The sequence below is a fragment of the Rutilus rutilus genome (assembly GCF_951802725.1).
Source record: "Rutilus rutilus genome assembly, chromosome: 22".
NCBI lineage: Eukaryota > Metazoa > Chordata > Actinopteri > Cypriniformes > Leuciscidae > Rutilus > Rutilus rutilus.
The window spans coordinates 22,362,160-22,605,952 of NC_140227.1; the positions used below are offsets into that span (position 1 = coordinate 22,362,160).

A 243,793-nucleotide genomic window follows, 5' to 3' on the forward strand; every position below is an offset into this window, starting at 1 on the left:
ACATACTGCCTGCCTACTTATTTAAAATAAATACCTACTCAGTTAACTTTGTGTGCACCTGAAGATTTTAATTAGCTGGTTCAGTTGTGTTTGATTAGAGTTGGCTCTGAACTTGAAGGTAGATCTCCAGTAGCCTACATAACATCTCGTTATTACGACATAACTGAGTGGAAAAAATTATATGTAGCCTATGTGGCAGCAATGCGCCACCGTACTCCAGGAACAGGATTGGGCACAGGTCTAATGTACACTCACCTAAAGGATTATTAGGAACACCATACTAATACTGTGTTTGACCCCCTTTCGCCTTCAGAACTGCCTTAATTCTACGTGGCATTGATTCAACAAGGTGCTGAAAGCATTCTTTAGAAATGTTGGCCCATATTGATAGGATAGCATCTTGCAGTTGATGGAGATTTGTGGGATGCATATCCAGGGCACGAAGCTCCCGTTCCACCACATCCCAAAGATGCTCTATTGGGTTGAGATCTGGTGACTGTGGGGGCCATTTTAGTACAGTGAACTCATTGTCATGTTCAAGAAACCAATTTGAAATGATTCGAGCTTTGTGACATGGTGCATTATCCTGCTGGAAGTAGCCATCAGAGGATGGGTACATGGTGGTCATAAAGGGATGGACACGGTCAGAAACAATGCTCAGGTAGGCCGTGGCATTTAAACGAGGCCCAATTGGCACTAAGGGGCCTAAAGTGTGCCAAGAAAACATCCCCCACACCATTACACCACCACCACCAGCCTGCACAGTGGTAACAAGGCATGATGGATCCATGTTCTCATTCTGTTTACGCCAAATTCTGACTCTACCATCTGAATGTCTCAACAGAAATCGAGACTCATCAGACCAGGCAACATTTTTCCAGTCTTCAACTGTCCAATTTTGGTGAGCTCGTGCAAATTGTAGCCTCTTTTTCCTATTTGTAGTGGAGATGAGTGGTGCCAGGTGGGGTCTTCTGCTGTTGTAGCCCATCCGCCTCAAGGTTGTGCGTGTTGTGGCTTCACAAATGCTTTGCTGCATACCTCGGTTGTAACGAGTAGTTATTTCAGTCAAAGTTGCTCTTCTGTCAGCTTGAATCAGTCAGCCCATTCTCCTCTGACATCTAGCATCAACAAGGCATTTTCACCCCACAGGACTGCCGCATACTGGATGTTTTTCCCTTTTCACACCATTCTTTGTGAACCCTAGAAATGGTTGTGCGTGAAAATCCCAGTAACGGAGCAGATTGTGAAATACTCAGACCGGCCCGTCTGGCACCAACAACCATGCCATGCTCAAAATTGCTTAAATCACCTTTCTTTCCCATTCTGACATTCAGTTTGGAGTTCAGGAGATTGTCTTGACCAGGACCACACCCCTAAATGCATTGAAGCAACTGCCATGTGATTGGTTGATTAGATAATTGCATTAATGAGAAATTGAACAGGTGTTCCTAATAATCCTTTAGGTGAGTGTATATGTATGTAATAGTAATCGTTTTTATTCACTAGGGGGCAGTATATCTTCATTAAAAACCAAGTTTTGTTTCTTTTTAAAAAAAGATTTGAAGGCTACCATGTGACCCAAACATTCAATGAAACACACTTAAATACATATTTTTCTCTTTGCTCTGTAAATTATAATTAGTAACGTGTTTTACCCTGCATTTCACTATGAGTGTATGCATGTTTTTGATGACACTGATGTAGACATGAACTTGAGTGCTCCATGTGCTCCTGCTGGGAGTGTGTGTGCTCAGAAACAGCCGGTGCAGGCTGTGTTGGCAAAGATCTCACAGGGGTCTATAGGACTGATGATTTTCACTGTTGACAGAGCGTTATAATGGTCAGCCTCCTCTGTTTAATGACCCTGTGTTATGTTTGCTGATGATAATAATGCGACTTATCCACTCTGAAAACTTCTGGAGTGCTCTCACATTCTGCCAATAAAACAGTCTAGCCTTTAAGATGGCAATAAAATATATGGCCCATTACAGAGAGAAGTCTTGTTTACAAAGAGACAATTATGCATGCAACAAGATCTCTATGCCTCCCTAAAGTACAATTTTACTGCTCAGAGGTTACTCTATCAAAGCTTATGACACTTACTGGAGTTATATTTCATTAAGTATCAACTTGACACTTGTTTCGCCTTATATTCATTAGAAAACATACAAATGCACACAAAAGAGACAATTTGCTGCCATATAAGAGCCAGCGTGATTCACAAACCAGCTCAGATTTGATTAAGAACCTCTGTGATGAAAAATATTTGAGTTCATGTTGACATCACTTACTTTTAATCTATAATACTGTTCAAATGACTGGGGTCATTAAGTTCTTCTTTTTTTTTTTTAAGAAACTTATACTTTTATAAAGCAAAAATGCATTAAACTGATCAAAAGTGAAAGTGAAGACATTTAGAATGTTACTAAATGTTCTATTTCAAATAAACACTGTAAAAAAGTTGCTGCCTTACATTTTTTAAATATGACTGATTTGAATGAAATAAATGAGTTGAATCTTGTATAACTTATAAAAAAAAGCTGAAAATTGCTTAACTTATGTTGTCATAACTCATTGATCATATATATATATATATATATATATTTTTTTTTTTTTACAGTGAATAGGCCTAATGTTCTTTTGAACTTTCTATTCATCAAAAATGTATCGCGGTTTTCAGAAAAATATGAGGAAGTGCGTGATGCACCAAGATCACCTCTTTTGATCAGGCCTCTGCCAGAGCTATAATGGCGGCTGCAGGATCACAGTTAAGGTGATTATTCCTCACCTCTGCTGTCTGCCTGCCACTGCCGGGGAAAGGTAATGCGTGCCTGGGAGACCGACAGGGAAATCAGGCTGCCCATTGATGCCGCTCCATGAGGGGAAAAGATGAAAGCGCAAATGTGTTCGCTCAAAAGATTTCTGTGCGTCATGACAAAATCACATGTTAACTGTTGCACTGAACAGAGAAACACACTTCCACACTTTCATGCTCTCTTTTTGGTGTTCAATTCAAACTCTACCATAATATAAGAAAAAAACAAGGAAGTCATGTTTTTGCTTGTTAGCATAGGCCAGTTACACTCTGCTGGTAGATGCTTCATAATATGTGCTTCATAATTACTTATAAACAGCCAATATCCTAGTAATATGCATGCTAATAAGCAACTAGTTAATAGTGAGAATTGGACATTAAACTAAAGTGTTACCGTAACTTTGAAACTACATGTCAACCTATCCTGAACCCAACACCTAACAGTCTACTAACAGTATACTAATACTCTAATGACAGTTAGTTGACATGTAGTTGCAAGGTTACTTAGTAGAATGTCTAAATTGGACTATCGAAATAAAGTGTAACTGTAGTTTATCCCTGTGATGTCTTCAGTGTCACATGATCCTTCAGAAATCATTCTAATATGCTGATTTGGTGCTCAAGAAACATTTCTTATTATCATCAATGTTAAAAAAAATAGTTGTGCTGCTTTACATTTTTGCTGTGACATTTTTTAGGATATAGCATAGAAAGTTCAAAAGAACAGCATTTATTTAAAATGAGATTTTTGTAACATTGTACATCTTTACTGTCACACTTGATTAATTTAATGTGCTTTTGCTGAATAAAGTATTAATTTCTTTAAAATAACAACAACTTTTGAACGGTAGTATGTATTATTATTGTATAATAATATTAAAAGACAGCATCTCATACGTCTATATGTTTATCAGTGATTTTTACAGCACACCAACCCAGACGTTGGAAGACTTCGTCAGCATCATCTTTTTCGCACAGCTCTGAACTCTCCTGGCAGGTCAGGGTCGGCACATAGGGACGCTGCATCGCCGTAGGTCTGTCGCGGGTTAGCACTCGTGTCAAACTCCATAAGCTTTTTCAGGGTCTTTACTGCCTCCAGGGAGAAACTGTACCCACTGTCCCAATAAGACAGAAATTCAATAAGAAGACAAGACGTGAATTATTGTCCCTCACTGCAAAGTATTTTTCCCACATGGGTCTGTCATAAAAAATGACTTTTTTACTACACACTTAAACTGACAGACATTTGGATGCAGACCTCCTAAGATTATTTACCTTGCAGATAGCCAGGCTCTCTTTTGAAGGGATGTACTGAGAGTGAAGAGCTAACATTAGCCACCATTTACACTGAATCACATTCAGGATTCAGCCATTCATAAATAGCTGAAAAGAGGAACATCAAATAATTTCTCATCAATGTCATGTTCAATTGATATACAGAGAAATCTTCCAATTACTTTGAACACTGAAATCAGGCTACTAATAATAATAATAATCTTGTCTTAGCCTGACTGAAAAGTCAATGTGCGATACTTTTACCTCTAAAAGGTATATTCATGAAAGTTTAATTAAATAAAATATGCACAGATGAAACTAACAATAACAAACCTGTCAAGGCCGTATCTGCATCATATTTACCCCGAAAAACCAAAACCAAAAAATAAATGTTTTGCTTAAAGTTCTTATTACCAAGTCCCATAATATTCTCTGACATACTTTTAAATTCTCAACATTCTCACTATGAGAGTATTTATTTGTAGCTATCTGTCAATCAAATGTTAAACCTACTGTAATACAATTCTTTTTTTTTTCCATTTAAATCATCATAAATCTATTTGAAAGATTTAAAAGGATTGCTAGTATTTAAAAGATGTCAGTGTTACAGTAATCAGCATAACCATTGAGAATAATGGGGATTACAAATACGCTCAAGAAGGAAAAATATGTGCTGAAATGTAAATATATATATATATATATTTCCAAGAGGAATACTAATTCCAATCATAGTAGTCTAAAAAATAAATGTTCTTTGTGCAAATTATAATCTCTTATTGTATCTTATTAAATTGTAACACGTGTCCTATCTGAAAAAAAAAAAAAAAAAAAAAGTGTCAGATACACTATATGATATGATAATAAATGGTTATTAAAAAGTAGTTGTCACGTCGGTTTCAGGAAGGCAGACGAAGAAGAGGATCATTTCAATTACAAAATTTTAATTACAATCTATAAAACAGGCAAACAGGTTAATCCACACACACTTAACATAACAGTGATCGGACAGAGAATGGATGTGAAGGACCAACTTATAAAGCAAACACAAATGAGGATGATTAATCAAACACAGGTGAACCAAATGAACTCATAATGATGGTGACCATGGTAACAAAGGAGTGGCGGGAAAACTAAACAAAGGAAAACCTGTGACTAATGAAAACGAACTGTGACGGTAGTATTCTGTCAGTATTTTGTCATAATTATGAAAGGTGCGCTATGTTATCTGTTACATAGAAGGAAAACCCAGATTTTCAGATTTCCAATATATCAAATATCCACTCCTACAAGACACTCACATTTATCAAATACAGAAACGCTTTGAGATTGCAGTGCCACAATCACACTGGCTTGACAATGAAGCTAGTAATATTTTTCTCAAACAAACTGTCAATTCGATCCAGCCTCACAAAGTGACAGCGGTTTGTGTGAATGGACCAATTTTGACTCACCGTAACCTGGACATTTTCCTGCGCTCTCATTTTCTCAGTCTCAGAAGTGTGGCTCTTCACAGAGGGATTGCATTGAGGGAATTCAGAATTACATCGGGTCAAGCTATAAAGAGTGCTTATTGTGTTTATAGGTTACTATGTAACCTGTTATGATCTGGTGGTTGCATACAGCCTGTCATTTACATTTTGAGCTCCTCTTCAAAAACAAAAGAGGATGTGCGTGTTTTCTCTATGGCTAAATCACATGCAGCCCTGTCATGAAGTGATGACTAGTGCTAGTTAATCTCATAAATCCATCTGTTATGAGCACATACAGGACGTAGATGTCAGCTGGCTGGCTTGCAAACTGGGATTTAGGAATTAGATTGTACACAAGGCCATCTCCTATAAACTGTAGGGCTGTCAAGGGTTGATACATTAGTAGTGCTACGGATAAATGGCTGAATCAGTGATAGACAGAGTTGGGGATGCTATAACCTGTAGCTTCTCAAGGTACATGCTTCTCATAACATAAAATAGTTCAACTATAGTTAAGCTCGATTGAAAAATATCGGTATTTAAATGCAATGGTATTTAATTTGGCACAAAAATAATGAAGTTTTTAATAATATTAAATATTGTAATAATTATAAAAATAATTATTCTTATTGTGACAAGGGGTAAATTACTGTATACTGGGGTTTCTTTGTAACAAATGTAAATTGGAGAAAGAAATTCATAATAATCAATCCATTTCTAAATATTTTCTAAATATTTTTTTGTGGTTTTGTTGAAGAAACAGCTTCCCATTTATTGTGTGATTGTCGTATAACCAATAAATTTGGGGTATACTTAAGTTCTTATGTTTTTAGCTCTACAAATGTGACCCACACCTTCGTCCTCAGAGGTTATCTTTTATAATGAAAACCCAAAGCTGTTGTTTTTCTTGCTGAATTTATCTCTTAAACTTAAATAACAAAAAAAGTGAATTTTCTTTTATGCATTATGACAAGTTATTCAAAGTTATGATTTAACCTTATTATTGTACTTTTCTTTTTTCTGTATATAATTCCATATTTTGATGTACGCAAATCCATGATATTTATTTCCTGTTTTTGTCATTATGATTGTTCATCGTAAGAGATACAACCATGCTTAATTTCCCTGATCTTGTATGTATGTATAAATAAGTTCTGCAATTAAAAAAAAAAGCATCTGGGAGCCTATGCATAAATAGTTTATTTTAATCATAATGTGTTTGTTGTCAGAATGTTTGAGAAGTGAGCCTGTTTGTGATCTAATAATGCATTGATAATGCATCAGTTTAATCCTGACAAAACTGGACAGTGACACAGCAGGATATTGTGTTTGCGTCAATCCACTGGACTATAGTAGCTCTGCAATAAAACACAGAGAGATTGGAAAAAATTGCATCAGTGCATATTGCCACTCCTCAATGTTAGCCTTGCAGACAAGACAGCATTCGATCAGAAAACCCCAAGACAGCGACTGCTCCAAACACAACAGAATATGACTATATTTTAGTTCTAATTTAGAACGTTTTGTTCAAATGCTCTTTTGGGAACCACTAGTCTGCACCTGTAATGGCTTGGATTCTCAATGATGCAAACAAACCATCCTACAATCACTATCAGCAAATGGGAGTGTTGTTGACCAAGCAAAGAGTCTTGCCAGTACATTTTTTACACAAACACACACACACAGTCACCTATATTTTTAGGGCTGGTTGTGGTTGGACATGAAGAGAAATCCTCTCTAATGACCAAAACCTTCAAAGTGAAAGAAATGGAACTCTCCATTCTGTTTGTTCACCATTTCACCGACGCTTTCAAAATAGGCAAATTATAGTTCCATCAGCAGCCGGCTTGCTTCTTCTTTCCTGAGCTTACGAGCAAACACAGAACCGAACGCAGAAAGAACATTGTACCTAATCAATTTTTACTCAAAGGGCATCAAATCAAGGTGGCTGCTTTTGCAGAAAGTGCCGCGCAGCAAACAGGTTTGGGTTATTATGTGGCCTAATGATCAAGAATGTGTGTATTATGCAACACAGGCTCATTGGAAAAACGTACCTGTGGCAACATTTTTGAACATAAATGTTCACACACAGTTATGATTACAGGGGCATATTATGGATTACTGTAATAAAGACTTGTTTTCACGCGGCACTTTGCACAATTATATTATGACCTCAAAACACTTTTTACCATTTAGTGCATGATTTGTAAACAAATATATTTAGGAGTTTGCGTAGTTCAGCTGGTAGCATACTGTAGGCTACTTGATTGAAAAACAAGTCACGATAAAAGAGCTAAAATGCTATGGTTCCGATCGCGTTTTTATGTCACATTCGCTTTTGTTAACACTATCGGTTAGGTTTAGGGTTTAAATATACGTTATTTTAAAACATGATGGAGGATTAATTTAGCGCCACTCACCGGACATTCCAATTCAGAACTGCAGTGATACGTACAGACTCCAACGTTTTATTACCAATAAAACATTGGAGTTTGTACGTATAGGCCTAATATGACCATACTCACATTAATCTGTTTGTAAAAAAAAAAAAAACACGGTTTTTGCGCCACTCCCAGGACATTTCACTTCGAAACATATCTTGCGTTTTGCCAAAATGTTGCCACAGGTATAGCTATGTTTTTTTAATGAGCCTGGTTAAATGTGAGGGTGTTCTGATGCACTCGGCAGAAATGTTTTTCACGTTGGTTCTGCACACAGGCAGAGATTCATGCCTGAAAGATTTCATTTCAAGAAGTTAATGAAAAAATATAATATTTAAATGAGCAGTGAAGAAGACATCTATCAGTAAATACACTCTTAATGTTCCTGTCACTCAACATTCAATGTATCTTTTATGAGCCAACGGCCCTCCAAACCGCATTAAGAACTCATGGCATATGTTGCTTTCAATTTGACAGGATACAGAATATAAACATGAGGAAGTCTGCGAGCTCCCTTCTAGTCAATCAAAAAGTTAGATACACTTGGCATGAAACGGTTGAGGACGAATTCACTCAGACATCCTGAGCACCTCTTGAATGAAGCATTTCGAATATTTGTATCCATTAAAGTGAACTAATTGCCTAGATTTGGCTGTACAAAAAAAAATCAAATAACATTTTTATAATGTCAATCATATTCTTTCTACCATACAAATACACATGATACAAAGAGAACAGGGCAAAACTTTAAAATAATGGTACTCTGAACATGGTTATAAAATCAAATGCATCACTGGTTACTCTTCAAAAACTATACTAGGTATCTAGTCAATTATTTTAAAGTGAAAAAAAAAAAAAACTTTCTTCATTTTAAAATTACTGCTCCAGATCACAAGTAGATTTTGAAGAGTGCCTAGCAAACATTTGAGTAATTAATGATACATTTATGACCATTTTCAGGGTAAAAAAGACAGTTGTTCATGTCTCAGTTAGTAGTAGCTGAAGTTTTAAAGGGATAGTTCACCCAAAAATGAAAATGATGTCATCATGTACTCACCCACAAGTTGTTCCAAACCTGTATGAATTTCTTTCTTCTGCTGAACACAAAAGGAGACATTTTGAAGAATATGGGTAACCAGTTGATGGACCCCATTGACTTCCATAGTAGGAAAAAAATGTGGGCCCCATCAACTGTTTGGTTATCGACATTCTTCAAAATATCTTCTTTTGTGTTAAGCAGAAGAAAGAAAATCATACAGAGGTGCGTTTCCCATACAACTATATAGCTCGCTGCTAACTACCATAGTACGATGCATCGTTGGAGAAATCAACTAGCTAGTCACGACTGTTTCCCGAAACCGTATGTTGCAAAGTATCGTTCAACCACGTTGGTTTATGACGTCTCGCACGTGGTGGACTAATAACTTATTTTAATTAATCTGTTTGAGATCGAATTAACGCTAGATTTTGTCATATAAGTTACAGACATGGCATCTGAAGACCATTTCTAATTTTTCTCAGTTATTTTGCTTTATTACCAGACTCAATATTTGGCTCGTTCTTACATAAGCCCCTTTCACACAGCGCTTTGAACCCGGGAAATTGCCGGCAAATTGCCAGAGTGCCTTCTGTGTGAACGTAAACACGACCCGGGATTGGTGCCAGGATCGATGCCGGGTTGGGGACCTAGTAACATTGCCGTGTTCAGTCCCGGAACGCGCGCTGTGTGAACAAAAGCCGTAATAATGGCGTGTCGTAGTGATGACGCTGAAGCCGGGATCGTTCGCCAGCTAGGTACTGAAACGGTACGTAAGCAAGTTTATGATCGAATCAGAGAAAAAAAAAAAAAAATCAACCCGGTCACACTAAATGCGTCTTTATAGCACGCATTGTGTTTATCGTGTAATTTATATGCCAAAATTAGTTTTTACGTGCATACAGTATGATACGCATGGGTAGGATTAGTCGTGTGGGGTGCGTGTGTATTACACGCAATAAAGTGCGTATGCACACGAAAACTGCGTATCATATATGCACGTAAAAACTAATTTTTGCGTATAAATTGCACGATAAAGACAGAGAAATCGCAGCTCATAAGCAAACTCAAGACGCTGCTGAGACATTACAAGTCACATCGATGTCACGTGTCTTTACGGGATTTTGTGTGTGAACGCACTCTCTCGCAGTGGATTCCGGATAATCACTGGCAGTGTGAATGAACCAAAATCAAACGAACCCGGGTCAAATCCCGGGTCACTTTATCCGTGTATTTTCCGGAATCTCTGTGTGAAAGGGGCTATAGTAGAGCACGTTCGCTCATGCGCAGTCTTCAAAAACGGTGCTTTAAATCTCTTGACAAACTAAAAGACGTAAATTACATTTGTATGTATTCTAAATAAATAACAGGGGTTGTACTGAATGTCAGCTTGCTTATTTAGCTAAAGATAAGGATTTATTCAGTCTACATCTCATGTAAACTAGAAACTATGCTTCTAACCACAGCTCGAGAGCTGTCGTTCCAACCACACAAGTTTGCGATGCTGTTTGCGAACGTTCGTTGGAACGATGGTTTCGGGAAACACCAAATCGTTGAACTATGCTGATAACGACGGAACTTGCGACCATAGTTGGCTAACGATGCTTTCGGGAAACGCATTCCAGGTTTGGAACAACTTGAGGGTGAGTAAATTATGACAGAATTTTAATTTTGTGGTGAACTATCCATTTAATGTAGTAGGCTACTACTCACTTGTCCTGCATCACTTCATAGTTACCCATTAATGATGGACCATTATTCTAAAGTGTTACCGAGAACAGATATTCGGCAGTAAATAAAAAATGTTTTGTAACATCAATCATATTCTTTCAACAACAGAAATAAAACACACAATGCAAAGACAACAGAATTTCAATGCATTTTATTGAACACTGAGGCATTACCACACACAAAGGAGTATCAAACCCAGCAAAACTGAGAAATAGAAAAAATAAAAAAGACACTTCTTTATTAAATAAATGAAATATGTGCTGTAACAAAACAAAATTTTGGAAAGGAAAGAGGGGAAGGAAGTTTAAGTAACAGTTTATAAACGGTGTGCTGTCATTTTCAGTTTTGCCATTTAGGCGACATATGTTCGTATAGTCAACTAACTATGAGAACGTTGTTTGAAAATATGTGCTTTTTATTAAGTGGATGATCAAGCGTGGGGATGATGGGAAGAATTAACAGCCAGTACAAGCCGCAAAAGCACATATTTCACAGACATCCACAGACATAGATGCTGAAACAGACAAAACAATAACTCAAGTTAGTCAATGTTATTTATTGACTCTTTATTTATTGTGCACAAATTAAAAAGTAAACCAAGACTCCTACCTAGCCTAGCAAGGGACATTGTTGCTCCTTTCTGCATGCACAGGGGCACAAACTCCTGTGGCAGGGTTGGATTGGAACATACAGAAAAGTAGCTCGCCTTGGCCAACCGGGGGTTTTGTGTTCGTGGTTGATTAGTCAACTGCTGGAGAACTTTCACCGAGTCCAGTGAAAAGGAAAAATCACCTTCCTGCATTGTAGAAAACAAAAACGGATGAGTTCAGTGCGTCAAGACTGACAGCTGGAGTTAAACTCAATGACATTTGTATGAATGATTCTTTATAAATGGCTCAAATGACTCATATGGCTCAATGGAGAATTCAATAAAGTCATATTAAACACGTTACAAAATGAGGTCAGATGCAAACTGTCTATAAATCATATGGAAATAAGTATACACTCTCAGAAAAAAAAGGTGCAAAAGCTGTCACTGGGACAGTACCCTTCAAAAGGGGTCTAATATGTACCATTTAGGTACTAATATGTACCTTTGAGGGACTAATATGCACTCTTTAGGTACAAAGGTGTTCCTTTTGAAAAGGTACCGCCACAGTGACAGCTTTTGTACCTTTTTTTCTGAGAGTGTAGAGGATAATTGTGCCTAGTAAGTTTTTAATAATAGAGAAGCAGTAATGAATGATAGCTATTAAAGCTTGAGCTTACCTGGACTTGTACAGCCTCACAGACCAGGCAAAGAGCCACGACGAGGAAAGCGACACACAGGACGGTCTTCATGCTGACGGGTTCTTTCACGGGAATGATTTAGTTCAGTATGTTTTTCAGTTGTTGTCCCAGCAATCTCTGCCTTTCTCCTCGTTCCGTCTCCTCTTATAAAGGGAACGGTCCTGGACCAGCAACCTATCAGAACCTGTCACTGTTTCTTTGCTGTTAATGAATAAAGAGGATAAATTTTACAATGTCGTAAAACAGAATTCATAAATGCTACGTGACCTCATCTGTAGTTGTGACATGCACTTTTATGGATCCTCTAGTTAGCTTTGCCTAGTGGCCTGTTCTTCATTCTCTAGTTTGGGTTAATTAATAACCACACAATACGCACACAATAGTGTCTTTGTGCTATGAGCAAGTTAAATCCAATGAAAATACCAATGCAAGCAAATATCAAAACAAAGCTACACCTTTCTTTTTGTTTGTAGGCCATTCTTCCTTGATCCTATGACTACATTTTCAGTAACTGAGTACCCTTTTTTTCAAATATTACAATAATGATCTCATATTCCATTGTGTAACCACCATGGCTGCTTGTCTTCCTCTAAGGAAGTTTCAAAAGTGAAAACAGACTTTCTCTGTGCCCAAAGTGAGTGATCTATATGAATCAAATATAAATCAAATATAAAGAAGATCATAACATTGCTTTGAAGGGGTCATGATTTTAAAACAGTAAGAACTAACCATAAAATCATCACTCTAAATCCACTGTGTTTTGGTGCAAATTTATCTGTCAATTGTCACATGCCTAAGATATAAAAGAAATACGGAATTTGGCCCAGTTTTTGTTCTATGTGTTAGGCTGTTAAATTACGATTCTGTTGTTTGAGCATTTAAAATCATCAATTGTATTATGATAATGATATATATATTTTTTTACAACAAATATATACTGTTCAAAAGTTTTTTTTATTGAAAAGAAAGGAGTATTTTTAGTCAGTAAAGCATTCAGTTGTCCCAAATTGACTGTAAATACTTTTATATTGCTACGGGGAAAAAAATCAAATAAAATTATTTTGATCTTTGTCAAAGAATCCTTAAAATATATCCCGGTTTCCACACACAAAAAATATTAGCAGCAACTGTTTCAACATTGATAAGAAATGTTTCTTGAGCAGCAAATCATCATATTAGAATGGTTTCTGAAGGATCATGTGACACTAAAGACTGGAGCTGAAAATTCAGCTGTGTCATCATAGGAATAAATTACATTTTACCAACAAAACCAGTTGTTAACGACTGGTACTGTACAACAAAGCAGATCTGGTTTTTGAACAAGCATATTATTGCCGCATGTCCCCTGGATAATGTTTGAACTAAAAAGTGAACTAAAGATCATTTAATTGTACAGTTATCACAAATCACAATTATGTAATAAAATCAATATGCTCTCAGGGCAGGAGAGGGAAGACCAAAAGTTCATATTAAACTACTATTAACTCTTTCCACGCCAGCATTTACCAAAAACGTTCCCAGTCAGCGTCAGCATTTTTGATTATATTCAGAAAACTTTCATGACCCCCAGAATATTTTGAATATTTATTCATATACATGAATATTTAAACAGTCAATATATCTAAAGAAAGAACAGAGCCTCAAAAAAAAAAGTTGAATGTGGGAAAGTTTCTGAAAAAACAACAACAAAAAAACACTTGAAGATCAAATTCAGAACAACGATCAAGTGAACAAAGATAGAGTAGATTGAGTCCGTCCAAGGCTTGCACAGTCATATTACTCTTTGTGGGATTTGTTTTTTCTCTGTAACGTTAGGCAGTTTTTATTTATATGCTGTTGAATGTTTGGTGATCACGCTATCTTATTTGTGCGTAAGCTACTTCTTTATTAAGCAGATTTTCTTCTTCGCTTGTTTTTGGATCCGGAAATGCTGTTCTATTTCAGAAGATCCGTGACAGCGCACCATTCAACAGTGAAAACGGGGATCGCCGGAAAAACTCATCAATGACGTGGAAGCATTGTGTCATAAATCACGGAAAATGTTGTCAATGGTGGGGAAAGAGTTAGTAATTGTCATTTTATGTATATGTACAAGTATAAAGATACTTTGTTCAGTTAACTATGCTGACACAGTGAACATTTAAATGGATGTACAGACTGATGTCTGTCTAGTCTTCGATAAACCCTTCAATCATTAATCAGAAAGTTTCTTCTTCTAAGGTTTATTATGACTGCATGATGTATGTTCTGACACCCTCTCAAATTAATTATGAACAAGAACTTTCAGTTCAACTACACGACATGTTTAGACAAATGTTGCACAATCTGTTTTTTAAAATGGTGGTATAAATTGTCGAAAGGCTTCAATCTGAGACTGTGATGGCGCCCACACCTGATGATGCAATTTCATTTCAACACTGCAACTGCTTATCAACCAAGCCTCTTCCGTTGTCATTATACGTGATGATTGTCATTGCAGACACCCTCACATGTGACAGCAGACACTCCAACATGCTTCTAACACAACGCACGTATCTCACGCCAATCAGGCACATGTGGACTTGAGGCATGAAGAAGCGAAATTCAAAGCTCGTGTTTGTACAGCGGAAACTTCCCATGCTTCAATTTGCTATTGATCTATCAGGGGTCAGACAGAACGATCATTATTTATTGTGTTTATTTAATATTGTGAATATTCTCTTCCCTGTAAAGGTGCGTTCTGTTTTAAAACTGCTTTATGACTTAATGGCCCCGTAACTGCTTTGACCTTTGCATCCGAGTGCATCCGAGAGCAGCGAGTAAGAAATCAGGACAGTGGGAAAACATAAATGTGCTCTACATTGCAAGTCTCTTTGCACAAATATACAAATACAGTGGACTTATAAGACTTATGTCTGGTTTCACAGACAAGGCTTAAGCCCAGTCCCAGACTAAAATGCATGTTTGAGCTGTTTTAACTGAAAGCAACTTGTCAGTGCCATTGTTTTGTCTCAAGATTCACATCAGTAATGTTTTTTCCTAAGGCACGTTTATAAAAGCTACTTAACTGTCCTAATTGATCTAAGGCCTAATCCAGGCTTAATCTAAACCCTGTCTGTGAAACCAGGCCCTTGAGTTGAGTTGAATTGAATTGAATTCCTTTATTGTCATTGTACTTTACAATACAACAAAATTAGTAGCGCTCTCCACAGGGTGCAAACAATAAATACAATAAATAAAGAAACTTGAAAATTGAGAAACAGTTTATACAACTATAGTGTATCCCAACATTTTTGATGTTCAATTTAAAATATTTTGAATAATACAAATAAAATAAAGTAAAAATCTCCATGATTAATTAATTGCCTTATTTATAGAGATGCACCAATATTACATTTCTCCACTGATCCTGATAGCCGATTATTCAGAATGACATCTGCCGATACCAATACCGACAGTTCGATTTTCTTATGAAAAAAAGACTCTCCAAAATAATGCTGTAAACTATACGTGGAACCCTCTCATTTGGTACATTTCTATAATATTAGAGGTTAAAATGAACAACAGAGCTATTATATTCAACTGCTATTTATTTTCAGATACAATAATTACTGTATACCCAAATTAATTGCACATAATTAAGGTAGTTTTCATACACACTTTTCTTCATGGCAAATCTATTCAAACATACATGTATAATTAACAGTAAATACGTTTTTTTATAGCTAATTTACTACGGAAGCCCTGAACCGCAATGTAAAAAAAAAAAAAAAAAAAAAAAAAAAAAGCTATAATTTCGAGATTAAAGTCGAAATGTTTCGAGAATAAAGTCGAAATGTTTCGAGATTAAAGTCGAAACGTTTCGAGATTAAAGTCGAAATGTTTCGAGATTAAAGTCGAAACATTACGAGAATAAAGTCGTAATATTTTTAAAGGTGCTAATCTAACATGGCATTACCATTTGTTTTAGGACGTTACAAAATATACTGCGCCGGAATAGACTTTACAGGCGAAAACACTTTTCAGACTGGATGGAGGTAGCCAGCTTTATATCTGAGGAAATAACGGGATCCGGCCAAATGATTGGATACAGAATGATGCACCTAAAATGTATCCAGAACGGCGAAGAGGGAATCAGCGCGGATACTGTTAGTGTTCTCGACCCAGATAGTGTTGCCTATTATAGACGAGCACGAAAACACGTCAAAAACACTGCCACATAAAGTTGCGATCAGATTGTGAACCTACTCCGGCGGAGTCTGTGCTCGTCTATAGGCGACGCCATGATAATGCATGTTGGTAGATTGGCACCTCGAATTTTCTTTTTGTTGAAAGCCCAGATAAAAGTAAAAAGCTACTATTTTGTGTAGATCCATGTCCGAGGCAGTTCGACTTCACAAGTGCATTTATTTACACAGACACACACACACAAAATTCAGAATTGGAAACACGCCCTGTGCGCAGTGGACGCGCGCCGTTATGAATGCACACACACGCAACTTCTATTTCGACTGTATTCTCTAAACGTTTCGACTTTATTCTCTAAACGTTTCGACTTTAATCTCGAAATACTAGAATTTTTATTTTATTTTTTACGGATTTTTTTTTTTTTTTTACATAGGCCTACTAGAATTTTTTTTTTTTTTTTTTACGTTTTTTTTTTTTTTTTTTAACTAGAATTTATTTATTTTTTTTACGTTGCGTTTCAGGGCTTCCGTAAATTAACAAACTGTGAACACTGGATAACTTTCCTGAGGTAAATGAAAAGTTAAGTGACATTGTTCACAAACTCTTTTATTGACGTCTTTCCGCAGTTGAAACATTGATTGAGCGATTACATGAGACATGGTATATTTAGTTAAGTTGTACTGTATCTTTCAACATACTTTTGGTGTTCATGCATGTTTTTTCATGCTATAACTTGTATTAAAGTGGAAAAAAGCCTGCTTGACCCGAAGTGCTGCAATCTGTTATGTCACATTTAAGAGCTTCAAAATGCCATGTATTGTTTGAATTTCGGGATAAAATGGAACCTGAACCTGCATTATTGGTTTATGAAAGCTTACATTCATGAGAGCACTTAATTGGTAACCCAATCAAATATAATGGACTCAAAACTAGGTTTTACAAGACACAATATGAGGAGAACATCATTTGTTTTTGTGTTATTTCCTTTCCTATGCCCCTGCTGTCATGGGAGATGCATATTGTGTGTTTCTGTTTTTTTATACATCATTTATTGCAATTGTGAACATTTTAACACTGTTAAACAAATTGCATATGGTCAATATAAAATATGATACAGAGATGAAAGGGAAGAGCATTTACATTCATTTTTCATTGAAGAGTATTTACATTCATTTTTCATTGAAGTTAATTTCTAATCTCATTTTAATGATCAAATGAGATACCCCTTGGGGAACAGAAATCCAAATGAGGGCCAAAAATCTGTCCCTATAAATTTCTATGATTAAACCTGTCTCACATGTCTTCATAATGCTTGACTTCAGGCCAGTTGTATGGAGCGGATCCTGTGCCAAATGTGCCAAATGGTCTTTACATGGGGGAGGTAAACGACAGCTCACATAAACATCACGTAGCCTACTGTAAATCAACAGCTTGGGAACAAATTCCACCTCTGAAAACAACACAAATAAAAGTCAGAATAGAATATCTTTATCGGGGGTGCATAAAGAAATTACATTTAACTTGTAATATAATACGAATATGTAAATATTTATGTGAAATGAAATATATGTGTAGCCAAAGAAAAAATATATGAATGGATATTTAAAGAAAACAAGTTTAGTTAAAATGACTAGGAGACTGATTTCTGGATTAGTTCTAGATTCTAGAAAAGTTAGATTGATATTTGATGACATATTCAATAAAATAATATGTACTTTGTCCTTTAGATGTGTAAATTAAATTGTAAAGGCTACAAAGTATTTTTTATATTTCAATATTATATTCATTTAATTTCAGTAGTACAACTTCCAATATAACGATGAATTAAGTATAAATTAAGCACAGTAAAGAGGTACAATTAACCAAGAACTTTACCCCTGAACTTTATAGTCACAATATGGTTACAATAGATAATGGAGCCAATTGTAGGTAATAGGCTATAATCAAGATTGTAAAACTTAAACTTAAAAAATTAATGTCTGTTACTCTGCTAAAAAAGAAATTACATTTTATACAACAGGGCTTTTTGAGTCACATATACTACAAAATGTAACTAGCTTATTTCATAGTGGAGATTGTTACTGTTTTGAGAGCTCCCAGCATTACTTAAGTTATGCAGTTACTTTTATAATATTATTATTTTCTTATTAAAAACAAGATAATTATAAATAAGTATATTCTAATATTATATAATAATATTAATATTTCTTAAATACAGATTTATCTGGAAAAAAAAATTTGGCAAAAAAAGAAAAAGCTACAGGTTTTATTTTACTATGCAAAAGAAAAAATGCATAGAAAAACAAAAGGATCACATTGGGAAAAGAATACATTGACAACAAAATTAGTTATTGATATTTCTTCGGTTCTCTCTTGTGTTCGCATGTGTTCATAATTTCTTTGTATGACAGCCTGGCCAAAATATATTGGCATGTTTCATTGGATCATCTCAAATTAAACTATTGACTCCAAGCACAACTTAGCACAGAATACTTAAAGGTGCTCTAAGCGATGTCACGCGTTTTTTTAGGCCAAAACATTTTTTGTCACATACAGCAAACATCTCCTCACTATCCGCTAGCTGCCTGTCCCCTGAACACACTGTAAAAAAAAATCGCGGTCTCTGTAGACACCCCAGGCTCCACAAACGGCAACAAAAACAAACTGGGCTAACCCGCACCACGAAACATAACAAACTTGTTTTGGAGACTTTTGACTGTATAGATCTGATTTGTAATTAGATGAGTGAACCCCTCTGGGTGCCTGTCAGAGCACAGTTTATTATAAGGATGAGGAGACAGTTGAGCAGGTTTAGATGATGTATTGATAAGCCACAGAGGTACAGGTATTTCACAGGTATAGGTATCAATTACAGGTAGTAGAGGCATTAATCTGGAAAACAAGAAATACCATAAAGGATAGTGAATAACAAGAATAGCTGGGCATATACAATAATAACCATCCATTGGTACATAAAGGCAGCCAAAGCACACTAAATCCTCATCAGTAACATTACACCATGAAATATACAATCCAATAAAGGTATCACATTGTTAAATGTGTTAAAACATGTGTTTAAATGTGTCATGCTGTTAAAAAGAGAACTTATATTCTTTGGTGAAACCTGTTGTTTGAGTCCAACGACCATTTAAACTATGTGAGTTTAAACCGTGTAGGGAGTTGGGCGCCAATTTGTTTGGAGTATCCACTCCTTAATTTTTTTCCTGTTTATTTCTAGTCAGGGAGAGAGGTAAGACAACTGTCTTTAATTTTTCATTTATTTTTGTTAGGTAAGTTATCTGGGTTTAAACTTTAGGAAGTCCTTGTTTTGTTTGTTATTTTGGCCTGGCCCTCTCCTGACGATATGGTTATTTAAGTTTGTTTGTCTGTTTATTGATCTTTGTTTGCTTTATAAATATATTGATTAAACCTTTATTAAAAAGAAACTCATTCAGCATACTTTCTCTCAGTTTCCTTTTGTTGCTAGTTGTAAATCAATGAGGTGTTGTGTAGCCTTTTTGGTGATACAGGTGAAAAAGAATTAGAGCTGGGATAGATGGAAAGGAGATTTCTCACGTTTATTTATTTACTTTTTGTTACATCTGTTACTCCCTCTGTGAAACCCCTAGACTAAAGTGGGAACGTAACAATTGGGGGCTCGTCCTTTGCGTTCTTTTGTGTGATCTTGTTGGTCTTTTTTTTTTTCAAAGTAGGCTACTACTAATTTTGCCCCGTGACAATTTGCGCGTCCTTACTAATATTGAGGATTTGTTACTCGCTTGCAAGCAACTCTACTTTGGTGAGTACTACTTTTTTCTTGATTGCTGGCTGTTTTCTTCTTTGGGTGAAAGAGGAGAGTGTAGTAGGGAATATAAGATGGAATTTGATCTGCTCTCATTTACTCTTGCGCCGTCTTTTGAAGTCTTTAATCGCTGTAAAAAGAAAGATCTTATTCAGATAGCTGAATTTTTTAACATCGTCATTATCAAAGAAGCTACCAAACAAGTCATTAAAGAAAAGTTGTATGACAAATTGGTAAGTGATGGAATCTTGCCGAGACAGAGCGACGATAGTGAGGTGGTAGAGCAACTCGACGCCGCAGCAGGTAAAGAGGTGGGTAGTGTAGGTCCACCTGACACAGAAGCTATTGCTTTTCAAGATCCTAGGTTGGCACTGAGGTTAAAGGAGTTAGATCTGGAAATAAAGAAGCAGGAGTGTGAAGCTCAGATGATTAAATTGAGAACTGTTGAAGCGGAGGCTGATAGGGATATTAAGTTGCGAAAATTGGCTTTAGAAGCTCAGCGTGCTGCTCTACAACCAATCCCTTTTCCGCGTACCAAAACTTCTTCAGTGTCCTCTCCGATATTAACGGCAACTAGTCCTTTGGCTGAAGGGCATAGCGACGTGTCTACTACAGTTCCTTTTGACCCCAGTAGATATATTAAACTAGTACCACCGTTCAGAGAAGCGGAAGTAGATTCCTACTTTGTCACGTTCGAGCGAGTTGCAGGAAAGTTAGGCTGGCCAAAAGAGATGTGGGCTCTTTTATTGCAGTGTAGCCTTACGGGAAAAGCGCAGGAGGTTTGTTCTGCTCTGCCAATCGAATCTTCTCTCGACTATGACATAATTAAGGCAGCGGTTTTACGCGCATTTGAACTTGTCCCCGAAGCATACCGGCAAAAATTTCGGCGACACGTGAAAACAGCCAGGCAGTCTTACGTAGAGTTTGCAAGGGAGAAAAAAATCCTCTTTGATAAATGGTGTCTCTCTAGCAAGATAACAACTCTGGAACAGTTGCAAGAGTTAATTATGCTAGAAGACTTTAAGAATTGTGTCCCAGAGAATGTGGTGGTTCATTTGAACGAACAAAAAGTTGCTTGCTTGTCTAACGCTGCTGTTTTGGCTGACGAGTTCGTATTAACACATCGCACTGTTTTTGCTGCAGGACGGCAGCCGAAATTCTCTGCGCCATATGCGGGCGATATGCCAAATGTGATGCCTCATGTAATGCGCCCTGCTAGAGCAGAAAATTTCACGAAGAGTGCTCGTAAATTTAAGTCTGGTAATAGTGAGAGACGGGAATGTTTCTACTGTCTAAGCCCTGAACATTTGATTGCGGACTGTCATCAGTGGAAGCAGAAGGGTTCGAAAACTAAGAGTGTAGCACTTGCTCAGTCCTTATCAAAATTAAGTCCAGCTGATGTAGAAAGTTACCAGCCGTTTCTTCTAGAGGGCATGGTTTCTATATTCCCTGATGCTGAGTTTAAGCCAGTAGTCATGCTTAGAGATACTGGAGCTGCGCAATCCTTCATTCTTGATAGTAGCCTACCATTTTCTGCTGACACGTACACAGGGTATGATGTGTTGGTCCGTGGTATTGAGATGCGCTGTGCTAATGTACCTTTGCATACGGTTCACTTAAAGTCAGGTCTTGTCAGTGGAGCTGTTAAGCTGGGTGTCCGTAGACAGTTACCTGTAAAAGGTATAGACTTAATTATTGGGAATGATTTAGCAGGTGGCGAAGTTTTTCCCTCTCCAATTGTGTCATATACCCCAAGTGTAGAGGAGCAGACTAATCTTGCTACTTTGTATCCTTCAGCATTCCCTGCATGCGCAGTGACCCGTGCACAAGCACAAAAATTCAAAGAAGTGGTGGATCTCGCTGATTCCTTTTTAGTTCCTGACACTACCCCATGTGAGTGTACGCTGACTACAGTGCCTGAGCTTCCGCCTGATCCCAGTTCGGAGTCAAAAATCCCCTTAAAAGTGAGTCGAGAACATTTGATAACAGCACAGAGAGAAGACCCAACGCTAGCTAAGTGTGTTAAAGCTACAGATCTTGGGCAAGCGCCTAATTCTGGGGTAATGTATTTCTGGGATCATGGACTGCTGATGCGTAGATGGAAACCAGACGAAGATGATGAGAGCTGTCAGGTGGTGCAACAAATTGTTTTGCCTTCTGGCTATCGAACACATGTGTTGAAGCTGGCTCATGAACATGTAATGTCCGGGCATCTAGGAGTGACGAAGACGTACCATCGAGTTTCCAGATACTTCTACTGGCCTGGTATAAAGTCTGCTGTGTCTACCTTTTGCAAAGCTTGCAAAATTTGCCAACTCACAGGAAAACCGAACCAAAGAGTTCCTGTCGCTCCTCTTATGCCAATCCCTGTGATGTGTGAGCCATTTGAACGACTGATCATCGATTGTGTGGGCCCGTTGCCCAAGTCCAAGGCAGGACATCAATATATGTTGACTATCATGTGTGCTGCAACACGCTTTCCCGAAGCAGTTCCATTACGCAACCTGAGAGCCAAAGCAGTTGTGAAAGAGCTGATCAAGTTCTGTTCCACTTTCGGCCTGCCAAAAGTAATCCAGACGGACCGTGGCACAAATTTTACATCAAGAATGTTTGAACAGATTCTGAAGGAGCTTGACATAAATCATCAGTTATCCAGTGCCTACCATCCGGAGTCACAAGGTGCGATCGAAAGGTTTCATCAAACTCTTAAAACGATGCTGCGCAGCTATTGTGTTGAGACGGGAAAAGATTGGGACGAGGGTCTCCCCTTTCTTCTGTTCGCTGTGAGAGAGACAGTACAAGAGTCTCTTGGATATAGTCCAGCTGAGCTTGTCTTCGGTCATGTGGTGCGAGGACCGTTAAAGTTGTTGAGTGAGCAGCTGTTGACTGAACATCCAACGCCTGTGGCTATCCCTGATTATGTCCAGTCTCTCCGTCAGAGACTTCAGAGCGCTCGTGAAGTGGCAGCAAAACACCTTGAAATCACACAAGGCAAGATGAAAGCACGCTTTGACCAGAAGTCTGTTAAAAGATCTTTCCAGCCTGGTGATTCGGTTCTAGCTCTGCTACCTACTCCTGGTTCTGTGTTCCAGGCAAAGTTTAATGGTCCCTACATTGTCAAGAAGAAAGTAAGTGACACTAATTATGTCATTAACACACCTGACCGCAGACGTAAAAGCCGTTTGTGCCACATCAACATGCTGAAAAGGTATGTGACTGCACAATGCAAAAGTGAAAAGTGTGATAAACCCACAGATGAAATGAACTGTGAGACGGCAAGTGTGCCAACCTCCACTGTTGCTATGGTTACCAACTATACCATGGAAGAAGACGGATTGTGTAGCAGAGATGTTCAAATTTCCTCCACACGTTTACAGAACTCTGCCATTCTAAACGACCTCAAGAGTTACCTTGCTCATCTCGGTGAAAGTCAAGCTAAAGAACTGACTGATTTACTGCACAAATTCCCTAGTCTGTTCTCAGATGTGCCTGGAAAAACTACAATGTGTTCTCATGACATTGATGTTGGAAATGCATCCCCGATCAAACAGCATCCTTATCGAATCAATCCCCAAAAACGAAATATAATGAAGGCTGAAGTGGAGTATATGCTGCAGAATGGATTTGCTGTGCCCAGTCAAAGTCCCTGGAGTTCGCCCTGCCTCCTGGTACCAAAACCTGACTCCACCTATCGCTTCTGCACTGACTTTCGTAAAGTCAATAACATAACTAAAGCTGATTCCTTCCCGCTTCCTAGAATGGAAGATTGTGTGGACAGGGTGGGTAATGCGAAGTTTGTAACAAAGCTAGACCTCCTGAAAGGATACTGGCAGGTGCCTCTGACTCCACGTGCATCAGAAATCTCAGCTTTTGTCACCCCAGACAATTTTCTGCAGTATTCGGTTTTGGCTTTTGGGATGCGAAACGCTCCCGCCACATTCCAACGTTTAATGTATAATGTGTTGGCAGGTGTGAAAAACTGTGAAGTGTACTTGGATGATGTGGTTATCCATTCACATACCTGGACAGAACATCTTTCAACCCTCGAGAATGTTTTTCAGCGTTTTTCCGATGCCTCATTGACCTTGAACCTTGCCAAGTGCGAGTTTGCAAAAGCAATGATCAACTATTTGGGTAAGCAAGTGGGACAGGGAATGGTGAAGCCTGTCGAGGCCAAAGTTGTAGCTATCCTCGAATACAAGATTCCCTCTAATAAACGTGAACTGCGCAGGTTCCTTGGGATGTGTGGGTACTATCGTGCTTTCTGCTCAAACTTTTCCTCAGTTGTCTCGCCACTAACTGATCTGCTAAGCACTACAAAGAGGTTTGTCTGGACACCCAGTTGTGAGTATGCTTTTAATGCAGCAAAAGACTTGCTCTGTAATGCTCCGATACTCAAAGCCCCGCAATTTGATGCCCCGTTTAAATTAGAGGTTGATGCCTCAGCTACAGGAGCTGGTGCGGTCCTGTTGCAGGAGGACAGTTTTTGTGTAGAGCATCCAGTTTCATTCTTTTCTAAAAAGTTCTCAAGGTGTCAGCAGAACTATAGTGTTATTGAGAAGGAAGCACTTGCAATGTTGATGGCACTACAGCACTTTGAAGTGTACTTGGGTGGTAGTGTTGCTCCAATAGTAGTGTACACAGATCATAACCCGTTAATTTTTCTTGAGCGCATGTCCAATGCGAGTCAGCGGCTTATGCGGTGGTCTCTTGCGGTACAAGAGTTTAATCTTGACATCCGTTACAAAAAAGGCTCCGAAAATATTGTTGCGGATGCGTTGTCTAGGTCATAAATGGTTTAATGATTTATGATTACAACAATATGTGAATGTTTAATAGTGAAAGTGAATTGGTGACTGTATTATAAATAATTCTATTTATAATCTTAACGGTGGGGGTGTTACGTCCTGTGACGTAGTCTTGTTTATATTGTGCTGGTGATTTTTGTTTTCTCTTTTTCTATCTCTCTCTCTTTCTCATGCAGCACTCCAAATCGTCCGCAGCTGATGCCAATTAGCAGGAGCGTGGCTTATCTGTTGGCAGCCTGTATAAAACCAAAAAGAGACTGTGATCGACAGGGTCCCTCTCCAGCTATCCCAGACATTATTGTGTGTGAATTGCTGTTAAAAAGAGAACTTATATTCTTTGGTGAAACCTGTTGTTTGAGTCCAACGACCATTTAAACTATGTGAGTTTAAACCGTGTAGGGAGTTGGGCGCCAATTTGTTTGGAGTATCCACTCCTTAATTTTTTTCCTGTTTATTTCTAGTCAGGGAGAGAGGTAAGACAACTGTCTTTAATTTTTCATTTATTTTTGTTAGGTAAGTTATCTGGGTTTAAACTTTAGGAAGTCCTTGTTTTGTTTGTTATTTTGGCCTGGCCCTCTCCTGACGATATGGTTATTTAAGTTTGTTTGTCTGTTTATTGATCTTTGTTTGCTTTATAAATATATTGATTAAACCTTTATTAAAAAGAAACTCATTCAGCATACTTTCTCTCAGTTTCCTTTTGTTGCTAGTTGTAAATCAATGAGGTGTTGTGTAGCCTTTTTGGTGATACAGGTGAAAAAGAATTAGAGCTGGGATAGATGGAAAGGAGATTTCTCACGTTTATTTATTTACTTTTTGTTACATCTGTTACTCCCTCTGTGAAACCCCTAGACTAAAGTGGGAACGTAACAACATTATAGAACATAAGCAACAATCTAACATGATAAACATCACTCTATATATGGATAAAACAACACATCAGACTGTAATCGCTCGTTTGCTACCCATACACAAAAGAAATATATTTTCTGGATATGTTTTGGAATATATGCACATATTTGAAATTGGCCCAATAAATATATTTCATACTTATATTTCATATATTTTTGTTATATTTCAGAATATATTTCAATGTATTTTTTTCTGTACGGGTCCCCAAAAGTGTCAAAAATATATGTGGCATATATTCCAAATACATTGAAATATATTCTGAAATATAACAAAAATATATGAAATATAAGTATGAAATATATTTATTGGGCCAATTTCAAATATTTGCATATATTCCAAAACATATCCAGAAAATATATTTCAAATACAATTCTTTTGTGTATGGGTAGAAAAAGCTCAAAATATCGAATTCACATCCCAAAGGAATCATCAAAAAACCCAAAACAGTGATATACATCTCAGTAAAGAAGAAATAATCACATTCAGAACAGTGTCATTAAGCTATACTAACAGAAACAACAGCTGAGGGCATGTCTGGACATGCATGCGTGACGCAGTAATAAATAACTAAATACAAATCTCTATAAACACGAACATAAGGCAAACATGCTTACTTGTAGGTCAATGACTAACACCTCAAGGTAACTTCTGCAGCAAACATCACAGACAACAAGGATAAATGTCCTTCAGCAATCGGCGCAACACAACAGTTCAGCAGACAACAGCAGCTTCACTCACGAGAGCGCTCAGTTCGAAAACGATGCACTATGTCAGAATAAAAGTCCTCTCTTAAAGGAACCTTTACAACAGCCGCCCCCAAAGATGAGAAGCATCTTTGTATTCAGGAAAGGCGACTCTATTAATGAGTGTCAGGAACTCCAGAATCCTCTGAAGGCAATGTTGGTAGGACAACCAAGCGGGCAACTGGTCTGGTGTAGATTTTACCCTTGATCTGCACATCTGCTGATCTGATATGGCCATCGGGGCTCAGGTGTGTCTGAATGACTTCACCTACAGGCCATAAACCTCGGGGCAACTGAGGGTCAACAATCATGACGTAGGTATGCTCTTGGAGGTCAGGAGGCGAAGCTTGCCATTTCTGCCTGGTCTGCAGAGTGGGAAGGTAATCACGGATGAATCTGGACCAGAATCGATCTGCCAGGATCTGGGAATGTCTCCATCTTCTGCAACTCAACAGACTCAACTCCCATGAGGAGACTACTAGGGGTCACTGGGTCAATATCGGCCACATCAGAGGATACATAGCCCAAGGGTTACGAGTTAAGGATAGCCTCGACTTCCATCAAAATTGTCATCAGGACCTCCTCGGGAACCGACTGGGAACCCAAAACGGTATACAAAGCTGACTTGGCAGATCTCACCTCCCTCTCCCAAACTCCACCAAAGTGAGGGGCTGCTGGGGGATTGAAGCAGAAGTGGATCTTCTGACGAGCAAGATGACGCTGCCGGTCAGGAGCTAAGGCAGCATATGCTTCCCACAACTCACGCTCGCCTCCACGAAAGTTAGTCCCTCGATCTGACCATAACTGGGTTGGGGTGCCTCTCCTAGCGATGAACCTCCTAAGGGCCATAAGGAAGGAATCAGTACTCAGGCTAGGAAGTAAGTCTAGGTGTACTGCTCTCATGGTGAGACACTTAAACAGAATACCCCAACGCTTCTCGGTACGTCTACCAATTTTGATCAGGAAAGGACCAAAGCAATCCATGCCACATGAATGGAAGGCAGGCTTGTAAAGCTGGAGATGGGCAGAGGGTAGATCAGACATCTGAGGCACCGAAGGTTGGGCTCTCCACCGACAACATTCCGGACAAGTACGCTGAAACCGTCGAACAGCTTCACGGCCTCGCAGGATCCAATAACACCTCCTTATTTCAGCAAACAGCCGTTCTGATCCAGGATGATGCAGCTGGTTGTCGTAATGGCGGATGATCAGGCGATTAACTGGATGCTTAGGGTCTAGGACTACAGGATGGAGAACAAAATCCGCAAGGTCGGCCACTCTCCTCAAACGACCACCCACTCTAATCAAGCCACTTAAAGGGTCCATCTCCGGAGCCAAGGCGACTAGACGGCTACTAGGTTTAACTGCCTTCCCTGATTCTAACAGGTGGTAATCTTCAGAGAAGGATTCCTGTTGGATGTGTTTAAGGACATGGGCTTGAGCTCGACGATAATCTGTGGCTTCTGGACCAGTGTCAGGAACTGGGTCACCTTGAAGATTACGGGCAGTGGCGTCCAGCAGGTCTAACCAGGTAGGATAATTCCATCTATCAGGGTGGCTACAGGTGGTAAGTGAGACAATAACTCCACGAAAGGTAGACTTCCGCAACTCCGCTGGATCTTCACTAGGCACAGGATTAGGAAGGACTGGCCATTCTCGAGGGTCAAGGAGAAGGAAAGGGGGTCCTCGGCACCATCGGTTTGGAGTAGTGAGGTAGGAAAGAGATCTCCCTCTTGTTAGGTCATCGGCCGGGTTATCAGCAGAGCTAACATAACGCCAAGAGCACTGACTGGTAAGCTCCTGGATCTCGGCGATCCTATTGCCAACGAAAACTCGGTAGCGACAGGATTCAGCCTTTAACCACTGAAGGACCGTAGTAGAATCGGTCCACAGTACAGTAGACTGTATTGTCAAGGTCAACTCGTTGGACAGCAACTTTGCAAGCTGGGCTGCCACTAGGCTCCCACAGAACTCCAATCTGGGAATGGAATGTACTCTTTTAGGGGTAACACGGGAACGAGCGATGAGGATGGACAGGTAGGTCTGACCGGCTGAGTCAATGGTACGTAGGTAAGCTACGGCTCCGTAGGCTTGCTCAGAGGCATCTGAGAATACATGAACCTCGCGAGTAACTCCTCCAATCCCAACTTCAGGAGGGACATAAGGACGAGGAAGACAAACACTAGGAAGGCTGCGAAGTTCTTCTTCCCACTGCATCCAGGAGTGAAACAGGTCAAGAGGTAGGTTAGGATCATCCCACTCTCTCTGTTGGTTCCAAAGGTGCTTAATGATCACTTTCGCACGGGTGGTGTAAGGAAGGAGCAATCCCAAAGGGTCATACTGCGTAGCAAGGACCCTATAAATATTCCGTAAGGTAGGGACCTCGTAGTCCACAGATCCGTGTTTATAGGACAAGGTATCTGACTGCCAATTCCAACTCAAACCTAAAGTGGACTCAGGGACGTCGGTCTTCTCCTGCGTCAGCCACAACTCCACACTAGTAGCTTGAGCGTCGGGAGGTAGGTGACTTAATACAGAAGGATCGTTACAGGCCCACTGCCGGATCTCAAATCCAGCGTCGGAAAGGATAGTACGCAGGCGATCAATCAGATTATGGGCTGCATCAGCAGTAGGTAGGCTCTGGAGGCAATTATCAACATAAAAACATCTCTCCACAGAGAAACGAATCTCCTCATCTGTCAAGGGGTGCTGACGGGTGTGGCGCTGGAGTGCATAGATAGCACAACAAGGACTGGAGGTGGTACCGAAGGGTAGGACTAACCACTCGAACGTCTGAGGAGCCTCATCCATCTGCAGGTCTCGCCATAGAAAGCGGAGAAGAGGACGATCTTCAGGCAGGAGGCGAACCTGGTGGAACATCGCCTTAATATCTCCACTGACGGCTACAGGATGTTCTCGGAAACGAAGGAGGACACCTAACAACGAGGCTCCAAGGGTAGGTCCGGGCAATAAGTGCTGGTTAAGACTCTGACCTCTGTACTGATGGGAACAATTAAAAACAAGCCGGGACTTCCCATTGTGGCTCACAAGGTGGTGAGGAATGTACCAACACTCAGGGGTATCAGGAACAGGATCGGGAACTACACGGACAGCTCCGGTCTCTTGGAGTCTACGTATCTCTGTTTGGTAGGTCTCGGCTTTCTCAGGATCTTTCAACAGACGCCGCTCCCCACTGCGGAGGGTAGGCATGACTGAATCTCTCGGAGCATTCAACAACGGCATGTCTCTACGGCGAAGAAGGGGAGCGGCGAGGCGGCGAACACCTTCTATCTCTTGGGTAGTGGTCTGGAGGTCAAGCAGCTGAAGGGCTTCCTGGTCTTGCTTGGAACGAGTAACTTCGTTACTCTCACGGTAAGGAATTGTATCCAACTGCCACAATCTCTGAACGTGGTGAAGGAGCTCATCTTGGACAGAAACCAAAGAGGTAAGCAAGCACTGGGAAGGGGTGGAAGGACAACCCATAGAAGGAACAGGACCCTGGAGTGTCCATCCCAAGCTGGTACGAACAGCAACTGGCGCTCCCGGGCCGCCCCATCGAACAGGCTCATTGGTGTTATAAGGTGGGGCTGGTCGGAACCAATAAGGAGCAATGGTTGGACATCGGTAAGGGTACGGATGGGAAGTCCTCTCAAGTGCCTGTACTTCCGCTTTAACTGCTCCACAGGATAGGACTGGCGCAACAGGTTAAGGCGATCAGCAGTAAAGGCATGACTGATCTGATAACTAACCTGCGGTCGGTAGACGGGAGAAATCTGGAAGGATATGGAACAACCTCGAATGACCTGAACATCATCTCTGACGGTCCGTAACGGCAGATCTTCCGGAACATCCTGAATGCCCAGGGCTTCAACAGCAGTGGAAAGCAGAATCGTTCGCTCTGATCCGTCATCCAGGAGGGCAAAGGTATCCAAGGTACGATCTTCATAATGCAGATGTACTGGAACCACCTTAAGCATCACACGGCCATCACATCAACTCTGCATCATAACTATGACACCAGGTCTCGTAACGAAGCCAATTAGAGAGGTCAACTAGGTTAGGGTTAGAACCAGGTTGACGAAACATATGGCGACGGAAGTCCGCTCTCTGCTCTGAGGGAAGCTTGCTCAGCAGGCGTGCAACGTGGGAACCACAGCTCAACTCCAACTCCCCTTCATGTCCTAAAGTTCTCAACAGGCCAACTAGAGACTGGACTTGGAGAGTGACTTTCTGAAAGGCTGGTACATCACCTCGTCTAACATCAGGACTATCAAGGACACTAGCTATCCTCTTCAAAGCTAACTGATGTGGCTGGCCATACTTTTCACGAAGTGCTGACATAGTATCCGTGAAGGGGGTAGGGGAATTCAAGTAAGCATCAGCTATCATCTTAGCTTCCTCAAGCTTAAGGTGATCTACTAAGATCTGGTACTTAAACAGCTCAGTACCATCTGGGGGTAGCAGGTTCTCCAAGGATATGCGAAGACGAGTGAACTCACTAGGATCTGGACGAGTCAACTTAGGAGGGGGACCACGATACACACACTCCGAGGAAGGGCGTACAGGGCGCACCCTTGGCGCTGCCTGAGGAAGGGAGAGTGGGTAACTAGGATAGGCAGGCACTGACTGGTGTTGGGCAGGCAAGGGCATGGCACTAGGAGTGAGCAACTCTCTAAGGTCCTGAGGAGTAGGAGGCAGAGGGAACTCACCAGCCTCTGGAACACTAGGCCGAGACGGGCGTGAACGAGTAGTAGGGAGCTCAAAGGGATACTGCTGAGACTCTGGAACCACAGGCCGATAGGAAGTGGCTGCATCGTACAAATCCAGGTTACCTAACTGTCTAGCTAAGGCTACGTCAGGCTCAGGCCAAGGCGGCGGAGGAAGATCAGGGAAAGGACCACAATCAACTCCAGGAGTTGACACACAGGGTTGCACTGAAGGATTAGACCACCGCAGCTGCACTGGGGATGGCGGTTGTCCTTTGGCTTGGCTAAGGTCTGCTCGAAGGGACTGCGCTGCTAGGACTAACTCTCGAACTTCTGCCTGAACTGCTCTCAACTCTCTCAGGTCCTCTCGGAAAGCCGCACTCTCTTGGCGCAGGTGCTGTAGCTCGCTGAAGTGGGCAGAAGCAACTGAATCACCCGCTGAAGGCGAGGAACGGAGATGCTGAGGGCACACAGCAGGCTGAGTAGGCTGATGTCTGTATGAGAGGATCTGCGAGCCATCCGGATGGACACGGTCACCACTAGGAGGGGTAACACCTGGCTGAAAGGACAGGGACCAGGCTGGTACTGGCACCTCCATAGGACTGGGTCTACCTCTGGGAAACTGCACCTCATACTGCTCTAGGTAGGCTGGAGGACGAGTAAGTCGCTTAGGGCAAGCTCCAATTATACTCTCCTCATCAGAGTCCATCATATCAGAAAGGAACACTTATCCGGCTCGAAGGACCACAATGTTTTGGAGACTTCTGACTGTATGGATCTGATTTGTAATTAGATGAGTGAACCCCTCTGGGTGCCTGTCAGAGCATAGTTTATTATAAGGATGAGGAGACAGTTGAGCAGGTTTAGATGATGTATTGATAAGCCACAGAGGAACAGGTATTTCACAGGTAGGTATCAATTACAGGTAGTAGAGGCATTCATCTGGAAAACAAGAAATACCATAAAGGATAGTGAATAACAAGAATAGCTGGGCATATACAATAATAACCATACATTGGTACATAAAGGCAGCCAAAGCACACTAAATCCTCATCAGTAACATTACACCATGAAATATACAATCCAATAAAGGTATCACATTGTACATTATAGAACATAAGCAATAATCTAACATGATAAACATCACTCTATATATGGATAAAACAACACATCAGACTGTAATCGCTCGTTTGCTAGAAAAAGCTCAAAATATCGAATTCACATCCCAAAGGAATCATCAAAAAAACAAAAACAGTGATATACATCTCAGTAAAGAAGAAATAATCACATATAGAACAGTGTCATTAAGCTATACTAACAGAAACAACAGCTGGGGGCATGTCTGGACATGCATGCGTGACGCAGTAATAAATAACTAAATACAAATCTCTATAAATACAAACATAAGGAAAACATGCTTACTTGTAGGTCAATGACTAACACCTCAAGGTAACTTCTGCAGCAAACATCACAGACAAGAAGGATAAATGTCCCTTCAGCAATCGGCGCAACACAACAGTTCAGCAGACAACAGCAGCTTCACTCACGAGAGCGCTCAGTCCGAAAACGATGCACTATGTCAGAATAAAAGTCCTCTCTTAAAGGAGCCTTTACAACAAAACTGTTCCAGCCAATAACCGACAAGAAGGATTTGGGGGTGGGGTTTGGGGGGTTAGTGCATGGATGAGGAGGAGGGAGGGTCTAGCTAGCCTCCATTTTGTCTGACAATATTTTGAACGTCAACAAGAAGTGACGTCACCCAACATCACTTAGAGCACCTTTAACAAATTCTTTAATAATATGGAATAAAGGGCTAAAGTTAAGAGCTCATCTTTTTTATTTAAATATGCTTCTTGATTATCACCTACATTAATGGGTTAGTTTACCCACAAATGAAAATTCTGTCATTTTAATTAGTAGTTACTGATCCTCATGTCGTTCCAAACCCGCAAGACTTTCATTCATCTTCGGAACAAAAATGAAGATATTTTTGATGAAATCTGAGAGCTTTCTGTCCCTCCATTGGGAGCTACGCATCGTACACATTCAAGGTCCAGAACGGTAGGAAATACATCATTAAAGTAATCCATGTGACTCTAGTGGTTTCTCCATGTGATCATAATCCACTAGAGTAACAAAAAATCCATGTGACTCCAGTGGTTTAACCTCAATTTTATGATTTATGATGTCTTTCCGTTCTGGACCTTGAATGTATAAGTTGCGTTGTTCCCAATGGAGGGACTGGAAGCTCTCGGATTTCATTAAAAATATCTCCATTTGTTTTCCGAAGATGAACGAAAGTCTTATGGGTTTGGAACGACATGAGGGTAAGTTAATAATGACATAATTAAAAATTTTGGGAGAGCAACCATTTAAAAGAAATCTTTAGTTGACCTGACAATAATTGATTTAACAAGATAATTCACATTTAGTGAATGATTAAATGCAAATTGGCTAAGCTAAGTCATATTAATGAGATCAATTAAGATTGTTGAGAGAAGTAAAAAGTCAAATAGGCCATGGTGTCTTTTTACCTTTTGTAAAAAAAAAAATTCTACTCACAGATAATCAGACATACAGTCACAGAGCTTGTGAAATCTTTCACCTATCAGAATGACATGAAGCGGTGACAACGTGCCCAGGATGGTGACTCACATCATGGACCATTAATTTAACTCTTGTCCTCTTGATCTTTGCACCTGAAAAGGAAACATGGAACTTCAATTAATGCATGAGTCTGATTCATAAGGGAGTCAGTGCTGCCTGGAAATCGAAGCGGAACACCTAAGGAAATCAAGGAAGATATATATATATATATATATATATATATATATATATATATATATATATATATATATATATTAGTTTACTATTTGCATTTTACTTTAGCTTACTATTTGTTACACAAACCTTGCAATGGGATTGATTTAACATAAATAAATAGAAACATTCAAAGCTTTCATGCTAACAAAGTAATTTGAATGTAAGAGGATGTGGTTTATCATCAACATTATATTAATGTGTAACACTGATTTGGCAGCTAAACGTGTTGACAGCTTCCCCCCCCCCCCCCCCACCCGGGCAATTCTGTATTACTTTATGACTGGGAATCTTTTTTTTTTATTAACATAGTAATTCGAAACGTGAGAGATAATATATCAGTCACATCAATATCAGCGACTGTGTAATTGCATTGTTTTCTTTTAGCTCAAGAAGAAAACACCAATGAAATATGCTAATAAAGCTTTAAAAAAAAAAAAAAAAAAAAAAATCAAACCACAAACTGGCATGTTTTCATGACTAATATTAGAGCTACATCTCTGAAAAATTCAATGCTGTAATCATGCCCATGTGAACCATAATTGCAATGCTAATTAATTTTGTATAGGAAAGGTCTAAAAACCTATCCAAAAGATGTGATTTTGGTTTATCAGATAAACGTCAAGATTTAAAGTATTTGAAATGCATCTATACAATATTTAAGGAAAATGACTGATAGTACAGTATAAAAAAATATAAAAACTTTTCAAACACATCGGTGTGAAATATTCTTCTCTCACGGCCCATCTGTAGAAAAACACTGTTTTACAAGCACAGATGTACGTCATGAGATTTAAAAGTGATTTAGATGCCAATGTCGCATGGTCTTTCTAGACTGTCTAGTTGATGAATTGCTGAGTCTATAAATGTGGGAGACTTTTTCTTATCTTTCATAATGTCCTCACTGTGTTGTCAAACTGAAGCCGTAAAAGAGACAATCACCTGTGAGTGGGGTTACAGTATTAAAGCTGGTGGTCACATACATATCCCAAATTATGATTAACAGCGTTGATCTGTAAACCTCTGAAGCGCAACTTACGCAACTTGACGTCGGAAGTAGCGGAGTGCGTCATGGCGTAGCGTAAATATCAGCAGTAGGCTACGTCACGATCGCGTAAGTTGCGCTTTAGACTTAAGTGGAATCCGTATGTTCGTTTGGCCGGAAGCTAGTTATTTTACTTTATATTTATAAAGTTTTAAATATGGATATTTTTCTTACACAAATGCATCGCTTCGCTTCAGAAGGCCGTTATTAATGTAAATGTAATGAATGTAATGTAAATGTAAAAATGCAATGTAAATGCCCGGAGCAGTGTGGAGCAATTTTATGATGGATAGATGCACTTTTATGGACTTCAGAACAGAAACCACCCCCATTATAAATCTTAGAAGAGCCAGGACATTTTTTAATATAACTCTGCTTTTATTCGTCTGAAAGAAGAATGTCATATACACCTATAGGATGACTTAAGGGTGAGTAAATCATGGGCTAATTTTCATTTTTGGGTTTAAGTTTGAGATCATTAGTGAAAATGTATTTAATTTAATTGAATTAATTTGCTTAAATGTATTTATCTTTATAAGTTATCAGCATAATTTTTTTTAGTATGTTGCCCATTTGGTGTAATGATAGCAGTCAAGCTACTCAAGTACCTGATGATCATGATGTTTAGATTTCTTTAGATTGCTTAGGTTCCTCTTAAGCTTTCTTTCAATTTGATCGTTTAAACTTACTGTTCATTCCCAGGTTTAAACATTCAGATTTTCAGTGTGGTCTCAGACTTTTGGATCCCTGCCTTGCACCATCATCAAATCCATCTCTGGCCCTGCTGATAGATTCATTAGAAACTTAATGAACAGGGGATTCATTGTGACTGCCTCATTGGACACATTGTGCTCTAAACAGAAGGCCAGCCTGAGTCATGATCAATTTTAACATGTATGCAAATGGGTTAGTTAACTGAAGACTGACTCAAGGTTTTGGATTTGGGACTGATCTCTGCTATGACAACAGTGCAAGAGTCGATACAAATGAACACAGAGCTCACCCATGGATGAATTCCTTCCAACGACTGAAGCCTTTAACAGCATGCCATGGTGAAAATGCACTCACAAGTGTTACTAGGGAAGCTTTTACCGGGATATGAATAACAACAGCACTGCAGTGTTACAGTTGGCTAGTAGTTGTCAGGTCACATACGTGCTGTAAAAATGTCTAGGGGAAAGAATCAAGAAATTTGTGACTCATATGATCTTGTTTTGAGGGTTCCTCAAATCCGTCCCTGGAGGGCCACTGTCCAGTTTAGTTCAGACCCTGATCAAGCTCACCTATCTGCAATTTAGAAGTCTGAACTTTGATTAGCTTTTTCGGGTGGGTTTGAGTAGAGCTGGTAATAAACTCTGCAGGGGAGTGGCCCTATAGGACCGGATTTGAGGAACCCTGCTTATTTACCTAGGCAATATATTTTACTCTAAAAGCTTGTATGCAAAGCAATAAGACATTAGAGTATATATATTACAGTGATTACACTAGGACGAAGGGGTATTGATGTGCCATGTAACTTTTGGCCCTCAAGCAATTAAAAAATAAAACTATGCGTCTTGCGAAAGAACACTGTTTTGGTTGTGCATTTGCAGTAGCTCCACTCTTCTGCGTGGATGCACATGGTTTACGGCATCGATGTACTGTTGTTGTAACACCACATGTACTATGTGCTGTTGTTTTGACTTAACATAATAACATAATGGTTTACATTACAAGTTGTTAACCTTAGACATTATGATTGCTACTCTGATCTGTCAAACATTATATAATCAGTGTTGTGGAAAATTCCTGTTAAAATGAATGCATTATAATATTGCGTTACTCCCTAAAAAACTAAGTGCGCTACTTAAGCCGCGTTTCCGCCCCAGGAACTACTTTAGGGTGGTTATCGGTGTGTTTCGACAGCAGGGACCAGGGTCTTAAGGAAGTTCCGGGTAAAAATGTCCCCCTCAGAAAGTCCCTGCTCACGAGGTATAAGGTAGTAGTTTTTCGGGGATGGGACTTGGACGCTGAACAAGCTGATTGGTTGAGTTCACGCAGCATTTCACTTTGAAACTGTCGCGAAACATGCACGGTGCAACGTATTTTGCATTTGCAAAAATGTTGCCACAGGTAAGTTTTTTTAATGAACCTGGGCTGAAGAAAAAGGGCATCTATGAGTCGCTTTTAAATCCTTACAAATCTCAGAGTTATTGCCACCTCTGAAAATCCAAGCCAAGGTTGTAGATGCATTTTTGCACTCTCTTATTAATTATGGTTCTTTATATAAAAACATTACATAGGTTTAAGGAAACTATAAAAACAACTTTTTTAAGATAAAAAAAACTATTCATACCTGATTCTGATTGGTCACTCGCAGCACTGGCACTTTGGTATTAATGAATATATAGTAAAAAAAATTAGGCTGATTGTGTTGTGCATTGCCATCGACCTTTTTTGTCTTTACGAAAGTTTTAAGATATTATACAGGTAAAATTATAATTGTAAACAGACATTAGTCACCTTTATTTACTCCCCCCACTTTTTTCACTTTTTATAATAAAGCAAGTTTTTTTTTTATGCTAAAAAATAAATATATAAATAAAGTTTGACAAAAGAAATCACGTTATCACAGCAATGTCAGACCACTCATCTGTGCAGTATAGATTCTGCTAAGCCTTCTGAATGGTTCTCATTTATGATTTTGTTGTGTATTGTGTGTTACTTTGGTTGTCCTGGAAACGTTCACAATAGAGAATTGTGCCCCTCCAAAAGGTTATATACAGGTTTTGCCCTTGTGACATAAAATAAAATTACAATTTTGACAAGACTATCTGCTAAACAATAACTTTGTCTTAAGGATGCTGATCAAAGAAGATAGCGTGTCATTTAAGTGTGTTATTAAATGTATCGGTGGGCACTGAAATGGTTGTAATCTGTATCATTGTACCATGCTGTTCATGGGTTCCCCCTGAAACAATAAAGTGCTATCTTATCTAATCTGATTTTATGTAACCTTATGTTCTGTAGGGTTAAATCCTGCTTTGAATAGGGGGAAAAAATCTGACATGGTTTCTGCACGTGCTATTTCCATTATAACATTTTAATGACGGTAAATTTAGAATTTAGTTATGATGATCCAATATTGATGCTGAGATTGCTCCAGTTAATTTGGTGGATAAGTTAATCTATCAAATAAATGTGACTTGACAGATACATGTTAGTGAAGGCTATGTGCCTTTCCATGCATAGAAAAGCAAGCAATGATAAACAAATTAACATGCATATGGACATAAAATTCAATCTATTTTTCTCAGCGCTCATTGCATTTCACTCTTTGCTACATACTCTGACTTCTCAATAACTGATCTTTGAATTACTGCATCTGAATGGCTCTTGACAAGCCCTCTGAATTTTAGTGTTGGTTCTGTTGCTGCATTACTGTATATATTGAAGTAATGAATATTATTTTTGACACATGAACTACCAACCTCATAATAGTCCAAAGAACTCAACATCTGAACTGTGTGGTTTTCATTGAGCAGAGCAACTCAAGTGTGTGTCTAATGTTTTGCTGTATACATTGAATACAATTAACACTGTCAACCAAATCTAGAGCACACTATTCCTCCAGTTCAAAGAGATAAACATCACATAGATAGTTTCTACTGACTTTTGATCATAAAGGGCTTTCTGAAGATATCCTTTAATCTTGCACACCTCTATATATTGCATTGCCATTGCGCACATGCACATTCTTACTGTCAAAGTATGGTCTAAACATACAGTATACACCTAATACATTTAAATACACTCACCCATAAACTACTCTTACAAAAAAGACTAATTTTATTAAGTATACTAAAGTAAATTTCAAGTATATTTTTAATTATACTTTATGTAATACGTATACTAATTTCAATGTACTAGAAGTATACAAAGTGTACTGTTTAAATACTACATGGGACTAAATTGGCCCACTTGCACTTTGAGTACAACTAGTTTACAACTACGTTTTTAATTCGTAGACCTATACAACTATACTACAAGTGAATTTATTGGTACACTAATAGTTTACTAATCAAATATTCAAGCGCAAATTGTAGTTTATGAAAGTACACTTTGAAGTATACTCTCAGTAAACTACTCGTTTAGTAGTTTTATACTGCAAGTATATACTTGTAAGTTTTAAGATGAACTTAACATCATATTTATATTTACTATTTATTTTTGCGCTTTAAGTATCCTGTTCCTATTTAGGTATTCATTACGTATACTGAAAATATACCTTTAACAGCACTTTAACTCTTAAAAAAAACCATTTTATTCTAGCTTCATGCATCCTTTTTTATCAACATGTAGGGCTGAGCAAATATGGTCAGAACTCTTTACTGCCCTAGTACTTCAAAAAGCCTTTTAAAGGTATACATGTGAATTAAATGTGGCACAATGCCTTCATCATCACAGTATGCTAATGCCTAGTACAAGGGTTTCATCAATATGCTGATTGAGGACTGTTGGGACACTCCAAGCACGGGATGGTTCTGTCGGGAGAGACAGAGTCGTTTGCACCTCAATGACACGTCTGTACCATTTGCTTCACAGGACATATGCGTTCAACTATACTGTGTGTGTAACTATGTCATGTTTGATCTCATCTGACAGCTTATAAACTGAAATGAATGGTGGTGAACTTAATAGAGATATTAAAGTATCCTAATGTACAATCTAGGTACTATTGGTTAAACATGCATTGAGGAGAATATGTTAGTTCTTCTCCCCCTCTTGATCTCCACCCATTTGCCTCATCTTTTGGTTTCCTGTAGGTTGGGTTTGGTGTTGGTATTCCACTCATGTTTAACAATGCTTTGCTCAGGATATAAGAAGGAAAGGTAACTGTAGATCTAGAAGAAAGGCTTTAACCCCGCCACTCCTGCACACTGGTGCATAACCTCATATACAAGAAATGCTTTTATGGCCTCTTCTGCACAACAGTGCATTATTTGTTACAACTAAGTTTTCTATACAGTATGTTGTTCCATTCTGCCATCTGTATATTTAAACATGTAACTTAATAAATAACTTTGCCTGCTTTAAAGGCTTTGAGAATCTTTCCTTTTATCACTGATTATGTTGAAAGATAAAGTGATTATAACTTTCGTTATCTAAACGTTCAGGTTAAATCCTACGTTTTCCTATCATTTCTAAGAAAGAACGTTACCTTTAAAGAATAAGAGGTTAAAGAATAACAACAACTTTAATGGAGTCAGATTAATTATATTAGAGTCAGATAAATATTTGAATTATATACGTCATCCCTCAACTGCCTTTTGTTCTGATTATTGGTTCAAAATAGCAGCGTAAGCTTCCAGCCTTACAAACACTTGAATGTTGGTAAAGTTCATTAAAAAGGCAACACTTTAAACAAAAAGCTGAGGAAATCGCATTTTTGTTATAGATAGGCAACGTCCGGATCGGATTCAGAACGATGATTAAAACACAGATGTAGTTGATAGAGTTCATTATCAACACCCCCAAAGATTCAGTCGTTAACCCAACATTTCTTTCAGCAACGTTCGGCAGTTTTGATTTATATGCTGGTTTAATGTTTGGTGAATTATTTAACATTTTTGTAAGCAGTCTTCTACCACTTGTTTCTGCTTCTTCTTCACTGTGTATTATTGTAGAGATTCTGTACTATTTCAGAAGATGCGTAATAGCGCCCCGTACCTTAAAACAGTGAAAACATGAATAGCCAGAAAATTCCAGAATTCACCAATTCATCAAGTCAGTGGCGGGGAAAGAGTGAAGTAGGCTACAGTAGATTTGATGTAAATTCCTATGTGCACTACCAGTGGACTATACACAAAAGTATTTTTCACCACCGGGGTGGTGTGGCGCAATGGATAAGACACATGCCTTTGGTGTGAGAGACCCGGGTTCGAATCCACTGTGAGACACCAATGTGTCCCTGAGCAAGACACTTAACCCCTAGTTGCTCCAGAGGCGTGCGACCTCTGACATATAGAGCAATTGTAAGTCGCTTTGGATAAAAGCGTCAGCTAAATGTAAAATGTATTTTTTCAAACAATGTAAGTTAATAAAACAGTAAAACTATGTAAAAAAAATTATTGTGCTAAACTAAAAATACTTTCATTCAACTTTTTGTGAAGGCTAGGCTACTTCTCAGAAATAGGCCCAACCTTCATAAAAAGTAGAATGAAAGTATTTTTAGTTTTAGATGTAGGCCCTAATAGCACACTTGAATAAACGTCTTTTTTGTATAAGGGTATACACCATAAAAATACAGATATGTAATTTAAAGAACACAAAAAGAGCATGTGTGCTTGAATGCAGCTGAAATGAATTCGAGCAAGGAAGGTTCTGAATTAGTTTGACCTAAAGGTGTGAGTTGACTGCAAATACCGCATAGCCCATCCTGTTTGGAGCCCATACATTTCGTGTGATTTATCAACTGCTTTCCTTATGGGGAGAAAAATTGTCTCCACAAGGTCAATGGTGTATGGTAGGCCTATTGCCATGTTGTAGACACACACACACACACACACACACACACACACACACACACACACACACATTCTATCACCGTTACAAACCACTAGGGTATAGGCTGCAACAACAGCACTCTTTGTCCTTAACATTAATTTACACAGTTTAGAGATAACTTCTAAACAACATAAAACACAGATATGGGAATATTATATAAACGTTCAAGTAAGAAAGAAAGAAAGAAAACGTAAGACTTAAGAAAACTTAGTTACAGACATTTCAACAAAATGTTACAGCACTCTACTGTTGCATTTGAGCCTGCATTTGAAATATTGAGTTGATATTGTAGACGCAACCGGATGCGCGCGCGTGCCTATCCATACAGTATTCATCATCGTCAGATGCACTATTACCTCCTGTTCCTGGTGATTCTTTTGGTCCTCCGGCACAAAATAATCCACTTTAAAACGAGGCGTGCATAAAAAAAATCAAAGGCAAAATCTGTTTGATTTGCCGATAAAACCCTGAAAAAAAAAAAAAAAAAAAACACTGAGAAGGATGAAAGCCAGCAGCCTGATCATCTGATAGGATGTTTGGTTGCGTCCTCACCGCAAAGATCCATCATCAGAGCTACTCAGTCTAGGTACAGGCACAGGCACATAACGGCTGTAAAGGGCACCTGTTATAGCTGCACGATTTTACAAAAAACAGTGATTGTTTTAACATTTTTGCGATACCAGGGATTTCCATCATGAAGTTTAAGACCAGTCTGGATGCGATCCACGTGCATTGAGGATGCTGGAAAGGTGCGTGTCTTTCTCCATTCTTCACTTGAAAACACTGAAGGTTTAAATGAAGTAGTATTTCTTGAAGTAACATTTATATAAAGTAGCCTACCTTTTTAATATCAAATTCAGTCAGCTGGAGTACAGACGAAATATGCATGCATAATTCATAAAAAATGTTTTATATAAATGCTTTAATTTTCTTAAAGCTGTTGTTATTAAGTAATGTAATAAATGTTTTCAATAGTTGTGCATGCATAGCCACACTGAACCTCACATTGCTGGTATTATTATTACGTCCATACATACAGTAGTTTTTAATTTCATGTTGCTATATTTTTACGCGTCGTGATTACTTTAAAGGGAGTGTGGATTGATATATATATATGTATATATATATATATATATTTAAAAAAAATTTTATCACCTACTGGCATTCTGAGACATCGGCTGTCTCAAATGAATGAATGAAAGGGCTGTAAGAATGTATTCGCTGTCCCTGTGTAGTATATAGTTACACATAATAGGATTTGCGTTTCCATTTTAAGTGAGTTCAGCAAAAGTGGGACATCTGTAGAGCGGGTAAAAATAATTGTTATGACTGATACCGCTTAAATACCAGGAAGCCGGTCAGATAAAGAGGGACACCTTTAACCGTTCAAATGGATTATGATGATCATTAATCAGTATATTATTATGGGCTAATATCAACAATGCCACAAAGGTTAGAGTTAGTGTAGCCTACTGTATGTTAGGCTATTGTTACCTTTCTGACGACAGCTGGTTTTACTGGTAATCAAATAGCTGATATGTTCTACAAATCATAGATGAGATGGCATTGATTGTTTTTAGTGGGGGAGGGAAAATATACACACACAATGGATATAAAAAGTCTACACAGCCCTGTTAAAAAAAGCTTTGTGATGTAAAAAATTAAACAAAGATATATCTATTTTTTGCGAAAAAATATATAATATCTGCAATGCCACTGTAAACCAAAGTGAAACATTTTAGGAGAAAAAAATGGGTAAGTGGCTGTGTAACAACTGGGTAAGTGGCTGTGCTCAGGGCTGCGTCCGGAATCTTAAAAACGCTGCCTTCGGAGGACGCATTCCAAAGCAGGAAGGCATGATTAAGGTCCGTCCAAATCCAGTGTTAGCTTCACTTCATGTGTCAAAGTTACCTTCATCCGATTGATTTTTGAAGGCAGTATAGATGTATCCTTCGCTGCCTTTGATATCCCACAATCCTATGCTTTCCATTCTGTGACAGTTGAGCAAAAAATATTAAGATGGCATCTGAAAGATGCGGTTGGTGGTCAATTTGTGTAATTGTATGTTTTTGACCAACGGTTTCCACTTCTGATGTAATTTCTAACGAGAAATTACTATTGTAGTAGCCTAATTAGTTATCATCACCAAAGCTTGCTCAATTTTGCTGTAGATCATTAACCGCTACGTTATGTCTGAAATCAGTTTCACAATACTTTTGGGGAATTTACAGTGAAGACCCGTGGACCAGATATGATGAATGAAGACCAGGCGTCAGAGATGCAATCACTTGAGAATTTTTTTACTGAAGAATAGTTCGTAATTTTTTTATCAGCAGAAGTCAGCTTCAACACTCAGCAAGGAGTTCGTAGCCCTCTCTGTGTACACACTCAAGGTCACTAACGTCATTACATCAGGTTGAATGATTCTGATTGGTTAAGACATGGATAACTTAGAAAATCTCCACATATAGACATATAGTTTGAAGCATATCTCCATGGATTATCCAGATGACAACAGGGATCCTTGGTTAGGCACGAAGTGACCCATCAATGTCACGTATCAGTGTTTCTAGGCTACAGTTTGTCTGAAAGATGGTCGTTTCATCTCTCCTGGGTGCCAGTTTTTCACCTCACGAAAGTCAAACTGCAACAAATGATATTGACACACACACACAGATACACAGCTTCTTTGAGTCTGGAGTTGGTTAAGCACTGGCTCTGATCAGGAAACTTTCCCAAAACATACTGATAAGATACTCTCAGTAAGAGGTTCAGACAATATTTTTTAGTATTCTCTAGTGGGCACCACAGTTCGGCACACATGTGATTCGCGGATTAACTGCAAAGTTGAACCATCATACTTGCACTTGAACGGACACATACACACAAAATAATGTCAAAATACCCGTCTTGGCGAGTATTCTCTCGGTTTTGATTGATTGATTGATTGATGCATTCGGCCTTAAAGTGACAGCAGCCTACTATTCCTGCTGTTGTGTGTAATAATGTTAATAAAAAAACACTTCACATCATCATCATCTTCCATGTTCGAGAGAAAAGAAGAAAGTGAGGAGAGCAGTCAGGAGGAAAGTGATGACAACAGCCTGTAGGATAAGTGTGTCACGTAAAGTGTGAGTACCAAGCAGCATCTCCAGGTGCTCCCTTTAGAACCAGACCAAAAAGGTTATGTGCACCCATGTCTATAATGGTGGTGTTGGTAATTTGGTGGTGGCTTTAGTGAAGGTAGAGGGAATCATGGATAGCTCCAAGTACCAGTCGAATTTGGAACAGAACCTTCTTGCGTCTGCTGAAAATTAAGAGAACTTTCACCTTTCAGTATTACAATGATCCAAAACAGACATCTAAATCAAAAAAAGAATGTCTTCAGCAAAGAAAGATGAATATTTTTGAATGGCCCAGCCAGAGCCCAGATCTGAATCCCATTGAAAATCTGTGAGGGGACCTGAAGAAGGTCATGCACAGGAGATACCCTGGAATGTTTTTGCAAAGAAGAGTGGGAATATATTCCCAAGTCAAGATGTGCTTAGATAATAGACTCCTATCAAAACAGATGCAATGCTGTAATAAAATCAAAAGGTATTACTTAGTGTGTACACTGATGCAGTTAGTTATTCCAAGTTTTATATATATATATATAATTTTTTATTTATTTTTTCTGACGTGTCACTTTAGTTTTCAATTGCATTGCATATAGGTTGTAATTTTTGCATTAAAGGTGCAAGATGATTTATCTTTCGTTTCATTTTTTACATTTATGTTTTAACAGGGGTGTGTAGGGGTGTGTATATATATATTTGATAAGATTTTCTTATCAAAGTGATAAAATGTTGTGTTGCAAAATAAGTACACCATCCTGAAAGTTGCAAAACAAAATAAAAATGTTCTGGTGCTAGTTTAAATCATTCAAATAAAAATAATTTCCTGACCATTAAAAGTGTTATATAGCCCACTGAAACTATCTGAGACTTAATGCTGATAACAATGAAACCAATTGGGAGACTTGTCAGAAGACTTATTTCAATGCACAAAACAGGGCAATGGTAAACAGGGTCACCAAAGCAATGTTTCAAGTGTAAAAATAAAGCAGGTGACAAACTCCCTGAAACAACCAGCCCCCACTTTAAGCTTTCATTTCGTGATTGTTTGCTGAGCAGGAGAAATGCCAAGCAAATGTCTGAGAGCTGGCAAAAGCTGTGAGAAGAGTGACTGTCTCATCTCACACAGACATAATGTGGAGAAGAGAAATGCATTGTTATTTTCCACACAGGAACTAGCTACTGCAGCCAAAGTACAAGAAACTCATTTAGTCTTTTCCAAGGCCCATATTAACAAAATATAGACTTCTGGTAATCCATACTCTGGTCTCATGAAATTGAATCAATAATTTAGGATCTAACAGCATCCAAAATAAATGGCAATGCCAGGTGATTTTGTGGCAGGAAAATCCATGCTGTGTTTAATTGTTCAGGCTTATTCGAATTCGTTCGGAATTGAGGAAATAATAATTAAAGAAAAAATGCAGATAGTATTTTTGTAAAACATACAGCTTGCTTGCTAATGTACTGTACCTCAACCTTTATATTGTCTAGTCTGCATTTATATTGTGCAAATCTGTTCGACACAGGTCTCCATCATGCTGAAGGTGCAATCTGAGTTTACGCTGACTTCAAGAAGGGCTCTTTAACCTCATTTAATCATTGCATCCTTGCATTCCCGTGATGGATCTGATCTGCCTTTGCGACTCTATGAATGGATCAGACCAGGCTCATGTCTTCTGCAACAGCACTACATTCAACTTTACCGGGGATGAGAGTGGGGGCTGTCACCTTCATACCGTGGATGAAGTTCTGTTTAGTTTCCTGGGCCCTAGACGATCTCCTTTCTTCTTCCCCGTAACCTTTACGTACATCCTCATCTTCATCACAGGGGTCTTGGGAAACCTTCTCACTTGCACTGTGATCACTAAAGACAGGAAGATGCGGACACCCAGCAACCTTTATCTCTTTAGCCTGGCCATCTCAGACCTGCTGGTGCTGCTCTTCGGGATGCCGCTGGAAATCTACGAGCTGTGGCAGAACTACCCTTTCCCCTTCAGCGAAAGCATGTGCTGCTTTAAGGTCTTCTTATTTGAGATGGTTTGTTTTGCTTCCGTGCTCAACGTTACAGTGCTGAGCGTGGAGCGCTACATAGCTGTGATTCACCCGCTCAAAACCCGCTGCTTCATAACCAACAAGCACGCTCAAAGGGTCATCGCCAGCGTCTGGGCTCTGTCCCTGCTCTGCGCCATCCCAAACACCTCGCTTCACGGCCTGCAGTACCTGTACCTGCCAGAGAGGGTTCTGGAGTCAGCTACCTGCAACCTGCTCAAGCCCAAATGGGTGTATAATTTGGTGATCCAGATCACCACCGTGCTCTTTTACGTTGTCCCCATGATGATGATAAGTATGATGTATCTGATGATTGGTCTGACACTGGGCAGGGGACAGAAGCAGAGGAAGGACAAGCTGGGCAACCACAGCAACGACAGCTGGAAAATCCATCTGGACAGTAGACGGAGGAGGCAGGTCATCAAGATGCACTGTGAGTGATGGCCTGATATTTACAATAAAAATAAATGACAAAACTGCACAAAGCAGTGTTCTTTTAGTATTATTTATATGAAGAGTTCAGATGCAAAAGCCTCCAAGTGCCATCTGAAATTTTCATCTAGAATGATCATTTTTATCAAGCTCGTATATTTAAGTTCAGTAATTTCATTTAAATGGCAAAGTGAAATTTCTTAACTTAAATATACAAGCTTTATAAAAATGATCATTCTAGAAGAAAATTTCAGGTGGCACTTAGAGGCTTTTGCATCTGAACTCTTCATATATAGTTTTTATTAAAGATATTTTATTATTATATTTTTATTTATTTTAGTAGTAGTTTTATGTTATTTAGGTTTAATTTATATTAATTTCAGTTTTAGTTTTAGTTGTAGGCCTACTTCAGCATTATGTTTTAGCTTTATCTCAAGAAAAACATATTTTAAATAAATAATTCTATTTTTAGCAACCCTGGCACAATGTATGTAAAATTATATAACTCCACCATTATTTCACAATCAAAATGGTGCTTTAGACTAAATAAATAGATAAAGATTAAAAGAGAGATTAAAGTCTTCAGTGCACATGGCATGATTTTAATTTCAAAAGTATGTTCATGTAATTATGCATAAAACTTTCTTTTAATAATAAAGGCCACTCAATGTAATGGCTGCAACATTTATATTTAAGATATGCGAGTACTTTGTAATTTCAAACAATCTTATTTTCTTTTGCACATTATTATTAGAGTTGCATCCCTAATTCCAATTCAAATCCTACTGTAAAAGCCTGCTGAGCATCCATCTGGATGGTTTTCATTTTTGGAGTGGTAAAATCTTTAGAAAAACAACTCCAAACCACTCCCGTGCCCTCCCTCCCTCCCCACAGTGTTTGACATCTTCTGAATGCCTTTCCTTAATGGCGAGGATGCTGTTTCCCTGAGAGTCTGCCACTTGTCATATAATGACTGAACCTACATAATGAAAGGGACCTTGACACTTTTATTTGCATTTATAGAGCATGTCTTTATACAATTACACACTGTAATGGCACAAATTACTCACCATTAAAGCTATTCACTTATAGACTTAAATAAGCTTTAAAGGATTAGTTCACCTCAAAATGAAAATCTCCTGATAATTTACTCACCTCAATGCCATCCAAGATGTTCTTTCTTCAGTGGAAAAGAAATTAAGTTTTTTGAGGAAAACATTTCAGGATTTTTCTCCACACAATGGACTTCAATAGTAACCAAATTGTTGAAGTCCAAATCAATGCAGTTTCAAAGGGCTTTGAAGTGCTTCAAAGGGCTCTGCACGATCCCAGCTAAGCAATAGGGTCTTATCGAGCGAAAAGATCGGTCATTTTCTAAATAAAATAAAAATGTATATAGTTTTTAACCACAATTGTTCGTCTTGTGCTGGTCTGCGACGCGCCAGGCATTACGTAATCAAGTTGGAAAGGTCACACTGGACGTAGCGGTCTCCTCCATCTGCCTATTGTCTTCATCTGTGTACTCCGGTTCAAAAAGGTAGGATAGGGCGAAAAACTCCATCTCATTTTCTCCCTCAACTTCAAAATCGTCCGACATCATTGTTTTACCTTTTTTGTTAAAGGACTTTTGTATTAGTCTTGGCACATTCGCTTTGTAAACAATGGGGCGGTACTTCCGTCTACATCCAGTGTGACCTTTCCAACGTGATTACGCAATGCCTGGCGCGTCGCAGACCAGCACAAGAAGAACAATTGAAAAAAAAAAAAAACAAAAAAAAAAACAAGATGAACAATTGTGGTTAAAAAGTATATACATTTTTCTTTTATTTAGAAAATGGCCGATCGTTTCGCTAGATTAGACCCTATTTGTCACAGTGTTGGGTTTGTGTTCCCCGGGTGTTCACTAGATGTCCTCCTTCCCCGGTGTCACTCACATCATGAACTATGTTTCCCATCATCCTGTCTGGCTACCACTGATCATTGCACTCAGGTGTTCCCCATCATCATTGCACTCAGCTGTTTCCCCTCACCTTGTTAGTGTCTGTGTATATATATCCTGTTTGTGTCAGTGTTTGTCACACTTGTGACATTTCACACCACTTCTGATGTTTGTTTCTGCCTGGTTCCTGTTTTGTTCTTGTTTATGGATTGCCTTTATGGATTTTGACCTTTTGCCTGGACTGGTTTTGTGAGTAGGATTACCCCAATAAATTCTGCAAATTGGATCTCTCTTGTTTCCTGTGTGTGTGGATCGTGACACTATTGCTCAGCTGGGATCGTACACTATTTGAAGCACTTCAAAGCCCTTTGAATATTTATTAAATATTTGCGGATTGGATTAATTCTGAAATTGGATTTTTCTGAAATCGGATTGGATTAATTCTGATTAACTATGTAATTCTAATTCTGTGTAAACATACCTATTCTGGAACGCAGCAGAGTGCAAAGTCCATCTTAGGTTGCTAGAAACTAAAAAGCTGGGCCTGGATATTTGCGTAAAGTATGTTTGGTAACCCTTCCTTTTACAGTCCCCTAATTACTAGGTATTTACCTGGTAAATATATGGTAAGTTATAGTTGGTTATTGGTAATTACCACAGGTAACAAGAATGTAAATGCAGAGAAACTACAAACTAATCACTAGGTATTTACCGGGTAAATATATGGTAAGTTATAGTTGGTTATTGGTAATTACCACAGGTAACAAGTATGTAAATGCAGAGAAACTACAAACTAATTACTAAGTATTTACCTGGTAAGCATATGGTAAATTATAGTATTTTAGTGTGTAATTACTTAAGGTGATTAGTATGCAATTACAGAGAAACTACCAGGGGAAAAAAACACCACTGTTAAATATCAACTCAACAAAGTACTGTGTACTTGTTACCTGTTTAGGTTGGTAATAACTCAGATTTAATTGTGTACTTCCTCAGAATGTAGGCAGCCAATTTTTAGAAACACCTCCAGTATTACCCATCAATTCAAGTTAGGTTTGTAGTTATCCTAGGGTTATGTTGGTAACAGTCCATGTTTATTTATTACTATCTTGAAATTAAGACGGTAGTTTCCAATAAATTACCTTGTCTTACGTAGTTGTTCATTGCTACACCCATTTATAGAGGGTTTATCAAATAATTTACCTTACACTTATACCTGGTAACTACCCCGCAGGAACAGCTTTCCCTAATGTCATGGCACATCTTAAATACTGGGTAGCCTATGTTCTTGCAGATGTTTTTACAATTTACTCGGTAAGTAAAGTGAAACTGTACTGTAAAATGAAGCCTTGTTTATTTCCATGGTATTACCGGAATTGTACCATATAATCTGATCATTCCCTTTTCCATATAGTCACAATTTTTTACCTCGTATGTCCTGCAACGTTACCAAGGAAAACATGACAATTTACTCAGTAAGTAAAGTGCAACTGTACTGTAAAATGAAGCCTTGTTTATTTCCATGGAATACATTACATGGAATAACGTTAATCCTCTGAAACGAGTTTGCAGCAGAAGGCACGAACAGAGCGACATGTTATTAGCCTATTTCTTGAGTAAACTGCATAAATGCGACTGAAAACGTAATTGATAAGACATTTGAATGCAATAGAGTCAAAACATTAATGCCACGATTTTAATATGCATAAATAAGAATATGTACAGTTGTTCATACGTAACGTTAAATAATTTACGTTTTTGTGCTGTTAATACGTCAGTATTATACGTTTCTGTGTGTATAAAACGTAGTAAATGTACACATGGTAGAATTACACTTTACGTAAAAATACACACGTATTCTCATGAGATCACGTTGAACATTCTCAGTAAGTAAAGTGAAACTGTACTGTAAGGAAGCATTTTTATTTCCATGGAATTACTGGGATCTTACCCTATAATCTGTAATAGTTTAGCTATTACAGATTATAGGGTAAGATCCCAGTAATTCCATGGAAATAAACAAGGCTTCATTTTACAGTACAGTTGCATTTGACTTACTGAGTTAATTGTCATGTTTTCCTTGGCAACGTTGCAGGACATACGAGGTAAGAAAATTGTGACTATATGGAAAAGGGAATGATCAGGTTATATGGTACAATTCCGGTAATACCATGGAAATAAACAAGGCTTCATTTTACAGTACAGTTTCACTTTACTTACCGAGTAAATTGTAAAAACATCTGCAAGAACATACCCAGTATTTAAGATGTGCCATGACATTAGAGAAAGCTGTTCCTGCGGGGTAGTTACCAGGTAAGTGTAAGGTAAATTATTTGATAAACCCTCTATAAATGGGTGTAGCAATGAACAACTACGTAAGACAAGGTAATTTATTGGAAACTACCGTCTTAATTTCAAGATAGTAATAAATAAACATGGACTGTTACCAACATAACCCTAGGATAACTACAAACCTAACTTGAATTGATGGGTAATACTGGAGGTGTTTCTAAAAATTGGCTGCCTACATTCTGAGGAAGTACACAATTAAATCTGAGTTATTACCAACCTAAACAGGTAATAAGTACACAGTACTTTGTTGAGCTGATATTTAACAGTGGTGTTTTTTTCCCCTGGTAGTTTCTCTGTAATTGCATACTAATCACCTTAAGTAATTACACACTAAAATACTATAATATGCTTACCAGGTAAATACTTAGTAATTAGTTTGTAGTTTCTCTGCATTTACATACTTGTTACCTGTGGTAATTACCAATAACCAACTATAACTTACCATATATTTACACGGTAAATACCTAGTAATTAGTTTGTAGTTTCTCTGCATTTACATACTTGTTACCTGTGGTAATTACCAATAACCAACTATAACTTACCATATATTTACCAGGTAAATACCTAGTAATTAGTTTGTAGTTTCTCTGCATTTACATACTTGGTACCTGTGGTAATTACCAATAACCAACTATAACTTACCATATATTTACCAGGTAAAGACCTAGTAATTAGGGGACTGTAAAAGGAAGGGTTACTGTATGTTTCTGGCCTAAATAAATATCTGACTGCGACTGACCAATGACAATTAGGTAGAGTGACTGAGAGGCCAGTGGATTTCTGGGCATGATGCCCATAGAGTAGTCTTTGGATCTGAGGGCTCACTTTCATAGTTGATTGGAACATTGATTTACATGCTTTTTTCTCTCTCTCTTCCTATAGTCGTGGTGGTTCTAGTGTTTGCCATCTGCTGGGCTCCGTTTCACATCGACCGACTGTTGTGGAGCTTCATCACTAGTTGGACGGACCACATGCACAACATATTCGAATATGTGCACATAATCTCGGGAGTGCTCTTCTACCTCAGCTCTGCTGTTAACCCCATCATCTACAACCTGCTCTCCAGTCGTTTCCGAGAACGGTTTCAAGCGCTGGTGTGCAGTCGCCTGTCGACGAGCTCTTCCATACCTTTCTATGTCATCCCCAAAGACCCACCCACTGATCTCCAAGAGCAGGAGCGTGGGCAGCCCACTTCCTTTGGTCATTATCATCATCAGGTGGGCACAGGAGAATGAGTGCTTTCATGTGAGAAAACATGATCTGTGATTTCATCTTACCTCTCACTAAGAAGAGGAAAAGAATATGATACGAAACGTGTCAATACAATACAGTAAATAAAAGGCAATTCCTTAAAACCACATGTAAATAGACACATAATAGGTTTGGATTGATATTGTATTGATAAGTCCATATTTGGATTGGTATGGACTTCCCTTACAAAAAAGAAGTTTGTTCAAGTGTGCTAATAGTAGCCTATACTTCTTTTAAGCTAAAAATAAGAAAGTATCATTTCAGTCTACCCAGTATACTTCTCAGAAATATACTTTATGTACTTCTCGTAAACATACTTAAAAGTATATTTGACTTGTACTGACAGAAAAGTCTAAGTAAATTTGACCTTTAGGATAAATTCAGCTTGATTTAGGGACACTTTCCCCCAGTCAACTCAATGAAGTGTCCCAATCAACCTGAAATCATCCTACTTGTACTCAATCTTTTAATCAAGATAAAAGTAATTAAGCATTCCTAGTATACTTTGTTTGTAGTTGTGTTTACTCTTTTGAAGGCCTATATAATTATTTTGACAGTACTAAAGCACAAAAAGAGCCTATATAATATGTTTGTAGAGATTTAGGAAACATGCTAAGTTCACATACACATTGTTTCTCAGAAGAAGAAAAAAAATGCTACAGCCAGTTATTCTACTTTAAAACGTGCGTTCTGTGTCGCAATGTCTGTTTTTGTTTTGGTCTGTGTGATTCCGTATTGTTAGAGACAACAAGGTCATTGTTTCATTAATGATACTATTGCTGCCATGCATCTGTTTCAAATGTTTTGTATAATTCAGATTGTGTCATATTGTATGAAGGCATAACTATTCCTCTGTTTATTCAAAGCATTTTTTCAAAGCATCTTTATCCATTTAGATGATCTATTAATGTGGATCATACAGATACTAAGATGTGGTAACCAAGCTGTGGGCAGATGTATAGCATATTTTAAAAATCTATCTGTCTATCTGTCTATCTGTCTATCTATCTATCTATCTATCTGTCTGTCTATCTGTCTGTCTGTCTGTCTGTCTGTCTGTCTGTCTGTCTGTCTGTCTGTCTGTCTGTCTGCATGTGGATTGACGTCTGTCCTGCACATCTTAAAAAAACTGTATTAATGGTTTTATAAAATATCAATTTGTATTTGGGCAGTTTCCATTTGGGAACGAGTTGTTCTTTTTGACATTTGTCATGGGGACATGAACAGAAGGAAACATGCACACTGTTCCCGGGATCCATTTCCCGCACTAGAGAGAAGATGAAGAATAATACTTGAGCCAGAAGGGAATCATCGAAAAAAAAATATTGAAAATAGACCAATACGAGCTGCATGGAACATTAATCTTTACAGACTATTAGGGAAAAGTATGTCTTTTATGTTTCAATTAACTGCAGGGGCTTGTCAGAATGCTGTGTGCAGGGGTTCTGGCTTAAATGGTGCAATTATGGAGTTTTATTGGTGGTTTAGAAATGTTTGTGCCAAAAGTGCTTCACTAGAATTCAATATCATGAGAAATTATGAGAATATTTTTTGTATTGTTTGATTGTTACTTGATTACATTGAAGAACTGTGGCTTTACTTTTAAAAGAAACAAATATTGCTCATTATTTGTTTATTTTTCCATTCTAGTGACGTTGCCTGTTGACAGTTTAATCTAGCAGTTCCATCTTGCTGTGACATAAATGAGAGATGAATGGGTATAGCTGTCTCGAGGAGAGACTTTGATATCTGTAATTTATAGAACATTTATAGAATTTATAGAAGAGAGAGATATAGAGAGAGGGAGAGAGAAATATTAAAACCAACTTCATATGACAAAAATCATTTGCGAGTACATTATTTTTGCACACTCTATAAAAAAAATGTTTTGAATCTGTTATAAATTCAGTTTCAGAGGGCACGTCTGTTTTCCCCTGCCACAGAATTAAGTTCCAATTGCAGATAGGTTTATTTTGGTATGTTAAGCGTTATGTATTCCACTGAATATTGTTTTATTTTTTGTAAATAAATTGTATTCAATTGCCACTGTAACTAAGCCTAAGCAAATTATGGACACAAACTCATTTGCATTCTCATAATTCCATTCTTATCTCTCATAAAGTTAATATAATGTGTATAGCGTTGTTATGTTAATCAGAAACACTTTCAAAGTGCAGTCACAAGTACAAAGTCTAAAAGTTAGAGTATTTTTAGGAATTTATAATGATCTTATGAATTTTGGTTTTACCACAGTCTATAATTCACAATCAAAATGATTGTTATGCTGACCTTTTGATGATTAAATAGTCTATACATTAATATTTATTCATAGAATGGGACAAGACTTATTTTGCATAAAAGACTATTAAAGCATTGAAAACTGAATTTATTTTTGCATATTTAGTTGCAATGGCATAGAAAATTAAAATGTGACTGATTTAGTGAGACCAATTTAGTTAAGTATTAATAAGAGCTCATTGTTTGTATAATGTTGTTTTGCTTGAAAATTATTCATAATGTTAGATCCAGAAAATAGCATTAATAATTTATGTACAAAGTTAAAAGGGTTTTTATATACAGTACCTGTCAAGGTCTTGAAATGAGTTTCTAAAACTCAGCTTTGCCATCACAGGAATAAATTACATTTTAAAATATATTCACATAGTAAACAGTTCTTTAAATCTGTATTCATATTTTGCAATATTACTGCTTTGACTGTATTTTTGATTAAATAAATGCGACCTCAATTAAACTTATTTCAAAAACATAAATTGTAATGATTACAAACTTTTGACAGGAACTGTAAAATTACAAGTTATATAATAAGGAAGAACATGAAAATATAAGGACATCTTTATATACAAGGACATGAACGCATGTGCAAAAATAGGTTATGCTGAAATTTCCTCATAGGTTAAACAAGCTATACAGGAAAAACAATGACAGTGGTAACCCTCCTCTGTTTTAATTTGACCCAATCGCTCATATATAAAGCCCCACAGTTTTTCGGAAACCATTTCATCCTTAGTTGGAGAACGTGGGTCTGCGAGATATTCTAATTACATTGTATGTGTTGAGCCCTGGAGCGTCGAATCCAGGAGACACACCCTTCTTGTCAAAGACATAAAAGTTAAAAAGCTGTCCATCTTGGGCTTCGAGGGACACGGATGCGGTGTTGACAATCAGTACACAGGGATATTCTTTCTCGAACACAACTCTAAAGACTCTGTCCACTAAGTAATTCAATTTTATGGTCCGGTACCGCTCAGGGATAAGATCCTCAATTTGAGGTCCAAACTGCTGCATGATCAAGACACCATCTGGCCCCGCTTTAATCTCGTAAAACGTGATGTTGCCGTAAGTGTAAAAGCCCACATAGGGAGCAGGATTGGGGGGAGGAATAAGAAACCGCTTGGCCTCCCTAAAGGCCCTTTGCATGGCGGGAATTATATAAGAGTATGCCTTTGACACTACATCCTGGTTCTGCGGTCGTGTGCCCGCCATTAGCACCACCAAGCCTAGCTTAAGCCGAGGAACCAGAGAGAAAGTAGCGGAATAGCCGTCCAGATCACCATCCTTGCGTAGCACCTCATATCCCATCTGTTCATTCACTTCCCACGGCGTTCCGGTGCGATTGGCAAAGTAGTCTTTGTCGCAGCGGAACAGAGGGGTTAGCATAATTTTTAAGGTGTCAGGCTCCAATAGCTTGCGGTGATAGGCTCCCAGCAACATCATGGATAACTTAGCCATATCAGCAGCCGTCGAATACATCTGGCCTGAGGGGCGGTACCACCCCAAGTCATAAAGAGGCGCCATTTGGCCACTGGCGTACACACCGACAGCCATTTGACTTTGGATAGCAGGACTGATGTCAAACCCTGTGTCCTCCATTCCCAACCTGCCCAGAATGTTATCTGTGACCCATCGCTGGTAATTGATACCCACAACTCTCTCAGACAGGACATGGGCGAGCAAAGAGAAGGCCAAATTGCTGTAGTGACATCTAACAGAGAAAAGAGAAGAGCATGTTATGTCTTCTTTTTTTTTTACCTCAAAGGCAAGTTATTAGGAGACAACAGGAATGTTATTATCATGGTCCATAACCTTTCCATAACACTCACACACACACACACACAAAAGCTATTGAGATGTACACAAAATGAGGTTTGTTAAAAGTAGCTGACAGGAACAAATACGGTTACATAAATAAGACAGATTAATGTGGCGGAACTTACTTTGTCCCTGGATCTGCGACGAGCACATCATCTTGCAGGAGGTTGATTGCAGCCTTTGTCTTCCCTTTCCACAGCAAGTTAGTTCCACGGAGTCTTCGGGGTAGACCTGCAAAAAAAACCTATATTAGACTCAAAAGCTGCAGCTTGCGAGGAAGTGGGCGAAGAAGGCTTTATATTCAAGTCTTTAAGGCGCAGGATTAGCTGGCCTCTTCCATTTTCATCTTTGTTTTTACGTGACATTTATCAGTCAACTTTTGGAGAGAAACAGTGCAGCCATTGGATAAAACTGAAACTTTCTAGTGCGCATGTGTCGACCGCTTAAGTTCATGCACACTATCAATTTGAGTATACATAGAAAGGTTATATGTTCAGCTGGTGAATGTGATTTCACCAAGCAGAACATGTTCTTTATGGATCAACATCCTTGTTAATCCTGGAACAATCTTCCAATCAACCAATCAGATTTGAGGGATTGGTTAAGAGTTAATGTTTTTTTTAATGTTTAGAGTTTAGTCTTACATCAACACCTATCGTTTCCCTTTGTTTTTAGGGATAAGTTATGGGTAGGGTTAAATTTAGGCAGAGGAGTCAGACTATGTTTTTGGATGTGAATGTTGTCCCAGGATTAACAAAAGTGTTCACGTCAAAAATGAAGTATACCAAACTCATACTGGGGGGAAAAGTTTTTTTTTTTTTGTAAAGGTAAAACAAAATCTTAGTAAAAAAAAAATGTTTTAGTTAACCTTTTTAGTTGATCATTAGAAATGTCTGATATTATCTTTTTAACTGCCTGCATTTATTTCTGTTGTGTATTTGTGTGTCATATTTAAATATACTGAAAAGCTTTTCATCTTTACCAGCCTGTGTATTTATAGTGAGAACAGTAATCACACACATCAAGTGGATTGGTAGACAGGTAGATTGCTGTGAAAATGGAATAGATGAGTTTTGTTTTCAATTCTGAGCTCTTGAGTTTGTTCCACTAAATTGCCCATGTTCACCACCAACAATTGAGGCCAAACAGCGGGTCCAATGCTGAGTTCAAAGAAACATTCATTTTGACCTGCTGCTACAGGTATTAAAATGCTATAAACAGAAACTTGTGTTTTTTTCACATCTCAGTGATTGTGCAACCATGGAATTGCTTCTTGGCACAAAACTGGAAGCTAGAAACTCACCAGAAAGCTGGCTGGCCATTCTCCTTAATGTTACCGAGGACGATCTGATTTGAACCTCACCACTGTCAAGGAAGATCAGCCCGTCAGTGACGTATTTCAGCTCAGAGTCTCTGCTTTTGCCCAGGGGGTTTTTAATGGTGAAGTTGTCCACATACTTCTCCAGGGGGTCATCCAGGGAGCCCACCTTGCCATCTTCCCACAATCTATACAGCATCAGGGTGGGAAAGATCTTGGATACACTGGCAATCCTACAGAAGGGGCGACAACACAGCAGATTCTTTATTCAAATGTGCTCAAAATAAGATTTTTATTATTTATGGAAATAGTCAAGCTATGGGAAAATAACATCAGTTTTTGCATTGGTGCTGGAAGTTCAGAAATGAAATTTAATTATTAATCATGAAAATACAATCAAATGGTCAGACATCAAGTGAAGTATAATACTACTTTGAACATCGAAGCATGTATTTCTAGCCATCAGTCAAGTAACATACTGTTCTGACATACTGAGGTTTTATTTTTTTGTGTATATTTCAATAAAAATGTCATAATTCCAAATGATTTTGCGGTCATATTATGCCTTGCTGGCACTGTACACTCCTGACTTGTTTAGTTGTTTGCATTGTGTGCCACTGATTGACTGGCCAACCCAGAGTGCGTCAGAACTCGACACTGAGACTGACCTTGAGTATTTTATGAGCTCAATTTCAGCCTTTTGAACTTTGCCCTCATAAATCCTACCATTCTCATCCATGCGAGTAAAACAGACCAAAACACTTCGCAACTCAAAGATGGATTATATAGCATTTGTGAACACCCTTGACACTGAAAAACATCATAAAACCAGTCTACAATCCATGACAAGAGTTTGAGCTTTGAAAACAGTAGCTGAGTTATGTACAAGATGATATTTACACAGCTAGAACTGGAGAGAAACAGCTTATAGCATTAACAGGATGTAGAAATGACTACTTTTTTAAAAAAATAGAGGAAATGCCTATATATTTTCAAGATCTGATTAAAACAGCAGCCTTGTCATCTGTATTCAAGACCACTTCATGCAACTGCCAACCCTCAGAACCTTTAGAAATAATCTGGCCTAAACAGCACAGCACTACAGTCCATGGATAGGTTTTATAAACAAAAAAGAAATGATGTGACAGCAAATATAGATATTTGCCTATGCCTTTGTACATAAACTGCCTAAATGTGGACTTGGTGGTCTATAGTTTAGATAGAAAAAAAGTTATATTATTATGATCCATGTAAGATCCTTTTGAATATATAATGCACAATAGCATGATATTAATTAGCAAAACACCCCCAGTCCTCAGTAAGTTTGAAACAAAAACATAATTCTGGAAATAGGCATGCAGATCATAAATAACCCATGAATCATTTATAATGCATGTATTTAGATAACTGAGCACAAAGAATTCATTCCTTTTAAATTTTACATTCCTTGCTTTATTCTGAAAAAAGGAAAAAGTAGTGCTGGTATTCATTTGGTTCTGTTTCATAATCAGAATCAGAATGTGCTTTAATGGCAATTATGTCTGCATACAAAGAATTTATCTTGGTGAAAGGAGCGTTCAGAAAAAAGTACAGACATACATAGGGATAAAGCAGTAAAAAAGGAATATAACACAAAAGTGGATATGTGCCAACATATATATATATATATATATAAATCAAATTGATTAATATATACAGACCCTTTCCAAAAAATTAGAATATCATGGAAAAGTTTATTTATTTCCATAATTCCATTCAAAACGTTAAACTTCCATAGATTATAGATTCAGGGCCCACAACTTAAACGATTTCAAGTATTTAGTTGTTTATTTTAATTTGGGCTTCCAGCTCATAAAACCCACGAAAACAGGATTTCAAAAAATTAGAATATTACATGAAATCACACAGTAATTACACAGTGATACCATGGTCATTGAACCAGGTTTTGGTTATTTTGGCAGTGTGGGCAGGTGCAAATCCTGCTGGAAAATGAAGTCAGCATCTCCATAAAGCTTGTCTGCTGAAGGAAGCATGAAGTGCTCTGAAAATGTCCTGGTAGACGGCTGCGTTGAGTGGACAGCACAGTGGACCAACACCAGCCGATGACCAACACAGACTGTGGAAACTTCACACTGGACTTCAAGCATCTTGGATTGTGTGCCTCTCCATTCTTCCTCCAGACTCTGGGACCTTGGTTTCCAAATGAGATGCAAAATTTGCTCTCATCAGAAAAGAGGACTTTGGTCCACTGTGCTTTATTAAATCCAGAGTCAACGCAGCCGTCTACCAGGACATTTTCAGAGCACTTCATGCTTCCTTCATTTTCCAGCAGGATTTGCACCTGCCCACACTGCCAAAAGAACCAAAACCTGGTTCAATGACCATGGTATTACTGTGTAATTACTGTGTGATTTCATGTAATATTCAAATTTTTTGAAATCCTGTTTTCGTGGGTTTTATGAGCTGGAAGCCCAAATTATGTACAAATAAACAACTAAATACTTGAAATCGGTTAAGTTGTGGGCCCTGAATCTATAATCTATGGAAGTTTAACGTTTTGAATGGAATTATGGAAATAAATAAACTTATCCATGATATTCAAATTTTTTGGAAAGGGTCTGTATACACACACACACACACACACACACACACACACACACACACACACACACACACACACACACACACACACACACACACACATGCACAAATTAATTGATTTTGTGTTGTGATGTACTTGTACTAATGATAGAAAATTAGAAAATTCTTTTTTCTTTGTCTTTTATTTATATTTTTACTGCTTTATACCTATGCAAGTCTGTACTTTTTTAGTATAGTATATGTATTACATTGTATCACATTGAAAATGCAACACATTTAAGCTGTATTGCTTGAAATGACAGCTCCAATCACAAATTAGAAGTGAGCAAATTAGAATTAGCAAATTAGAAGTGGATTCGGACTGATTAAATCAATCTAGGCACACAGTTGGCCTCAATGTGGAAATGTGTGCTTCATCAATGAAAAACAATAAGATAGCTCTTATGTGATGATGCTTGAATAATTGTAACTATATGGGTCTGACTGAAGGACCCTTGAGAGCGGGATTTGAGCACACAGACACTTAGTTGGCATTTGGTGATAATGTCACCCCTCTCCATGCCAGACTCCTTCATATGAGGGCGATCTGTGTGCTATGCAGAGGAAAGTTGATCATATCTCCTGTCAGCCAGTATAAGCAAGTATTTTGAATGCAAGTCCAAACAATGTATAAGATAAATATAAAAATATTGAACACATATATTTTATAAAATATATTATATAATGACATATGATGTACCTGTAAATGGTGTATTCATTTGGTGGTGCAGAGTTAGGATCACTACCATTTCTCTTGCCGAAGTTCCCCGTCCACAGCACTGTGTCATTGTAAGTAACAATAGCTGACAGTGAGGGCAGACTGACGGGGTTGATGCTATTGCGCAGCAGTGCGTCAACCTAGACGAATGACAATACATTATTCAATTCATTTATACGGTAGCAATGATCTGTTGGAATACACAACTGTTCAAAAAATATCTTATGCTCACCAAGGCTGCATTTATTTGATCAAAATGCATAGTAATATTGTAAAATATTATTCTAATTTAAAATAACTGTTTTCTTTGTTAATATTTTTTTAAATGTAATTTATTCCTGTGATTTTTAAAGCTGTATTTTCAGCATCATTACTCCAGTAGTCAGTGTCACATGATCCTTCAGAAATCATTCTAATATGCCGAGTTGGTGCTCAAGAAACATTTCTTATTATTATCAATGTAAAAACAGTTGTGCTTCTTAATATCATTCTGAAAACTGATGCATTTTTTAAAGATTCTTTAATGAATTGAAAGTTCAGAAGAACACAATTTGTTTGAAATAGTAATATTTTGTAACATTATAAATAGCTTTACTGTCACATTTGATCAATTACATGCATCCTTGCTGCATAAAAGTATTCATTTCTTTCAAAAACAATCTTCATGACCTCAAACATTTGAACGGTACTGTATATATCCTCATGGTGGTGACAAGTACAAGACATTCTTATGCTGATTTCCCTGAAATATCACTGTGGATATTAAAACAATGCTCTGTTATCATGCTGACCAGCTGGACACAACGGATTCAGGTCAACCAATGGCATGAGACTGGAGTGGGACTTTCTGTTTGACTGACCAATGGCAGACAGGGGGGCGTCTTCTGGAAGCCTGTGCGTAAACAGTCACTATTTTTGCGATTCAATCTGGTGGTGCTAGTGGCACAGAAATTACATGTCAACTTAAATATTGAGAGCATTTTTTTATTAATTCAAATCACTTATTCTACAAGTGATCACTCTTAATGATGCCATCTAAATTGCTGAATATTTTGTAACCTTGAATAAAATGAATATTTTGTTTCCCACAGTTGACATGGTGCCAGTACTCTCAGCTCTCAAGAATGAGGGTGTTCCATGCTGGTAATTGCCACAGGTACAGATTGAGGAACAGCATTTATAAGCTGGGCTACTTCCAGCCAAGGGTTTTGCTGTAATGGCATTTAAAGTGCGAAGGGACATTTTGAAAACATGGCATAATAAATATAAGTGGACTTGATTTTGGAATAAAAAGAAAGTAAATTAGTAGACCAGGCATGTGTCTTAATGCATCCTTTACTGCCTTTTCTGAAGTTGACTCTGAGCTGCTCACTAGCGTGGTATCATGTATGAAAGTTACCACTTGCTTACTTGATCCCCTTCCTACAAGCTTGTTTAAATCTTGTTTTGACTCACTGTGCCCAGCTGTTCTTGGCATTGTCAATGAATCTTTGTGTTCTGGTGTTGTCCCAGCAGCATTGAAAACTGCTGCTGTAACACCTGTTCCGAAGAAGCATGATGTAGATTTGGACAACTTAAATAATTATCGCCCGATATCAAATCTTCCATTTGTGGCAAAAATTTTGGAACGTGTTGTGGCTTTGCAGCTACACAGTCATCTCACAGTAAATAATCTTTTTGAGCCCCTTCAGTCTGGTTTTCGGAAATTTCATAGTACTGAGACAGCCTTGGTCAAGGTCACCAATGATCTGTTAATAGCCTCAGATTCTGGTTCTCTTTCTATTCTTATCCTCCTTGATCTTAGTGCCGCTTTTGATACTGTTAATCACAATCTTTTACTCAACCGTCTGGAAACTGTCTTTGGTGTTTCTGAGATTGTTTTAACCTGGTTTAGATCTTACCTCTCTGATCGTAAGCAGTTTGTCTGTATGAGTGGCTTTCGGTCTGAGCTCGGCTCTGTCCGTACGGGTGTTCCTCAAGGTTCAATCCTAGGCCCGTTACTTTTTAGCATTTACATATTTCCACTTGGACTGCTACTAAGATCACTTGGGCTTAATTATCACTTTTATGCAGATGACACTCAGATTTATATTCACTCTAAACCTGGTCAAAATCTGGATGTTCCTTTTTTAACACATTATATTTCTGAGATAAAAACATGGATGTCCCAAAATTTCTTGTGTCTCAATAGTGATAAGACTGAGGTCTTGCTTATTGGCACCCCTCATCAGCTTCGTAAGGCTGGTTCACTAATTTTAAACATAGATGGCTCTGATTTGGAGGCACAGACTAAATTAAAAAACTTGGGAGTTATATTTGATTCTAGTCTGTCCTTTGACTCTCATGTGCGGTACATTGTTAAGAACTCTTTTTTTCATCTCAGAAACATTGCTAGACTCCGCTCTATGTTATCCCTCTCGGTGACTGAAAGGCTTATTAATACCTTTGTTTTTTCTCGCATTGACTATTGCAATGCACTTCTTGCTGGGGTTCCTAAAACCACACTTAACAAATTACAATGTGTACAAAATTCTGCTGCTAGGATTTTGACTGGAATCAGGAGAAATGAGCATATTACCCCGATTTTAAAGTCTTTGCACTGGCTCCCGGTCAGGCTCCGAGTTGATTTTAAAATCCTTATGCTCACATATAAGGCACTGCATGGTTTGGCACCTCAGTATCTGTCTGCGCTTTTAACTTTATACACACCTAAGCGTCATTTACGCTCTTCACAAGCTGGTCTATTGGCAGTCCCACAGACTCGATTGCGTACTGTGGGGGACAGGGCTTTCTCATCCTATGCTCCTAGGCTTTGGAATGCTCTACCTCCAAATATCAGAGATGCACAGTGTCTGAGTAATTTCAAATCTCTTTTAAAAACGCATTTTTTTAGGTTAGCTTTTACTTGATTTTTTTTTTTTTTTTTTTTTTTTTTTTTTTTTGCATCTTGTTGTATTGTTGTATTGTATTTTATTGTAGTGCTGTATTTTAATTTTGCTTGTTCTAGTATGTAAAGCGCCTTGAGAAGCTGCTTTAAAGGCGCTATATAAGAATAAAGTTATTATTATTATAAAGGACAAAATCATTCGATAAAATAAAAATACGTTTTGTTATTGTTTTGTGCTTAATATAGTTTGAAAATATTTATATCCAAGATTGGATTATGCTTGATGTAAATAAACTGGGTTGACCATTTCAAACACATGTGAATTAAAGAATAATGGACTTTTAGAATAATAAAATCATCGCACAAAAGGACAAAAACAATGATTAAGATATGATTTTTGAGCAGTGAAGTTCGATCTTCACATGCTTACTTTCTCAAGCGCCTCCTTCAAACTGGGGATGGGGTGTTCCAGAAGTGTGGGCTCCGGGAACCGAGGGCACATTCTCAAAGATTTGGATCTTTCCCCGGCATTTCCATCTTAAGAATAAGCACACAGAATACATATATATAAAATGAGAGAATCTTCTCTGTTTGTTTGGACTTTTATGTTGTATTTTCAGAACCAATTAAACAATTGGACTACAAAGGGACGACAAAACTAGACACATGAAACAGGGAACATGTAACATGAACGGGGCAAAGGAAAACTTTAAATTTTTTGAACATGGCACATTCATTTCCCAATTAAACAGAATCAAAACAGATTATAATCATGTGCCCGAACAGTGAATTAAAACCTTTACTGATTATTTTTGAACACACTTTAATTTCCAATTTCCAAAACAGAATGAACGTTAACAGAGACAATTAATGGCATTAATATATTTTGTTATTGTTCTGTGCTAAATATATGGTGGTTTGAAATTATTTATATACAGGATTTGAATGATGTAAATAAACTGTGTTGACCATTTAAACACACGTTAAATAAATTGCAAATTGAATTTTTTGAGGATAAAATTCAAGCCATCATGTGGGTTAAAGAAATGTGTCTTAATAAAGGGAGTGAACTTAATCCTTAAATGCGTGAATGTTTGTCCAATCATTATTTCACATTCGGGTCACAGCCTGGTTAAACTGGGGTGTGGTTTAGTGACCTGAAAAGTGACCATTTACTACACCTTCACCTGAAAAGAAGACAGTCTTCCATCTTTAGAGCTCTAAATCAATCCCCACTCACAAAGACAGCTTATAATAGGACCTTCTAATCACACCTCGAGTAACCTCTAAGACAACATATCTGACACCAAACCAGACATATTTTGGTCACACTTTAGATTAGGGTCCAGTTCAAATTATTAACTTACTATTAACTACAACTTTTGCCTCTATAAACTCCTAATTACTGCTTATTAAGTTAGTTGTATGGGTAGCATTAAGGGATGTAGAATAGGGTCATGCAGAATAAGGCATTACTATGTGTTTTAGGTACTAATAAACAGCTAATATCCTTGTAATGTGCATGCTAATAAGCAACTAGTTAATAGTGAGAACTGGACCCTAAACTAAAGTGTTACCAATTTTGCTTTATAAATATTTAGAAGTATTTATAAAAAATGTGAAAGAGATTTCTTTGCATTTTAAAAGTTTAAAAGTGTGACTCAAGGCTTTCATACAGAAGAAGTATTGCACATGACCTGTGGACAACTCACTCACCTGCCACTAACTTGGGCAGCTGGTACTGCCAAATGAAGCAAGCAGTCATGATGATGGACAGCAGCAAGAAAAAGACCAGGCCCAGTTGAGTCCATTTCACCTTCATTTTGCTGGTTTTGGTTAAACCGTCAATGGCAATTGCTGGGTCTGGCTTTAAAAATTTAAGAAAACAAAAATAAAATAAATGCTGTTCTTTTGAACTTTCCATTCATCAAAGAACCCGGAAAACATTAATGATAATAAGAACAATTATTACTGAGCACCAATGATAACTGAGCACTAAATCAGCAATGATTTCTAAAGGATCATGTGACTCTGAAGACTGAAGTAATGGCTGCTGAAAATTCAGCTTTGCCATCATAGGAATGAATTATATTTTAAATATATTCAAATAGAAAACAGTAATTTTAAAATGCTTCACAAAACTGTGAAACATGCATCAATCAAAATTCCACAATAAATGAGAAAATGAAGCACAGTGTGCCTCTGAGGCTCCATTCTTCATGCTGTCAATCAAAATATTATAATTTATGACTGCAAGATAAAAAAAATCCAAACAATCATAATAAAATTGGGAGACTTAGCCAAGGAGAACAAATTATGATGTAAAACCTGCAAGTAGTTGCTGACAAACGCTCTTTACAACAAGAATAAACAATATAAGAACACTCACCACACGTAAAGCTCCATTTGTTCTATTGTGCCTATATATACAGTTCTGTTTCAACTACTTGTCCCAATCCAAAAGTGTGAAGATTTTGTATGGAATTCCGCCTCTTCTAAAGTGGAAAACCCCATTCCATGGCAATTACAACTGAGGTAGCACTGGGTAAACACAGACCTGACTCCTGCCATCTCCACACTGAGTGTGGCATAATCCTGGCCGTCTGATTCCCTTTGACAATTAAATTTCCTCTTCCACCACAGCGCCTGACCTGACATCATAATCCCAAGATTTACCCCTCTAAACCCCATCAGACCAGGGCGGTTCTTTATCTTAATCCCAGCAGATCAGTTCACTTGGCTGCTGTTTTCCGCTTTCAGTGCTTGTGTGGCGTTCCCTGCTCTAAACTACCAGACTTCCCACGTAGGGAGAATCAAACTTCAAATCTAATGAGAATTTTTCCATGTCTCAAGACTACAGATGACAAGAGATGTCAGACTTCATCTTGCAAGAGCATTTAATCCCATAAAGTGAATGTCGACAAGAAGACATGCCCAAGGGGACCGCAGGATATGTTATATAAGGGACACAAGGATATATGTACTGTTTTTTGAATGCACAACATTTTGGTCACATATAATGTACATAGCACTAGACTCATCTTTCGGCAGACTCATCTAGACTCTCACTAGACTCATCTTTTGGCAGATATTCTCTAACACCAATCTTATCAGGCCATTAGCAGGTGCTAAATCTACACTACTGTACTCCACTCATCTAAAGACCCTGACATGTGACTCTAACAGCAGTCCGTGATTGGACCATCTGACCTGGAGCTAAACATTGGGATTAACAGGAGCAGCAGGGTTTGCCATCAGAATGAAATAAACCATCATCACTAATAAATCCTCAGATGTGAGATTACTGGAGTTTGAGTATAGCACTGACATTTACAAAAAAAATAATATATATATATATATATATAATTACTACCTTTGCCAAATGGGCAATTTCTCTAAACAATAAAATTAGATTTAAAAAAATAAAAATAAAATAGATTGAACGCTTTTTAAAAAAACTTCCATTGTCTGTCCATTGGGCAATTTCTCAATAAATAAAATGAGATTTGTTTATTATCATAAAATAAAGAAAAATAAAGAAAACCTCATAGGATTAGGTGAAATTAGTGAAATTACAGAGAAAACAGCACCTGAACAATGTGCTTAAATGTGCTGAAAAAATGCAGTAGACAGTATAAAGAGGCTGGTCCCATGATGTTTACCATGTAAATCTCTCAGTATTCCAGTTAAGGCAAAAAAAAAAAAAAAAAAACATTTGTTCTGGCACATCATGTAATAATGTAAAGCATGAACATTCATATTCTGAGGAATAATGAGAGAGACTATGCAACTTGATCCAACCACTGCAGCATCACATCTAATGAGTTTGAGTAAATCAAAAGGGATTGCTAATGTGATGACAGTGAAACACACTGTGAGCCTCATACGCATATTCGCATGCAAATATAAGCACAGATGGTCATGAACTAAACATTGATGCGTCAAAGGATTAGTACATAGCTTGTGACTCAACAAGAGAAGCCATAATCTAATTGTTTAGTCTTTGCTGTTTACTTTTTAGAGAAGGATTTGTGTTTGTATTCGGTCATGCACAATTTCTCTGCAGAGTAAAATATGCTTGGGCTGTGAAACTGAAGCCTTTATGGAAATTACCTGGGGCTGGACTCCATCCACAGATGTCTCCCTCAGGACCACCTTGCTCCCCGTCTCTCCCATTTTTACTCTACCAAAAGCGGAAAATACAAGACAATTCACTGGTTTGGTCAAATTACTTGCAAAAAGAGGCATAGATCTCATTTTAGTTTAGGGTGGGAGAAAAAGCAGGAGGTTTTCTGTATTGGCCAATGATTTGATGCTAATTTTTTTTGTCCTATCTATTAATTTATTTGAAAATACATAAAAACACAGTTGCATACAATGACATGAATACATCTCTTCTACAATGTGCATATTGTTAATTAAAAATGTAAAATCATTTCGATATTTTTGGGGGGCATAAAGTGAAAAATAAACATTGATATTTTAAAAACTTTTGTCAGGCAAATCAAAGTCATGTAGAAACATGTAGGCAAAGTACATGTAAATAAATAACACTCAACCAACAAACAAAGTTTGTAAAATATCATGTAGTGCAACTCTAATATCACTGTATGGGCAATTTCTAAAAAAAAATACATACATAAATAAATAAATATTTTTAGATTAGTTTAGTGTCCACAAAGGATGGGTAAGACACATTTACATTCTGCACTTTCCAATAAATAGTTTGCATGTGCTACTCACTCTTGTCTAGGTGTTATTCAGCTGAAAGCTTGTCATTTTTTCACAATTCTTTCAATTATCCGCAGCTGCCACCTGTAAATAAATGCTTCTCTAACGGATCTTCTGCTGTATTTAACTCAGCACAAGAAAGACACAGAATATCATCTTGTCTGTATGTGACTCACCCTTTTTGAACCCAAGCAGTCAGATATTCATTTTAGCCCTCAAGGATAGGGGACATTGCTCTTGGGCTCTGACTGATAGTAGACTAGACTATATACTCAGCCTATTGAAGTCAGGGAGTAATAGCACATATTTGATGAGCCTTCACCTCTTAAGAGTTATATGTGAACGTCTGCTTTACAATTCAGAATACGTCTCACACGCAGGGTCCAGAGGGCTCAACATGCCCACCAAAGACCTGTTCTTTTCTCACATTCATATAAATTCAGGGTGATATCTGAACAAAACCTGTTGTTCTGCAGATGAGTCATTGTCCTGAGAGGATATCGTTTGGTCTAGCACATAAAAAGGACATTTTTCAGTGAATCACTATTGTTCACAAGCTGAATCACGCAACACAACATGCACTGAAGTATTACTTAACATTTAGTGGTAAAGGTAATATTCACACAGCAATTAAATAGACACACAGCAATTAAAAAAGGATCTGCTTCATCGCATGTCCATTTCCAATTAAAACCCAATGCAAGTGACACTGAAATTATGACACGATTTCATGAATTGCAGCATTGGACCAGTGCTATTTTAGTCCCTAAGAGCTCATTATCTGTCTGTATGGCTCACGACGCATGGAAATTTCTGTCAATTACTGTGAATTCAATATGAAACAAAGCTACTATAACATGGTTGTCACAACAAGAGAGGTCTAAATTTAAAATCATTATAAACAGTTCCCATAGTCGACGTAGTCGATGTGTCGACTGATTGGGATCACACTTATGGAGCCTGTCATCTTCGAGTATTGATAAAAACAAGCCCATGCACATTGGCGAGCGAGATGCAATGGTATAAACCGTGGTATAAACACGGAAGCGGATGCACGCACCACTTGTCTTTCGCTTCGGAGCCTATTGGTCTTCATGACGGTGTCTCTAAAGAGTGTTGATTCATTCAACGAGCGAGTGTGTCGGTGCTTCTTCTGGAAGTCTCTCCCGGTGCTGGTGGTTCTACAGCGCGAGTGCAGCGGTGGTCGCAAGCCTTCTGAGCTCTCAACTGCTGTTCTAACAATTCCTTTTTGTGTTTTTGCCCGGTTGAGGGCGAAGAAAGTGAGTGCTTCACTGGTACAGGCTGCACCATCCCTGTCAATGTTGCAGCGATCATTCCCCTGTGTGCTCCGGCACTGGTGAGAGTTTTAATTTCCTGAAAGAGCAAAACGGGTGCGTTTGTGTCTTTTTCAAGATGTGTTCGATCGGCTCCGTACTTTCTTTCCTGCAGGATGGGTTGGAGCGAGGGCTGTCTCCCTCCACCCTCAAAGTGTATGTTGCCTCTATTGCTGCACATCACGATGCAGTGGATGGGAGATCCGTGGGAAAGCACGATCTGATCGTCAGGTTCCTGAGGGGAGCGAGGAGACTGAATCCGCCTTGTGCCCCCTTTATACCCTCTTAGGACTTATCTCTGGTGCTGACCGCACTGCAGAGACCTCCCATTGAGCCACTGCAGGCAGCTGAGTTAAAAGTCCTGTCTTTAAAAACAGTTCTCCTGCTTGCTTTGGCCTCCATCAAGAGGGTAGGGGACCTGCACGCATTTTCGGTCGACGAATCATGCCCCGGAGGAGGCAGACCCAGCCCTGGCTTTTCTCTGTCCCGTCCGCTCCTTGCGGTTATATGTGGACAGAACGCAAAGCCTCAGGACTTCAGACCAGCTCTTCGTCTGTTACGGAGGTCAGCAGAAGGGAAAAGCTGTCTCCAAGCAGAGGTTGGCCCACTGGATAGTGGATGCCATCATCTTGGCGTATGAATCACAAGGTGCACCTTGCCCTCCTGGGTTGCGAGCTCACTCCACTCGGAGTGTAGCCGCGTCCTGAGCTGCGGGCTGGGCGACACCTAACACGTTCGCTAGATTCTATAGCCTACGTGTCGAGCCAGTTGCTTCCCGTGTGCTCTCTTCGCATAGAAGCCAGTCTACACTTTAAGCCCGGTTCGAAGTGTCGGCTTGCTGCACCATTCCCCTCCTATGGACCGGATCCGTGAGCTATTCTTGCTCCAGTAGAGTTCCTCTTTAGCCGAACCCCGTTGAGTTCCTCCACACCCTTCGGCAATGGACGTGGCGGAGTGTCCGATGCCAGGCCTAACACTCATATGCACTGGTGGAACCTGTGTTAGGCTGGATCCATATGTTGTGATCCCTACGGCGATCCCATATGTGTATTCTTCCACGGTACGGCTCCCTGCTGTGAGCCCGTGTCGTCACTGTCCGGTGAGTCTCCCTTGTTATAGGCTGGAGCCACCTCAGTGACATTCCATATACAGTATTGTACTGCATATGTTGTATCCTCCACATGTTACCTACCTACGAGCAGGATGTGGCTTCTGCAGCGTATTCCTTTCCAACGAAAGGGCACGCTTTCCCAGTGTTATCTGACTGAGTGGGTCTTGCGGAACAGCAGTGACTTCCCTGGCCTAAGCCCTGTCCCATCTCCGCCTCAATAATGCGGGGGGATCAGAAGGCTTTTGTCTAGGCACTGGAAGGTGGCAGCACTAGTGGCGTTTTAACAGGGATACCAATCAGTCGATACGTCGACTACATCGAATGTGAGCGACTGAAAGGGAACGTCTCGGTTACATATAACCCTCGTTCCCTGAGGGAGGGAACGGAGACGTAGTCCCGTCGCCACTATTGCTGGACCACCGCTGACTCCGGGCTCTGCTCGGCTCCTCAGCGAAAAACAAGTGAAGTGGTGCGTGCATCCACTTCCGTGTTTATACCCGCGCTGCAGGGCGGAGCGCGAGAAGCAAATCTCGCACGGCAATGTGCATTGGCTTATTTTAACAATACTTAAAGATGACAGGCTCCCTAAGCGTGATCCCAATCAGTTGACATGCCGACTACGTCTCCATTCCCTCCTTCAGGGAACGAGGGTTACATACGTAACCGAGACGTTTTTCTCGATTGCTTAATCACAAAAACGGGTTCCTGTAGCATAAGTATATATATACAGTACGTGTGTGTGTGTGTGTGTGCGCGTGTGTGTGTGTGTGTGTGTTTAATTTAAAAGGTGTCTTCCACGTATCATCTTCGAATTAGCATTGGTTATTTTACATTTTTAATCCCAATTTTGCATTAAAATATATTTCTTGGATTTATTAAATAAGTCAAGGAAGAGGTTAAAAATTGGTTGATATTATTACTTTGCCACAATGGTTTAGAAATGTTAAGTGCATTGCATTGTGGGATATAAAATATGCAGTATGCTCTCTTGTACTGCTCATTTTGGCAAGTAAAAGATCATCTGCAATATAGTGTTTGCACCTCCAGGTGCAAACACTATATTGCAGATGATCTTTTACTTGCCAAAATGAGCAGTACAGCAGTACATGAGTTTACATCTTTTATATCACTGCACGCAGTGCTCAAATCTCACTGTAATTGATCAACTGAGCACTAGTGAAAGCCTACGCATGTGAAATATGAATACAACCCCACCCCCCACCAATATAACGTACTTTATATAAAAAACATAGTGTGCCAGATAAAGTATGCTTTATACTTTATAGCGTACTTTGCAGAAAAGATGAAGATATGCTAAAGTGAATGCAAATAAACCATTTTCATCCAGGTAGCAAGCATTTTACATAAACCCAGGGTATTAGTGAGATTAAATATGATTTGCTTTTTCCTACTGGCTTCAGTTATGTCTATCGGGTCCACTTCTTCTATCTGTATCACGTTTTGTTCTGTCATTTACAATTTTAAACTAAGAAATAAGTAAAGCGTAAGCAAAACAAATACTTTAAAGCTATATTCACTATTACTACATGTAAAAATCTCTGAATACACATTAAAATAAGCATGATCTGCCCTTATTTTATAAAGAAAATATTTTGGTCACACTCAACATCAGCATCGGTAATTTTTTGCCACTCTGAAAAGGAACTGCTATTGAAAATGGTAGTTATGTCCATTGCATTAGCATAATTCTGTATAGCACAACTGACGTCCTTACATTTTCTTCTGTTGTAGCTACATAAACCAAAATGCAATAAACACATTTATTTGAACATGAACTTACCCCTAATCGAGGTTTAGGAACTCTCTTATTCTTTGACGATGAAGGAGTATTCACACTCAACGCTCTCTCGTGTTCAGCAAGCTTACTGTGAAGTCACGACAGATGTTGATATCATGGTCATGAATAAATCCAGCTTGCACCAGACCCAAGATTCTGGATTATCTGCCATCTACAACATCTGCCAACATTGGAGAACAGGCAGCACAAATATTGAGCTGTAGTGTTACACAGCAAACCATGTCACTATAGATGGCCTAGCAGGCAATGTTGCTTAATTAGTATTTGGACATTTAAGCCAAATTAAAAGTGTATTAAATGCATTGCATGACAAAATATCAAACCAATATACAATCTATTTGTATAAGGCAATTACACTATATTAACAACATTAAAGGTTCTCAAAAATGTTGAATAATTCATTCACTTGACTTTGGTTTCCATTAGATAGAGATTTCAGTTGTAATAAAAATAAAAATGTTTTTTTTTTTATTCTTAAAGGGATTCACCATATAGTTGTTGGAGAAATAGATACATTGAGCCTCACAACCGCAAAACCTTCAAGATGTGATTTGTGATTGAAACACAAAGAATTACAATTGGTTATACTGTTCATGAAAGGAACAGTTCTGTCATCATTTACTCACCATGTCCTTTCAAACCTACTTTCTTTCTTCTGCAGAACACAAAAGAAAATGTTTCTGTGCAGTATACTTTGATAAAGGAAAGCAAAATTAAACTATTACATTGTGGGATAAAACAATGTAGTAGTTTTAAAAAAAAGTTGCTGCCCTAAATTTTGTAAGTACAATCAACTTGGATGTTTAAGTCATTTCGACTTCAATTACATTAAATTGACTTAAAAATGAGTTGAATCTTGTAAAACTTAGAAAAAAAGTAGAAAATTGCTTAACTTATTTTGATGAGTTAAAGCAATGTAAAAACATATGTTGTCATAACTTTTTGATCATATCATTTTTTACAGAGGGTAACATGTTCAAATTCAGCAGTGACTGTTTCAGAACCCATAGTGGCAATCTTTGAGACAGTACAAGATCTGATGTGTGTATAGACATCCATAGTTGAAGTTTTGATGAATGTACCTGTTTGTGGTCGTAGTGAGTCATGCTCATTATAGCCCACAAGGGTTCTACATCTGGAGATGAACTAATATTATTCAGACCTATGATTCAGACCCATGTGTGCAATTTGACTGGTTACGGCAAAGCTGAAAGCAGGTGACAGCACAAAAATCAAACTCATTCAGTCTGAAACCACTTTTCCAAGTATGTTTCCTTTGGCAAGTGAGCAAAAAGATCTCTGCAGCTAGAGATATGAAACCCTTGATTTATATAAAATGCAGCCTAACATGTACACACAATCTGGAGAATGAATGCAATCTTCTGTTGACTGTCTAATGTTCTTCTTCTCAGTTTGAGCAGACTGAATGAAAGGAAATGCTTTTTTAAAATTAGCAAACAGATAATAGTAACAACAAGAAAAAGGACAAGGACCTTGACAGAAATGTAGTGGTGTAAAAAGTATGACATTTGTCTTTCAAATGTAGTGAATTTAAAGTAAAAAGTTTCCAGAAAAACATAATACTCAAGTAATATACAGATACTCAAAAAGTGTAGTAGTACTCAATAGTACTCAAGTAAATGTACTTTGTTACTGTCCACCTCTGACCGGCTGTTATAGACAGAAAGATCACTTAAACAGAGGCTTTGATGCATAAATTGATTCAAAAGCAATGTGGGAAATTAATTTCTACACTGTGGAATTACAAAAGCTATCAAGACACTAACCTTGCACATTATCCAAGGGGTGCCACAGTTCTCCTGTATCCCTCATGACAACATGCCCAAGTCACGTGGATGGGTTTATGCATTCCTATCATTGTCCTCATTGATTTAATCGTCTTGCCAGAGAAGCATTCCTGAAAATATAAAGAGTCCTAGAATGATTTGACCGTCTGCCATTCACTCTGGGCTTTATTTTCCTCTCCCGGCTCATTTTACTGCTGGACAGAGACAAAAACTAATTATAATGAATTTTGCATGCTCATGTGAAAATGGCAATCAATATTTAAACACAATTACACAAAGATGGTCAGCTGGGCTCTTTGTTCCAAAGTATTGATATAGATGTAATCTATGATATGCAAATGCATAATTTGCAGCCTGCTATAGCCATTTGTATTTAACTAAAAGAGAAGCTGGACAAATGGTCTGGTTTTGTTAAAAGCAGATGACACAATCATGTGTGGTTGTGGCAGTGTTTTTTTTTCTTTAGTGTTTTGGTTTTTTACGTGTCTATATGTGAGAGAAGAACCAGATAATGTTGTTACATTAATAAGTAATTAGGAGATGCAATCTCTTTGGATTCTGGATTCTAAAAAGCTCAAGAGATGAAAAGGCTTTATACCTGGTCCTTTACCGACTGGAATTAAAGAGGCAACAGGGTGGCTGTCAGATTTAGAGCAGCAATGAGGGAAAAAGAAAATAAACTGACCAAAAGGACCTTCTTAAATGAGAACAAAAATGCAATATTTAAACCTCCTGTGAAATATAAAGGCTCTCTGGATGTGCTATGAATCTTAATGGGGTGTGTGAAATACATAAAGGTGTTCACACATGATGCAGTTGGCCAGAATAATCAGGTTATCTCAAGTGAATGTTTAAAAAAAAATTTGTAGCTATAATTAGTAGCATAATGGAGTCATTGCAGGCAGATCAATAATATTGTTGAATATTAAGTATATTAAGTTCTTTATAACACAATATCTATAATTAAATTATTAATTTCTCTTTATTCACTTAATTCATTGCATCAGCATCATAGTGCATGACTGTAACACCTCAGCCCATGAACACTGAGGGAGCGTCACCTGAGTTTTAGTGGCACTTCCTGTTTGTAGATTTATAAGCCATGTGCTTTACTGAACACATTGCGAAGTATTGCCAGTTTATGTCCCTTACCAACCGATTTCTCTTGCCATTGTCTGTTGCTATTGTTTTGACCCTTTTTGTCTATTGTTTGGATTTTGTTTGTTGTCTGCCTGTCTTGCTATGTTTTGAACCTTGCCTGGACTTTGATTACAAAGCTAACAGATTACAACAAAGAACCTCAGCAAAATGGATTCTAATCCACCTCCAGCTATGGGTTCATTACACTGACAGTCATAGTCATTCAAGTCTTATTATAATTGGTAAAACCTGAAAGCCAAAGAAAGAAACCATTGATATTGTTTATTTTCTTTAGACGATATACAATATTACTCAATATTACACAACGCCTATTATTAAATACTACTACATTTGCTGGTGGTAATGCCGTAAACAACCTGTCGTGACATTCCCCACGCTGCCTTATCTTACATTCTTTTTTTTTTTACATATAGGCCTAGTTCCCAAAGTATTGTCTAGTATAAAACATGTTGAAGATTAGCAAACAGGCAGTCGTTAAATGATTCATTAAATGATAAGCTACTTCCTCACAAAAGCTGTTTATTTCTTATTCATTGTGGTGCACATGTGGGAACTGTATCATTACTGTATCAATAACAATGCATATGTTAGCCGAGCACTAACATGAATGACTGATGAAACATTAAAAGTTTGTAAAACAAATCTTGCTCCATCCTTTTTCATTACTCAAAGTAGTAAAAACAACAGACAATCTGCATAAATGGACACCATTTTAGGTAATAATAGTGTGCCCACAGATGATTAGCAGTTAGCTGGAGACCTACACAATATAAAACACAAAACAAAAAAAATGTATACATCAATAATTAATCATATTTATATGATTCTAAGAAGGTGGTCCAAATAATGTGGGAACTGTCCCATCTTAATGGATACGCGTTGTAATCCCATTTAGACCTCACAAAGATTTGAGAAGCAATCGTCAAAAGTTTGTTCAGCTGCATGTTGTATATCTGTGGTAATTTTAACCACACATCCGTACCCTTTGGAAGTGTTTATAAAGAGAATTTTCTTTTACAGAGCAGAAAAGAGAGTCTTATCGGCATGTACACAACACAAACCAAATTTAGTGTTTAGGTCAAGAAGGTTAATGGGCAGCCAATGAAGACCAATAGGTCAGGTGGGCATTATGCTAATGTATTACCTATGCTGGTCATGGAAGTGAGTCTGGAATTCCTAGCAACTCGTTTAGGCGATTCAGAGTCTATTCTTTCTTTTGGGAGACAATGAGGGGATAGTTCACAAAAAAAAAAAAAAAAAAAAAAAAAATCTTTCATTACTGAATTCCAAATCCATAAGACTTCCGTTCATCTTCGGAACACAAATGAAGATCTTTTTGATTAACGTTAAATCTGAGAGATTTCTGTCCCTCCATTGACAGCTACATAACTGACACTTTTGACGCCTCAAAATTTCATAACGAGATCACAAAACTAATCCATATGAATAGACGGTTTAGTTCAAAACTTTCCGAAGAGACTCTAACGCTTTATATGATGAACAGATTGAATTTAGGCTTTTATTCACATATAAACATTCATCAACTTACATATCAGTTGTGTTAAAAGGAAGCCCAAGCATGTTAATTTGACGTGCAAGAACCAATGAGGTTCATTCTTGTGTTACGCATCACGTTTGAGTTTCGCACCGCGACTCCGCGAGAGGTTTGTTCTCGCGCATCAAACAGTTCGGTTGAGCTTCTGTTTATGTTCGCTAATCAATGTTTATATGTGAATAAAAGCCTAAATTCAGCTGTTCAACATATAAAGTGATCGAGTCTCTTCAGAAATTTTGGACTAAACCGCTCAATTCATGAAAGATTAGTTTTATCTCATTATGAACTTTTCGAAACGTCAAAGTTTCAGTTGCATAGCTGTCAATGGAGGGAACGAAAGCTCTCAGATTTCATAAAACAATCTTCATATGTTTTCCAAAATGGGGTTGGAACGGTCATGAGGGTGAGTAATGTCATAATTTACATTTTTGGATGAACTATCTCAATAACTTTATTTATCGTGCAGTTTCGACTTCACCGATTAACGTTACATTCACAGACAGCTAACGTTACACTGCATGACAGGTAAAGTAAAGTTAATATTAAAAAACACCATAATAGAGGCACTTCAAGTTCGGTTAGCCATCTTATTATGTCAAATGTTCAACCAAACAAACACAGGTGTGAAACGCTTTCCGAGTTTTAGACTGTAAGTTAGTAGGCTATCTGTTGGCGCCTAAAATAAGTCCTAACTTAACGTTACCTGTCACACAATTCCTGTGACATCTCTCTTAAAAACGGACATTTTGTCGTAGTAAACTCCAAATAAATGTAAAAATTATATATTTCCACTTTGAACAGGTTCCAAGATAGCTTTAAGATAACATACATATACAAGATAACATTTCATTTTCAACGGTCAGATATCATAGTTACATTCCTTACAAATGAATCAAGGGCAGACTATAGAAATAATTGTTAACTTAAGCTATATTAAAGTTACCAAGGAGAATATATTGAGATACAGGGATAAACAAGATCAAGCATTTATCTGAAACCAGAAACAGAATGAAAACCACTGGTCTAGGGCATATATTATCAATAAGTAGCTGTACATGTGTGTGGCTTTTTGCAAAACGATGTGATGTACCACCAGCAGATGGCGTTCAAAATATATATTGTAATACAAAGTAGGATCTAAATGGAAAAGCTGGTTATGTGGTGCCCCTTAGAGGGAACATTCTGCATCACCCTTCAATATTACACCAAATTATAGTTCTCATCATAGCTCTTTTGAACTTGTTTTGACACACCCAAATTACCTCTAATGTAACCCACCTTTTTAAATTTTCACAAAATTGCTTTACTTAATTGGACTTCACCTGTGTGAAATTGTGGTTGTGTATGATCTAAGAGAAAAATATGAGTCTAGGCCAGTGGTGTCCAAACTCGGTTCTGGAGGGCCACTGTCCTGCAGAGTTCAGCTCCAACTTGCATCAACACACTTGCCTGGAAGTCTCTAGTATGCCTAGTAAGATCTTCATTAGCTGGTTCAGGTGTGTAGTTAAACTTTGCAGGACTTTGGCCCTCCAGGAACAGGATTGGACACCCCTGGTCTTAGGCAAAGATTATTAGACGTCTAAAAGTTCAATGAATGTGAGAATATTTGCATTGAGTTTTTAAACCGGCTTTTCTCCAAAACAGGCTTAAAGAAAGGGGGCCAAGACAAGCCTATTGGAACCCTAAAAGAACAGCACTCCACAGAGCTGGGAGGAAATAGAAAGGAGACATGGGAATGGGAAATCACATTTTAAAGGGAATGGGAAAGGTACTGTACCTTTCTTTTTTGTCTTTCATATCATGCATGTTTCATAAATCTAGTTTTTTTAGGGTGACAACAAAGCAGAAAAGATTGACCGATGACTTCATGTTTTCCTTATTTATTTGCTTTCATCTCCATATGTACAGCTGTTTTTAACTGCTCTTTACCCCATGTAGTATCCTTTTTCTTTTGTGACCGGTTCCAGAAAATGTTGTCTAAAACCTTATTTTTTCCCCCCCAGTCTATTGCACATTTCTATTTAGATCATACTGACACTTTTGACATACTGTTCAAAAGTCTAGGGTCGGAAAAATGAAATTTATTTATTTATTCAGCAAGGATGCATCAAATTTATCAAAAGTGTTAAGACATTTATAATGTTACAAAAAAACTTTCAAGGAATCCTGCATTTTTTTTTTTTTTTTTTACATTGATAATAATAAGAAATGTTTCTTGAGCAGCAAATCAGCTTTATAGAATGATTTCTGAAGGATCATGTGACACTGGTGTAATGATGCTGAAAATTCAGCTTTGCCATCACAGGAATAAATTACAAGAGTAATTCAAAAGTTATTTAAAGTTATAATAATATTTCACAGTATTACTGTTTTTACTGTACCTTTCTTTTTTTGTCTTTCATATACATTTAAAAATCTTACCGACCTCATACTTACATTGTGCAGCTGAAATCCAGAGAAACAGTTGTAGGTTATGCAAACAAATACAGTTGTTTTTGAACCTTTAGGGAATGCTCCGGTTTAATACGCACTATAAAGCAGATGTCATATGATATTGTTGATAATACATAACAAATGAATATCCCTAGTGTAAGAAGTAAAAGAAAGCCAACAGTCAGAGACTGACTAGGACAGTTCATACCCTAAAGTGACCAGGGAAAGTCTAGACATTAATCCAACGTAGCATGTTTGATTTAGGCAATTGCCCAAAACCGTTTTGTTGCAATAAAAACATGTGACTCAATGATGCCATATTATAATTACAAAAGCTATGCAAAATATTTCAAGATTCTCACGGTATCATGATGAATAGAATCTAAACAGAATATATTGTACCGTATCAGTATATGAAGTATGAAATGAACATCAGTTTATCTGAGGGAAGTATGTCATGGAATGCAGAGCACATAATCACAACGAGTTGAACAAAAATAAATGTGTTTTGTCATTTCAAGTAATAAGCATTCTGTCTGTAAAGATTCCCAGCCATTTGGGTTATAGCAGAATGTCTCATAGTATTTATTTTCAAGCGTTTTTTGGAGAGCAGTCTGGGTCGATGTGCTGTTTGAACATCCCTGAGGGTGACCTATCCACCAGAGAATGCATGCAGAGTCAGCCTCTTCTCAAACGAGCGCCTTGTGGTTTTTCACCAATGTCACTTCTCCAGTCAACAAATGCATGCCTGACATTTTCCCCTTGAGTCCAGAAGAACTTGCCTTTTGGATGAAAACAGAGCTGGCTGCTTTGCATTTCCTTAGTCATGTTCCAAATGTTTTATTTGGCATTTATGCACCAGGGCTTGGCCACAGCTGTCATCTAAATTTTCCATCACTAATCAAATATTTATAATCAAGACGTAACCGTAGGGCTAAGGTGAGTGAATAAAACATTTACATTTTGTGAAACTATGTGTATTGCATTTTTGCACTAGATATTCCATCACTTCAGAATTGTTTAATCATTGAGACTTCGTGTGAGTGTTTTAGTGTTGTGTGAGAATGCCTAAACATTCAGCGTAGTCTTTTTAGAACTACCGAAGCAGAAAAAAACACTCAAAACACCATTGCCACTTGTCTTTCAATAGTACACAATGTTTTCACCCACGTTGGCCTCCCGCCTCATGCCTCAGTAGGTTATTGTGAATGCCGTGTTTGTCGCCCGCAGTGTCTGCTGCCACAGATTCTAAAATAACGAGAGGGCCTCTGCCTCTCGCTTTTCGTTCTTGGGGCAAACAGAACAGACCACCTTTGCTTTTGAGTGTTCCTCACGCTGATTGCCTGCGCCTCTTGTTTTCATCCGGTCGCCTCAACCTCCAACCCGTTTTCAGCCCTCCGTCAAGAGTGTGGCATTTTGACACGGCGTGCACTGTTGGAACCCACAAAACAGCATGACCCGATACGTCTAGGTCAGAGATGACGGCCACCAAGCCTCCTCTGAATGTGTGTGCGTGTGTTTGAGAGCCCCGTGTGCGTCTGTTTTTGTGTAACGTCCATCATACTATTTGTATGGCATGCAAAGGGGTGGAAATTCCATCTGTTGTGAGTGCCTCTTCAGGCTTCATGCCTATTTCGCTGCTGATGGTTGTGCAGATTCATTTACTGATTTGACCCAGAGTGTATCAAGCCCTTTCATACACACTGTGTAGCGCACTGAAACAAAGCTATTGCTGACAATTTCCACTTTGGGAATGTCATGAGCATTATTCTCATTTACAATAATGTGAGAATGAATATGATGGTGTTTAGGTAGGGATTGTTATTATAATTAAAGTAATAAAACTACTGACATTACATAGGCATTTTTTTTATTGGATTTCTTTTAAATTTTAATTTGCTAATGCTAAAGACATTTTTAATGCTGGTAATTTATTTTTATCATCAACAACAATAACGATACAAATAATAATAATTGGTTACACTTTACAATAAGGTTTCATTTGTTACCATTAGTTAACTACATTAACATTAACTAACAATGAACAATATTTCTACGGCATTTATTAATCTTATACACTTTTAGTGTTAAGTTTTATGTTAACATTAGTTAATGCACTGTGAACTAACATGAATATTAAAATTAAGTAACATTAAAAAAAACGTTAATGCATGCTGTGAAATGTATTTATAATGCGTTAACTAATGATAACAAATAAGGCCTTATTGTAAAGTGTTACTATTACGATTATATAAAATGTAAAGTAATAAAACTACTAGCATTTACACAGTTAAAGGCATTAGCACATTAATAATATAATATTTGAAAGTTTTTGTATCATTTACTTTTTTGCATGAGACATTGCTAATGCTATTATTATTAATATTATTAATAATCATAATCAACATCATCATCATTAAAAACTTTAATTAACTGTTTTACTTTTAAATATTAGTAACCGTTATAATTAGTGCTTATTAATTTAAGGAATTGGTTTTTATGAAAAGTCTTCCAGGAAAGCTTTGGCACTTAATGTATTTTATTATAACCTGATTATTTATGCAATGAAACATATGTTTAATTTTGAAATAGTCATAATTATCAGAGCTATGCATGTAATTTTAGGATATTTGTTTGAAATACCTGGTTGGAGATTATTTTAACTAGTATTTTTATTTATTTATTTTTTTCACATAATTGTGATAAATTTAATTAATGGAACTCCATTTTTAAATTGTGTATGATAATTATGTAATATATGTAAACATATTTGAGTCATAAAAATGTATTGCACAGTAGGAATGACTTCTTGAACACACAAATCTTAAGCCCAAAGTGCACAACTTCTTTTCTGACTTGAAAAAAAGACAAAATTACACCTAAGGAATGAATAGTACCTTTGACAAAATGTTTAAAATGACACTCACATGAAATGAAGAGTCAGCGGCATGGAAAAGCTGTTTTATTTTACGTAATGTGGGCCGCACCACTGGCGTGGCAGCGCTCTCTGCTTGCTCTCTTCACACAGTGTAACCGGGCAGAGCAGCTAGAGGGGGTAAGAGAATCAACAGGGGCTAACTAATATCCCAGAGTTCATAAGGCCAGCTCTCACCAGTCAGTCACCCCTGATTCGCGCCCGTTATCCAGTCTGGCATTGGGCCAGCGGGAGGGCATCATCAGAGAAGCCTCCTCTTTTGCAGAGAACAATGCAGCCTAGAGCAAACATTAGTTACATACATGCACTCACGTACAGGCGTGCAAGCATGCACATTGAAGAGGAAGCGTGTGGATATTCCCTAATGCATTTGTGCACTCTTGCACTCATGTTTTTTTTTTTTTCAAGGACATTTGCATCAATGCACACGTTCATGCACACATGTTGATTAAACACATATGGCGAAGCCTTTTTTTTTTTTTAGGAATGGCCAGCATACCTAATCGAAGTAGACAGAAAATAATAGACATTAAGAATTTCAATACAGATTCAAAAGGAAATTACAGCAGGCTGTTCTGAGAGCTTTTCAAAGCTAAGTGAGTGTGATTCAAAACATGGTCGGGGTGAACTGGTTCATCTCTGTTTCTTATTTATAAAACTCTTTGAAATGCCAGCTCTTACTATCGTAGTTATAACTTTTTTTTTTAATGAAGGACCCCCACAAAGCATTTTTGTATATTTTGTAATGTACCGGTATTTTTTTATTTATATCCAATATATTCTTTATTTAGTAGTTTCATATTGTATCGTTGTCCAGGACTAAATAAAAAAAATACTACTATTAGTAGTAATAACAATATTTTAATGAATTGTTTTATTATTATTATCTGTAGACATGCAAAACACTCACCACCACCTCAAGAGCAACTAGTTGCGGTTGTGTCCCATTTGTTCTGACCTGTGATTAGTTTGGCAGGAACTATTAATGATTAAGGCTGAGGTTTAAGGATAGGCTTTGATCAGTGCTTAGAATAAAAAGGGCAACAGCTGCTTCCAGGAGCGGGGCATTGATAATTGCGCGTCCAAGAGGAATGTTGTGCTGTTATGCTGTTATCTGATGACCTGTGCATTTGTCCACTGGGCAATAGAGGCAACAGACTGAACAACAATGTTAAGACAAGGTTCACGTACCTTGTTGAAAATGGCTTCAGCAGAAGAAATATATTATTTTGTGTGATTTTTGTAGCGGGGTGTTTTGAACGTTGGTTTCAGATCCTTACTATGCCATAAATTAAAAAAAAAAAAAAAAAAAAAAAAATTCCAGTATCTTCCTATTTTTGCTATTCCAAATTTAGATACAGTGCTATACAATATAACTTCTTATTAGGCTATATAATTTGTGTATTTCTATTTATTTATGAAGTACAATTTTATGCGTTTGTATTTGTGCAGCACTTTTCAATCAATCTAGCACAAGTGTCTAGAAATACATAATCTATATATTAAATATTTAGTTGTGACAAAATATTCACAGCTATATATTATTATGTATAACAGTCAGTTTTATTCACGTTCTTATATATCATATGCTTTCACAGCTATATTCATATAGGCTATATAATTTTTTCTTTGGACGTCATTGGTTTTAGAGGTGCTTTATGTATTAGGTGCTAAAACTGGTTATCAAAAGCTATTATATGTTAAAAATGTCACTTATCCCCACATCATTAATGTTCTTGCTGTGCGATGCCTTATAGTTTTAAGTCTCGTTTAATACATGCTCTGTGTGCTTACAAGCACTAACATCATTTCACAGAGTTATGGTGACAGTGTTTTCCCAGGAATTTCTCAAACATTCATGAGCTTCCATAACAGATTTTGCATGTCAGAGTTGCCCTTACACGCATATCTTGAACTAGCTTCACCTAGATAGATAGACAGATAGATAAAAAAATAGAAGAAAGAGGTTTGTGTGAATCAATAATTCACTTATTTAACACCATCACAAGGGATTTTTGCCCGTGTGAGAACTCTTGACTCCAATTAAAAAATTAGACAAGGAGAACGATAAATAATGCCATCCTCAAAGTCATGTATTCACTGGCCGCACTGAGAATAATTACAGATAATGTAGTGATGTGTAGACATGCTTTGAATTTAGATCACTCCTGTGGTTGACCTTCAGCAAGTGTTGCTAATTTGCATGTTGTCCTTGGTTTCCTCCTAATGATATACTGATGCATTATGCTTGGGGAAACTGTTGTTGTTGTGTCATTCTGCTCCCTAGTTCATGATGATGTGAATCGGTATGTATTGTACATGAATTTGGACATTAGCAATGGCCTTGATTCACTAAACTTGACTCAATTACATGTGACACAATTATAATGTACAATATGAATAGTGGGAACCTGCAGTTGTCGGTGTAACCTTATGTATTTAGGTTGATTTCAGTCGTGTAACTGAGTTATGAGAAATGCACTTTTAAGCAAGATGTACACTACCGTTCAAAAGTTCGCTATTTTTAAGAAGTCTCAAATGCTCACCATTTGTTTGATTAATATAATAAAAACAGTAATACTACAACATATTAAAGTAGTTTTCTATTTTAATATATTTTAAATGTAATTTATTCCTGTGATGGCAAATCAATACTCCAGTCTTCAGTGTCACATGATCCTTCAGAAATCATTCTAATATGCTGATTTGCTGCTCAAGAAACATTTCTTCTTCTTCTTCTTCCAGTTTTAAAAACAGTTTATTATTTTGGGGAAAATATTTTAATATACTTAACATTTTCTTTAATGAATAAAAAGCATTTTTATATTATATTTTTTTCATAGAATTTAGGCAAAATTGTAAAGGTCACACACACTTTTGAACAGTTTAATGCATCTTTGCAAAATAAAAGTATCAATATCTTTAAATAAGTAAAACTTATACTGAGCTGAACTCTTGTAAACTTATTTCTGTTGTTCTCTAGGTCATTTTTTTTTTCATGTCTAAATGCCTCTTTTTACTCTTTTTTTACTTACCACATGAGATGTTTACCCTATACCTTTTTTTAACAAATAAAAAAAAATACTTTATTGTTTCACTTTTATGCATGTAAGGGATGAAAGTCAATTAAAGACAGAAAAATAAGGTTCCAATTAAGTACATTTCCACTCGCATTTTTGACTTTTTTGGGAGGACTTTTCTATAGGACAGCCTTACAATATGGTTGTCTTATGAAGTGCAATCATTACTGAACTAGGAAGCTGATTAAGACACACCCTGCGGCCGTTGTGGAGCTGCTTGTCATTTTAGTGACCCAGCTTCAACAAAAATATACCCTTAGAAAATATTTAGCTGTCTCTAGTTTACATGCTATGTTTACCATGCAATTCATTCGATTCAGCCGTACATTCAAGGTAGAGTAGACAATGAGTCCATGAACCCAAAGGGCAAGATACTAGACCCGTGGTTTTATTTTAATGGCTACTCATTACACATCATCGGTCTCTGAAGTTACAGAGGGAGGACCCTGCAGGATGACAAGGCAAAACTCCCGCTGATAGGTTGCGTGAGTCTGCCGTTGGCCCCTACCGTAAGCAGGCACGCCGTTCAAGGCGCATTAGGCCAAGACAGATTGAGTCCAGGCAATGACCCAGAGCAGGAGGGTAGCATAGTATGGCGGGTATTCTCAACCCTTAACTGGCCCTTAGAAACGTTCATGCACACAGTTCTCGTCCCCTCCTCTCAGTCTCCGTCGTGTTCCCTCCGCCTGACTCTCTCTCCCAGATCGCTGGCTGTCTGTCCTCCCGCAACCCATGATAGGGGGGAAGTGTTCATGTTCCAGATATTAAATTACTCATGAAATATTTGCTTGTGCACCAGGCTTTGCTGCTGCCTGCTCAGAACACTCCACTTAGCCCTTTTCCGGCTTCTCAGAGTGCTGGCGTGTGGCACCTCTCCTCAGAAAGTCAATTTTTCCCATTTGGAGCAGTGGCATTAGAAGAGCGCTTCGGATCACATTAGCATCAAACCTCAAAATATTGCCACCTCGTCCCCTACACCCTAATTTTTTCTTTTTCCTTCCTGTCCTCAACTTCTATTCACTGACACCTTCACACTTCGGATAAGATGCTTCCCTAAAACAAGACACTCGGGAGGTGACCTCTGCGTGATTCTGAAATGAAATCCTTCACGCTCCCGTGCACATGAAAGCACCAGAGAGTTCCATCTCTGCTCAGTGAACCTGAACAATTCTTTAAAGACTCAGCGCATGAGAGCTGTGAGAGGGAACACATTCAGTTTCTACTGCCTTAATTTCATTAGTGCCCTCAAACCCAAACTCTGCATTTCTGTCAGACTGTGTATTCCCGGGTGGTGAATGAAGAGGCAAGAAAAGCTGTAAGCATTGAAAGGTTTTGCTGAGTAATTTGCAGGACTGTAAATAAATCAGAACTTTTCTGATTTATATGAATGTCTTTTTGACTATAAAAGCTTATATTTTATATATACTACAGTTTAAAGGTTTGGGGTCCGATTTTTGGATGTTTTTGAAGAATGTCTCTTATGCTCTCTAAGTCTGCAATTAATTTTTACAATAAAAAATAACTGATATTTTAATATACAGTAGTCAACGTTTGAAGTGGTTCAAAACCTTTCATCAAAGTTATACATGAATTCTGAATACCCGTTCTTGTCTTAGGACAACTTTGATGCACTTTTTTGATCCACTTGTTGACTACTGTATTAAAAAAAAAACAACAAAAAAAACAACTTTATTCCTGTGATGGCAAAGCTGAATTTTCAGCATCATTACTCCAGTCTTCAGTGTCACACGATCCTTCAGAAATCATTATAATATGCTGATTTGATGCTCAAGAAACATTTCTTATTATTATCACTTTTTAAAAAAGTTGTGCTGCTTAATTTGTGGAAACCGTGATTTTATTTTTCTTTCCAGGATTCTTTGACGAATAGAAAATAAATTCAAAAGAACAGTACATTTTTACAAAACATTTGTCCAAAAATTAAAGCCTTTACTGTCACTTTTAATCAAATGCATCATTGCTGAATAAATTAATTTCTTTAAACGAAGCTTACTGAACCTAAAATTTTAAATAATATTATATGTCAATCAATATTTGATTGAATTGTGCATTCTCGTTTGCTCTAATTTTACATTTTAGATTACATTTGCCTTTGCTGTCATAACATAATCTTTAAAAATACTTTATTATATAAATAATATAAATATATATAAAAAATATATAATAATATAAATAATTTATGTGTTAAAGATCTTAAACATCTTAAGCAAATCTCAAAATGAATATTCATTTTCATAGTGTTCATTATAATGTCGTGATGCTTAAATTCACTTGTAGTATTTACAATGATTGATTTTTGTTGTTATTGTTTTTTTTATATATCAGCTATTTATCGATTAACAGGCATAACATGAAAATAATCAGCTTATCGGTATCAAAAATCATTTTAATATTGGTACAACCCTAAATTTACTTTTAAAGTAAAGTAGAAAGTAGAAATAGATGCTTAACTATTGCATACTGCTAATTTTACAGTAACTTAAATATACTCCAAGTCATTTTGAATAAAAGCATCGGCTAAATGCATGTAATCGATACAAAGTCAGTAACAAATGTGGAGTCTGAAATGCTTTGATTGCTATTAATGCATATCTGTAAGCAATCAAAGCATAACTTGCAGAACATTAATGCATTTTCCCCTTTAATTTAAGTTGTTGTTAGTGAAAATAAATCTGGACTCTGAGCACAGTAATAAAAGTGTTCCTGTATTTTGACTTGACACGGTGCTGCTGACACCAAGGTCGTGGGTTCATTTCCCAAGGAAAACATTATGATTAAAATATAACTTGAATGCAGTATAAGTTACATTTTGCAGACACTTTTCCAGATGCGTAAATTAAATGTAATGAGATCTTAACACGGTCAAATGTGAAGAGAACCTTGTCATATAGCACTATTGTGGTGCCTGTGGAATGCATACAGGATGTTAAGCAAGAAATTATACTCTATTGCTCTAAGAAAAATGAGAAAATTGTAGGAAAATACTCTGTAACATATGTCCTTGGCCAGCAAATTTTAAAATGGACCCTAAGTGTAGTTTAAACAGCTGTTTAACAGATTTCAAGACATTCTTAGAGAACAAAACTAATTTGTTCAGATGCATGCCAAATTTCTGAATGACATCTCACTACATTTTGAGAGTTGATCGATGGTCTCCAGAAGCGGCTACTTTGATCCCGTGTGAAAAATCAAATTACTGCTAATGACAAAATCAGATTAGTTTAGTTATGCACCTGCAAGCCTTTACCTCCCATCTGAAAAATATGAGTTATCCCACGTCTGGTTTTGGAATATTATTTCTGATTGCTTCCTCCCTGTCAGCACGGCAGAGAGGCTAAATGGGGTCTCGGTGCTCAGCGTTCTCTGCAGACCTCATCCGCTCGTGCTTGCCAACTTCCAAGTCTCGTCCAGACATTCGCATCTGTCCATTAAAAACTGCTTTGTGGCTGCCCTCTCTCTCTATGTTTCTATATTCCCTTTTGGCCCTCGTTCATTGGAAAAGGTGACAATCCATTCACCCATGATTATTACCAGCTCATTCATGAAATCTCCAACTAGAGGGCAGAGATAGGAAGTGTAATTGGACCTTTCTTTAAGCAGGCGTTTTGAGCTCAGGCTGCCCTCTACATTTGAACTTCGAGTGCATGGCGAGTGTACTCAACAGATGTTTATTTCATTGCTCGGGAATGGAAAGTGCAGCTTCTTTACATGTACCCGATTCCTAATCGTTGACCTTTGCCGCTTATACGTGTGTCGCTATAATTTGCTTTAAAATTGAACATCTGCTCATTTCTAAGAGCTCCATTTCTTTCTTGGCCCTTTTTTTCTAGTGATTACTTGTGGATTAGTGCACGCCTGTTTATATAACCATGTAAGTTGTTGTGTTTAGTGGATGTTTAGTTAAGTGTGTGTGTGTGTGTGTGTGTGTGTGTGTGTGTGTGTGCATGGTGTGGTGACAAGTAAGTGTTTCCACCAGTGCGTTTGACCCCTATGGAAAAATAATTCTCTTTTTATAAACAAATCACAGACATTCTCAGATGCAGACCATAAACCATAAACCAAGAGCTAATGTTTCAACGTATATATTAAAAACAGAGTACGTTAAACGTCATCCTTAAATTTCTCTACCATCTTCAAATAAAATCAGGCCCCTTCGGCGGTTGTATCTTGTATCTGTTGTGCTGTTCCAAAGACATGACAAATAAATCATACTTATCTGTTCCCCTGCTGATCTGGTCGTCCTCTGTGACTCTGAGAGCAGTCGACCAGACACCAGAAAAAATAAGAAACCTTTAATGAAAAAGAATTATGGTATAGGAAATCTATACAGGGTCTCTCTGGAGAAAGGCAGTACGTGGACACAAGTGTGCAGTATTTATAATGCTCATGTATTCTGGACTATTACTTAAAAATATGTTTGTTTGTTCATTTTTTTTCCAAGATGGATTCTACATAAACGCAAATCAGTCACAAAAATTGTATTTAGTATATTATCTTGTTTTCCAGGAAAAAATATATTTAAATGTCCTAGATTTAATTGTGTAAGACAAAAAAAATAAATAATAATAATAATAATTTTAAACCTATAAGTAAAGGTTTATTTTATTTTATTTTTAAAAAAGTAAATTTTTCTTTTTAAGAGGATATAAATAAGGTTATTCACGTACCGTACAAATGTCTAGATGTTTTGATATTTTTACTTTATTATTCATTTATTTATTATGTTTTAAATAAGAGACATTTGTTTATCTGGAATCCATTACTTACTACTTAAATAATTTGTATTCTATACTCTTTTATATTCTATACTTGTATTCTATACTTTCTCATTCTATACTCTAATAATCTTTCTCACCATTTCTGCATTTATTTGATACAGAATACAAAAAATACAGAAAAACAGTAATATTGTGAAATATTATTACAATTTAAAATAACTTTTATTTAAATATATTTTAAATGTCATTTATTCCTGCGATAGCAAAAAAAATATCAGCATCATTACTCCAGTCTTCAGTGTCACATGATCCTTCAGAAATCATATGCTGATTTGCTGCTCAAGACACATTTCTTACTATTATCACTATTAAAAAAAGCTGCTGCTTAATATTTTTGTGGAAACCGTGAATTATTTTTTATTTCCAGGATTCTTTGACGAATAGAAAGTTAAAAAGAGCTGCATTTATTTGAAATACAAATCTTTTGTAACGTTATGAATATCTTTACTGTTAGTGCCCTTGCTTAATAAAAGTATTCATTTCTTAAAAATAAATAAAAAAAACTCTTATACTGACCTTAAATTCTTGACAGTATTGTAAGTGGTTGGTCTGTGTGACAGTGTCAGATGAGGCAAACAAAGGTTTTGCCACACTGAACATCTTTATCATTAAAAATGAGAGCCTGGCAAATGCTATGAAGCATGGAATACGGCTGCCCATCTGTCAGCAGTCACTGGGATCTTGCTTTGTGCCAGTTTCTTGAATGCTGAACATCTTATTTTACTGGAGATGTGAACCTCTTGTTCAGCAGTTTGTCTTTACTGACACAGAATTTTATAAATAATGCACTTAGACTACAAACATGTCAGAACCGGAGGGATTCAAATGGGCCAAATTGAGTCCAAAAGATTTCCTTTCGTGTGCATTTGTCTTGTCAAGTACCAGTCACTGACTGCGTCTTGGGTTCACGTATTTAGACACAAAAAAGAGAGATTAACAGCCCCCCCTCATGCCTCCACAGATGGGATGCAGGCAAAATCTGATTGATTTATTGATTGTGCCTAATGTTCAGATGTTTACGTCACCATGGTAACAAACAGATAGTCACTATTCAATGTTATTGATCAGCTTTGGTTGTTCCTCTGATGTAGCGCAAAAATGAATGGCATTGATTTACAATTATTATGAATATGTATTTTTTTCCTCCCATGGGAAATGTATTTAAAAAAAAAAAACCTCTTTTAATGATTGTTTATTTTCTTCTAAAGATTGTTTTTAACAAAGACAGGCCAACAGAAAAGCATCACGCTAACAAGTGTTTACTCGGATGCAGGATTCCTTTGTGCGTATTGTTTTCATAAACACTCACATTATTGTGGCCCTGTCCTGTCCTGCAAGATAAGCCTGGGTAGAAGCCTGCTTTGCAGTGTAATTTATGACCCGAGTCAAGCCAGATTAGTCCTGATTGGATCGTCTGTGCCATATGTGACCTACAATCTGTACTACTGTATGCTTGTATTGGCAGGCTGAAGGGGTCAGCAAACTCCATGGGCAAAGGTTGTCATGGGAACGACCCCTGGATCATTCAGTCTGCTATTTCACTGCCCCCGCTCATCTAGAGGCAGAATGATCCAGATTCTTGAATGCCAGTCTTCTATTCTTCTGCTCTATTTCCCAACTGCACCGCACAAAGTAATACACACACAGTGGCATACACACACACACACACACACACACACACACAATGATTCTAGACACACAGTGAATAATTGGCAAATTATTCAATTTTGTTTGTGTAAAGCTCTTTTGGCCAGACAAACAGTCAATTTTTCAATCTATCAAGGATGCTGATTTGTTAATTGTATTAAGATGTGTGTTTTATTTTAGTATGATTTTAATAGTTAAAAAATGGTTTTAATAGTTGCAAAAAAGCTGCATAAAGTTTTTTTCATATAATCTAGCCTGTATTATAAAGTACTTTATCAGTGCAATGGACAATTCTCGCAAAGCGTCAGGAACAAAATACAAGAAAGACAGAATTCTATCTTTTATTTTAGGTATTACAGAAAAATGACCACATTTTAAAATTAAAAGCAGTTAAATCTTCTAAATTTTCTATTATATAGTACAGTCCAGTAAGTATTCTTTTTGGAAATGACGTGGAATGTTTATTATTAAAGTTACTCATTTACTCAGATATTTGGATTTTTAGAAATCATATTAGAGATCAAAAACATGTTCATGCACATTTTAAATGTTTATTTTCCCAAAAGTTTCAAATATGTTGTAATTAATTGTGAATTTTCTATTAATAATATTTAAGCACAAAATCAATGTTAAAAACAATGAATCTAAATCGTGTTCTAAGATAGAGTAACTTTAATGATAAAAACTGTAAATTCATTTGAAGCATGACAGCTGGGGTGAAGGGTAACAGGAGAAAATCTGGACAGTAATTCATGTCTAGGCACCACCTAAACACCTTGAAATTATTCTGAAAAAGCAATTGCTGCGGTTTTAAAGGGGCCGATCTCTGGCCTGGCCATAACACTGTCATCCCCATCCATTAATAAAACATCCTCTGAGAGCTAGCACAGCGCTGAATTTCTTTACAGTCAGTGTGGTACTGAGGAGCCCAGTAAGAAATGGGTGCACCCAGCCGCCCTCAGACCACGAAACAGTGATTAAAAATGAGAGTGTTCCACAGGCCTGATGGTAAATCGGGAAAATATCTTCCAGATGTAGTGCAGTAATAATCGTCTGAAGAAGAACAACACAGAATGAATTTGCAGAGAGTTATACGGCGAGTTAGGAATCTGTTTGAAAGCGGTGAGCTCTGTGCATTAGCAAATTAATTGCACCACTGAGACAGCATACTGATCAGCCAAATTGTGTATTTGCTAAATGTAATTTTTAAGGATTAAACGCATTGTCATTGAACACTTTTTATGTAAATATGGGAAGACGTTAAATGTTGCACATCATGGGCTGTTGGTGTCAGTCATGGTAAGTTTATGGAAATGTACTGGAAATTAATGGTTTGACTGACACACAGAGTTTAATCTTTTAGTTCACTGAGCTGCTGTACTGCACTTGCTATAAATAAAGGATTTTTACTTTGCGGCGTGGAGATTATGTCAGAAATGGTAAATGCAGTTGGGTAGGGTGGGAGACTGTGTCCTCGTACACTTAAAAAGTTCACAATCATAGTGGCAAATCCTATTAGCCACTGAATTCTGTTTACCAGTTCCATCTGGTGTTTTAGGTGTGTGGACAGAATTATATAGAGAGAAAAATAGTAAAAATCAGCTAATTGAGATTAATGCTAAACAATGTATGTACGTATTTATTTACTAATTTTGATAAAGATCCATAAGTAAAACATTGCAGTTGTATAATAATAATCATCATTACAATAATAATTGTTGTAATAATCATTATCATTTAATATTTATTTTAGTTTATCCTGCTAAAGACCTAAAAGTAAAAATACTGCAGTTGTTCAATAACTTCATAGCATTAAAGGTGCTATATGTAGAATTCAGAAACCCTTGTTATTAGTGCCACTGGTGGCCGTTAAGTGAACTGCAGCCAGCAACAATTCGCACACGTATCGTACAAGAGACTGAATGTGATTCAATGCCCCGATTTGTACATTTCGATCTTTTTCGTTCTTCGCTTAGAAGACAAAAAAAGTTGGAAATACCTTTGCAGCGATATAACGAACATCCCGACGCCATACACGCTGCTGAGAGTGATGTTTCCCAGCAAGCAATTTTGGATTTAAAAGACGTCTAATAGCCGTCCAAACACAGGCTTGACGTCTAGGCTAAAACAAGGCAAAATTTGGGCTGTCAGTACATTTTTTTATATTAATAGACATCTGACCATGGACCAAGAATAGAAGCACAGGCTACGCATAGAACATGTCAAAGATATGAAACCAAACACCTTGTAATCACTGTTGACTTTGCTTATATGATGGAATATCATACATCTCGGAAGTTATTTTGGCAAAAACGACATGTAACCAAATTTAAGGTTATTTTTTGGTTAGAAGTGGGTTACTCATAGCCGGTCTATTAACCTAGACGGTGAAATGACGGCTATTGCTTTCTGGATTAGATAATTATGTAAATATGTGCTGCATGCTTTCCTTTTAATAGCAAAATAAACACACACACACACAGATAATAAAGATTACACTGACTGTTGTGATAATTTGATTATAAAGTAGGCCTATATTTGAGTCTATAAACTATATAGGTCATCTCATCTGGCTGTGTGAGACTAGTTTGAATGAATCTCTTTTCTTTGCTTGACACATTGACATTAAATACAGAATAGCTTTTTTCGGCAGTATCCTGAACATTGTAGAAGCATTTGTTTCATGTATCATTGAGCAGAAGAAAGGTTTTCAGGAGCGTAAACATCACATCCCTTTGATTTTCCCGGCAAAAACGTCCCCAGTCCTTCACATAAAAATCTGTCTACAGCGTTTCACAGACAGATAAAGGAAGTCAAGGAAAGTCTTGTTTTTTTAAGTTTCGTTGCAAGCTGTTCAATAAAAAGGCAGTTAATACATGAAAATTCTTTCACATAGTGGATGTTTACTTCCCCCCCCCCTAAGTTTGCTGCATTTTTAACCTGCACCACTTTTCCCATAATTTCTCAGGGCCACTTGGGCTACAGTTTAACAAGATTTTAAATTCTGCAACTTTTTGATGCTTTTAAAGAACAATATGATAAATGTTTATTGAATTTCTTTGTCTGCTCATGAAGGATTGTTGAGAATAAAAGTTAATGGGAATTATCTGTGTAGTTTTTCCAATCTTTTGGCTTTTAACAAAACAGTCGGCAGCAAATGTGTATAGGAAGCTTGAAGCATCCTCCACAAAATCAACATATGCTTTGGCTTTTCACAGAAACAAACGCACATGTTTTGTCTAGAATTACATATGGAATTTGACATGCGCACACAGGTGCACATGAGAAAATCCCCTTCTTGGGATTATATTTTTTGGCTACAAGAAATCTGACAGGACGCACAGGAGCTTTGCAAGGGAATTCTGGCTAATCTGCATTTGGAAAGTGAACAAAGCTGGGGACAGGGAGCTTGCGTTTCATGCCGTTAATGAAAGCCACTCTTCTTTAGGGCTGCATACGTCCACCTGAGGAACATTACAGGAGGTCTGGCTCGAAAGTCACCCCCACCCTCCAAAGTGTTTCAGCATGGCTGCTGAAGCGATCTTGTATATGAAGAGAGCTCTATCAATTAGGATAAGGTTTATTTGGGGTTCATGTGGCCCAGACCATATGATTGACGACAAACGTTGAAAGATGCACTTTGCCTTTCTACGACGGTCATTTGAATCATTTCAGCAGAGGCTGTGCTTTTCCCATAACAGACATGGATTTATTTTGGTGATAAAACCCATGTCCGGCATTGCAGTGGCTGATTTGTGAGGTTTAGGTCTCCGAGACTGTTTAACACAGGCTTGTCTCCCTCATAAACGGATAAAGATGCAAGGCTACAGGATGACACACTGACTGAGCACTTCAACAAAGCATTCTTGCGACGAAACTACCCAAAAGTGAGGTAATGCGGTATGACAAATGGCTAAAACTACTTTATAAGAATGACTTTCCTCCAATTTAAAACTCTGATCACACACGAATAGATTTACTGCATTTTTATAGGAACTCTGATCACATAAGTTACACTTTGGATAGTAATAATCCTCCATAAGTTAATTAAAGAGGGACAGGACTTCTGGCCTTTTGATTAAATCTGCACAGCCTAATTGAGGTTAAATTCACGTTTTGGCAGCGAGTCACTGAAACACTAATAGGATGACTTAAGTGAATAGGATAAGCAGTAACTAAACCTGACCACAGAGGAAGTACAGAGAGCTGGCGTTGTATACCAATGGATTTGATTATTGTGCTCACTTTGAAGAATAGAATTCATTAACTTTCAAATTCACATATTATATTCAACCCTTATCGCTGGAAAGGCTCATTTATCACCCTAAAAAAAGAAAGAAAGTTGTAACTGCAAAAGAAACCCCAAGTGGAATACCATCCTCGAGTCAAGCCCAAGTTTAATTTTAAGCCTTGAATGTGAAGTGCCGGTATAAAAGCCTTATCTTTTTTCTCTGACCTGTGAGGCGGTGTCCCTTGAGGGTTAATTCACATCTGAAGAGTCTTCTCAGATTTTAGAGCAGCCAGGATCTGCCGCAAAGGTCAGAGATCAAGTACACGTACTTAACAGATAGCAGAGCACTTTAAAGTCTACCTTCATTAAGTTCTGCCGACTGCCATGCCAATAACAAAATACAGATAAGGGTGTCTTGAACACTGGCTAAATGGTTGTTTAATGGCTCTGCTTGTGAATGGATACAGGGAAAACTTTGATTTTGAAGAGTACCATGCTTTAAAATGTGGGATTTTGTGTAGCTTATGTAGCTACTCTCGTGGGTTGATTTACAGGTGATTTATGAGATACTTGAGATGCATTTTTTTCCATGAATTGATTTTTTTTTCTCAAATTCAATTTGAATAGACACCAATGTTAAGTAGTAAAGCTCAAAGTTTAAGTATTCATTCTTTCAGTCTACAGAAAATGATTTTTTATTCTACATGTATCAAAAACTAGAAGGCAAGAATGAGAATGAAGAGATAAGTGCAACTCCCCGCCTCTAGGTGGCGCTGTTGAAGCAATTTGGTACTTTATTTGTTCAGTGGAGTCAAATTGAAGTTACACACATCACACATTTTATCAGATACCGTTATTTATTTGACTGATGTGTTGAACTTTTAGGCCTAACTTTCAGCATAATTATAATTATTTATTTATTTTTAGATATGTAATTAGCAAAAATATATGCCAAAACAAGATAAACAGATTGAGTTTGGTTTGGAAGCATTCATAAGTTTTGCTTTTTGTTTATAATTTTGATTATTATATATTGTGTATATTTTGTTTCTATATTGAGCATGTTTTACAGTTACAATTAAAACTTTTTACAGTGAAACGTACGTGGTACGCTTATTAATCGAGTTTCCAATTGCAAAGCAAAACAAAACTTGATTTTAAATATTGCTAGTGCTAAGTTTTTGTACTGGCTCCAGTGTTGAGCATATATAATTTTATTTTATTTTTTATTTCTGAAAGTATAAATTATAGTATCCCTTCAAAATGCAATCCATATGTTGAACTTTCAAACCGTTCTCTTATCCCGCGTGTTGCCTTCTGAGTGTGTGCGTTTCTATATTTTTATTTAATAAAAAAAATATATACATGGTTTTGCATAAAAAACTTACAAGAAAGCGCAGAGCCAAAACAAAATCTGTTTGGTGCTATTAACATTATGCAGTTAAAAATATGTATCCGTGACACAGTCCAAAAACTCAAAAATGAAACTATATAAATAAATTAATTTAATAAATTCTTTAAAAAAAAAAGAAAAGAAAAATCAATCCTTGATTTTAATGTTATAATGTGGAGATTTTGGTTCAGGCTAAATAACTCCTGCACCAGACACTAATTCGCACACAGTAGTTTTCTCTTTGATGTACTGTGATATTAGAGAATGGTATCAATTCACAATACACATTCTTTTTCATACGGGAAATGATAAAAAATAATTTAAAACATTTCTTACTTGATATTCTAGCAGACATAAGTCAAAGTATTAAAGTCCAGTCTCCCATGGTTAGTCTAGTTTTATATCCTTTGATATTTCTCCACAGACTGACTGGTATTTTCAAGTAAAATACTGCCAGTTCTTTATATTACAATAACAGCTTTGTTCCATGAGAGCATGGACTAACAAAACGCAGATTCCAAATTCAATAACAGGGAACAGAATAACTTAATCCCGTCATTGCCCGCAAGTCTCGGGTTATTTAGACAGACACCTTATAGGTCTATATCTGCGTTCTGATATATCGTGATCCTCTAAGTCGGCCGTGATTTACTTGGTCAAATTCTGTGACCTCGCAGGGAATGGTAAAAGCAGTCTCAGCTGCCATTAATCTGAAGTCCGTGCCCCATACATACCCTGCTACTGTCGCTCAGAACCACTCATTTTATTCCATCTGTGTAGAGAATCATCGTGGGCTTCTCCGAACTTTACCTTCTGCCTGTGTCCACCTCCGCCTGTGGGCCAGTGCCTCATTTTTTGGTTATTATGCTATAGCATTATTTGGATTACACTACCAGCTGCTGAAACAGGAAATCAGTCGTATATTGCTTTAAGGAATATTTCAAAATTCTGTTTGTGGCTTGGCACACAATGGTACATAAATTCAGCTGTCGCTTCTTACAAACTACAACTGACAGGTCAAAAAGCTTATCCATTAACAATCTGTTTGAGGGATTTTATTCTGTCCTACATTTTTTTCTTCTTCTCTGGCTGTCTGAGATGTAAAGTTACATTTTTTGTTTTGTTTTTTTAAAACAGTGCCGCTGTCGCCAGTGACTGTCACTTATTAATGCGCCGATAAAACTGCTTATAGATTTGCTTTAAAGTACGAGGAGGTGATTAATCAAAGTTTGTTTTCAGACCACATTCTTACTTTAGGGCAGATCCACTCATAAAATAGATTTAAAAGTCAAAATTGCCTTTGCAATTTCTGCATAGATTTTTTTAAAAGATCAATTTACTGAAACACTAGTTGGGGAATGCAGTAAATAATCAATACAACCTGCATTGTACTAGTGACCTTTTTTTGTGGAGCTTTATTTAACAAACTCCACAAATTACTTGGTAAAGATGGACATTCTGTATAGTGATTTGAAGATACACAACCAGATGGGATCAGGTAACTCTAGTTCCAGACTTTCGAGAGATTTTCAAGCAAGAGTCAACTGAGCTGTAGGCAAGAATAAAACAAAAAGCTTCACATACTAGAGAGCACAGGTCTTTCTTTCTTTCTTTCTTTCTTTCTTTCTTTCTTTCTTTCTTTCTTTCTTTCTTTCTTTCTTTCTTTCTTTCTTTCTTTTTCTTCACAAAGTCTGCTACTTTTATATTATTAAATTTCAAATAAGTTTGATCTATAAGCGAGGACTAGAAAAGAAAGAGCAGGTGCATAATTTATAGCCTACACCATGATCCTGTTATATTCACATAACAAATATAACCTCCATCTCTTGCCAAGAGACTTTTCAGTTGAATAAGTGATTGGAAAATAACGTGATTCACTCATCACAATGTTTCAAGGTTCGTTTTTTTTTTTTTTTTTTTTATCACTCGGGAGCTGAAAGGAAATTGTGTAAATTGGTGACAATTTGAATTTATGCTAAAAATGTCTTGTTTGAACAATGGAGCAAGGCTGCTACAGTTTCTCAACGATTTGTTTTTATTGTCATCTGAGGGACAAATGATCTTTTTATTATATTTTTGTTGCATAAACTTTGCCTTTCTGTTGTGTTTTTTTTCTTCTTCTGCGTATTCTCGCTATCCTATTTACATTGCACTTTAGTTGTTATAGGCACCTACACAAATGCATTGAAAATAGTGTTAGTCCATGGACACACATTGTTAAAATTGCAAATGAGGCCTAGTGAGTTTGTCACAGCTGCCAGACACAGACACATTGTATCTCATTGTGCTCTAATTGATTTTGCTTCAGTGTGTACACACAAAACATCTGTGTATCTAAAACTAAGTTACAATTGTCCACAATGCATGTAAAACATTTTTTATTAAAAAAAATATATATATATTTTTTACTTTTATATATTTTTACATTATAGGCTATTGTTTAAAGCAAAGTAATAAAGTATATACATTAGAAACATTTATACAATAAGCATATATCTACTTTTTTACGCTTTCCGATATTTATGTGTCCCCTCGTTTCACAGTAATTTTAAAAGCCGTCTTACCTTTACTTTTTTATGAAGAATATGAGAAACAGAAAAAAAAAAAAAAACGAAGGCGACAGACTATTCCATTAGCTACCATTAGTGCAACTGTAACAAACATAAATTTCGATTAATCTTCATAATTAATCTCAGAATCTGTCTAAATTCACATATCCCTGTATTCCCAATTGTCACAATTTTCTACCGAGCATCCGCTGATAAGGCTGAATAGTTACGCTTTTGCCTTGATTGACAGGTGGGACAGAAGAAATGAGCGCTTTCGGGTTGGATGGGTTCACGCTTTTGTTGTTTAACCGATGGGAATCCGCTCAGATCGATTCTTATCAATGAAATAATCTTTATTACGAGTTTTTGGTATTTATAAATCGACGTTTCTTATGCACATTCAGAATCTGGCCGATCTAACGCGGCGCTTCCAACCACCGTCCCCCCTCGTCTGACTCATTTGGTCTCGTCCATACTCGCTTTGGATTTTAGTTGTGTTTATGGCATCGTATTCATGCAACGGAAGGTGAAAGTCTGCCGGTCTGCGCCAGTGTCTGATATCAATGGCTTTCAGGGCACAATTTATTTGAATGTCTGGACTTTATACAATTTCACCCCTAAGAAACCAATGATGGATATCCTATGGATTTTATGGACACTACTACCCTCGGTCCTGGCTGTTGAAGGTAAGATGTTTCTCCCCGTGTTTTGCGAGTCCAGCATCTTGCCGACAGACTGAGAGTTTACGGTTACGGCACGTTAGTTTTGAATGCCATCCTAGAAATAAGATACGAAACCATTTTTTTCGCTAATTAACGAATGTGGAATGATACTGGGACAAATGTGACATTTTTTTTTTAACGGTTGCTTTCCCCCTGACAAGAACGTATCCCTTTGATAAGGCTTGTTCTGTCATGCGAACTATAGTTAAAACATCACAGGTGGCTTAGAAACGCATTTATTTGGACAGCATCAGAGTGAGTTTGAGAAATAATATATTTATCATCTTTTCATGTGCAATAGGAGCATTAAAACGCATTCTTTTTTTATCCCCACGCGCTGATACGTGTGCGTGCGCGAACCTTGCACGAGATTCGCGCCCCTTATTTGTACAATCATTTCAGAGGTGAAATATTAAGCCCAAACCACTTCTATATATTAATCTTGTTTATTTTTCTTTATTAATATTTATTTTTCTTGTAACGCATTCACGTGTTGTTTTACGCTCGTGTTCAGCGGGAATTCAGAGCTGAAATGGTGATGCTGGACTCAGCATGTTGGACAATGAAGCAGGTTTCCAGTGAGCATACAATAACAAAACAACCATACAGTCCTTTATTCTCACTTACTGACCACACATTCAATCCCAGGCGATTTGAAGTGTCTGTGTCCAGTGAATTATACTCAATGAATTTTAAGTAGGCACTGGTATTACAGGAACCTCTTGTGGCTTTAGTTCTCAAGTTTAATGATACTTGAGTTTAATGTCATGTAATGGATTAATATAGGCATAGGCCTACTCGATTCTGTACTTTTAGACTGGAGATTTGAACAGAAGATTTGAGGTTTTATCAAGGTTTTATCAAGTTATCAAATTTGAACACAGTAAGGCTAACAACAGTGTAGTTATATGCATACTAAAATATGCATAATAAAATTAACACATTTGCATTCTCAGGCACAACTATTTTAATTAAATAAGAGTTCATTCAACAGTAGCCTACTGCATGACTGCCTTTTTTTCTTTTGCTAATAAATCTTTCTTAAAACATTTTTATGGAGCAGTATAAACCATAACTACTTCAACATTATTATAACTTTTTTAATGTATGTTGTACAGGGATTTCAATTTCAGATAGTTCTGAGCATTAATTATTATACCAATCATGTCACTTGAACAAAGCGGGCAAATATTTTGGGGGTAATTTTTCTTTTTTTTCTAGGGCCAGTTTAATTTAATTTAAATTGAAATGTGCGCAAACATTTAATATCAACTAGGCTAATATGTGCAGTAATTATAATTCAAAAATTAGAAAAAGAGTGTTTAATAAAGGAATCAAAATTATTTAAAAATTATTTTTAGAGGCCTTATGGTCCTCAAAGGTTGTTTGACCTTTTTTTTTTTTATCTTTTTTTTTATAATGTAGCCTATATGTTGCCTTTAGTATAGTCTTCACTGTTCAGAAAAGTATAAATTATGATTCCAACATTGCTTCTTGGAAAAGAGATTCTAACACACACACACACAATATTTATTAGTCTTAATATTTTGAATTCAATTATTGAATTCTTTTATTTATATAGGCTATATATATATATATTTTTTTTTTCTCCTAATCAAGATTTCTTTCCCTTGTGGATTGCTTAATCACAAACCCTGGAGTGATTGGTCGATTTGCACTTTCCTCTGTCTATCACCCTAGTTTTTCAGCCAATGGTGTGAAAGCGTGGGCGCTTACACATAAAAAATTTGAGAGTTGAAAAAGAGGTCAACGCTGCCTCGACCTTAAAAACAAAGTGATGGCAGGCAGTAGATGAGATGGGTAGGTGAGATTTGACGTCATCGTAAAGCCTTATACAACAGTGTTTATCCTCCTCTCTAACTGTGTAAATTATCTCAAGGAATTTTAGATGTTTTATTTCAGTTGTGAGGATGGAATAGTTATCTTGTATTTAATTTGTGTGTACTTGTCTGTGTGAAATATTATCAGTATAATTTAATTAGGTTGTGTGGTGACCCTCAGGATATAAGATTCTGTCTGAGTCTGAGACTCCTTTAGTGGAAGAATAAAGTACTTCAAGTGCTTTTTTTTTTTTAAACCCACGTTGGATTTGCATATGTGAATTTAGACAGATTTTTCCCAGTAGGTGTTCATAAAATATGGTTCTTCCCTTTATTGTTTTTATTTTAAATTTATGCTGCCAGTCTAAGGGGCTTTGAAGTTTTTTTCTCAGTGACAAGATTTTGTATGGCATCTTGCATTATGCAGCGGTTTGAACTAGTTACAGTGTAATTTAGTATTAGTCTTTGTACCTGTGCGTCTTCAGTGATTAGTAAAAAAAAAATTGTCATTCTTCTATTTCATAGGTCCTAATTTTGCCCTTTTCATTTTTAGCTATTCTGCTTTGCATCTCAGTTTGTTCACAGTGTAATCAAACAATATTCCGTATCAGATTTTAGGCTACATTTAGAAAATAGATTTTTTTACTTTTTACTTTATGTGATTACAAATCACAATTACATGTTTCATGGTTTTAAAATGTTATTAAGCGGGATATACCATGGATAAGGCCACAGCCGAGCTGCATTTTGTTTTTACCACGTCAAGAGTTGGCATCTATTGTAAGTAGGACACCAGGCGTTCAAAAGATTCCTCGCTATTTCAATATTCCCAGCATGCATTCTATTTTGCTGTCATAATGTCATGATACAATGCAAATTCTCTCTCATCTTGAGACATCCCATAAGCAGCTGCGTCTGTTCCCATACTGTAAATATCTGAACGCTGATTATATATTGATGTGCTCGTCTACATGATGGACGTTTGTCTTTAGGGTAAAGGGTAAAAATAGCATTTACAGCTGGTTTTAATACTCATAATGTAGTACCACAATACTATTTTCATGACTTGTTTTATCAGAATATTTTCCATATTTCTTTCAGCTTCTGCTTTGTGTACTTTTTGTTTCCAAGAAATACATAGTGGCATATGCTAGAAGAGATGATTATTTTTTATAATTTATAATTCTTAATAACGTCAGTTGTTTCATCCGAGAATTTATTGGTCAGTTTATCGTTGTAAAGCTATACAAATATTCCATTTGATCATGCAGTATTTCCGAAGTTATATAAATACTACCAAAAAAAAATGTTGCTTAGCATTTTGTACAAGTGCAAAGTTTGTTTCAGCTAAGCTTTTCATAATCTATTTCCATAATACCCTTAAACAACAGAGAGAGGGGATAATTAAAGCTATTGTTTGTTAACATAGCCGTTTTAGCCCTCATATCAACACTTCCACTTTGAAATGCCTGCCAAGTTTGAATAATCTGCTTTCAAATGTAAATGTGTCACGTCCGTTTCCAACTATACGCCGAGTGTGGGCCACTGCAGCATAAGCAGACACATAGCGGTACAGTTTTTTCGGGAAGGTAACAAAACGCAGAGTGTGGGGTAGAGAGGTGGTGATAGGGGTTCAGAAGCGGGATTAGATAAAGGTAAAGTGAGCGGCTGCTCGCAATCCTGTGTTTTCTCAGTCCGCTGAATGAGCAGATGCAGGGAGCTCGTCTGCACACCAGCCTCCACAGTGGCGTTCACAAAGAATCCGCCTCCATTCAGCGCCTAATCCATGCTACCCAGGGCCTGGCTATTGTCACTTTGCATGCAAAATTTCAATTAGTGCTGGTACCAGTTGTTTCTCTAGTGAGACGAGTGTCACGTTTCGAGGGAACGGCCGAGGGCTACCTTAACCATGCAGAAAGTCTGGAATAGCAGAGGGACTTTTCTTTTTTTGTAGAAATACAGCCGCTTTCAGCACAGCATGCTATCTTTGACAGTTTCGGACTTAAGTTTTTGTTTCACAAGTGTGTCAGTTCTACACTTGCTGTGTATTTTAAGCAGATTCTTGTGTTCGGCGAGTGGCTGTGCACTTTAATAATAAACCTGCAATTTAAGGAATTCATAGTCTGTCAACTGGGGTGGGCGATATACCCACATGATTAACCGGTAGAGACTTTGGCCTATCGTCAAGTTACGCTCGCGCGACGTTTGCTACGCAGTCACGAAAGCGTATCTTTTGCATGCTTTTTAAGTATTGCGGTTTAAAAACAAGTGATTTTAAATCGTTGAAGCACAGTAAGCAGCGAAAGACAACTAATTTAGCTATATGCGCGTGTTATCTGAGAGACACGCGCACTAATGTTGTACTGAAATTTAAAAAATGTGACGATACCAGCATTTCCTTCTAGCATAGTGAGCACTGTTGAACGGATTCTTAAACACCTCTGATTGGCCATTGTGTTCATGCGCTCAACATGTCTGTGATTGGCTACAATGATCTATCAGAGGATCCGTCTATCTAGGGCTGGGTACCGAGTTCGATACTTTTTAGGTACCGACCGAATTGCCTCGATACTATCGAGTATCGAAAAATGACTTGTTTTTCGGTACCAGATTTCGATACCTAAGGGGTTAACTCGTCAACGTCAGTGCTCAAACAAATACATATGAAATGCACAACGACACGCCTAAATTCGCTCACGCACATACACGCAAACTCTACACACACGAGACGCGCGGAACTCTCCGCACATACTCTTATGAGACGCGCGCGCGCGCACACAAACTGTCCACGCACATTCTCATGAGACGCGAGCCTATGGACGCGAGCACACACACACAAACTCGCGCACATACTCAATGACACGCAAGCACACACACACTCACAATACCCTAAAGATGTGGAAAAGTCGATCAAAAGTGTGGCTACATTTCTCTAGGCTCGATGCCAACAGCGCGCGATGCAGTATTTGTGGTAAAATAATGACTGCAAAGACGGTACCGCGACAGATATGATGAAGCCCTTGACAGTGCACGGAGTAAACATAAGAGCAGAAAGTTGCTGCGTCTTCGACTGGTAAATGAAGAGATACCTTGTTGATCACTCTGACTGTGTTTATATTTCAATAATGACCTACTGAATGTACACTGCCGTTCAAAAACGTGTTGGTCAGAATTTTTTTTCAGTAAGCAATAAGCATGCATTAAAGTGATCAAAAATGACCTTCCAAAAACTGTTTTCATATTTCAGCTTTGACAACACAGGAATAAATTACATTTTGAAATTTATTCAAATAAGATTTTAAATTGTAATACTATTCCACAATATTACAAGTTTTACTGTATTTTTGATGAAATAAATTCGGCTTTGGTGAGCATGAGCTCTTTATAAAAAAAATATTTTGTACCTTATGTATATGTATAAGGAATATTTTGTTCCTTTGTGCTTTTTTTGTTCCTTTGTGCACTGACTAAGGAGCATGAGTCAAACTGAAAAAATAAAACCAAAGTTTTTCTGAGGTAATGTGTTATGTAATCTTGTTAAAATGGATTTCATAAAATTGGTATCGAAAAAAGTATCGATCAGGAACCGGTATCGAAATCAAGGTATCGGTATCGAAATTTTTTGAACGATACCCAGCCCTACGTCTATCAGCAGATATATTAGAGATCCGCTGTTAGACGCCTGCTTTCAAACGCTCTCCTGTGTTCTGTGTAAGAGCTTGGTGAAGAGCGTCAAAGACGTCTATTTACAACATGTTTTTGAAGTGTTGATCATTGTAGCCAATCACAGACATATATGTTCCGCTCAACAGCACTCAAAATGGGAAATGCTGGTTTCGTCACATTTAAAAAAATTGGTACCAAAGTCGGTACTTTTGACAAAACTAGTGCACATATGAAGCCGCTGCTCATAAAGCACGTGCGAACTGAACTTTTGCAGGCTAATTGAGCTTAAACAGTTAAATACGCATACTTATGTGTCAAAGTGATCATGTCTTTGCAAGTAAACACAGTCATTTATGTCTTAAGTGAACGTAAACAGTTGTGAAAGAAAGCGCACAAGTATATTGGATCTGTGCAGTAGGTCTTAAAGTGACAGCATACAAATTTACTTGCTGTCGTTATTAATGATAATCAAACAACAAAAAAGAGGAAATCTCTCACTGCTCTTCACTGAATCACTTTTGTAACTTAATTAAGAATAAATGTATAGCCTATGTAATTTACACAGTGAAGACTATGCAGTGCTTGATTACTTTATACAATTTATGTAGCCTAGTATTTCTTATTTATATTGCTTGACATTTTTCTGATCTATTGTAGTTTCTTTTCCTATATGCTTGTAATTAATTTCTTTGTTCTTTTTATCACTGTTTATTTCTATTCAGTAAGCTTGAGTTTTTTTTTTTACTTTGGCTATTATTTTTTCGTGATATTGAAAATGGTGATAAGAATTCTGAAATGTCAATGGTATTCATTTTTTATATCCTAAAAAACCGTGATACCGTGAGATACAATTAGGCCTACTCATATTGTGATTTTGGTCATATCACCCAGACGCCCACCCCTATTGTCAATAGTCACCATATCAAGGATGTTCTATAGCAAGGAAATCTATTAAACAAAACATGCCAGTCAGCGTTAACTCATCTTGCTATGTAATTATGACTGCCAATTTAGCAGAAATTGTAAAAAAATTTTAGTGATGACTGCCAAACTTATGCTCATTACTGAGCATATGACCATGTCCGTGTGATCCACAAGCACTGGATCTCAGTGTAACTATTTGACTGTAATATAGGGTTTCTTTGGTCAGGTCCAGGCAGTTTCCTGTGAGTGACTGAAGGGAGTATAAAGGGAGTTTCCAGTGAGCATCTGAGGCGGTCAGGCGGATCAGAGGCGCTCTCTACCACATTCCTCCCCTCTGGATCAGTCCGAAGAGTGATGTCACTCTATCCATAGAGAGGCTCTCACACCCCCAGTGGAATAGAAATCTATCTCCCTTCAAAGTTCAGACAGTTCCTTGCATCATAGTCTGCATTCACAGTGAAATGTTAATGATCCGATATTTTGACATACAACCAAATTTTTTTTCTTCCATTAATACTCCACCAAGATGCACTAGGCTGAATCATAATTATTGAAGACTACCACTGAAGAAGTTTACTAATGTTTTACATGAAGGCTACTGAATATGACATTATATTTTGTGTTCTTGTGTAGTTTTCTCCTTCCTGGCAATTTGATGTTTTTTTCAAATTGAAGTTAACTTTTTTGTCCTAAACAAACTTTAGCCTATTTACAATTGTAGGTTCACAAAACCATGAATGCAGCTGTGGACAATCAATTAAAATAATTTGTATTTTTGTTTCATATTATGTTCTGTACATATATTTTGGTAATTCTGTGTTTATTCACACAGGGTCTCAAAGCTGAAGGACCATATTCTTTACTCATAATAACAATAACATGTCATGGCAGTTTGACTATTACCTGAGCTTCGCTGACTTTAGTATTAGTGTAGCGAGTGGACAAATGAGGGTCTGTATGCTGCATAATTCTGTACTACTTAGAGAGGATCGGTTGAGCGTGTGGTTGAAGGTCATGTGGGTTTTTCTTGAAACAGCTAAATGATAGCTGTGTTTTTCTACCTTGAGGTGATAATTGTTTCAATCTGCAGTACAAGACAAGACTCAGGCTGCGGTTCAGGACAGAGCTAGAGAGACTTTCCATAGAACATATTTAAATCATGGCATGATTAGATATTTAATCTGTGTTTGTGCATAGATTAATGCATCCTAATCAATCCATTTAATCATGTCTAAGTGTTTACTGGTGGATCAGAATGGCTCTCTCATTCCCATCGGCCTAGTTTGCGAGAACATTTATCTTTTCTGTTACCAAATGCAGCGCAAACTGTCTCCTGCAATTTACTAAGAATTCTGCAAAACACATTGAAAATGAAATATGCAGGCAGTCCTTTACTCCTTAGAGCTCTGAGCAATGCGATTACTCATGCATATGTAAGCTCCCATTGTTCAATTTATGTTTATGTAGCCATAATAATACGTCCAGTTAAAAGGTGGTCTTAGGGGATGAACATCCGTCATGCACGTCATACTGCAAGTGATCCTAGACCTCAAATATGTTGTAACATCACCTATGATGTTGGAGTATTGATTTTTGCTCAGTTCATCTATTGCCCCCTGAATGTGATTTTTACTGTACATTGAGCTTGTGGCACTGGGAGCAGTTTAGCTAATTAAGTTTCAGTTGGCTGGTTGTCTTAAGGGGCTAATTAAAGCAGCCTAATTGCATAAAACCAGCCCTCGCTTTGTGCTTGCAAGGCCACTTAACCACTGTTATAGGACCATTGGTATTTTCGGGATTCAGAAAGCTTTTTGACACTTTTAGTATCCACATTAACCACTTTTTAATAACATGTGTGATAGTTGTAATCACATGAACTTGACACAGTTGATACTGAAATATTGGATCAGTGTCACAAGTGGCCAATTATAAAATTAGGGTGAGAAAACAAACAAATGAATGAATCATCCTGTCTGCACCTGTGAAGAAATGCAAATGATACTTGGATCATGCGGTTTGTATTTTCTGAAAGAACAAACAAATTTCTCTGTCAATCTTAAAGGAATAGTTCATCTAAAAATGAAAGTCACCCTCATGTCTAGGGATGTCACGGTTCCAAAATTCCAGTAGTCAGTACCGATACCATTAAAGTCCACATGAATTCAAAATTGACCATATTTACTTTGTTTGCCTAAATTGTTAGTTTTGTGGTGAACAATTCATCCATGCAAGTCAATCCACACAAAAAAATTTTTTGGCTTTGTAATCTTTAATCAAAATCTGAAAATGCCCCTCCCCTCTGCCTTGGAGGACCTTCTCTGATGACGTATGTTTGACGGCTTGGTTTGGGAAACGCTTAACCACTCCCCTCAAACCGTTAGTCTGCTATGAGCGAGAGATGGAGAGGAGGAGCACTAGAGTAAAACCCTGCCCTCTGTTCAATATTCCTTTTCACTGGGAAATACGTCACAGCACTGGAGAAAAGTCGTTTGCAACTTCCGGTTCACGCGGACTTTAAATATTTACGGTTCTCTGTACCAATTTCAGTACCACAGCAAAATCTGTTGGAACTATTTTTCTATTTTATTTAACTATTTGAAACAAATATAAAATTCAATTCAATTACTTTTTTTATGACGGTAATCATAAGTAAATAATACATATAAGCATTAAAGGCTACATGCTGTTTAAACGTAAATATTGCTTATAAAAAAATCCAATAGAGACGTAGCTAAATCTACTGTACAGTAGCCTAATTATTTCTGTCAATTTCTTCAAGTTAAACCGAACTTTTATTTTGACGTGTTGCCGTGACGTCCTTTGAGTTTCTGTGTGTGTATGATATGACGATAGTTTTTTCTCAAATTAAACGGTAAAATTCTCATGAATTTCATCATGTCATCGTATCGTGAGGCAGCAGAGACTGAAAACAGCGCGAGCATCACTCGTTCTTCAGTGTGTGTGTGTGTGTGTGTGTGTGTGAGGTAAATGAAACCGCTCGTCTGCGCCATTCATTCACACAGAGACAAGCAGAACATGCAGGGTTAATATTGAAATAGTCTTTTTGCCGTTTAATGTACACAGACACTAGGCCTAAATATATATCGTATCTGCTACAGACAAAAACCACGCTTAGAAAAAAACATGGACGTGACTTAAAGCAGCTGCCTATTAGTGAGTACTGAATATACCCGGTACTACAGAAATGCTGGTATCGTCACATTTTCAGTACCGACTTGGTACTGAAGTACCGGTACTTTGACAACACTACTCATGTCATTTTAAACCTGTATGACTTTCTTCTGTGTAGGGCTGGGCGATAAAACGGTATCGGTATTTATCGACGGTACACCATTGTCGGTAATGATATAAAAAAAGTTTGATGTAGCGCTCGATATTTTTATCGCTGGTGCGACCACCACAACGTTGCTCAACATCAAATGGCAAACGTAATGAAAGCGGAAGGAAACTGCCCTACTCATTATTTTGTGCTTCACGGACCGTTTATTAGTTTGGACCACTGTCAGTGCAGCCGATCTTGATCGAATCTCTTCCTACGCAGTGCTAAGAGATCCAGTAAAGAAAGCATTTGAGCATTTGAATTCGCCACTGAAGTAATAGCATCGCTGCGAGATACAGTGAGAAGCATTCAAATTTCTTCATTGTGAACGGATTAAGCAGCTCTGACGTGGAAACCGAATGAACTAGTTATAGGCTTTATACATCCACAGATCAGCAACATTCACCATGGATTATAGTAACACTAACTGTAACCATGGAAGTTTGGCAGGAATAGTAAAATGCTTTCAAGTACGTCACATCTTTTTCCAGCACTTCAAACTAAAATATTATCATATTTAAATGTTATTTTTAATGTGATGACCAAAACATTATTTGTTCATCCTTCAAAGATTACCCCCCATTTATAAAACTAAAAGTTTCAAGATGTAGGAAAACTTAACTCACACTTATTTAAAAAGAAATTTTCTTTTAATATATATATATATATATATATATATTAAATCAAGGAAATTTCTCTGGTATTTCTTTCTTTTCGCTGTATCGAAAGCGTTCCGAACCGTGACACCACTGTGTTGTATCGAACTGATCGTGAATTTTGTGAACGTTACACCCCTACTTATTACAGATGTTGATCTACCTCAAAGTTTGCCTTTATTGGTCTACGTTTACACTTTTACATTGCACACATTTTGTAACATTTTATTTAAGTTCAAGAGTTTCTTTAACTTAATATAAGACATAAAGAAGATATTTTTGCGTACATTTTATTTTTGACTGCTAAAACTAATATAATTTGTTGTTTGCCTTAATGTGGATAAAAAAGAAAACTCTGTGGTTTAAATTAAAACTTTTCTACTTAAAAAAAGGTTATAAAAAGTGTCAATAATTATCGATACCGAACGATATGAAACGTTATATCGTGATAGATTTTTTAGCTAGCCTATATCGCACAGCCCTTCTTCTGTGGAACACAAAGGCAGATATTTTGGAAATATAAAAAAATTATAATGATTGTCATAAAGTGAAAGTCAATAGGCTTTAATGTGTTTTTGTTCTCTCATTGTATGGGCAAACAAGTTTTTCAAAATCTTTTCAAAAAAGTCATACATATTTGGAATGACATAAGGGTGGGTAAATTATGACAGAATTTTCATTCTTGGTTCAACAATCCTTTTAAGAACAATCCTCCTGAGCTGAAGTTAGCGACAGTTGTGTTCTTGCAGGAGGTCAGACCTTGTTCACACACTATTAAACATCTGCCTTCCATCAAAGCATTCGACAAACACAATTCCTCTGAACTGGTGCAGTGCTGCTCTGTGTCTCCCAGAGTACAGTCTGTCTTCAGAGATAAAGGCAGGCTGATTGCATCCTCATCTGCATCACAAAGGGAAGCCGCGTTCACCTGAACTGCTGTTACCCAGCACGCACACTTGACGTCTCCTGGCATTTCTGCCACCGCATGATGTCTGCCAGGCTTTGACTGCATACATCCTCTCTCTCAGGCTGGAGGGCTGACGGCTTGACTTATACCATCTCTTTGGGGATCTGACCATTGGTCCTGTTATAACTCAGTCTGATGTTATTGCTTTCATCCCTGTCAATGGCAAATGCAGCGATGGTCTCGGACCACGCTGACTCTCCCATTGCTCAGGGCTGGGTCGCAACCAGAAAGCTTCCTCTTCCCAGAAAGGAGTGGAAGGGTCTCTGTTAGCCACAGGATGCGCATCGTTTTTGTTGTTTCATTGCCTTTAGACCTCCGAATGCTGTGATAGATGCCTTGCAGTTTTTATCCCTCAGTGGACTCTTAATTGTTGAGAGGTGAATTCCCGTTATTTTCGTAATTAAACAAACCGTGAATTCACTACATTCCGGGCAATCGAACTACTGGGCAAGGGAGTAAGCTGCCAACTTGGGTTAATTTGCTAAAGTATAAACATTCATTGATTGCTACCGCAGTATTTTTGCATTAATGCCCTTTCCTTCCACACTAGTGCTGAATTACACTTCTCACTTGGTTGTTTTCCACAAGAATCAGACTGGTTTGGCAGTGCAATGAGAACTAGACCAAGCACAGTTTTAGGCTATGTGTCAGCCTTCTCCTTACAGGATTAACACCCGGACTCCATTCCCAGGCCACCTGTGACTTTTTCATGGCTAATCTAAGTTTGCATGCTATGGGCCCTCCGGTGACAGAATTATGTTGAAATAATTTGTAGGGGGTCCAATTGCCACTTTCCTACTTCGCTTTATAAAGAACAATTTGAAATTAAATACAGCTATTTGACTGCCCTCCACTCGTGTTTAGAAATTCTCCACTAGTGGATGCCCAGGCTGTTTTTGACAGGCCAAGCTAATCAAAATTACCTGTCGCTGAAAGGCGAAGTGCCCCGAAGAGAAAAAGTGTTACCATGGAGCTATTTGTTTGCATGTAATTGCATTAGCTTGGCACAGAGGGAATTAGCAGAGATAATTGAGCGATTTGGCCCATAGCTGTGACTTCACTGCACTCAGAAAGGGCGGGCTGGGACAGGGTAATACTCTGTTGTATTCATATTAATTCATAAGTAATTTGAACCCTTAAGAAAGTCTGTCTTTTTTGTTCTGACTTGAAGTTGAGATCATTGCATCATAATAGAAGGCATAATTAAATGTTTATGGTTTGTTGGTGATTCCATTAATTGTGTATAATTGTATGTTTACATTAGTAAGCTTCACATAAGCCATTATAATAAAGTAGAATAAACAGAATTAAATCAAAGCTGGAATTGAAGGTGGGGATATATAAATAAGGTTTTTTTTTTTTTTTTTACCCAGGGGTCACAGCAACAGAAGAGTATGTAATGTTTTATTAGGGGTTAAGCAGCTGCAGTCCAGTTAGGACTGGCCCATGGTGGACTTCCTTATTCTCTGAATTATCTCCAATAAGCACCGTGGGTGGGTTGAGCTTAGCAAGGGGCAGCAGGTGGGTGTGATGGTCAATAGAATTAGTTAGGCATTAATACTTCTTTTTTCTTAATAAATGTGTCTAGACATTGAAACCCTCTTTTGGAAGGGCCTCAATTGTCTTGTGTACAGTCAAAAAGATGCTTGCAGTGCTGTCAGGGTCGAAGTATCTTTTGTAAATAAAACTCGCCACTTGGCTAGTAGGAATAGCAACGTCATTCAATTTGTGATATGATTTGTTCAACATTGATAATAATAAGAAATTCTTTAGCAACAAATCAGCATATTAGAATGATATCTGAAGGATTATGTGACACTTTAAGACTGGTGCAATGGCTGCTGAAAATTCAGCTTTGTCATCACAGGAATACATTAAATGTAATATATTAAATATAATTAATTACAATTAATATTATATATTCAATTATGTAATCATTTATGAAATAGGACCGCCAAGCGAAAATATTAGAGCAGAATTACTTGCATTCATGTTTTTGTGACAGATGTGGTTTCATGACAGAGAAAGTGGCTCATCTTGAAATTACGCTAAATGCAGTTTGATGGCCTTAAATTATGAAATATTTACATTTTCTCAGTTCACCCTTTTACATATGCATGGGGTGGCAAAAAGATAAGTTTGAATCCTCATCAGCATTCATTTATTCAGAGATGTTCATTTGACATTTCAAGCAAATATGGATAAAGATTTAGAATGATAAGCAACCCATTATTTGAGCTCAAGCTCATCAGTTAGAATGCAACAGCAATTATCAGTGGAAAATGTGATGCCTTGATACTGAGAGGTCATTTTGTTTCCTTTTTCAAATGTAACAAAAAAATAAATAATAATTGGTATCAGCTCTTCAAAAGGTTAGGCTATTTTTTTTATTATATTGAAGTGTGTCCCTCCAATAAAGATTTTTCTTATTAGCCACGTTACTGTGGTATGCGTCCTTTGGGGTTGGTTAAACAATATCTGGAACAACTGTAGCCATGAAGTAACACTGCTCACTGAAACAGGACTGCAATATATGGTAGGTTATAGCAAAGAGTGATGACTATTTTCCATACCTTCCACCAGCTCTACCTTTCAGATAATAATCATCATGGATCATCCAGGCAGGCAGCTGGAAAATCTATACAGCCTCCTGAGGGAATAAATGTGAAGAGGAGGATGTGACTGAGGTGGTTCTATGAAAATGAATAAGTCATGTGATGGAGTTAATGTGCAGAATGTTATTTTTCATGCCGCATATGCTGAATGCCGTTTTTATCTGACACTAACACAAGATGTCATGTGCATAGGTTTAGCTAGGATGTCAGTTCCAAGCATTACCTACAATCCATCAGCATCACGCTCAACCACAGTGGCTTTGCGAATACACTGCAGGGCGATGATTTTTGCGCTCAGGATCAGGTCCTATAGAATAATATGTAAATTGGATCGATTCTCTGTGGATATTATCAGTGTTTTCGTAGTAGACATCTCTGCCACCTGTGCTGTTTATCATGAGTCATGTGAGCCTAATCAGTCTAGGGAAATAAACAATACCACCCAGCCAATTTCCCCTGTTTAAGAGACACCGTCCCAATAGGAGTGGCCTGGCATATCAATTACAACATTGTGCGGCCTGATTTCTTCTTTGTTACGAAACACTTTAGTCACGCATTGAGAAAACACAGCTCTGCGTTTGATGAACGAGACTTTCGCTGGCTCAACTGTCATATGTTTAAATCTTCTAAGCTTTGGCTCTCATTGTTAAGATCATTCTCACCCTTTAAAACTCATTTCTTTGATTTCTCGCCATGTGCCGTTTTACTGGTCCAAGTAAGTAATTTATGTGAAACTGAGCTTTTGTCTGTGCTCCCTTTTGGCAAAGCACCTATGTATTATATCAATCAGTCTGGGGGTATTTTTTATTATTAGCTAAATTAAACAGTAGCCGTTGATTAAGCGAGAACATAAATCTGCATTTGATGTTTTTGGTGGGCTTAGAGTGAATTATTAAGAGCCGCCCCCAAAACTCAACACAGTGTGTGGAGTTGGTGACATGAAGGCGTTTTCCCGCTGCAGGCCTGTCTCTTGATACATTTGCTTTCTCTCTGCGGCCTGCGGTGATATGTGGCAGACACATTGCATGCATGTGGTAACTGTACGAGTCCCTCGACGGTCTCTCTCTCGTCAGAGGGGCCTGGCTCATAGAGTGATTGGAGAAACATGTTCTTGATTACACAGTTTGGGCACCGAACATGTTGGGTTTTACCTAAATGTCCCTCTTTTCTGTATGCTGCTTGGGTCTTTTGAGTGATGGGGCTGGAAAGGCCACTTATTCCTCCCTTTCCCCCCCGTCTGGGATGAAGAATGGGCCCACGCTTCTTCTGATACATACCGTGCGAGGCCGCTCTTTGTGGTGACCATATGGCTCAGGCTGTTGCGTGGTGATATATGGCTGCCGAAGCACCTGCAGGATCAGGCTGGGAGAACGTGTCTTGCCTGAGCGCGTGGAAACGAGAGGCCTGAAGTTGGATTAGTGCATGAGGTGTGAACACTGGGTCAAGGGCATGGCTAGCCTTTGAACTACAAGACCACACCTCGACTGCAAGTTACATGGGGTCAGGTGACTCAAATTATTGTACAGATTATTGCTCATTATGCTTCCCTCAACATGTCAAATATCAGACTGTTGTGGTGGTGGTCTGATACGGATGTGGTCATTTTAATCTATGAAAATGGTTGAATAGCTAGCACCAGGCACGTCATATTTTTGACATTAGCCTACATTTACATTTTGATATCGTTTAACACCTTTAAACTTTTTGGATTTGTATCCTCAGTGCTTTGCCAATATGGCTGGCGCACTGATGCCTGCCATGCTTTTCAAAGCTTTTAAAATGGTAGCTAACAGATTGTGCATCTGTCGTTTGCTACCGTGGTCTGCCAATTTGTTGCTGCCTCATACAGACTGCTCATTTGATACAGTGGTCTAAACCTATTGCTTTACAAATCATAAAAGCTTAAAGCCTTACAGCCTCTTATGGAAAGGGAAATGACAAAAGGCATTGTTTTTGGTTGCAGAAATGTTTGTATTTAGTGTACAGCCCCAGATTTGTCTTGCACTATTACCTTTATGCTGATGAAGATTTTAAACTACAGTAATGATATCTAAAGCATAACTGCTATCTTTTAGTCTTTAGATGAGTTCACACTCCCCTAACAAACGGCTACTAAATGATAAACGTTTGTCAAACTCAAAATCTCCACTGGTGTCTTAAAGGATTAGTTCAACCAAAAATGAAAATTATGTCATTAATTACTCACCCTCATGTCATTCCAAACCCTTAAGACTGTCTTTCATCTTCAGAACACAAAATATCATTTTTAATGAAATCTAAGAGCGTTCTGTACTCTCCATAGACAGTCTACGCAACTATCACTTTGATGCTTCAAAAAGTTCATAAAGAGATAGTAAAACTAATCCATATGAATTGAGGGGTTTGTCAAATTTTCTGAAGAGACACTATCACTTTATATGATGAACCGATTAAATTGCGTTGCGCTGCCGTTTGAGCCGAGCTGATAAATGGTCTGTGTGGTGCGGCTTATATAGAACATTTATCAAACTTTTGTTAGAATTTTAAAGAAAATTATATTGCAATATAATATTATTATATATGATTGTATCGTTTAATCACCCAGCCCTAATTTAAAGCAAAAATAACTATATCGTAATATCATTACCGTAAAATAAAATGACTCGTATTGTGATTACAGTATGAGATTTTGGTCATATCGCCCACCCCCATTCGAGAGTGGGATGTTTTAGACAATATCAGCATACATTTGTATTATTTCTTAGTGCAAAGTCATTAAAGCTAACTGGCAGTTACTGTTGAAGATCAGAAATAATGATTTGCTTTTTAATTGCATACAATAATAGCAAACTGACTAACGTTTTGCCAGCTTTTATGCCTGTTTATCGAATTAAGCATGGCACAGTATTTTTTCTTGAAGATTATTTACATACTAGCCTATTTATTTTTACTCTCTCAAAAACATTGAAATTTGGCAAATGTTTTTGGTGCTTGTTGGTGCAGTTCGAACTGGCTTTAAAACGGGATGTTCAGATTTTTTCCCCTTGAGAAAGTGCTTAATTTTTAGGCCATTTGCAATTTTTTTATTATTGCTGGAGCAACGCTTGAAATGAGAAAGCCAATATAACAGTAATAATAGTGTTCTTCAGCTACATTCAATTTAAAAAAATTTTTTTTTACCACAAGCAGCCATTATGATATTAGCATTAGCTGAATCTATACATTTACTGACGTTGACAAGCTGACCTGCATACTTCACTTGCCAACTTGCCTTATGGTAGCTGCCCATCATTTTTAATTAAGTAATTAATATCACTCTTCATGTAGTATTTGCAGCCTTCTGGACACATGTCCCATCAGTCAGATTTATCATTCAGATACTGTTTTGCATGTGCTCAACATGTGCAGTATACAGCATCAGACACTGCTGCCTAAAATCATTAGAAGCTAATGAGCCCTTCTCGTACACATTTCAAAAACAAACGTGCTTCACCACACAAATGCACTCAGTTTGTGTACTGGTGACTGTTTCCAAAATGCAATACTCTATAAAAAGCTTTTTAGTAGGAAAGTCACTTATTGGGTCATTTTCGATTGTTATCAGCCACTTGTTACTTGCCAAGAGTAAATTGCATTTAGCTTGTTCCATCCAAGTTAACAGACTATTAAATAAAGACGGTTTCAGACCAGATGAATGTTTGTTTCAATACTCTTTGTACAGATCAAATCAATTGGTTTCACATTGTGTTGATTGGTTGAGAAAAAGCAGTTAATGTCTGAACTCAGAAGCAAAATGTTTAAGTTTTCAGAAACTTGCATAATTTCTATAAAATTAGGGGTCAAATTAAGGAAGAAGTCATTTAGCACACAGAAAGCATCTCCATCTTGAGTCACAGATTGCTATGTGCGTCTGTGTGAAAGTTGCATGATACACAAACTATTTTGTGCTATTGTTTTATTGATTTATTAAGCTAATCACGATTACAATAGGCATTTTAAGAAGTAAATAAAGATGTTATTTAGCCCCTTTATGAAGTGTTTTTCCTCTGAGGACATCCCCAAAAGCAGTTGGTTTTTCCAATACAACTAGCCTAACTTCTGGAGGCACTATTTTGTCTTGGTCAGAAACACTTGCATGTACGTACACACAAAATACAAATTGATTTTCTTCAGACTCTTGCAGCATCACGTGGTTCAGATCACCCACTGGTTATTACAGAGCTTGATGATAAGCACATGTCGTTGGCATAGATCTGCTGCACATCATAAATAATGCCTGCTTTCAGGAAGGCCATGTTTTTTGAATAATGGATGGAGACCTTGGTTGGCAGCACCCCTGCTTCTCCTAATAGATCCGCGTTTAACCTTTTTATCCTTTGGCAAGTTCAAAACACTTTAACAGAACATTCCGATGGGAAGCTGGCAGCCCAGGGAATCTAGCATAAGGTTGGTCTTTTCTAAATTCAGGGAGCAAACTATTGTTTAATGTTCTGATTTACACTCCACTCGAGAGGTGAAAACCGCTTCAGGTGTGAACACAAAGCATGTACTCATAAGATTTTTTTCTGGACTATTTTGGTTTGCTGCTGGCACCCTCTAGATGGCATCTTCAAATCCTTGAAACTGAGAGAAGAGAAGAGTCTTAAGCTGCCTCACTTGAGTTGTGTAGCTGGAGGGCAATGCTCAGTGACCTCTTAGACAACACAATCCACTACACTCAAAGATGGGCACTCAGCTGCCACCTCATTCTCCATTGTTGGGTCTCTATCCACTCTCTGTTCTTTGGAAATCGAGCTCTCTTCTGCCCTCTCTTTCTGCTTCTTTCGCATACAGTCTTCCAGGGAGGGGAAACAGGAGACACATCTAAGTGAAAATGCTTCTTTGCTTCTGTTTTTTTGTTCTCGTTCTGCTTATGTAAAGAGTGAAATATTAACAGGAATAAGCCAATGTGGCTGGATCAATGTGAAGGAAACATTACTTGTCACTCTGCTTTGTATTAAGACCTCATCAGTGCCAAAAGATTTAAGAGCTTTGGCTCTGGACGTCGGTTAGACACGATTTCGCCCAGGGCCATCGCAGAACACGTGTTCTCTTTGAGGGACCAGGGCCAGATGTGGGAGTCTTAGTGCTTCGGGTTTCCTCTCACCTTCCATGTGTCAAAGCTGCCAGACAGGCGAATGAACCAGAGGGGCGATTGCGCAAATCAAAGGAGAGAGAAAGAGGGGGAAAAAAGGAGGGGACCAAAGAAATAAAGGAAAAAAGGCAGGCCTCGTCTGTCCTGGGGTTGCCACATTCCCAGTCGAAGCTGTAGAGAATTGTTTGCGCGTGTGTCGGAAAGGATTACAGGTGGAGAATGACAATCATCCAGGCTCCGCGGCAAACCTGTCTGCTCTCCCGTGTGTGTGTGTGTGTGTGTGTGTGTGTGTGTGTGTGTCAGGGAAAACAGCGGAGGGCCTCCCTGCCGAGAAGGTTTAGACGCAGGGTTGAAATCCTCCTCTAGGGAAGGGTGGTAAGAACATGCACTGTTCGATCAAAGCACCTCCGTGAATTAATTAACTCGCCATGCATTATTCAACACGTTTTCAACTGCTATACTCATAATAGTGTTTCTCCACTCCTCTGGGGAACAAAAGAACCCACATTATGTCAGATAATGTAGAGGCATCCGTGGTCTCCAGAGTAAACTGGCCAAAGGATTTATCTGTCTGTGAAGTGCAGTCCTCGTGTTTATGAAGAGTCGGAGGACTCAAACACTTTATCACCAAATTACATATTTTAATTTTCGATAGTTTTTTTAAGTTAAGATGAATGGGAAAGATGAAAATTAACCATTACCTCAAAAGCAAAGTCATTAGTTCTGGGCAGGCAGTGGCTATTTGTCTTTTTGTGTGTTATATTTAGTGTTTTATCAGGAGTAAATAGCTGCTATTGCATTGATGTCAGTAATTTATATGCACGTGTACAGTAAGTCGTTAATAGTTAAGTAATTAAAAATTAATTAATCCCACATTTTTCTGTAATTAATTGCTATTTATAACATAACACAACACTAAGTTTAAAAAAAAATTTGTTTAGATTGTAATAATTTCACATTGAATCTCCAAATTATTGTAGAAACAACATAAAAACGGTATATTTTTAATAATTTGTTCTGCTACTAATAACCAATACTGCTACTGCTTCTAATAAATATTACTTTTATACTTTTTCTCTATTTTAGCCATTAATTATAGCCATGCAATGCAACATTAGTGTAATTAAAGCCATAATTTTTAACATTCAATAGGCTTTAAAATATGTAACAACTTTTAATTTATGTGAACTTAAAAACCCGCCCCCCCAAAAAAGTGTACTGTTACTACTGTATATTTGACCCTGGTAAACAGTGCTTTAAGGTATTCAGGTAGGAAATATACAGAACTTAAATAATCACATATTCAAAAATATAATCAAAATAACTCTGCACAGTCTTCACTGTTTAAATTAAATATAGATTAATCCTTATTAAGCTTCACAAGGGATTCAGTCTAGAGCAGTGAGTGATGTTTTTCTTTTTCTTTTGTTCTTTGATTAACATTAATGAGACAGACTGCAGCAGGTTTAAGACTTTAACACCTGACACACATGACAAGGATCTGACACACATTCTCTTTTCTCACAACTCTTTACGTTCATTTAAGACTTTTTAATTCATTTAATTCATTTTTACTCGCCAAAAACTGGTGTGTGTTTTTGTCCATTCAAACGCGAAAGAGAAATCTTCACAGATGCTTCACAGACAGCGTACCGGTACCGAATTTAGTTCTCTTGCGTCTTACTGTGCTATTAGGTCCTCATATAATTTACATTACTGAAGGACAAAACAATGTGTTTTGCACTCTCTCTCTCTTGTGCTTTGCATGATTTTTACACTTTTGCACAAAATGAACCCTAATGGGAGTTGTGTGACAGAAGTCAATAGCAGTCTAGTTTTTGTCAGTCTGGCTTTAGTGGGCACACACAGACAACATCTGGTTTCTGTTTCAGGCTCGCTGCCTTTGACACTGAGGAGGAAAATAATATAAAACAGAATCAACAGGTTTCATTCTCACCCTCGATTCCCTTTTGCCCCGCTGTCCATTGAAAATGAGACTCAGACATTACCCTGTCCATGTCCAGATAGCAATAGATTTATCAGCCAAGAAAATCTTTTGTAGAGGATATGAATACTGCATGAGAGCCCCTGACTCATTCATATAGCTCAGCACAGAAAGGATATTGGCATCTCGATTCATTTCTTAGAACACAATGCTCACAGCTTTTTGATTCTTGTCCAAAAAAAAAAAAAAAAAAAAAAAAAAACACCTTCCTTTGTAAAGAGTAATTGAGAACCTTCTCCATGTGTGGCTGTGGTTTTCATTTGTGAGATCTACGCTAAAAGCTTTTCGGTATTTTTCAGTGAGACAGTAAGCATTTTATAACGTACAACTAATGCGTTTTGGCATCAGTATAAAGTTTGCCCATTTGTTTCACCTTTTGAGGGCTTAAAATTTGTCCTCGTCGCTCTTCGTCCACTTAATTTTGAAAAACCTATTGAAGCCTTTGAAAATATTTACTAATGAATTCCTCTCATGTTTAGCCGCGTAACCTTGACGACAGCATTTTGTTTACATGACAAGTTTCGGTATGCTGTTGCTTGCATGTATTTGCAAGGAAATTTGCTTTTGCTTAGGTGAGGCAGTTATTGTTCAGGTGATTTGAGTGTGTGCTAACACGGTGAGGGTGAACGTATGTCCTCATATTTCACATTATTACAGGACAAAACTATGTGTGGGGTTTGCACTCTCGCTAGTGCATTGCACAATTTTTACACTCTACTCAAACTCTTATGGCAGGTGTGTGACAGAAGTCAATAAGCAGGTTATAACTATCCTCAACGGTTTTTGCAATGTACAATGAGTGCAAGCCAAAATTGTTTTGTTTTTTTAAATCCATTTTTATTTATCCATGTTTCTGACTGTGTATCCTAGTGCATGTTATTTAGCGTTGTACCAAAATGAAAATTCTTGGCAGCCAAATTTTGCAGCCACTAAACCAAAGGCCAAACCTACATTTTTTACATTAGCCTTTCTTTGTTTTAATAAATTGATTATAGCATTAACAGAACAGATTAGACAGCTGTATAGAGCGAAGTAGTTATGCATCAGTGTTAATCAATGTAATTAGATTTTAAACAAACAGATTTATTATTTTTTTGACACTGTTATGCTGTGCAGAAAAACAGAACACAACAAACTTAAATATTATACAAGAGACATCTCAGGCTCTACTAGTCCGTAACGAGTTCACCTCGACCTCTGCCTTTCTCATTTTGTGGGCTCGGAGGAAGCTGTTCGAATTGAGAGATTGTATATGCAGGACTCTGGTCTGGGAAATCGGGGGGACTCTCTGCAAACAATAATCAAATATTTTTGTTGGAAAGCGACGAGTTCTACACAAGCGTACAAAACTGCTTTCTCTGTCAGCAGTGCATTTAATATGCTCATTACTCAGGTCCGTCTTGGCATACCGGAGCAGGGCGATGCATTACACTGATCGAGTATGTTCAGAGCATTAGCAGCGTGCAGGAAAATCATTTCTAGTCTTCTAATTAAGACTGGAGTTGGAATGCATCTGATATTCTCTGAACCTTCCCCTACGGTGCCTGATGACGGATGGCAAAAGCAGTGATGGACTTCATAGATGTAGCCAACCTTATATTACCTCCACATTAGGTAAGCCAAGACAACTGGAACCAGATGTGTTGTTTTTTAATTCACAAAGGACCATCTTATTTGTATGAATTAACAACTTCTCACTGATGTAAGCAGGTCAGTCTTGCACACTTTCTAATCATGCACCTTCACTCGATCCTCTCCTGGTTGAGCATTAATCTTTAAATCAGGCATGAAGGAATGTTGTGGCCATTGTTTTAGTGTTTTGTGCATTTTAGACCTCTGGCAACTCACTCTAGTTGGCACTCAACATCTTAGCTGGCACAAAAAAGTACTACAGAGGAAAAGTGGAATGGATACCAAAAAGTGAGTTCAGTCAGGACGGGGAGTTATACTTATTTGACTTTTCGCCTGAAGCGCTGGTAATGTTTCTGCTGGATCTATTCCAGCACTAGCACTCTATGGCATACTGGCCTACAAGGATTATATGTGTCAGCCTTGTTGTTGCAATGATCTGTTTTCCCATTGATTTAGAGGAGGGAGCGAGAGCTATTCATAGTAAGTGTTTGAAGCTTTGACAGAAATAGACGTAAAAACCAAGGCAGGGATTCTTCTTTTGTCTGTCCTTCCAGATTATTTTCTTAGTTTGTTTAAAGTTACGATTAAGGTGAACGATGACCCCGTTTTCGAGAATGGTGAGGCTCACACGTCAGCGTCCTAAACTGATTGGCTGGGGAGCTGCTGGATCATTTCAGCCCCATTTTGTGGACAAACATGGATTCAGACGGTGAGAAGCTCTCTGGAATGAACTAGAATTGTAATCTGCTCTTTTCAAGTCATTATAGCTGTTTTGGACACTGATGGTTCCATGCGCTAAATGGATTGAATGTTGTTGGGCAGTGTAAGTCAAGCTACAGCTGGATTTCTGCCTGCTTTAGAGATTGGACTCTCTGCTTGACTAGCTTCCTCTCTGATGTCTTGCCGTGGCTCATCTGTACCCTGACAGTGTGGTCCATCTGCCCTGGACTGGCCTCAGAGGGCTGTCAGACTGTCAGACTGCTAGAAGAGGAAAGCTGTAGATAGTTGTCTGGACGATACAACTCTCTCTCGCCATTCCCAGATTGTCCTCAGTACGGTTTATGATGCTCTGCAGTGATTAATGAAGTCGCAACATCATGTCTGAGCCTTGGCTGTGTGGTTAGCCCACATGGTTTCAGACATGTACTCAGTTGGTAGAGACAGGTTCAAATCTTGTCCCCAAAAAAGTAATAAAAACAAAACAAAAAGTGTCCTGCCGTATTATTTGTTCGAAGTGGAAAATTAAGTTGAATATAATTCACGTTAATGCATCTATTATAATAATTTATATTTTTTTGTCCATTTTAGTGTGAATTTGACTAAATGCCCAGTACACTCTAGTCTAGGGTCAGACATCAGTATGATTTTTGTTAAAAATATTTTTTCTTTTAGATGTTGAGTTTGCTCTCACTGAGGAAAAGTATATTTTAAAGCCTATTTTTTGTTTTGCACTTCAAAGGAACAGAGCTGTGAGGTACAATAAGCCCAAACCCATCTTTAAATTCAGCACACCTCACAAATAGTACCAGCCTTGATTAACCCCGTCCCCATCATTCACTCCCAGTGATTGTACCTTCGTCCGCAAAATCACACCAGGAATGGTCTGTTTTCATACAAGGCACTACTCTGCATTAAGTTAAACCTTATGTTCACACATCAAACAAACGCCTAATCATCAGTGATTTGGAGACAGATACATAATACTCACACTCAGTCAAACCCAATTACATATTCTGTCCCAACATAATTACATTCAAAGCTGTGACACAAACACCCTCCGATGAGAAATGGGAGGGGAAGTGACACCTTGACCTCACTTTACTGCTGATTGGCAGAGCTTGTCTGAGGAATGCCTTGTGCTCTTAGCTTTGATAGAAAAAGCAACGAGTTTTCCAGTGTAGCTGGAAAAAGTTTGGACTTTGCCGCATTAGTTTCCTCCATTAAAACATGGCGCTGTCCTGCTTCATGCGGATTTAAAACAGATCTTGGATGTCTTGGACAGGTCATGCAAAAAATATAAAAAGAGTGGGTGTGACATGATGGTTCAGTGAGTCAGTAGTAGTGCACAGCAGTTTTCTTTTTTGTTGTCAAATTAATTAAATGCTTTACCCTTATTGAGACACTAATTGTTTTTGTAAAGATAACTAACTAAATAATAATCATAATCATAAAAACAGTATGTATTTCCTCTTTAGTGTCTAAAAATATAAACAACTTAAATGTGTAGTTAACTACTTTTTGTTGGTATCTTTCCATTTTCACTGAGCTTGCCCACTGTAGCTAGTGGAAAAATGTTGATAAATAGCCAAATAGCTATTTAGATATTGTTCTAGCAAACTCATTGTCTATTGTGCTGTTTAACATCCACCTTTCCTGATCCAAAGTCTACATTTTCCCCCTCATTGAATACCCTGTTTCCCTAAGGAATTTATCAAATTATGAAAGTATGGAAATTCGATAGACTTTAAAAATGCTCTTTATAGCTTTGGAAGGATGGATGTCTGTTATATATGACACAAAACCCATTCTGGTTATGACACAATGGGACATAATCTATTCGCTCAAATGACGTGAACAGCAGCTGCACGAGGATTACTCTGTAATTTGTAGGATTATTGACACGGCACTGGGCTGCATTCTAAAGCGAGGCAAGCCAACACTGATCGATTTTTGGTCAGTGCCGATGCTAAATGTGTTATCTAAGAGAAGTGACCTACAGTAATTTGTGTGCCACAGAAAGAGACAGCCGGACTTATCGACAAAGAGTTACTATTCAGTCCGAGCAGAAAAAATGATCCATTAAGCCACATCTCATTGATCCTTTCTGATCTTTACACCTCTAAAAGTGATGGAGAAGGCTGTGATCTACTCTTCAAAGGTATCAAATAGAGATTGCATTTTCATCCATGACCTTGTGCTTTCCTTTTTTTTTTTTTTTTTTTTTTTAAGCATCCTTGTTTATGACAAAGGTGAAGTGAAAGAGTCCATGTTGTGAGATATTAGGGACATTTATTTAATTTTTTTTTTTTTTACATTGTCTCAAGAAAATAAATATGATGCTATGATTTTTTTTTCTGCTCCATTGTATGTCACCTAAGCTTGATACATTACCCCTAGGCATTTTATGCACTAGACAAAATACTAACGCAGTCTATTATATCCCCCTTTTTTTGCCATTTCACAGCATAATGTGCCACTTCTGCTCTACTACCATGCACACAAAATAGAGGAATTTGATGTGCCAACATCTGAATTTATTCATATTCGAGGACTAAGGTGTCTTTGCTCTCCATCTCCCGGTTTAATGCGAAAGCTGCACTGGCACCGTTCCAGTCTGGATTCAGGCGAAAATGGTGTTCAGCTGAGTGTGATAAATAGGGTTCACCCTGTCTGCTACACCGCCTCAGCTCACACCGCTTTCCTCACCCTCCCTTCCTCCTGGCGCTGATCACTCCCAGATTAAGTCCAACTTCTATATTCACCTGGACAAGTATGCTTTTCAGTCCAACACAATGTAATCTGACATGCGGTCTGCCTATGCACAGCAGGCCAGACAAGTCCCGGCTGATTTACCCCTCAGTTTGCATAAGTGCATCTATCACCTCAGCGGGGAACATATCACCACACTCTCTCATCTCTCATTCACTTCTCTCTGTCTCTCCTGCTCTTTTCCTATCTCCTTCTCTCTTAATGCACATCCTTCACGCTAAAGAGCAGCGGTGCCTCTCAACCATCAGGTCCGGCATTTGTGGAAGTTCGCTGAGAGCTTTTCTACTGATTAATCCATGTAAAACTGAACATTGAAGAGGAGGAATTCTCGTCATGCTGTGCCTATTGTCACCTTTTCAATAGCCGCACTTGCGTTTAGAGAGGATACCAGACCGTAGAGAGTACCGGAGAAGAGGGTGAGATTTGCGTTCTTCACGCCAAAGATGGCAGCTTGTGTCTGAGAGGCACTGAGATACTTGACATTTTACTCAGAGAAAAATATAATATGAAATCCAATCTTTCTCTAGGAATGTTACTCAATATAAGCCATAGACGTCACTACTTTGGACTGTAGAGTATTATTGCAAAATGAATTTATTCATCTAGACGTCTAAGTGTCTTTGGCCCTGTTGATGGATTAGAACCAAGGTCCTTTGGTAATTTGAACATCTCCAAATCACAATTCAGGTGGAAAGATTTTTTTCGATGAACCAATTTTTGGATTCAAGTAGCTTCTGAGAGGGCCACTTTACAACTGCATAAACCTCTTATGACACTATATTTGCAAGCATAGATTTATTATGTGTGCACTAATTTAGAAATGTGCTGTTCCCTCAATATAAGGAATATAACATCTGAAAATGAAAAGTGCCATCCTTTCTTTCTGTATTCATCCTCAGAATAGTAAGAAATTTAAATCATTATTTACTGAAAATGTTACTAGTTCTACTGTAGCTCTCAGTAGTCATTCACATTTTGTAACTTGCTGTAAATTGGTCAGGTCATATTCAAGAACCAATGGTGTTCAGCTTCATTGGCTTAAAACCTGGACCTAAAAACCCCAAAATATTTTAGTGGTTTTTAATTTTTTTTCTTTAATTTAAGAAAATGATTACCTAAATTTCAGTCAGATCCTCAGAAAAATATTTATATATATATATATATAGTGTGTGCAAATCACACTGTATGTTTTCATTATATGGAAAAGAGACATCTCAAGTTGTACAAAAACCATGAGAGTGAGTAAAAAATGACAGAATTGTAATTATTTTTGGTGAAGTATCCCTTGCATTGTATTTTCTGTTATGTAATCAGTGATCACTGCCACACACCAAGGGCAAGTGACATTGTCTGCGAACCCACTATGCCATCAGCAGGTTGTGTTCATTACAGTGAAAGGCTCCAGATCTTCTGTGCTTGCATGTCAAGGTTTCCAGCTTGCCTTCTGTGTTGAGTTCATCCCTCTACTGCTCACAGCGGCCCTGATCGCAGCCTGAGGCACCATGACACAGACATGCACACACGCTGCTGCTTACTGACCTACGACCTTGTCAGTTGAGAACCAATCTAGAAATAAGAAACAGAGAGAGAGAGGGGGGAGAGAGGGGAAAAGAAAGATGCCTGTTAGTTGGACAGGGTTTGAAAAGGCTCCCCCCCCCCACCTCAGTTGTCATTCTTGTGACATCTTTCAGATCTGATGCAGGGGAACATGGGTTTTGTTTATGTTGCACTGTATTGAGCGAATCAAAGCATACCACTGTGTTTTCTCTCTGCCATTCTCACAGAATAAACAGCACTGTTGCGTAATACTACTAAATGTAAGTAGGACAGATGCCTAAAGTCTCCGAAAAAGACCCTATGAAGTCAAAAGTATTTTAGTCTTTGTGTTAGCTTTTAGTTGATTTGTATGTTAGTGTACTCAGTGTTTCAGTTTTATCTTAAACAGTTGTGAACACCCCCCCCCCCCCCCCCCCCCCCCCGGATATTTGTCCAATCAAGTTCTCTTTAGAATTTGACTGTCCCTCCCTCTCAGACAACTTGCAACCAGCTAGCAAGTAACAAACTAATCAAAACAGCCTTTTTTACAACAAACTTCCGTTTTTTGGGAAATATGGTCACAGGACAGAAAGCAGCACAGTGATTTCATAAGGGGTTTTAAGTGGAAAGCTATAAATTCAGGATTTACTCTAAATTTATTTGTGATAAGAATGCATTCTAGAGCTTTAAGTTGTTATTCATCACCGCTGCAACAGTCGTATTGTCCTAAGTTTAACGATTTCTGTGTCAGGCGGAAAGAGAACCTTGCATTTTATGACTCTGGTGGACAAACAGGAGAGTAGTTATTATTCAGTCCTTCCCATTTTTTTTTTGTTGTTTAGACTTTTTGAAAAGAGTTAGCAATTTGAGGGGAGTCTATAGAGTGTGTTGAGGAGCTCATTTGCCTAATCTTGGGAACTAGAGTGGAAGCGGGCAGTATAATGAGGAGCATGGCTCGTCCGGGGCTGAGGGGGGCTGGAGCTCAGGCTAAAGTGGGCAAAGGGGGAAGGGGACACTCTGAAAGACATGAAGGTATTAATCGGACAAAAGGAGCAAGTCTGAACAGAGGAAGAACGCTAGTGGAATGGTCAAGCATTTTGCATTTTCATAGCTTTTGTCCAGATGGATAGAGAGTGAGTTTGATGGAGAAAGCAAGTGAGAGAGAGAGTGAGGTGCTGAAGAAAGAGGTGTCATTCTCTGCAGGCTTAGTGGCTCGTCACACAGCAAACATTTGTCCACTTTTTGGAGTGCCGGGGACAGGGCTGGAATGCACGCCATGCGCCGCATTTCATCGGGAGCGAATAGCCCAGAGCGCGGTTCTGCATCACTGAGCGTTAAAGGGCAAACAATTGAACCCCCAATAATGGAACACCAACCCAGAGTTTTAGTCACTCTAAAAATGCATCAGGGACCCTATGCTCCACGGAAAAATTTAACTACCGCTTTTGTGTGCACAAACTGTGAGATGGCCCACTCACAGGTAGTTTAGTGTTTTTGAAACCGGATAGGCTTTTTGGCCAGCCGTGAATTAAGTGGACCGCATCAGGGCCAATGAGACAGGAAAACAGGCTGAAGTGCGTCTGCGCTTTGACGGCACATGCCAGGCTATGGATTAAGGAGCTGTTAGTGTATTTGATTAGATTTTTATGTTCTGTTTCACAGTAGACCACCTGCCCATGTATTTACATCTGATTGTTTAATTAACCCCCATTTCCCCTTCACTCACAGTCCCTAGGGCCAAAACAAGCCATTCACACACACATACACACTTCCCTACTGAACGCATGCACACACACTAAACACCAAAATATCTGTATCTCAAAACTCAAATGGCAGTAATGTCGTAATAGCATGGTTATTATCGTTTGTAATCTAGCAGCAAATTCATCATAATTAATTAGGAGCAACAATTCTTTAGTTCTTTTCCCTCAAGAGCTGAGCTCAGTGTGGTTGGCTGCTTACTCTAGTCTACAGCACCGAGCCTAGAGCTTTGGCAGGACCGCAGACATAGATACCCTGTCTTCCATTCATTCTGCATGTAAATGAGTTTGCTGTAAATGTCATCAGTTCTTTTCACAATCTTTAAAGAAATGTTAGTGGTGCTTGGCTTGCCCATGCTAAAGTCCTCACCACAATGCTAGGGTGGTTGTCAGGGTGTTTCTGTGCAGTAACTAAGCTGTTCTCGAGCCAAGCCCGCCCATTTTATCGTTTGTCAGATCATTTAGAAAAAAAGCACATCTCTCTCCAACAAACCACATGATTTTGGTATAATTTATTCCCAAACAAATACAGAACAAGGGCAAAGTTGAAATTTTTGGGTTATTTAGTTTGCTCTAATCACTAGTCTCTTGGATGTGGAACAGTACTAATGATGAGTGCTAACCTTAGTGAGCACTAGTAAATATGATTAATTGAATTAATTTGACTATGAGAAGGCCTCTGCCAACTGTAAGCAAAACATTTCAATGTTTCAAACTGTCGAAACTAAAGCTCAGGTCAACACGTCTCATCTAAAAGGCAGGGATCAGATTTCACTATATGTTTTGGCACAACATTTGATTAGAGTAAACTTTTCAGTCACACTTGTCACAAGTGAATGATTAATTTGAAATTGATGACATGCAACTATAGCCTTGTTAAACAATCCCGCCCAACTCTGAATAGCTAATCTGGTTAACAGGTGTTAATGATAAATGCCGCCTGAAGCGCTCACATCAACTTACAAAGATTTAAAGTTAATCTGGTGTGAGAACGAGCCACTCACGTTACTTGTCAAGAGAAACTTTCGCACGTTTGGCCAGAAATTAGGTTTCTTTGACTAGTCTGTTCCCTCATCTGCAGCCTCTTAGATTGTCAAAGTGAGTGAAATGAGGTCAGCGTCACAATGAGGGAAATCTGAGCGGATTCCTGTTTGTTTTCTCTGGTTTCCATTTCTCTAGCAAAGACCTCCTGCATTAAATGCTGCCAAGATCTTCTCCTTGTACTGAAGAAAAAAAGACAGAAGGAATCTGTTGTATTCTACCATAAAAAGTATATGCTAATTAAAGAATAAAAAATAAATAAAAAGGTTGGGAGTGAATGCACATGCAGATTTGCACACAAGGTTATAATGAGCCTGCTGGCAAATGCACACATCTTATGCAGGCACACACCCCTGTGAAGGGAACACGCTGGAAAATTGATGCACACACACACTCCCAGCGATAAGCCCAGTGAATTTGTTGCCAAGGGAATACGGCCAACCGTATCATAAAGGAATACACACACAGACGAGCCGGTCGCAGGACAGAATCTTTTCCATTTTGTCACCTCGACTTTTAAATTAAAGTCAGCTGCAGAACCCATAACTTATTCAGCCATGAGACACATTTGTCATTCCTCGCTTTATATTCATCGGGGAAAGATAATGATAGGAGTGAATGGGCTTGGCAGACACAAAATTGAATTTGCACAGGTACTTCAGCTTTGAAAACTTAAACAGGTGCATTTGAAAAGAACAAAACAAAGAAAAACAACTCGGATCACATTTTATTTCCAACCGATTTCTTTGTCTAGCGTTCGTTCTGTTATTTCTGACAATACAGAGAAACTGCTAAGAGAAACATTGACAAGACGCGGACAGGAGAAGACTAACGTGAAACATGAAACATTCGCTCTGGAAATTTCATTGTTAGGTGGAAGGCCTTTTTGATGAGTCTGCTATGATCTAGCCTTTGGAGATTTTCATTGAAGTAAAGTTTGAGCTGCCAGAGAAAGTTCCAGTGGAAAGTTTCAGCGGCTGCCGTTTTACTCAGGTTATGGTGAGGTTGCTGCTGGCCCTCTGGCAGAAAAGATACAGCCGTCACTACCTCTTAAACCATCTACATTTACTGTCTCATACTGTTTGCATTTACCTTCACAGATCTGAGGAATATTTTCACGCTCCAGCTTCCTCTCGTCTCCCTTCTCAAAGATTGTACTCGAAGCCTTAACTAATCATGCCATTCTCTGTTATTTCCTTGAAAACCGGCTTTGCTAGTACTGTAGCTGTGTTTGGCACATATGTTAAGCACGCACATCCAAAATGCAGCTTGTACAGGTGGGCAAGTAAGTGACAAAACATAACAAAAGTAGCATGAGCGAAATATCTGTTTTTTGATGAGGACATCCACAGGAGTGACAGTGTGTTATCTACTTTGTTTGCTCTGGATATGATTGTCATGATGAGGGTTTGAGTTTGCCCTGCAACATACCCTTTCTATCACTAATAATTTCAATTTCTGCTCTTCAATGTACACCTGGCTAACGAGGTGACAAAAGCCCAACAGTTACATGCAAAGACTTTTTTATTCCCATTGCAACTGTTGCAATCAGTTGCACAAAGTACATTAATAGTGCACTCTAATTACTAATCTAATATACCTGCATGCATTCAAATTAAGTAACTAAAGTGTATACAGTATAGATGCAGGCCTCTGTTTCCTCAGCAACCCACAACCCAGAACTACATGCAGAGCATCTAATAAAGAATGTGATGTGCAATTGCAATTATTTGTAAGACAATTCATCTTCGGGCAAATTTCTGGATTGTGATGTATTTTTTACAAGCTCTCCAGAAACATCTATACACACTCTAACATGGCTAGAGCATGTAGGCCTATGCATATATTTGAAGAGCTTATACAGTGATCTTTATAATTAATTACTTATACATTAATATTTCAAATGTTGAACAGGAATGCCATTAAAGATGTGTCTCCTTTTCACTTGCACGGACCGTACAAGAATATGTTTTGGCGAAGCCGCATTTGCAGCTCCTTTGCAGCACTGCAGTTAATTACTGCGCTTTGGCCGATTTGTAAAAATGAGTCTGACAGAAACCTTGCTGCATTAATCACAGTAAATTACACAGAGGAAGGCACAGCACAGAGACTCAATTAACCTCTGAGCCTTCATCTCAATCCTGGGCTTGTCAGTGGTTATTCAGTACAGACACCTTCTCTGGTCGCTAGGGAGAGGGTCCCGCACATGGTCCCGCTCTCATGCTCTGTATCTAACTAACCCTATGCTGATTTTCTGGTTCACTGGACTTTTAGGATGGGGTGTTACTTGATTTTTGAGAACCCAAAATAATGTAGTCAAGTTCATTTTTGATAGAGGAAAAAACTGCAAGAATGTAGTTGTTTGTGTGTTGGTTTGAAATACTGTCAACTTTTATTGCATGCATGAGGGTCAAGATTTACACTAGAGTTTGTTCCATTGTGTCATCATAACAAGAATGCATGCAGTGAAAATAAACAGGACAGCAGTTTTTCTGTCTGAATGGTGACAGCGTCTAGCCACATGTGTCATACAGGAGCCGGGGCGTGTTTCATCATATCCTTTATTTGTTTTCTTTCACACACAATGCACAATATTAATCAACTAAGGAATAAACACAAAGCCCTATTCAGATGGGACTAGTTTTTCAGGATGTACTGCATTTATTCAGTAGATACATTTATAGTTATTAGATTTATTAATAATTTATGCAAACATACATTTCAAAATCAATTTCTGCTGAATTTGCCTCTTTTTGCTGAACTTGCTGAATTTGGCTTATCCTAATTTGCCTCTTTTATATTGTTTATAATAGGGTTTGTAAGATGTCTTTGAGTGTTTTGAAAGGCATCTATAAATCATATTTCTTCAGCACTTTCTTTTTTTTTGGAACTTTTTGAATAGTGTAACTAAAGTGCACCATCATAGTATTCAAACCATGCATATGTTTAATGACCATACCAATATATCTCTTTAAGAAAGACACTTAATTATTTGTTTTAGATTCCATGGTTTCCTGCTTTTTTTCAGTAGTTACTTATTGATTTCGCTGGTCAATAATAAGATGCCATTGAGCTGAGGCTGGAATGCGTGGCTGCTTCGGCGGCCCTTGGAGAATCTCACCCCTGTCAGTTTCCTTAAGGTTCAGATTCTCAACTTGTTATCCTGTCTCTTTAAGTATCTTGTCCTGAAGTTGGCACCAAAATTCTCATCTTGTATTCCAGCCATGTGCACCCTGTCATGAAAGGAATGTGAGGGACTGGGCGACGGACCAAGGATGCTTGTTATAGGGGATATCAAATTAGTGTGTCTAAGCCTGGCAGTCCCATTTCAAGTTTTATGTAGCAGTTTTGTATTGTTATTTTGGATTTACAGCATACTTTATGGACTGCGGTCTAGTTAGCAGCACAGTAGAGACTGTAAATCGTCAAGCGTTTGATTGTAAACGCAGTAAAGCAACACGGAAGACCTTGATGGAAATTTTCTAAAATTGAATAAACATTTTCCTTTTTCATTGCGCCTTTAATGTGGACATGAACCTCAGATGACCATGTTTCCTTCCTGGCCGCACAAGGATGTTATATAGTGCTTTATTATAGCCATTCACCCACTTTTTTCACATTCACCCATAAGAAAGTGACATAAATAGCATTGCTGTAAAAAAGCGTTTCCTGTGTGTTAGCTTTTACACCAAATGGGTGCAAGGTCATCTATGAGAAACGAATCACATGACTAGCCACATCACAGCTTTCTTTCAAACCACTAAACTGAAGAATAAAAACAAACCTGTAAATTCAGCAAGGAAGAATTAAATTGATCAAAAGTGACAGCTAATGTTGCTAATACAATGCTAAATCAGATATATGTACAATAACAATTTTAGGGAAAAAATAACATTACGATGTCTCTGCTCGTTTTTTAGGTTAACATGCGCAGCAGTCATCTATTACTCACCGATCAAATAAGGCTTTGGCGGGACAAAAATTCGCTTTGGCCGCCGCCCAAAAAAATGTAAATGCAGGAAAAACCCTGATTTGGTTTGGGCTTTTAGGGAGGAATGAAAGTGCACCGCTGTGAATGAAAGGAAGGTGCGTGGGACAGAATGCAGCAGCGGCACTATAATCGTTTTACGTTGATTATCTTGTTTTCATAAACGTTGGAAGCCAAAATCGAAATCGAAAATCAATTCCGATTAATCGCACAGCCCTATGGGGGACAATATCGATCCTGAGAAAACGTTTGGGGACATGTCCCACCCGTCCCACCTGCAAATTACACCTATCCACATGATCAATGAAAATTAAAGCTCCACTTTCACATGAATGCTTTACTTTGCTTGTCAGAATGTTTGAATCCATGTGCTAACACACTATCACTGTAAAGCTGCTTTGAAACAAACAAATCTGTATGGTAACAACTGTGCTACATAAATAAAGGTGACTTGACCATCATATATTCTGCTATATAAACAGCATAAAATAATTACAGCACCATTTACTTGCCTCAAATTATCTTATTCTTATTTATTGCTACACTTCAATATGTGAATTATTCCATCAGAAAATGTTTAACGTTGTCAGACTTTAAAACAACGGAGCTGCGCACTTCAGTTGATATCTCCGATTCAGAATCTGACACTGACTGATTCATGTTCCATACTGGTCACACAAATTTCAGTTCAGTTAGAACCAGATGCATATTTGTATTGATGATTCTAATTTAATTATTTAAATCCAATTGTTGATATTTGTGTTTTGAAAAACTTTTTGATTGATGTTTTGACTCCTAACCAATTTTCTACATTAAAAATGGTCTTTTTATTTGGGCTAGTAAAATTCATTTCAGACTACCAAAATCTGAAGAGTGCCTGCCTGAAGGGCTACCAGCGATTTTGATATTTTGCGAGCCCTGTAAATGCAGCCTTGGTGAGCTGGAGAGACTTTAAAAACATTACCAATCTTACCGACCCTATACTTTTGAGTGTGTATGCAGTTGCATATGAATATTCGCACGCACTGAAGCAGCATTCAAACTAAAAACTCCTGTGGGCCAGCCGTATCCCCCCCTCAGACTGGGCACAATTTCGGCCGCCCCCACCCCACCAGTCCCAGCACACATAGGCATTCCTCGCGGATCACTGCTTTTGCCCTCTTTATTCCCATTCTGTAGCTGCTCCGACACCTGTTCCGCCACTCTCCCCCAGCTCCTCATTAACAGCGTGTGATATTAATGGGAGGTGAATGCTGGTTCTGCTAAAAGTCCCGCTCAGCTCCGCGTGTCCACATGCAGACCTGATTTGCATGCCTATACACACTTTTTTTTCCCCTCACAGCTTTTCCCAGGCCACTGCCCAGCCAAGCCAGTGAATTAAACCCTCTGTCCCTATCTTTCCCTTTCTTTTCCTCTCTCTCTGTCTGTCCAGCTGACCGTGTGCACCTGGGTGTGATATGTGTGCGCTGAATCGCTCAGTCATACTGGCCGCTTTCTGTTCTGTGTTGGTTTTCTGTCTCTTTTTTTTTCCACTTTGAGCTTCATTATATTCAGTGGAGGGGCATAAATCACTCGTCAGCTTTGTTTAGAGCTGAACGCGGAGCTGGTGCTCTGGCATAATGTACTCACGCACTGATAAAAACAGCCTCTTCTCTCTGTTTTTAAGGCACCTGTTGATTGCCATTATTTAGCGACTAGTACTAAAGAGAAACATAGCAGAAGATTGCAAATTTTAAATTAGAGTGATCTTTACACTCCAGTGCTCACAAAGGCACACACACACTCTCTCACACACACACACACACAAATCGAAGTTCTTTTCTTGCTTCCTGTCTCTGTCTCTCTCAATGAATGTTGGCATTGAAGACTTTCTTAAGGAATGACTATGTCTTTAAAAGGCTGCAGAGCTCTACCCCTGTGTCCTTTAGAAATACAGAGAAAGCTCCTCCTCTTGTGTGGTATTGTCTGATGTTCTGTGGATACGGGAATGTGCCACAATATAGAACAATAATCTTTTCTACTAGATTTGCCTCTCAGGTGGAGCATCAAGTGTTGAAAAGCCAGAGGGAAAAATGGCTCCTTTTTGTCTGTTGCCTTAAATGTACTTCAGTTCATTTTTATTTTATTACATTTTTTTAAAGTAATTTTAATTAATATGCATGCACATTAGCTGGACCAGCCTGAAATAAATAGCCTATATATTTTTTTTCTTTTTGGTATGTATGTGTACGCATGTATACCTGTAGATTTTTATTCCTTATTCAAATATGTTATGTAAGCAGTTTTGGAAATGTTGGTCTTTCCCCTTTTGAGCTGGAAATTGTCTTGCATGATGGGAAATAGCCTGTGCTAGTGCGTTACCAAGATGCCTGCAGTACAACTGTCTTACCCTAAAAGAGACTTTATGCACTTTTTTTATTCACAGGGAGCTTTCAGAGTTATGTTTAAATTTATTTTTAATTTTATTATAAATCGTTTTTATTTTAATTACATTAAACTGCTCAGTACTGAGTCTCTTCAGATGCTAGCAGAAATATCCAATTGTCATAAACACAAAATAGTTTTGTTGGCAGTAAAGTTGTTACATTTACTGTACGATCACCTTGGTTTTAAAGTTGCACTTTATTCAGTATAAGCCTACTGCAGTATATTTGATTCTGAATGTGATAAACACTTATTCACTATAAAGTTACAGTTCATTAACATTCTAGGTTGGAAGAGGACATCATAAAACTAAATTATGTATCACATTTGTGAATAAGCTGTCATAGTGGTTGGATTTGTTTTAAATGTGCAAAACCTTTTATACCTTAATGGCAGCATTGTGTCTGTGGAATGTAGTTAAACCGTTTTGAAATGGTATCTCTTTCTTCATCTTGGCAATTGTAGCAGACTGTGTGTACCCAGATACCCTGTGCTTTGTCTCTGATAAAGCACCTTATTTGATGGTACTGCTTTGCTTTGCCAGAACAATGTTGGATGAATCTGTTAGCCATTTTTTATTGCCAGACTTTACTGACACTTTTATTATGGCCCATCTTTCATTAGCAGAAGAGGGTGTAAAAAGAAATAGACTGCCCAATAAATATGCATGCTGTTCTATTGCTTAATCAATGTTTTTTGGCTCGTTTTTATCATTACCTTGATAGTTTTAGAAGTTGATTTTTTTTTTTAGCTGATTTAATAGTTAGACATTAAGCTACTTGTTTTGTCTGTACAGTGTTTCAGTGCTTAAATCCCCCCTGTAGTCAATAATTGTATCCCTTAAAACTCATCTTTGATCACCAAAAAATACATATTTACATGTTTTTTTCCTGAAAAATTATTTCTTCATGCCTTAAAATAGCTTGAATGTAACTATACACCCTTGCCTCATTTAGTATATGCGGTTCTATGAATATGCAAATAACCCTGCCTCCACTCTCTCACGCCAGCTCAGAGATCCACTCATTGACGATCACAGACTGATGTGATTGGTTACAAGGTAGTTTGTGATGTCAGAAACACCAGCGATTTCAAACTGCGATTTTGAGACTGTCTTTGGTTCTCTGCTGTTTTAAGGAGAAAATACTCCGCAATGGTGCTGACTTATGAATTTGCACATGGTTTGTCTAAAAGCATATTAAAAACACAACATAGAAATATTAACAACATTAAAAGTTTGATTTTCACCACAGGGGGACTTTAAAGCATTAAGCTAAGCAGTGAAATGATGTGCCTTAAGGTCTGTTTGGTGGTTTAAAATACAGATCTTTATGTGCCTTTTGCTAGATAATCAGACCAAATCTTTAAATCACCTTAAGTGACTTTAATCGACCGAGAGCAAACATTGAGGGATGTGAAAGAACGACCGTTGGAGATGCAAGCGTCAGAACAAAAAGAACATAGACTCCAGACTTTAAACAAGCCATCTGTCTGCACATTACACAGGTCTTAAGCAAACGTTTATGTGTGTTTTAAAATTGAAGACTCTACTTCTGTCCTGTGTGAACTCTTTCATTTGATAATTTCAGGTGACAGAGTGGCTTGACAAACAGGCTTGTGCCTGTTTCTGCTCAGGGGAAACTTCTTACCCTTGCCCTTCCTGGCGATCAATTACCCCAGTATTTTGAGCCCCTGTTTTGTTTGCACGCTCTCTGTCAGCTTGCAATATTATACTACATTCAAGGTTGCCTCGGCTCACGTCTGCCCTCTGAATGAGCCGTTGATCCATACTCCTCCAGGAGTAGAGGGAGTGAGCTCCGTCCTGAAGAGTGTTCGTTTTGTCAGCTATTTTTTAATTTAGGCTTAGTCTTAGTCATGTGTCAAATGTACTTTTTAGTTTTATAATATTTAGTAAACCTTTTCCTGTTTTTGTTTAGTCAAGTAAAGTTTAAGTCAACTAATTTAGTCACAGCAAACAGAGCAAGCGGCTCATGAAAGAACTCTGACTGACTGAATGACACTTTCATTTAAGCAGAATATCTCATGGAGATATTAAAACCCAGCTTCATTGTTTGTTGGTGTTCAGTTTTTTCAGCTCGGCGCTTCTTCTGCAGTGTTGAGAGAGTGCGTGCGGATGGTTGTCAGATTGTAAAGATTAAGTAAAACACCAGGCAGAAAATGTATCCTTTTAACAGCAAACACACAAACTTGTAGTAGAGGCTTGTGCAGCAATCTGTAATATTTTTTCTTTTTTTCTCAGACAAAAATAGAGGTTTTGGCAACGTTTTTATTCATTAATTACATTTTAGTCTCGTCCTTTTTCTTAAACGAAATTGCATAGTCACAGTTATCGCTTAATGACCTTATTGTCGTCTCGTCATCCTTTTGTCTTAGTTATGGGAAAAAAGCTTTTCGACAAACATTTTTCGTCATAGATTTCATTAACGAAATTAACACTAGTCCTGAAAGCATCTGTCAACTTAGAAGCACAGAAATCTAAGTGCACTTGACTGACCCCTTCATCACAGGAACTCCAGCCCACACTTATTATGGAGTTATTAGTATGGAGAATTATGGAGATGTCTGTGTGCAAGATCTGTTTGAGGGCTTAACTTTTGATTCATAACATTAGATAAGCAATGAGGCCCATCAGTTGTACGACTGATTAGATTCACTGATGTCTGATGGTCTTTTAACTGACTGGGATTTGAAGATCAAGCGGCTTTCTTTTCATCTGACAACATTTTTTTGTGTTCCCGATTCATTATGTTGCGATTTCAAAGTAATTAAAGAAATACAAGCATGGTTTGTGTTGGCGCTTATGTGATATTGCAACATTTTTGTGCAGTTCAGATTTCAGATGGGTGTCGTGCACCTCAGCTGTTAGTAATTCCATCTGAGGGAGTTTACGGACCGAGACTCATCAGTTAAGGTCTTCCAAGGAAAGTTCCCGATAAATTTGCTGCCCTACATATTGTGCTTCCCTCTCCACAGCTGCACCGAGATCCATCCCAGAAATCTTGCACACTCATGGGCCTCTTTCCTCACTTCTGTTCCGCAAGCATTGAATTAATGCTAGACATATAAGAGCCCTCAATGGGTTTAAACTCTCTGTCATTTGGCTCAAGTATCTGAGTAAAACTAAAGCTAGTTTCTGTCCAGAGTGACATAACAGGTCACTCTGATGTCCTGGAGCACATTTTCCAGAATTGTGTTTGTGCTTGGCTAGTGGCGTCTGGGTGGTGCAACAAGCTAGCGGATACATAATGGTCCGGTGCATGCGGTCTGCAGTGGAGGCCGCCCCAGAGGCTCTTGTTTATAGTTCCCAGAGGACCACAGGGAGCCATAACTCATCCCGGGATGACGAGCAAACTCACGGGCCTGGAATCTGCAGCGAGACAGCGCTTTTACTTTCCACTCATTTTTAGTTTTCCCTTTAACGTGCAACCCCTTGGTAGGGGGATCCTGGTTAAGTGGTCACGGGTGTGAAGAGTAACTCTGCTTTTCTCCTCGGGTCAGGAAACATGATGGAGCTGCAACTGATACGGTCCACCCATAAAAAATCCAGAAGAGATAAAAACATCAGTCCGTGGTCTGGATAACAGCTTAAAGGCGCTGCTTCTGTCAGCCCTCAAGAATAATCGTTCCAGGCTATCGTTCTTATCTATAACACCGTTTCTGTTCTCTTACATATTTTTCACCACGTTTGTAGCCACCTCATCACACTTTTAATGCTCATTTGTCGAATAAGTGGTCATTTTCATAATGTCCAGTTATGGTTTAATAGAGACTACTATGGATAGTAAGGAGAAGCTTTGCATTGATTATGCATTGAAACCCTGGCCTACATGCTGACAAATATCAATGAAGTGGTTCTTTGGCAGACAGCACTCCATCGACTGGCAGGAGATCATCTTGTCGCGTCAGACCCCTTAAAACCCGTTTTCAGTGCCATTGTGCGCCTCCCTCCTCAGAGTATCGACAAGAAAATCTACCCTTGTGTCTTTAATGGATCTCGCTCTCAGTCGAAAGAAACCATTACCTATTATCAAGCCTCAGAATTGATATTAACGAGGTAAAGTTCATAATCGCAGCTGCAGGTAATAAAGAGAGGCTTTTGTAATGAGGCCACTGCATTATGAACATATTGGGTGTCAGCAGTACACTCCTATAGCAGATTGAATAATTTGCACTTGGGAGATGGTTATGGATTACCCAGGGGGTAATTTGAGGGTGTGATCCAGCCCAGCAGGTCACTACTTTTAATTTTTCTTTATCGAGTGTAAAAGCTGTTGCTCTAAATGGCTTCTCATCACGCCTTTGCTGAGTCGCAGTGCTGATTATCATGCTGTAATTATGCTAGGTGTTAATGGTAACTGTGATATCTCTGTAAACTGAGCATATGCTCGTAGGATGTTTTTGTACATATTTTTAGACTCAAGCCTTATTGTTTGTTTCATATTTGGCTTTGTTTCCTTTTATTACAAGGTTATTGATGAAGACCCTTTTTAAATGAAAACAGACGCCAATGACTCCAGTCAGATACTAAATGCGCTAGATGTTCAGGATAATCAGTGCAGGACTTCCTAATCTCTACTTTGTAGTAGGCTATACATTGTAATTTTTTATTATTATTATTTTTTTGGCATGCCAACATTATTTAAATTATTTTTATCAAATGAATGCCGTTTTACTTTTGAATAACCTAAATTTCCAGATTAGCCTACTTTTAGAGATTCTGTTCGATTGTTGAGTATAATTTGTGGCCTCGCACAGGTTTGGTAGTGTTTTGCATAACTAATAATTAACAGTGTGATTTTTACTTGTTTAGTTTCAGTCAGCCACCATTCATTTTCTGTTTTTAATGCACAACATAAGTGTATTCCACAATTCAAAATAAAATCTGATTCACATTAGTTCCATTTTATGTGTTCTTTTTGAACTAGGCCTATTATATTTCAAAACTCTTTGGAGCATCATGTGTTCATGTTGAAAAACATTGTTTTTAATTCACTGGATTTAATGTGAGCAAGAGGGAAAGGTAATGAAGTGTCCCCTCCGCACACATGGTTTCTGACACACATGGCTGCTAAAAAGAAAGCCTGCAAAATATTGACTTATTTCAGAAATTGAGTAAGCTAATCCTTTCATATTAGACCAAATAACATCCGGTAGAGAGTGGTCAAGCATGCTCAGTTTACAACCCATTTGATTATTTGATGTGACATACACTGTAGATGCTCAGATACGTGAGACTACTACATATTAAGAAATTAGTTATTTATTGGCATTCATTAAACATTTACAGCCTCATATGTCTCGTCTTATCAGGACAGAGCTGAAACCATGTTCTTACAGCCTTCAAAATGTGCACTAATTGCCCTAAACATTAAATCTTGTTCCAAATAGGATTTTTTAGTGGAATTTGGAGCCGTGCATTTAAATATTGATTAATATTTAAAAAAACGTTCAATGCTAAATTTCTTTTGATTTTTCATTATTTATATATATATATATATAAAACTTTTTTTTTTTTTTTTATATATAAATCTGGTTACACTTTATTTTAAGGGTTGCTTTTTAAGGTATAATTATACATTTAAATATTGTAATATTAACTAGGCTACATGTACTTACTATAGTGTTAGGATTAGGGTTTTCTTTAGGGTTAGTTGCGCATGTAATTATGCATCATTTATAGTTATTTACTATAGTAACTGCATGTAACTTGTAACAAGGACACTGCAAAATAAAGTGTTACCAAAAATCTTTATGTGAAAGGTCATGGCATATTGAACAGTGTTTAGTTATGAAGTGCTAGCAAGCATGCATTGGATTTGCTATCCCTCCACCATCTGTATCCAGCCTCAGGCTGCTGTAACATCATGACCACTCGAACAGTAAATTCAAACCATTCAGGTTTAAATGGTGTTGTTTTCCCTCTTCTGTCGGAGTGGATTCTCTTCTGAGGTGTTAGACAGCCACAGGGCCTATTCTGCATGACATGAAGTGTTCACTTTCATTAGTGTTATAAAGACACATCTAAAATTGCAGTGCAGGTGAGTGCAGCTTCAATATTTGACCTTTACCCTCTTTATAATACAAGCCTGCCTCTTTCCGCCTCTTTGTGATTTATAGATCCCAGACTAATCATTTTAGATTTTTATAGTATATTTTCTGTGATATCTAAGTAATTGAAAATTTGATAGTCTTATATAGCAATAAATTAGCATGGTCACAAATGTCTGACAATTATGAGGTCTAATATGTCACTGCAGCCTCAATAATTGTTCAACTGGTAGAACATGGCGCTAGCAACCCCTAGGTCAGGGGTTCGATTCCTTGGTAAAATGAGAAATGTATACCGCTGAGAGTCACTTTGGATAAAACCATCTGCCAAATCTATAAATGTAAATATGCAGCACTGTAACTCTTCTCCAAAGCTAGCAGAAGGAGATCAAACCTCCTGTTTGAGGTTAACCTCGTGAGTCTAGGAAAGTCCAGGGTCCCTTATGGCCAGATTTAAATATTCAAAAGGATATCAGAGAGAGGAAACCTGTAGCCACACGTCTCCTCCACTCTTATGAATATTTATCTGTCTGCAGTTGGTTCTGGAACACAACAGGGTGTTGTAGAGCAGCGTCTGTTTCTGACAGTTTGCGAGTGGCCCATCTGTGGCTTCCTCCTCCAAGAAAGCTTTCTTGGCTTGCGTGGAGGACTTCCTGGGAGTCCCATATCAATGAGAAGATCCCAGCACAGAATTACGCTGACTGTTAGCAAATTTTACTGATTGTTTTAAAGGATCTTTTAGCTCATAAAACACGCAATAAACCATTGTTTTGGCAGGTTAATGACCAAGCAAAATTGACTTGTTAATGCAATCACACGGGCAAGGAGAGGGTTTATTTGGTGATGGTTGTTTGGACAACTATAAAAGGGGTCATGTTTGGTTTTTCATTGCAGAACACTCTGAGGAAAGAAGCTCTTGGATGCATTATCTGTGTGCTCCCTGTTGGGGTTATACAAAGAGCATGCAACTTGCAACACAAGATAAACCTAAAGAGATCGAGATGCAACTGGAATACATTATTTTGCTCATGGGTCAACCTGAAGAAGGGTCCCATGTGTGATGTTTCAAATCCATAGTACAATATCTTTATTCTGCTGTCACAATGTACAGTATATTAAGTTGGAATACAATGTATCTTCGGTCATTAGTCACCGAGACTAGAACATACATCCCTTGTTCAGAGGGCCCACGCTGTACAAGAAGCCCAGGAGAGGCATATCCTTACCACGCTGTGTCAGAAGAAAGGAATCAGCATGTATTGCAAACCTCCAAACCGCACAGCCGTGACTAATTGGATTCCTCTGTGTTCATGATGCATGCACAATGTACACATTTTTAATCGTCATTGCTTTGGTCTATGGCTTGCGGGCAAGGTGTAGGATGCTAGCAATTATCATTTTCATCAACTTGATCCGTGGTGATGTTTCTGAACCTGTCAGCTTTCTTTTTCATGCTTCTTTACGAAGTCAGTTCCCTTGCAGGTATTCTTGCTCTGATGCAACACTGTCAGAAGGTATTGATCTTCTACACCCTTGCAAATAAGGATTGTGTCTGTTCCTAGAATTTCAGCTTTCTGTTTGAAATGGGGCTTGTTGTTGTTGATGATGATGATTTTAACATTCGATTAGTAACATCACAAACGTAATACACTTCTTTCGTACTTTCACATGGCATTACTTGATGTTAAATTCTCCAGCTTTTATTTTGGCAAAAAAACAACAAAAAAAAGTTTCTGTGTAGCAAAAGTTCTAATGACCTTTTCTGTCTACAAAAATGAATGAAATTATGCAAATGTAAAAGTGAAGTAAACCTTGCACATTTAGATTTTTTTTTTTCACTTTTAATGTAAAAAACGTAGCCTTTTGCGGTTTAATAATTGCAATTTTTTTTTTTTTTTGATTCATTGTGCAGCCCCTTTTCTAAATCTAAATCTTCCTGCTCACATTATTATATTTATGCAGCCATACTGTAGAATGATTCATTTATGACACTTGATTTACATTGCAGCAGCTGTAATGGTTTTTAAGTACGGTGTTCTTTGAAAACCAAAACACATTAGCCCTTAGCATCTCACAAGTTGGCGGCACACCATCTAGCCTCCTTAACAGCAAAAACATATTTCGAAGCATGGAAAGACCACAGTGCTTAAATGGTTGGCAGGAAGAATAGTATTTTATAATCCAATATGATGTAAGGTCCATCGTCTGTGTTCTGATCTGCTGTGGAATAGCGATCAGTTGGAAAGGCAGTTTGTCTGTCAGCTCTCTCCATCGTGTTGTTAGACACAGCCAATCATCTGAAGCCGGATCCCAACACAAGCGAGAAGGGTTTGAAAAAGGGAAAGAGTGAGTGCAGCTTGCAATTAACATTTCGTGGTCCCTTTGTGAGGCACATTCAAAGTAAATAATTAAGCTTTTCACTGAAGAAACACCAACCCATTTAAACAAACGGCTAAAGAGGCGCTGGGATTGATTTGAGGGACTGGCCTTGAGACAAACACAAATTAGAGAGTAGCCAAGGACATCTCATTTGTTGAGAGAGAGAGAGAGAGAGAGAGAGGGGGGGGGGGGGGGGGGGTATCTTTCAATGTGTCGGAGTGGAAGATAAATAAATGCAGTGTTTTCCCTAATTTCTATTTTGGTATAACTCTTTTTCAACCCTTAGCGGTCTTGAATGATGTGCTAGTCGGCTATGTAAGGATGGAGAATTACCATAGTATGTCCCGTGTTGAACCCTGGGAATTCAGAGCTACATCATTGTGTCAAGCAGTCAGAAACGCTCCGCCGACTGCGTGGTAGCATATTTCACAAGGAACCGCACACTGCCAAAATCAACCACCCGCTTCCTCTTCCTCTGAAACACACTGATACTCTGTGTTGGCTGAGTCCACTTTTATTTCTGCCTTCCCTTCCACATCCCTCCACACTTCCCTACATCATCATCATCATCTGACCCCTAAATTCAGCATTTAGTAGCCCGACCATAATCCCAGAGCATTCATTAATCTCGAGAGAGAGAGAGTGAGAGACCTCTCCGCGGATGTATCTGAAGTATAACAGATTCTGTTTTGGTCCTCACAAGCCCCTAAAGTAATGCTGGTGGGGTTTGGGTATCTGCCACCTTCCTGGATTAAACCCTTACTCTCCAAGCACGTTCTGGGTGCCGTATGCTCTGGCATACGGACTCAATTACCATACAAAGCAATTCTGTAATGCGGCGGTTATGTGCACTCCACCTAATTGACCCTCGTTGTGCTGAAAGATTTCTGGACGACTAGGGGCACGTCAGAGCTGCGGCGCGGTGTTCACTCATCATTCCAACCACACGGGCCTCTACCCTTCAACGTGACATATGAACGTCATTATCACGTACACATGCCACTCAGATCAAATGGTTTCTCCGGGCCCTTCGGTAAATTGCTGCAAGATCCTAGTGTTACATCGATCCTGCATTAATTACCTCTTCTGTGGTTTCTTGTCGTAAAAGTATTTGCCTGAGCTGAATAGCAGCAACAGCAATGTGGTTATCGCTCAGATGCCCTAACTACTCATTTTGGTTCTAATGTATTCCCATCCCAACTAGCTTTAATTTTTCAGGTGTGTCTCAGAGAGAACAGCGTGAGGTTACATGCCTGAGAGGAACAAATGGCTGCATAGTAGATATGACTTCTCTAATCTGTGCTGGAGCATGTGCCTGGAGCGTACAGTACTGCTGCTTCTATTGAGGAAACATTTTGATATCAGAGGGTTTGCAAATCTTACACAGTATTTCTCTTTTTCATAACTGACTGACTGACAAGGAGTGATGTTATTCTTAATAATGGTGCAATGGGCTAATCTTAATCATTAGTTATTATTTTGTGTCCTTACAGGAAAATAAGGTGCACTGGGACACTATTAGTGTCCAAAGTGCTTCGTAACACTTTACAGTAGGGTTCTATTTTATTTTATTTTTTTACATTTTGTAATACTATGGCTAGCATAAACTTACGATGAGTAGTACTTTCACAGCATTTATACATTTTGGTTAATATTATTTTATTTAATATTTACCAAAATTTATTTAATTTATTTTAATTTTACTAAATTAAATTATTTTATTTATTTTAACAATGAACAACAGATACACTACCGTTCAAAAATTAATAGTCAGTAAGTCTCTTATGCTCACCAAGGCTGCATTTGTTTGATCAGAAAGACAGTGAAAACGGTAATATTGTGAATATTATTACAATTTTTTCTATTTATATCTATTTAGATATTATGCCATTTATGTGATGACAATGCTGAATTTTCAGCATCATTACCGATACTGAGTTTCTCTGCAGATATTGAGAGTTGATTATTCAGAATATCTACTGATACCAAATGCACAAGGAACCCTCTCATTTGGAACATTACTATATTATTAGAGGTTGAAGTTAACAGCAGAGCTATTATATTCTACTGCTAATTATTTTCATATAGGCCTATAATAATCACACTCAAATACAAACTGAAATCTTAAAGTAGTTTTCATACACACTTGTCTTCATGGCAAATGTATTCAAGCATACATATATAATTAACAGTAAATAAGCTCCTCTAGTGGAACTGTGAACACTTGATAACTTTCCTGAGGTAAATGCAACATAATGTGATAATGTTTTATATGCTAATATCTAATGTGATAGTTTTATTGACGTCTTTCCGCAGTTGAAACTAGGGATGTCCCGATCCGATCCACGGCATCAGTATCGTGCCGATACTGGCCCAAAACGCTAGATCGGATATCGGAGGGGAGAAAAATAATTATCCAATACCTATGATCGATACCTATTAGGGGTGGTATGGTACATGTATTCGTAATGAACGTACGTTCGGTGCATGGATTTATACGGAGAATACACGGCATAAAAATAAATAAAACTCGCATGCACATTAATTAATGTGATACTGTTAGATACGCGCATAGACATATGGGGGAACGCGTGTCTGTATCGCTTCAAACGCTCGCTTTATCATTATACGCGCGCAGCGCGTCCTATTCGCTTTGGACGCGCAAATGGATTCAAACTGTTCAAGCATCGAACTAGACGCGATAGACACGAATTTGACACTCTATTCGCGTTTGGTGTGAACGCAGCAAAATGAACAGGCTGCGATGTCAAGATTGCATTGCTGGAATGTGTGTGTGTGTGTGTGTGTGTGTGTGTCAGAGAGAGAGAGGCACGGGCGCGATCGAACAGTGGAAACATAAAAACATACTCCGTCATTTTCATACAGGACATCATTAAAACTGCAAAAAGTGTTTACATATTCTACATTGAATAAAAAAGAAAATCAAATGTGTTTTTAAAAGTAGTATTATTTTATACAGAAATAAATTATTTATAATTCAGATGAGAATAAAGTTAAAGTTAATTAAAATTTTAAGGAAACAAATATATTGATCTGAAATATAGCAAATTAATTTTAAACTCATTCAGGTACAATTACCAAACATATCTCAAGGTCTTTTGAATAAAGGGTGGCAGTCTTTCATTATCATCTGTTGTTGTGGACTATATACTGGAGAAGTATTTGTTCTCCATTTGAGTGAGATGTTTTTATGTGGCTAATTGAGCAAAGTGCTTCCATATATTTTATTATTAGTAGTATTAGTTCAAGAATAAAATACAAATATCGGATTGATATCGGTATCGGCAAATAGCCAAAGCTGCGGTATCGGTATCGTATCGGAAGTGAAAAAGTGGTATCGGGACATCCCTAGTTGAAACATTGAGCGATTACATTACATAGTTGTACTGTATCTTTCAACATTCGATGTTCATGCATGTTTTTTGAATGCTATAACTTTTAAAGTGGAAGAAATGACTCGCTCTCCACGCTGCCACTTGACCTGAAGCACTAGCGATCTGTCACGTCACATTTAAGAGCTTCAAAACTCTATTTATTGTTTGAATTTCGTGATACAATGGACAGAATTTGAAAGCTGAGACTTTGTTTCTTACCACAAGTAGTTAAGCACAAAGTTCTTTGTGATTTATTAGATGGCAGGTACGCTACAAATAATGTTTGGTGTAAGAAAAAAAAAAAAAAAAACACAGACCTGGCAACCCTGGCTTGAACTACGAGTGATTCATAAGGTCAAAAAAAGCCTGCTTTAGCAGCGCTTTTTAACTGCTAATTTGTTGTGTTTGTGTTGCCTGAACTTCGACAGCCCTAAATTCAACATGAGACGTTTCCTTCATACACAGTATGAAAAAGCAGTCTGACAAGTTTTTCCGTCCCCTTTTGAAAGACAGGATATAATCGGCCCTGATTATCGGATCATCATATGTTTTTATACAGTCAGCTGATGGCCGATAGTGAAAATAATTGCTTTTATCGACCAATACCGATTATTGACCGATACATCCTGTCACTTTTGATCATTTTGATGCATCCTTGCTGAATAAAAGTATTACATTTCTTAAAAAAATGATGTCTATTAATAAACATTAACCAAGATTAATAAATGCTGTAAAAAAAAATATATATATTTTAGTATGTATATATATATATATTTAGTATGTATACATATTATTTTAGTATTAACTAGGGGTGACCCCGAATAGTTGATGATTCAATGCTTTGATAGGAGGAGCCTGTCTGATTCGACTACCAATCTCAAGGTTGAATCTTCGCTGAGGTGTTATTAAACGAGGATCATGCCATTTTGGCTATATGAGGGTGCTCAATGTTTGAATGATTTCACATAAAACTACCGGTTTTCTGTCAATACGTTAATATAGGCTACAGCCTATTATGGTAATGGTGTAAATAAAAATGTGCAAAGATAGAAGCTTTTAATTAATATTTTTAACATGCGTGAATAAATCCACACACCCTGTGACAGAAGTTTCACTTTCGATCCGTGACCGACAGAGGAGCGTCTTGGCAGCAGGGATTTAAATCTTTAACAATGTCTGGGATAAGAAAATCTAAAGTGTGGATGCACACCATCAGAAAGGATATTCTCCAAGGCTGGATTTAGCATCAGGAAAACCATGATCGCACTTTTGCCGGCCAATGTTAACAAGCTGGTTTTCCTCGGGACATTCTAAAACGCTTAACGTGAAAAAAGCTTTTAAAACGCTGTAGGCTACACACCTTATTAAAAAACCATACTATGTGCAGATAAGCAGATTAACCCAGGACACAAACGCATTCCTCCTATAGAAAGTCACGTAAAGCGTTTTCTTTAACGGTTTTCTATGGGAGGAAAATGCTTAACATGTAGTAATTAAACACGTTGTGTTCATATTCTAGGCTTATCTGCTTTTCTTTAGGCTATATAGTATGCTTTATTAATAAGGTGTGTACAAAATTTGATCTTTTAATATAAAAGTTTTTGGACATTAAGCCATTAAACGTGTTTCACGTTAAGAGTTTTAGAATGTATTTTATCCGCGCACACAATTTGAAAAGACTCAAACGGACAGAGACAGAGTGAAAGACTGGACTTTTCTCTCTTGGTCAGGTAGGGTACAAGTGATTTCAAAACATTTCAGCCGGTCCTAATTAGATTTTTGGATGCTTTTAAAAAGACTGCCACTTCAGTTTAGCGTTTATTGTTGTTTCTGCAGTTAAAAAGACAAAGTTGACAATTCTGGCCATACTTTAGTTATTTTAATATTTTCTTTATTTTAATTTGATTAATTGGTCACTCAGGGTTATCTAATTTAACTATTTGTGGCTTGTGTTTTGAATATATGTTCCCCTGCACTTTAGGCATTTTGCACACATTTGTTCTGCATCTAGTAACTTGATTATGACTTATTTCGTTTTGTATTTTTATTTATTAGAAAGGTATATTCTGTTCTAATTTAATTCTGTTAATTAATTGTTTTTCAGTGCATTCATGTTGCACTGTAGGCCTAGGCTACTTAAAGCGTGCTCGCACTGGCAATTTAGCCGATTTAATTTGGTTTAATTAATTTAATCCAAAATGTTTTTATACATTTTCTTCTATATCTTTGTGTGGTGTTCTGTACATCGCGGCTTTAAATTGTTAAAGCCCCTCCCCTCCCCCACCCCCACACATGATTCGACTATTAGTCGACTATAGACAAGACTTGACAAATCTGATTCGACTATGAAAATCCTTAGTTGGGGACACCCCTAGTATTAACAAATTGAGCCTTGTTCTGAAGTGTTACCAGTGCTTCTACATGCTGCTTGTGAGTCACTGATGTGAATTTTGGCCTTGGCTATTTGGAAGTCAGTACTCGTCTGAAGCACCGCCATGCTCTATCCAAGGGAAAGGGGAGGTTTGTTGGGCATTAGCTGCCAAAACATTTCAGTCAGTCTCTCCACATACACCTCTGCAAGTTTCAGAATAATGATACCATAGTCTTCTGTCATAACTAGCCCACCCACATAATTGAGTTAGAGTCAGCCAAGCTGGTTTCTCCGGAAGCATCCTCAGGAGAGTATATAAAATCAGCCACAGACATACACAGGTATTAGAGATATTAGGGATTCTTTAGGAAATGGAATTATCATCCGAAGACTTTCCATTTATCATTCCAAGTTGACATTTCTTGATGCAGATTTGGAAACAGGCCTAGATTCAAGGTCACTGAATGTATATCTATGACTGTGTGAAGTGGCTACAGTCCAGTGACTGTGCAACAAGTGTGTGTGGCATTCTGTGGTCTACAGCTTAAACCCTAATCACCTCCCCAAATAAACAGACCCTCCTATTAATGATCTGTGTAGCCATTTTACACGGCAGCGTTCCCCAAATAGCTTTCTCTGGCCTTTTTAAAAGTAGCAATTTTAACAGGTGCCACTTTCTGGCTCAGGAGCATAGCTGCTGACCAATCAATTTTCCCAACAGTAATCCCTGGTCTGAAAGGATCCTGTTTCCTATCAATTAACGTGGACTGGTGTTCAGAGGCTCCTTTTGTTTACAGCCTTGCAATGAACAGCTGGCCTTTCTAACCTTCGGATGAAATGCCATGGCACCCTAAATCCCAGCGAAAACAAGGGCTGGGTCATCAATACATGTGGCCTGATTTAGATTCAGATTCACAAGCTTTCAATTCAGTTCAAAATTGATTTGTTTACAATTCATTTGGGTAAATTTTTGATATTTATTTAGGCTAACACATATAATAATCAACACAATCAAGATTTTTTTTTTTTTTTTTTTTTAAATAAGCTTTAAATTATATTTAATTAGTAAAATTATTATAAAGTTATGAACTCTTTGGTTACAAACTACTATATGAAAGTTTGTAGAAAACCTCAAAATCTCTCTGTTTTCATCAATATCTTTGCATCATCTATATGTATCTGTATCATCTGTGCTTTTACTGTATTTGAATATATTACCAGATGGATTCAGTGATTTCAGTGGATTTGTCAGAATGATTCAAATGATAGGGTTCAACTTCACACTGACTTTGAAGTCTTTTTGAATGATTGTTTAAAAGGAGTGGTTCACAAGAGTAAGTTGTGCATGAATCAGACTATATTAGTTGTGCTGTATGTTTCTAGTTCACTTAAAAGAACAGATTATAAGAGTCATTTATTCTAGGGATGCATTTTAAAATTTTGGCCGATACCGATAACCGGTAAATCTTTGCATTTGAATGCCGATAACCGATATATTGGCTGATAAATCTAAACCCAAATTTTTATATAATTTTTGAGAGCCTGATTACAAAAATAAAAGCCTCACCATTAAAAGCCATGACCCAAACACACAATTATAATGTTCTCATTATAATTATATGTAGCTTAGGCTATATGACAGACTTGCGCTGCACATGTTGCATTTAACAGTATTTTCCTTTAAGTGTTTCCAATTATATTTCAAGCAATTCAAAACCATCATGGTGAACAGTTCGCATCTCAAGTGTCTCAGCTGAAGGAAATAATCCATTATTTATCAGCTTTTAATATTTCGGTCAAATTTTCTTATCGGGCTGATAACGATAACATTAAAAATGAACATATATCGGCCGATACCAATATGGTGGCCGATATATCGTTCATCCCTTATTTATTCATGAATAGGGTTGCACTGTTTTTGTGTAAATCAATTATTTTGCGGTACATGTTGTTTTTATCTCATCACATTCAATTCGGACCACAAACTCAGGTAAAATGTGAGTAATATGAGTGTAAAGCATAAGCAAGATGTCTTGAACTCCATTATACTTTGAGAAGGTATTTTACTAAGCGGTCAGAAAGCTCCTCCTACCATTACATATTCACATTGGGAAAATTCATAAAAATGATTCCTGTTGAAAAGCTTAAACTCACCCGTCCTCCTGGGTCTTAAAATGGTGTCTGTGCTGGACCTTACAATGACTCAGGCTTATTCATAGGCCCTGGTTGGAATGTGTTGTCACCTCCAGACGTGGTGTGAGAATAAACACATTCAATCCTCATGGTGCCACATCCACCACTCTCTTCAAAAAGTCCATAAGAGAGTCCTGTGGAGCCGAGAGACCCCTCTGGTTTACCTCGTCACAGAGGATGAAGAGCTGGAAGCAAGTCGTAGCAGTGAGGTACGGCCATAACTGCGGGGAGTCGTAAATCTCTAGCTTGGCTCTGAGTACGCATGAGGCCTCTGGTTGGGAGGTTATCCATCGTACGTTACAGGACAGGCAGTGCATCACTCTTCCAGACTGCGAAAAGCAGTAGCGTATAAAGCACAGGAGCTTATGAAAGGGAAAGAATGTTTACCTCACCGCTAGTCAATGCACTCATGGTGCTTTATAAAGGACCACATGCCCACAAGTCCTCGGCATGAGGTTAGAAAATTCACTTTGCCACTTTTTCAATTCTATTGTTTATTATGGCCCATAATTGCATTTTGATTTCACCTCTGTGTACCAACTGAAAGCAGATCTTCATTTATGAATGGACATCCAGAGTAAGTTTCATGAGTCTCTGAATATAAATTTTAGGCTTAGTGATAATCATGTAATTTAGCTTCAATTTGTGTGCCTTAGAGATGGAATATGTCCTTTTTCAAATAAATTGGACCCACATGTAGTTTTTTTCATTGAATGCTTTTGGTTTTTCCTGGAATATAATTCAGAGGGAATCTGAGGTATAGAGACATGCCCGAAAGGCTGCGTTCCTCTGCACAGCCCCAAACAGTACACTTACTGTTTTCCTTCAAAATCGCTGTCGTTTTCAAGGCCCGTCTTAATTGCAACCAGCGTTCGAAAGCGCATTTAAAATGATCAAATAGCCTAATGCAAGATTAATGAAAATTCTGTAAATGAATAAGTATTTCCAATAGCTAAGACTGGTAATTAGTTGGCCTCAAGCTGAGGCTCTGAAAGACGTTTTGTACTCTGATGCTTGTAAAAGGAAGTCAAAACAGCTGCATTCGACTGTGATAAAACACAAACTTCCTCTATTTCCCTCCAAAAGTCTAACAACTTAGTCTTACTCTAATTACTAGAGGAAATTAATTAAGCCATCAATGCGATAACATGGAATATTCACATGGGATGACTGACGGCCAATCTGAACTGAGAACTATCATCCCCGTGCCTCTGAGGACCCCAGACGGCAAAATGTGTTCTCTTTGACCCCAATTACTTGAGATGTTCTTTAACACCAACTAATCAGTAGAAGTAGAGTAACTGGCCTCCAGTTACTAGATTTTTTTTCTCCAACCTTGCAGTCTCAGCACAGAACGAGTGGGTGAATTGTTACTTGAAGGTCTGAGCTGATGTTGAACAGCTGGAGTAATTGAAGTAATTGTTATTAGATTGATTTCTATTCAACCAAACGGTCATCTTTCATCTGATTATAATTCAGTGGCACTCAAATCTGCAGTTTCTTTACTATGAAGGCATGCATAAAATGCTTGTCCCTATACAAACTGTAAAATATCAATGTTTTATCTAGGGAAGAAGAATGTACGCATTCATTTTTTGATGCAAATGTACACAGAGGGGCTATTTATGGAGCTTTTTGAGTGATAACTGATTTAAAAGCCATTATTTCCATGATGAATATTGATGAGGCAGTGCTACACCTGTTTAGTGATTTTTTTTTTTTTTACTTTTTTTTTGCTGTCAGCATTATTAGATTTATATTTTCAAATGTGTGGATAAAGCAACGGCGAGCATAGTTTACACATTTTAATCCCCCAAAATATTAGGATATTAGGAGGCAGCAGAATTATATTTTAGTCACAATATTTGAAAAACTCAACTACAATAGGCTATATTTTAAATTAGCTTTCATATTAGCACGCAGTATGTGCAAACCAAATTAAAATTCACTTGTCTTGTTTGGCATGAAAATTGTATTTTCAAGTGGTTTCAAATCATGTACACATATAAATGGTGACCCAAACTGTGTACTGTGAAGGACTTAATTCCTTAATTCCTCAATTAAATTCGAGTACTCCATTTAAAAAAATCCTCGATTGCAATTTACTGAGAAAGACTGCGATTCAATTAAATAAATATATGCCCCGCGGGTTTAATATATCTACTTTATTTACATGTGTGTAGTTTACGTGCATCTCAGAGTGGCTCCGTTCACAGTAAATGCTGTAAAAACTTTTATCATTTACATGTGTGGAGCATCTCAAACTCCATCTCTGCATATGCTGTGAGTTTGAGTTGCTTATAACGTTCATCTGGGAACGCGATGTGCGCCATTTCATCAGATTTTAATGTAAATCATTTATAAACCTACGCCAACCCAGGAGAATACATCAATAATATTCTAAATATGCGAACTGTTCATCACGATTTCAAAATGAAGTTTTAACCCTTTTTACACAATTACCAAAATAATCGTTAGTAGGGCTGAACGATTAATTGCATTTGCGATAATATCGCAACGATTACACTCTGGTCACGTGACACGCGAGAGAAAATCACTCACAGCACTTGAATGGAAAATGTTTAGACAGCCTACTTTTAAATACTGAAAGCACTCTTTGTTTATTGCTTGTAATATAGGCTATATATATATATATATTTTTTTTTTTCTCTTTGTTATTTACTAGCTTTTATATTTTGAAGCTATATTAGTTTATATAGCCTATTTAAAATTCTTATAATTATTTTTAAAAATACGTATAATTACACATGTAATTAAATAAAGATTTTAAGTGTTATTAATAAGATTAATTAAGAAAAAAAGTAGATCATGAGGTGCCTAAAGATTCCCATCCCTACTATACAATGATTTATTGCTTGTCTTTGTCGAATAATACAGAAGATAAAGAACTTAAAAAGTAATCGCATATTAAATCGCAATCACAATATTGGTAAAAAAAAATCGCAATTAGATTATTTTCCAAAATCGTTCAGCCCTAGTGACATCCCTAGTACTGTGATAAGAGAAGTCAATCTGAACACAAATTTATATGGCTAGAATGATACAATATGCATGTTTTGGATATTTATGCACATTTGCCTGCAAAGGCATTATAAGGTCTGTAAAAGATTAGCCTTTCTCAGTATCAGTACGCTGCCATGTCATTATTAAAATGTCTCTGGTGGTTATCTCATCGTTGTCCAACTGCTTACCTACATCCTGTACCCATGTAACCTCTGCAGTGGTGGAGCCTGATAGTGTGCTGTTGTCTGTAAAATATCTTGGCTGAATCAAATAGCAGGGAAGCAGAACCCACTATTTCCTGCCCCCTTCTTGATTTTACAGCATTTTTCATCTTTACTACTGGAGACAGCTGTAATATCGAAACAGATTTAAGGCTGATTCGTGTCAAACGTGTTGATAGTATTTTATGGAGCAGTTGCTTAAGTGGTATCACAAGCCTCTATAAATGTCTGGATAAAGAATGATGTTAATGCATGGAAATATATGAAATATTCATAGGCATTTCCTTAAGCAAAGACTGGGGATAAAAAGCGATTCAGCTCTATATTGGGTGTTAACGTCAGAGTCTGTTTTTTCTGGTTTTATTTGTAATTTAAGAACCTCTTGGAGTTAATTGAGACAACATTAGCAATTTCCCTCACTCTGTTTATTGAAGATAAATGAAAGATTGCTAGATTCTGTGAGTGATATCTGTTCAATGAACAGACATTGAACATTGTACAAAGCATGACCTGGATGTGTAACCTTTTTATGTTTCCTCCTACTTCCACAGAAATGTTGATGGATTCCACCACAGCAACCGCAGAGCTTGGCTGGACAGTATATCCGTTGTCGGGGACAAGTGACAATAGTGTAAGTTCTCTTAATGTGTCTATATATTATCAGATTTCTTTTTCTAATTCAGTTAGTCTTTTTATTGCACACAGTTTACTGAGGTTACATGAAATGATCAATTAATCATACTACTCTGATGATTATGACAGAAACTGGATGTGAATCCTTACCATATAGTGCCACTAAGACTAGGTTTCATCCATGTAGGCTCATGCCTGCTCAGCGCCCACTGGTCAGGAGCAATTCATCGTCTCCTCCCCCACACCAAGATCTATGTTCTTCCGAACAGATCGGGGGAAGAAAAATATATTCCTGAGTAATTTGCTGGTGTATTTCTAAAAAAAAACACTCCCTATTTTATTCAATTATTTATGCTTCTGTGTCTGTTTGGGGGGATGGTTTAAATTATACCATTCCATGCGTCTGGAAGCAGTAAAATAAAAATGGAAGACTGAGAGAGACAGAGAGACTAAAAAAATGGAGGAAGAAAAGAGGATAGAATTCTGACAATGTGGCTGAGCAACTTCAAAGTTCTTTAGAAATCATTTTGCTCACCATCTTCTCTTCGAACCTTAGGGCACGCAGCTTTTTTCCCCTGTACTGATTGGAGCAATCAATATTAAAGAACAAAGTGCTGGTGTCTTCGGGTCTGAGGCTCTGGATTCAATCTGCACCGAATAAGATTCACCTCTCCTTTTCCTCTGTAACAAAAGAAACGGAATTACACATGCTTTGCGTCATCACATCTTTTTCATTTGTACAACTCTGAAGAATTAACAGAGCATTTCAATACCACATCTAATAGCTACACAGACAAGAGGGGATGTCGTGATATAACGTGTGAAATTAAATATCGCATAGTTCAGATGCAAAACTTATTTGCTGTTCTGACACATTCAGAAAATATAGAATAGATATCCAAAATGACCCCAGCGTCTCAGAGGAAATTGATTCTTCAGCAAGGAATGCTAGTGATTGTTCCAACTTTCCCTCAGATTCATTTTTTGGTTATTCTGCTGTCTGACACCACGTATTTTCAAAGATCATATACATTTTCTTAAAAGAAACAAGATATAGAGAATAGTCTCTAGCAAGACATAGCACACTTTGACTAAATTCACAAATGGCGGTTCCCCGCAGCAGCATTAAACAGGTGGGATTCTGTAAACCTTATAGAGAGAAAGGCTTTAAGTTATTGTCTTACACCCCTGCAGAGCCTTGTGGGCTTAACTAAAGTATCAGTGTCAGTCAAAATATAGAGCACTCCATCAACAGTTGGCCTACATGCCACTGAATAGCTTTGCAAAACAAACCCCCGTTGCCGAAATCCAGATGTGGTTTGTTCATTCACTCATTCATTCTTTCATTCATACATTCACATTTGTGTCCTGAATTTATTCTAAACCCCTTGATGGTTTGTGCAGGTGGAATATACTGTATTGAACAGTGTAATTATGGAAGTTAACACCTACATTAAAGAAAGATTTATGGTAACCCTTTATCACAGCCAGGTGTGAGGAGCACATACTTCATGTGCTTTCTGTTATTATTTTTGACTGTAGTTATTACTCCACATGTCTGTATAGTTACGTGTTTGGGCCTGCACATCAGCTTTTTAAAATCCTATGTTATAATTTCAGATGTCTTTTAATAATTTAAAGACTTATTGAAATCAAAGGTGGAATTTGCTGGCTTTAAATTTGGTCTGTTAGATTTTTGGCCATCTATATAACTGTAAAGTGGCAACCCCTGATTTGAGCAGCTACACAGAATCAGACACTTTCTTTATGATAACAGTGTTCACTCTAAAAACAAACAAAGTAAGTGGTAGAGAAAATGTCAGTAAGCGGCACTATGTGAACCTTTTAATTAATTCTGTTAACCTCACAATTTAAATCAACAAAAAGCTTAACGTTTTTTCAGCTTTTCCAAGGGCACTTTATAAATGGTTGTTTTATCACGTAAAAAGACAATTTTCTCTTATGCCTCTCTGGGAGCATTTTATGTAATGTAAAACATTTTATTTAAGGATGACTTATTTTTAATTTATAACAGCAATGGTGTGTGCAGTCTGCACACATCCTCATGAGGCTGTAAATTAAGTCATTACCGGCTTAGTTAGTGAACAGCGTTGCAGGAGACATTACAAATGTGTGTAAATGCAAACATGTTCAAACTCAGTATTGGTCATGCATCTAGACTCATTGCCTACTGATGCAGAACATGAAAATAAGCTAGTACATTTGTGTAACTAATCAGTGTGATAGTGTGGCCCTCACTTGACTGCCTCAAGGTCCAGATCTAACACTGTCATTAATCATCTGTGACTTTATTTGCTTGCTCATGAACTGCTTCTGTCTGTTTTGCGAGGAATAATGAACAATGAAATGAAATTTGATGCATTGCTCACAAATGTGGGACATTTTACCTGAAAATGGAAATTGTCATCATTTACTTACCCTAATATTATTTCAACCCTGTATGATTTTGCCTTTTGTGAAAGACGACAGATATTTAGAAAAAAAAAACAATTCTTCTTCTCCATACAATGAAATCTAATTTTGTATTCCACAGAAGAAAGTCATACAGTTCTGGAACAACCCTTTATCTTCTCTTGAAGGAACACTCCACCGTTTTTTTTCATATTAAACTATGTTATTCCCTTAACTAAGACGAGTTGATACATACCTCTCTCGTCTCAGTGCGTGCACTCAATCGCTCTGGCTCACGGCGACACTTTGATAGCACTTAGCTTAGCCCAGTTCATTCATTAGGATCCAAACAGAGATGAAGTTAGAAGCGACCAAACACCTCCACGTTTTCCCTATTTAAATACAGTTACACGAGTAGTAACACGACCAAGTATGGTGACACAAAATAAAACGTGGCGCTTTTCTAAGCGGGTAAAAAGGATAACTATAATCTATGGCGGAATAGCACTTGGGAGCACTTCGACTCGGCGCAGTAACTCCTGAAAAATCCTCTCCCCCTCTCCCTCTCACTTCTGTCATTAGAACCAACGTGACTTTTTACTGCGCCGAGTCGAAGTGATCCCAAGTGCTATTCCGCCATACATTATAGCTACACTGTAAAAAATTTGCTGTAGTTATGCAGCTGTTTGCCAGTAACTTACTGTAGATTTAAATTTATGTTATTTACTGGCAACAGTTTGTTCAAAGTTAAATGAACATTAAACATTAACAAGTCTTTGTCTTTACAGAATCAAATTATAAAATAACAATCTAATGCAAAGCATTCTGGGAACCAGAAATCTTCATCAACCTTTTTCTGTTTTTTTCCTTCAGATTTTGGTTCCCAGAATGCTTTGCATGAGGCTGTTATTTTAGTTTTATTCTGTAAAGATAAAGACTTGTTAATGTTTAATGTTCATTTAATTTTGAACAAATTGTTGCCATAAATAACATAAATTTAAATCTACAGTAAGTTACTGGCAAGTAGCTGCCAGTAATACTGTAATTTCTACAGATTTTTCTAACAGTGTATCCTTTTTACCCGCTTAGAAAAGCGCCACGTTTTATTTTGTGTCACCATACTATGTAGTTTAAGTATTTCTGATTAGCATGACAAGAGCTAGATTAAGTCATCAAGAAACAGATGTTTCAACCAACACAAACCTATCAGAACCGCCTTAAATAATTTGGTTCAAGAAATGTCCTGAAATCAGTTCCAATGTGGATCGGTCTAAAACTATTGTATTATTTTAGAGTCCCACCATCAGGGAATCAAATCTCTGTGTGGTCACATGTCAAGATTGAAACAAGCCGCCCTTCCCCAGCATAACTCTTTTGTCATGTCCTTGATTCGTATGAGTTATGTAAACATGATCCATATGGATATAGATAGACACAAGGGTTAAAGAAGCAATAGGAAGCTTGTTTGTCTTACTTCACATGTTGTGCATTACCAGTGGATGGAGGTAATTGAAGCTGACTGCCAAAGACGGCTCAGTTTGTAGGTCGCCTCATTTTTTTCAATCACTTTCTGTCCCTCTGTCAATCTTTCTAATGGTGGGGAGTTCAGTATCTCGCTTAGGGTTGTAATCCCACTGCACTTCAGCTGAAATATCCGGATGTCATTTGTCCCACACGTCCCCTCAGGACAAATGTCTCAATGTGACTCTATCTGTCAGATTTCCCACAATGGCAAATTGGGAAACTTTCCCTCAGGAGCTGTCATACATGCTCCCTTTCGTCCCTCTGCGTGAATGATTTATTTATGCAGATTTACGATGTATTTCTTTGAGTCCAAAGAGCGGTTTGCATTGAGATGTGGAGTCAGCATATTTCAGCTTTCGACTTTACAAATGCTTGAATACAAATGACAGCCCTGGGAGAGCTTTAATTGCTGGCTTCATGTAAACTTCATAAGGTTCTGACAGTTTATTTGTAAAAGATGCAGAAGTCCAAATAAAAGTTCAGAGCCGTGTCATAGTGGAACAATTAATATAACACAGAAGTTTGATCGCGGCCAACTTCTGCATCCCCTGGAGCGAGACTTTTTCATAATTCAGCACAAGCGTGCGGCTCCGCTCTAGCCGGGAGAGCCTCTGTCTGGGAGACTTATAGATCACAGCTCGGCTGTGAACTTTCCTTCGTCTTGGGTGGCTGGGGAGTTATCGTTTCTAAACTTCTGTCCACAAGAACAGTGTGCCATTTATCACAGAGCTCCTTTTCCCAGTGCAAGTTACAAGTTTAATTCAGTTCAATTGTCCAAAAAAAAAAAATTGTGCATGATTTATTGAAATTAGATACTTTTCTATGCCGAAGACACTGTTTACACAAGATTAGTCATATAGCTAAAACATTCTGTTTGCCAAAGTGTTATCATCATTATTAAGGATGTTCACTGAGGACACATTTTTGCATCCAAAAACAGCAAGACAGAACTGTTTTAATTTAATAAATGCTCATGCTATTGGTTCTTACCTGGATGTTGTGATGTTGTTAGTGTTCTGAAAGATTTTTTTTAGCAGGTTTAGCACAAATGTTATGGGATAATGTATGTCACTGTTCATTATTTAGTAGGGTTGTGTACCATTCAGAATTAAATTGAGAACGCACTTTAAATTAAAATGTAATTCCTGAATTTAAATTTAAATGTAATGAAGTAGAATTCAAATTAATTTGTACAGTATAACTGTAATTTTTAACTAGAAAAGCAAACTTTGTGAATACAAAATGTCGTATGATAGATATCTTTGATTGTTCAAATCCTTAACCTTAACTAATGAGATATAGTGATGCTTGGCTTAATATAACACAGCCTGCAACGTCTAGTTGAACTATTATAGGACAGTAGATTAAGAGAAGAACACAGAATACAATTAGTATGTCTTGTCATGATTGAAAGACCAGATCAGGACCATGTGAGGCCTATAAATACCAGGTTGTGTTCTCATTCAGTGGACTGAATCTCTGGGTTCTGCCCTAGCAGTCTCTGTAATAATTTGCCTGTGACCCTCAAAGCATAGCTAGAGCCCTTAGACCTAATGGCGGCATAATTGTATATTGGTGCCAGTATATAGGAACACAAGCCAGTGGTGCGCCACTGCTGAACTATGTAAGACTCTGACCTCTTAACCAGAGGGCAGCCAGTCTCTTCTTGTGGGTCTTAACACTTGTTGATAAAGGCCCTGACACACTTGTGAGAGCGGTATAATACCCATAGATTCAGGAGGAACCAGTATATGATAGATTATAAATAGATTTAGTAAGCATGACTCTCTCTGTTAAGTCCATAACTTAAATTGTTTAGTTTATATTTCACATTTAATAACTATTGACTATTTTTTTTTAAAGAGTAGTATTTAAAATATTATTCAGCACACACAATATAAATAAAAAAATACTGATTTTAATGAATTATTTTATTATTAAAAATATATATATTTTTAACTAATTAAATCAATAATTTTAATCGATACATTTATTTATTTTAACTTATTAAAATCAATAATTGTATTTATTTGTTAAAATATATAAAATATTCATTTGTATTTAGTTTTTTAACAATAAAGGTTAAAAAGACTGCTTATATTATTTACTTTTCCTGCCAAAAAAAAAAAGAAAAAACATATTTAATGAATCCCTCTTAAAACACATGGTCTCCCTTTAGCCACACTCCCACTGAAAGTCCAGGAGAAAACCTATGGAAATGAAGATGTTTCTTCTAATTTCACACTCAGTGCTTGATCGCTTGGCTCTTATTATGTCTCATTTGGTTCTCCTCTTTGCCTCTGATGAAAGAGTGGCAGGGAAGCCGAGACAGCACAAAGGGAGGCTTTCCATTTAAAGGCCGTTTGTTTGGACCATCATGTGGTACGCGCTTACTCAGTCTCTCATTAGCAACATTGCTTTTATATAAATTCTTTCTAATTTGATTAGTCAGAGTGACAGACTACAAACAAGAGGATGCTACACCCTGTCTTCTCTTGTTTAACTACCCTTCATTCTCACCCCTTTCTGGTTCATGGAAGAATGTGTCATCCTTAAGAAAGGTGGCAAGGTCAATGGCTGCCAGTGACCCAAAACACATCTGGCTGCTTGAAAGGACTGAGCTGAAGTGATGGAAAACTTAATTTTACACAGACACACACACACACACACACACACACACACACACACACACACACACACACACACACACACACACACACACAAGTGCAAGTGTTAATGACCACAATCCTATCCAGAATCACTTCAGTTCATCTCAGCCGAATAACAGGGACATGGGAACAAAGAACAAAAGCTGCAAGGAAAGAATGCTGTTTTAATTAGTCCAAGATCATTTGATAGAATGGAGGTTTTGGACAGGCTTGACTTTCTCCCCCAGTCTGTCAAAACTCTGTCAAAATCCTTGTTAAGCAGCAACTAATTTGGGAAATTATGTCAGCTGTTAAGTGAAGAGTATAACACTCAAGGGGAGGGTGATTTGGGGAGGGTTTGGGTGATCGCTTGCTGGGCTTTGAGGCCGTGGTGCGAAAGTGTTTTTTAAGGTGAAGAAAAGGGCTTTCCCTCTTGGACTAGGTCAACACTTCTGTGCCTGGTAAGCCTGTGGCTTGATTGCAGGCAAGTTGGCTGAAAACCACAATGGAGTCATCTGGAGTCACTTTAGGCCGAGCAGTGAAGTCCCTGGTGCGTGTTCCCTTCATGCTTTAGTCTGCGCAATATATACTTGTAAATTTTACAAGAAGTCTCTTTCACTCTATCAAATGCTTTCCGTATAATTTGATTATCTTAGGTTTGTAATGTTCAACGGGATGGATTTTTTTTTTATGTGTTTATGCGAGTTGTTACACTAATGATCAGTAGGTCAACTGAAGGTAAATGTCTTTTCTTTTCGGTTATGTTCGTTTCGTTTCATTTCTCTTTTCTTTTCTTTTTTCTTTCTTGTCTCGTCTCTAATTAAAGGGATAGGTTACAAAAAAAAAAAATCTGTGATAATTGACTCACTTTCATGTCACCTGTATGACTTTTTCTTTTTTGTAAAATAAGATATTTCGAGGTTTTTTTTTTTTATCCTTACCATGAGTAAGAACTTTTGGATAAACTATCCCTTTAATACACTCCCTTTAATTAAAATAAATAAATAATTGTGTTAGTTTTGCTGTTGAGTCAGCATGTTTGTTTAATTTTAATAAACTATACTCGGTTGTTTTCTTGTTGTGAGGGAAAGAGTTTAATAATGCTAATGCTGGCTCCATTAAGCAAAAAATAGATAATTGTGTAAACATCAAAGTGTATCACCTTTTCTTTGTCTCCGTCTGAGCTATATTAATAGTACATATTTTTATACAGTGCAAGAAATTGAGAGTGAGTGAGAGAGACAAAAATAAATAGAGACCAGAATCGCTTGGCACTGCAATGTGGGGGTCTACAGGAAACCCAAGCCAATGCCAGTCCTCTCTATGCCTAGTGCCAGTCCTCTCTATGCCTAGTGCCAGGGCCTGTTGGCAGTCTAGCAGGAGAATGTTGCCCTCTTTCCCACCTCATTCCTCCTGTGCTCAGTAATCTGGCCTGTGCATATGGGGAAAGCTGCTGAAAACGGTTCAGGTGCTCGTAAAGCCCTCCAGATATTTGATGCAGAGATACAAATGTGTCTATAACATGATAGTTTCTGCTGTCAGATCATTTTTTAAATCTAGCTAGATCTATGAGAAGGGATTGACTATTTGTATTACCTGTAGCCGGTTCTTAATCTGCCATTTTTGTCACATGAGCACATATTTAATAATTCATACAAATAAATGTATACGGCTAAAATGTAACCATGGTAGTAAATAAAGCATTTTTCCCATTCCCGTCCCATTTCTCCTTGTCTAGAGGTTAAAACAAACAAACTTGGATGTAAATCAAATCTGTAAACCTTTGCTTTCTCATTTTCTTTGTAGTGGGAAGAAGTGAGTGGCTATGATGAGAATATGAACACCATTCGTACCTATCAGGTGTGTAATGTCTTCGTCGCCAACCAAAATAACTGGGTGCGCACCAAGTACATCCGCCGAAGAGGTGCTCAACGCATTCACGTGGAGATGAAGTTCTCAGTACGAGACTGCAGCAGCATCCCAAGAGTCCCTGGTTCCTGCAAGGAAACGTTCAACCTCTACTACTATGAATCAGACTCCGACACGGCCACCAAAGTCTTTCCCCCATGGATGGAGAACCCTTGGATCAAGGTGGATACCATTGCGGCCGATGAGAGCTTCTCGCAAGTAGACCTGGGCGGACGCGTGATGAAGATTAACACAGAGGTTCGCAGTTTCGGCCCCGTCTCCCGTAACGGTTTCTACCTAGCCTTCCAGGACTACGGCGGGTGCATGTCGCTTATCGCCGTGCGAGTGTTCTACCGGAAGTGCCCTCGCACCATCCGCAACGGAGCGATATTTCAGGAGACGCTTTCGGGAGCAGAGAGCACCTCACTGGTGGCGGCGAGGGGAGTGTGCGTGCCTAATGCCGAGGAGGTCGACGTTCCCATTAAACTGTACTGTAATGGAGATGGAGAGTGGATGGTCCCTATTGGCCGCTGTATGTGTAAAGCAGGGCACGAGGCTGTGGAGAATGGAACTGTTTGCAGAGGTAAGCATGCTTTTCTGCTAATGTGTAGTGGTCTTGTCATGTTGCACAAAACTCTTTTCATTTTTTGGTCACAGCTGCAACTGACCCTAAAAAGTATTTGTTTGCTTGTCTGTGTGTTCTGGTTATCTGTCGTCTTTTCAGCACATTTTTCTTGTAGTCTCATATGCTGCAAAAAACATGCATCCTTAAAATATTATACATTTGCTTAAAACAAAATTGCAGTATATTTTAAGGCTTGTTCTCAGAAAGTATATTTTGGCAACACCCCATTGTCAACATTTTTGTTTTAAGCATAAGTAACAAAATACTGGCTTTTTGCCATAGCAAATGCTATTATTTTTAAACTATTATTATAATTATAAATAATAAAAAAATTGCAATTATTAGAATTTTATAATGTAAGATAAATTCTGTGAAAAGAAGTCAACGATAACTATAATGATAAAGATATAGTTTTAAAAATATTTCTAAATGTAAAAGAATAGCACACTACACCACAACAATAACAATAATAATTTTTTCCAGCTGATGAATGATTAAAACATTGACAGCCAATCAGAATCCATCCGTTTTAAAGAGCTCGAGCATTTAAAGAGGCAGACAACATAACAACAGCCCTTGCTTATAATAAACAAAACGAAATTGTGTGTTGGTGTGGATGCTAACATAGTAATCGTTATAGTCATCTTTATAATTATCTTTCTTGGTGTGACTGGGTCTTTTAATCTGTGCAATTTTGCTTTGTTAAATTAATCATATTTTAAGGATTTTTAGATGTTTGTATTGTAATTTTTTTTTTTTTTAAATGACCTACAAGCTACAGCATGTGTTTCCTACCAAGCTGAAGCTCTAGAAATGGCCCGCTGTTGATGTTGTGGTTTCACTGTGATATCCCAGGCAACTCAAACATGTTGATGTGGGTAGTGTGGCTGTTTTTTCCCCCTTTCACAGTATCCCTGTGCAGCATCAATGTAAGCTGGCCCTTTCACAGCGTGTGAGCGTATTGATCGTTTCTTATCCAAACCCCAGTGCTCCTCTCCTTCAGCCTACCTCACCTGTAATTCAACTCGCTCTACAGTGGGAGCTCTCGTTTCGCCCGACGGCGGGCCCTGTTCCCACGGCAACGACAGCCTTCAGACAGGCTCCACGCTGACACAGACGACACAATAAAACGCCCACCTGTGTTTCAGACCCCCCCCCCCCTCCCTCTCGCACCCACTCGTACAGACAGACACACACATACTCGCTCAGCCTCTTCATGAGCCTGGCTGTAATTACCACCCCGGCTCCCTGTCTAGTCCAGGATGAGCTGTGATGATAGCCGCTCATTGCAGGCGCTAGCAGGGCGGCGCTCTGCCGATATGCATTCAATGACAGTTAATGAGTACGGTCACAATCCTTGCACAGGAGCACCTGCCGATAAATCGTCTAGCAGTCTACTTTAAATTGAAGAGCTGACATAATTATACACATTTGGTTGTTTTTGATCGTCATGTACTTTACTGCATGCTATCGATTTTAATATTTCAAGAGTCTGCTTGGAATTGAGGTATCCCTATAAACACCTGGGTTTAAAAAACATACAATTGTGAAAGACAAATGGAGAGGCTCAAAGTCAAATCAAGCAAGCTATAAAAAGGTACTTGTTAAAGCCTTTCACATAACACTGTCAGTGTTTTGCTGAAAGACTGTTACTCCTAACAGATCCTAATCACTGAGCATTTAGCTTATATTCATAAAGCATTTGTGAATATTAATTCATTGAGGAATATTTCATAATATTTTTTTGACAGCAGGGCCTGATTGCAAGTGAGAGAGTGCTAATGTCATGAAATTTCTCTAATCCCATGAGGTAAATGTTAATGAGGCGCTAGAACTGACCTTGGATCAGCACTCTTAAGGCTAGAGAAAACTATGATGGAGCATTTGATGATTAGCACTGCCTAGATGTGTTTTGAGGGTGTGAAAATGGCTAGATACATTTGAAAGGAATAGAGCTAATTATTTTCTCAACTTTAGGATGGTTGAATGGATGGGTGGATAATTTTTTATATGCATTTATTTATTTTCTTAAATATTATACATATTAACAATAATAGCAATAAATCGTATAATTTATTAGTACATATAGAACTTATCATTAACCATTATTAATAAATTGTAAAAGTATTGCATGCAAAGTTAAACCTTATTGTAAAATGTTACTGAATTAGACAGACAGATATATATGTATAGATAGATAGATAGATAGATAGATAAGTAGATAGATTTATTTTGAAAATAGTTTATTGATGGTGGTTGACTGTATTGTACATAAGCGGTTTTGATCAAGGTCTGCCTTTAATTCATTGAGCTATTTATCTCTCTGGCAGGGGAAAGCTGATACCGCTGCGTGAGACAATGTCAGGACTGTGGTCAGTGGTCGGGGGATGGGTTGATGCAAGAAAGAAGGGCTTTTAACTGCTGAGAGTTGGGCGTAATGAATTGATTTGTGAAAGATGTTTTCGCCGGGATGCCGTGGTATCCACTTACGTTCTTGGTTCCAAGAGGTCATAAGATCTGCAGATGAAAGATCTGTCTCACAGCAACTTTCACAACTCCACTAACACTTTATGCAGACACCTCGCTACAAACAAGCGCATAATTATGCATGTTTCAATTAAGTCTTCTCCAGCACTTTCAACAGATAATGATTCTTCGACATGACGTCTGTCAAAATATTGACAACATACCAATTTACTTTTGCTTGTGATGGCATTGGCTTCTTGTCAGAAATTTGAGATCGTTTTACTAACAATATTAAATTTCCTCCCAGGGAGGCGCTGTAAGTTAATGAAGCAAGCCAGGTTCCTTTAACAGAAATGCCCTTTATAAAGGCAGATCTGATTTCGTTTAGAGCTGCGTTAGACGTGGACCCACTGGAGATGCACAGGGTCTTGTTCGGAGAACGTGTTCATTTGAAATGGTAGCAGAGTACTCAGAAGGACATAATAGGAGACATGTTCATGGTTAGGGGCTCTAGGTCCACAATCAGTGCTCATATTTTTTCCAAATTGTAATCTGATCACACAGTCTATGGAAAATGGGTTTAGAAGTGCAAACTATGGGAATATAAAACTAACTGTAGAGAGCGTGTTGAATGTACATTGCAAAAAACAACAAAAAAATCGTTTTTTTTACTTGTTTTCCTGTTAAAATATCTAAAAATTACTTTAAAACAAAATAAATTCACTTGAGAAGCAACACTGCATATTAATACTGATATTAAGACTTGATTTCAGAGAATATATCTTTAATATAAATTTATTTTTGTCTTACTGCAGTGACACCTTTTTCAGTAGTTAAAAAATGTACCTGGAAAACTGAAAAAAAATGCTAATTGAAAGTAGTATTTTTTGCAGTCTACTTCGACTAATACCCATTAGGCAAGAACATCAAATGAACAAACAAATGCAACGGCACTGGGGGACTTCTTGGTGAAGGTATTTTAAGCTACATAGCATTGTCGATGAAAGACAAAGTGCTTGCTTTGGCAAAGCTGATTGAGTGCAGACCTTCCACCTGTTGAGAAGTTCTCATGAACTTGAGTCTGATGAAAGAGAGCGAGCAGGTTTTACAGTGGTAAGCATTACTCGTCTGTTCTTCAGGAATGTGGTTGTGTGATCCAGATCCACAAGAGTTTATTTATGGCTCTGCAACGATAGATACAGCAGTTTCCCATATGGAGAAATATGTGTCTTTCTACACGAGTGTTTCATTTATGGCATCTAAATTTTAGACATTTATAAATGGGAAATCTCTTAAAGCTGTTGATACTAAAATGCTACAACAGACGACACTTGAGGAGGACAAAACGTAAATAATAATGCTATGAATAATTTGCATCTTAACTTTTGTTTCCCACCACAGTTTGGGGCTTGAATTAGTAGGAGACAGTGGAGTGGTGGCACATTCATAGACAGAAGATTAAGGCTGAGGTTTGATGTAATCTTACAGTAATTCTCAATACCGTAGAATAAAAAAAGCTGAAGACAAACCATGTCCTGATGATATAGAGGTTGAGGAAAGGAGTAAAGAACAGTGTGTCCCTCTAGATTCCTGGTGCTGGCTACCTTCCACATGGACAAGGCTTTAGCGAAGAAGTCATCATGATCCACAGGCACCACTATGACTCCCTTTATTTCCCATGGAGCATCTGCTTTTAATGATAGCTCTAATTGGCTAACAGCAAACACGGGGCACTGTAATGCTTATGGTCAGCCTGAAATCCCAGGGGTTCATGAAGCTAAACAAACAATTGTCCCAGCATCATCTTTCAACCCTCCATGTTTAAATGAAGGGCTTTGCAGGTAGGAGACCATGTTTGGGATTTTGTTCCTTGAAGTTTTGAAAACAAATTATATCAATATTAATATATATATATATATATATATATATATACACTATACTTTTTTATTTATACCACTTGAAATGTTAATATTTATTAGTATATAAAGAAATTAAAATTAACCATGATTAGTAAATGCTGTAAAAGTATTGCAAAAAAAGTTGAACTTTATTGTAAAATGTTCTGTTGATTATGGTGCATATGTTTCAGGTGCAACTGAGTATTTGCTATAGATGCTGCAATTGTGATTGCTTGACCCATTGGGTTGTTGAATGAGCTTTTCTAGCTCTTTTTGAAATTATATATGAAATCTAAACCATAATTCAATTAATGTGCTGAAGCTTTGAACAATAGATGAAAATCAATATTAGACACTGCTCTAATGCTCAATCTGTCCCAATAAAGTATTCAGTCACAAGCATTCATATAATCCCATGTTCATGGTTCATTGTAGTGCTGTTTCACTGAAGTGGCCTCTTACCACAGCCTCCCCTCAACACTTCATCAAGCAATTTTCTGCATTATCTACTGCTGATGGACACATACATTTCAGAATAGCATGGCCGCAATGTAATGCAAACCTCTCGACTTTCTTTTCGGCCTTATTCCTCACCTATTGAGTATGTACAATACGGCCTTTTTAGCAGCAATTTTCAGACAGCTTCAATCCACATCTGACCCATGGCACGCTTTTATGGCTGAGCTCCTAACTACTCTGCTCTTGCCAACCCTCCAGTCTGGACTCTAATTGGGAAAGTAAAGAACGTTAAGCAGTGAAATTAAACCCTCTCATACTGAGTTGTTCACTCTAGAGCCCAACACTGGGAGTGGGAGTGTGACAAAGAGCTCAAAGTGCTCTTGGTGACAGCAGACACACGGTAAAGCCAACAAGTCGAGTCCTTAGACTCGTCGCTTGCATGGCCAGAAAATAAAGATTCCTCTACGCTAGCCAAGGATTAGGATCACAAGTACCATAGGAGCTGTCTACCCACCTACCGAGACCCAGGGGAGTAGTGATACACTTTTATTTCATGTTGACTAGCCGTAATGGAGATTTCAGCTCTTCCAGGTGTTTTTTTTTCCTCTTTTTTTTTCTTTCATCTGAAGCAGAATAAATGTAACTTTTCTGAAAGCTAAAGATATCTCCCCACTCACCCACCCACACTTACTCCTTTGAGGAACACTCGTCATTTTTCTCTCAGCACATTCATCACTCCCTTGTAAGTGATAACGCCAAACTGAAACGACTGGGAACGGCCCAGAGCTCAGGGAGCATGATGTGTTAACTTGTTCCACATGCATCTCCGAGCAGCCAGTCATTAGCTCACATGTCCACTGGGATTCTCGTTGTTGGAGTCCCATGATCCTCAGAGGCTGTAATCACTATTCTGTGGCATCTCTGATCATTTGAGGGATTTCTCACGCCTGTCTTTCTTTCAGGACACCTTATGAGTTTTCAGAGATGAAAATCGAAGGGTTAAGAGGTCTATGCTGATGGAACGGTTTCTTCTAGCACAACTATGCCGAGGTGGAAAAGAGGTTAGGGGCTTGGTCTCCTTCAGAAGCCATGGATGTTTTTTTCCAATCATACATGGGACCTCTCACAAACGCCAGAGATCTCTTTCATCTGTTTTGATTCATGCTCTGACCACTGAAAGGCCTAGACAGGATGCAGTATCAGTTTGTCACGGGTTGAAAGAAAAGAAACAGGGCATGTGTCTTCTGAAGAGCTACAAGTCTGTGCTAACCGCTGGCAAATAACGAACAAGGGGTTACAGAAAGCGGGGCATGTTTTGTCACAAATACCATTCGATTCTGGGGAAGAAATCAGGATCAAATAGCAGTACAGCTGTTGTGCCACTACGACAGCAACTGGTGATGGATGAATTCAATTGACATGCAAGCCAATATGAATTGCAATTCTTTAACCTTGAGTGACATTTGAGGTTAGTGCAGGGTTAGGAATTTGTTACACTTCAAGCCTTTTTCTGGAGATTTTGATAGATGGCTCTCATGCCGATGTGAGGCCAGCGCTGCAATCTGTGTCACGCTGCGTCTTTCTTTGCTGCAGGATTCCAGTTGTTCGCACTCTGTTGACCCCCAGCTATGCTCTGAAGGATATAGGCTACAAAGTGTGTCGTTTCCTGATCTGTCATATGACCTTACAAAGATCAATTAGGCGATCTTGTTACACTAGGTTCTCTAAGGTTTTACTTCAGTTTGATGCGCTCCACATGTGGCTCAAGAGAACTTTAAAAGGTTGCATTCTTTCATTTTAATATATATATATATATTTTTTTGGTTTTAATTCTTAGCGGTGGTTAAAATAACATATATATGTATATTTATTTTTATTCGATTTTTTTCTCTGGTGAAATACGATTCGTCATTGGGCGATTCTCACAACAATGCTTGATACTTACAGTTGTGCTTAAAGCCACGTGTCTTTCAAGGAGTGCCTCTTTCCTTCATGGGGATAGATTTGCAGAGTAGTAATGGATTCTAAAATAAGAAACCGTTGCTGACAAAAGGTCTCCCTACATGATGTCTCCCGTCCCCTCTCTCATGGTGATTAAAGATTAAACAAGAAAGTGGGTGAAGGGCAGAAGATAAGAGCATGTGTTCACCCCTTGAATGGATCATCGGTAATGGATGCCTCACAGTTGGGCTGACGTACTGTGCTAATATCAGCTGTTAGCTCTTCCGACAGTGCAGGTCTCAAAAGAGCTATTTTCCTAACCTTTCAATATTTTGTTGCCTAAAGTGCAGTGTAAAAGCTTTGGGATCAAGGGATCAAAAAGTAAAAGGCCAAAATTTGAACAGTGTGTTAGTTGACTTCGAGTTGAATAGAGCTGAACTATTGCTGCCAAATAGCATGAATGATAATAGAGAAACAAATGTTTGTCAGTAGTAGAATTCATATCGTTGAATTGTTTGTTGGGATTGTTTGTTTGATGAGCCAGCACCTCTACAGAGCTTTGTTTGATAACACTGAGAACGAATTAAGACAGTTAAGACAGTCTAGTTTTTGGATTTGTCTGTGCTGAACTGCATGTTTTCTTACGGCTTTTCAGTTTGAAATTGAGCAGATTCACCTAAAGTCCTCCTCAGAAAAGTTTAGCTTAATCAGATTACTGTCAGATTATTCCCTGATCATTAGTATGCACCTTACACTATCACTCACCTGTGAAATGCACCACAGGTAGAGAGGACTTTCTTTTTTTAGTTTTAGGACTTAACACTATTTGTGAATGTTTGATTTGAAGAATGTCAAGATTCTTACTGCAATCAGAAATGTTTTATAACCTAAAACATAATTTTGCATATCACATAACATTTTTTTTTTAAATAATTTTTCATGTCGTACTTTTTTTGCATCTGTTTTTTGAGTAGGCTCCAATTACGGTTAGATAAAACACGACCAAGGTGTTTTTTTTATACATTAATTTATATTGCATTTGAGCTTGACAGTCAGTGATCAGCATACATTTTAGTTGCTTTGACATTCTGATAACTCCTCTTTGTGCATTTTTAAAATGTGCCAGGTTTGATGTCTATGATGTCTTCAGTGTCGTAAGCAAGCACAATTGTAGCACGTTTGAAGTTGATGATCAATAATTAAAAACCAATTGCTGTTCAAATTCCAGCCAAATTTATACAAGCCTAAGAATTAAACATTTTGATTGCCCCAAGCACTGCAATGCAAATTACACAATCTAATGAGCTATTCTTAGACTCTGTGAACATCTAGAGCCTCACACTGGGAGATGGATATCTTCTCACCACCGCTGTTCTAAATTTTTGTTTAGGAAATGGAGTTCATCTAGAGGATACCATCACATACTCACCTGCTGTTTGCTTGAAGATATATAAATCTATATATGAAGTGAGTCTTCTTTGGACTCAATTTTAGAAGGGCTAAAGTAAATATACAACAACTAATACAGGCCTCAGTCTGAGCGAATCCTTGCCAAGTTCAACATTCTGCGGACACCAAATTCATCCCGTCCTGAGCAATGATTTGTTTCTCACTTGTCTGTGGTTTTATTTGGCACACTTAGACAGTGTCCTCTTGAAGAGTACTTGTTTAATCACAGAAACTCTGTCGCCATTATAGACGTCGAGCTTTGCCTCATGCTGTGTTATTTTTGCTGTTTTGCACTTAAGAAGGCCTTTCAAGTGGTGTACTGTAGTTTAAAACATTGTTTCAGTCCTATACTTTCAGACGGATTTACTTGAGACGCTAATAGGCTAATGTTTGAGCCAAAAAAGAATAAGCAATAATGAATACATGTGTTGTGTATAGACCAAATGAAATGCAGAGCTGTGTGGTCCATGCAGCATGTCTCTGGAGTGCATTCTTCTGCAGCAGTGTACATAATGAATAGCCTTGTGTGCCTAGTAAACTAGAATTAAATAGGTAATCCCGCTTTCAGTTCCCTTCCAGAGTAATGTTAAAACAAACACACTGCTCATAAATAAATGCAGCTAATCATTAATATATTTTTCTCTCTGTTTCTTTTCTTTTTTATGTTTGGATTTTCAATCTCTCCACAGATTTTGAGCACACACTGAATTTAATTTCTTGGCTTGCTTGCAGACTTAGTACATTTGGCAACTCAAAGCATACGTGCCGGACATCATGGAGAAAACCGATGACTCAGTGATTCACTGGCTTTTCTTCAGCGTTAAAATCTTTTATATTTCGACCAGACTGAATTTGAATACACAGTAGGCTACAGTATATCTCCTTGCATGTGGAACAGAGGATGGTTAACTCTGTTCTCATGAAAAGGAACATTCCAAGACTAATACGATAATACCCGGTTTCTAATGATGGAATAGAATGTGGGGTGGTAAGTGAGGCCTGGACGATCTCCAATTATGAATAGTGGCCTTGTGGATACTGAGGTGCTTGGAGAGCTGCAGAATATGGGACAGGAATCCTATAAGGGGGCCACATGATGGTGATGCTGGCTTGAAAACGTCCAACAGGTACCGCATTGCTTAAGAGTCCGCTGCGGAAGACCGTAATTCTGTTGATGCAATATGAAACATTTTGTACTTTGAGTTTCAAAGAAACCTGGATTCATTCAAAGGAAAATACATTCATATACATTCTAAAATAAATGTGGATTGTGGTGAGAAAGTTGTGCACATGTTCATTCACCAAGATAGAAACATTTTGGTTTCTGTATCTCTAGTCTCAGTCCTCAGAGGCACAGCCACAGTCTTTTCATTGACTGTCACATGCATATTGCTTCTGAAAGTAAAAGCAAATTATTATTTTTTTAAATTATTATTTTTGGTATTAGTCCACTCAATATTATGTTTTTAAATTAAACGTTAAAAAAAAAATTATAATAGCATTGTGTGTATATATATATATATATATATATATATATATATATATATATATGGTTAGTCACTTTCAGATGGTCTCGTTCTATGTAAATGTAAATAAACTACATTGTGGACCAGATCTTATCAGCAGGAAGTGAGCTATTCAGTATGATACTGTACTGTGAATCCATGCATGCTTATGACCATATACGTATACTATATGCATAGTCTGTTTTAGTCCAGTGTTATCAAATCAAGGCTACTGGCACTGTAGTGGTATGTGGGGAGGTTTGGGCAGGGCGAGGAGGCGCCTGTACATGCTAGTTCTCAAGGCGGCTCACTTTTCTCAAGCTGGTGCCAGCAGACTGTGTGGTGGCACCACAGTGGCTCACCAAACTGGCAGCCCTGCTTCAGACGAGTAGGCCGGCTTTAGGATCGGAGGACCGGCAGGAATGGATTAGAGCCTGTTATTAATGACTCTCTTTGTCCCTCTGGCATTTTGCAAGCTAAGTATGAAAATAGGGCTATCATAAAAGCTTTTTGGTGAAACCAAAGGGAAAGCAGAAAAAAGGAAAAAAAACTCATAGCTTTAGTCGAGACTAACCAACAATGATAAATATGCCTGTAAGACCACATTTCTCTTTTCACAGTACTGAGACGTAGGCCTTGCTGCACGCAGACTGCTTTCTCAGACTGCCACTGACAGAATATATATAAGTTTGGGGTTGGTGAGACTGAAAGAAGTCTCTGATGCTGACCAAGCCTGCATTTATTTGATCCGAAAATTCAGTAAAACAGTAATATTGTGAAATAATATTACAATATAAAATAACTGTTTTATACATATATTATACATTTTAAAATGTAATTTATGAATTTTCAGCAGCTATTACTTCAGTCTTTAGTGCACATGATGCTTCAGAAAGAATTCTTATATACTGATTTGGTCCTCAAGAAACATTTCTTATTATCGTGATGCATTCATGCAGGATTCTTTCATGACTAGAAAGTAAAAAAAAAAAAGAAGAATTTATTCGAAATAGAAATCTTTTGCAACATTATAAATGTCTATTAATCAATTTAATGGATCCTTGCTGGCCTGAAGTATTAATTTCTTAATTAATAATATATTTATTTAATTTATGTGTGTCTTTTCATCTGCATACATGCTGTTCTTTGCTTATATTTATATGCTTATATTTACTGGAACAGGCCAGTAGTGGGGGCAATCTGGGCTTTGTATTGCTGTCCTGTCTAATAGAGCTGTATGATGATGAATGGTTTTGCTGGGTCCTGTACAACACATTAGCATTATTGAACAGCTCCTAGTGATCAAAGAGTCATGCTGTGTGCCCTTCATTCTGGCCTTGTTGAAACTGGCTGATGTGTTTGTAGTCTTCTTTACAACTTTGAATAAGCTTGCAGTAGGGCTGGGCTATATGGCCCAAAAAAATCTATCTATCTATCTATCTATCTATCTATCTATCTATCTATCTATCTATCTATCTATCTATCTATCTATCTATCTATCTATCTATCTATCTATCTATCTATCTATCTATCTATCAAATATTTTTTTCTTTCAAGTTTAAAGGCAGATTTTTGCTCATAAGTGAAAGTTGTAGAAACCAGACCATTAGGCTAATTGTTTTTAAAGTACTCTTTATTGTCAGAACATGACAAACACTTCACGTTTTTGAATTCTTTACACTTTTCCAGTCATTTTTCCTTAAAATAAATATCTCAGTCAGTAGAAAAAAATATTTTTTTGGTTTCTGCATGTTAACGGGTGATATTGTTTCAAGTCATGAAACGGGTTTGTGTTGCCTGACTTTGATGGCACGTATCTTCAGCACAGTTTGCAGTGCAGGCTCCAATATTAATAATTTTTTATTAATAAATGTTTTGTCTCTTATAAATGCACATTTGACAGTAGCTTGAGTTGACAGCAGTTGCTTGAGTTAGGATGCAGATGTAACATCTGTAAAAAAAAAAAAAAAAGACCTAATTTTAATATGGTAAAATGTAAATATTCTGACTGTTTGTGTTTTATTCAAATGAGTTGCTATGTGTAATTACTATGGAAGACCAATGGTTAATTGGTCCTCCATAGTAGCATACATTTAGATCATGATAACCACAGTTAAAACCACGCACATACTGTAGCAACTCACTACCATGGTAAAATGTAACTATATTGTTTCTATGGTATTTGTATGAAAAACCGTAGCTTAAATAGGTTACATTTAGTATAAATGCACAAATGCTATAGCCTATTCACAAAAAAATACTGTAATTATTTTCCATTACTCCTTTAATACATTTAATACATGTCTGCATTAATAATATAATAAAATTCTATTTGAATATCCCACATTTCTGCCACAGTACCATGGTCCAGTTAGTACAGTAATGGCGATATGTAGATTGAAAAGCCTTCTGACTGTATCATTGCACACAGCGTTTCTCCTTTCTGTCAATGTCAGAGCTGTTTCATCTGACTTTAAAGTAGTTTAAATCACAGAGGCATTTGTACTCTTCGCTGAATTCAAGTGCTTCTCACTGGATCTCACAACACTGTTTAATGGTCACGTGACCGAGACCAATCGAACGCATCTGCTCTAGTAAGCGCTGCTTTGTTCCGCTTTTGCCGCTTAAACATGATATCGAACATTTATTGACCTCTTGTTCTCGTTTTATCGAGAAAAATTATATCGTGATAATTATCGTTATCAATTTATCTACCAGCCCTAGCTTGCAGTGAAGAGGTGTACATAATACTTTTGGAAAAATTTCAGCAATTTTCTCTCAATCATCCATGATTATCAATAGCAAGAATTAGATGTAAGTAGTAAACGACAGTGAGCATAATAAATCATTGACTGGGCTTGAACGGCATGGGACATGGTTGACTTTGACACTTTGGAATTTGGCACGATCAAAAGGAGATTTTTCGATCTCAGTGGAAAAAAGGCTTGAGGAGACCTAAAATAAGTGCCAACTGACACTGAAGCTCGTAAGGTGATGTCGCTCCCTCCCCATACAGCTATAACAGCTCCTCCTTGTGACCCTTTTACCATAAATAGAATGACACATATTGATTTGGGGACAGGGTTCCTTCATGACATGTTTTCACACATTGACCTATTTTGCCAACAGATCACTTTGGCTCAATAACAAAGCCCACCAGAAAGCAATGATCTTCAATGGGGCAGTGGATTCACAACCATACCTTCTCCGTGTATTAATTGTTGTTTATGTACAGCTGATCCCACTAATGAATACACCCTGGTCCTATAACAACACAGTTCCCAGGTCGCTTCCTCTCCGTGTTCTTGTGAGAGTTCCAAGTTCAACTTTTGAATGGACCCCACTCACAACAGCATTTCAGATGACATCTAGAGCACACAATAAAGCTAAATAATCTCTTTATTTATCTGCTTAGATGTTAGAAAGGTAAAGGATGCTCATCATGTGCTCAGAAGTATTTGCATTCCGTTTTATATGTATCGACATACAATTGTTTGCATTCTTAAACAATGACTGGTAAAATCTAGTGATATTAAAGGAATGGTTAACCCAGTAATGAAATTTTATCACTATTTACTCACCCTAGAGTAAGTGAACATGAAGCTATTTGCATTTACAAAGCACATTATAAGTGAACCACGCTGGTGCTGTGTACATCTGGATGGCTTCAATTCATTTGTGTTCACATACAGGCTAAGCCTTTTGCACATTTTGGTTTCTCACCCTCTTCATCTCAGCTGCACAACATTATCTCCAGTCACACTCTCCATCAACTCTGCGTAGAACTTGCCAGAAACAGCAAAGACTGCTGATGCTGCACTGCGTGAGTCATTTGCATAAGGTAAACATTGACCCATTGACTAGTTAAAATAAGTAGTTGTGCAAGCATGTCTGAGGTCTTTCAACAAGACCTCAAACGTACATGCCAACAGTATGTTCTGTTTTAGATGCTTTTGCCAGAGAAATAAATAGAAATTAAACAAGTTATTTAGAATGCATCAAAGCACAGGCTCAGACACTTGAGGTTGGCCTCTAAGGTTTGTTTTTTGACACTGCACATAGAGCTGTTGGCACAGTCCATGTCCTTGTTAGAGGGCAACATTTGACTTTGTCTGTCAGTAAAATGTTTGAGGGAATATGCAAGATGGATTTGAAGACTAATGTTTGGTTTCTGATTGTCCAAACTGTCAGTATTTGGGCTGAGTATTGATATAGATTTAAAGATTTGGTTCAATTCCAATTTACAAGCTTTCGATTTATTTTGATTCAGTTCCATTTCACAAGCTATCAGTTAGATTTGATTCTGTTCTTATTCACAATCTCTTGATCACTTTCGAATTTTGATTCAGATTGTATTCATTTCAGTTGTGTCAATTTGGCGAATGTTTTGATTTCTTGCCATTATTTCATGGTACATGGAACCTTGAAAAGTTCAAGTTTAAAAAAAAAAATTGTAATTGAGAAAATCAACTTATTTACTCTGTATAATCCCCCATTGTCATGATTACATAGTTTTGCATGTGATGCACATGCTTTAAAATGGTAGTGTTAGCAACATGCATTTCATGTCCAGACAAAGCACTCTTCCTGCATCTAGGGTCCATCTTTCATCCAGTATCCCACTTTAGCTTTTCAGCACAGGCCACAATCAGGCTATTGTAGAGTTCTGCTTGTCACCCTGTTGACGCCCTGGTTCTGTTGATATGGGGCGTGTGTGCTGAAAGCAGGAGTCGTCCTATACAAAGCTGAAGTGCTGGCTAATTGAGCCTGTCTGGGCATGACCTGTAAATTGTGCTGATAAGCAGGTATTTGACCCTTTGGGAGGCCCAGGTTGCTTCAAGCTCTCTGGAAATAGACTCAATTAGCATGTTCAGCTCAAAACACTATTTGCCTCCAGCAGCAGGCGCCTGCTTAATTGTTGTGGTTCAGCTCGGTGTCACTGGACCTTAAATAGCAGGTCCTGCCCATAAAGACCGTGGATGTCGTCACAGATTGTAAAGCATGATGGAGGCCTCTGTGTTTATACATAGCATACGCAAAAGCCGAAGTAGACCAGAGCCATGCTCGGACACGGATCATTCATCCGGGCTCCATAGCTGGGATTAAACGATCCACCCCCAATTTAAATTCCATCACATTGGTTAAGGTTTGCTGATGCAATCTACTGAAAGCCATTAAATTATCTTTGAATGCCGCTATTTGTGCTTTTTGTTTCACCCTGTCTTGTTTTTTCTCCCTGTTCTGGCAGGCAGTCTTGTGAGCGGTACGTCCTGGCTAGCCGCATGTGGCCCCGTAACCGAGCAGCATCCAACTGTCATGTCTTTCTTACACCAGGGAGAAAGATCTTTGTTGTGAAGTGTGTCCGTCCAACCGGCCCTGTCAGGCCTTGTGGGTTAATCCTACTAGCTCCAGAAACCTTAGACTAATCCTGCTAGTTTCTCAGTCACAGTCGGTCTCCGGGCTGAACCTCCGGGGGTCCCATTATGCTTCGTTTAGATTAAGTGACCTTTTGCGGTCACAATACGGGATTTTAAAGTCGTTTCGATGCCAGTAAGTGTGCATTTACGTCCATGTGATCGTAAATGTTTCACTTGGCGTTTACCCAATATTTACTCAACTGCTCTTCCTCATGCTAAAATTCTTCAGCCAACAAATGAAGTGCAAAGAAATAAATATCTCTCTATATATAAGTCATATATAAACACTCATTTCTCACACAGAGTATATAAGTGACCTTCTGGCAAACAACCACCATGAGCTCATATTACAGTAATGAGCTGTCACGGGCCCAGCATTGAGTTCTGCACCAGTCTGTACGAATATGACAGGTACATGTTTTCAGAAAGTCTCAATTGTGGCTCCGTGAGTTCAGCATTTGTTTGATGAATTTGCAGTTTATGATGATTGACAGCTGGACCTGTCTTAATTGGTCCATCCTAATCAGACTCTGCTGAATTCCAAGATGTCCTTGGCCTCCATTCCCATGGTAACGCTTAGTGTTTTTGGAAGTTGAAATGTTTTTAGGGAAGGATCGTGTTGATTTTGGGGTTTGGCACGTTGTGTAGTGAGAAAGTTACGGTGACAATTATGTTACGTGATATGTGCACCTGTGTTTAAAGCAGCAGTAATGCATAGACGTATGAGTGAATTTCTCACACTCGTTTATCCGGAAACGAGTTGTGTTGTGGTCTCATAAATGATTATATTGTTTTCAGGTGGGATTTTTGGAACATAGGCCTAATGGAGTGTGCGAAAATGCTACAGCTACTTGTCATGAGATATGGTCTCCTTACAACAGTAAACCAAGCACACATTATCTTTTGTGGGAAAAATGTCCCATGTTTCATTCCAGTGTGAACTCATTTTAGGAGGTCAGTTCATGCTCTTAGTGTGTGTGGTCCAAAAAGAATAAAAACACACGTTTGACCTAGAAAATAGCCTAACTTAATCAGGGTTTTTTAATATGGGGTCCTCAAGGTGATGTGTATTTATTTATTATTTATTATATTTTTATTTGTGTGTGTGTTTAGGGGCTTTTAGAAGTAATTTACAAAATGATAGATTTAACTTGATTTAGTACATGTAATTGTTTTCTATGATCTTTCACATAACATTTAGTTTAATGGCATTTTTTTAGTATAGTAAAACATGTTGTCTTCATAATATCCTTAATATGTACAGTATATAATAATAATATGCTTATTAAATGTGTGTTTGTGCATGATGGCATATAGCCGTTTGTATTTTAGTAGGATGGTCCCACAAGGAGTTAATCACATTTGGGGGGCCTTTGCATCAAAAAGTTTGAAAACCTCTGCCCTGACAAGCTTGACAAAGCAATCTTTTTTAATATATAAATCCCAATTTCTTCAACATACTTCTGCCTAACATTTATATAATGGTCTTCCCCTTGCCATGGAGATGCCATTGTTCTCAAAGGACTGATCGGCCAATATGAAGTAGACTGCGAATAGTAGTTTGGCACCCCGTCACCATAGCAACAGAGAAGCATTGCTCATCCCCCGTGCACCTCGTGCTGGTCTGGCCCCTTCTCCACACAAGCAGAGCCGCTTAATTTCCCTGACCCCCAGGGTCTGCTTTTAACAGGCTCCATTGATTGGTACAAATGCAGGACTACAGAGCCGGCCCCAGAGTCTCTGTAACAGGGTTAAGCAGACAGTGGTGAAGGGGAAGACATTTTAGGGGAGCATACAACACCGGCAAGTGTTTGTTTTTTTTCTTTCTCAGTAAAACCCATAATTTATAGGCTAATTAATTGATGCAATGCATGTAAAGAATATGTGCTTAAGAAGTGCAACCTCTCTTTGCCTTGATGATTGACACTTATAATGTATTCCACCCCTAAATAGCCACCATTAAACCCTTCAAATGAATTGCAGACGAACAATACCCGCCCAGGAAAATGCAGGTGTAGACGCCTCAGGGAGGCACACAATAAATGCTGAATATCGACGTGGTTTGATACAGGTTTTTTACTTGAATCCATGCAATGTCTTGTTTTCATCATTTTGTGCAGGAAATCTGTCTGTCTGTTTATCTGTCTCTCTGTCTCTCTGTCTGTCTGTCTGTTTATAAACTCCAATCTTCAGTATGTTACTCCAGTCTTCAATGTCACATGAGTCTTCAGAAATCATTCTAATATGCTGATTTACTGCTCAAGAAAAACTTATTATTATTATCAATGTTAAAAAACAGCTATGCTGCTTAATATTTTTTGTAAACCGTTTTGACCATGTAAACGTGCAAACTTCTCATATAAAAATCTATATAAAAATATAAAAATGTTTATCAAATCAATGCAATCGTGACAAGCGTAAGAGACTTCTTTCAAAAGCAAAAAAATCTTACAGACCCTAAACTTTTGAACTTGTGTGTTTGTGTATGTACAGTGGTTTGCAAAACTATTCAAACCCCTTCATTTTTATCACATTTTGTTATTTTGTTGCCTTGTTAAACTACTTAAAAATGTCTGTCCACCGATAGCCCCCATCCAACCTGACAGAGCTTGAGAGGGTCTCAGAAGAAGAATGGCAGAAAATCACCAAATGCAGATGTGCAAAGCTTGTCATATCATACCCAAAAAAACAAGGCTGTAAGGGTGCTTGAACGAAGTACTGAGTTAAAAGTTTCAATACTTATCCACTGTATTTATTACAGTTTTTTTCTTTTAAATATATTTGCAAAGTTGTCACAGATCTGTTTTTTGCTGTCATTATGGTGTATGGAGTGTAGATTAATGTGAAAAAAAGTAATTTAAATTAGTTTAAAATCAGGCAGCAACATAGCAAAATGTGAAAAAGAACACTTTTGCAAGCGCTTGTGTGTGTGTGTGTGTGTGTTATAAAATATTTAAAATAAAATGTTATATTTTATAAAATATATTTTGATTCATTTGAATAACATTTTATTTTCAAAATTTGTTATATTTATATTTAAATGAAAAAAACAAAAAAACAAATGGACTTTGACACTAATTGATTTTGATATGATATTGATATATAAAAACAGGTTCTGTGTGTATTCGGAGATATTATGCAGCTGTTGTTTTTGCAGATTAAACAGATAATAGAGGTCGGATTCCCCAAAGGCTCATTAAACTTTTGGTCAGAACTGATATAATCTTACATAAATACCCTCCTGGGATTTGCTACAGAAACAAGACTGGAATCGAATGAACACGACTAGACTAATTTCGATTGCATCTGCGTGTGTGTGTATGTCTGCGCGCATCTGCGTTTATATCTGTAGGAAGGGATCGCAACAGGATTGGACACCAGCTGCTCTCCCTAGATCCTCTGCCCCACAGCCGTCCCCTCCTTTCCCTCTCCTGCTGTCCGCTCTGACAGGGAACATACAGCTCCTTTATGCAGCTTGCCCATCATTTCGCACCCCACCTTGAGGCCGCCACTGTCACTGGACGCTGCACAGACAGTCTCTGTCAATTAGACACTGCATCTGCCGGGCAACAATAGAGCCCCCTCGTTTCCTGTCTGTCTCACTGCCTGTCGCTCTCTCTTTGACTCTCTCAATTTCCTTAAATCTCTCTCTCTCTCTTTCATTTCTGCTTCTCATCAAGTGCCGACTCCCCACTTTGCAGCTATTATTTACCCGTGGAAAAAAATGTCATCCTTTTAACGGAAGACTTATTTGTGTTTGTATTGATTTTTGTACGTGCGGCTGAGTTTAAAGCATTAAGGTAAAAAAAACATTTAGATGGCATAATTTCACAAACGCCTTCCATTCTTTCGGAGAAAAACATTGCCTTGCCACGCAGCAATTCAAAGCTGCGTTTAGGAAAACTAGGCCCATTTCCATCTGCCTGACTGATTCTCTTTGTTTGCCTTCACGCTGCTTCCTTTTTTCAGAACTACACCTCTTCCTCCTCCAATCTTATTTTGATTCTGCCGTGAAGACACCTTGGTTTCCAGCGAGGAGAGCCCTCCCCCTTCTCCTTCCGCCCCTCCTGAAAGAGGCATCTCGCGCCTTTGACCAGAACATGGAATGCATGCACAACCAGGGAGGGCCCTGCATGGCAACGGCTGTGGTTGCCCTGGCAACTTCCCCGTCCTTGAGGAAAGGGCACGTTAGGAGTTTTTGGGCCAAGGTTTTGACAGACACAGTCAAAACTCATAAAGCGTCCTGATGCGTCGATCCAGCTATCATGAGTGTTCAGAACCAAAATTGCATGATTCATCTGCTTGTTTATCATCTTAATAAAGGGCTTGGCCTTTGTGCCTTAGGTGGGCTATTTCATCATAATGTTGAATGGCTAGTTGTATTTTTAGTAGTAAGACACAAATAAGCCGTGTCATCTTGTAGCAGAGGGCGTAGCCTATTGTAACCTGTTACCAAGGGCAAGATGTCAAAAGATGGACAAAGATCTTGAAAAACGAGACCACCACAGTCATCACGTCTTTTAATTTTCCCTCCCTAGAGGAAAGGGAAGGACGGTTGTAGACAGAACCCATTCCAGTTACAAATTGTTGTAACATTGTCATCACAATAGCAGCATCCGATTTCCAGATCAGGGTGTCAGATGAAGCCATGTCATATCAATAGAGGATGAAAGGTACGCAATGCTTGTGTAGTTTGACCTTCTCTAAAATGAACGCAGGTTTGGTTTGAGCCGCGGCTGCTGTATATGTGATCACCAAGTCCAGCTTGTTTCAGAGCTGAGTCTATTACATTTGTAGTAACTGAAAACATAATCAAATTAGCCAAGGGTCTGGTTGATGTTGAGAGCTTTGGACAACTGGAGTTTAGTGTTTTCTAGAGGTCTTTGTGTTTGTGTGTCTGTTGGGCGTCCTTTTGTGGCCCCCATCTGCCTGCTCTGAGTGTCACCCAAGAGTTCACTGTATCCCAAAGATTTTTACTCGGTCTCACTGGACAGCTTGCTGTGATTGACAATCTCTCTTTAATGGAGATAAATGTGGCTGCTGAGCTTTGCCCCTCCCCAACCATCTGCAACAGACTCCAGTGAAGGTACAAAATGGTTGTGTGTGTGGTGGTGTACAGATTTTTTTTGTCTGCCTTTAGTGACACCTCTCTTGTGACCTCTGTCAAGCAATCCACCTACACGAAATGATCCTTGTCTGTCTGTTTCTTAGCAGCCTTTTTAGATTCCTGTAATTCAGACTGCTGAGGATGACAGAAAATTGTTCTACAGATATAGCTTTAGAAATCCATTTCTTTCACTTTGTGTTTTCCTTTTTCCAATGTCTGGATGTTTGTCATCTGATGATTGCCAGAATCCATCTTCCTCTCTAAAATACTAATTTGCCCATTGCCATTTTTTCAAATTATGGACAACAAACAAAGGAGCTAAGAGAGTGGACCATTTGGGCCCTGTTTATCTCTATCATTACGGTAAAGGCCTATAATGCAGCTGAGGCAGCGTTTCTGCTGTGTCCTCCTGCCCTCTTTGTCCTTTTACCTACTAAACAGACATTTCTGTGACCGACCTGTTGGATCTGTGTTTAGACAGTCATTCTGTGAAAACCGGTGTCTTTTACAGTTTTAAAAAAGAATTTTTTTTAATATATTTTTTTTAATTAAAAATTAAAATACAGAAAGTATATAATGTGTATTTAGAAATTGCACTGTGCCTTCTCAAGCTAAATTAATGAATTTAAAAGTGAAGTTGTTGTGTTTTTAAAATGTATTTTTCTATTATTATACTGTTATATTATGCATTTAGCAAACTTATAAAAGTATATCCATAAATACTTATAAATGTGTGTATGTTTATTATAAGCATAATAGATAAAGTTGGCAACCACAGTATTTTTTTTTTTTTTTTTTTGTCTGAGGGCACTTTTTCTGATTACTGAAAAACAGACAAACCCATACACAGTACAGTAGGTTGTCAATTCTGATCTATTCTAATTACAACACACACCTTTTCACTTCAGCCATTTGCAGATGTCAGGGGATCCTTTTGAGCTAGAATAGATTTTGCATTTGCATTTTCCTTCTCTCTCTGGATGTGTTTATTGACTGCAACATGTGGGGACCATGCATTGATCTAAAATGTGAGGCATGCATGTTAGACGAATGCATACATACGCCCGCACACACATAAGCGCGCTCATAGGCACATTCCAGCTGTTGCAGGCGCTCCACAGAGCTCTTTTCCCAGGTGCCACACACATTTCCCTGTAATCTCTCTCCACACACACTCCACCGGTGCTCTTAATTTGTGGCGGCGGCGCCTGCTGGGCGGATTTGGGCTACAGATCCTGTCTGAAGACAGCTCTAACAACTGCAAAGGGGCCAAGATTGGACACAGACACCAGGATGTATCTCCTAATTTTTGATGAGAAGTTTGCACGTGTATGTCAGAATTCCGCGCAAATTAGAGTATTAAAACTTCTGAAAGTCTCACGAGGCCATGAGCTTGTGGTTTATGACTCACAGGGATGTGTTTAAATATCCAAGTTTTTTTAATAATTATTTCAGTTTTTTTAAACTTGATGGTTGCTCAGCTCCTGTGGTCTCATGGGATAGCATCCATATCCATTTTATCCATTGGCTGCACACTTGAGTCTCAGTAGATGCAGCACTTTCTCCTTTTATTGTTTCCCTGCTGTTTCATTCATATTTAGTTTACGGACATCCTGCTTATTGGACGTAATGCTCTTTGCATACTATGTAGCAGGGAAGTACACATATTCAGATACAAATATTTGTCACATTAAGCTGGGGACACACTTAACGACTGTAAGGCCGATTATGAATGTAATTTGATACTTACGACTGATCATGCCCAAACGCGCTGAGTCAGAGACAGTTGCGTTCAGTCGTTGTTTAAAATCTGCTCCAGTCGTTGAAAAGTCTGTCAGTGTGTTCAGTTCAGTCTTAGAATGTTTCAGCTAGTCGTTAAGTGTGTTCCTGGCATTAGCTGCTTTTCCACTGTCAGACTAAACGGTTCTTAGAATGGTAAGGAACGGTTCCAGTTGTGTTTCCACTTGAGCCTGGTACGGTACGGCACGATTACAAACTGTTCTCGGCACGGAATTCTTTGCACTGTTGTCTAAAGGCCAATTCACACCGCACAGAAAAAACGCTAACAAACAAGTTGGCAGTTGGATTTAGAATTTTATGAAAAATAACTCATGTTCACACTGCCCCAACAAACACTGATTGAACATGGTCAGTCAGATGAAAACAAACCCTGACCAACGCCAACACACGCCAACAGGGGTACACACACTGATCAGTAAAACCCAGCGAACGTGTTTGTTGGTGTTTGTCTGTGCGGTGTGAAATTGGGCTGAACCGTGCTGGTAGAGTATGTGAAGTGATGTCGCAACTCAGAATTGGTCACTTGTCTGTTGCCTAGCTACCAGTTTCTCTGTAGCTGGCTAAGCACTCTATTTGAGCAACATTAACACAAATGAATAATAAAGTTCAAATAAATCTGATCATCCTCCATAACGCAGGTGCTATTTAAATCTCATATCGTCTGTAAACGCGTGCGTTACCAAGGCAATGACTGACGCTTTTGTTACATTCCATAGGGCGGCCGTTATCTGCCCCACAGTGGAAAATGAAACCGTAACCGTACCGGCTGGCCAGGAGCTGCACGAAATGGAACGGTTTTGCAATGAGAACTGTTCGGCCCGGCGGTGGAAAAGCGGCTATTGTGTCTGTCAAAGACTTTTCATTCTCTGTAGCTAACACATCATAACTAGTTGAGAAACTCTGTAGCAGTCTTTCAGTCAGAATAGATTAGCAAATGTAATTGGACGTGAAAAATAACCTGGTTGTGAAGGATAGAAGTACTCTGAGTAGCCTTTTCAACATGTCTTTTAAGCCTTAGGTCATATCTAATATTCATAACCCGTATTTATTCATAATAGCATGCATTTTTTTGTCCACTTTAAATTGAAAAGACTTAAAAAAAATTTAAACTAAATGGGCTGTTCTTCTGTCCCTGACTGTTCGATTTTGCTCATGTCAAATTAAATATGGTGTCTACTCTGACCATACTGTGGTAAGACAGCCAAGCATATGGCACTGATTAACCTATGTCTAACTCAACCCTTTTTGTGTTACCAGTTACTATGACTGATGGAGTCAGAGTTGACATTGAGAGACCTTGAGAAGATCATTGATGCTCTCCTTTATTCCCAGGAACACGGCCTGGTTCCTCACTAACATGCCGGGCAGACATGTTCCTGGCATGTTAATTGCATCAGACAAGAAGACCTAGAGAGGGAAATAAATTTGTAATTTATGCCCATGTGGTGGGGTGAGCTGAATGCCAGTTGTCTAATTGCTTTCACACAGTCTTGATTGAATTAGCTGGTCAGGCTTGAGCCTTAATTGAATTCTAAGACCCACTGATGCTTTTCCAAACTGAGTTCTTTCGCTAACTCTCGCACTCTTGAGATGGTGAATGATGAACTTTGTATTACCTTTTCATGTGTAGACCTGTGGCCATGTAATTGCGTAAAAAAACTGCAGATTTCAGCAGAATTCAAAAGACCACTCTTGGCTGTTCATATTACCCTGCCTTGTGCATATTCTTATATTGAATATTTTGATTATATTACAGTGCGTGCAGAATTATTAGGCACGTTGATTTTCTGATCATATTTTTTTCCAGGCACATTTTACCAATTCCATTCCCAAAAAATCATAATAACTACTATTCATTTTGTATTTAATCATTTAAAAGTAATATATAATTGTTCATGAAGGCTGGAAATGAAAAATGCCTTATTTATTAGGCATGTTTTCTTTTACAGATAAAATAAGTGCTAAAAATGTGCCTGGAAAAAAAATATAATCAGAAAATCAACGTGCCTAATAATTCTGCACGCACTGTATAAGCTACTAGTAAAAGCAGTATAATTTCAATTCTTTTTGATGTTAGTAGGAATTTCTACTAGTATCCAACTATATCAGGGCACTTCCATTCAGAGTCGCACTGCATAATTAGCATATTGCATATTGTTGAATATCCACAATATCATTAAAGAACAAGGTCTGTTTTTGCTAGGGATGCACAATATTACAATTCTGGTTAATGTGATAAGCTGAAACTGATTTTCATGTTATAAGTGATAACTAATTATAATTCAACACTATTTTGTCTAAATGAATTACCATTAAAAGATTAAAGTCAGCTGTTTTAAATGCAAGTGAATTTAGGCATCACAACATTATAATGTACAATATGAAAGATTGATATTCATTTTGAAAGTTGCTGAATATTACATTATAACAGTGTTACTAAACTATTAGGGTTTTTAAAAATTATTATATGACAGCAAAGGTAATTTAAATGGAAAAGCATGCACAATTAAATATTTGTATCGGTCAATATTGGATAAATTAAGAAATCTAATATCGCCCAACTACCGATATGGTACTGATATATTGCACATTCCTAAATGTTGCTTATTCTATTAATTTGGACAACTTTATACATCATCAAAGACCTATTCCTCCTAATATTACTTTTTTATATAGATGAGAAGGTTTCTAAGCTCTACCAGATCATTTGAAATTAATTTTGAGGTTTGATTAAATATAAAGCTGTTCTAAAGCAGTTGTATGATGATGTGTAACAAACACATAACCCATCTGTTTCACACACTGCTCCCCTTGGTCACAATAGGACTTCCCCCATTCATACAGAAAACCCCTCAGACTCTGCCCTATTTCCCTGCTTTCAGCACATTTTTTGCTGTGCAAACAAAACCGAGCATCCCTTGGTTCTTCGCTTTTCTGTTTTTCTTTTCCATGCATCTCTCTTCACATACACATACACCCCCCCACACACACACACCTCTGTCCCTGGTCTCTCTTTAATATAGCTTTCATTAAATGCAGTACTTTCAAACCAGCTTTTGAGTGGCTGAATAGACGGGCAGCGTAAAAAAAGGGAGGGGAGTTTGTCACTACTACAGTCACCCCAGACAAAGAGGCCTTTTTGTTCTGGTGGGGAACAAAGGACATGTGACTGTGTATGTGTTGAGGTACATAAATGTTCATTGCATATTTTTCATAATTTTTTTCCCTAAGTAACTGTGACTTTAGCTGGATTAGACACTGTGTACAGCCAGTAGTGTCTGTAGAGAATCCAGCATAATGCACAGGCAGCCATGATGGAAATGCCAGCCCCAAAGGCTCCCGTGTTGTTTGCACTCCTGGCTCCTGAATTGGACGCAGCCATATCCACCGGTACATGTACACACACATTCCTGCCCCGCTACCAACCGGCTCCAGCGCACATGCAGCCATCTGCGTGTACGCCTCTTTCTTTAGCACCTACGTAAATCAGACTGGATGAAAACGCTCTGGCAATCTTTGAAATCGGCAGCGAATTACCTGTAATAAAACATGACTAGCGTTCTGGCACCCGAGCACATGTTCACAACGGGATTTCACTCACACAGCCCACTAAGCCTGCCATTATGCCACTGCTACCTTTTCCTCGGTCTGCACGTGTTATTAGAGGCAATAAACACAAGCAAGGCAAGGTTTGAAAGAGTGCCAGGCAGTTTGCGTTCAATACTTCTCACCCGTAGTCACTGAAATGCGACAACTAAATTTTTGACGGCGGGTCTTGAACCTCTTTGATGTGTTCTGGATAAAATTGACAGTATATGGGTGTTTCTTTAACTAGAAGTGCTTTTGGCCTTGTGGATTTTTATAAAATAAACTGATAACTCTGTACTTTTCTCATTGGTAATTCATATGTAATTATCTATCACTGGAGAATTGTTTTTTTTTTCTCAATTTGCACTATTATACCAATGCTTAGACGATTTTTTTTATGTTAAATTCAGGGCTGTCAAAATTAACTCGCTATTTTTTTTTTCAGTTTAACACCTTAATTCAAGACTGAAGTAATGGCTGCTTCAGCTTTACCATCCCAGGATTCAATAAAAATGTAAAATATCAAAATAGAAAACAGTAACTTTATATTGTAATATTATTTCACAATATTGCTGTTTTTACGGTATATTGGTCATACAAGTGCACTTGGTGAGCAACTTATTTATGTTACTAAGGTTAATTTTATTGCTAGCTGTATGTAAATAATATATTTTTTTTATTTTAAAAGGATATTTTAAGTTGGTAATTTACATGTTCATTCGAAATGACACAGACTATTAGGGGCAAAATTGTTTAGTGTGGTAGAAATTACATAAAGCTGTGAAGAAACACCCATATCTGGTCACTAGTATAAGTTGCTACGATGCTGGTGTCACCAGAGGTTTCTTCTCAAGCTTAAGACTTTCTTAGTCAACCAGCTTAAAGACAATGCTAGTCAGCTAGACCAGTATAAACCTGCATGAACCGGCTGTTGTAAATTAATGCTGTAAATAAGCTGATCTTTTCAGCAAAGAACGTATTTCGAAATGACTTCATCTCTTCCTTGCTACAGATTCAGATTAATCACTCTCATCAAAAAAGAGACCAAAGGGTCCAAAGTGTTTAAATTTCAAAAGTGTCATTATTTGTTTTTTCTATACAAAAAGATTTCAATTGTGCAAAAAAAACCCCAAAAAACCCAGACTTTATTTCTATTCTGAGCTTGCAAGAGAAACATTGTGATCAAACAATGCAACCATTTCTAATCTGGATGTGAGCTGTATCAAAGCACTGATGTGCTCTTTAATCAGGGTTTCTATCGTCCCTGGGGCTACAGCTGACACGGTTTTTCTCTCGATTGCATTCCTCCGCACGGGGTAGTTCTGCGAGCAGAGTCGTATACTTCTACAGCCATGTTTAGCACAGTCCCCACGTTTTTAGCACGGCTGACATTATTTCCCTTGGTTGGATGGAACCATCTGGAAGCAAGTATGGAGACATGCAAGGTCATGCCCAGATGGCAAGTGGTGGAGTCAGGCGCGGATACTCAGTGCCTTCCTCCCCCTTCCTTCGTCAGCGTGGCATAGGCTAACCCTCTCTAGGAGACTGGCAGAGTTAATGGAGGGAGGATCGGGCCGTCTCAGTTTCTGTTTTTGTAGTGAATGCGCACAATTTTCCCTTCAACACTAGTTAGCGTATGTCAACCTGCAAGATAAGGTGTCAATGACGATACACGAAAAATCTTGTTTAAAACACTTGTGCCAAGTTCTTAGAAATGTAATCTTTGTATTATTATTATTATTATTATTATACCATTTTCAAGAACGTTTAAATTTCTGTCTGCAGGGGTCCTCTCTATGACATCATCATATGACATCAAGTTTTTTAATTAATTTTTATTTTGTTTGGACCACATGAGTCATGACTTTGTTGGTCACACTACAGGACTTTTATTTTGCAACGTTTTTTCCCCCCAAATACTGTATTAATATGCAGTTTTGTTAGAATAACGAAATAATCTTCTTCTTTTTTTTATGAAATAAGATAATATGCTAAACATTTTTCATTTTGGAGTTTAAAGGTTATTTTTTTTACCCCGCAAGAATTTCATTTGTTTGATGAACAAATCCCCCCCCCCCCAACCAACCAACCAACCAACCTACCTTCGTTATAATAAAAAGTTGCATCATCCGGACATTTTTAACCCTGTGCCCCCGAAAATATATATAATTTTTTTTTTTAAACCTGCTCATCACAGAGCAGGATTTTAAATATATTTGTAAAATACATTAATAGACAAGGGGACAAAAGCAGATTTATTTTAAGCACTCTTGCTGCAGTTTTCCATCTCTTCCTGTTTTCTCTCTCTTTGATCTCAGTCCATTTGGGTCCAGTCTGCTTTCCATTGCTGTTTTTGATTACCTTTCTGTCCGAGTTTAATCTTAAATGCTGAAGCTTTGCAGTTGTGCTTGTCTCTGTGACTCCAATGACACTTTCTCCGAACACACAAGCCTCATATTTCACTTTACACGCGGCTAGTTTTGCCATAAATCATTTGAAAAGAAAAACATGTCAAATCTAATATTAGGTGATATCGAGGTGCTCTATCGCTTTCACATTGTGCATTTTTTCCAGCAATCCATTTCTAAACGTTTATTATACTTGTTTATTCACATGGGATATTTAGCCATGCTTTTACACATTTGTGTGTGTGTTTGTGTGTGTGTGTGTGTGTGTGTGTGTGTGTGTGTGTGTGTGTGTGTGTGTGTGTGTGTGTGTGTGTGTGTGTGCGCGTGTGTTTGTGTGGGTGTGTGTGTGTGTGTGTTCTGGGGAACTGGGCTGTCAGTTTCCTGGTGGAGGCTTATAGAAACCCGTCAGCTGGATTTGGGAAAGACTAAGTTTGCTTAAACTCTTAAGAGGGAGAAAGAGCGTGGGTGTTTTTGGAATAAGAAAATGAGTGCGGATGTGTTGAGTGCAAAGAGGGAATGTAAAAACGTGTATTTGTGTGTCCGTGTATGGCAGTCTAAAGTGTTCCTAGATGCTGAGCTGGTCCTGTGGTTTGCCAGGGTGTTGAAATGGGATCAAGAGAGACGGTCTGTGGCGAGCAGGTCAGAGGAAATGGGGAATAGCACCCTTTCTGTCTGAAACATTTCACTGAAATAACAGACTCCCCTTTAATGACCACTGGGCACTAGTTAACCTCTGCCCCCTGTAATTGAGCTGAAAGAATGTGATCTCACCGCCTCAACGGATGTACAGTCCGGCTTATTTGTGCATGTTTAAGAGCATGGCTGAACCCTGACTGGAGTTGCTTTCTCCAAATAAACCCGTCGACAGACATTTTCCTTGGCCGGCCCGCTGCACAAATCCTTGCCGTGATTGCCAGCTTAGACTATGGAGGCCGAAGTGTCTGTGCTTTATTGCTTTTTAGCTCCTCTAAAACGGTTCAGATATTGAAGGTGTGTTCAAATAATTTGGCGTGGAAGCAAGGTCACCCATTAGGAATGGGGTGACAGGGTTTTTCAAACTTGGCGAGCCAAGGCGGCTTCTCTTTCCAGATGTGTGTGGATGTGGGCCGTCACTTGCTGTGGTCTTTTTCTCTTGCGCTTATGGTTGGGTTAGTGCTGGGGATGTACTCCACAGCAATGTGCTGCTCATCCGGGCCAAGTGCGTGTCAGTTATCCCACTCTTTGGGAAGTGCTTTGTTTGTTTGGTACAGAGAAGTACAACATGAAAACTCGCAAGGTCTGAAAGGCCTCCAGGGAATTCCGGTATGTACACATGAAAATACACTCCTGCTCTCTGGTAGAGCAACGGTGATTAAAACAACAAACATAGTCAATGTAAATCAAACATTACCCTGTTCCCTTCTTAATACACATTGGTGGTCCTGTGGGGATAGACAACCTAAAACATAAAAAAAAAAAAAAAAAAAACTGCTGTCGTGCTTCATCCAGTCCGGTGAATTCAATACAAGGACATCAATTTAATCCTTGTTTAACATAATAAAACTTAACAATAGCAGCAAAAATATATAGATTTGAAAAGAAACATTACCATTATTTTGAGAATGAGATGTTCCCAAGAGTGAACTTGACCTCCACAGTTCAAAATCTTTCTCAAAGGTCTTTACAATCCACAGCAAATCGGTTCCTGCTGCATTTTGGCTTTGGAGGTCTGCTTTTCACAATCCAATCAATTCCCTGTTGATAAAATCAAGTCACACCCTACATGTTTTATTTTTTTATTTTTTTATGTTCTCTTTCACTCCAAAATGTGTGGTTGTAAGTGGGGGGTGTCACAGGTGAAAAGTACAGCAAAAGGAAACAAGAAAAGAGGAGTCACAATCCTTGAGACCTGAATAACGCTAATCTGCGTATTTGTACATGAATATACTGTTTCTGGCCTTATTCTCCTTTTTTTTTGGTCTGGTCTTTTACACGCTGTTTCTACAATCAACCTATTAATTATCAAAGTGAGGACATCCATGAGCAGATCATGAAGTGGAACGCTCTTAGCTTGTCATGAAAGAGCACATGATTTGAATTATTCATCCCCATATACTGAACATGCTATGTTTAACTGACTATACTGCTTCTCTTTACATGTGTGAAATGCTCCAAAGTGTGTTTCAGCTTGACTTCAGTGGCCCATCATTTCTTTAGTGTCCTCCGACACTCGGGAATCATGTAATATTAAAAAGTTCACTTTCTTACCCTTCTCTCATCCCTTTCTCTGTCTCTGTTTCAGCATGCCCTTCAGGTTTCTTCAAGACTGCACAAGGTGACGAGAAATGCCTGCAGTGTCCAATCAACAGCCGCACAACCAACGACGGAGCCACCAACTGCGTCTGCCGAAATGGATATTACCGCACAGACTCTGACCCCTTAGAGATGCCCTGTACAAGTGCGTCCTCTATGCTTTTTCCAAATCTACATGAAAGCTTAATTTTAAAACTATATTTCTGAACTTTCAGTGTGAACTTTCAATGTCTTTAAAAAATAAATACAAATAATAATATATATATATATTTTTTTTTTTTAACAAGTGCTCAAAATAAAATGATTTATATTGTAATTTAGATTATTATAGAGTATTTTTAATCTTTGAGTATGTATCTTGCACAAAATTAAGATATAATGTCTCTGACTAAAGTTCTGACTAATGTCTCTGATAAAGTTTTCTGACTAACTAAACATTCTGCTACAAAAATTCATCGTGAATATTTTTAGCTTGGTGCGCATGAATGTGCTGAAAAATCCAAACTGATTCAACTGATCCAACAATACAAAGTAAATCACTAAAATGGATAAGATGTACCAATGATGCATATGAGAGAACGTTAGGAAAGTTTGATTATTTCCTAACCTTTTCTACCCCTACAGCATAGTCAACAGCACACCTCTCTTCCAAAACCATTGCAAACAGCAGTCTTTTCTCTTCATTCCCACTGACTACAGATCAGGCAGAGAAAAATTACTCATGGCCCTATTATTGAAACAGATGAGGCCATGAAGACTAGAAAAGAGAGACAGACAGCTCCTTATGTTGTTGTGAACGGCATGTTTTTTGTCTCTTCCTGAAAAAGGCAAGGTGGGGGCAGAGAAGGAGAAAGAAAGGGAAGAACGAGAGCTTTTTTACAAAAGCCATTTGCAAAATCCTGGCCCTGGGAGGAGAGCAGCTGTTGTGAATAAGAGAGCAGCATCGTGTCGCAGAGTTGAAGCTCAGTGGGCCTTTGCCTGATTAAAGAGAGGAAACGGCAGCCTTTACCGCCCACTAACCTGGGAATGGGATGTTTAGAAACAGTTTTGCGTGCGACAGAGCTTCAAGACAGAGATGGCTCTTAATGATTCACAGCTGTAAATGGGTAATCAATTGGAGGCTTCATTTTTGGGGGGGATTTTTTAAAAGGGCAAAAGGCAGTGGGTTGTTTCTTGATTACCTCACTTGGCCCTAGAGGAGCACCCACAGTAATTGGGAGCACATGCCGGCTGAAGATAAACACAGGGTATTGTTAGCTTTAGTTGGGCTGTCAGTCAGGACGAGATCTCGGAGGTGTATTTGTTTGGTGTGCTCTTACTCTTCTTCAAATGTGCTGTGTGTGCATGAGCAAATGCAAATTATGTTTACAAACACAGGAACAGCTAGAAAAAAAAAATCTCAATAGACCCAAGTAAGCCTGTGATTTGTGCGATGTTATCATAATTCAAATTAGCATGATGGAAATATGCAAGGAAATACACATGGAATTGCACACAATGTACATTGTTTCATTGTATTATTCTGTCTACCCCTCTGAAAATTAAAAGTAAAGTGCTTAGCACACATTCTGAAACATTTGTGCTGGGAAGTTTAAGTGGGTGTTGGGAGTTCAAGTCCAACTTCACATTTACTGATCCTTTCATCTCCTTCACCTTCCTTCATTTATTTGTCACGCTACTATCCTCTCGATAAAAGTATGTAAGTAATTCCCTTGTCTGTTGTTGTTTGATTAACATTAAAAACACAGACAGCAGCAGGAAAATTAGGCTGCTGTCACTTTAAGACATAGGGCCCTATCTTGCACCCAGTGCAATTGACTTTGTACAACAACGCATGTATCATTCCTATTTTGCACCCGACGCACAGCGGACTTTTCCCTCGACAGATGCATGTCGGTAAATTAGGGAATGATCTGGCGCTCCCGGGGGCGGTTCAGCGAAAAGTTCCGGCGCAAACGTTCCCTGGTGCTATTTTGCAGTTCCAGAAAACAATTCCGCCACAGACCAGGAAAAACCTAGTCTAAAGTCAGTGGCGCGTTATTCAGATGCTGTTTTAAGGGCGCATGCTTGGCCATAATGTAGCGTGTGCACAACGCATATACAGTTTTCTTATCTACACACAGACGGAGCAGTTGCCATTTTTGCAAACCATACATAATTACAAGGAAAAATATTCCACATGAGGGAAATTATTGTGGTGTCCATGAAGATGTGAAAAAATAGGCATAAATCTAGCTTACACATTTACCAAAATTATTATACGCCTGTTTAACCGAAGCTTATTTGGGTGGGTTTCTCCTATCCCCATACAATGTCACTTCTCTATCTTTTACGGCCCTGACGAGAACGACTGTGAACCGCTCCTGGCGTGCGCCTGGCAAATCCGCCATTATAATAGCAAGCTGCCATGGAACAAGCACACCTGCTCTTAAAGGGAATGTGAGATGATGCTCTGATTGGTTTATTTCACGTTACGCCCAAACCACACCTATGAGTAATGTAGCTCCTTCAGACCAACCCATTTTAGATTTGCGTCGGGCGCAAGAGTAATTTATCCCGCCGGTATAATAGCAACAGCGATTAAATAGCGAGATTCGCCCACAAAGTTACTTGTGTTTCACGTTTGATACTTGCATTTCAGATCGTTAAAATAGGGTCCATAATGCACAGATCCAGTACAGTGAAACTGATACACATGCATTGTTTTCTCAACTGTTTATGTTCACTTAAGACATAACCTACTGTTTGCTAGGATACTCGCCAAGATGGGCGTTGACATAATTTGTGTGTGAAATTGTCCATGAGAACTCAATATTTGCACACTGTTTGAGTGCAAGGCTTTCCATGTGCTCACACAAATCTTCTCACAACTTGCGCAAGTTCTCTTTTGCGTCTTCTTTAAATGTTTAAATTGCCAAATGAGTTTAGTTTAAACACTGATAGCAATGTGTGATGTTCAGGTCTGACCTGCGCTTGCGCACTATCGACACCCAGGTGATGACGGCGTAAGTGACTGGTCATGTTAGAGCATACAGCACTCTCATTGAACAAAGTTTAAGGGAAGCCAGAATGCGGATCCATCGTCAGAAACTAAATTAGCCTATTAGTCTGTTTTACATCATGTTATTTTCAGCAAACCATATGTGTATACGGCGTCAGATTTTAAATGACCCGCGGCGCAAGTGTGTGCCGAACCGTGGGTGGAGAACAGAGAACCGTTACACCCCTAATATATATTTCAAACAAAGGGCAGATAACAATTCGTTGAGTCATTTACAGGGGTAACCTAATTTTTCTTTCAGACTTTCGTAAAAATATTTTTCTTGTTTGTTTTTCCAGCTGTGCCATCGGCTCCTCAAAATGTCATCTCCAGTGTGAATGAGACTTCACTGATGCTGGAGTGGAATCCTCCGCGGGAGACTGGTGGTCGTGATGACGTGGTCTACAACATTATCTGCAAGAGTTGCGGAGGTGGCAGAGGGGGCTGCACGCGTTGTGGGGACAACGTGCAGTTCGTTCCACGGCAGCTGGGACTCACGGAGAGCCGGGTCTTTATAAGTGAACTTCTGGCTCACACCCAGTACACATTCGAAGTCCAGGCTGTCAACGGTGTATCAGACCAGAGCCCTTATTCACCCCAATATGCATCAGTCAACATCACTACTAACCAGGCTGGTAAGTCTACACTTTTACAGGGTTTTTTTTTTTTTGGTCTCAACTGGGTGCTTTGGTACCACAGTGTTAATTTCGTTAATGAAATCTATGATGAAAAATATTCGTTGACAACCTTTTCTTCCATGACTAAGACGAGACTATAACGAGACAACACCAACGTCATTAAACGATAACTGTGACTATATCAACATGCAATATCGCTGATGAAAAAAGACGAGACTAAAATGTAGTTAAAAAATAAAAGCATTACTAAAACCTCTCTTTGTTTTTGTATTACAGACTGTTTTTAACAAGCCACTACGAGCTTTCGTGTTTGCGGTTGCCAGATTTCAAGAATTTAAATCCCCCAATCAGAGATTTTCTGTTAAAAGAACACATTTTCTACCCAATGTTTTATTTAATATTTACAATCTGGAAACCATGTGTCGCGCTCTCTCTAAACACTGCTGAAGAAGCGCGAATGATCTGAAAACTTCAAAAACACAGACAAACAAATAAGATGGAGTTCAGCGATCTCCATTTGAGATATTTTGCTAAATGAAAGTGTCATTCAGCCAGTCTGTGTTCCTTCAAGAGCCGCTTGCGCTGGTTTGTGACTAAAACTGCGATCAAACCGTCTGTAATAATTCCAAACATGAATTTCGACTATATGAATAAATGCACCTACGCAGGTCTTTTTCCAAATGTAATTTGGAATTAGGCTAGAAATTCCACCGTTTAATTTTTTAGAGATATTTCTTGTTTTCACAATGTAGAAAATGGGTTAATTTATGACAAATAGCCTATGAAACTAGATTAGGTAAAATAAACTATGCATATGAGTTTTATGAGACATTATGAGACTATATGAGACATTCTCTAGATTTGTACTTGTATATGAAAGTGCACTAATTCTGATGAAATGCAAATATAAATTTCTCAAATGACAGCAATTGTTGTGATTATAATTTTAAGCAAAATAATTGTTAGCCTATTATCAATTTAACCATTATGTAGCATGACGAAAATATGACTTTTTCATTGACTAAAACTAGACTAAAATGCCCAGGCTTGTAGTTGGCTAACACTTGACTGAATGAAAACAGGGCAAGGTTGACTAAATATGATAAAAAAGTACATTTGACACAGGACTAAGACTAAGACTAAATGTAAAAATAGCTGACAAAATGAACAGGAAGGTACCACAGGAAGTTGCCTTGTTGGATGCTCATACTCTTTTCATAACTTTTCATTTTTGTTAACCTGTTTGAACACATAATAGAGATGGATCACAATGGTCATGATGCTTTGTTTTGTTTTATTTTATTTGGTTATTTTTTTATCTTTATTTTATTTATTTTATTTCATTTTAGCTGTTGTTTAAGACGTTGCATTGCATTTTATTATTATTTTTTGCTTTTGTCAAGTTTTAAAGTTTCTATCTAAAAGTTTTTTTATTTCTTAAGAAATATGTCTGTTCAGTATAGGGTGAATCTGAAACCAGCCTAATTATTCAGGGCTTATTTAAGATTAGGCGATTAGTTGTTCAGGTAAACCACTGACCAGTTATTTTAGAAAATGTCATCTCTACCACATAACCATCTATGCTTTCATTGTTTATTTACCCACTAGTCTAAACTCACTATGTGTAATAGTGCGTTAAACAGATCTCAAAATACTCTGTAACTCGCTTGTTACCTCCAGATTACATCCCAATTACACTTTTTGGCTCACATCCCACCATGTCACCATGAGGTTAGACATAATTCACAGAAACTCAACGTGATCCACGTTGAATCAGACCCAAACCATAGTGAGACAGATTATCCGGAGCCTAGGATCTCTCCAGCCAATGATGACTTTTAATGAAAAACAGCTTCTTGCTACTGATTAGACAAACCGTTCTTCCACCTCCTGAAGCAACAGCCATGCCTTCAAGACATAGTACAATCAGAAGCTGCCATTGCAAAGGCAACAGAAGTCTGCTTTTTTTCCACTGATGCCATTGTGGTTTAGATTACTGTGTTCCAATTATTTCAGAGGGACTGCAGCATTGATTTGTACTTTTAAGTGTCTGTATGAAATGTGCGGTTGATTGTGCCAGATCGGTACTTGGAGCTCTTAGAGGCTCAAACAGAGAGCCATTATTTTATGTTCCTCATCCTGCTGGCTACAGACAGATCATCAAACCCATCCCCGCTTTAGCCAAGTAAAGCTCCTTGTTCTATTGTTGACTGTATTTTAATTGGTTGTGACATCGCTTGCTTCAAAATTCAACAATTTCCTGACATTTGCAACATTCAAGGGAGGTTTTAACCGATCTGTTGTGCAAAGAGCATGCTGGAAGAGATGTATCTTTTATCCTTGGAGTGTTTACAACTGATGAGACCAAAGCAAAATGAGAGAGGTCATTGAGTAGATGTGCATATGTTGTGTCCTCATCATCACACATGTAAGGAATAATTGACGACGGGCCGTTGAATTATTAGAAAAATAATGCACACTCGAGGTGGTAATGCACGGCCCAGAGTCAATTATTCCGCTTATTCTACGGTTACCACACCTCAAAACATGATGTATCTCGAAACGTTTGCCAAGTTTTTGTCCTTAAAACGCTCTTGAGGGTGGGTCAATTTGTTTTTACTCATCTCATCCCAAGCCTCTGTTGCTAATTCCAAAATGTAATTTTAAAGCTAGTAACGGAGACTTAAGCAACTGCTAGCGGTCTAATGCAGTTATTAATGCAGTTATTAGAAGAGAGAGAGATTAAGCGTGTGTGAATTACCTCAGTCTGTGCGTCTCTCAACAGTGTTTGGCACCAACGTCTACTAATAGAGAAAATATGTTTATCTGCAGTGCATCTCGCTAGTTAGAAATGTCATGTAGTTTTTAAGTTTCTAAACTATTTTACTGATAAAATCGTCAGATCAGCGTTGATAACACGTTTCTGTGCGGGTGTGTGTCCTTACTGTATGTATGTGCATTTGAGTGGGAGAGAGCGCGAGGAAGAGATATGTGCTTTTCCATAATAACTAATAAATGCTAAATACATAATAAAATGTAATTTTGTGGCAATTATTTTTATAATTGGTTGTTTTTATCGTATTGTTTACTATATTTATTTGCTCGTTGTGGGTTTTAGTTTTGTGGGCTGTAACTAAAATCATTTGGTGAAGTGATATGAAACTAATGCAGTCAAGATCTGCCTGGAACTTCTTTAGCCGTGCGTTTCCCTAAAAATAATTTCACAACTTAGAACGTTCTTCAACCAATCAGAATCAAGCATTCAACAGCCCCGTAGTATAAAACGTATATAACCAACTAGTTTACATGCACACATTACCTACTCAAACTATTTACTCTCTCCTAACTAAGTTCACTCACATTCATGCAGTCAGCTACTGAAATCCAATTATCACAGACATTTGAGTGTAGAGACAATGCGTTAAGTATTGTCACTGAAACTCGAGTTGAAAAACATACATACGCAGCAGGTCTTAGAGGCGAAAGGGCGTATTCAGACTCGCTCTCATAAACTGACAGGGGGATCCTGTAAAGACTTCAACTTTTTACATTCAGTCTCTCAACAGTAACACTAAGTGCACTTGAGACATTTAGGGGACTTATGAATGTATGTGAAACTGCCATGGGAGCTGAATGATGAGGCTTTCAATGTTTCTTTGAACAAGAAATGACTGATCTGCTGGAAACAGAAGAATTGTTAGATTCTCTTCATATGAGTCTGCTGAACAGCATCTTTGAAACAAAAGCCAACGTTTCCCCCCCAAGCTTTATGAGTCCACATATTCTCCTTGGAGAATCGCCTAGAATTTGTGCCGTTTTTTTTAAAACATTACATTTATGTTACATTACTGCACATAAAAGCATACTGGGACTGCAAATAAAAAATAAAAGTCTTTGTTGAATATTTCAGTATTTGTAATTACATTTTTTAGATGTAATTACAATTATAATTAGATTATTATTTTAGCACACTTATAATGTCATTAAAAAAATGTTATGTCAAAAACTGTTGTTGTTTTGGGGGGGGGGGGGGTGTTTTTGTTTTAATGACAATTATGTTCTTCTCTCTGGCAATCCATGTTTTTTTTTTGTTTTGTTTTTTGCAGTGATTTTAAGAAACATTCTCCTGGCATGTGAAATGAGTAACAGCCCTGGGTGTACTTTGGTGCTTACGTTCTGGGCAGAGCAGCTTTCTGATCTCCTATTAGTCATTGATGTGTAAATATGGGTGGTCATGTTTTGCGATTTAGCTCTGTGTCGTCAATACAGTAAATGCTCTGTTTGGACTGACAAGAAAGTTTTAGTTTTGTAGAAGTGCATTTTACTAGTCTAAGCAAGGATATCATAGTTAGGTATTGGTCCTCTGGGTGAAACTGTGGTGTAAACATAAATCACAGTTACAGACAGGATTATATATAAAAACCAAGTAGAGTAGGTCTACTTAGTACATTTTATTATTTCAAAAAAGCATGGAATATCCAATTTTCCATGATATGGCTCCTTTAATACCTTTTACGTAATGAATTGCTATTGCTTTTATATATATTTTTATAGAAAGATTGTTCTCCATATGTTTTCATTTGGCATTGCCCTGTTCTAACCCGTGCTTTCTTCCTTCTGGAGTTCCTCCCTGCTATTGGGACGTTCTACCCCCGCTCCGCCTGTCACTTTGGATTAGCAGCCCCGGACCTCCATCAGGGGGAGCTGTGAAAGTACTCACTCCAGCTCCCTGTTAGCAGCCCGGGCCCCCTGGGACAGGGCACTAGGACTGAGGGGCCTGGGTCAGTCTGTTCTGGCCTTTAATTTTGTCTGGATTGGAGGGCTTTGGGGTTACATAAACATCTTGTCACCCCTCATTAGCAAAGGCGGCTTCGAGCTTCCCCCTTCACGTTTTGTGTTCGCAGTAGATTGTGTGTGTGCATTTTTGTCCGTATCCATGTGCAAGCTTTAATTAGACAAGTTTTTAAGCCTGGCTGCCCAAGAGGTGAGGTATGTTCTGCAAGAGAAAAACAAATTAGAAAATGAAAAGTGATTGCCGTGAAAAGTTTTTGTTTTCTTATGCGAGTGGCCCCCTTTTAGATTTTAGGTTTGATGATGAGATTTGCAGTAGGCGTCAATTGAAATTCCTATTTTCTCAAGCATTGTTTTCAGGATGTTTCTCCACAGGCCGGTATGATCCTCTCCCAGGCCTTTACACTGTCCATCATTATCACACACAATACAGTTGAAGTTTGACTCAAATGGCTGAAAGGACAGCAGACAAAGGAAGAAAAACTCTGAGCGCAAGTTTGTATGCTGGACGGTCTTTAGAGCCCGAGTTATACTTATGCGTGATGATACATCATGGGCTTAAACTGTCCTCGTGCACACTTATTAAGGGATGAACAATTCATAAACACTGCTATTATGGGGAGAGTGTTATGATCTTGGCCTTGGAGAGTTCTTTTCCAGATCTTGATGAATTATGTCCAGTCTGCCCACTAAGTATCAGGTTGGTGTTGTTCTCTGCATTGACCCAGAATGTAGTAGTGAGTAAAGCTGCAAAAAGTTCCTATGGTTCACTTTTTTCTGCCATTTTTTTACTGCAGAGAAATGTGTAGTTTTTAAGATGATTTTATTATCTATAGGCCAGTGGTTCTCAACTTGTGGGTCACAACCCAAAATGAGGGTGCGATAGGGTTGTGAACATAAAAAAAAAAACACTAAATAACACCGGTTATCAATCAGTGCCATATGAGTTCAGTTTAGAATCAAAAGGAGAATGTAGACATGAAATACAGTGTAATCAGTCGGACGAACAGTGGCACAGTGCTCATTCATTAAATGCACAGCTAAACAGATGTGCTTTGAGTCTGGATTTGAATGTGACTACTGTAGGAGCACATCTGATCACTTCTGGAAGCTGGTTCCAGCTGCGGCTGGCATCGTAGCTAAAAGCAGACTCGCCATGCTTCGAGTGAACCCTTGGTATTTTTAGTTGATGTGATCCTAATGATCTGAGTGATCTGTTGAGTTTATATTCAGTGAGCATATCTGCAATGTATTTAGGCCCTAGGCCATTTAGTGATGTATATACCAGTAATAATATTTTAAAATCAATCCTAAATGAAACTGGGAGCCAGTGTAAAGACCTGAGGATTGGTGTGATATGTTGATATTCCCAGAGAGAAGCGAGGAGTTTACCACTTCTAGGAGATCTGCTTCTAAACAGTTTAACACACTTTTGAAAAAAGATGTGGGAAGTGCGTCAAGGGCGCAGGTTGATGTTTTAAGGTGCTGTACGGTTTCCTCCAAAATGTTGCCATCAATTTCTTCGAAATCAGACATAGTAACAGGTTGTGGTCTGATCTGTCTGACCCCAGCGCAACTCAAGGATGTGCTGATCACCTTTCTGATATTATTGATTTTCTCAGAGAAGAAGGAAGCAAACTCACTGCATATGCTGTCTGAGAGCAAATCATTAACCTTTAAAAAAGGGAACAAGTAGTTCCCATATCCTTTTGTTAATACATTTTTCAGTTGTTTACAGCAAATACTGATAGATGCTATTCACACAAAGTATAAATATAGGTGGGCAGAGTTACAGGAAAAAACCCAGGTTAGCTGTTGGCTATTTGCTTTCAGTATAAATAAACACTTCGTATGTAAAGACATTTTTATGTAATAATAATAAGTACTAAGTACTATGCTAATTAACCACTTGATGTCTATTATATAATGTGGGCCCTGAAGCAAAACTAGATGAGAACCACTAATCTTGGTATAAAAAATCTAGGCCATTTCAACTTAGACACGTTGACACTTCATGCTTTAAAAAGTTAGCAGAGAAGAACCTTTGAAATGAATTTGGTCATTGTAAAACTGTGTCAAGGGTCCTTTAATCTTTTGAAGGCCTTCAAACTTTTCCACTAGTGAATCAAATAGCAGAAAGAAAAAAAATCACAAAACCCCCTTATTTCAAGGGTTTTGAGTTTAATGGATAAAAATTCAATTTGAAGTAGCCTGAATGAGAATTACTAATACAGTGGAGCCCAAAAAATAATAGGATGCACTTAACCCATGCTTAAAATGTGGACATTTCATTTCTGCAAACCTTTCGTGTTATTTTTGAAAATGTTATCTTGTTTTATCATTGAAAACCTAACCTGTTTATTTATTTATTTTTATTTAGCTTAATAGACGTGTGGTTTAATTCCTCACTTGGTTTGATACTTTGTTGTAATGCAGTGACATGCATTCAAGTAGCTTGAGCGTCCATTTACTTGCATCATAGTGTGTTGTTGAGGGTAGTTGTTGATCTTTGACTGAAGCCCAAGCAGCAATCTAGATCAGTGTCCCTTGGAGGTCTAAACAGAGCATGCTTTTTCTTTATTAGTTTAGAGATTTGTCTTAATTATGGCACACCAGAAAGCTTAACAAAGCTGTATTGAAGAAAGGCACAATGTGTTATTGAGGCAATCTTACAGAGGCAAACTGGAATGAAGGCCTTGAGCTCTGGTCGGCTACAGTAATAGTGCACGTCTGTGTCGGACAGCTGGAGACACAAAGACAGCTTTTACCTTTCCTTTCTGCTTGGCTTTCCTCGCCTGTCCCCTGCAGCTCTGCATCAACAGGGTAAGCAAGGTTAATCAGTCATCAAGTAAACCCAAACTGACTCCAGGCCCTTCACTTTACTCTAACACACACATTTGAGACCAGCATTTATCAAGCCAAGGATAGAAAATGTCCGCCCGGGTGTCCCTCTCTCTGAAAGTTTTATTAGAGCAGTGTGTGACAGATCGCATGCAATTTGTGATTTGCCTAAAGTCGGGAAGCACTTGGCAAGTGCTACTCAAGGGGTCGTTTAACTTGCCTCCCCCCATGAACGGAGAGAAATAGAGCCACATGGCTCAGTCCGCTTCACTTTATACGTAGTGCTGTTCTTCCCACTGCAGAGATGGATGAATGGTAACACACACACAAAAAATCAACAATTCTGTCTACAAGATTCAATAAGCCTTATGTGGTTGAGCTTTACATCCTTTGCCATGCCCTGAATTCATTGCAACACTGTATATTGCAACAGAGATCACGAATCAATCAAATATTGCATCATTTTATAAAACAAATTATCCACATTTAATAAATGTATATTTAAAAAAAGGTTTATGAGAAATTAATAAACATTTAACAAATAACCACAAATTACTGTTGTAATATACAGAATTCAAATACACTTAATATTATGGTTAACAGTGAACAATACCAGCATTTCTTAATCTTGGTTAATGGTAATTAACAACAACAACCTAGAATAAAATGCTGTAAAAACAAAAGGTTGTATGTTGTTAGTTCATAATACTTAATGCATTAACTGTTGATGAATTGAACTTTGAAAATTGAACTTGTGAAAAGAGTTATTAATTTTTTTAATTACATTTCTGTGTCAAACTTTTACATACAGTATTATTATTGAAACGGTTTTACTTTGTTACATAAATTGGTGAAACATATTTAATGACTTAATAGTGCACTCCAAGTTATTACAGATGGTATTTTATTCTTTATATTCCATTTTTGTTTAGCATGTTTCCAGTCTAACGCACTGTTTGAGCATAACAGTTGTTGTCCATCACAGAAAACTCCTGGCAACATTAGCTCCCGGCCATTAGCTTTCTGCGTGAGAGTCTGGCGCACCCAGATAAACGGCCGACCCATATGCTGTTTCCGTCTGCCAGCTCACATGTACTCTATTGCGTCATTCAGCATAATACACTCCAGCTACTGTTTGTTTATCCATTTCATTAGCCCAAGGTGAGCAGTACCACATGTGTCAGGCTTTCCTTAATACCTGAGAAAATGAATTGGTTCCTTATCAGATGGGGGAATCATTGTGTGAATGAATTACATTATGCAGAGTTGGGTCTGGTAATCTGGCTTGGGCGCTGTCGGGTGCTGGTGGAAGATTTATGACTTAATTATCTTCAGAATTGCTTTGGCGAACTCCTGTCGGGCCACCAGAGACAGTGATGCCACCGGCAGCCTCTGGAGAATGTGGCGATACAGAGCTAGATGATTCTATTGCCGTGTAATTGAGAAGTGCACTTTTGTATTTTACTGTCTTGACCTTATTGCAGAGAGAGTCATCCATTTCGGTATTCAAAATGGACTCGCTTCAGTGTTGCTTTCAGATGGATGTCTATTGCCACCTGTAATGCAGAAGAGCTGGGGAGGGAGGGGATTTTTCCACCTCGGACATGGATCTTTCCCCTTTTCATGCCGTCCCTCACAAATATAAAGGGGGTGGCTGGTGTGGGAGCACTGTGACAGAAGGTGGCAGAGAGGGCACATATGGAAGGTGCCAGGTGGGGTCAGGGGGCAGCCGGGCAGGAGACTGCACCGGACACCTGGAGCACTGGCAAAGTCCAAAATCACAGCTCTCGTCCTGTCACATGCTGTTGCATACTAATCACATCAGGTGTCATCGGAGGAAAGTAAGGGTTGTTTCATTTGCATTAGCCAGGGAAAAAGGCCTTCATAAGTATGCAGGACTGGCCACAGGAGCTGTTGACTATGCAGTGAGCAGTGCATAAAATATCCATTTCATTATGCATGTGTACAGAAAAGAAAACTACAATATAAGTGCATTATTGTCATAAGTTTGAAGTCTTGCCAATTACGAACGCTTTGATGATTGAAAACATTCCGCTCATACGTCCAACAACAGTAAATACAATACAACAGGGATTTAGTGTTTAAATCACTGTTGTTTAATCAAAGCCAATAATATTCACAAAGAACAGTGTGTTTTGCTGTAATCATCCTGGATTAACAAAGCGCTGCAGTGACAGGTGCAAAGGCTCAATTAGACATGTTGATTTATTGCTGGAAGTGGAAAAGTTTATTGTGTTTTTGTGAAATATTTCAAAAAGACCTAGAAGTATAAACAAATGTCCAGTGTAATTTGTATGGAACGGCTGTTTGGTAGGATCCTGAAATTCGAGGCTTTAAAATATACAAGTTCCTCCGCTGCATTTCTTTTATTTACTTTTCTACTCCTTGCACATAGATTTCAAGATCAAAACATCACACTGAAGTAATGGCTGCTGAAAATTTAAATTCGAATTGTAATATTTAACAATATTTTATTAGTTGCTAATAAAGGAGTAGGGTTTGACCGATATGGATTTTTTAGTGCCGATGCCGATACCGATTTTTTTTCATCAGCCTTAGCCGATGACCGATACAGACTGCCGATTTTCTTGGCCCGATATTTGGAGCCGATACTGCTTTTGCTCACTCAATTTACATCATAAAAATGACACCATGATGATAACAAATGTTACAAGTCTCAATTTAAAAAAGGAACATTTATTGAACTTAAAAAAACAATGTTTGACAAATATTAAAAACGTGAGGTAGAACAAGTAAAAAAAAAAAAGTTCAGTGCTGAAAATACTGAAAATAAATATTTAAGCATAATTCAAATTCTGAAAATAAATTCTGAAAATAAATATTTAAGCATAAATAAAATAATTGCACTATTGCACACAGTAGCCTCAGCCAGGTGGTCGCTGAATAAAACTCATCACGGAATCACGGAACAACGTCGGCAGGCATATGGATAGCCTCAAACTTAGATATTTGCAGCTCCCTAAATACAATGACAAGCAGTTTTATAGATGAGGCATTCGGCATTCGCGTTTTCCATTTGGACCCACAAACTTGCTTAGCTTTAGTTGCACGCACATATAGAGCAACGTGTTTCCACTTTCAAAGTGTATGGCAATATTTCAGCTAAGTCAAACAGTTAGAGTCTTCCTGCACTCTGCAAGTGTGGGAGGGGCAGTGCATGGGCTGCACGTGAACTGCAGCCTCCAGCAACACAGAGCTGCCCGCTGACGCCTGTCTGTAAATAATGCCGGGAAAAATCTATCGGCGAACGCTGCAGCCGCGTATCGGCCGATGGCGATACACGTAAAACCGTATTTAAAAAAATATCGGCCCGATATATCGGTCGATCACTATAAAGGAGTTTTTTTTTTTTTTTTTTTTTTTTATTAAAAAGCAAAACCCAGTAGAGTGAATGAGTACTTTGAATAGCAATAAAATTAAGCAGGAAAGTAGCATTTTTCTGTTTTTCATTTCTTTGCATTCATCTACAAAGTGTATCGGAAGTGATGATGTACAGAACAAGAAGATGTCGAAGCTATGAGCAATGACAAAGACAGCTAATAAGGTTAGTTTTGCAGCCCTCAGACACAAGTGATCTCCGTAATGTGGATACTCTGTCAGCTCTCAGTATTACATGATCATGCAACATGATCTCATGAGTATTCGTATGTATTGTTATGTAAAGTGTGGTTCTACAGTGAGTACATGAAGACAGAATTTACATTTGTGGGTGAATTACCTTATAAATACAGTAAGCTGAGTCTTTGACAAACTATATTGGGAATTATGTCTTTTGCATCAATGATACATATCGTCACATTTTTATATCGCAATATCTCGATATAGCTTTGTATCGTTACTTCCCTAATGTTTATGTTTTAGAATTTTATGTTTTAGAATGTTTAGTTTGTAAATACATCCATAATTTACATTTCAGCATCTATTTAGACTTCTGCTAAAAGAATACAAGCTAAAAGAGATATTAGAGATGATATCTTAATGTATCATGCAGATCATATGCAAATGAAAATGTTCCATAAATGTATAGATTTTTGTGGGGCTTGTATCTGTATTTATGTATTTCTATTTCCCTAGGTTTTTTTTTTAGTCCAAAGTCCCAGGCTAAAATCACGTACCGGCTTGAGATCACGTGATTAGCTCACTGTCCTTGTGCCTAAGTCTTGATCCAAATAAATCATGGCAGGATAACAAAATCATGAACGCTAATATAATTTGTCCTCCTCTCTGTTAGCAAAAAGAACAAGAGTTGAACAGGTTCCCTTGTTTAGATGTGATGTGCCAACAGACCTCTGATTGTCTGTGAAGATTGTGAGATCTGTCAGATGGCAGTCGACATACATCATATTGACTATGCGTCTATGCATAAAAGAAGGAATGCTAATGCACGTCATTGGACAGCTGCCATTTACAGACTTGCTTGGGTTTTCACTAAACACCAGAGTACCTTGAACAGTGAAACTGTGCTGAGGGTTTCAGATTAGACTCAAACTCTCTGTAAGTGTCTGCAATCTTCTTAAGACGCTGAAGTGCCTATTTTTTGAATTAGCTTATGGTGTGTATACGAGTACATTAATGCTTCAATCTTTTCCAGTGCAGATGGTTTAAAGCTTGATGAACTGAAAAGGGGGTGCGCTGCTTTACGGCGCTGGAAACTCTGTGGAGACATAAAACCCTCAATCCAATACAGATGGGAAATAGGGACGCCTGCCAGACTCACTGTTTCTCTCTGCCTTTTTTTTTTTTTTAGGTCGTACACCATTGCTAAATGTTACATGCAAATGCAGTGGGTTCTTCCCCTCCTTTCTGGCTCTCTCTGGACGTGAGTCTCGTAAATAGGGAATACTCGCAGTGTACGGTCCTGCTTGGTAGAGGAACAGCAGCTGCTGTCAGATTGTGCTGGGAAAAGCTTGCTGTGGGGAAAAGTTTTACCGTAAAAGGGGCTCGGGGAGTCGACGGGGGTGGACGAAATTTATAAGCGCTGACCTGTAAGGGCTACTTCTACCAACCTTACCAAATCACTACTTCGCTCTTCCACACCACAACTCGCCTCCAAATGAGATCCACATGCCTTCCAAACCTATTATATAGACCCGTAGTGCAGAGCCAGTGGAGTTGAGAGAACATTCCACAACACTCAGAGCCTTTTATATGATTATTAGGCCGAGCTTTTGGTTCTTTGCTCACTCACTGGTACAGCCCTGTCCCTAATTATCACTCATTAGTCATTAAACACCTATAATTAAGAAATCATTCTCAGGTGACGCTTACTCTGATATAATGTAAATTAATAAAAAATATCTCTCTTAAAAAGATGCTTGATTGAATTCATATGAATATATGTTGTGTATTACACACACACACACACATATTAATTCAATCAAGCATCTTTTTAATAGAGATCATTTACATTTATTAATTTACATACAAATGCACACATATATGCATATACATTATATCACCTGAGAATGATTTCTTTTGGGGTAATGTTTTTGAAATGCTTATGCTTACAAGTCTGAATTTATTTGTTCAGAAGTTCAGTAAAAACAGTAATATTCTGACATATTATTGCAATTCAACGCTTAACTCTTTTCCATTTCAATATTTATTAAAATGTAATTTATTCCTGTAATGGCGAAGCTGTGTTTTCAGCAGCATGATCTTCGTTTCTTTTTTTGTTTCTTTTATTGTTTGGAATTTTGGGCAAAGTATTTGTTGGGATTCTAAGAAAGAATCCAGAATCCAGGCTTGCTGTAGTTATAATGGCTGAGAGGCACTGCAACTGGATCAGGGCTCAAGAATTGGCTTTTTTGTGTTTGCAAGTCCATGCCCCATTACAGACCAATAAACTTATACGAGTGGAATTAACTTGGTAAACCGTGTATATTATTTATTATGGATCTGTTAGACGCTGAAGTAAAGATATACAGGCATATAGCACAGAATTAGTTCTCAGAAACTATTGCAAAATAGTCATGAAGTGTGCACAAACCCTGGTGTTTGTCATATTGGTCCAGAAGAACAGCCCATATAAATGTTAATGCCCAGCACTGTGATGAATAAATTACCAATCAACTGTTTGGATATGTATGATTCTATAAGCTCATCCTTATTCCATCCAACTTTTAAACAGGACCGTTCTGTTCCATCTGGTTGTTTTCCTCAGCGCCCATATGCAAACGTTATCTCTTCCTCATGCTTATGTTTTCTGCACCTCACGCACAGAGACCGCGTGCGGCACATAGTGTGATCGTTCCAATGTGTCCGAACACTCAGTCTGCCAGGAAAAAGTTAAGCACTTAGGCTTGCAGATAAATAGTCCTCATCAGCTGTACCATGGAGCGCAATTGTGTGGAAACACTGGAATTCTGCAAAAGCAGAACAAACAGTTTACTAGCTGTGATAATCATTTCTGAGAGTGCACTTTCTTCGCTAAGATGTTTAAGTTGTCGCTTTCTTACCTATGATGCTACTGTTTTACTTTAGATTGAACTATGATGCCCGCTAACTTTCTGTGATAGACGGCTGTCATTCAGGCATGAGGAAAACATCCCCCAGTAACTGGAAAACCGCAATAATCTGCCTTCTCAACTCTCTCAAATCAGCATATGTTCACTCTTATGAGCTGCTGTACATGCTCTGACTTTGTTTGCATTAGCCCAGACTGGATTACCAGCGACAGGCTGGGCGCAATGTACATGCAGCGCACAAAGCACATATGTCAGACTTTAAATATATATATTTTATTCATGTATAATATGATGCCTGTATGCTTCCCTGTAGAGGAAGCCTGACTGCTTTTCTTATTAGTCCTCTGTTGATACTGCATACCACCATTAAGGCAGACAAGATGCTGCCAGTTGCTTGCCTTTTAGAACACAGGTCTTGGTTGGACTGCTCAGGGTTCTGGGAAGCCATTCATTATCATCTGACATATATTTATTAACTGGCAGGGACAACAAGACTATAGCTTGTTCAGCATGTGCATTTGGATAAATGAACGCCCACTAGGTCAGACTAGGCCTGTAGTGATTATTATAATATCCCATATTAGATTATTATCATAATTATTTGAGATTATTGTCCACTGTAAATTACAATCATAAATTGAAATTTATTTATTTTAGTAATTCATTTTTCATTTTATATCTTTAGTAATAAAAGTGATGACAAGTTAGATTTAATTAAATTAATTAATTTTATTTTTTTTATTTTTTTATTATATTTTGTTTTGTTTTAGTAATAAACAGGGGGCCTTTCCTTTGTATAAAAGTCAGGTTGGACAAATAAGATTTTTATTTCTTTTTTTGTAATTCATTTTATTTTATTTTAACAGACAATTGAATCATTAATTACAATTAATTTTGTTATAAGATTTCATATTTGTGATACCCCTAGAGAGAAAACCTGCTGAAATTGAGCAGTGCTGCTCTAAGCTTCTCTATCACCTGTGCATTTGAGACAGATTTACAACTCATTCTGGGCTCTCAAGAGTGGGAAATAAGCACACGAATAAGCCACTTAAGCTCTCCTTCAACCCCGGAGACCAAAAGCTCAAGCTGATAGTAGTGACGGGCTTTCCCAAAGAGTGGCTTTTTCGTAGAGAAGTGTGTGCCTGAGGAGAGGCCCGTGTCTTAACGGGCCTGAGCCTTGGAGACGGCAAGGGTCATAAATCCCGCCTCTCCAAAGCCCACACTGCTTCAACTGCGTTCCCGAGCATCTCCATTGAGTTTTTCTGACCCAGTATGCCACGCTCTAATGCTTAATGGCCATTAGGAACACCCTGGACTTTTATTTCAGTAATGAACAGGGAAGCATTCTTTTGTACAGCAGTCAGGTTGGACAAGTCCGACACAACAGAGCTACTAATATGGGGTTTGACACTCTCCCGCATAATTACCAGGCATGCTAATAAAAAATAAACTCTATAATTCACAAATTCAAAGACACAAAATGCCAGTTGTGTTCAACATACTTGTGGTTTTCATGAGTAGAAATTGCACCTGGTTTTATGTGTTTTCAGCACACCACAAAATTAGTCCGCCTTCCTTTTCAGGAGAATATAACAAGAGAAGAGATTTCAGGCTAGATTACATCGCGTTGAGGAACCATGACCAATGAGTGAGACAGAGACAGAGCCTGGCCTGGAAATTCCCTTTCCCACCTTGTTTATGTGGTTCAGCGCTGTGCAATTTGCATCACTTTAATCACACACCAGGATCTGTGCTTTAATGCCTATATTGCTGTATATAAAGCATGTCCACAACTTGTTTTGCATCAATCTTTAAATACTGCATATAATATGTCTCTGTTTTGTTTTCCAGCTCCTTCTACGGTGTCTATCATGCATCAGGTCAGTCGCACCATTGACAGCATCACTCTCTCCTGGTCCCAGCCTGACCAGCCCAACGGGGTCATTCTCGACTATGAGCTGCAGTATTATGAGAAGGTACCACATAAACACACTTGAGTAATGTATGCACTTTTAGTGAATTAAAGCATGCAGTGTCATTTAACATGTATTATTAATTTTTGGTTATGTGAGGGTGACTTATAAATGTAAGATTATCCATCATAATAATGATAAATATTAAAATGATCAAAACTATTTTGATATTTTACTTAACATAAATTAAACTGAAAAAAACTATATCAAGTAATGTTAATGTATTAAAGTTCCTTGTGAAAAAGGTTGCTGATGTTCGATTGCTGTTTAATTGAGGGTTTTGGCAGCTGTCCGACATATCGAATAGCAAATTCCTTTTCTGTCGAACTTTATTACAAACGCAGTTGCTCTGCAAAAGACTGTTGTGGTTCGATCCGGATACCAGTGGCTAAAATAACAGAGATTTCACTGAAGTAAAACAAATATTTCAGTTACAGATTCCTCTCTGTCAGCGCGGGCCGCAGAAATCACACACGCTAACTTGTGCTTGAGAAACACGCACACCCACATAGTATGCCGATATTCTTTCAGTCTCCCGTTTCGCTCGCTTTGTTGCGCTGGTTGACACACATAAGACAACCACACCCTTAAATACAACACGCATAGTTTAACAGATACTTTCTGTCTTTTCTTTCTTTGTAATACACACACACACACACACACACACACACACACAAGCTGACTGTCCCATGGGCTCTGCTCCTGTTCTTAGTCTTTCCTCAGTATAATTCCTTTCGCAGACAGTGCTGAGGACCGCCTGTCAAAACACTGCAAAACACTGCAGCAAAGCTCACATCACAGAGCTCAGAAATAGAGCTGACAGAAAAAAAACGGAGCACTCAAGTAGTACATGTATAGACACACACTGAGCCCTACATTATCTGCTTCTCTTTCACTATCACTCTTTCTCTTCTTTGCTTACACAAACAGACACTCATGCAGCGCGACAGTGGCCACAGCTTTCAACCCAGACTAATGAATCGTGGCTGGCCTGAAAGTGTCAGCCACCGTTCCTGTGCCCAGCACCCTCAGTCGGGCTCTCCTGATGGGGCTTGATGAGATAGATAGCCCTGTTAGAGAGCCATATGTACTCTTCTGATTCTCTTGTGATGTCCTTTGGTGTGAAATACTGACCAAAAACACCACTGGATTTATAAAATTAATGTCTCTACCCTTTTTTGTAATTTCTCTGTTTCAGGACCAGACGGAGCATAATTCTTCCATAGTAAAGAGTCAAACCAACACTGCAGTCATCCGTGGCCTCAAACCTGGAGGCATCTACGTCTTCCAGGTCCGAGCCCGTACGGTGGCGGGGTTCGGACGCTTCAGCGGCAAGATGTACTTCCAGACCATGACTGAGGGTGAATATCTAATCAAAATTATGATAAAACAGTGGTTTATTTAATACAAAATCACCCCTTCAAATTTGGCATTCATGGGAATAAATTACATGCATATGATTTAGCCCATCATTTTCCCACTTCTTATCTTAAGAGCAAGCCTGTGTGTAATTGACTTGCTGAAGCAGATAGTTCATCTACTAATCTAATCGTCTAATGATGATCCATGTTACATCTCCAAATGTCCTGTCCTCTCTCTGCTGCATGTTTCTGATTAGATTCAGTATAAATGATATCTTGGACCAACATTTTTTTATTTGAACAGATTTGTAGTTAAAGATACACTACATATTTTAGATAATTATTTATATTATTAATAATATAAATAATATTGGGGGGAAAACATACAATTTTATACATACATTTTGTTACATAAATATTACTGTTTTGCTTATATAGTTTGGGCCCGTTTTTAGATTCTGTTCGCAAAACTCTGTAGAGGAAGAATGGTGGCTGAAACATGCCATTGGATGGCCGCCCATCGTTTTGCCCTTCCCAGATCTCCTCGTTCAGAGGCAGCTGCTCACTCATGGCTCCTTACTCTCTAAGCCGCTTATTATGAGCGGAGAGTCAGAATTAGTCTGATCTATCCTCCCGAGCTCTCTCCTGGCATGATGAGAGACAGCAACTCAGCAAGGTGATCCAAACACGGATGTGTCATGCCAGCAGGCTGCGCTCATTTGGAGTGATTTAACCAAGAGTTTTAAAACCGATTAAAAAGGAAGTTACAGTGTAGTTGAATTCACATGAGACCTGATGAAGTTCAAGTTTTTGTTTACTTACTACATCAGCTTTTGGGAGCTCGGAGCAAGTGTTTAAATGTGGTAAAATCTGGTAGCACGCTAGCAGCTTACTTAGCCTGTAGGGTTGCAGAGTGAGCTCAGGGGGTTGTCTGTGTTGTGAACGAATAGTCTGTAATTATAAACAACTAGAGGAGAACGAGAAAGCTAGGCAGGAAAGGAAGGGAAAAGAAAGTTCCCCAGGCCTTCCCAACATCCCAATCCGTCTGTTTTGCACCAACACATTTCCTCTATTGGCTGCCCATATGCTGCTGTAGCCAAGGAGTCCAAGTGTACATCCCCATCTGCCTGAAGGTATCTTGCACAGGGCTTCCTGTCCCAGATTCCCCACTGTGAAAGTGGGGAAGTGAGGGTCTCTCACCTGTGTAGACATACACTGCAGGACTCCTGTGCCTCAGTGGAGTCTGAACTTGCTTCAGGCTGCTTCATATATAGAGACACACTGGTGGGGTTTGTCAGGAAGTGATAACTTTTGGATTTGTGTGTGTGTGTGTGTGTGTGTACCTACAGAGGAGTACAACACTAGCATTCAAGAGAAGCTGCCTCTCATCATTGGCTCGGCGGCTGCTGGTCTGGTCTTTCTCATTGCGGTGGTGGTCATCATCATCGTTTGCAACCGGTGAGTTCCTCTCAGTGTGTTTTAAACATGTAAACCATTAGCATAGCTTTCCCCCAATTATACCAACAACATGTCAAAATCTTACGCCTTTGTCCTCATTTGCTTCATTAGTGGACATTTACAGAGCAGCATAGCTCGTAAAAACTCTAATGATGAGGTTGTGTTAACAAGATGATGGTGGGCAGTAGTAAGTGTTGTTTTCATGGCATTAGCACCTTTTTAAACAGTACAAGTAGAGCTGTTTGCCTTTGTTCTTTCAGACGTGGGTTCGAGAGAGCGGATTCAGAATACACGGACAAGTTGCAGCACTACACAAGCGGCCACAGTGAGTACTTAGGACTTGGCAGCACTATACACACACTATGTATACATTTCTTCGTACGCTGTCATTCAAAAGTTTGGGGTCAGTAAGATTTTTTGTTTAAGACTTTGTTTTTGAACAAAGTCTCTTATGCTCACCAAGGCTGCATTTATTTTTTCAAAAATGCTGTAAAAATCAGTAATAATGTGAAATAAAATTTCAATGATCGTAATTTATTCCTGTAATGGTGTTAAAAAAAAAGAAGAAAATTTATTATATCAATGTTGAAAACATGTTTCTGTTCAAACCGGGATACTTTTTTTCAGGGTTCTTTAATGAATAGAAAATTCAAAAGATTCAAAAGAACAGATTTATTTGAAATAGAAATCTTTTGCAGCCATGCAAAAGTCTTTAATGTCACATTTAGTGCATCATTGCTGAATAAAAGTATTTATTCCTTTCAAGAACAAAAATCTTACTAAACCTAATCTTTTGAATGGTAGTATATAATTTACACAAACAGAAAGCTAGCAAAATCTCAAACAGGCATACAAATAAACTGAAGGTCATTAAGACAGTAAAACCATCAACATTTTACATGAATCCACTTCAATGTATTTTACACTTACTAAAGCACTCTCTTACGTTTACCCACTTCAGACACCTCTACTGTATCTCTTTCACTGTCAAACACACTGTCTCAAAGTTGGACCTTGGGAATATTAATCCCAGTTTCCCTAAAAAATCTCATCAGAGAGCATATTATCCACTTTCCCTACGAGCGATTTCTTTGTTTGTCTTTGTTCTTTTGCTTAGTTCTTTTTCCGCCACTTGTTTATTTTCCCATCACAGTAGTACACAAATCTAATGCAAAAAGAGCTCAGTGCCAGGTGTTTCAAAGTTAGTAAGATCCATCAAAGATTAGTCGGAAAATGAGCAATACTTCAGTAAATACCATCTTAGCCTTGGAGTGCTGTTCCATTTATAGAAATAAATCTTTAAGATTCTCTCGAGGCAATAATTTAAAGCTAAGCTCGCTCGCTTGCTCTTGCTCACTCTCTCTCTGAGGGCTTATAGTTTATCTCTCTCTTGCTCACTCTGCTGAATGAAAATGGTCTGGCACTTTTCCTCAAGTTTTATTTCTCTTTGCCCTTCCTTATCAATTTAAACAGCTTTTACGCAGTGTAATCATTGGTAAATGCTGTATTTATTGAAATCATTTCTGGAAGAGTGTGGGGCTGGAAACCTAGAAAAATCAAGGTCAGAATTCATCCATTAGTGCTCAAGAGAAAAAAGTGCTCTAATTCTCACTCTTCTCACCTGTACTTGTCTTGTTCACGCTTTCTCTCTCTTTTGCTTACCCAGTTTTGTTTTGTTTTGTTTTGTTTTTTATCTTAAAAAAGGGAAGGTTTGCTAAAAATGAAAACTCTGTCACCATTTTTGTTTTCGTCATCTGTAAAATAAGGGGGGATGTTATGCAGAATGTTTGTGCTGCTCTTGTCCATCATGAAAGGGAGTGGGAAAAAGAGCAGCATCAACATCCTGCTAAAAATGTCCTTATGTGCTCCACGGTAGAAATAAAGTTACATAACTTTGGAACAAAGTGAGGGTGAGTAAATGATGACAGATTTTCATTTTTGGGTGAACTATCCCTTTAAAAGCGAGCTCTACTCAGAAGAACATTCTCCAGCATTGCACATACAATACAACCTCATGAATTTGTAATATTGTAACGTTCACAAATCCTTTGACGTTGGATGCCATTCACTTCTCTCGCTCTATTTATCTACTCCTTGTCTGTTGTGAGAATACATTTATCAATTCCAAAATGTCTGTGCAGCCAGATCACCAATTATAAAATAAATAAATAAATAAAAAAAACACTCCAGCTGCAAGAAAACACAATGTCTATTAAAATGCCTTTGGGTAGATTTGGAGCTGAGAGGCTGAATAATCTGATTTAAGGCAGGAATGACACACACATGAGTCCCCACACATTTAAGTTCACCTTAAGCCAATTTACCTTGCAATCAAAAGCCATTTGATTGGCAGCAATGGAAATTGCTGATAAATGGTCTCCATCAGGGACTATGACACTCCAGAGCTGATACATACATTAAAATGCCTTATCTTTCTCCTAGCGAACGCTGTTACACTCCACTGACTGCAGTCATGAACTATTCCAATGTCAGGCTCAGAATCCAAAGCTACTGGAAAGCCAGCCATTCCCAAAATTTCCAAAGACCCACATCACTGATGCTTTCAAACATTTACACTGACTATTCTGACGTGCAGTATTGTATATAGTATTTTAAATTAGTTTTAAATATTATAGCTGTGTTTTTTTTTTTCAAGTGTCACCAGGAATGAAGATCTACATTGATCCATTTACATACGAAGACCCCAATGAAGCTGTGAGGGAGTTTGCAAAGGAGATTGATATCTCGTGTGTGAAAATTGAGCAAGTCATTGGAGCAGGTAATCAAACCTCCAAACATCCAGCAGTGTTTTACCATGAAGCTTTTCTTGTGCCTTGACCTAAATAGCAATCCACTTTTTCCAAAGGAGAGTTTGGAGAGGTGTGCAGTGGAAACCTAAAGCTCCCAGGAAAGAGAGAGATGTTTGTGGCCATCAAAACACTGAAGTCAGGTTACACAGAGAAGCAGAGGCGAGACTTCCTGAGTGAAGCGAGCATCATGGGGCAGTTTGATCACCCCAATGTCATCCATTTGGAGGGAGTGGTGACCAAGAGCAGCCCCGTCATGATCATCACTGAGTTTATGGAGAATGGCTCATTGGACTCTTTCCTCAGGGTGAGGATTGTTGCAAACTATATAACCTAATTGAAAGCAGTGATAAATGAATCTTTATATATATTTAATATATAATTTATAATATAAATATATATAATAAATAAGGTCATAATATACATTATAATATTGTTTTGCCTAAATTCCAAAAAAAAATTGCATTTAAAACAATTGATTTTTGTTTGTTTTATTTTAAATTTATTTAGACAAAATAGTATTGAATTTTAATATCAGCCATTTATCATTTATTGTCCATTACATAATTATAATCTTATTAGTGTTGTCTAGGATTTTAATATCGTCCATCCCTAGTACTTCAAAATATACAATTCAAAATATGCAGGGCAATATGTGTGAACACTCATGGACAATGACTTCTTTGAAACAGACCTTCTGAATGAACTGATTCTTTAGAATAATGTGGATTTCCCCAAGCAAACAAAAGCTCAGTAACATAAACATGCTTCAAATGCTGGTTGAATTGAAGTGATAATCTCACATCAGTAGGTGTATGCACATCACCATGCTGAACATCATACAAATGTTCACTCCTAATTTCTCATGCTGTCCATCAGGTAATTCTCCACAGGGTCTCTCTGTAATACCCAGCTTCCCCCTGCCGCAAACATCTACTCTCAGTATTGATTCCAGCTGTAGGACTGTTGTAATAAGCTCAATACTCTTCCATTCATCTCTACGGGTTGCCACACTAACATTTGCTTTAAGATGGTCTCTTTAAAGAATTCGTTGAATCGTTGCTCTGTGGTTAGTCATGCCCTCATTTCGCATTGGTCACGCTCTCTCGGCCACGTTCTCTGCATTACAAGCATCAGATGAGCGGTTTGTCTTATAAACTGAGCCGCCATATTTACTTCCATCCTATATCGTAGAACACACTGAATGATAAGAAAATTGTCCTTATTGTTTTAATTTGAAAACTCTTAGCATGAGGAAACATCTCTCTGCAGTTTCCCATAACAGCATCCATCCCTGCAGACACATTTAGATGATTAACCGAGTGCAAAAACCATCCAAATCCCCAACAGCGTGGGGGATGATAAGAAAATGGCTCTGTCAGCCTATGACTGGCACGCGTCAATTTGATTTCAACGCAGAGCTGATGTGGATAAAATAGGTGTCCGGATGCCTTGATCACTGCTAATTGGCCTCACTGTGTATTGCGTCGAAAATATGCCTTTGATTTATGTAAATATGTAATCTTTGGGGAAGGAATGATTTATTTTGCTCATTAGTAAGACTTTGCCTCTGATCTATCATAAGAGAAAATGTATTTTATCCTTGACACATTGCTTTTCGGGGTGTTAGGCTCAGGAAGTGTAATTATCTGAAACATGAAACCTCTATGTTTATGTAGTTTAAGCGAAGGCGAGTAAACAGGAACCAAACGACCCGCCATTTGTTAGATATTTGAAATTAATTTATTTCTTCTCACCACAATCAGATCCAGCTCTCGCTAACCTCTGTAATTGTGAGGTTCTGATGTTATTTTAGCTGTTTGGCCAGCCAGTTGTTTCGCTCGTGTTTATACTTGCACAGCCTACCCCATGACAGAACACACATGACCCACTGTGCCATAGCATGAGGAAAAGATTGATGTCTGGTAATGAAAGTAGAAGTAACAGTGAAAAATTACAACTAACACCTCATACATCAGGTTTACTCTGGGTTTAAATCACAATTCTGTTAAAACATTTGAAAAAGACCAGCTAATGTGTTTTTGCTCTCATAACGTCAGTTTAGTGGCGTGCAGGAGCTTTGAAACGCCTCAGATCTTTGTGCAGCCGCACAATTGTGTTGTTTTTGCAAGACTGTCATCCATTTCTGACAGAACGCTGAATTCTTTGAAAACAACACATCTCTGTTGTGGCACCTCACTAAGACAGCAGATGACAACATTGTGTGTTAGTGCTGAAGCGCTAGAATATGAGTCTGATGAAGCTCTTGTAAGACAGTGGGAGGGGGGACTCTACGCTAACCTGACGTTCTTGCATTGATCCAACTTCCAATATTGTTTTGTGGTGGATTAAGAACCATGAGAAGAGAGAGAAATTCAAAAAGGTATGCTGCCGAAACTTTCAAACAGATTTGAGAAACGTCAAACTGAAAAGTTAAGCACAGCTTCACAGAACCGGCAGCAAAGACATGTCTGAGAAGAAATGGCACGGATAGAATAATTCACGTTTAATCGGAATAAAAAGAATGTTTGCTTGCTCAGACTGCAGATCCAAATAACTTTGGGGTGAAGAATCCCTCCAATTAAACTATAGGCAAACACTGTGAGCAGATTAGAGTGCCAGGCTGTATTTGCGAAGGATTTCAGCTTTATGAATAATGGATGCCGCTTAATTGCTGTGGAGGGTGAGGAGAAGTTCGATGAAGTCGACTTAACATGGGGGAAGGGTTTGAGCGTGACACAACAGTTTAGAGAAGGAATGGTTTGTATGCGACACAGAATGGAGACATCGTATGGTTCTTTCATGCACCGTCTAATGCTTTCCGCCTCTCTCCACTTGACGCGTGCGTGTCTGTCCACACTGCGCCGGCTGCACTCGTCGTCTCTGATCAGGAGCTGAATGCTGCTTGCCTCATGGCTGTCTGCGGAGGGTCTGCAGATGAAGGCAGCTGCAAGCACAGCTGGGTCAGAAACTGCTGGACCTCCGAATGAGCAAAGGGCTTTTTGACCACCATGGTCAACAGCTGCAAGATTTGCCACGGGCCCACATTGATCATCGAATGTCTGATCTAGCATTGCGTAGCATAAACTCTACCAATCCTCACCAGAGTGTTTGCACAGCCAACCCAATCCGGGCTTGACTCAATGCATTGTGTTCGGTCTCTTATCCGACTGGGCACACTAGACATTAACTGTGATTTCCACAGCTTTATTCTTGTTTTAGTGCTGTTGTTTGGGATTTATAGGTTGCCCAAGAGAGATAACTGTAGCACAATTTAAAAAAAAAACTGTAGCACAATTTCATATAATATTTTTTTGTGCACTTTACAAAAGCCTTGTATAAGAAGCTGTGAATTGTTTTTAAGAAAAGATTGTATCTAATTAATCAGTGTTTTTATTGTGATTAATAGACTAGAACTTGTAATCATAAATATATTTACACATTGAATCCTCAAATGAATGTAGAAACAACATAAAAGAAGAAGGTTTTAAATAATAAATGGTATATTTTTACTATCAAGGCCAGTATCGCTGAAATAAAAATAATTACATCATTTAAAATAATATAAGAAAGTCGTTTTTAACATTTAATAGGCCTAAACTTCAAATTATCACTGTTTTTGTTTATCATTAATAAATCAATCGTATAATAAATCTTATTAGTAAATATTATAGCAATTTAGATAAACTATACATAGACATACACTAACAATCATAAGATAACTTACTATAAAAAGTCACATTTGGCTCTGCTTTTATTTAGTGTGAAATAACTCCAGATTATGTTTCTTTGTTATTGAGAATTATGAGTGCCTTCTGTCCCCCATTTTCATGCTAAATAAATATTAAAATCACTACTTAAAACACTTATCTTTATGTCTTGACCCATTTCTATTCTGTACTTGTTTACAGCAAAATGATGGGCAGTTCACTGTGATTCAGCTGGTGGGCATGTTACGAGGGATCGCCTCTGGGATGAAGTATCTCGCAGACATGAATTACGTGCACAGGGACCTGGCCGCCCGCAACATCTTAGTTAACAGTAACCTTGTTTGCAAGGTGTCTGATTTCGGCCTCTCCCGCTTCTTGGAGGATGACACATCTGACCCCACCTATACCAGTGCCCTGGTGAAAACTCTTGTTTTATTTGATTTGCAAGTTTCATGTAAAATTGTGCTTTGATTTGAGATGATGTTTTTGATTTGGGTTTATACAGGGTGGGAAGATCCCTATTCGATGGACTGCCCCAGAGGCCATCCAATATAGGAAGTTCACCTCTGCTAGTGATGTATGGAGCTATGGGATTGTCATGTGGGAAGTGATGTCGTATGGAGAGCGGCCATATTGGGACATGACCAATCAGGACGTAAGTACCTAAGTGCTTACACTACTGTTCTAAAGTTTGGGGTCTGTAAGATTTATTTAATGTTTTTGAAAGAAGTATTTTATGGTCAACAAGACTGCATTTATGAACAATTATCACAATTTATTCCTGTGATGGCAAAGCTGAATGTTCAGCATCATTACTCCAGTCTTCAGTGTCACATGATCCTTGGATTTGGTGCTCAAGTAACATTTCTAATTATCAATGTTGAAAACAGTTGTGCTGCTTAATAAGCTGAATAAAAATATTTATTTCTTTAAAAACAAAAAAACAAAAACAAAAACGTACTCACCCCAAACTTTTCAATGGTCGTGTACATTTATTCTGTGGTTTCATGGTTAAGGAATTTGAATTCCTAGTTTTAAACACAGTCATACAATTCGTTTTACTTTAGTTAGTTATTCAAATCTTCCAATATCTGTTCCAACCTCATAACCTTTTCAAAGCTCCACATCCTCCATCTTTATTAAGTATAACCACCAATTTCTTATAAAACAAATTTTCAATAGAAGCAGTCAAACACTCATGCCAGAGACTATTGGTTGGTTGCCGTGTGTTGGCGTGTGATAGATGAGCGCTGTGCTGCAATGTTGAATCAGAGGCTAAGGTAAACAGCAGAGAGAGCACGTCGTAAATCTGCCCATGTGCTGCTCTGCTGTATGCAAGGCCAAACCTCAAACCCCAAACACTGCATGAGCGCTATCAGTCTTTGCAGATTGGCATCAGATTGCAGAAGACATAAGGATTTGCGTCAAGAAATCAAATTTTGGGGGTTTAAATAAGAGGTTTGGACTGTATTTGTGTTTGTTTTGGAACGTATGATCTTCGTGGCTACATCATGTGACATTGAGAGTGTCTTCAAGCTATTGTCCTTGTATTGTGTCAAAGGGGATCATTTTGTCTCTATATACATCTACCACAAAGGCTACCACAAAAATTCACCTGTACTTCACACTCACTTCCTGATGAACAAAAAGACGATTTCACATGCAAAGCACGGTGCCACACTAAACATTCCCTGCCCTTGAAGACAGCTCCCATTTCTAGCATCCCTCTGGGTGGCTTCGAAAAGTCAAATTATGGGTCCAGATAATGAAAATAGTTTCAAATTGAAAGTGTGAACGCTAATGCGCTAAGAGGGAGCGCAGATCTCGCCTGTTATCTTATTAGCAGCTCCAGATAGCGTCGCGGTCCTCCCATCGGGCTGGCCGTTTGAGGCGCCTGAATGAGATTAATCAGGCCTTGAATGGAGTGCCGTAATGGCTACGATAATGAGCTGGGGAACGACGGGTCTCACTCGGGTCCTGCTCGCACTTTTCGCTTCATGGCCGTGCATCTCGTTCCTGGCCACCAAGGCCGCTTGAAGCATCCTGTTCCATTCAAATGTGACGATACATCCATCGGCTCAGTTCAGATAAACGCTCCATGTCTGTTTTGCACATTTAGTGACGCTACACAGTTAATTTGCTGGAGATGTATTTAAGTTTTATTTAAGTGACATTCCTAATTTCCTGTAACAACTTGCAGCACATTTTCCAAATGTACAATTTAGTCAGCGTGTATATTACAGGCCATGTGTTAATCATATTTAATCTGACAGATGTTGCATGATTGGAAATGAGTAGGGCGGGAGGGAGCCAGACTCGGGCTGAAGGCTGCCAAAAAACTTAGTAACTCTACGACTGTTCTTTTTTCACATTTGATCAGAGAGGAAACGCATGCACTGCCAAATTGTTGTTATCAGCACCCTTATAATCAAGATCTATTAGCTGATTTTAGGAGGTATTTAGATAGCAGCTGACTGTGACCGCTTATTTATAGTCTGTGTGTGTGGTTGTGTAAGTGTGAACGGTGAGTGTGATCGTGTGTGTGTTTGTGGCCAATGACAAATGGCTTCCTTGTGTCCCCCTAAGACCCAGATAATGATCACAGTGCATTTATGAAGACTGCAGATCAATCCTCTGTCTCCTGCAGTGTTACAACCCCCCGCCCAGACGCTGGCTCGTATCTACCACCACCTGCCTTGCGCCATGCCGACAGCTCCTATCAAAACAATGTTTTATGGCAATACATTACATTTATTTCAATTAAATTCATTTCAATGTATTACATTAAATCCAAAGTAAAACAGGTCCCAGGCACTCAAAAAAATCCAAGGAGGAGAAGGAAAAAAGTTAAAAAGCCTTTATTAATAGTGGCTTAAACCATTAAAAATGCCAACATGTTTCGACCAACATGGTCTTCTTCAGGGCAAATTCATACAGAGAATGACAATGACAACAATTTATAAGCAAGTAAAGACCCACCCCTAAACCAAGATAATTGAATTAACCTAATGAGGCCCAATGTAATCAATTATCCCAATGAGACAATCAGGTCTACAGGGTAATGAAAGTAACACAGTAGGTGAACCAAACAAAGAAACATGCTATATATCTCAAAAAAAACAATATCACTCAGCGAAAACCAAAAAACACAATATGGATCATAAGAAGAAAAAAAAAAAAAAAAAAAAAAAAAAAAAGATATATATATATATATATATATATATACACACATACACACATATACACATATATACACATATATATACACATATACATACATATACACACACACATATATACATATATATACATATACACATACATATACATACATATATACATACATACACATACACATACACATACATATACATACACATATACACACACATATACACACATATACACATATATATATATATACATATATATACACACATATACACACATCCACACACATACATACACATATACATACATATATACATACACACATACATACATACATACATACATACATACATACATACATACATACATACATATATATATATATATATACATACACATATATATACATACATATATACACATATATACACATATACATATATATACACATACACATACACACATACATACACATACACATATACACATACACATGCATACACATACACATACATACATCCAAGGCACATCCAATGTATAGGCAGAGAAAATATCATAAAAAACATTTAAACTCTATGTCATCATTCAGACCGGGATACCGAAGCGCATCCAATTGATGTATCCAGAAAGACTCACGCTGGTTGAGTTTGCGAATCCTATCACCACCTCTAACCAAAGGTCTCACATGTTCCAAGGCCTCTATAACTAATAAGGAATCATTCTTGTTGTGCACATGCAGAAAATGTTGGGCCATTTGATATTCAGGGCTACTGACACGAATAGCATATTTATGCTCTGCTAGACGATCACGTAGACGTCTTTTAGTGCGACCTACATAAAACACATCCTTACATGGGCAAGATAGACGGTATATCACAAATGTAGTATTACAGTTTATAAAGTCTTTTATCTTATATGTTCTGTTAGATCTAAAATCCACAAAAGTTTTAGCAGGGATAATATTCCTACAATGAGGGCAGTTCATACAACGATATAATCCAATAGGTCTCGAAAGCCAACTCTCCTTCTTCTCAGAGGGAAGATAACTATGTACCAACTTGTCGCGAATAGTTGGAGCTCTTTTGTAAGAAAACATAGGTGGTTGTGGAAAGACCTGTTGAAGGACAGGGTCAGAGTTAATAATGGCCCAATTATCCTGAATTATCTGTTTTATCTGTCTAGCCTCCCTACTATACTGTGTAACAAAAAAGGGGCGGGATAGAGTCTCCGTTTTACGTTCCTTCTTAATCAAAGTATCAGAACGATTCAGGGATTGAGCTCTGGAACGTGCACGAGCGACGATAACTGGTTTGTAATTTCTTTTAATAAAACGTCTAGAAGCGACAAGACAATTGGAAACCAAGCATTACGAAAGATTAACCAGTAATCCTTTGTCTGAATTGACCGTTGTCTTCCATAACATCTTAACCCATGCAAAAAATTCAGAATGGATTACTGAGAGCGAAATGAAATATATGATTGTTGAACATCCATCCTTGGCTACTTTTTACTTACTTCCTAAAGTTCACAAACCCCCTTTTGACAACCCTCCTGGGCGACCCATTATCTCGGGCAATGGTACACTTACTGAACCAGCATCCAAGTTTGTTGATTTCTTTATTAAGCCTTTTGTGAGGACTCTTCCATCTTTCATTGAGGATACTGTGGATGTTTTAAACAGCTTGTCTAATTTAGGCAATGTTGGGTCCCAATACTTAATTAGTATGGATATAGAGTCCTTATACACCAACATTGACCATGAGGAGGGGTTACACGCCTTGAAACACTTTATTTCTGATAGAGATGACATCAGACCTCCTTCTCATTTCATTGTACAACTCACTGAGTTTATTATTCATAACAATATTTTTGTGTTTATCGACAAACTGTATAAACAAAAGATTGGGGTTCCAATGGGATGTTGCTTCTCACCCAATTATGCTTGTCTTTATTTGGGGCTATGGGAGAAGTTATATGTTCTTAATCCAACTAATCCTTTTCATCATTGCATAACATGGTATGGTCGCTACATTGATGATTTATTGTTTATTTTTAAGGGTACTGACACTCAGGTTTGTGAGTTTCACAAATACCTTAACTCCGTAAATAACAATATTAAATTGTCTTTGGAATACTCCAAAACCAGCATTGATTTTTTAGACCTGACCATCTCTATTGACCCAGAAGGGAAGTTACATACCACGATTTTCAGAAAAAAGACCTCTAGAAATACTATCCTTAGGGCCGACTCATTTCATCCTCCATATCTCATTGATAATGTACCCTTTGGCCAATTTCAGCGGTTACGCCGCATATGTGATGATAATGTTGACTTTGAAAAACAGGCAGAAATTATGTCGGAACGTTTTATTAAAAGAAATTACAAACCAGTTATCGTCGCTCGTGCACGTTCCAGAGCTCAATCCCTGAATCGTTCTGATACTTTGATTAAGAAGGAACGTAAAACGGAGACTCTATCCCGCCCCTTTTTTGTTACACAGTATAGTAGGGAGGCTAGACAGATAAAACAGATAATTCAGGATAATTGGGCCATTATTAACTCTGACCCTGTCCTTCAACAGGTCTTTCCACAACCACCTATGTTTTCTTACAAAAGAGCTCCAACTATTCGCGACAAGTTGGTACATAGTTATCTTCCCTCTGAGAAGAAGGAGAGTTGGCTTTCGAGACCTATTGGATTATATCGTTGTATGAACTGCCCTCATTGTAGGAATATTATCCCTGCTAAAACTTTTGTGGATTTTAGATCTAACAGAACATATAAGATAAAAGACTTTATAAACTGTAATACTACATTTGTGATATACCGTCTATCTTGCCCATGTAAGGATGTGTTTTATGTAGGTCGCACTAAAAGACGTCTACGTGATCGTCTAGCAGAGCATAAATATGCTATTCGTGTCAGTAGCCCTGAATATCAAATGGCCCAACATTTTCTGCATGTGCACAACAAGAATGATTCCTTATTAGTTATAGAGGCCTTGGAACATGTGAGACCTTTGGTTAGAGGTGGTGATAGGATTCGCAAACTCAACCAGCGTGAGTCTTTCTGGATACATCAATTGGATGCGCTTCGGTATCCCGGTCTGAATGATGACATAGAGTTTAAATGTTTTTTATGATATTTTCTCTGCCTATACATTGGATGTGCCTTGGATGTATGTATGTGTATGTGTATGCATGTGTATGTTTATATGTGTATGTGTATGTATGTGTGTATGTGTATGTGTATATATATGTATATGTGTATATATGTGTATATATGTATGTATATATATGTGTATGTATATATATATATATATATGTATGTATGTATGTATGTATGTATGTATGTATGTATGTATGTATGTATGTGTGTATGTATATATGTATGTATATGTGTATGTATGTGTGTGGATGTGTGTATATGTGTGTATATATATGTATATATATATATATGTGTATATGTGTGTATATGTGTGTGTATATGTGTATGTATATGTATGTGTATGTGTATGTGTATGTATGTATATATGTATGTATATGTATGTGTATATGTATATATATGTATATATGTGTGTGTGTATATGTATGTATATGTGTATATATATGTGTATATATGTGTATATGTGTGTATGTGTGTATATATATATATATATATATATATATCTTTTTTTTTTTTTTTTTTTTTTTTTTTTTTTTTTTTTTTTTTTTTTTTTTTTTTTTTTTTTCTTCTTATGATCCATATTGTGTTTTTTGGTTTTCGCTGAGTGATATTGTTTTTTTTGAGATATATAGCATGTTTCTTTGTTTGGTTCACCTACTGTGTTACTTTCATTACCCTGTAGACCTGATTGTCTCATTGGGATAATTGATTACATTGGGCCTCATTAGGTTAATTCAATTATCTTGGTTTAGGGGTGGGTCTTTACTTGCTTATAAATTGTTGTCATTGTCATTCTCTGTATGAATTTGCCCTGAAGAAGACCATGTTGGTCGAAACATGTTGGCATTTTTAATGGTTTAAGCCACTATTAATAAAGGCTTTTTAACTTTTTTCCTTCTCCTCCTTGGATTTTTTTGAGTGCCTGGGACCTGTTTTACTTTGGATTTGTTCCCCTACCCCAAGAGCACCTATCACAGACTCTTACTCTACCTGAGCGCCTGGTTGAACTTTTTACAATTTTTTAGTATTACATTAAATGTTACAATTCCAAGAATTAAACGTACTGATTAACAAACACCGGGCCCGAGAAACAATTAAAGATGTTAAGAGCGTGACCGCATGTTACGTAGTGATGCTTGTGCAGGCACCCTAAGTTCATATCTGCCTCATGTCATTTCCCGGAACCATCCCTCCCTCTTTCCCACCATCGTTTGTCACCTGCCACTGAAATTTTAATATATAGTGCTTGAGATGCATCAAGCGTATCTTTCTCCGCCCCTCTTAATAACAGGCTAGAGAGCCTTACGGATCTGTGTCTCCCTCTACAGGTCATCAACGCCATTGAGCAAGACTACCGGCTACCCCCTCCCATGGACTGCCCAAGTGCCCTCCACCAGCTCATGCTGGACTGCTGGCAGAAAGACCGCAACAACCGGCCCAAGTTCAGCCAGATTGTCAACAACCTGGACAAGATGATCCGTAACCCCAACAGCCTGAAGGCCATGACTCCACTGTCATCAGGGTGAGTTAGAAAACATGCAGAATTCATTTTTTTGAGCTTATCAGAAGCAGATGAGTCGGTGGTTGTAAAACCTAGTGGGCTGCCCAGCATTTTAGTGCATCACTGATGTGAAGGGTGTTTCAAAAGATATGAATCAACTAGGGCTGCAGCTAATCATCGGTTAATCGTGTCTACGCACTATACAAGGAAAATATCTGCCAGTCGAACTCACATTAAAGAATTTAATAATATGACATGCGTGGTAAACAGTGGAGGACGCAGTGTGAACTTCTGTGGGGAAGTTGTCCTAAACACGAGAATGCGTCATATTAGGGGCTTCAAAAATTGGTTAATGCGACGTATGCGTGTGCCGTTTATTGCGTTTGAGACACGTTTTCCTCAGCGCATAACCTTGTTTGTATATATTAGTCATGCAAGTGGAAAAATGTATACGGTTTTAATTAAAATTATTTTGGGATTTTTTTTCATTGATGCATCGAATAAATAATCAAGATTAATCGATTATCAAAATAATTGTTAGTTCGGACCCTAAAAGCAACATGATACTACCTTCTAAGATACTTTATTTTGAGAAAGCAACAGACTGAGTGAATATTTTTTTAAATGTGTTTTTCTCTTTTTAGGAAAAAATATCAAAAGTTAAATATATTTTACCAAATATATCTGTGCAATGTGGTTAATGCGTATTAGAGCTTCATGCTAACATAAAATTCTGTTGTAATAAATTCACGTGTAGTGTGTTCCAAAACAGTCACCTGCAAGGTTGCAGCTCTCTAAGCTTTGAAACGGGGCATACATTCAACACTTTGACTCATCTGACATAACTTGTGCAGTGTAGTGTGCAATAGTCATTACAATAAATCACATTTATGTAGAATGTCACAGAGATGTTTAAACAAGTTTCTACAGTATTTAGTTTATGGAGACATATTGCCTTTTTGTAAAAGAGTAAAGACACAGACGTGAAACTTTACACTATGGTATGCCATGGCAGCATCAAGGGATCGTAATGGCGTTTTCAGTCTAACCGCTGCACATACATAATACTGTATTGTTTGGAGAGGAGTGCAGATCCATCCATGTTATATGATATATGTGTGGCTACAAAAACAGCTTTATTACTTGCTTTGAAGTTTCTTTTTTAAGGTATTTAGTACTTACACCCTCGCCATTACACTGAAGTGTATGTCTGTTTGCATGTGTCCTTTTGTGTGCGTTTCATATATTAGGGGGAATTTTCTACGCCTGACCTTTTGCCAGACCCGTCTCACTTGCATCATTCAAGGCATATTTACAAAACCAAATGGAATATGACCTTAATAGAAATGTCTTTAAACAGCCCCCTTCTAAATTATTACCATACTGTTTTCAATCTGGGGTCAATGCTTTGGTTTAAGTTCTGATACCTGTGGTAGACTTTATTAATGCTGTCAGTTATTTCTTTTGGAATTGAATTGCTACGTACATAAATAAAATCAACTGGGTAAATAGATGGGTGATAGATCAAATCATTATTGAAAGCTTCAGGCGATCATGAACTTCAAACAATAGTAAAGCTGGTAGACGAAGTAAAAGTGGGCAACACTCTAGTCAGTTTCTTGTGGACAAATGTAAAGTGGCCCAGTTTCTTCTGTCATCACACTGATGGTGAGAGGCTTTGGTTTTGCGCGATTCCCACCAGCTCTTTTTGCCTCGAGGCTTATATGCTACAGTAATGTTGCTAGAAAGTACAGTCATCTGGGGACATTAATTGCATTTTTTTTAAGAATTAAGCAGGGCAGAGGATATTTTGCACTTAAATTCTTCCCTAACATCTTTTTGTCCTCTCCAGAGATTGAATTATATTGACCCAAGAAATAATATAGCTCAAAAATCCCAAGCGTGTCACAATTGCCAAAAATATGCACAAGATTAATTTTTTTTTTTTTTGCATTGATGATAATATGGCAAATAAATGTGAACCACATGTAGTTTAGGAATGTACCATGTACAGTAGGGGGATTTCAGTGTGTATTTGGTGGCTAAAGGCTATTTTTACTACAACAGTGTGACTCATGTCTCTCTCTCTTTCTCATTGCCTTCCAGTGTGCATTTGCCCTTGCTTGACCGCAGTGTGCCCGACTTCTCTAGCTTTAGCACTGTGGATGATTGGCTGGACGCTATTAAGATGGGCCAGTACAAAGACAATTTTGCCAATGGCAACTTCACCAGCTTCGACCTCGTTTCCCAGATGACCATGGAGTAAGTGTTATACCTACGAGAGAGAACAGCCTGGAATACAGCCATACTTTGATCACCAAGTCAGCAGAACCTCTAGGGGATCTTTTACTCCATAAGTGCTGACTATCAATTCATATTTTGGCTCTTTATTGCTTTAAGTTCGCTGCACTATATGGTATAAAATATAATATTTCATAGTATATAATATAAGAGACCTCTTTCAGAAACAAACAATCTTACTGACCTCAAACTTTTAAATGGTATATTATAAATATATATTACAAAAAAGTTTATACATTAACCTAGATTAATACATGCTGTTAAAATGTAGTTCATTGTTCATTCATAATATTTTATGCATTAAATAAAGTTAAAGAATTGAACCTTATTGTAAAGTGTTACCATTTATGTAAGTGACAGCCTTTTACAGTGTAATGATAAATGCACAAGGCCATATTACAATTTCAGTTTCAATGTGATTGATTGTGTAGCTGTACTGTTCAATCTCCTTATTATCCCCTTTGTCCTTTTTCAAAATGAATTATCAAATGCAGTCTGAAATCATCTACATCTCTTAGTGATTAGACACAGTCTAGGTTTAAATTCAGAAATAAATATAGGTATATTTCCTCATCTTTGTTGCTGGCTGTCAATCACAGTGGAAATGGGAGCCAGAGAAATGCACGCTTAGATTCCTCTCCTCTCCTCACCTCAACTGTTACCTAGCCAAACCAGACACACCGTGAAAACAAAGGAGGTGTTGTTGTTTCAGAGACGCTTGGATTGTGCAACAAACAGGATGATAGGGATAAAAGAATTTACCGGTTACTCAGTCTTGAACTAACATGCTAAGTTTACTTTGGCATAATGTGCTGAAGCCAGTCAATAAAAATGTGTTACTACAGCATTATGGTATCTGCCTTCAGAGTGCTCATGTTTAATCTCGCCTCTTTCTCTCTGTGTGTTTGTACGTAGGGATATTCTCAGGGTCGGAGTGACACTAGCAGGTCATCAGAAGAAGATCCTCAACAGCGTTCAGATGATGAGGGCCCAGATGAACCAGATCCAATCGGTAGAGGTTTGACCACATGCCACGATTAGACTGGGAGGAGGACAAGAGGAGGCGGCGGAGAGCCAACGTGAAGGGATGGGGCGGCAACCACAGACCCTAAGCCTGATTTTCCTTCTGGACCACCTAGGATATGCACCTGCCCCCTCCTCCGAAAAACTCTCCTTCTCCATCTGTGACATCTGAATCCCCCATTAACCCCCAGACACCCTAATGGGCTCGACTCGGGAAAGCTGCGTCTGGAAAATATGGTCACAACACCTGATCGTTTAGCTTTAGCCGCCACCAATCACAGGATGACCGTTCAGTTTGCCAGCAACTGGCTCCGCCCCCTTGAATTTTCCTCTTACTTTTTCCAGTTTTATTCTTTTATTAATTTTTTTTGTTTTGTTTTGTTTTTATTGTCTTCTTTTTTTAAAGAGTTTTTTTGTAAAGAATTTTTAAAGCTATGAAAACAAGGAATCTATATAAATATATAGATTGGTGTAAACTTGCTGACTGAATATGTGGACTAAATCGAAAGGCTACCCTTTAAAAGGGCAATGAAGAAACAGGAGATAAAAAAAAAACCTTCACCTCACAATACATGCTTCTGATTTTCTTTCTTATATTTTAAGAAAATCTTGAATAGAAAGAAAGACTGTCTGATTAGGGGATACACACGGGACAACCTGCGGGACCTTGATCCCTGTCCCCTCGCTGACCGCCGAGGGAAAAGTATGTGAACACCATGAAATGGGACTTCATTTCGGCAGCTGATACTGCCTTGAAGAAAATCTGAGACTTCAGTCATGTTGCCATTTAAATTACATCAACACAAACAAACAGACAAACGGAGAAAAAAAGTCGAAGTAGTAATCACAGTGTTGAATTTCTTGGGGGAAGAAAAAAGAAATCTTTTACAGATGTCATAACAGTCTGCCAAATAGAGCATCATCCCTTTGTACCTCGTCCTGTACATATCAGATGCACTTGACGTTGTGAGGTCATCAGTACGAGCCTGATGTAGTCCAACATTTAGTTCCAGTTTCAGTATTAGATGGATCTACATTGACATTTGATGGATTTTCTTTCGTGTGCGTGTGCGTATATGGCTCGAGGGAGTCATCTTTTATATTCTTCCTCCTTTTTGTCATGGGCTAAGATTATTTAGTTTGAAAGACGGCATGCAATATTCTCCCCCACAGTTGCATAAAGACATTTTTTTGTGTGCTCTTTGCGTGAACTGCTTACAGAGAAGGACCCCGAGTGCCAGTATGGTGTGGTCTTCACATCATCAATGCTCTCCTTTTATGTTTGGATCCCTACCGTGTGCGTGTGCATGTGTGCGCTGTGCGTATGGAGCCCATGGAGCTGCAGAGCATGTGTGGTGGAAACTGATTTCACAGGAAGCTTGGATTTGATACACTTTGGAGATCACTGTGTTGATATGCTTATATTTTTGCCACCAAAATCATTTCTTTAAAAAAAAAAAAAGATGTTTTATAATAAGGTGTTTAGGGGTTTTAATATCTGATAAAGTATGCCGTTAGAGGACATTTTCATAACAGGGAAGTGATTGTTCATTGTGAAGCATAGTTTTATATGAGGATATTGTTATTGTAGGACATATTTGAACTGGTTACATTCACCAATTGGGGCAAAGCTTAAATTTGACATCTAAAATGCTTATGATATTAAGCCGGAGTTTCATAGGACATTTAAACAACAAATCACAAACAATGACGGCTGTAAATGAGTGTGTATAGGTTTTGTTTTATTTTTTACAGAGAATACACCCGTAATTCCTACCGTTCTCCATGGTAAGGTACTTCCACGGTACTCTCTGAGATTTTTCACCTCCATGTCATAGACGTAAGAACAATAAAACTCTGTATATAATATTCTGAAGCATAAACTCCCCCCTCAAAGAGGTTTTTCCTCAAAGCTGTGTTGGATTTTAGTGTACAGATTCATTTTTTTTATGTGTTGTTGAAACTGAATGGAGAGTCGCTATTGTCAGTGTTTATTTTGGGCCTTTTCGTTTTGTACTAGGATGGGCTGAGAGATAAAAAGCAGCTGTAGAGATGAACGAGCCAGAGGCATCTTCATCCATGCAGGAGTGTCTGTGTGCGCGAGTGTGTTTGTGTGTGTGCACGTGCAGGTACGTCCACGTACCAGCATTAAGGTCACTGTGGTAAACAATATACTTCTCGCTCTGTCGACGAGGGGCTCGCTTTATTCCATAACCTCAGGGTTGACATGCATCTGTTAAAAGCATGCAGTACTGTGAGGTCAGTTCGGTGTAGGTAAGGTCCACAGGCTGAATCTCAGAGTGCTGATGAAGTTCTAATCAGATGGTGTTGACCATTCTCTGTTCTTCCCATTACATAATGCTTCCATTAGAATGAAGATCCTGTCACGCAGTGTTTGGGCAGGAAACACTACATCCAGCAGACAGGCCATGCCAGGTGTGAACTCTTGAGATGTGTAGTGATAAAAATCTAAAGGCTTGAGAGACAACCACGTCTACCTTCCTCTGTGTCCAGAAAGAGGTAGGATTTAACTTTCCTATGAGCTTGACAAACTAAGTGGTTTTAGCTCTCAGTTCTTGGTAACTATTTCATCACCAGCAGGAGGATACAGGGAGAAAGGAAATGAATCTGGGCTTAACACCTTGTCCTAACCAGCAACGTGTAATTTGTCCGTCCACACTGAAAGCGATAAATTCAGCGCGGCACAATCACTGCCAGTGTTTCAGTTACACTACTGTTCTAAAGTTTGGGGGCGGTAAGACTTTTTAATGCTTTTGAAAGAAGTCTCTTATTCTCACCAAAGCTGCATTTATTTGTTAAAAAAAAATACAGTAAGCAGCAATGGTTTGAAATATCATTACATTTTAAAATAACTGTTTTCTATTTTTATATATTTATTCCTGTGATGCAAAGCTGAAATTTCAGCAGCCATTACTCCAGTCTTCAGTGTCCCATGATCATTCAGAAATCAGTTGTGCTGATTCATATTTTTGTTAGGATCACACGATGAATAGAAATTTTAAAAGAACAGCATTTATTTAAATTAAAAAAAAATTAATAACAATGTACAATTCTTAACTCTCACAGTCCTTGCTGAAAAAGAGTAATAATTTCTTTAAAAATACTCTTTACTGGCCCAAAACTTTTGAACAGTAGTGAATATTTGGATGTGGAATTGGGAATGAGATTTCACAGTGGGCAGAGCTACAGCATAAAGCCCACTATGGAAATAAATATCAAGCAATTGGGAAAATGTCCCATTACTTGCAGGGCAAAAAATACAATTTATTTGTATAAAATACACTAGAAAAATGAAAATAAACTAACTAACATAAAATAAGAGATAAGGAAAATAAAGTCAATTTCATTATTTCTGCCTGAAAAAAAAAATCCTGTTTGGTGAAAAAATAACCTTGATTTAAAACCAAAAAGACATAAAATTGTTGATGTAATACTTTTTTTATACATTTAAAATTGTGTAAACATGGTATAAATGCCATATGCAGGACCTTGGTTGCTTTCAACAGCTGGTTAGGACAGAGTGAGTCTGGGAAGTGAGAGACAGAATATTCTCACATTATAAAACTTTGCCAGCGATGGTGCCACCAGCCATCTTTACCTGTCCGTGCAGCACACATCCTCTCAATATTTAATGGTTCCTCAGTGTCACTGCTGCAGTGTGAGACTAAGGTTTTGAATCCCTCATCTTCCTCAGAATAACACTGTTTTCTGCTTCACCCTCCTTGGACAATCACTGTCACTCAAAGCTGCAGCAGAAACACAATGATCCACACGCATTGCTGCTGTATATCTAAAAAACTTGGACCTACAGAAATTTAGAAGTTTAGTTTTCATGGCAGTAGCTCAGCAATATTTAGAGGTGCTGCCCGCAAGTTACGGCGTGTTTTAAATCTGCCTAACAGCACCAGATTAACAGAGCTTTGAATGAAATCCAGTGTTGAAGGGATATCCTGTATCCCTGATCCTCATCTCCGTTTCCTTCCAATGAAATGTGTCGTTTCATAAGTATAGTTTCATGGGTCTTCGCTATTTGCAAAAAGACGTTTTTCTTGCAGTTTGGCAATGATGATCACATGAGTTTCTGGCACTTTGCATCGAGAGATCCGAAGGAACATTAGCAGCCAATGAGCCTTTCTGTTTTAAGATATTGATACGTTGAAAGATTATGACATGCTTGACGTTTGCTATGCATTTTCTCCAGCAAACCTGTATTTACATAGAAATATTTCATCACAACGATCTTATGTAATTCTGTTTTTCCACTGCATCTTTAACCGCTCAAGTTTGTTTCTCAGTAGGGGACTAATTACTTCATACGTCTCCTTCCCTCATTTGTCGTTTAACAGAACACTACGTAGACCACAGACAAATGAGATGTGGCGTCAAGAGTGTGAAAGAATGTCACGCTGAGTGATTTAAGCACTTCTTACTGTTTTTTTCTCATGGATTATCACCTTAAACACATAGTTTCTACCACAACACAGCTCTAGGCCTTTAAAAGTGCTGGGAAAGATGGTACGTAGACATTTTTTAAAACTGAGAACCCTTTTTGTTCAGATGGCTTGAGAAAATAACCAATAAGCTGCCATTATGTGGACATGCGAACTGCAAATGCTCCTTCTGGCAAGCTAAAACGTGATCAGCACAGAACCGTGCACCATTTAAAGCTTTTTGTTGAAAGCTGGGTGACAGCAAGCTGTGAACAGCATATGCTCGCAGCTACAGCCGCAGCATAATATCAATGCAAAACCATTATTATGATGATTATGTGCGACTGTGAACGTAAATACAAGCTGGTCTGGCCCGCTCTTATTGGTCCACATTTCTGCCTGCATCCTCCAAATATGGTGGGAAGTTCTCGGCTAGAAAATGGCTTCCTGAACCGAGCTGTAGTGCCTGTAGGGCCGCAGCACCCTCTGGTGTTAGGAAGACAGTAGTGCATTCTTCCGCATGTCTCTCAGCCCTGGTTTTCATTACGGGCAGCATTCTCTCTCTCTCTCTCTCTCTCTCTCTTGGCTAGC

The 243,793-nt window shown here is 38.0% G+C and overlaps 4 protein-coding genes across 8 annotated transcripts; 2 read left to right on the top strand and 2 right to left on the bottom strand.

Annotated features, from left to right (window-relative positions):
• Nucleotides 1–10,916: 10,916 nt before the first annotated feature.
• LOC311282228 (guanylin-like) lies at nucleotides 10,917–12,173 on the bottom strand. Its single transcript, XM_084395865.1, has 3 exons — nucleotides 12,037–12,173; nucleotides 11,377–11,563; nucleotides 10,917–11,281 (listed from the first exon to the last, which is right to left on the bottom strand). Exons 1-3 carry the CDS (start codon nucleotides 12,106–12,108, stop codon nucleotides 11,223–11,225), a joined length of 318 nt encoding a protein of 105 aa, XP_084251991.1. The 5' UTR covers nucleotides 12,109–12,173; the 3' UTR covers nucleotides 10,917–11,222.
• A 34,172-nt stretch (nucleotides 12,174–46,345) lies between these two features.
• nmur3 (neuromedin U receptor 3) lies at nucleotides 46,346–52,732 on the top strand (the record flags this gene model as incomplete). Its single annotated transcript, XM_084395832.1, has 2 exons — nucleotides 46,346–47,207; nucleotides 52,380–52,732. The coding sequence occupies 2 exons, from the start codon at nucleotides 46,346–46,348 to the stop codon at nucleotides 52,730–52,732; spliced, it is 1,215 nt and encodes a 404-aa protein (XP_084251958.1).
• Nucleotides 52,733–55,115: 2,383 nt separating this feature from the next.
• Nucleotides 55,116–73,488, bottom strand: lactbl1b (lactamase, beta-like 1b). Of its 3 annotated transcripts, none has more exons than XM_084395704.1 (8): nucleotides 73,399–73,488; nucleotides 68,535–68,604; nucleotides 66,138–66,288; nucleotides 64,852–64,958; nucleotides 61,517–61,674; nucleotides 58,162–58,409; nucleotides 56,984–57,089; nucleotides 55,116–56,751 (listed from the first exon to the last, which is right to left on the bottom strand). In XM_084395704.1, the coding sequence occupies exons 2-8, from the start codon at nucleotides 68,595–68,597 to the stop codon at nucleotides 55,773–55,775; spliced, it is 1,812 nt and encodes a 603-aa protein (XP_084251830.1). In that variant the 5' UTR covers nucleotides 68,598–68,604; nucleotides 73,399–73,488; the 3' UTR covers nucleotides 55,116–55,772. The 3 variants fall into 3 exon arrangements, with proteins under 3 accessions (XP_084251830.1, XP_084251832.1, XP_084251831.1); XM_084395706.1 differs by lacking the exons at nucleotides 68,535–68,604; nucleotides 73,399–73,488 and adding an exon at nucleotides 66,811–67,007 and having other exon boundaries at nucleotides 58,162–58,223; nucleotides 58,317–58,409; XM_084395705.1 differs by lacking the exons at nucleotides 68,535–68,604; nucleotides 73,399–73,488 and adding an exon at nucleotides 66,811–67,054.
• A 4,770-nt stretch (nucleotides 73,489–78,258) lies between these two features.
• On the top strand, nucleotides 78,259–238,876 carry ephb2b (eph receptor B2b). 3 transcript variants are annotated; one of them, XM_084396160.1, is made up of 17 exons: nucleotides 78,259–78,343; nucleotides 79,585–79,708; nucleotides 158,930–159,009; nucleotides 167,402–168,086; nucleotides 198,448–198,603; nucleotides 201,798–202,133; nucleotides 218,132–218,256; nucleotides 219,452–219,614; nucleotides 220,964–221,072; nucleotides 221,333–221,397; nucleotides 223,729–223,851; nucleotides 223,939–224,186; nucleotides 227,791–228,006; nucleotides 228,095–228,244; nucleotides 235,255–235,448; nucleotides 237,534–237,689; nucleotides 238,644–238,876. In XM_084396160.1, exons 3-17 carry the CDS (start codon nucleotides 158,932–158,934, stop codon nucleotides 238,750–238,752), a joined length of 2,913 nt encoding a protein of 970 aa, XP_084252286.1. In that variant the 5' UTR covers nucleotides 78,259–78,343; nucleotides 79,585–79,708; nucleotides 158,930–158,931; the 3' UTR covers nucleotides 238,753–238,876. The 3 variants fall into 3 exon arrangements, with proteins under 3 accessions (XP_084252286.1, XP_084252284.1, XP_084252285.1); XM_084396158.1 differs by lacking the exons at nucleotides 78,259–78,343; nucleotides 79,585–79,708 and adding an exon at nucleotides 101,527–101,693; XM_084396159.1 differs by lacking the exons at nucleotides 78,259–78,343; nucleotides 79,585–79,708 and adding an exon at nucleotides 101,527–101,693 and having other exon boundaries at nucleotides 223,942–224,186.
• Nucleotides 238,877–243,793: the final 4,917 nt, after the last annotated feature.

What these genes read in the sequence shown, in the direction of transcription:
- LOC311282228 (XM_084395865.1), bottom strand. Translation starts at nt 12,108, where the DNA reads ATGAAGACCGTCCTGTGTGTCGCTTTCCTCGTCGTGGCTCTTTGCCTG. An exon ending in GTGAGGCTGTACAAGTCCAG is followed by an intron (nt 11,564 to 12,036) that starts GTAAGCTCAAGC and finishes TCTACAATGCAG; the next exon opens with GAAGGTGATTTTTCCTTTTC. An exon ending in AATGTCCCTTGCTAGGCTAG is followed by an intron (nt 11,282 to 11,376) that starts GTAGGAGTCTTG and finishes TGTCTGTTTCAG; the next exon opens with CATCTATGTCTGTGGATGTC.
- lactbl1b (XM_084395704.1), bottom strand. Translation starts at nt 68,597, where the DNA reads ATGGGAGAGACGGGGAGCAAGGTGGTCCTGAGGGAGACATCTGTGGAT. An exon ending in GCTGCCCAAGTTAGTGGCAG is followed by an intron (nt 64,959 to 66,137) that starts GTGAGTGAGTTG and finishes CTTATTCTTAAG; the next exon opens with ATGGAAATGCCGGGGAAAGA. An exon ending in AATGAATACACCATTTACAG is followed by an intron (nt 58,410 to 61,516) that starts GTACATCATATG and finishes CCCCTTCTGTAG; the next exon opens with GATTGCCAGTGTATCCAAGA.
- ephb2b (XM_084396158.1), top strand. Translation starts at nt 101,636, where the DNA reads ATGATGGATATCCTATGGATTTTATGGACACTACTACCCTCGGTCCTG. An exon ending in CGGGGACAAGTGACAATAGT is followed by an intron (nt 159,010 to 167,401) that starts GTAAGTTCTCTT and finishes TTTTCTTTGTAG; the next exon opens with TGGGAAGAAGTGAGTGGCTA. An exon ending in GAATGGAACTGTTTGCAGAG is followed by an intron (nt 168,087 to 198,447) that starts GTAAGCATGCTT and finishes TCTCTGTTTCAG; the next exon opens with CATGCCCTTCAGGTTTCTTC.